The sequence below is a fragment of the Somniosus microcephalus genome, unplaced genomic scaffold (genome assembly GCF_052327205.1).
Source record: "Somniosus microcephalus isolate GS21.2 unplaced genomic scaffold, FLI_Smic_1.0 unresolved_chr9, whole genome shotgun sequence".
NCBI lineage: Eukaryota > Metazoa > Chordata > Chondrichthyes > Squaliformes > Somniosidae > Somniosus > Somniosus microcephalus.
Window position 1 is genome coordinate 36194781 of NW_028225187.1, and position 288358 is coordinate 36483138.

General features: G+C 46.4%; 4 protein-coding genes across 4 annotated transcripts; all 4 read right to left on the reverse strand.

The window, feature by feature from the left end:
* Nucleotides 1-65610: 65610 nt before the first annotated feature.
* LOC147085067 (immunoglobulin superfamily member 1-like) lies at nt 65611-182721 on the reverse strand. Its single transcript, XM_085979418.1, has 8 exons — nt 182415-182721; nt 179470-179766; nt 95064-95360; nt 92754-93059; nt 81707-81734; nt 81486-81535; nt 66780-66817; nt 65611-65872 (listed from the first exon to the last, which is right to left on the reverse strand). Exons 1-8 carry the CDS (start codon nt 182719-182721, stop codon nt 65732-65734), a joined length of 1464 nt encoding a protein of 487 aa, XP_085835544.1. The 3' UTR covers nt 65611-65731.
* Nucleotides 182722-186772: 4051 nt separating this feature from the next.
* LOC147085068 (histone H2A type 2-C-like) lies at nt 186773-187162 on the reverse strand. The gene has a single exon (XM_085979749.1). It carries the CDS (start codon nt 187160-187162, stop codon nt 186773-186775), a length of 390 nt encoding a protein of 129 aa, XP_085835875.1.
* A 1052-nt stretch (nt 187163-188214) lies between these two features.
* LOC147085069 (histone H2B-like) lies at nt 188215-188589 on the reverse strand. The gene has a single exon (XM_085979750.1). It carries the CDS (start codon nt 188587-188589, stop codon nt 188215-188217), a length of 375 nt encoding a protein of 124 aa, XP_085835876.1.
* Nucleotides 188590-201330: 12741 nt separating this feature from the next.
* LOC147085070 (histone H2A type 2-C-like) lies at nt 201331-202130 on the reverse strand. The gene is made up of 2 exons (XM_085979748.1): nt 201829-202130; nt 201331-201475 (listed from the first exon to the last, which is right to left on the reverse strand). Exons 1-2 carry the CDS (start codon nt 202128-202130, stop codon nt 201331-201333), a joined length of 447 nt encoding a protein of 148 aa, XP_085835874.1.
* Between the last annotated feature and the right edge of the window lie 86228 nt (nt 202131-288358).

The window sequence follows — 288358 nt, forward strand, 5'->3', positions numbered from 1 at the left end:
GATTTTTCCCAGGTGCTGCTCGACCTCGTCGAGGTGTGTCAAAAATTCACCCCGTCTGCTGGGTCGGAGGCCGGTGGCGTCGCAGAGGAGGGCCCTCGGTCTGTGTCTCCGGCGCCGGGCGACTTGGAGGAGGTCCGGTTTTTGTATTCTCCGTTCTCTCCGGCCTCTCCGGTCGTTCCGGCGCCTGGGGCAGAGGGGGTCTCCGAACCGCCGCCGCCTGCTGGCCCGGCCCCCCTAGAGGAGCCCGGGGGGGAATCCTCCGCTACCGATCCTGGGGGTGGGATCCGGGCGGAGGCGGGGCCGGCTGTCGCGGCCGGGCCGCCCGATGCGCATTGCGTGGTGGACGGTTCGGCCGCCGGTGGCGACCCCCCGGAGGAGGACGGGGACTCGGTGGTGGGGGCGGAGGTGGACTTAGAGTCCGTCGCCGACGAGGCGATGGATGACCTCGCGCCCCTCGCCGGGACCCCCCTCGTTCTCATTCCCATCAGGGAGCTCCGGGAATTTGTGGCCACGAGCCAGGGTCGCCGCAGGACCCAGCAGGCCCTCGACAGATGGTCGGGGCTGGCGCTGCTCATCGGGTCGGCCCGCGTCGCCTACAAGACCATGGGTGCGGACGCGGGCGTGAGCCCGTCCGAGCTGTGTCGGTTCCGGGCATTCCTCACCGGGCTGCTAAGGGAGTGGCGGTCGGCTAGCGGCCGCCCTCCCTTCCCCCGTTAGGTTTAAGTAGGGGTTGGTTGTGCTTCTGAAATGAAGATAACCATAGCCAGCCTCAACGTCAACGGCAGCAGGGAGGCTAGCCGCAGATTTAATAACTTTTCGGTCCTTCGGGACGGGAAGTATGCGGTGTGCTTCCTGCAAGAAACCCACACCGTTCCGGGAGACGAGGCCACGTGGCTCCTGGAGTGGCAAGGAGGGGTCAACATGAGTCACCTCTCCAATGTGTCCAGTGGGGTGGCTATCTTGTTGGCCCCGCATTTTCAGCCGGAGATCTTGGGGGTCAAGGAGCTCGTGCCGGGCCGCTTGCTCCAGGTCACTGTTCGCCTGGGGGGCGTGCCGTTCCATCTAGTGAACGTGTACGCCCCCGGGGCCGGTGCGCAGCAAGCGCGCTTCTTTGAAGAAGTGTCCACTCTTTTGGGCTCCATCGACGCGGGCGAGTGCGTCGTCCTCGGGGGGGATTTTAATTGTACCCTTGAGGCCAGGGACCGCACGGGTACCCAGCCGAGCCCGGCGTCGGTGGGGAAGTTGAGGGACCTGGTCGGGTCCCTCGACTTGGTGGACGTCTGGCGTAATCTCCATCCCGACTCCAGCGCCTTCACCTTTGTGAGGTCTGGGGGAGGAGCGTCCAGGATCGACCGCCTCTAAATTTCCCGGGCGTACGTCTCCTGCGTTCCGACGGCTTCCGTGCGGCCGGTGCCGTGCACGGACCACCACCTGGTGTGGGCGGAGCTCGTGCCGCCGCGCGCCGGGGGGCGGTCCGCGTACTGGCACTTTAACAACCTGCTGCTGGAGGACGCGCGGTTCCGGGATTCGTTCGGTCGGTTCTGGGCCGGCTGGAGAAGGAAGCAGGGGGGCTTCCCCTCCTTGAGGCTATGGTGGGATGTGGGCAAGGCTCACATCCGTCTCTTCTGTCAGGAGTACGCGAAGGGGTCGACCAAGAGGCGGGAGGCCAGGGTCGGGCAGTTGGAGAAGGAGGTGCTCGAGCTGGAGTCCCGTCTCGGTCAAGTCGCCGAGGACCCGGCCCTGCGGCTGGCGTACGAAGAGAAGAGGGGCGCGCTGAAGGACCTGCAGCTCGTCGGGTCCCGAGGCGCGTACGTGAGGTCGCGGATCCGGTTCCTGCGGGACCTGGACCGCGGCTCCCCCTTCTTCTACTCGCTGGAAAAAAGACGGGGGGTCCGTAAGCAGCTTTTGGAGCTGCTGGCCGACGACGGATCTCCGGTCTCGGATCCGGAGGGAATCCGCGCCTATTACGGGGCTCTGTTCTCTCCGGATCCGTCCAGCGAGGACGCGCGTGGAGTTTTGTGGGAGGACCTGCCGAAGGTCGGCCTGGAGGGCGCCGAAAAATTGGACGCTCCTCTGAGTTTGGAGGAGCTGTCCTGCGCCCTCCGCCAGCTCTCTAGGGGGAAGTCCCCGGGGCTGGACGGGCTGACCGTGGAGTTCCACAGGGCGTTCTGGGGCGTCCTGGGGGGCGACTACGTGCGGGTCCTGGGGGAATGTTTGGCGACCGGGGAGATGCCCCTCTCGTGGCGCAGGGCGGTGATCGTCCTGCTGCCTAAGAGGGGTGATCTCCGCCTCCTTAAGAACTGGCGCCCGGTCTCCCTCCTCAGCACGGATTATAAAATCTTTGCCAGGGCCATGTCTGTTCGCCTTGGCACCGTGCTGGCCCGCATGATCCATCCCGACCAGTCCTACACGGTCCCGGGCCGGACCATTCACGATAATATCCATCTGGTCCGGGACCTGGTCCATCATTCCCAGAGGGCTGGTCTGTCGGTCGCCTTCCTTTCCCTGGATCAGGAGAAGGCGTTCGACAGGGTGGATCACGAGTATCTTTTCGGGACTCTGCGCGCTTTCGGGTTCGGGACGCATTTCGTCGCACGGATCCGACTTCTGTACGCTGCCGCGGAGTGTCTGATTAAAGTTAACGGGTCCTTGACGGCGCCCCTTCGCTTCGGGAGGGGGGTGCGTCAGGGATGCCCCATGTCCGGCCAGTTATACGCCATTTGCATGGAGCCTTTCCTGCGCCTCTTGCGGAAGAGGTTGGCGGGATTGGCTCTGCAAGGGCCGGGCGTGGAGGTGGTCCTCTCGGCTTACGCCGATGACGTGCTCCTCGTGGTCACGGATCCCGTTGACTTGCGGAGGATGCGGGAATGCCAGCAGATTTACTCGGACGCATCCTCCGCCAGGATCAACTGGGGGAAATGTTCCGGACTCCTGGTGGGTCAGTGGCAGGTGGACTCTCTGCCGGAGGAGTTCAGGCCCTTCGCCTGGAGTACTACGCACCTCCTCTACTTGGGAGTCTACCTCAGCCCGGCCGAGGACGCCTGGCCGGCGAACTGGCACGAGCTGGAGGCCAAAGTCACCGCTCGCTTAGGACGCTGGACAGGATTGCTCCGAGTGATGTCCTACAGGGGTCGGGCGTTGGTCATAAACCAACTGGTGGCCGCCATGTTGTGGTACCGGTTGGTTACTCTGACCCCCCCCCCTGCGTTTGTCGCCAGGATACAGAAGAAGCTCGTCGACTTCTTCTGGAACAACAGGATGCACTGGGTCGCTGCCGCGGTTCTGAGTCTCCCGCTTAGGGAGGGCGGTCAGGCGTTGGTGTGCCTCCGCACCCAGATTGCGACTTTCCGTCTTCGGACGCTGCAGAGATACCTGTACGTCGAGAATCCTCCAAGATGGTGTGCGCTGGCGACGTATTTTTTCCGCCAGCTGCACGGCCTCAATTACGACACGCAGCTCCTGTTTTTGGAGGGGAGCGGCAGGCGTGAGAGCCTGCGGGAGTTGCCTGTCTTTTACCAGGAACTACTATGGGTTTGGAATCACGTCGCCTCCAGGCGGAGCTCTCCCCCGTCAGGAGCGGCGGCTGTCCTCCGGGAGCCGCTGTTCAGGAATCCGCACCTCCACGTCCGCGAGTTCGGGTGGCTGGCGGAACGCAGGGCTGTGCCTGCCGGGGTGACTAGAGTCGGGGACCTACTCGATGGCGGAGGAGCGGGCTGGATGGCGCCAGAGGAGCTGGCGAGGCGCATGTCGTGGGACGACGTCCGGCTCGCGGTCAATGCCATCGGGGCGGTGAAAGCGATGCTGCCCCCCGGCGCCACGAGGTGCGTCGAGGCGGCTCGGGCACGTGGGGAGATCCCGTCCGAGCTTACTCCCGTTCGGATGGAATTCCTTATCGGCGCCTTTCCCCGAGACTCCCCTCGGAGATCGGCGCCTCACAACTTGAGCCGTCTCGAGGAAATACCCTCCGTGCTTTTTCATTCTGCGCGGAGGGGTTTCCTGTACGGGCTGCTCTTGCACACCTTCCACTTTGCCATCTTCGCCTGCCGTCCGGACACGCCGTGGCGTGCCGTTTTACCTCCGGACGGAGGCGGAGGTCCCCGATGGGGGGCTCTCTATGCGGGAGTCCTCCCTTGTTCTATCGGGGATTTGGCCTGGAGGGTGTTGCACAGAGCAGTTCCGTGCAATAGATTTTTAAATAGGTTTACGGACTCCCAGACCGCCTGTTTGTTTTGCGGTCTGGAGGAGTCCGTCTTTCACGTCTACACGGGGTGTGAGAGGTTGCAGCCCCTCTTCCATTTTTTGAGGGGGCTGCTCCTCAAATTTTGGTTGCACTTCAGTCCCACGCTCCTGATCTACGGTCACCCCGTGCGGAGGGGGGCGGGCGGGTCGGAGGACCTCCTCGTGGGCCTGCTCCTGGGCCTGGCCAAGAAAGCCATCAATTGGTCCTGGCAGCGGGCGAGCGAGGGGGTCGTCCGACCGGATTGCCTCCCCCTCTTCCGTGGCCATGTTCGCGCCCGGGTGGCCCTAGAGATGGAGCACGCGGTGTCCGCCGGCACGCTCGAGCTCTTTCGTGACCGGTGGGCGCCGCGGGGACTGGAGTGCATTGTTAATCGGGACAACCAAATTTTAATTTGATTGGTGGAGGGTTATTTAAAAGGGTAATTGGGTTGTTGTCACCTTATTTGTGAAATTGTTTCTTTTTTATTTGGGTCCAATGAAAAGAGAGAGAACGAGAAACAATTAACAAAAGAACAGTGAAGGTGCCATCTAGAGGTTACAAAAAGGAACTGACTGGCACCCTCACAGGACCCCCTCCCCAAGGAACGGCTCCTGATGTGTGGCAGCTGTGAGTGGAGAAGGCTGTGCTGCTGTGCTGCTGTGGGGAGATACCTACCCACAACCATCAACTACAGAGGTGCCTGGAGAGGAAGGAGTGGTGGACAGAGGAGGAGGCCAGCATTAGAACGGGAGAGGCCTCTTTTCCAGCACTGCCTCCCAATTCGGCCTCCAGCCCAGGAGAGGGAGAGAGGGAGAGAGGATACAAACAGCTCCACTTGGAAGGAGGGGAGGAGCTGCAACTCCAACATCTGCAGGTGGGTGTCCCTGTGTATTCCCCCTAAAGACTTTTGCATTCTAGGCGGGGGGAGGAAAAGAAGACGGTTCGAAAGCCTGGCCTGGGTTGGCTGGAGCCTGCCCAGGTGAAGCTGCTTCCCTCATCAAAAAGACCTGGTGTGGGCTGAACCTGGGCTGTCTCCAGTCTGCCCAGGCGAAGACATCTTCTCCCCCTGCCCGAAGACCACCAGAAAAGACTTTGCTTTGACCATCGGGGGAGTACACCCTGCCGACACCCACCCACCGCCTATCATCGTCGAGTGGGGACCCTGCCTTTGCGGCCCCCCCCCTCCTTCCCACCCCCCTCTCTCTCTCTCTTTGTCCTCTCTCTGCCTCTCCGATAGGCACCTCCCTTATTAATTTCCCAATTGAGCAGAGGGAAGAAAGGGCCCCCTCCCAATTCATACCATCAAGGGGAGAGGTGGCCCAGTACATTTACGCTCCCTCTGCTCAGGAAAGACCTTGGCACACCGAGGCCATTTTTAACACCTTCGGGCCTGTGACTTTTGGGGTGTGTGTAGCTCTTTTTTAAAATCCACCCCACGATGGCATCTACATCTGCGGCGGCGACGGGGCCGGCGAGAACTTATGCGGCGGTGGCGGCCAAAGCTGCGGCCGCTCCCGCTTCCGCTGCTGCCCCGTCGCCGTTCCGATTGCTGACGGAAAAACTTGGGGTGAAGAGCTACACCCACCCCAACATGACTATTGAGGCGTGCGTAAAGGCTATGGCCGGGGTTGTCGGCCCTCCGGCCATAGTCGCCGCCTCAAAAATGTATGGGAAGGCTGTCTTTTTCCTGGAGTCCGAGCGGGCGGTGGCCCTGGCCATCGCTCAGGGGCTCACCGTGGGCGGGACTTTCCTGCCGGTGGACCCGCTGGAGGCCACCGCGCAGAGGGTGGTTTTGTCGAACGTCCCGCCCTATATCACCTGTGAGCTCCTCCTCCCCCACCTACGCCAACTCGGGGAGGTGAGGTCGGGGATTTCCCCGATCCCGCTCGGACTCCGGGAGAGCAGCCTTCGCCATGTCTTCTCCTTCCGGCGCCAGGCCTTTATCCAGCTGGCGCGGGAGGGGGAGACGGACGGGGCTTTCACGGTCCTCCACGGGGGGACCTCGTACCGCGTCTTCAGGACGACGGACGGCGTGCGGTGCCACGCCTGTAGGGAGGTGGGGCACGTGCGCAAAAACTGCCCCGCCTCCAAGGCCGCCAAGTCATCTGCCGTGGCCAAGGCTGGCGCCGCCGCCGCTCCTCTCTCCGGGTCTAGCCGCGCCCCCGCTCGATCCAACGCTACCGGGGCGCGGTCGTCGTCGGAGGTCGATGCCATCCTGGCCTCCGGCGGGGGGGAGGAGGGAGGTCCCGTCCGAAAGAAGGCGCGGGACAAGACGCGAAACCGTGGGGTGGGTCCCCCCGCGGAGGGCGTCCCCCACAACATGGAGCCCCTGACGCCGGAGAGCGTCGCCGCGCTAATCGCGGAATGCGGAGGGGGGGGGGCCCTCGTGGCCGAGCCTGTGGCCGCAACCGCCGAGGCGGTAATGCCAGAACCCGCGGCCGGGCTCGGGCCCGGGGGACCCAAAGAACTCGCTCCTCCTGAAGGAGCAGGGGAGGCCCCTGAAGAAATGGAGGCCTCCCTTTACCCCTCCGCGCTAAAAAGAAGGCGCGACCCCCTGGATGAGGAGGAGGACCGGGAGGAGGAAGGTCCCTCCGGTCAGGGGGAGTCGTCGCCCGCCGCGGGCGCTGCGCCCCACCCCACCGCTAACACCATTACAGGCGAACGGCAGGGGTCGCCTGTCCCTGAGGAGGCTGAGGCAGAAGCGTCTGCCCAGCTCGTGCCTCCCGGGGATGGGGACGAGACCCTGCCCGTGGGGGGGGTCGCGGAGCAACCCGCGGCGGGTATTCATCCAGTACTGGTGGCATTGCCCCTCGACGGGTCGGGCGGCCAGGGGACCGGGTCGGGCGGGTCGTCTGAGGACGAGCCCGCCCAGAGCGACCCGGATTTTTCCCAGGTGCTGCTCGACCTCGTCGAGGTGTGTCAAAAATTCACCCCGTCTGCTGGGTCGGAGGCCGGTGGCGTCGCAGAGGAGGGCCCTCGGTCTGTGTCTCCGGCGCCGGGCGACTTGGAGGAGGTCCGGTTTTTGTATTCTCCGTTCTCTCCGGCCTCTCCGGTCGTTCCGGCGCCTGGGGCAGAGGGGGTCTCCGAACCGCCGCCGCCTGCTGGCCCGGCCCCCCTAGAGGAGCCCGGGGGGGAATCCTCCGCTACCGATCCTGGGGGTGGGATCCGGGCGGAGGCGGGGCCGGCTGTCGCGGCCGGGCCGCCCGATGCGCATTGCGTGGTGGACGGTTCGGCCGCCGGTGGCGACCCCCCGGAGGAGGACGGGGACTCGGTGGTGGGGGCGGAGGTGGACTTAGAGTCCGTCGCCGACGAGGCGATGGATGACCTCGCGCCCCTCGCCGGGACCCCCCTCGTTCTCATTCCCATCAGGGAGCTCCGGGAATTTGTGGCCACGAGCCAGGGTCGCCGCAGGACCCAGCAGGCCCTCGAAAGATGGTCGGGGCTGGCGCTGCTCATCGGGTCGGCCCGCGTCGCCTACAAGACCATGGGTGCGGACGCGGGCGTGAGCCCGTCCGAGCTGTGTCGGTTCCGGGCATTCCTCACCGGGCTGCTAAGGGAGTGGCGGTCGGCTAGCGGCCGCCCTCCCTTCCCCCGTTAGGTTTAAGTAGGGGTTGGTTGTGCTTCTGAAATGAAGATAACCATAGCCAGCCTCAACGTCAACGGCAGCAGGGAGGCTAGCCGCAGATTTAATAACTTTTCGGTCCTTCGGGACGGGAAGTATGCGGTGTGCTTCCTGCAAGAAACCCACACCGTTCCGGGAGACGAGGCCACGTGGCTCCTGGAGTGGCAAGGAGGGGTCAACATGAGTCACCTCTCCAATGTTTCCAGTGGGGTGGCTATCTTGTTGGCCCCGCATTTTCAGCCGGAGATCTTGGGGGTCAAGGAGCTCGTGCCGGGCCGCTTGCTCCAGGTCACTGTTCGCCTGGGGGGCGTGCCGTTCCATCTAGTGAACGTGTACGCCCCCGGGGCCGGTGCGCAGCAAGCGCGCTTCTTTGAAGAAGTGTCCACTCTTTTGGGCTCCATCGACGCGGGCGAGTGCGTCGTCCTCGGGGGGGATTTTAATTGTACCCTCGAGGCCAGGGACCGCACGGGTACCCAGCCGAGCCCGGCGTCGGTGGGGAAGTTGAGGGACCTGGTCGGGTCCCTCGACTTGGTGGACGTCTGGCGTAATCTCCATCCCGACTCCAGCGCCTTCACCTTTGTGAGGTCTGGGGGAGGAGCGTCCAGGATCGACCGCCTCTACATTTCCCGGGCGTACGTCTCCTGCGTTCCGACGGCTTCCGTGCGGCCGGTGCCGTGCACGGACCACCACCTGGTGTGGGCGGAGCTCGTGCCGCCACGCGCCGGGGGGCGGTCCGCGTACTGGCACTTTAACAACCTGCTGCTGGAGGACGCGCGGTTCCGGGATTCGTTCGGTCGGTTCTGGGCCGGCTGGAGAAGGAAGCAGGGGGGCTTCCCCTCCTTGAGGCTATGGTGGGATGTGGGCAAGGCTCACATCCGTCTCTTCTGTCAGGAGTACGCGAAGGGGTCGACCAAGAGGCGGGAGGCCAGGGTCGGGCAGTTGGAGAAGGAGGTGCTCGAGCTGGAGTCCCGTCTCAGTCAAGTCGCCGAGGACCCGGCCCTGCGGCTGGCGTACGAAGAGAAGAGGGGCGCGCTGAAGGACCTGCAGCTCGTCGGGTCCCGAGGCGCGTACGTGAGGTCGCGGATCCGGTTCCTGCGGGACCTGGACCGCGGCTCCCCCTTCTTCTACTCGCTGGAAAAAAGACGGGGGGTCCGTAAGCAGCTTTTGGAGCTGCTGGCCGACGACGGATCTCCGGTCTCGGATCCGGAGGGAATCCGTGCGGAGACCCGCGCCTATTACGGGGCTCTGTTCTCTCCGGATCCGTCCAGCGAGGACGCGCGTGGAGTTTTGTGGGAGGACCTGCCGAAGGTCGGCCTGGAGGGCGGCGAAAAATTGGACGCTCCTCTGAGTTTGGAGGAGCTGTCCGGCGCCCTCCGCCAGCTCTCTAGGGGGAAGTCCCCGGGGCTGGACGGGCTGACCGTGGAGTTCCACAGGGCGTTCTGGGGCGTCCTGGGGGGCGACTACGTGCGGGTCCTGGGGGAATGTTTGGCGACCGGGGAGATGCCCCTCTCGTGGCGCAGGGCGGTGATCGTCCTGCTGCCTAAGAGGGGTGATCTCCGCCTCCTTAAGAACTGGCGCCCGGTCTCCCTCCTCAGCACGGATTATAAAATCTTTGCCAGGGCCATGTCTGTTCGCCTTGGCACCGTGCTGGCCCGCATGATCCATCCCGACCAGTCCTACACGGTCCCGGGCCGGACCATTCACGATAATATCCATCTGGTCCGGGACCTGGTCCACCATTCCCAGAGGGCTGGTCTGTCGGTCGCCTTCCTTTCCCTGGATCAGGAGAAGGCGTTCGACAGGGTGGATCACGAGTATCTTTTCGGGACTCTGCGCGCTTTCGGGTTCGGGACGCATTTCGTCGCCCGGATCCGACTTCTGTACGCTGCCGCGGAGTGTCTGATTAAAGTTAACGGGTCCTTGACGGCGCCCCTTCGCTTCGGGAGGGGGGTGCGTCAGGGATGCCCCATGTCCGGCCAGTTATACGCCATTTGCGTGGAGCCTTTCCTGCGCCTCTTGCGGAAGAGGTTGGCGGGATTGGCTCTGCAAGGGCCGGGCGTGGAGGTGGTCCTCTCGGCTTACGCCGATGACGTGCTCCTCGTGGTCACGGATCCCGTTGACTTGCGGAGGATGCGGGAATGCCAGCAGATTTACTCGGACGCATCCTCCGCCAGGATCAACTGGGGGAAATGTTCCGGACTCCTGGTGGGTCAGTGGCAGGTGGACTCTCTGCCGGAGGAGTTCAGGCCCTTCGCCTGGAGTACTACGCACCTCCTCTACTTGGGAGTCTACCTCAGCCCGGCCGAGGACGCCTGGCCGGCGAACTGGCACGAGCTGGAGGCCAAAGTCACCGCTCGCTTAGGACGCTGGACAGGATTGCTCCGAGTGATGTCCTACAGGGGTCGGGCGTTGGTCATAAACCAACTGGTGGCCGCCATGTTGTGGTACCGGTTGGTTACTCTGACCCCCCCCCCTGCGTTTGTCGCCAGGATACAGAAGAAGCTCGTCGACTTCTTCTGGAACAACAGGATGCACTGGGTCGCTGCCGCAGTTCTGAGTCTCCCGCTTAGGGAGGGCGGTCAGGCGTTGGTGTGCCTCCGCACCCAGATTGCAACTTTCCGTCTTCGGACGCTGCAGAGATACCTGTACGTCGAGAATCCTCCAAGATGGTGTGCGCTGGCGACGTATTTTTTCCGCCAGCTGCACGGCCTCAATTACGACACGCAGCTCCTGTTTTTGGAGGGGAGCGGCAGGCGTGAGAGCCTGCGGGAGCTGCCTGTCTTTTACCAGGAACTACTATGGGTTTGGAATCACGTCGCCTCCAGGCGGAGCTCTCCCCCGTCAGGAGCGGCGGCTGTCCTCCGGGAGCCGCTGTTCAGGAATCCGCACCTCCACGTCCGCGAGTTCGGGTGGCTGGCGGAACGCAGGGCTGTGCCTGCCGGGGTGACTAGAGTCGGGGACCTACTCGATGGCGGAGGAGCGGGCTGGATGGCGCCAGAGGAGCTGGCGAGGCGCATGTCGTGGGACGACGTCCGGCTCGCGGTCAATGCCATCGGGGCGGTGAAAGCGATGCTGCCCCCCGGCGCCACGAGGTGCGTCGAGGCGGCTCGGGCACGTGGGGAGATCCCGTCCGAGCTTACTCCCGTTCAGATGGAATTCCTTATCGGCGCCTTTCCCCGAGACTCCCCTCGGAGATCGGCGCCTCACAACTTGAGCCGTCTCGAGGAAATACCCTCCGTGCTTTTTCATTCTGCGCGGAGGGGTTTCCTGTACGGGCTGCTCTTGCACACCTTCCACTTTGCCATCTTCGCCTGCCGTCCGGACACGCCGTGGCGTGCCGTTTTACCTCCGGACGGAGGCGGAGGTCCCCGATGGGGGGCTCTCTATGCGGGAGTCCTCCCTTGTTCTATCGGGGATTTGGCCTGGAGGGTGTTGCACAGAGCAGTTCCGTGCAATAGATTTTTAAATAGGTTTACGGACTCCCAGACCGCCTGTTTGTTTTGCGGTCTGGAGGAGTCCGTCTTTCACGTCTACACGGGGTGTGAGAGGTTGCAGCCCCTCTTCCATTTTTTGAGGGGGCTGCTCCTCAAATTTTGGTTGCACTTCAGTCCCACGCTCCTGATCTACGGTCACCCCGTGCGGAGGGGGGCGGGCGGGTCGGAGGACCTCCTCGTGGGCCTGCTCCTGGGCCTGGCCAAGAAAGCCATCAATTGGTCCTGGCAGCGGGCGAGCGAGGGGGTCGTCCGACCGGATTGCCTCCCCCTCTTCCGTGGCCATGTTCGCGCCCGGGTGGCCCTAGAGATGGAGCACGCGGTGTCCGCCGGCACGCTCGAGCTCTTTCGTGACCGGTGGGCGCCGCGGGGACTGGAGTGCATTGTTAATCGGGACAACCAAATTTTAATTTGATTGGTGGAGGGTTATTTAAAAGGGTAATTGGGTTGTTGTCACCTTATTTGTGAAATTGTTTCTTTTTTATTTGGGTCCAATGAAAAGAGAGAGAACGAGAAACAATTAACAAAAGAACAGTGAAGGTGCCATCTAGAGGTTACAAAAAGGAACTGACTGGCACCCTCACAGGACCCCCTCCCCAAGGAACGGCTCCTGACGTGTGGCAGCTGTGTGCGAAGAAGGCTGTGCTGCTGAGCTGCTGTGGGGAGAGAGTGTGTGGTTGCCTTGGCCTTGGCCTGGGAGTGGAGAGGAAGGAGTGACCCCAGGCCACCACTACCAGCAACCAACATCAACTACAGAGGTGCCTGGAGAGGGAGGAGTAGAGGACAGAGGAGGAGGCCAGTTTTACAACTACAGGAGGCCTTCCATCACTGCCTCCCAACTTGGCCTCCAGCCCAGGAGAGGGAGAGAGGGGAGAGAATACCACTCAGCTACAACTCGGAAGGAGGGGAGGAGCTGCTGCAACTTTCAAACATCTGCAGGTGGGTGTCTTTGTGCACTCCCCTAAAGACTTTGCATTGTAGGCGGGGGGAGGAAGGAAGACGGGCCGGAAGCCTGGCCTGGGTTGGCTGGAGCCTGCCCAGGTGAAGTTTGTTTTCCTCTACACCGAGAAGACCTGGTGTGGGCTGAGCCTGGGCTTTTTCCAGCCTGCCCAGGTGAAGACGTCTTCTCCCCCTGCCCGAAGAGCTGCTTAAAGACTTTGTATTTCCATCGGGGGAGTGCACCCAGCCGACGCCCACCCACCGACCAACACCTTAAGTGGGGACCCTGCCTTTGCGGCCCCCCCCCTTCTTCCCATCCCCCTCTTTCTCTCTCCTTGTCCTCTCTCTGCCTCTCCAAAAGGCACCTCTTTTTTATTTTTTTCTAATTACCCATTGAGCAGAGGGAAGGAAGCGCCCCCCTCCCAATTAATACCATCAAGGGGAGAGGCGGGCCAGTTAATTTACACTCCCTCTGCTCTGGGAAAACATAATAACCGAGGCCATTAACACCTTCAGGCCTGTGACTTTTGGGGTGTGTGTGGCTCTTTTTTAAGATCCACCCCACTATGGCATCTACATCCGCGGCGGCGACGGGGCCGGCGAGAACTTATGCGGCGGCGGCGGCCAAAGCCTCGGCCGCTCCCGCTGCTGCTGCTGCCCCGTCGCCGTTCCGCTTGATGACCATCAAGCTCGGGGTGAAGAGCTACACCCACCCCGACATGACTATTGAGGCGTGCGTGAAGGCTATGGCCGGGGTTGTCGGCCCTCCGGCCATAGTGGCCGCCTCAAAAATGTACGGGAAGGCTGTCTTCTTCCTGGAGTCCGAGCGGGCGGTGGCCCTGGCCATCGCCCAGGGGCTCACCGTGGGCAGGACTTTCCTGCCGGTGGACCCGCTGGAGGCCACCGCGCAGAGGGTCGTCTTGTCAAACGTCCCGCCCTATATCACCGGTGAGCTCCTTCTCCCCCACCTACGTCAACTCGGGGAGGTGAGGTCGGGGATTTCCCCGATCCCGCTCGGGCTCCGGGAAGGCAGCCTTCGCCATGTCTTCTCCTTCCGGCGCCAGGCCTTCGTCCAGCTGGCGCGGGAGGGGGAGACGGACGGGGCTTTCACGGTCCTCCACGGGGGGACCTCGTACCGCGTCTTCTGGACGACGGACGGTGTGCGGTGCCACGCCTGTAGGGAGGTGGGGCACGTGCGCAAAAACTGCCCCGCCTCCAAGGCCGCCAAGTCATCTGCCGTGGCCAAGGCTGGCGCCGCCGCCGCTCCTCTCTCCGGGTCTAGCCGCGCCCCCGCTCGATCCAACGCTACCGGGGCGCGGTCGTCGTCGGAGGTCGATGCCATCCTGGCCTCCGGCGGGGGGGAGGAGGGAGGTCCCGTCCGAAAGAAGGCGCGGGACAAGACGCGAAACCGTGGGGTGGGTCCCCCCGCGGAGGGCGTCCCCCACAACATGGAGCCCCTGACGCCGGAGAGCGTCGCCGCGCTAATCGCGGAGTGCGGAGGGGGGGGGGCCCTCGTGGCCGAGCCTGTGGCCGCAACCGCCGAGGCGGTAATGCCAGAACCCGCGGCCGGGCTCGGGCCCGGGGGACCCAAAGAACTCGCTCCTCCTGAAGGAGCAGGGGAGGCCCCTGAAGAAATGGAGGCCTCCCTTTACCCCTCCGCGCTAAAAAGAAGGCGCGACCCCCTGGATGAGGAGGAGGACCGGGAGGAGGAAGGTCCCTCCGGTCAGGGGGAGTCGTCGCCCGCCGCGGGCGCTGCGCCCCACCCCACCGCTAACACCATTACGGGCGAACGGCAGGGGTCGCCTGTCCCTGAGGAGGCTGAGGCAGAAGCGTCTGCCCAGCTCGTGCCTCCCGGGGATGGGGACGAGACCCTGCCCGTGGGGGGGGTCGCGGAGCAACCCGCGGCGGGTATTCATCCAGTACTGGTGGCATTGCCCCTCGACGGGTCGGGCGGCCAGGGGACCGGGTCGGGCGGGTCGTCTGAGGACGAGCCCGCCCAGAGCGACCCGGATTTTTCCCAGGTGCTGCTCGACCTCGTCGAGGTGTGTCAAAAATTCACCCCGTCTGCTGGGTCGGAGGCCGGTGGCGTCGCAGAGGAGGCCCCTCGGTCTGTGTCTCCGGCGCCGGGCGTCTTGGAGGAGGTCCGGTTTTTGTATTCTCCGTTCTCTCCGGCCTCTCCGGTCGTTCCGGCGCCTGGGGCAGAGGGGGTCTCCGAACCGCCGCCGCCTGCTGGCCCGGCCCCCCTAGAGGAGCCCGGGGGGGAATCCTCCGCTACCGATCCTGGGGGTGGGATCCGGGCGGAGGCGGGGCCGGCTGTCGCGGCCGGGCCGCCCGATGCGCATTGCGTGGTGGACGGTTCGGCCGCCGGTGGCGACCCCCCGGAGGAGGACGGGGACTCGGTGGTGGGGGCGGAGGTGGACTTAGAGTCCGTCGCCGACGAGGCGATGGATGACCTCGCGCCCCTCGCCGGGACCCCCCTCGTTCTCATTCCCATCAGGGAGCTCCGGGAATTTGTGGCCACGAGCCAGGGTCGCCGCAGGACCCAGCAGGCCCTCGACAGATGGTCGGGGCTGGCGCTGCTCATCGGGTCGGCCCGCGTCGCCTACAAGACCATGGGTGCGGACGCGGGCGTGAGCCCGTCCGAGCTGTGTCGGTTCCGGGCATTCCTCACCGGGCTGCTAAGGGAGTGGCGGTCGGCTAGCGGCCGCCCTCCCTTCCCCCGTTAGGTTTAAGTAGGGGTTGGTTGTGCTTCTGAAATGAAGATAACCATAGCCAGCCTCAACGTCAACGGCAGCAGGGAGGCTAGCCGCAGATTTAATAACTTTTCGGTCCTTCGGGACGGGAAGTATGCGGTGTGCTTCCTGCAAGAAACCCACACCGTTCCGGGAGACGAGGCCACGTGGCTCCTGGAGTGGCAAGGAGGGGTCAACATGAGTCACCTCTCCAATGTGTCCAGTGGGGTGGCTATCTTGTTGGCCCCGCATTTTCAGCCGGAGATCTTGGGGGTCAAGGAGCTCGTGCCGGGCCGCTTGCTCCAGGTCACTGTTCGCCTGGGGGGCGTGCCGTTCCATCTAGTGAACGTGTACGCCCCCGGGGCCGGTGCGCAGCAAGCGCGCTTCTTTGAAGAAGTGTCCACTCTTTTGGGCTCCATCGACGCGGGCGAGTGCGTCGTCCTCGGGGGGGATTTTAATTGTACCCTCGAGGCCAGGGACCGCACGGGTACCCAGCCGAGCCCGGCGTCGGTGGGGAAGTTGAGGGACCTGGTCGGGTCCCTCGACTTGGTGGACGTCTGGCGTAATCTCCATCCCGACTCCAGCGCCTTCACCTTTGTGAGGTCTGGGGGAGGAGCGTCCAGGATCGACCGCCTCTACATTTCCCGGGCGTACGTCTCCTGCGTTCCGACGGCTTCCGTGCGGCCGGTGCCGTGCACGGACCACCACCTGGTGTGGGCGGAGCTCGTGCCGCCGCGCGCCGGGGGGCGGTCCGCGTACTGGCACTTTAACAACCTGCTGCTGGAGGACGCGCGGTTCCGGGATTCGTTCGGTCGGTTCTGGGCCGGCTGGAGAAGGAAGCAGGGGGGCTTCCCCTCCTTGAGGCTATGGTGGGATGTGGGCAAGGCTCACATCCGTCTCTTCTGTCAGGAGTACGCGAAGGGGTCGACCAAGAGGCGGGAGGCCAGGGTCGGGCAGTTGGAGAAGGAGGTGCTCGACCTGGAGTCCCGTCTCGGTCAAGTCGCCGAGGACCCGGCCCTGCGGCTGGCGTACGAAGAGAAGAGGGGCGCGCTGAAGGACCTGCAGCTCGTCGGGTCCCGAGGCGCGTACGTGAGGTCGCGGATCCGGTTCCTGCGGGACCTGGACCGCGGCTCCCCCTTCTTCTACTCGCTGGAAAAAAGACGGGGGGTCCGTAAGCAGCTTTTGGAGCTGCTGGCCGACGACGGATCTCCGGTCTCGGATCCGGAGGGAATCCGCGCGGAGACCCGCGCCTATTACGGGGCTCTGTTCTCTCCGGATCCGTCCAGCGAGGACGCGCGTGGAGTTTTGTGGGAGGACCTGCCGAAGGTCGGCCTGGAGGGCGCCGAAAAATTGGACGCTCCTCTGAGTTTGGAGGAGCTGTCCGGCGCCCTCCGCCAGCTCTCTAGGGGGAAGTCCCCGGGGCTGGACGGGCTGACCGTGGAGTTCCACAGGGCGTTCTGGGGCGTCCTGGGGGGCGACTACGTGCGGGTCCTGGGGGAATGTTTGGCGACCGGGGAGATGCCCCTCTCGTGGCGCAGGGCGGTGATCGTCCTGCTGCCTAAGAGGGGTGATCTCCGCCTCCTTAAGAACTGGCGCCCGGTCTCCCTCCTCAGCACGGATTATAAAATCTTTGCCAGGGCCATGTCTGTTCGCCTTGGCACCGTGCTGGCCCGCATGATCCATCCCGACCAGTCCTACACGGTCCCGGGCCGGACCATTCACGATAATATCCATCTGGTCCGGGACCTGGTCCACCATTCCCAGAGGGCTGGTCTGTCGGTCGCCTTCCTTTCCCTGGATCAGGAGAAGGCGTTCGACAGGGTGGATCACGAGTATCTTTTCGGGACTCTGCGCGCTTTCGGTTACGGGACGCATTTCGTCGCCCGGATCCGACTTCTGTACGCTGCCGCGGAGTGTCTGATTAAAGTTAACGGGTCCTTGACGGCGCCCCTTCGCTTCGGGAGGGGGGTGCGTCAGGGATGCCCCATGTCCGGCCAGTTATACGCCATTTGCGTGGAGCCTTTCCTGCGCCTCTTGCGGAAGAGGTTGGCGGGATTGGCTCTGCAAGGGCCGGGCGTGGAGGTGGTCCTCTCGGCTTACGCCGATGACGTGCTCCTCGTGGTCACGGATCCCGTTGACTTGCGGAGGATGCGGGAATGCCAGCAGATTTACTCGGACGCATCCTCCGCCAGGATCAACTGGCGGAAATGTTCCGGACTCCTGGTGGGTCAGTGGCAGGTGGACTCTCTGCCGGAGGAGTTCAGGCCCTTCGCCTGGAGTACTATGCACCTCCTCTACTTGGGAGTCTACCTCAGCCCGGCCGAGGACGCCTGGCCGGCGAACTGGCACGAGCTGGAGGCCAAAGTCACCGCTCGCTTAGGACGCTGGACAGGATTGCTCCGAGTGATGTCCTACAGGGGTCGGGCGTTGGTCATAAACCAACTGGTGGCCGCCATGTTGTGGTACCTGTTGGTTACTCTGACCCCCCCCCCTGCGTTTGTCGCCAGGATACAGAAGAAGCTCGTCGACTTCTTCTGGAACAACAGGATGCACTGGGTCGCTGCCGCGGTTCTGAGTCTCCCGCTTAGGGAGGGCGGTCAGGCGTTGATGTGCCTCCGCACCCAGATTGCGACTTTCCGTCTTCGGACGCTGCAGAGATACCTGTACGTCGAGAATCCTCCAAGATGGTGTGCGCTGGCGACGTATTTTTTCCGCCAGCTGCACGGCCTCAATTACGACACGCAGCTCCTGTTTTTGGAGGGGAGCGGCAGGCGTGAGAGCCTGCGGGAGCTGCCTGTCTTTTACCAGGAACTACTATGGGTTTGGAATCACGTCGCCTCCAGGCGGAGCTCTCCCCCGTCAGGAGCGGCGGCTGTCCTCCGGGAGCCGCTGTTCAGGAATCCGCACCTCCACGTCCGCGAGTTCGGGTGGCTGGCGGAATGCAGGGCTGTGCCTGCCGGGGTGACTAGAGTCGGGGACCTACTCGATGGCGGAGGAGCGGGCTGGATGGCGCCAGAGGAGCTGGCGAGGCGCATGTCGTGGGACGACGACCGGCTCGCGGTCAATGCCATCGGGGCGGTGAAAGCGATGCTGCCCCCCGGCGCCACGAGGTGCGTCGAGGCGGCTCGGGCACGTGGGGAGATCCCGTCCGAGCTTACTCCCGTTCGGATGGAATTCCTTATCGGCGCCTTTCCCCGAGACTCCCCTCGGAGATCGGCGCCTCACAACTTGAGCCGTCTCGAGGAAATACCCTCCGTGCTTTTTCATTCTGCGCGGAGGGGTTTCCTGTACGGGCTGCTCTTGCACACCTTCCACTTTGCCATCTTCGCCTGCCGTCCGGACACGCCGTGGCGTGCCGTTTTACCTCCGGACGGAGGCGGAGGTCCCCGATGGGGGGCTCTCTATGCGGGAGTCCTCCCTTGTTCTATCGGGGATTTGGCCTGGAGGGTGTTGCACAGAGCAGTTCCGTGCAATAGATTTTTAAATAGGTTTACGGACTCCCAGACCGCCTGTTTGTTTTGCGGTCTGGAGGAGTCCGTCTTTCACGTCTACACGGGGTGTGAGAGGTTGCAGCCCCTCTTCCATTTTTTGAGGGGGCTGCTCCTCAAATTTTGGTTGCACTTCAGTCCCACGCTCCTGATCTACGGTCACCCCGTGCGGAGGGGGGCGGGCGGGTCGGAGGACCTCCTCGTGGGTCTGCTCCTGGGCCTGGCCAAGAAAGCCATCAATTGGTCCTGGCAGCGGGCGAGCGAGGGGGTCGTCCGACCGGATTGCCTCCCCCTCTTCCGTGGCCATGTTCGCGCCCGGGTGGCCCTAGAGATGGAGCACGCGGTGTCCGCCGGCACGCTCGAGCTCTTTCGTGACCGGTGGGCGCCGCGGGGACTGGAGTGCATTGTTAATCGGGACAACCAAATTTTAATTTGATTGGTGGAGGGTTATTTAAAAGGGTAATTGGGTTGTTGTCACCTTATTTGTGAAATTGTTTCTTTTTTATTTGGGTCCAATGAAAAGAGAGAGAACGAGAAACAATTAACAAAAGAACAGTGAAGGTGCCATCTAGAGGTTACAAAAAGGAACTGACTGGCACCCTCACAGGACCCCCTCCCCAAGGAACGGCTCCTGATGTGTGGCAGCTGTGAGTGGAGAAGGCTGTGCTGCTGTGCTGCTGTGGGGAGAGAGACCTACCCACAACCATCAACTACAGAGGTGCCTGGAGAGGAAGGAGTGGAGGACAGAGGAGGAGGCCAGCATTAGAACGGGAGAGTCCTCTTTTCCAGCACTGCCTCCCAATTCGGCCTCCAGCCCAGGAGAGGGAGAGAGGGAGAGAGGATACAAACAGCTCCACTTGGAAGGAGGGGAGGAGCTGCAACTCCAACATCTGCAGGTGGGTGTCCCTGTGTATTCCCCCTAAAGACTTTTGCATTCTAGGCGGGGGGAGGAAAAGAAGACGGTTCGAAAGCCTGGCCTGGGTTGGCTGGAGCCTGCCCAGGTGAAGCTGCTTCCCTCATCAAAAAGACCTGGTGTGGGCTGAACCTGGGCTGTCTCCAGTCTGCCCAGGCGAAGACATCTTCTCCCCCTGCCCGAAGACCACCAGAAAAGACTTTGCTTTGACCATCGGGGGAGTACACCCTGCCGACACCCACCCACCGCCTATCATCGTCGAGTGGGGACCCTGCCTTTGCGGCCCCCCCCTCCTTCCCACCCCCCTCTCTCTCTCTCTTTGTCCTCTCTCTGCCTCTCCGATAGGCACCTCCCTTAATAATTTCCCAATTGAGCAGAGGGAAGAAAGGGCCCCCTCCCAATTCATACCATCAAGGGGAGAGGTGGCCCAGTACATTTACGCTCCCTCTGCTCAGGAAAGACCTTGGCACACCGAGGCCATTTTTAACACCTTCGGGCCTGTGACTTTTGGGGTGTGTGTAGCTCTTTTTTAAAATCCACCCCACGATGGCATCTACATCTGCGGCGGCGACGGGGCCGGCGAGAACTTATGCGGCGGTGGTGGCCAAAGCTGCGGCCGCTCCCGCTTCCGCTGCTGCCCCGTCGCCGTTCCGATTGCTGACGGAAAAACTTGGGGTGAAGAGCTACACCCACCCCAACATGACTATTGAGGCGTGCGTAAAGGCTATGGCCGGGGTTGTCGGCCCTCCGGCCATAGTCGCCGCCTCAAAAATGTATGGGAAGGCTGTCTTTTTCCTGGAGTCCGAGCGGGCGGTGGCCCTGGCCATCGCTCAGGGGCTCACCGTGGGCGGGACTTTCCTGCCGGTGGACCCGCTGGAGGCCACCGCGCAGAGGGTGGTTTTGTCGAACGTCCCGCCCTATATCACCTGTGAGCTCCTCCTCCCCCACCTACGCCAACTCGGGGAGGTGAGGTCGGGGATTTCCCCGATCCCGCTCGGACTCCGGGAGAGCAGCCTTCGCCATGTCTTCTCCTTCCGGCGCCAGGCCTTTATCCAGCTGGCGCGGGAGGGGGAGACGGACGGGGCTTTCACGGTCCTCCACGGGGGGACCTCGTACCGCGTCTTCTGGACGACGGACGGCGTGCGGTGCCACGCCTGTAGGGAGGTGGGGCACGTGCGCAAAAACTGCCCCGCCTCCAAGGCCGCCAAGTCATCTGCCGTGGCCAAGGCTGGCGCCGCTGCCGCTCCTCTCTCCGGGTCTAGCCGCGCCCCCGCTCGATCCAACGCTACCGGGGCGCGGTCGTCGTCGGAGGTCGATGCCATTCTGGCCTCCGGCGGGGGGGAGGAGGGAGGTCCCGTCCGAAAGAAGGCGCGGGACAAGACGCGAAACCGTGGGGTGGGTCCCCCCGCGGAGGGCGTCCCCCACAACATGGAGCCCCTGACGCCGGAGAGCGTCGCCGCGCTAATCGCGGAGTGCGGAGGGGGGGGGCCCTCGTGGCCGAGCCTGTGGCCGCAACCGCCGAGGCGGTAATGCCAGAACCCGCGGCCGGGCTCGGGCCCGGGGGACCCAAAGAACTCGCTCCTCCTGAAGGAGCAGGGGAGGCCCCTGAAGAAATGGAGGCCTCCCTTTACCCCTCCGCGCTAAAAAGAAGGCGCGACCCCCTGGATGAGGAGGAGGACCGGGAGGAGGAAGGTCCCTCCGGTCAGGGGGAGTCGTCGCCCGCCGCGGGCGCTGCGCCCCACCCCACCGCTAACACCATTACGGGCGAACGGCAGGGGTCGCCTGTCCCTGAGGAGGCTGAGGCAGAAGCGTCTGCCCAGCTCGTGCCTCCCGGGGATGGGGACGAGACCCTGCCCGTGGGGGGGGTCGCGGAGCAACCCGCGGCGGGTATTCATCCAGTACTGGTGGCATTGCCCCTCGACGGGTCGGGCGGCCAGGGGACCGGGTCGGGCGGGTCGTCTGAGGACGAGCCCGCCCAGAGCGACCCGGATTTTTCCCAGGTGCTGCTCGACCTCGTCGAGGTGTGTCAAAAATTCACCCCGTCTGCTGGGTCGGAGGCCGGTGGCGTCGCAGAGGAGGGCCCTCGGTCTGTGTCTCCGGCGCCGGGCGACTTGGAGGAGGTCCGGTTTTTGTATTCTCCGTTCTCTCCGGCCTCTCCGGTCGTTCCGGCGCCTGGGGCAGAGGGGGTCTCCGAACCGCCGCCGCCTGCTGGCCCGGCCCCCCTAGAGGAGCCCGGGGGGGAATCCTCCGCTACCGATCCTGGGGGTGGGATCCGGGCGGAGGCGGGGCCGGCTGTCGCGGCCGGGCCGCCCGATGCGCATTGCGTGGTGGACGGTTCGGCCGCCGGTGGCGACCCCCCGGAGGAGGACGGGGACTCGGTGGTGGGGGCGGAGGTGGACTTAGAGTCCGTCGCCGACGAGGCGATGGATGACCTCGCGCCCCTCGCCGGGACCCCCCTCGTTCTCATTCCCATCAGGGAGCTCCGGGAATTTGTGGCCACGAGCCAGGGTCGCCGCAGGACCCAGCAGGCCCTCGACAGATGGTCGGGGCTGGCGCTGCTCATCGGGTCGGCCCGCGTCGCCTACAAGACCATGGGTGCGGACGCGGGCGTGAGCCCGTCCGAGCTGTGTCGGTTCCGGGCATTCCTCACCGGGCTGCTAAGGGAGTGGCGGTCGGCTAGCGGCCGCCCTCCCTTCCCCCGTTAGGTTTAAGTAGGGGTTGGTTGTGCTTCTGAAATGAAGATAACCATAGCCAGCCTCAACGTCAACGGCAGCAGGGAGGCTAGCCGCAGATTTAATAACTTTTCGGTCCTTCGGGACGGGAAGTATGCGGTGTGCTTCCTGCAAGAAACCCACACCGTTCCGGGAGACGAGGCCACGTGGCTCCTGGAGTGGCAAGGAGGGGTCAACATGAGTCACCTCTCCAATGTTTCCAGTGGGGTGGCTATCTTGTTGGCCCCGCATTTTCAGCCGGAGATCTTGGGGGTCAAGGAGCTCGTGCCGGGCCGCTTGCTCCAGGTCACTGTTCGCCTGGGGGGCGTGCCGTTCCATCTAGTGAACGTGTACGCCCCCGGGGCCGGTGCGCAGCAAGCGCGCTTCTTTGAAGAAGTGTCCACTCTTTTGGGCTCCATCGACGCGGGCGAGTGCGTCGTCCTCGGGGGGGATTTTAATTGTACCCTCGAGGCCAGGGACCGCACGGGTACCCAGCCGAGCCCGGCGTCGGTGGGGAAGTTGAGGGACCTGGTCGGGTCCCTCGACTTGGTGGACGTCTGGCGTAATCTCCATCCCGACTCCAGCGCCTTCACCTTTGTGAGGTCTGGGGGAGGAGCGTCCAGGATCGACCGCCTCTACATTTCCCGGGCGTACGTCTCCTGCGTTCCGACGGCTTCCGTGCGGCCGGTGCCGTGCACGGACCACCACCTGGTGTGGGCGGAGCTCGTGCCGCCGCGCGCCGGGGGGCGGTCCGCGTACTGGCACTTTAACAACCTGCTGCTGGAGGACGCGCGGTTCCGGGATTCGTTCGGTCGGTTCTGGGCCGGCTGGAGAAGGAAGCAGGGGGCTTCCCCTCCTTGAGGCTATGGTGGGATGTGGGCAAGGCTCACATCCGTCTCTTCCGTCAGGAGTACGCGAAGGGGTCGACCAAGAGGCGGGAGGCCAGGGTCGGGCAGTTGGAGAAGGAGGTGCTCGACCTGGAGTCCCGTCTCGGTCAAGTCGCCGAGGACCCGGCCCTGCGGCTGGCGTACGAAGAGAAGAGGGGCGCGCTGAAGGACCTGCAGCTCGTCGGGTCCCGAGGCGCGTACGTGAGGTCGCGGATCCGGTTCCTGCGGGACCTGGACCGCGGCTCCCCCTTCTTCTACTCGCTGGAAAAAAGACGGGGGGTCCGTAAGCAGCTTTTGGAGCTGCTGGCCGACGACGGATCTCCGGTCTCGGATCCGGAGGGAATCCGCGCGGAGACCCGCGCCTATTACGGGGCTCTGTTCTCTCCGGATCCGTCCAGCGAGGACGCGCGTGGAGTTTTGTGGGAGGACCTGCCGAAGGTCGGCCTGGAGGGCGCCGAAAAATTGGACGCTCCTCTGAGTTTGGAGGAGCTGTCCGGCGCCCTCCGCCAGCTCTCTAGGGGGAAGTCCCCGGGGCTGGACGGGCTGACCGTGGAGTTCCACAGGGCGTTCTGGGGCGTCCTGGGGGGCGACTACGTGCGGGTCCTGGGGGAATGTTTGGCGACCGGGGAGATGCCCCTCTCGTGGCGCAGGGCGGTGATCGTCCTGCTGCCTAAGAGGGGTGATCTCCGCCTCCTTAAGAACTGGCGCCCGGTCTCCCTCCTCAGCACGGATTATAAAATCTTTGCCAGGGCCATGTCTGTTCGCCTTGGCACCGTGCTGGCCCGCATGATCCATCCCGACCAGTCCTACACGGTCCCGGGCCGGACCATTCACGATAATATCCATCTGGTCCGGGACCTGGTCCACCATTCCCAGAGGGCTGGTCTGTCGGTCGCCTTCCTTTCCCTGGATCAGGAGAAGGCGTTCGACAGGGTGGATCACGAGTATCTTTTCGGGACTCTGCGCGCGTTCGGGTTCGGGACGCATTTCGTCGCCCGGATCCGACTTCTGTACGCTGCCGCGGAGTGTCTGATTAAAGTTAACGGGTCCTTGACGGCGCCCCTTCGCTTCGGGAGGGGGGTGCGTCAGGGATGCCCCATGTCCGGCCAGTTATACGCCATTTGCGTGGAGCCTTTCCTGCGCCTCTTGCGGAAGAGGTTGGCGGGATTGGCTCTGCAAGGGCCGGGCGTGGAGGTGGTCCTCTCGGCTTACGCCGATGACGTGCTCCTCGTGGTCACGGATCCCGTTGACTTGCGGAGGATGCGGGAATGCCAGCAGATTTACTCGGACGCATCCTCCGCCAGGATCAACTGGGGGAAATGTTCCGGACTCCTGGTGGGTCAGTGGCAGGTGGACTCTCTGCCGGAGGAGTTCAGGCCCTTCGCCTGGAGTACTACGCACCTCCTCTACTTGGGAGTCTACCTCAGCCCGGCCGAGGACGCCTGGCCGGCGAACTGGCACGAGCTGGAGGCCAAAGTCACCGCTCGCTTAGGACGCTGGACAGGATTGCTCCGAGTGATGTCCTACAGGGGTCGGGCGTTGGTCATAAACCAACTGGTGGCCGCCATGTTGTGGTACCGGTTGGTTACTCTGACCCCCCCCCCTGCGTTTGTCGCCAGGATACAGAAGAAGCTCGTCGACTTCTTCTGGAACAACAGGATGCACTGGGTCGCTGCCGCGGTTCTGAGTCTCCCGCTTAGGGAGGGCGGTCAGGCGTTGGTGTGCCTCCGCACCCAGATTGTGACTTTCCGTCTTCGGACGCTGCAGAGATACCTGTACGTCGAGAATCCTCCAAGATGGTGTGCGCTGGCGACGTATTTTTTCCGCCAGCTGCACGGCCTCAATTACGACACGCAGCTCCTGTTTTTGGAGGGGAGCGGCAGGCGTGAGAGCCTGCGGGAGCTGCCTGTCTTTTACCAGGAACTACTATGGGTTTGGAATCACGTCGCCTCCAGGCGGAGCTCTCCCCCGTCAGGAGCGGCGGCTGTCCTCCGGGAGCCGCTGTTCAGGAATCCGCACCTCCACGTCCGCGAGTTCGGGTGGCTGGCGGAACGGAGGGCTGTGCCTGCCGGGGTGACTAGAGTCGGGGACCTACTCGATGGCGGAGGAGCGGGCTGGATGGCGCCAGAGGAGCTGGCGAGGCGCATGTCGTGGGACGACGTCCGGCTCGCGGTCAATGCCATCGGGGCGGTGAAAGCGATGCTGCCCCCCGGCGCCACGAGGTGCGTCGAGGCGGCTCGGGCACGTGGGGAGATCCCGTCCGAGCTTACTCCCGTTCGGATGGAATTCCTTATCGGCGCCTTTCCCCGAGACTCCCCTCGGAGATCGGCGCCTCACAACTTGAGCCGTCTCGAGGAAATACCCTCCGTGCTTTTTCATTCTGCGCGGAGGGGTTTCCTGTACGGGCTGCTCTTGCACACCTTCCACTTTGCCATCTTCGCCTGCCGTCCGCACACGCCGTGGCGTGCCGTTTTACCTCCGGACGGAGGCGGAGGTCCCCAATGGGGGGCTCTCTATGCGGGAGTCCTCCCTTGTTCTATCGGGGATTTGGCCTGGAGGGTGTTGCACAGAGCAGTTCCGTGCAATAGATTTTTAAATAGGTTTACGGACTCCCAGACCGCCTGTTTGTTTTGCGGTCTGGAGGAGTCCTTCTTTCACGTCTACACGGGGTGTGAGAGGTTGCAGCCCCTCTTCCATTTTTTGAGGGGGCTGCTCCTCAAATTTTGGTTGCACTTCAGTCCCACGCTCCTGATCTACGGTCACCCCGTGCGGAGGGGGGCGGGCGGGTCGGAGGACCTCCTCGTGGGCCTGCTCCTGGGCCTGGCCAAGAAAGCCATCAATTGGTCCTGGCAGCGGGCGAGCGAGGGGGTCGTCCGACCGGATTGCCTCCCCCTCTTCCGTGGCCATGTTCGCGCCCGGGTGGCCCTAGAGATGGAGCACGCGGTGTCCGCCGGCACACTCGAGCTCTTTCGTGACCGGTGGGCGCCGCGGGGACTGGAGTGCATTGTTAATCGGGACAACCAAATTTTAATTTGATTGGTGGAGGGTTATTTAAAAGGGTAATTGGGTTGTTGTCACCTTATTTGTGAAATTGTTTCTTTTTTTTGGGTCCAATGAAAAGAGAGAGAACGAGAAACAATTAACAAAAGAACAGTGAAGGTGCCATCTAGAGTTTACAAAAAGGAACTGACTGGCACCCTCACAGGACCCCCTCCCCAAGGAACGGCTCCTGATGTGTGGCAGCTGTGAGTGGAGAAGGCTGTGCTGCTGTGCTGCTGTGGGGAGAGAGACCTACCCACAACCATCAACTACAGAGGTGCCTGGAGAGGAAGGAGTGGAGGACAGAGGAGGAGGCCAGCATTAGAACGGGAGAGGCCTCTTTTCCAGCACTGCCTCCCAATTCGGCCTCCAGCCCAGGAGAGGGAGAGAGGGAGAGAGGATACAAACAGCTCCACTTGGAAGGAGGGGAGGAGCTGCAACTCCAACATCTGCAGGTGGGTGTCCCTGTGTATTCCCCCTAAAGACTTTTGCATTCTAGGCGGGGGGAGGAAAAGAAGACGGTTCGAAAGCCTGGCCTGGGTTGGCTGGAGCCTGCCCAGGTGAAGCTGCTTCCCTCATCAAAAAGACCTGGTGTGGGCTGAACCTGGGCTGTCTCCAGTCTGCCCAGGCGAAGACATCTTCTCCCCCTGCCCGAAGACCACCAGAAAAGACTTTGCTTTGACCATCGGGGGAGTACACCCTGCCGACACCCACCCACCGCCTATCATCGTCGAGTGGGGACCCTGCCTTTGCGGCCCCCCCCCTCCTTCCCACCCCCCTCTCTCTCTCTCTTTGTCCTCTCTCTGCCTCTCCGATAGGCTTCTCCCTTATTAATTTCCCAATTGAGCAGAGGGAAGAAAGGGCCCCCTCCCAATTCATACCATCAAGGGGAGAGGTGGCCCAGTACATTTACGCTCCCTCTGCTCAGGAAAGACCTTGGCACACCGAGGCCATTTTTAACACCTTCGGGCCTGTGACTTTTGGGGTGTGTGTAGCTCTTTTTTAAAATCCACCCCACGATGGCATCTACATCTGCGGCGGCGACGGGGCCGGCGAGAACTTATGCGGCGGTGGTGGCCAAAGCTGCGGCCGCTCCCGCTTCCGCTGCTGCCCCGTCGCCGTTCCGATTGCTGACGGAAAAACTTGGGGTGAAGAGCTACACCCACCCCAACATGACTATTGAGGCGTGCGTAAAGGCTATGGCCGGGGTTGTCGGCCCTCCGGCCATAGTCGCCGCCTCAAAAATGTATGGGAAGGCTGTCTTTTTCCTGGAGTCCGAGCGGGCGGTGGCCCTGGCCATCGCTCAGGGGCTCACCGTGGGCAGGACTTTCCTGCCGGTGGACCCGCTGGAGGCCACCGCGCAGAGGGTGGTTTTGTCGAACGTCCCGCCCTATATCACCTGTGAGCTCCTCCTCCCCCACCTACGCCAACTCGGGGAGGTGAGGTCGGGGATTTCCCCGATCCCGCTCGGACTCCGGGAGAGCAGCCTTCGCCATGTCTTCTCCTTCCGGCGCCAGGCCTTTATCCAGCTGGCGCGGGAGGGGGAGACGGACGGGGCTTTCACGGTCCTCCACGGGGGGACCTCGTACCGCGTCTTCTGGACGACGGACGGCGTGCGGTGCCACGCCTGTAGGGAGGTGGGGCACGTGCGCAAAAACTGCCCCGCCTCCAAGGCCGCCAAGTCATCTGCCGTGGCCAAGGCTGGCGCCGCCGCCGCTCCTCTCTCCGGGTCTAGCCGCGCCCCCGCTCGATCCAACGCTACCGGGGCGCGGTCGTCGTCGGAGGTCGATGCCATCCTGGCCTCCGGCGGGGGGGAGGAGGGAGGTCCCGTCCGAAAGAAGGCGCGGGACAAGACGCGAAACCGTGGGGTGGGTCCCCCCGCGGAGGGCGTCCCCCACAACATGGAGCCCCTGACGCCGGAGAGCGTCGCCGCGCTAATCGCGGAATGCGGAGGGGGGGGGGGCCCTCGTGGCCGAGCCTGTGGCCGCAACCGCCGAGGCGGTAATGCCAGAACCCGCGGCCGGGCTCGGGCCCGGGGGACCCAAAGAACTCGCTCCTCCTGAAGGAGCAGGGGAGGCCCCTGAAGAAATTGAGGCCTCCCTTTACCCCTCCGCGCTAAAAAGAAGGCGCGACCCCCTGGATGAGGAGGAGGACCGGGAGGAGGAAGGTCCCTCCGGTCAGGGGGAGTCGTCGCCCGCCGCGGGCGCTGCGCCCCACCCCACCGCTAACACCATTACGGGCGAACGGCAGGGGTCGCCTGTCCCTGAGGAGGCTGAGGCAGAAGCGTCTGCCCAGCTCGTGCCTCCCAGGGATGGGGACGAGACCCTGCCCGTGGGGGGGGTCGCGGAGCAACCCGCGGCGGGTATTCATCCAGTACTGGTGGCATTGCCCCTCGACGGGTCGGGCGGCCAGGGGACCGGGTCGGGCGGGTCGTCTGAGGACGAGCCCGCCCAGAGCGACCCGGATTTTTCCCAGGTGCTGCTCGACCTCGTCGAGGTGTGTCAAAAATTCACCCCGTCTGCTGGGTCGGAGGCCGGTGGCGTCGCAGAGGAGGGCCCTCGGTCTGTGTCTCCGGCGCCGGGCGACTTGGAGGAGGTCCGGTTTTTGTATTCTCCGTTCTCTCCGGCCTCTCCGGTCGTTCCGGCGCCTGGGGCAGAGGGGGTCTCCGAACCGCCGCCGCCTGCTGGCCCGGCCCCCCTAGAGGAGCCCGGGGGGGAATCCTCCGCTACCGATCCTGGGGGTGGGATCCGGGCGGAGGCGGGGCCGGCTGTCGCGGCCGGGCCGCCCGATGCGCATTGCGTGGTGGACGGTTCGGCCGCCGGTGGCGACCCCCCGGAGGAGGACGGGGACTCGGTGGTGGGGGCGGAGGTGGACTTAGAGTCCGTCGCCGACGAGGCGATGGATGACCTCGCGCCCCTCGCCGGGACCCCCCTCGTTCTCATTCCCATCAGGGAGCTCCGGGAATTTGTGGCCACGAGCCAGGGTCGCCGCAGGACCCAGCAGGCCCTCGACAGATGGTCGGGGCTGGCGCTGCTCATCGGGGCGGCCCGCGTCACCTACAAGACCATGGGTGCGGACGCGGGCGTGAGCCCGTCCGAGCTGTGTCGGTTCCGGGCATTCCTCACCGGTCTGCTAAGGGAGTGGCGGTCGGCTAGCGGCCGCCCTCCCTTCCCCCGTTAGGTTTAAGTAGGGGTTGGTTGTGCTTCTGAAATGAAGATAACCATAGCCAGCCTCAACGTCAACGGCAGCAGGGAGGCTAGCCGCAGATTTAATAACTTTTCGGTCCTTCGGGACGGGAAGTATGTGGTGTGCTTCCTGCAAGAAACCCACACCGTTCCGGGAGACGAGGCCACGTGGCTCCTGGAGTGGCAAGGAGGGGTCAACATGAGTCACCTCTCCAATGTTTCCAGTGGGGTGGCTATCTTGTTGGCCCCGCATTTTCAGCCGGAGATCTTGGGGGTCAAGGAGCTCGTGCCGGGCCGCTTGCTCCAGGTCACTGTTCGCCTGGGGGGCGTGCCGTTCCATCTAGTGAACGTGTACGCCCCCGGGGCCGGTGCGCAGCAAGCGCGCTTCTTTGAAGAAGTGTCCACTCTTTTGGGCTCCATCGACGCGGGCGAGTGCGTCGTCCTCAGGGGGGATTTTAATTGTACCCTCGAGGCCAGGGACCGCACGGGTACCCAGCCGAGCCCGGCGTCGGTGGGGAAGTTGAGGGACCTGGTCGGGTCCCTCGACTTGGTGGACGTCTGGCGTAATCTCCATCCCGACTCCAGCGCCTTCACCTTTGTGAGGTCTGGGGGAGGAGCGTCCAGGATCGACCGCCTCTACATTTCCCGGGCGTACGTCTCCTGCGTTCCGACGGCTTCCGTGCGGCCGGTGCCGTGCACGGACCACCACCTGGTGTGGGCGGAGCTCGTGCCGCCGCGCGCCGGGGGGCGGTCCGCGTACTGGCACTTTAACAACCTGCTGCTGGAGGACGCGCGGTTCCGGGATTCGTTCGGTCGGTTCTGGGCCGGCTGGAGAAGGAAGCAGGGGGGCTTCCCCTCCTTGAGGCTATGGTGGGATGTGGGCAAGGCTCACATCCGTCTCTTCTGTCAGGAGTACGCGAAGGGGTCGACCAAGAGGCGGGAGGCCAGGGTCGGGCAGTTGGAGAAGGAGGTGCTCGACCTGGAGTCCCGTCTCGGTCAAGTCGCCGAGGACCCGGCCCTGCGGCTGGCGTACGAAGAGAAGAGGGGCGCGTTGAAGGACCTGCAGCTCGTCGGGTCCCGAGGCGCGTACGTGAGGTCGCGGATCCGGTTCCTGCGGGACCTGGACCGCGGCTCCCCCTTCTTCTACTCGCTGGAAAAAAGACGGGGGGTCCGTAAGCAGCTTTTGGAGCTGCTGGCCGACGACGGATCTCCGGTCTCGGATCCGGAGGGAATCCGCGCGGAGACCCGCGCCTATTACGGGGCTCTGTTCTCTCCGGATCCGTCCAGCGAGGACGCGCGTGGAGTTTTGTGGGAGGACCTGCCGAAGGTCGGCCTGGAGGGCGCCGAAAAATTGGACGCTCCTCTGAGTTTGGAGGAGCTGTCCGGCGCCCTCCGCCAGCTCTCTAGGGGGAAGTCCCCGGGGCTGGACGGGCTGACCGTGGAGTTCCACAGGGCGTTCTGGGGCGTCCGGGGGGGTGACTACGTGCGGGTCCTGGGGGAATGTTTGGCGACCGGGGAGATGCCCCTCTCGTGGCGCAGGGCGGTGATCGTCCTGCTGCCTAAGAGGGGTGATCTCCGCCTCCTTAAGAACTGGCGCCCGGTCTCCCTCCTCAGCACGGATTATAAAATCTTTGCCAGGGCCATGTCTGTTCGCCTTGGCACCGTGCTGGCCCGCATGATCCATCCCGACCAGTCCTACACGGTCCCGGGCCGGACCATTCACGATAATATCCATCTGGTCCGGGACCTGGTCCACCATTCCCAGAGGGCTGGTCTGTCGGTCGCCTTCCTTTCCCTGGATCAGGAGAAGGCGTTCGACAGGGTGGATCACGAGTATCTTTTCGGGACTCTGCGCGCTTTCGGGTTCGGGACGCATTTCGTCGCCCGGATCCGACTTCTGTACGCTGCCGCGGAGTGTCTGATTAAAGTTAACGGGTCCTTGACGGCGCCCCTTCGCTTCGGGAGGGGGGTGCGTCAGGGATGCCCCATGTCCGGCCAGTTATACGCCATTTGCGTGGAGCCTTTCCTGCGCCTCTTGCGGAAGAGGTTGGCGGGATTGGCTCTGCAAGGGCCGGGCGTGGAGGTGGTCCTCTCGGCTTACGCCGATGACGTGCTCCTCGTGGTCACGGATCCCGTTGACTTGCGGAGGATGCGGGAATGCCAGCAGATTTACTCGGACGCATCCTCCGCCAGGATCAACTGGGGGAAATGTTCCGGACTCCTGGTGGGTCAGTGGCAGGTGGACTCTCTGCCGGAGGAGTTCAGGCCTTTCGCCTGGAGTACTACGCACCTCCTCTACTTGGGAGTCTACCTCAGCCCGGCCGAGGACGCCTGGCCGGCGAACTGGCACGAGCTGGAGGCCAAAGTCACCGCTCGCTTAGGACGCTGGACAGGATTGCTCCGAGTGATGTCCTACAGGGGTCGGGCGTTGGTCATAAACCAACTGGTGGCCGCCATGTTGTGGTACCGGTTGGTTACTCTGACCCCCCCCCCTGCGTTTGTCGCCAGGATACAGAAGAAGCTCGTCGACTTCTTCTGGAACAACAGGATGCACTGGGTCGCTGCCGCGGTTCTGAGTCTCCCGCTTAGGGAGGGCGGTCAGGCGTTGGTGTGCCTCCGCACCCAGATTGCGACTTTCCATCTTCGGACGCTGCAGAGATACCTGTACGTCGAGAATCCTCCAAGATGGTGTGCGCTGGCGACGTATTTTTTCCGCCAGCTGCACGGCCTCAATTACGACACGCAGCTTCTGTTTTTGGAGGGGAGCGGCAGGCGTGAGAGCCTGCGGGAGCTGCCTGTCTTTTACCAGGAACTACTATGGGTTTGGAATCACGTCGCCTCCAGGCGGAGCTCTCCCCCGTCAGGAGCGGCGGCTGTCCTCCGGGAGCCGCTGTTCAGGAATCCGCACCTCCACGTCCGCGAGTTCGGGTGGCTGGCGGAACGCAGGGCTGTGCCTGCCGGGGTGACTAGAGTCGGGGACCTACTCGATGGCGGAGGAGCGGGCTGGATGGCGCCAGAGGAGCTGGCGAGGCGCATGTCGTGGGACGACGTCCGGCTCGCGGTCAATGCCATCAGGGCGGTGAAAGCGATGCTGCCCCCCGGCGCCACGAGGTGCGTCGAGGCGGCTCGGGCACGTGGGGAGATCCCGTCCGAGCTTACTCCCGTTCGGATGGAATTCCTTATCGGCGCCTTTCCCCGAGACTCCCCTCGGAGATCGGCGCCTCACAACTTGAGCCGTCTCGAGGATATACCCTCCGTGCTTTTTCATTCTGCGCGGAGGGGTTTCCTGTACGGGCTGCTCTTACACACCTTCCACTTTGCCATCTTCGCCTGCCGTCCGGACACGCCGTGGCGTGCCGTTTTACCTCCGGACGGAGGCGGAGGTCCCCGATGGGGGGCTCTCTATGCGGGAGTCCTCCCTTGTTCTATCGGGGATTTGGCCTGGAGGGTGTTGCACAGAGCAGTTCCGTGCAATAGATTTTTAAATAGGTTTACGGACTCCCAGACCGCCTGTTTGTTTTGCGGTCTGGAGGAGTCCGTCTTTCACGTCTACACGGGGTGTGAGAGGTTGCAGCCCCTCTTCCATTTTTTGAGGGGGCTGCTCCTCAAATTTTGGTTGCACTTCAGTCCCACGCTCCTGATCTACGGTCACCCCGTGCGGAGGGGGGCGGGCGGGTCGGAGGACCTCCTCGTGGGCCTGCTCCTGGGCCTGGCCAAGAAAGCCATCAATTGGTCCTGGCAGCGGGCGAGCGAGGGGGTCGTCCGACCGGATTGCCTCCCCCTCTTCCGTGGCCATGTTCGCGCCCGGGTGGCCCTAGAGATGGAGCACGCGGTGTCCGCCGGCACGCTCGAGCTCTTTCGTGACCGGTGGGCGCCGCGGGGACTGGAGTGCATTGTTAATCGGGACAACCAAATTTTAATTTGATTGGTGGAGGGTTATTTAAAAGGGTAATTGGGTTGTTGTCACCTTATTTGTGAAATTGTTTCTTTTTTATTTGGGTCCAATGAACAGAGAGAGAACGAGAAACAATTAACAAAAGAACAGTGAAGGTGCCATCTAGAGGTTACAAAAAGGAACTGACTGGCACCCTCACACTCCCTGCTTCTCCACAGCTCAATGGCGCCTCCCGCGCTCTTCCTTCTTGTCCGTGGCTCAATGGCGTCTCCCCTTTCTTCACCCCGCGGACCCTGTTCAGCCTGTGATCCCTGGCTGTGCTCTGTGCGTTCTTCTTTTGATATTTTTCGACGCCGCTCATTCTAGAACCCGGCTATTTCTTACCCTCTCTCTCTCCGGTTTGTTTAATTTTCCTCGACGCCGCTCTGTGTTCAACCCCCGGCTGTGCCCTGCGCTCTTCACCCTCTGTCTTACCCCGTCGACGCTGCTCGGCTCTCTCTCCACCGTTGGTCGGCTCCAGCCTCCTCTGCTGGGGAAGGGTCTGTGCTGGACCTGTCATCGGTCTCTTACTGCTCATTTTGGCTGGGGAACCAAGCCCGGCTCTCCACAGCGTCCCCTGCTAATTTGGATCTCTGCCTGACTGCTGGACGGTTACTCATGGTCGACGCCTGTGTTCCTGGCCTCGACTATTTTTTTTTTCTTTCTTTTATGTTGCAGGTTGATTCGAATCGACACTCGTCGCCACTGTTGGATCCATAGTTCAATGGATAAATAATCAAACGGATGCTGTACATTAACATATAACAGGTCTATGCTGGAGGAGGGTGACCTCTAGACTGGGGTACAGAGGCATGCGCAAAGCTTATATACCAGTGTGGTCACTGCCGGAACTACCGTATACAGGAGCTGTAAAAGTAGTTCTGTCTTAAAGGCACATACACTACACTCTCCATAGTTTCTGCCTGACCTGCTGAGTATTTCAAACATTTTCTCTTTTTAATTTGATAAATGGACCAGAAATTCGGGTCCCAACACGTGAGTACGCACGGGGTATTCATGCGTAGACCTAACGAAAGTGCCGGTTTTATGCATGCACTCTGCATGCACGGGAAACCGGCACTTCTGTTCCCTTGGAAGAAGGGGTTCAGAAGTCGAACGCATGCGCCGGAGAGGCAGCGCGTGTGCATCGAACTTACAGGTTTCTCCGGGAGGGTAAGTCTCCAGCAGTTACACTTTTAAAAAGCAGGTGCAAGGCCTGCTTTTAACAAGGTAAGTGGTGAATTATATTAAAATTTAAAAAAAATTTCCACTGGTTTATTATTTTTAAATACTTTAAAGAAAGGTAAGTTTATTTTTAGCCCGTTAGAAAATGTAATTATTTATAACTAAAAATTAAATTATTGTTTAAAATAGTTATTTCATGTAATTTATAGTTTATTTTAAGAATATAATTTTTAAAACATTTATTTGAGGTTTTAGTGATGTTTTGGGGCTTAAAGTATTTATAGGTTTGACAGCTCTTCCTGTCAAACTTATGAATGAAGCATTCCCTGCTACCATTCGCTCTGCATGTCCCATGTGATCCCAGGGGACGCAACAAACTAATTGCGCCCCTGGGATAAGCAAGCACTGTGCGCCGGCAGTTGGAGGAGGACCAGGATCGCAATCCGACGTGGGCGCACAGCACAATGGCCGGCATGCCAGGTAAGTGCAGGTAACCGCGGGAAGCCCCTGACCCGAATTTCTGGGCCATTATGTTTGTGCTCATTGTGAATTAATTAGTGCTACCCCTGTGTGTATAAATTTACAACAGTCACATTGATAAACTACATTTGTTTTCCTGAATCTGTGGAGCATCGCCTCACGCATAAGTAGCTGAGTTTTCAAAAAAGCTGCGAAAGCAGTTACCTGAGCATGATTAATAATGTGCCTTAAAACCCATGTTACTCAGGTGTTATTCCCAAGCCAACGCTGTACTTGGACCCTCCACCGGGTATGGTTATATGTGGAGAAAGCGTTACATTCATTTGCAGCACCCGGATTCCAGGTTTCAGATATTTATTCTTCAAAGAACAAATTATATTGGATTTCCGTGACAACCCCAAGGATACTTACAACACGACATTTGTCATCCAGAAGGCAAGTCTAACCGATACTGCGAACTATCATTGCAAGTATGTAAAACGCCTCAATGGGGTTATGATAGTTTCAGCACAAAGCGATCCGGTGCAGCAAATCATAGTAGGTAAGAAACCATCGTCATATACCTTTAACCGTGAAATATTTGATGCAAATCTTTATTGAAACCTGAGCTTCAAAAAATATTTGATGATGCCACATCAATTTCAACAAATAAATTATCTCCGCTTATAACGGTTGTGCAATGAAACTTGCATCTCGAGCATTGAGGCAACAATAAGTTATTTCGAACTGATCAGCATAGTGCAACCATGATGCATTGGAACGTGCAATAATTTACCTGGAAGTTGGGTTGGTGCGTTGATCACTCTGTGGAGATTATTTTACTGGGTGCAATGGCGTAAAATGGCCAATTTCGAATGATTCAGTAGAACGGGAAATCAAGCATGTCTTGGCTCAAAGTTAAAATTCGCTGCTTTAACCGCTGTTCTTGGTAGATGTTTGGTCCAAATGGCTTGCTAGGCCATTTCAGAGGGCATTTAAGAGTCAAGCACATTACTGTGGGCCTGGAGTCACATATAGGCCAGACCGTGTAAGGACGGCAGATTTCTTTCCCGAAACGACATTTGTGAACCAGATGGGTTTCTGTGACATACCGTTAGTTTCATGTAGTTAGATAGAAATATAGAAACATAGAAGATAGGAGCAGGAGTAGGCCATTCGGCCCCTCGAGCCTGCTCCGCCATTTAATGACATCATGGCTGATCATCCAAACTCAGTACCCGGTCCCTGCCTTCTCCCCGTATCCCTTGATCCTTTTAGCCTTAAGAAATATATCTAACTCCTTCTTGAATATATTTAAAGAATTGGCCTCAACCGCCATCTGTGGTAGAGAATTCCACAGGTTCACCAGTCTCTGGGTAAAGAAATTCCTCCTCATCTCAGTCCTAAATGGCATGCACCTTATCTTTAGACTGTGGCCCTTGGTTCTGGACTCCCCCTCCATCAGGACCATCCTTCCTGCATCTAGTATGTCTAGTCCTGTTAGAACTTTATAAGTTTCAATGAGATCCCCTCTCATTCTTCTAAACTCCAGTGAGTATAAGTCCAATCGACCCAATCTCTCCTTATACAGGTAGACTATCCTTTATCCGAAAACCTCGGGACCAGCCGAGTTTCGGATAAAGGAGAATTTCGGACTTCGGAAGGTGGGTCGGCGGGGGTCCGCGGGGGGGGGTCGGCGGGGGGTCGTGCGCACGACCTACGCTGACGCTCAGCGTAGGTCAGGCGGGGTCGGCGGGAGTCGGGGCCGGCGGGGTAAGCGGGGGGGTCGGCGGTTGTCGGGGCCGGCGGGGTACGCGGGGTGGTCGGCGGTTGTCGGGGCTGGCGGGGTCGGCGGTTGATGGGGCCGGCGGGGTCCGCGGGGGGGTCGGCGGGGGGTCGTGCGCACAACTTACCCTTTATCTGAACTTCCGAAACCGGAACCCTCTAAAAACCAAAGGTTTTTTCGTTCAGCGTAAGTCGTACGCACGACTTACGCTGAACGAATAAGCCTTCGGTTTTTAGAGGGTTTCGGTTTTCGGAAGCCCGGATAAAGGGTAGTCTACCTGTACATCATTCCTGCCATCCCAGGTATCAGTCTGGTGAATCTTCGCTGCACACCCTCCATGGCAAGAACATCCTTCCTCAGATAATGGGGAACAAAACTGCACACAATACTCAAGGTGTGGTCTCACCAAAGGCCTGTTCAACTCAGCAAGACTTCCTAGCTCCTGTACTCGAATCCTCTCGCTATGAAGGCCAATATACCATTTGCCTTCTTAACCGCCTGCTGCACCTGCATGCTTACCTTCAGCGACTGGTGCACAAGGACACCCAGGTCTCGTTGGACTTCCCCTTCTCCCAATCTATTGCTGTTCAGATAATAATGTGCCTTCCTGTTTTTGCCACCGAAGTGGATAACCTCGCATTAACCATATTATACTGCATTTGCCATGCATCTGCCCAGTCACCCAACCTGTCCAAATCATACTGGAGTTTCTCAGCATCATCCTCACAGCACACACGCCCACCCAGCTTTGTGTCGTCTGCAAACTTGGAGATATTACACCTAGTTCCCTCGTCCAGGTCATTAATATATATTGTGAATAACTGGGGTCCTGGCAACAAATCCCTGCGGTACCCCACTAGCCACTGCCTCCCACTCAGTAAAAGACCCGTTCATTCCAACTCTTTGCTTCCTGTCTGCCAACCAATTCTCTATCCAAGTCAGCACCTTGCCCCCAATCCCATGTGCCTTAACTTTACCAATACTGAAACTGGCTTTTTAAATCAAGCTCTATTTAATGAACTGAATTAAAAGTTCCCCGCTACCCTGGTGGGATTGGGAACTCAGGCCTCCATCTTACTAGTCCATTAACCATAAACACTATGCTACTGCTGCCAATATAAGAAGGCTAGCTAGGAGGATCTTCTCCTGCTTATCTCCGATGAATGCCATTTACTTGGTTTTTCTATCATTGACCCGAGATCAATTTAACCTGAATTTGTATTTGTTTTTAGAGGGAGATCACATATATGTAGGTGAATTAAAGTTTTCCATGATTACTGTACTAAATAGAGCTATTTGTCATACTCTGTCATAAACACCATCTATCCCTGGGGATTAATTTGATTTGAGCTCTTTGCAGCTAGCCGAGATCTTCCAGATCATTCATTTGGAAGTCATTCATGTTGAACACTCTCTTTCCCGAGGGCTTGCTGCTCATCTTTACTCTTCCTGTGCATTGCAGACCAACTCCCGAAGCCTACAATCTTCATGGGCCCCACGGCTGGTGTAGTTACAGTGGGAGAGAATGTAATGATCACCTGCAGTGGTCTCACGCGTTACTCTGGTGACAGATATTATTTATAAAGAGACGATGGGGCGAATCACATTCGCCAAAGGAATGTCTCAGCATCGGAGCATGCAGAAACCTTCATCATCACAACCATGAGCACAAATGACACTGGAAAGTGCACATGCAGTTATCAAACAATGATAGACAAGAAAGCACAAATGTCCCCAAGCAGTGATCCGGTGCAGATAACTGTGGAAGGTGAGTAGCATTAAAAGATTTTGTAAAGGTGGTTACTAATAAAGACCCATTTAAACATTGCAACTTACATTTTGGCAATATATTTTCAAATTGACTATTTTCTGTCTATCCTGGTGGTGGCCTATGTTAATCACTAACAAAAGAAATAAAACAACAATCAGGATGAAATTCTTTGCAATTTCATTTAAACTTATACAATTCTGTCAGGACTGGACAGACTAGATGCAGGAAGGATGTTCCCGATGGTCGGGGAGTCCAGAAACAGGGGTCACAGTCTAAGGAAAAGGGGTAAGCTATTTACATAAGAACATAAGAAATAGGAGCAGGAGTAGGCCAATCGGCCCCTTGAGCCTGCTCCACCATTCAATAAGATCATGGCTGATCTGATCCTAACCACCAATCCACTATCACAGAACCATCTCCTGAATTTAACAGAATTAGACACACGAAATAGGCGCAGGATCAGGCTACACGGCCCCTGGGCCTGCTCCGCTACCCACAGGGCCATGACCGATTCGAAACTAGACTCATGTCTAAATTCCTGCCCGCTCCCCGTAACCCTTAATTCCCTTTACTTCTAGGAAACTGTCTATTTCTGTTTTAAATTTATGTAATGATGTAGCTTCTACAGCTTTTTGGGGCAGCATATTCCATGTACCTACCGCCCTCTGAGTGAAGTAGTTCCTCCTCATCTCAGTTTTGAAAGAGCAGCCCCTTATTCTAAGACTATGCCCCCTCGTTCTAGTTTCACCCATCATCGGGAACATCCTCCCCGCATCCACCCGATCCAACCCCATCACAATGTTACATGTTTCAATATGATCGCCTCTTATTCTTCTGAACTCCAATGAGTAGAGTCCTAATCTACTCAACCTCTCTTCAGATGTCCATCCCCCCATCCCCGGGATTAACCGAGTGAACCTTCTTTGCACTGATTCGAGAGCAAGTATGTCCTTTTTTAAGTATGGGCACCAAAACTGTACGCAGTATTCCAGGTGCGGTCTCACCAATACCTTGTACAACTGAAGCAATACCTCCCTATTTTTATATTCTATCCCCCTAGCAATGAAAGCCAACATTCCATTGGCCTTCTTAATTACTTGCTGCACCAGCATACAAACCTTTTGAGTATCGTGCACCAGAACCCCCAGATCCCTTTGTACTTCAGTACTTTCCAGTTTCTAGCCATTAAGATAATAACTTGCTCTATGATATTTCCTGCCAAAGTGCATAACCTCACACTTTCCAGTATTGTATTCCATCTGCCAAATCTCTGCCCACTTACTTAGCCTGCCTATGTCCCCTTGCAGGTTTTTTATGTCCTCCTCACTCACTACTTTCCCTCCAATCTTAGTATCATCTGCAAACTTTGATATGTTACACATGTTCCCCTCCTCCAAATCGTTAATATAGATTGTAAAGAGTTGGGGACCCAGCACTGACCCCTGTGGAACACCACTAGTTACTGATTGCCAGTCTGAGAATGAACCATTTATCCCAACTCTCTGCCTTCTGTTAGATAGCGAATCCTCTATCCATGCCAGAATATTACCACCAATCCCGTGATTTTTTATCTTAAGCAATAGTCTTTTGTGTGGCACCTTGTCAAATGCCTTTTGGAAGTCTAAATACACTACATCCACTGGTTTCCCTTTATCCACCCTATATGTTACTTCCTCAAAGAACTCCAGCAAATTTGTCAAACAGGACTTCCCCTTCATAAAACCATACTGACTTTGTCCTATTAAATTATGATTATCCAAATGTCCTGTTACTGTCTCCTTAATAATGGACTCAAAAATTTTACCTACCACATATGTTAAGCTAACCAGTCTATAGTTTCCAGCCTTCTGTCTACTGCACTTTTTAAATAAGGGTGTTACATTAGCAGTTTTCCAGTCTGCCGGGACAGAAATGAGGAGGAATTTCTTCACCCAGAGAGTGGTGAACCTGTGGAATTCTCTACCACAGAAGGCAGTAGAGGCCAATTCATTAAATATATTCCAGAAGGAGTTGGATATATTTCTTAAGGTTAAAGGGATCATGGGTATGGGGAGAAGGCAGGGACCAGGTATGAATTTGGATGATCAGCCATGATCGCATTGAATGGGGGAGCAGGCTCGAGGGGCCGAATGGCCTACTCCTGCTCCTATCTTCTATGTTTCTATGTTGCTATGCTTATATAAAGCGATATGCACGACCCCGGGAAGTCCAAAACCGGCCTACTGCCATTTAACTAATTTATAGTTGTATTCAATGTTGTAATGTAAAGTCGCACGGATGCCAATTTGCACACAGTACGACCCCACAGGAGTAGGCTATTCAGCCCCTTGACCTGCTCCGCCATTCAATGAGATCGCGGTTGATCTGCGAACTTACTCCATATACCTGCCTTTGGATCATATCGTTTAATACCTTTGGTTAACAGAAAGCTATCAATCTCAGATTTAAAATTAACAATTGACCGAGCATCGATTGCCATTTGTGGAAGTGAGTTCCAAACTTCTACCACCGTTTCTGTGCAGAAGTGTTTCCTAATTTCAATCCTGAAAGGCCTGGCTCCATTTTTTAGACTATGCCCCCAATCCGAGAATATCCAATCAGTGGAAATAGTTTTTCTGTATCTACCCTATCTGTTCCCCTTGATATCTTGAAAACTTTGCTTGAATCACCTCTTAACCTTCTAAATTCTAGGGAATACAACCCTAATTTGTGTAATCTCTACTCATGACTTAACCCTTGAAGTCTGGACATCACTCTAGCAAACCTACGCTGCACTCCCTCCAAGGCCAGTATATCCTTCCTGAGGATTGGAGCCCAGAACTGCTCACAGTGCTCCTGGTATGTTCTAACCTGGGCTTTGTATAGCTGCGGTACAATTTCTAGCCCCTTGCATTCTAGGACTCTAGATATAAAGGCCAGCATTCCATTAGACTTTTTGTTTGTTTTCTGTACCTGTTCATGACATTTTAATGATCTATGTACCTGGAACCTCAGGTCTCTTTGGACTTCCACTGTTTTTAGCTTTCAACCAATTAGAGAGTACCCTGTTCTATCCTTTTAATGTCCACGGTGGATGAGCTCACATTTGCTACATTGAAATCCATTTAGAAACATAGAAACATAGACGATAGGAGCAGGAGTAGGCCATTCGGCCCTTCTAACCTGCTCCGCCATTCAATGCGATCATGGCTGATCATCCAATTTCAGTACCCGGTCCCTGCTTTCTCCCCATACCCCTGGATCCCTTTCGCCTTAAGAAATATATCCAGCTCCTTCTTGAATATATTTAATGAATTTGCCTCTACTGCCCTCTGTGGTAGAGAATTCCACAGGTTCACCACTCTCTGGGTGAAGAAATGCCTCCTCATCTCTGTCCTAAATGATCTACCCCTTATCCTAAGACTGTGACCCCTGGTTCTGGACTCCGCCGCCATTGGGAACATCCTTCCTGCATCTCGTCTGTCCAGTCCTGTCAGAATTGTATAAGTTTCAATGAGATCCCCTCTCATTCTTCTAAATTCCAGCGACTACAAGCCCAATCGACCCAATCTCTCCTCATACGTCATTCCTGCCATCCCAGGTATCAGTCTGGTGAATCTTCGCTGCACTCCCTCCATGGCAAGAACATCCTTCCTCAGATAAGGCGACAAAAACTGCACACAATACACAAGATGTCGTCTCACAAGGCCCTGTAGAACTGCAGCAAGACATCCTTGTTCCTGTACTCAAACCCTCTCACTATGAAGGCCAATATACCATTTGCCTTCTTAACCGCCTGCTGCACCTGCATGCTTACCTTCAGCGACTGGTGCACAAGGACACCCAGGTCTCGTTGCACTTCCCCTTCTCCCAATCTATGCCATTCAGATACTAAACTGCCTTCCTGTTTTTGACACCAAAGTGGATAACCTTACATTTATCCACGTTATATTGCATCTGCCATGCTTCTGCCCAATCACCCAACCTCTCCAAATCATCCTGGAGTTTCTCAGCATCCTCCTCACAGCACACACGCCCACCCAGCTTTGTGTCTTCTGCAAACTTGGAGATATTACATCCAGCTCCCTCGTCTAGATCATTAATATATATTGGGAATAGCTGGGGTCCAAGGACCGATTCCTGCGGTACCCAACTAGTCACTGCCTGCCACTCGGAAAAAGACCTGTTTATTCCAACTCTTTGCTTTCTTTCTGCCAACCAGTTCTCTATCCAAATCAATACCTTGCCCCCTACTGCCTGTCTCCTGCTGCTCAGCCAACTTGCTAACCAGGTCAATAGCACATGGAAGCAATTAGGTAATGACCAAATAATCTGTTTTGCTGGTGTTTGTTGAGGAATTAATTTTGATCAGGCCTCATGGGAAAGCTCTGCTACTAATTTTTGAATAATTGGATCGGATCTATCACATCCACCTGAGAGGACAGGTGTGGCCTCGGTTTAATATCTCAACTGAAGGAGAGCACCTCTGAAAGTGTAGCCCTCCCTCAGTACTGCACTGGAGTGTCACCCTAAATTATGGGCTTATGTCCTGAATGGGACTTGAAAGCATATCTAGAGTGCTACAATTGAATCAAGTCTGAAATGTTTATAGAACTTTTGGGCTAGAATTTGCGATCGGAGGCATACCTCTGGAGCATGCCTCCGACACACGAACAAATTATAAAATTAACTGCTGCCAGCCAGGCTGCACAGAGTTACAGTCTCATGACTCGAGGCAGAGGGCAGCGTAATGGCTCACGGATACCAGGGCCACAGGCGGTGTGGAAACTTGCCTGGGATCACAAGGGCCTGGTCCTCGGCTGAAAAGGAGAATTCCGTTCCAATCGTTTCCGAAGTGAATCCCCTCATAAAATGCACTGGAATCACGAAATGTAAAAAGTATACAATTGACAGAATTGGAATTTTAATCATAATAACCTTCATTTCATCAAACTGAAAAAAGATTGTTATTAATTTCATACTTCATTAAAACTGTATTCTTGGCCAACGTTTTGCATAAACTCATTTAATACAGTGATTCTGCTTAATTTTGGATATGTAGATGTTTAATTTAAGCCTTAGATATCCCCTTGTGCTGAAGCAAACATGCCCTGCGCCTGCTTGCATCAATCGTCAGACTTCGGTGTGCAGTTGATGGCCAGTCATTGAGGAACTCTCTGCTAGTGATTGCTTCTCGGAGTCGCCCGCAGATGGCCTGTTCACGTGTATCTTGACAGGTCTCAGGTTACGGATTACGTGCAAGTGCATGTGGAAATACAGAACTTGCGGGGTATTTCCAAGCGATTACAATGGCGTACGCTGAGACTACAGACACCGCAATTTCAGGGCCAAGATTGTGCTCCTTTAGTTTTCAAATTGCTGCCCTTTTATTGGCTTTTACTTTTCGTTAATCGATTGCTCTTTTTCATCTTATCATAGAGCCTCACTCTGTCATTGGAATTGTCCATTTGTGCCTCAGTGTTGTGGTTCATATTTTACTGGTTATTTTCATTGCCGAACATTTTTATTCCAATGTAAGCAAAGTTAAAGGTAGGTACTGGTTTTCAACACACTTCTTACATTCTTCACTAAAACTTCAGGATATTACTCTGCATTAAAATGTTATAGATCATAGAACTAATAGATGCAATATTTTCTGAAGAAGGAACTGCAAAAGGTAATTTTCAAGTATTCCACCCAATACATGTCCTAAAGAATGGTTTCTGGGGTCCGTCAGAGTTAACATATAACTGTAGGGAAAGAAAGAAAGAATGAGAGAAAGAAAGAAAGAGAGAAAGAGAAAGAAAGAATGAGAGAAAGCAAGAAAGAATAGAAAGAGAGTATGAAAGAGAGAATGAAAGAGAGAATGAAAGAGAGAATGAAAGAACGAAAGAAAGAAAGAAAGAAGGAAGGAAAGAAAGAATGAAAGAGAAGCAAAGAAGGAAAGAAAGAATGAAATAAATAAAGAAATAAAGAAAGAAAGAAATAAAGAAATAAAGAAGGAAAGAAAGAATGAAAGAGAGAAAGAAGGAAAGAGAGAAAGAATGAAAGAAAGAATGAAGGCGAAACAATGAAGGAAAGAAAAAGGAAAGAGAGAAAGAAAGAAGGAAAGAAGGGAAGAAAAAAGGAAAGCAAGAGTGAAACAATGTAAGAAAGAAGGAAAGAAAGAAATAATGTTTTTATTCATTCATGCGATGTGGGCGTCGCTGGCAGGGCCAGCATTTATTGCCCATCCCTAATTGCCCTTGAGAAGGTGGTGGTGAGCCGCCTTCTTGAACCGCTGCAGTCCGTGTGGTGATGGTACTCCCACAGTGTTGTTAGGGAGTGAGTTCCAGGATTTGGACCCAGCGACGATGAAAGAACAGCGATATATTTCCAAGTCAGGATGGCGTGTGACTTGTAGGGGAACGTGGAGTTGATTGTGTTCCCCTTTACCTGCTGCGCTTGTCCTTCTCGGCGGTAGAGGTCGCGGGTTTGGGAGGTGCTGCCGAAGAGGCTTTGGCGAGTTGCTGCAGTGCGTCTTGTGGATGGTGCACACTGCAGCCTCGGTACGCTGGTGGTGGAGGGAGTGAGTGTTTAAGGTGGTGGATGGGGTGCCAATCAAGAGGGCTGCTTTGTCCTGGATGCTGTGGAGCTTCTTGATTTTTGTTGGAGCTGCACTCATCCAGGAAAGTGGAGAGTAAATCAATATATTAAGTGTGAGGTGGGAATTTCACAAAGACAAGTTCACGGCCAATGTGGATTGGAGGCGGCTAACATTTAGAATAAAGGTAGAAATTGCAGCCACTTTCTGAAATGCAAACAGGATAACAATGTTTTTGTATTCTACTTCTGATAGGTAACTCAACCAAGCCGATACCATCCAATTCTTTCCATTGTACCATTTGAGCAATGAGTCTCATTTTCAAGTGGCCACGTTCCACCTTAAGTTAACCTGAGGTCATCCAAAACTCAGCTGTCCATTTCCAAACTCACGCCAAGTCCAGTTCACCCATCTCCCCTCTGCTCGCTGACCTGCATTGGCTCCCAGTTGAGCAACGCCTCGATTTCAAAATTCTCACCCTTATTTTCAAATCCCTCCGTGGACTCGCCCCTCCATATCTCTGTAATCTCCCTCATCCCCACAACCCACCGAGATAGCTACGCTCCTCTAATTCTACCCTCTTGAGCATCCCTGATTATAATCGCCCAAATTTGGTGGCTGAGCCTCTTGTTGACTCGGACTTAAGCTCTGTAATTCCCTCCCTAAACGTCTCCGCTTCGCTGCCTCTCTTTCCTCCTTAAGATGTTCCTTAAAACCTACCTCATTGCACAAGCTTTTAGTCACCTGCCCTAATTTATCATTAAGCGGCTCAGTGTCAATTTGCTTGTCTTAAAATATGTCTGTGCAGTGCCTTGGGACGTTTTGTTGCGTTAAAGGCGGTATACATAGATACATAGATACATAGAAGATAGGAGCAGGAGTAGGCCATTCGGCCCTTCGTGCCTGCTCCGCCATTTAATGAGATCATGGCTGATCCTTTAATTCAGTATCCCGTCCCCGCCTTCTCTCCGTAACCCTTAACCCCTTTTGCCCGTAGAAATATATCTAATTCCCTCTTAAATATATTTAATGAGCTGGCGTACACTGCCCTCTGTGGCAATGAGTTCCACAGGTTCACCACTCTCTGAGTGAAGAAATTCCCCCTCATCTCTGTCCTAAATGGTTTAGCCCTTATCCTTAAATTATGTCCTCTAGTTCTGTTCTCACCCGCCAAGGGAAACATTCCTTCTGCATCCAGTCTGTCTAGACCTGTCAGAATTTTATACACTTCTATGAGGTCCCCTCTCAATCTTCTAAACTCCAGTGTGTACATCCCTAAACTACATAGTCTCTCCTCATAGGTCATTCCCGCCATTCCTGGTATCAGCCTGGTGAATCGCCGCTGCACCCCCTCCATGGCAAGAACATCCTTCCTCAGATGAGGCGACCAAAACTGTACACAGTACTCGAGGTGTGGTCTCACCAGTGCCCTGTACAGCTGCAGCAAGGTATCCCTGTTCCTGTATTCTAACCCTTTTGCTATGAAGGCCAGCATACCGTTTGCCTTCTTGACCGCCTGTTGCACCTGCATGCTCGCCTTCAGTGACTGGTGTACAAGAACACCCAGGTCTCTCTGTACTTCCCCCTCTCCCAATCTATTGCCATTTAAATAATAATTTGCCCTCCCGTTCCTGCACCCAAGGTGGATAACTTCGCACTTGTCCACATTATAGTGCATCTGCCATTTATCCGCCCAATCGCCCAGTCTGTCCAAATCGCTCTGGAGCTTCCTGGTCTCTTCCTCTGAGCCCACCCCACCTCCTAGTTTAGTGTCGTCTGCAAATTTGGAAATGCTGCATCCGACTCCCTGATCCAGGTCATTAATGTAAATTGTGAACAGCTGGGGGCCCAGGACAGATCCCTGTGGTACCCCACTTGTTACTGCCTGCCATTCAGAAAATGAGCCGTTTATTCCAACTCTCTGTTTTCTATCTGACAGCCAGTTCCCTATCCACGCCAAAACTTTCCCCTTTATCCCATGAGCCTCAATTTTCCATGCTAATCTTTTATGTGGGACCTTATCGAAGGCCTTTTGGAAGTCCAGGTACACCACATCTACTGGCTCTCCCCCATCTATTCTACCAGTTACTCCCTCAAAAAATTCCAATAGATTAGTCAAGCACGATTTACCCTTTGTAAATCCATGTTGACTCTGTCCTATCCTGTCCCCATTTGCTAAGTGCTCCGCTATTTCATCCTTAATGATGGACTCCAGCATTTTGCCCACAACTGATGTAAGGCTTACAGGTCTGTAATTACCTGCTTTTTCCCTACCCCCCTTTTTGAATAGTGGGGTAACGTTAGCTACCCTCCAATCCATCGGCACTGTTCCCGAGTCTAATGAATTCTGAAAAATCATCCTTAGTGCATCCGCTATCTCTAGGGCCACCTCCTTCAGTACCCTAGGATGCATGTTATCAGGCCCTGGGGATTTGTCCACCTTCAATCCCTTTAGCTTCCTTAACACCATATCCTTAGAGATATTGATTTGCGTCAGTTCCTCCTTTGCCAATGTCCCTATTTTTCCCGATATCCCAGGGAGGTTTTTTGTGTCTTCCTTCGTAAAGACTGACCCAAAGTATGCATTTAGTTGATCTGCCATTTCCTTATTTCCCATTATATATTCCCCCGTATCTGACTGCAATGGACCAACTTTGGTTTTCACCAGTCTTTTCCTTTTGATATATTTATAAAAGCTTTTGGAGTTAGTTTTTATATTTTCCGCCAGCTTGTTTTCGTAAGCTATTTTGCCCCTCTTGATCATGCCCTTTGCCCTCCTTTGCTCTATCTTAAACTGTTCCCAATCTTCCGCTCTGGCGCTTTTTTTGGCTATTTTATACGCCCTATCTTTGGATTTTATGCTGTCTCTAATTTCCCCTGTTATCCACGGTTGAGTCACCTTTTTAGATTTCCTTTTATGCCAGATTGGTATAAACAATTTTTGCAATTTTGTCATTCTATCTTTAAATGTTTGCCATTGTTTATCTACCTCCAGTCCTCTCAGGAACGTTGTCCAATCAGACCTACTCAGTTCCCGTCTCATGGCATCATAATTCCCCTTGTTTAAATTCAGGACCTTAGTCTCTGAGTCGATTTCTTCGCTCTCCATTTCGAGTGAGAAATCGATCATGTTATGATCGCTCTGACCCAAGGGTCCCCGTACAACAAGATTACTGATTAGTCCCTTCTCATTGCACAGTACCCAGTCCAATATAGCCTGTTCCCGAGTTGGTTCCTCGACATATTGATCCAGATAACCATCCCTTAAACACTCAAGGAATTCCTCCTCCTCATTATTTTTACTGATTAGGCTAGTCCAATCTATATGTAAGTTAAAGTCACCTATGATGACAGCTGTGCTCTTATTGCACGCTTCTCTAATTTCCCTCGTGATGCCCTCCCTAACCTCTATTTTACTATTTGGAGGCCTATATACCACTCCTATTAATGTTTTTCGCCCCTCGCTATTTCTTAGCTCCACCCATATAGATTCTGTATTAACTGAGTTAATATCCTTCCTTTCAATTGCATTTATCCCCTCTTTTACTAGCAATGCTACCCCTCCTCCCTTTCTTTTTTGTCGATCCTTCCTAAATACTGAATACCCCTGTATGTTAAGCTCCCAGTATATAAAACAAACTGTTGTTGTTGTAACTGGTAACATGGTTTTTGCTGTTTCATTGCATTTATTAAAGTGCCCGTTCATTTCAAGATAGAGTTTAACGCACACATGTGCATCAAGATCCCCAGTAATGTTCTTGATGTTCATATGTAGCAGTTATATACAAGCGATTGACATTATCCATTGCAGATACACAGGAGAGTTGCATTGATGGCTGCCTTGCACAGTCTTGGCGCGGACTATAGCACTTGTGGGCGAGCAGGTCTTGTGTGAGTTATACAAACACGTTGCTGGGCTCTGAACAATGTTCAAATATGTTATTGCACCTGCCTTAGTATCGTTGCCAAGGCCAGGGGGAGGAATTGATCTTCACTAGGGGGGCTCATAGTGAAGCCAAAATCAGCAGATCCCTCAAACTATGTAAGGGCAACATTTAATGGCAATCCCTAATTTCCCTTGAGAAGGTGGTGGTGAGCCGCCTTATTGAATCGCTGCAGTCGTTGTGGTGAATGTACTCCCACAGTGCTGTTAGGGAGGGAGTTCCAGGATTTTGACCCAGCAATGATGACAGGATGGTGATATATTTCCAAGACAGGATGGTGTGGAACTTGGAAGGGTACTTGAATGGGGTGGTGTTCACATGCGCTTGCTGCCCTTGTCATTCTAGGTGGAAGAGGTCGGGGGTTTGGGCGGTGCTGCCAAAGAAGCCTTGGTGAGTTGCTGCAGTGCATCTTGTAGATGGTACACACTGCAGCCACAGTGAGCCGATGGTGGAAGGAGTGAATGATTAAGCTGGTGGATGGGGTGCTAATCAAGCGGGCTGCTTTGTCCTGCATGGTTTCGAGTGTCTTGAGTGTTGTTGGAGCTGCACTCATCCAGGCAAGTGGAGAGTATTCCATCACATTCCTTACTTGTGTCTTGCAGATGGTGGAAAGGTTTTGGGGAGTCAGGAGGTGAGACACCCATCACACAGTACCCTACCTCTGACCTGCTATTGTTGCCACAGTATTTAATTGTCTGATCCAGTTAAATTTATGGAACATTGAGACCCCCAGAATAATGGGGCATTGGGCGATGTTAAAGCCAATGAATATCAAGGGCCAGTGGTTAGACACCCGTTTTTTAAAGTTAGACATTGCCTGGCACTTGTGTGGTGTGTATATTACATGCCACTTATTAGCCCAAGCCTGAACGGCATCCAGCTCTTGGTGCATGCGGACATGGCCTTCTTCATTATCTGAGGAGTTGTGAATGGCACTGAACACTGTGCAGTCCTCAGTGATCATCCCCCCTTGGACCCTCTCGTCATCCCACCCTGTGCCTGTGAATGCCTCATAAAGTGCTTTCCCTCTCATGATAAGCTGTTTATGGATTGCTTCATGCTGCTCTTTAGACAACCCAGCAAGAATCTTCCCCCGTTAGAGAGAAAAATTGTGCCCATTTTACAAGCCGCCTGATTTTCTTTTTCAATAGATATAAACATCGTGTAATGTGTAATGCGTGCTATATTGTCTGCTTTCCTCTAGGGCCACAGTGTCATTTCAACCCCATTCTGCTAGCTTTTCGGGCTGTCTCCCCAATCCAAACCACTGGAGGCGCCACCCAAAACCTTCCCCATGCCTGGCAAAGGATACCTAAATAGTTCTGATGTGAATATTTGTTTGGATGGAATTGTACTGCTGCAGATACGTTGATTTATTCATCAATAAATATTTAATGGGAAATCTTGTGTTATCATTTATTCCATTTTATAACTTGTTATCTATAGTTTCCATTGTAACTACATTCTTTTGCATTTTTTGCATTGGTGAAAGAAAGAAAGACTTGCATTTATATAGCACCTTTCACGACCACCGGATGTCTCAAAATGCTTTACAGCCAATGAAGTACTTTTTGAAGTGTAGTTACTGTTGAAATGTGACAACCGCTTTTGACAATTTCCTCTCAGCAAGCTCCCACAAACAGCAATTTGATGACGACCAGATAAACTGTTTTATTTTTATGTTGATTGAGGGATAGATATTGGCCAGGACACCGGGGCTAACTCCTAATCTTCGAAATAGCGGCCATGGGGTCTTTTACCACCAGCTGAGAGAGAAGACGGGGCCTCGGTTTAACGTCTTGTCTGAAAAATGGCAACTCCGAAAGTGCAGCACTCACTCAGCACTGCACTGGATTGTCAGCTTTGATTTATGGGCTCAAATCCCTGGAGTGGGACCTGAACCCACAACCTTCTGACTCAGAGGCGACGGCTAACAATTTATCAGCTCTCAGCTGGTGTGACGTTTGTAAATAAAAGCCTGAATGCTACTTAACGGAAGCTCAGTGTAGTGGAGAAAATGAGGTAATGGGGAAGTAGGAAGAATGGTATAATGCAAATAGACAAGACCACCTTCAATTTCTCCATCGGGAACCAAGCTATATGTGAGTGCCAGACTCTATCATGTGTCTCACTCTTGAGAGCTCCAAGCAGTAATGGCCCAGAAATTCGGGTCGGGGGCTTCCCGCGGGTGCAAGCCCCCGACCTGCACTTACCTAGCGCGCCGGCCGTTGAGCTATGGGCCCCCGTGGGATTCCGATCCTGGGCCTCCTCCAACTGCCGGCGCGCAGTGCTTGCGTATCCCAGGGGCGCAGTTAGTTCGAAGCGTCCCCTGAGATCACGTGGGCCATGGGGAACCAATCGGAGCAGGGAATGCCCATTCATAAGTTTGACAGGAAGAGCTGTCAAAACTTATAAATACTACGGGCCCCAAAACATCACTAAATCTTCAAATAATTTTTTTTTTAAATCACATTTTTTAAATAAACGATAAATTACATGAAATAACTATTTTAAACAATAATATAAATTTTTGAAAAAAATAATTTTATTTTCTAAAGGGGCTTAAAATAAACTAAACTTGCTTTAAAGTATTTAAAAATAATAAACCTTTGGAAAAAATGTTTAAATTTTAATTAATTCACCACTTTCCTTGTTAAAAGCAGGCCTTGTGCCTGCTTTTTATGTGTAACTTCTGGAGACTTACCCTCCTGGGAAAACCTGCAAAAAAACGTAAGTTTGATGCGCTCGCATTGCCTCTCCTGCGCGCGCGTTTGACCTCTGAACCTCTTCATTCAGGGGAATGGATGTGTCGGTTTCCCGCGCATTCGCAGTGCATGCAGGAAACCGGCACTTCCATTGGGCTTACGGGTGAGTACCCTGTGCATACTCAACCGTGGAGACCCGTATTTCTGGGACAATTATATAATGAGATACTTTAACAACAGTTCTATATATGGATAATCCCAATCTTATAATGAAACTATACAATTCTCATGCTGCATTCAGATAATTTCATAGTAACGTAGGAATAGGAGTAGGCCACTGATCCCCACACGCCTGTTTCGCCATTTTGTTAGATCATAGCTGATCTGTACCTGGACACCATCTATCCGCCTTGGTTCTGTATCCCATAATATGATTACTTATTAAAAATCAATCAAAGCTAGTTTTCAAATTTCAATACAGAAAGCCTCAGCTATCTCGTGGAGAGAGCTCCTGATTTTCATTTTAGTGTGAAGAAGTGCATCATGACATCACCCCTAAACGACCTAGCACTAATTTAAGGATATGGCCCCTTTGTGCTGGACTGCCCCCACCAGAGGAAATAGTTTCACCCTATCTCCCCTATCATCATCTAAAACACCTCAATTAGATCACCCATTAACCTTGAATACTTAAGGGTATACAAGCCTAACAATTGCAACCTGTCCGCATAATTTAAACCTTTCAGTACCGGTGTCGTTCTGGGGAATCTGCACTGCTCGCCCTCCAAGCCCAATATTTAATTCCTGATGAAAGGTCATCGACGTGAAACGTTAACTCTGTTGCTCTCTGCACAGATGTTGACCTGCTGAGTATCTCCAGCATTTTCTGTCGTTATTTCAGATTTCCAGCATCTGCAGTATTTTCTGTTGGATTTAATTCCTGTTGCCCAGCGCCCAGACACTGATAAAAGTGCGGGGCAGGGTAACCAAAAAGAGTTGGTGGATCATGTTTTCTCCGTGAGTGAAAGAAATGCACATGTGATGAGAATAGCAGGATGCTAGTAGTGATGGAAGTCAGAATTAGGTGGTAGAATGCTTCTATTTCAGTGGCAGTGAGGCGATGGTACTTGGCAAGTGCCAAGATAATGTTCATAACAGAGAATGGGGAAACACAATTTTCATTGTGCACAGCACTACGTAGAAGTGAGGTTTTCTGGACGGAGTTAAATTCTACAAAGAGTTTCCTCTTGGGTGCTTCATATCAACTCCTGTAGGTTCGGTGCAAGATCGATTGAACCCTGTTTATGCTGTAATCATTATGAGTAATGCACCAGAATTATAGCTATTGACACGTGTATGCTTATGCAGCGGTAATCCTTAACCTTTGAGACTCCTGAAGATGTCCCATATTGATAAAAAAAATATTTTTAAAAATCAAGGAATATTCTTTAGCTGCATGTTACTTTCTTTGTGCTCATAAATCGACTTGGCGTCACACCACTTAACTATCAAAGCAACGTGAAGTTACTGTATTCCTTGCCTGCAGAGCAGCATCTGAACAGTTTAATAAGCAACACTTTGGACATATGCTCGCGTTCAATTTGCCAAAGTTCTTGGTTGCTTACAAGTTGCAACAACGTGTTCTGGACGATTGACACATGGGTGACACTCCTAATCCAAAAGGGCAGTTTGTGGCGCTGTCAATTTGCAGGTAACAGTTGGATAGTAAAGTACGAAATTGGATCTCAACATATTCAGTAAGCCTACTCATTGTTTTCCAGGCCCTACACCAATCAATTCCTAGGGGACGTTTTCTCTGTATCTTATTGGGACATACTCATTAAGATGAGGTAGGAACATGCATTGCATTGCATTCAACGAGTTGGTTCGTGTCAGTAATTTTATTGAGAATGATCGAAGGAAGGAAGGAGGAATGAAGGGAGGGAGACATAATGGAGCAAGTTAGAGAGGGAGGGAGGCAGGCAGAAAGGATCGGAGCAAAGGAGTAAGGAATGTGTGATGTAATTCTGGCATCAAGGTTGAATAATAGAAATTGCATGTTTGGGTTGCCAGCTTGAAGGCATAGGGAGATTAGATTTTGGTTTGTGCCTCTCCGTAGCTCAAAGCCCCTAGCGTTCACGTGCGGTGCTGTTAACGCCTCCCGTGAAATTCAGCGGGAGGGTAATGGCGGCGGCAGCCGGTACCGCACTGCGCCGCTGCACCGCCAGCGATGATGTCAATGCCGTGCGCAGCGCCCCAAATGGGCGCTGCCCAATTTGGTTATAACTTTGAGATTTATGCTGACTGAGGAGTTCCCCTGCTGATACCCAGGTTGACCATTAAAATCAATGGATATAGAAACATAGAAATATAGAAGATAGTAGCAGGAGTAGGCCATTCAGCCCTTGTGCCTGTTCCACCATTCAATGAGATCATGGCTGATCAGCGAAACTCAGTACCCTGTCCCTGCCTTCTCCCCATATCCGTTGATCCCTTTAGCCTTAAGAAATATATCGAACTCTTTCTTGAATATATTTATTGAACTGGCCTCCACTGCCTTCTGTGGTAGAGAATTCCACAGGTTCACCACTCTCTGAGTGAAGAAATTCGTCCTCATCTCAATCCTAAATGGCCTACCCCTTATCCTTAGACTGTGACCCCTGGTTCTGGACTCCCCAGCTATTGGGAACATCCTTCCTGCATCTAGTCTGTCTAGTCATGTTTGAATTTTATAAGTTTCAATGAGATCCCCTCTCATTCTTCTAAAGTCCAGCGAGTATAAGCCCAATCGACCCAATCTCTCCTCATACATCATTCCTGCTATCCCAGGTAACAGTCTGGTGAATCTTCGCTGCACTCCCTCCATGGCAAGAACATCCTTCCTCAGATAAGGCGACCAAAACTGCACACAATACTCAAGGTGTGGTCTCACCAAGGCCCTGTACAACTGCAGCAATACATCCTTGTTCCTGTACTTGAACCATCTCGCTACGAAGGCCAACATATGCATCAGATGCTTAATGCATTCGTCCAAATAATCTTCCCTTAGATATTTAAGCGGAAACAGATAACCAACTTTAAATGATCGAGATAAGGTCTCCAGTAAAATAACGGAAATTGGGCCTTCAGACCAATGTTATGTGTGAGGTTGAAACTGATTGAAGGATAACTTCACGGGTCAATGTGGGTTGATGGAGGTTAAATGTAGACTGAGGATAGAGCAGAATAGTTTGAGAGGAGATTGGATAGAGGTGTTCAAAATAATGATGTGGGACTAGACATAGCAGCTAAAGACAAAGAGGTAAAAATTCAGCTGCTTGTGCCTCCCGTTAGCGCCTTAAGAGGGCGCCAATTGGGGCACAAAGCAACTAGTGCCAGGGCGCGGCAATGTTTGTGCCACTCGCAAAATTAACTAGACATTCTGCGGCGGCGCTAAACACTACCGCCATGATCTCCAGCGCTGGCAGATTGTGACGTCAGTCGAGTGCGCAACGCCCAGTTAGCGCCCCGGACTGGATATCGAGTAGCACCCCCTGCCTTACTGCCTGCCGTTAGCAACGACTGGTTGAGGGGAGCGTTTTGCTGCCAGAAAGCAACTAGGGGAGCGCTATTTAAATGCAGTCGCTTCCTGCTTTTTTTGGTCGGTGACATTTTTGCACCACACATTCTGAGAGAGAGAGAGAGACTTCAGGAGAGATTCAACATGGTGTGAAGGAGTTTTGAGTATTGAGCAGCACTTTGCAGGTTTATTTTGATCTGCCCTTCCTTGCTTCGCCAGCGCTCTGATGTAGCGCCTCACTCCTCGGCCTTTGCACCTTAAGACAGGTGTGAAGCACCTGATTTAGCGCCCCAATCACCTCCAGGGGCGATAAAAGCCAAGTTTCCTGTCAGAAGCGATAATTATCTCCAGGCGCTGAACTTTGCGCATGGCCGACAACGGCACCACAAATGCGGTGATACCGATTTTTTCCCCCAAACCGTTCCCGTAGGCGGAAGAGTCGAGAACCAGAGGACAAAGATTTAATTGATTGGCAGAACAGCCAAAGGCGACATGTTAAGATGTGGAATGCACTGATTGAAAGGGTGGTGGAGGCAAATTGAACCGTGGCTTTCAAAAGAGAATTTGATAATTACCTGAAGGAAAAAAAATAGAAGGCTAAGGGTAAAGGGCAGGAGAGTGGGACTAGCAGAAGTGCTCTTGCAGGGAGCCGACACCGGCTCGATGGGCCAAAATACCTCCTTCTGTGTGGTGACCATTCTATTCTAAATTGCAGCCACCTTTGATGAAGGATAAAGGTTCTGTTGTTTGCATCTTCTGACAGTTAATTAAATAAAGCACATAATATCTGATTTTTCCATTGTTCCAAAAATATGGTCAGTGAGTCTTCATGTCAAATGTTTGAATCTCAGTGATGTTCTAATATTGGCCTTGTTCCACATAAAAGAATTGCGGCACTTTGAACGTCCTCCCAAATATTAAACACTAGAATCAGCAACTCGATGGGTTACACTTCCCACAGGGACACGGTTGAACAGTGAATCTTGCAGAGTAATGCAATTTGGTGAGATGAGAGACTGAGGGATCTTCCCTGTGCCTTTAACATCGAAGCAGGCATGGCGAAGATAAATCGGAAAGCACTGATTAATGTTGAACATTCCTTTTTTTGTTCGTTCACGGGTTGTGGGTATCGCTGACAGGGCCAGCATATATTGGCCATCCCAAACTGAGAAGGTGGTGGCGAGCCGCCTTCTTGAAAAGCTGCAGTCTACGATACTTCTTTGAAGCGGTTTGGTACAAATGAGTGGCTTGCGAGGCCATACTCAGAGAAGCACGTGAGATTCAACCATGATTTTGTTTGTCTGGAGTCACATATTGGCCAGACCAGGAAAGGACGGCAGATTTCCTTTACTAAAGGACATTAGTGAACCAGATGCTTTTTTTTACAACAATCCGGTAGTTTCATAGAAACATAGAAGATAGCAGCAGGCATAAGCCATTCGGCCCCTCGAGCCTGCTCCGCCATTCAATGCGATCATGGCTGATCATCCAAATTCAGTACCCTGTCCCTGCCTTCTCCCCATATCCTTTGATCACTATTGCCTTAAGAAACAGATCCAAATCCTTCTTGAATATGTTTAATGAATTGGCCTCTACTGCCTTCTGTGGTAGAGAATTGCACAGGTTCACCACTCTGGGTGAAGAAATTCTTTCTCATTTCTGTCCTAAATGGCTTACCCCTTATCCTTAGACTGTGACCCCTGGTTCTGGACTCCCCGACCATCAGGAACATCCTTCCTGCATCTAGTCTGTCCAGCCCTGTTAGAATTTCATAAGTTTCAATGCGATCCCCTCTCATTCTTCTAAACTCCAGCGAGTATAAGCCCAATCGACCCAATCTCTCCTCATACGTCATTCCTGCCATCCCAGGTATCAGCCTGGTGAATCTTCGCTGCACTCCTTCCATGGCAAGAACATCCTTCCTCAGATAAGGCGACCAAAACTGCGCACAATACTCAAGATGTCGTCTCACCAAGGCCCTGTACAACTGCAGCAAGACATCCTTGTTCCTGTACTCGAACCCTCTCGCTACAAAGGCCAACATACCATTTGCCTTCTTAACCGCCTGCTGAACCTGCATGCTTACCTTCAGCGACTGGTGCACAAGGACACCCAGATCTCTTTGCACTTCCCCTTCTCCCAATCTATTGCCATTCAGATAATAATCTGCCTTTCATGGTCATCATTACTGATGCTAGTTCTTTATTCAGATTTATTGAATTAACATTCCCCAGCTGCCGTGGTGGGATTTGAACTCTCAGTCTACTAGTCCAAGCCCCTGGATAACTAGTCCAGCGACATAACCACTATGCTTCCATACCCTAAATGTGACAGATCAAATCATCAGTGTATTGAATGCTGCAAATTCAAATGTCTGTCTGAGCAATATCCCCCTGTTTCTAGCCTGCCTTTGCTTTTCAAACGAATGTGAGGATCCAGATGAAACCCACTTTAATAACACCATATTATGAGGCGTTTTTTTTTAAAATGGCATGGGTGCAAATGATGAAATTATTATTGTGTTTGCTATGGTTTCCTAATTTACTTGCGAAACTACTTGCTCACGATTATGAAACATCTTTGTTCCTTTATCCTTATGCTGCAGATGTTTACCCTCAGTTGGTTCATATGAAGAACTAACAATGTTTTTCTCATTTGTGATTATGATGGTTAGGGTCATGGAGTTGTTTAGTTTATATTCTTGATTAGTAACACATTTGTTGCTAAGAAACAAACAAAGAAAGATTGCATTGCTATAACGCTTTTCACGAACACCGGACGTCCAAAAGCGCTTCATCACCAATGTAGGAAAAGCGTCAGCCAATGTGCGCACAAGAAGCTCCCACAAACAGAAATGTGACAATGACCTGATAATCTGAATTATTTTTTAGTGATGTTGATTGAGGGATAAATATTGGCCCCAGTACACCGGGGATAAAACCCCTGCTCTTCTTCGAAATAGTGCCTTGGGATCGTTTACATCCACGCGACAGAGCAGATGGGGCATCGGTTTAATGTCTCATCCGAAAGACGGCACCCTCGACAGGGCAGCAGGGGTGTGAGCAGATGAGTTTATGGGCAAAAATAAGCATCGAGTGTCCCCCAGTAATATTTTTGATGTTCACATGAGGTAGTGGGACAGCAGGGATATGAGTTCATCATTGGAGATGGTAAGCGGGAACACATTGATGGCAGCCTTGCGCAATCCTGGCTCTACCACAACAGCTGTGGACGAGCAGGGCTTGGGTGAGTTATGCAGAGAGTACTAAGTTCTAAACAGTGCTCCGAGCCGGTTATTGTTTCTGCTTAATAAGGGTGCAAAGTCTAGGGGGTAGAATTAGTCTTTGCTGGTAAAGTAATTAAACATATCCAGTAAGAGTTTTGGGCATAGAAATTAACTGTAGCCCCGTTTGGGGTGCCAGCCTTACCAGGGCGCTAAAAGTAATGCCCCGGAAACCGTCGCGGCCGCCCACAGGAAATTCAGTTGGCGCACCCCAGAGGGAAGTGTGACGCTACTGGAGGCACCCCGCATCCCTCTTGGGGCGCTGTAGCTGAATATTGCTGCGGCACGTCACGCTGCAGTACTGCAGGCCTTCCTCCCCTTCTTAAAAGGGAGGGGCTTTGTGCAGCGCGATCTGAGGCCCAGCTGGGCCCCCGAAGATCGCGATGCTGGCAAAGAGCCCGGCACCGAGGAGAAGTGCTGGGCTCTTGGAACGCATTCGGCACTCTGCGGGGGCGGGGGGGCTCAGGAGGCCGGGGACGGCAGCACGGAGAGGTGCTGGCAGGCAGCCAGCAACAAAAATGGCCAGCCCGCACCTCTCCTTCAATTAGCGCCTCTACCGCCGCAGGGAGGCCCCCCTGAACCGGTCGCACATAGCGTCCGGCGTTAAAGCAGGTGGCGCATCTAAATATCGCGATCGGGGTTTCAGCTGGGCGCTGCGCACACCGATGACGTCATCGGTAGTGGTGCCACGCTAACGGCTAGTGCCGCCATTAGCGTCCCGCTGAATTTAGCGGGAGGCACGGCCAGTGGCTTATGACCCACATCGCGCCCTCTTAAGGCGCTAACGGGTGGCACAGCCCACGGAATTTCTAGGCCTTGCTATTTTCCGCAGACACGGCAGCAATGCATTTTCAGGGTTTTTTTTTCCGCTCCATCCCTTATATGCTCATTAGGATTTTGACCTACAGCCATGCGTCATAACTTTATTAATTGGAGAGTAAAGAGCAACTTGAGTTCAGAATGATTTAAAATAACCAAAATTATACTAGTTTTGGTCAAATAAAGACGAGCACTTGCATAGCGCCTTTCATGACTTCAGGATGTACTAATGCACTTTACAGCAAATGAAGTACTTTTGCAGTGTAGCCACTGTTATAATGTAGGAAACGCAGCAGCCAATTTGCGCACAGGAAGCTCCCACAAAGAGAATTTTTTTCCACTCATTTATCATTTAAAAACTTTTAAAACAGTTACGTTTCTTTTACAGGCCCATAAAAAACTAATTACTTTTCGCTAAATATTAAATTTTTGTACAAAATATTTAATTTATTGTCATTTCAACTCATTTTAAAAATGTGATTTAAAAAAGAAATATTGAATGTTTTACTCTGTTTTGGGGGTGATCGCCATTCATTTATTTGACAGATCTATCTGTCAAGTGTATGAAGGGAGAGTCCCTTCTCCTATTGACTCCCCACGGCCCACGTGATCCCAGGGATCCGCATGCGCCTCTGAGCTACATGGACCCTGCACATTTCGAGTTTGGAGAGGCCCAGGAATGGAAGTGTACGCACCTTGGGAGCCCTCAGGTAAGTCTGTAGATTTTTTCCAAATCGGAGGCCTCCGCACGCAGGAAGCCTCCGATCGGAAAATACGGCCCAATTCTCTCTTTGACTGGATGTCCATTTTAAGTTACAAATATCAATCAAACCCACCATATACCTGTGGGCTCTTGCAGTCGGATGCTTTACTTTACATTTTTACTGTTTGCTTCAGTTGAATTTGGTTTTGTTTGCGCATTTTTTGGCCGTTAACATATTTAAGCATTTCAAATGAGATGAGTCTTTGCCATCTCTGCTGAACCAGGCAGACCATCTGAAGTACGGTATTGAGTCCTTGTTTTCATTACAGATGACACAAAGCTGGGTGGGCGTGTGTACTGTGAGGAGGATGCCGAGAAACTACAGGATGTATTGGACATTTTGGATGATTGGGCAGAAGCATGGCAGATGCAATATAACGTGGATAAATGTGAGGTTACCAATTTTGGTGGCAAAAACAGGAAAACAGATTATTATCTGAATGGCAATAGATTGGGAGAAGTGGAAGTGCAACGAGACCTGGGTGTCCTTGTGCACCAGTCGCTGAAGGTAAGCATGCAGGTGCAGCAGGCGGTTAAGAAGTCAAATGGTATGTTGGCCTTCATAGTGAGAGGGTTTGAGTACAGGAACAAAGATGTCTTGCTGCAGTTGTACAGGGCCTTGGTGAGACCACATCTTGAGTATTGTGTGCAGTTTTGGTCGCATTATCTGAGGAAGGATGTTCTTGCCATGGAAGGTGCTCAGCGAAGATTCACCAGGCTGATACCTGGGATGGCAGGAATGACGGATGAGGAGAGATTGGGTGGATTGGGCTTGTACTCGCTGGAGTTTAGAAGAATGAGAGGGGATCTCATTGAAACTTTTAAAATTCTGACAGGACTGGACAGACTAGATGCAGGAAGGATGTTCCCGATGGTCGTGGAGTCCAGAACCAGGGGTCACAGTCTAAGTATAAGGGGTAGGACATTTAGGACAGAAATGAGGAGGAATTTCTTCACCCAGAGAGTGGTGAACCTGTGGAATTCTGTACCACAAAAGACAGTAGAGGCCAATACATTAAATATATTCAAGAAGGAGTTGGATATATTTCTTAAGGCTAAAGGGTTCAAGGGGTATGGGGAGAAAGCAGGGACCGGGTACTGAATTTGGATGTTCAGCCATGATCGCATTGAATGGCGGAGGAGGCTCGAGGGGCTGAATGGCCTACTCCTGCTCCTATCTTCTATGTTTCTACGTTTCTATTAATACAAGTATTGAGTTATTCATTAGATGTTTTTAATTTGAAGGTGCAAAGGTACAATGGTGGACGTGCACAGCGTGTCCACCTATCGTGGTGCCAGGAAGAGGTGGCATTTCCTTCATCTATCTTTTTAAATTTTAGCCCGACCTTCTGCAACCTTTGAAGATCTGAGTGTAGAAATGCTTTCATTAGTTGTTGCATATACGCCTACTGATGTATGAATGGTCTTTTAGATGTATTCCCTGAGCTGTATATATTTTAGAGGGCTTCACATGGGAAAAAAACATCTTCACCGCACTTTTGTGTTGCAGTTTCCTTTCCTTCGCGCTTGGTCCTGCAACTACGCCCTTCGTTAAAAACATTCATTTCATCCTCTTTCGTTCTCTCTAATTATCCTTCATCCCTCTGCGCCCCTCCTCTGCCCCTTGCTCTCCCCTTTCTCCAACTCCTTGCTTATTCCTCTCCCCTTGCACTCACCCCCTACCACATCCACGACTCCTGGATTCCCATCTTCACCCTCCCTCTATCCTTATCCTCTCACATTGCTGCCCCCCTTACTTATCTAGCTACCATCCTCCTCTCCCACCAACAATCTGTACTCCGCTTCCACCTTCATTCGCTGTCCCTTTCTCCTCTCCCTTTTCCCTCTTCATTTTGCACCATCCTACGCTCCTCCAGTTAATGCCTCTCCTCTTCACATCTAAGCTATTTGCTTCAACCACCTCCTGTTGTAGCGAGACATACATTCTATCCATTTTTGAGTAAAGGAATGTCTCCTTGTTTCGCTATTGGATGTATTACTCCACACTCTTGGCCTGAACACTTCCCTTTGCAACTGGACCCTGGACTTCCTAACTAACAGTCCCCAGTCTGACAAATTAGGTAACAACACCTCCCCCCCCGACCCTGAACACGAGGGCCCACAAGGATGTGTGCTGAGCCCCCTCCTCTACTCTCTCTTCACCCACGACTGTGTGGCTGTTCATGGTTCCAACACCATCATCAAGTTTGCAGATGATACCACGGTGGTAGGCCAGATCACCAACAAGGATGAGTCAGCCTACAGGGAGGAGGTCCAGCATCTCGTGAAGTGGTGCGCCGATAACAACCTGGCCCTTAACATCAAGAAAACCAAGGAAATCATTGTGGACTTCAGGAAGTCTAAAGGCGGAAGTCACACCCCCATCCACATCCATGGGGCTGTGGTGGAAAGGGTGGACAGCTTTAAGTTCCTCTGTGTCGACATCACGGAAGACCTCTCCTGGTCCCTCAGTACCTCCTCTTTGGTAAAGAAGGCCCAGCAGTGCCTATATTTCCTAAGGAGGCTGAAGGGATGTAACCTGTCATAACTGATCCTCTCTAACTTTTACCGCTGCACAATAGAGAGCATCCTGACGAACTGTATCACAGTGTGGTATGGCAGCTGTAGCTCCTATGATTGGAAAGCCCTGCAGCGGGTAGTCAAAACTGCCCAACGCATTACCGGCACCCGGCTGCCGACCAAAGAGAACATCTATCAGAAACGCTGTTTAGGGAGGTCAGTGACCATCATCAAAGACCCTACACACCCCAGCCACATTTTGTTCACCCCGCTGCCATCTGGGAGATGCTACAGGTGCATTCGCACCCGAACGACCAGATTTAGGAACAGCTTCTTTCCCAGGGCTGTCATCCTACTGAACTCTACAAATAAACTCTAAAGCCTGCACATCTGCCAATGCACTTTATTATGTTTATGTTTATGTATTACAAGCCAAATGAATGTCGAATGTTAAATGTCTTAATCTAAATGTACATTCTCGGGAGCCGCAAGACTACATTTCGTTGTACTGCACTTATGCACTAACAATGACAATAAAGTTGATTATTATTATTATTGTTATTATTATAATCTATTTTGTTTTTGATCTCCCGCAAGTGGAAACCTAATTTCACATTTACCCTAGACAAATGATTCATAATTATATTGACCTCGATCAGATCACCTTTAAAACTTCTCTGTTCTAAGGAAAAGAGTCTAAAGCTGTTCAATCTTTCCCAAATGCTGTAATCTCATTTATGTTACCATCTTGTAAATATTTTGTTCATTTTTTCCACTGATTCTGTGGCCTTTTCATAATGTGGAGGTCTGATCTGTGCAGCGTGAACAAGGTCCTATAAAGGTTCAACATAACTTCACTAATTTGGAACACTATTCCCCTGAAATAAATCCAAGTGCTCTGTTAGCAGTTTTAATTTTTTTGCTGATCTTTGATGCTGCATTTAATTATATGTTCACCTTTACCACTAGTTCATTGTACTCTTCGCCACATTCAAGTTCTTATATTACACGGAATAGGTGACATTTCTATCAATGCATCACATCACATTTATTTATTTTAAAGTGAATTTGACACTTATCTTCCAAGTCTACAATTTTTCTATACTGTATTATGTTAATACAATACTGACGTCATCTTATTGTATTTGCATATTTAATTAAATCTGACTTTGCAAAACAAAAAGAAACTTTCAAGACGACAAAAAGTTTACTCGCTACATTATTCATCTTACAGATTTGATAAACTCTTTCCTTCACTTATTGAAAACTATATGCAGCCAGTGAGGTATTTAAGAGGAAGATATTTTGAACACCCGTAGATAGTTAACACACCATTTGACAAATCTCTCATCTCCGAAAATGAGCCACTGCATTATTCCAAAAAAGTGCAGCAAGCAATTCAGTTTATCCGAAGTACATTGTGCCCTTCTCAGAGCAATAATACATTTTGTTAAATCTTTCCCTGTCTGTCTCTCTCTCTCTCTTATCTTAATTAATCCTTGAATGACTACATTGTTGAAAATGTATTATCATTGATATCCAGAATTGATTAACAGCCACGTTCTCTGAGCAACAGACTAATTTTGTTGTCTGTAATTGATTAAAGGGGATATGACTGATTCGATAAGTTAAAACTGTATATAGCTTCTTGTCCCAGGAAATAGCCTTCTGATGGCCGAATCCTTAAAACGTTCTCGGTCCCGAGGACACTTCTACAAATGTATATCCTTCCTACATCTAATAAATAGGCATTTTCAAGCGTAAATATTGTTTATTGTTCCAGCTTCATGCAAATCGAAATAAAAACATTGCTTTCAAGCTTTTTTAATCAACTGCTTCGCATCATAAATGTCACATATGATAAGAGATGCCCACAGCATTAGAACAAAAGGAATAGGAGCAGGAGTAGGACATTTGGCCCTTCGAGCCTGCTCCGCCATTCAATAAAAGCATGGCTGATCTTCTACCTTACCTCCACTCTCCTGCACTACCCCCATATCACTTGATTACCTTAATATTCAAAAATATATCGATCTCTGTCTTGAAAATACTCAAAGGCTGAACCTCCACAGCCGTCTGGGTTAGCGAATTCCAAAGATTCACCACTTCCTGAGTGAAGAAATGTCTCCTCATCTCAGTCCTGAATGGCCGACCCCTTATTCTGAGACTGTGACCCCTGGTTGTAGAATCGCCAGCCAGGGGAAACCTCCTCCCTGCATCAATCATGTCAAGTCCTGTAAGAAATGTGTATGCTTCAATGAGATCACCTTTCATTTTTTCTAAACTCTAGATAATATAGGACGAATCTACTCAATCTCTCCTCATAGAGCAATCCCCCCATCCCTGGAAACAGCCTGGTGAAACTCCGTTGCACCCCCTCTAAGGGAAGTATATCCTTCCTCCTGGAAGGAGACCAACACTGTACACAATGCTCCAGGTGTGGTCTCACCGGGGCCCTATATAATTGCAGTAAGACGTCTTTACTCTTATACTCGAATCCTCTTGTAATAAAGGCCCTCATACAATTTGCTTTCCTAATTGCTTGCTGTACCTGCATGTTGACTTGCAGTGATTATTGTACAAGGACACCGACATTTCCCAATCTCCCACCATTTAAAAAATACTCTGCTTTTCTATTTCTCCAACCAAAAGGAATAACTTGACAAATTTCCAAGTTATATTCCATTTGCCATATTCCTGCCCACTCATTCGCCTGTGTAAATCCCCTTGGCGCCTCCGTACATCATCCTCACAACATACATTCCATTTTATGATTGAAGCAATTAGTATACAACATGTTGCTACATGTAACAGCTTGCATGTGAAAAGCATGCAATCTTATATACCTACTAAAAAAAAACATGCTGAGCTAAAAAATAATGAGGCTATATAGTTGTAGATTTCTGTGTTTACCACTAGGGCATTAAGCATCTTCTGGGTGAAGCAGAAAATTGAAAATCCGGCGGGATGAATCGCCTGTAATAGAAACCAACTCATTTTCTATTTTGATATTAATGGAAAGGAACTCTGGCCAGTTCTGTCGGAGTTGTGGATAATATTCTGCCGGAATTTGGAGCCTGCCGTTCGCCCCAGTAATGCTTAATCTCCAAGCGTTAATTACGAAAATCGCGACCCTACTCCCACCATCCGTCCCGAGAAAGCAGTTGTCTCCACGGGTCTTGGTGAGTAACATATATCAAAGCTGCTGAGAACTTTTATTTCTTTTTCAATTCGGCATACACAATGCTGTCCGCAGCAGTGGCCAAGGCAGCTTCTTTCTGATTCAGAGCTTCCATATTCAAAGTAGCATAGGTGAGTTTCTGGTGGTCGCTCTCTGGTACATCAGCAGACGCTCCCTGCGATGAATAACATGAAGAAATGGCAGAAGTAGATAATATACGGATAATGTGTTTCTTTCCTCCTCTCCAACTCTCGTCGCCTCTCTATATCAATCTTTTTCTCTCTGTCTCACTTCCTCTGCCTCGCTCTCTCTCTCTCTCTCTCAGCTATCTTACTCTCCATCTGGCTCTCTGCCTTTCACTGTCTATCATTCTCTGTGTCGCTGTGTCTCACTCCAGCTTTCTCTCTCTCTTTCTCTCACTCTCTGCTTCTGTGTCTGTCTCTCTCGGAATCTGTCTGTCTGTCTCCTTTGTTTCTCACACCTCTGCCTCTCGTACGTTCGTTTGTCTGTTCATTCTGTCTGTCTGTTCTGTCTGCCTGTCTGTTCATTTTGTCTGGTCAGTCTGTCTGTCTGTCTGTTCGTTCTGTCTGTCTGTTTGTCTGTCTGTCTTTTTGTCTGTCTGTCTGTTTGTCTGTCGTTCTGTCTGTCTGTCGTTCTGTCTGTCTGTCTTTCTGCCTGTCTGTCGTTCTCTGTCTGTCTGTCGTTCTCTGTCTGTCGTTCTCTATCGTTCTGTCTGTCTGTCATTCATTCTGCCTGTCGTTCTGCCTGTCGTTCTGACTGTTGTTCTGCCTGTCGTTCTGCCTGTATATATTTCTATCTATCTATCTATCTTCTATCTGTCTGTCTGTCTGTCTATCTATCTATAAATGTATCGATCTCTATCTCTGTGTCCATCTGTTCTTCTCTCTGTTTTGTCTTTCTCTCTCCTTCTCTCTCACTCACTCTCAATCTCGTTCTTTCACTCTCTCACTCTCCCTCGCTCACTATTCTGTAAGTTTCCGACTCTCTCTACAGGAGCCAGCTCATCGGTGTTTGCAAAGCAAGAGGAGTAATGATTGGTATTTGGGAAAAATTGCACTTACGTTTTTGTCAGGATCTAAAGGAAGATTTGTAGTCTCATCTGAAAAGAAGGACATTTATTTCGTGAAGTCTCTGCCTGTTTTTCCAGCGAGTTTCAATGGGCTAGAATGTCAACTTGCTGCTCGGGCAGAAAACTGCCGTTGCCATGCGTAATAGTAAATGCCTAGTTACTAAATTCCATTAAAATCAGTTGATGGGCAGTTCACGCCCACGCTGAAAATCTTCCCCGATATTAAAAAATATCCTCAGTAATCACTCATTACCACAAATTTAGCGCAAAATTAAAATCATGTTTAGATATTTGTCTTTACCTAATGGATAATAACAATCACAAGGCCACATTTCAGAAAGCGAAATATCGCAACAAGTATAACATGGCACTTCATTTCAAAGGAAGGGAAATCTGGCGGGTTACGTTACAAGCAGGGATCAGTGTTGCGGCCTCAGCTATTTACAATCTATATTAATGGGCGAGATGAATGGACCGAGAGAAAACAGGGAGGGGGGGAAGTACCTGGACTCTATGTTTCAGGAGGTAGTCACAACTATGAAATTAATTAATTCAGATGTAGTCCGAGGTCAGGGACAGGATGGTGTGACTATGAGTGAGGCAGGTACGGGGATCCAGGAGGCAGTGTTAAAGGAGCGGCAGCCCTTGCTCTTGTCAAACAGGTTCGAGGTTCTTACTCCCTGTGAGGGATGGAACGGGGACTGCAGGGAGGATGAGCAACCTGGCCACAGCACCGTGGAACAGGGGGCCATTCAAGTGAGGGGAGTAAAAAGAAATGTTGTAGTGGTAGGGGATAGTATCATTAGGGGGATAGATAGGGTTCTCTGCAGTCGAGGGCGGGAGTCCTGAAGGCTGTGTTGCCTGCCTGGTGCCAGGGTTAAGGACATCTCTTCTGGGCTGGAAAGACACTTGGAGTGGGAGGCGGAGGATCCAGTTGTCGTGGTCCATGTTGGAACAAACGACGTAGATAGGGCAAGGAAGAAGGTTCTGTTAAAGGAGTATGAGCAGCTAGGGGTCAAATTAAAAAACAGAACCTCAATGGTAATAATCTCTGGATTATTAACTGGGCCACGAGCGAATTTGGCTAGGATAAATAAAATTAGAGAGTTAAATGCGTGGCGCAAAGTCTGGTGTGGGAAAAATGGTTTTTGCTTCTTGGGACACTGGCACGAGTACTGGAACAGGAGGGAGCTGTTTCGTTGGGACGGGCTTCAATTGGCCAGTGCTGGGACTAGAATCCTGGCGAATCATATAACTAGGGCTGTAGAGAGGGCTTTAAGCTAATAAGTGGGGGGGAGCTTTCTAGAGAGCAAATAATAAAAATGACAACGGAGAAGGTTATAGACTTAGGTAGCAGTGGGGGAATTAAAAACCAGAGCGTGTCAGGAAGGGACAGAAGATATGGAGTAAAAGGTAATGTAGTAAAAGGGGAAAAAGCAGGAACTAAGTGTCACAAAACGTATTTGTAAGTTCTTTATCTGAATGCACGTTGCATTCGTAACAAAATGGACAAGTTAATGGCACAAATAACTACATATGGGTATGATCTTGTGGTCATTACTGAAACATGGCAGCAGGGTGACCATGACTGGGAATTACACATACCAGGTTATTTAACAATCAGGAAGGACAGGCAAAAAGGAAGAGGAGGTGGGGTGGCTATGTTAATAAAGGAAGGAATCACTGTAATACAGAGAAATGATATTGGGCCAAAGGATCAGGATAGTGAAACAGTTTGGGTGGAGATAAGGAATAATAAGGGGAAAAAAACACTAGTGGGCCTAGTCGATAGGCCTCCAAACAGTTGCAACACTGTTGGACGGAGTATTAATCAGGAAATAGTTGAGGTTTGTAATAAGGGAACAGCTGTAATTTTGGGGGATCTTAACTATCATATTAACTGGATAAATCAAATTGGGCAGGGCTGCATTGAGGATGAGTTCATTTGGTGTATTAGGGATGGGTTTCTTGAGCAGTATGTAACTGAACCGACCAGGGGGCAACAACCTTAGATTTGGTCCTGTGTAATGAGACAGGATTAATTAAAAATGTCCTAGAAAAGGATCCTCCATATTCAATTAGAGGGTGAGAAGGTTGGATCTCAAACAAGCGTGCTGAGCTTGAATAAAGGAGACTATGCAGGTATGAGAGCGGAATTGATTAGAGTGGACTGGGAAAATAGATTAAAGGGTAAGACGGTACATGATCAGTGGTGTACATTTAAGGAGATACTTTAAAACTTCCAAAAAAAAAATATTCCACTGAGGAAAAAAGGGTGTAAAAGAAAATATAGCCATCCGTGGCTAAGTAAAGTAATTAAGGATAGTATCCGACGAAAAACAAGGGCATATAAGGTAGCTAAATCTACTGGGTGGATAGAGGATTGGGAAGTCTTTAAAAGACAGCAGAAAATAACTAAAAGATTTATTAAGAAAGGGAAGATAGATTATGAAAGTAAATTAGCAAAAAATATAAAAACAGATAGCAAAAGTTTCTACAGTTATATAAAAAGAAAAAGGGTGGCTAAAGTAAATGTTGGTCCCTGAGAGGATGAGACCGGGAAATTAATGGTGGGAAACATGGAGATGGCAAAAACACTGAATGAATATTTTGTATCAGTCTTTACAGTAGAAGACACTAAGAATACCCCAACACTGTACAAACAGGGGGATCTAGCGGGGGAAGAGCGAAATACGATTAAAATCACTAAGGAAGTGGTACTCGGTAAAATAATGGGACTCAAGGCGGATAAATCCCCTGGACCTGATGGCTTACATCATAGGGTCTTGAGGGAAGTGACGGTAGGGATTGTGGATGCATTGGCAATAATTTTCCAAAGCTCTCTGGACTCAGCAAAGGTCCTGGCAGATTGGAAAACTGCTAATGTAACACCCTTATTTAAAAAGGGAAGTAGGCAGAAGGCTGCAAACTATACAATTCACAATTCACAATTCAAATCGCTTTATTGGCATGATAAGTTACATCTTATGTTGCCAAAGCATCAAAATACATTTATGGTTGAGCACATAAACGCAGTTCTATTCATACAGTGTATAAACAGGTATATCCCTGAGTGTATAAATATACATTCGCATTGTTTATATATATTCTTTTCTTAGTTTACTGGTTGTCCCTCTGTTCATGGCAAGCTGTAACATAGTGTGCCACCAGTGTTACACAGCTTCTCTCCTCTCCCAGCAGGAATGGGAGTTTTTGGTTGTCATTCAGATTTCTGAAATCAGGGCATATTTGTGAGAATTTTTGGTAGAAATTCTCCGTGATGCCCTGATATTTTCCGCAGGCTGTGAGGAAGTGCATCTCTGTCTCCACTACTCCCTGACTGCAGTGAGAGCATATCCTGTCTTCTCTTGGCAGCCTGGTCTGCCTGTGTCTGCCTTTTTCGATCGCTAGGCTATGTTCGCTAAGTCTGTACCTTGTCAAGGTTCTTCTCAGATTGTTATCCTTTACCATGGTCAGGTAATCAGCTATGTTGTATTGTCTGTTTAGGGCCAAGTAGCAATTGAGTTTGCTTTGGGTTTTTGTTGTTTCTTCCCAATATGTCAGATATTTTTCCTTTTGCTTAGCGACGATTGTGTTGGGTCGAATTCTTTGTGTTACCCTGTCACTGTCCTGGGGCTGGTTATTGTTAGTATTGTTAGTAGTTACTTCACTGAGTCCCAGGACTAGTTGACTGAGGGTATTCTTCTTTATGGTCAGCTTTTGGCATTTCAGGGCGTCGTAGTGATAGCATTGGGGATTGCTCATTTGTAGGTGATTCCAAAATTTGGTGGCTCTTTTTTGGATAGTGATTATTAATGGATATTGGCCTAGTTCCGCCCTGCATGCATTGTTTACTGTTTTCCTTTGAGTCCGGAGGATACTTTTACAGAATTCTGCATGTAGGATCTCAATTGGGTGTTTGTCCCATTTTGCAAATTCTTTTTGAGTTAGCGGTCCCCACACCTCACTGCCATAGAGTGCAATTGGTTCAATTACTGATTTGAAAATTTTGAGCCAAATGCTAATTGGGATTTCTATTTGGATTGATTTTTTGATGGCATAGAAAGCCCTTCTTGCTTTCTCTTTCAGTTCATTCACAGCCAGTTTGAGGTTTCCCGTAGAACTGATTTTTAAGCCCAAGTATGTGTAGTTAGTGGTTTGTTCAATTTTGGTTGTTCCTACTGTGAAATTTATTTTGGGTCCCTGATGTTTGGAGCTTTGCTGGAACACAAGGAGTTTGGTTTTTTGGGGATTTATTGTCAGGGCCCAAGTCTGGCAGTACGACTCTAGCAGGTCCAGGTTCTGCTGTAGCCCCTCTTTAGTTGGTGACAGCAGAACCAGGTCGTCTGCATAGAGGAGGAATTTAACCTTGGATTAATATAGGGTGAGGCCGGGTGCTGTAGATTGTTCAAGTAGTTTTGCCAATCCATTTATATAAATATTAAAGAGTATCGGTGAGATTGGCGAGCACTGCGTCACCCCCCGCCTCTGTGGGAAGTATTTTGTTTGTTTGTCTCCAATTTAAACTGCACATTTGTTGTTTGTATACATTGATTTAATTACATCATATGTTTTCCCTCCTACCCCGCTTTCGATAAGTTTCAGGAATAAACCGTCATGCCAGATGGAGTCGAAAACCTTCTGGAAATCTACAAAGCATGCGTAGATTTTGCTTTTGTTATGGTGAACGTGTTTGTCAATTAGGGTCTGTAGGGTGAAGATATGATCGGATGTTCTATAGTTTGGCAGGAATCCAATTTGGCATTTACTCAAGACATTGTGCTCCTCAAGGAAGTTTATAAGTCTTTTATTTATGATGCTACAGAATACCTTCCCCAGGTTACTGTTTACACAGATGCCTCGATAGTTGTTTGGGTCTATTTTGTCCCCACTTTTGTATATGGGCGTTATGAGTCCTTTGTTCCAGATATCAGGGAAATAACCGACACTCAGAGCCAAGTTGAAGAGTTTTAGGATAGCCAGTTTCATTTTGTTGTCTGTGTATTTAATCATCTCGTTTAGTATGCCGTCTGTCCCGCAGGCTTTTCCTGGTCGCAGGTCCTTGAGTTTTTCAAGAAGTTATTTTTCTGTTATTATGGCGTCTAGCGGGTTTTGGTTATCTTTTATGGCCATTTCTAGCTTTTCCAGTTTTTTGCATATTTGGTGTTGCTCTGGTCTTAGTGTGTTTTTCTGGTATAATTTTTCAAAGTGGTTTACCCATGTGTCCCCATTTTGAATGGCCAAATCGTCGTGCTGTTTTTTGTGTAGTGTTTTCAAGTTTTCCCAGAAACAATTGGAATCAATGGATTCCTCCATGGAGCTGAGTGTATTCTTAATATATTGCTCTTTTTTGGTTCTGAGTGTGTTTCTGTATTGTGTTAGTGTCTGACAATAAGTAAGGCGTAGTTCCTCGTTTTCTGGATGTCTGTGTTTTTGGTTTGATATTTTTCTAAGTTTTTTCCTCATGTTATGGCAATCTCGGTCAAACCATTTTTCATAGTTTTTTGTTTTGGGTTTGTTCATGCGAGCTTTCAAGTTTGCATTTGTTGCCAAATTATCAAAAATATTGTTTAGTTTACTAACTGCCCGGTTTACGCCTTCTTTATTGTGAGTGTATATGTTATCCAGAAAGGTGTCTAAGAGAGCTTGAGTTGATGCATTGCTAATTGTTTTCTGGTATTTTTCCGTGTCGTTTTTGGCCCATCTGTACGATTTTTTGATGTTGTACAGTTTACTGGGTTGTGTTTCTATGTTGTTTGTTTCTGTCTTTTTGAGGAACATAGTAATTTGACTGTGATCTGACAGTGTTGTTTGTGGTTTGACTGTGAATGCTCTGAAAGAGGATGGGTCTAAGTCTGTAATCATATAGTCTACTGTGCTGCAGCCAAGAGGTGAGCAATAGGTCGATCTTCCTAGGAGGTCTCCTATGAACCTACCATTGACAATGTACAGGCCCAGGTTTCGACAGAGCTGTAGTAGCTGTTTTCCGTTGGTATTTGACTGCTTGTCGCAGTTATGCCTGTATGGAAGGGAAGGGATGTCAAAGTGGTTATTCCCGAAAACATAATTGCTTCCCTGATTATTGGTGAAGTCTGGTTCTTCGCCCGTTCTTGAATTGAGGTCCCCACAGATCAACACGTTCCCCTGGGCCTGGTATTGGATAACTTCCCCCTCCATGTTGGAGACGGTGTCCTCTTTAAAGTACAGGGAATCGATTGGAGGGATATAAAGTGCGCAAATGTAAACATCTTGGGTGTTTGAGATAATCTCCCTCTCAAGTTTGAGCCACATATGGTTTTCGCCCTTTTTTATAAATTTGATGTAATTCTTAAGTTCTGTTTTAAACCAGATCAGTATGCATCCGGAGTCTCTGCCTTGGGTTACACTTGGTAATTTATTGGAGGGGACCACCAGCTCAGTGTACCCTTGGGGACAGCCAGTGTGTCCTTTTCCTTTATACCAAGTTTCCTGTAAAATGATAATATCTAGGTCTTTAGTTTCATCTATGAACTCTGGGGTCCTACTCTTCACTTCTCGCACTGAAGAGCGTAGACCTTGGATATTCCAGGTCGAAATATATAAGGATTTCATGTTAAGTTTGCTCTTTTACTATGATAGGTTAAAGAGTGGTACGTGTTTGTCGTGTCTAAGTGTGGGGAAAAAAAAGATCACTTCAGTTGTCCATAAAAGTAAATACAATTTGGTTACAGTTCTTTCTATTAATTAGTCCTTGATCCATAAGGCGGAAGTAGATGCTGCTGCACATCTGCTTATTGTCTCTTAATGGATTGTTTCTGTCTGAGGTATTGCGTACGTCCTGTGCATCTCTCCCTCTGTCTGGCTGGGAGCGGTCCTATTCCCCTGTGGGACAGGAGTGGTGCAGGTCTGATATTATTGTTTTGCATGGGGATCCTCTCTGGTCTCGGTTGGTGTGTTGGTGGTCCTTGTAGTGTTCCTGATATGTACCCCGCTGATCTCTGGTGGTCGGGGGGGGTCCTCTTGGAGTCTGGGTATGGACCCGATTAAAAGCGACGTCCTTCAGGGCTTTAGCAAAGATCGATATTCTTTGCCTTTGGATGTGGACGTGGTCGTAAAGACATTCCTCATCGAGGGTGGGGTGTTGGGCCAGGTGTACGTTGTGGTTTGATTCGCAGTCTCTTGCTATGCTGGTATTTATCTCATGAATTGTGTTGTTGTTGAAGTCTGTTCTCGGCAATATTGTGGCAGTGATTCTAGTGTTTGGAAATGTATTGCTTGCCTTCCTAATCATTGCTCTGAGCGATGTTGCTACTTCTTTCTGTTGGGTCTTTAGGTCATTTGTGCCCGTGTGTATTATTATGTGTTGGGGGGAGCCTCATCTGGCTTTGGTCAGCCATCCCATGGCTCTGTTTGTTGTTGGGCACCAGATCTTTTCTACTTTACTTCTAGGGAATAGCTTTTTCTCCCATAGAAATTTCCCATTTGAGTCTATGAGTATTACGACGTCAGCCTTGTTTGTGTTTACTGTCTGGTGGCTTTCGCTTGGACTCATAGTGTGTGTGCTGGGCTGGGGTGTCTGGTGTGTGCGTACCTCTTGTGAGCGGCTCGCTTGTGGTTCCACGGTGGTGGGGGAAGATTGCGAATCAGTATGCTGGTCGGTCTGTGTGGCACCCCTTGTATTGTGTGTCTGTTGCTTTTGTTCCGTGTGGGAGTGCAGCCGTTCCGTCCGGCTCTGTCTTGTCTTATCTCTAGCCTCTGGTTGCTGGTCTAATGGTGTTATCTCTCCTCTATGGCTCTCTTCTTTTTCTTGCAGCTCTTTCACCTGATTCCTAAGTAGATTCACCTGGTTCTCAAGTAGCTTCAGCTCTCTCTTGTGTCTCTCCCTCTCCTGATTTTGATCGTCATTCATTTTGAGGAACTCCTCTCTAAGTTTAACCATCTCTATCTCTAATTGATTAAATTTATCTTTTGGTTGTATCTGGCTGTGTGATCCCGGGGTATGTGTCTGGTCGGCCCTAGAAGGCTCACTCACTTCCTGGCTAGGCTGGTCGGCCCTGGAGGGCTCACTCACTTCCTGGCTATGCTGCTCTTCTCTTGGTGAGCTGGGAATGGTAGGGGGACTATGTGTGGCTTCCTCCCTGGTAGTTATGCTGGGGTTTGTCAGTTGTATCGTGTGGCTGTGGTTCCCCGGGGTTAGTGTCTGGTTTGAACTGTGTGGCTCGTTCACCTCCTGACCAGGCAGATTTTCTCCTGGTAAGTTGTCAATGTTGGGGGGAGTGCGGGCCACTCTGGGGCTGTTCCTTCCCCCCTTAGTTAATCTTTTCAGTGTCCTGAAGGCCGTTGCAAATTTGTCGAGGTTGCCTTGCACTAATATTGTTCCGGTATTGTACGCGTTGACCGTCGTGGTTGAACTGTCTCCTGGTGTGTTAATTTTCATTATGGACCCATTTGCGGTATTTTCTAGCTTAACATTGGTATAGTGTGATTTTATTGCTGTGATCCAAGCCGCTGGCTGATCTGAGTAGAAAATGAGGTTACTTTTTGTCCCATTGTTGTAACAGTCAGCAAAAAGTGTTTCTGGTTTTTCTCTCATCTGCTCATGCTTGATCGCTTTTATAGCTTTTTTTGCGGTGTTGGGGGGAATCTGGAAGCGGGGCTGTTGTGGATCTTCTGATTCGCTCATTTTTGGTAAAGTATTGTTGATCTTAGAATAAGCTTTTCTGTGGCCCCGGGTTTGGTGTTTCCCTCTCCCTGTTCGCGAACTTTCCCGGTCCCCCTCTCCGACCCCGTGGTCCCTGGGCCTCGGCTTCTGGGTTCACCCTTCTCAGGTCTGGGTCTGTGAGCCGCTGTTTCCCGGTGCCTTCGGGCTGTTCCCCTCCCCCTCAGAGGTCTCTGTGCCCCTGTCTCGGCCTGGCTCCTCGGACATTTCCCTGGCTTCAGTCTCCCTCCCTGGTCCCTGTACTCACAGTCTTGGTTTGCTTCTGGAAGCCTTCTGGTTGCTCCCCTTCTCCTCAGAGGTCTCTGGGCCTGGCTCCTCGGGCCTTTCCCGGGCTTTCTATCCCAGCCGCCGCTCGGGCTGTGCCTCGTTCGCCGTTCGGGTGCTGGAATGCGGCCGTCGCTCAGGTGCTGGACTGCGGCCGTCGCTCGGGTGCTGGATTGCGGTCGTCGCTCGGCCGTGTCTCGTTTGCCGCTCGGGCTCCCCGAGTCACCTCGTTCCGGCTGCCGCTGCGTCTCCGTGCGGCCTCCCCGATTCGCCTCGTTTCCCGAAGCGGCCTCCCCGAGTCTCCTCGCTCCGGCTGCCGCTGCATCTTCGTGCGGCCTTCGCCGAGTCACCGCGCCTCGGTTCCCGATGCGGCCGAGTCACCTCGCTTCTGCTGCTGCTGTGGCCCCGTGCGGCCGCTGTTCTTTGGTTTGTATGTTTTTTTTTCCCTTATTTCTTTTTTTTCTTTGGCTTTTTTTTTCTAATTTCCTCTGTTTTTTTTTTTCCTTTAGTGGTCTCTTTGGTGGTCTTTTCCTTCCTTACTTAATCTAGACTAAACTAAACTTAAACTTAACTAAACAAAACTGAACTAACTTAATCAGAACTAAATTTAACTTTAAAACCTTTTTAAACTTGAAATGAACCTTTTTTTCCCCACTTTAAAAACTAAAAACACTAAAAATTCAGCAGCCCATCTTCAGCGTGTGTATTCACTCTGTCTGGCTGTACACTTCCCCCCTAACATCTGTGGTTGGTAAAATTTTAGAGTCCATTATTAAGGAGACAGTAATGGGATATTTGGATAAAAATAATTTAATAGGACAAAGTCAGCATGCTTTTATGAAGGGGAAGTCATGTTTGACAAATTTGCTGGAGTTCTTTGGGGAAGGAATATACAGGGTGGATGAAGGGGAACCAGTGGACGTAGTGTTTTTAGACTTCCAAAAGGCATTTGACAAGGTGCCACACAAAAGATTATTGCTCAAGATAAAAAATCACGGGATTGGAGGTAATATTCTGGCATGGGTGGAGGATTGGCTATCTAACAGAAAGCAGAGATTTGGGATAAATGGTTCATTCTCATACTGGCAATCAGTAACTTGTGGTGTTCCGCAGGGGTCAGTGCTGGGTCCCCAACTCTTTACAATCTATATTAACGATTTGGACGAGGGGACCGAGTGTAACATATCAAAGTTTGCAGATGATACAAAGATGGGAGGGAAAGTAGTGAGTGAGGAGGACATAAAAAACGTGCAAAGGGACATAGACAGGCTAAGTAAGTGGGCAGAGATTTGGCAGTTGGAATACAATACTGGAAAGTGTTAGGTTATGCGCTTTGGAAGGTAAAATCATAGAGCAAGTTATTATCTTAATGGCAAGAAACTGGAAAGTACTGTAGTACAAAGGGTTCAGGGGGTTCTGGTGCACGAAACTCAAAAGGTTAGTATGCAGGTGCAGCAAGTGATCAAGAAGGCAAATGGAATGTTGGCTTTTATTGCGAGGGGGATAGAATATAAAAACAGGGAGGAATTGCTGCAGTTTTACAAGGTATTGGTGAGACCGCACCTGGAATACTGCATACAGTTTTGGTGTCCATACTTAAGAAAATACATACCTGCTCGCGAATCAGTACAAAGAAGGTTCACTCGGTTAATCCCGGTGATGAGGGGGTGGTCATATGAGGAGAGGTTGAGTAGATTGGGACTCTACTCATTGGAGTTCAGAAGAATGAGAGGCGATCTTATTGAAACATATAAGATTGTGAAGGGGCTTGATCGGGTGGATGCAGTGAGGATGTTCCCAATGATGGGTGAAACTAAAACGAGGGGGCATAATCTTAGAATAAGGGGCTGCTCATTCAAATCTGAGATGAGGAGAAACTTCTTCACTCAGAGGGTAGTAGGTCTGTGGAATTTGCTGCCCCAGAAAGCTGTGGAAGCTACATCATTAAATAAATTTAAAACAGAAATAGACAGTTTCCGAGAAGTAAAGGGAATTTGGGGTTACAGGGAGCGGGCAGCAAATTGGACATGAGTCTACGTTCAGAACGGTCATGGCCCTGTGGGTAGCGGAGCGGGCCCAGGGGCCGTGTAGCCTGGTCCTGCTCCTACTTCTTGTGTTCTAATTCTGTGTTGATTTCAGGAGATGGTTCTATTCACAGGGATTAGTGGAGACATCGAACATGCTGCCAGCTCGGTGTCCTTCAAGAGTAAATTGGGCCTGTTCCTGGCTGGGGTGGAGATCACCTTTTACAGAAGGTAAGTACTGTAGGAAATACAGGGATAGAATGATCTCCTGGACGAGTTTCGATCGCCTAGATGGGTCGGAGAGGAATTTCCCAGATTTTCTCCCAAATTGGCCATTGGGTTTTTTAACTGGTTTTTCGCCTCCCCGGGAGATCACATGGGTTTGGGTGGGATGGAGAGTGAAAGTAGATTTGAGGTTAGGATCAGATCAGCCATGACCTTATTGAATGGTGGAGCAGGCTCGAGGGGCCGATTGGCCTACTCCTGCTCCTATTTCTTATGTTCTTATGTTTTTCAATGAATCCAAAATTGATCACGATACAATGCAAAGTGGGACAGTAAGCTGTGAGGAGAACTAAAAGAGTATGCAGAGGGATACAGATAGATTAATTCAGTGGGCATTAAGATGGCAGACGAACTATAATGTAGGGAAATGTGAGGTTATTTACTTTGGTAGGAAGAATAGAAAAACAGAATATTTTATAAACGATGAGAAACTTTCAAATGTTGGTGTTCAGAATGATTTGGATGTCCACGTGCAAGGAACACAGAGAACTAGAATAAAGGTACAGCAAGCAATATGTAATGGAAATGGAATATTGGCCTTTATTGCAAGGGGGGTTGGAGTATAAGAGCAAGGAAGTCTTGCTACAGTTGTACAGGGCCTTGGTGAGACCACACCTGGAGTACTGTGCACAGTTTTGGTCTCCTTATCTAAGGAAGGAGATACCTGCCTTAGAGGCGGTGCAGCGAAGGTTCACTAGATTGATTCCTGGGATGAGAGGACTGTCCTATGATGAGAGATTGTGTAGAATGGGCCGATACTCTATGGAGTTTAGAAGAATGAGAGGTGATCTCATTGAAACATACAAGATTCTGTAGGGGATTGACAGGGTAGATGCTGAGAGGTTGTTTCCCCTGGCTGGAGTGTCTAGAACTAACGGGTATAGACTCAGAATAAGGGGTCGGCCATTTAAGGCCGAAATGCGGAGGAATTTCTTCACTCAGAGGGTTTTGAATCTATGAATTCTCTACCCCAGATGGCTGCAGATGCTCAGTCATAGAGCATCTTCAAGGCTGAGATAGATAGATGTTTGGAATCTAGGGGAATCAAGGGATATGGAGATCTGGCGGGAAAGTGGAGTTGAGGTCGATGTTCAGCCATGGACTTATTGCATGGGGGGAGCAGGCTCGAGGGGCCGAATGGCCCACTCCTGCTCCTATTTCTTATGCTCTTATGTTCTGATACCTGGGATGGCTGGAATGACGTATGAGGAGAGATTGGGTCGATTGGGCTTATACTCGCTGGAGTTTAGAAGAATGAGAGGGGATCTCATTGAAACTTTTAAAATTCGAACAGGACTAGACAGACTAGATGCAGGAAGGATGTTCCCGATGGCGGGGGAGTCCAGAACCAGGGGTCACAGTCTAAGGATAAGGGTTAAGCCATTTAGGACTGAGATGAGGAGGAATTTCTTCACCAAGCGAATGGTGAACCTGTGGAATTCTCTACCACAGAAGGCAGTTGAGGCCAATTCATTAAATATATTCAAGAAGGAGTTAGATATATTTCTTAAGGCTAAGGGATCAAGGGATATGGGGAGAAAGCAGGGACAGGGTACTGAGTTTGGATGATCAGCCATGATCTCATTGAATGGCGGAGCAGGCTCGAGGGGCCGTATGGCCTACTCCTGCTCTTATTTATTATGTTCTTATGAAAGATTTTTGGACTCTAATGGAAACAAGGGAGATGGAGATAAGGTGGCAAAGTGAAGTTGAGGTCGATGATCAGCCATGATCTCATGGACAGGCGGAGCAGGCTCGGGGGCCGAATGGCCTAATCCCGCTCCTATTTATTATATTATTGTGTTCTTATGTAGGCATGCATCCCTTCCATGGAGCTATTTCCTTTTCCATCCCGCTCAGAAGATGCCGGGTAGCCAGGCTCCAAAGCACTAAATTTGACTCCATGACATTATTAATTGTTTCACATATTTGGGGGACAAATTTGTACATGGGCGGGACGTAAAAAATGCATTATCGCTCCTGTCATCTGTAATCCGCTCAAGTCGAAATTCAGTTCCATTAACTTGATTAGATTGGAATATCGGACGTGTCGTACAACTGCTGATATTCAACGGCATTACCATCGCTGAATCCCCCACTATCAACATCCTGGGGGTCACCATTAACCAAAAACTTAACTGGACCAGCCACATAAATACTCTGGCAACAAGAGCAGGTCAGAGGCTAGATATTCTGCGGCGTGTGTCTGAACTCCTGACTCCCCAAAGCCTTTCCACCATCGACAAGGCACAACTAAGGATTGTAATGGAATACTCTCCACTTGCCTGGATGAGTGCAGCTCCAACAACACTCAAGAAGCTCGACACCATCCAGGACAAAGCAGCCTTCTTGATTGGCACCCCATCCACCATTTAAACATTCACTCCCTCCATCACTGGCATATCTTGGCTGCAGTGTATACCAACTATAAGATGCACTGCAGCAACTCGCCAAGGCTTCTTTGGCAGCACTTTTCAAACCCGCGTCCTCTTCCACCTAGAAGGACAAGGGCAGCAGGTGCATGGGAACACCACCACCTCCAAGTTCCCCTCCAAGTCACACACCATCCTGACTTAGAAGTATATCACTGATCATTCATCTTCGCTGGGTCAAATTCCTGGAACTCCCTCCCTAACAGCTCTGTGGGAGGACCTTCACCACACGGACTGCAGCGGTTCAAGAAGGTGGCTCAGCATCACCATCTCAAGGGCAACTAAGGATGGGCAATAAATGCTGGCATTGCCAGCGATGCCCTGATCCCATAAACGAATAAAAAAAAAATGCGAATCCGCCTGTTTGTTTCCAGGCCCTTGTCAAATTTCACCCGCATTGTATCTAATTCAATCGTATGCAGGGTATTATTTTGCGTTTTTTATTCCATATTAGTTACACCAGTGCATTAATAACTAAAAGCCAATCCAGGTACGAGTATTACAAATTAAGCTATTAAGATATCTGTCGCTGTTAGCGTCACCTAGAATCATATTGACCTGGATCTTACGGTCGGTGGCGTAACTACTCCGAACACAATGCGCACTTAGCTCAATGTACCAAGCACTTCCTTGGAGCTTTTCTCGGACATTAGAAACATTGCCTGGACAAAATCCGAAAATGCTTCCATTTCCGGCCACATACAGCTTTTAGAAATCTTTGGAATTGTCAGGCGGTATGTGTCAGGCCCTGTGCCCGTTTGCATAAGCTATTAAAATTGTAATGTTGCTGAGCAATTAGCCCCTACTCTTTGGCCAGTACTTAGAATATCCCCATCGGTGCAAATCATCTGTCAAGTCGGAATGGAACAGATAGCAATTTCGGGATGTTGTGCACGTGCATTCGCATGTGGAAATTCCAAACGTGCTGTACATTTCCATGGCATATTCTGGCCCATTATTTTTAACCTTATTCATTAAAGCAACACTGCACTTACACGTGTTATCAGCGTCGTCGTGACTCGTGACTCCACCTGCAGAGGCCGCCCTTTTGTAACATACACAGAAATGTTATATTATCCTAAACATAGCCCCAAATTAATGTTTATTCTCTGCACCAGTACCTAAGTTGCAATGAACTTGAGTGATTAAAGTATAATGTCATAATTTGCAGAAAACTATGAGTATCAAAATAAAATGTGTCTCATGGTATTCTCACCTCTCAATATTTTGCCTTCTTAATTGTCCTGCAAGGTTAACAACGGGAACATATAAATCACTATGTTAAATTTCGCAATAAAGTGACCCAAACTATCAAAATTTCCACTGTTGAATATTAATACAAGTGAAGTAGATTCAATTGTTTAATATGCACCCTTCCCAGAAGAAATCAAGGAATGGAGACGTGCATACGCACAAAAGGTGCAAGAAAATATGGAATGAGAAAGAAAAAAACAGTTTCCTCTACTTGGTTACCTCACCAACAACGCGAACTGCTTGCTGTTATAGGTCTAGAAATTCGTCTCTTCCTACCCCAAAATATTGACAACAAAGTCGGAAGCTATTACCACCTTAAATAATATTGGGCCTAAATTTGCGGTCGGATGTGTACCTCCGGAGTACGCCTCCGACCCGAAAAATAAATCCAAAAGTACCTGCTGGCTCTCAGGAAGGATATACTTGCCTTGGAGGTGGTGGATCGAAGGTTCACTAGATTGATTCCTGGGATGAGAGGGCTGCCTATGGTGAGAGATTGTGTAGAATGGGCCGATACTCTCTGGAGTTTAGAAGTATGAGAGGTGATCTCATTGAAACATTCAAGATTCTGTGGGGGATTGACAGGGTAGATTCTGAGAGGTTGTTTCCCCTGGCTGGGGAGTCTAGAGCTAGGGGTCATAGCCTCAGGATAACGGGTTGGCCATTTAAGACTGAGATGAGGAGGAATTTCTTCACTCAGAGGGCGGTGAATCTTTGGAATTCTCTGCCCCAGAGGGCTGTGAATGCTGAGTTGGTAAGTATATTCAAGGCCGAGATCGATAGATATTTGGACTCTGGTGGAATCAAGGGATATGGAGATTGGGCGGGAAAGTATAGTAGAGGTCGATGATCAGCCATGATCTTATTGAATGGCGGAGAAGGCTCTCGGGGCCATATGGCTTACTCCTGCTCTTACTTATTATGTTCTTATGTCACGGGCGTCGGAGTCATTGCGTCCTCAGGCTGCATAAAGGCCCACGGATCCCAGGTAGGCAAGTGGTTAGGAAGCGTCCCTCGATTCCCATGAGTCAGATCAGCACCCAATAATAGGCTGATGAACAAGATCAGAGAATGCGGAGTCAGGGGACAAGTGGCTGAATGGATTGCTGGCTGTCTTCAGGACAGGAAGCAGTGAGTAGGAGTAACGTGTAGCTACTCAGAATGGCAGGTGTGTCTAGAACGAGGGGTCACAGTCTCAGGGTATGTGATAGGACATTTAGGACTGAACTGAGTAGAAATGTCTTCACTCAGAGGGTGGTGAACCTGTGGAATTCTCTACCACAGAAGGCTGTGGAGGACAAGTCACTGAATCTATTTAAGAAGGAGATAGATCGATTTCTAGACACAAAAGGCATCAAGGGGTATGGGGAGAGAATGGGAATATGGTATTGAGATACATGATTAGCTATCATCATATTGAATGGCGGAGCAGGCTCGAAAGTCTGAATGGCCTACTCCATGTTTCTATGTTTCTATAGTGGCTGTGGGATCTTTTCCGTCCACCTGAGAGGGCAGACGGGGCCTCGGCTTAATGTCTCATCTGAAAGACGGCACCTCCGACAGTGCAGCACTCCCTCAGTACTACACTGAGGACTGTCAGCCTAGATTTTTGTGCTCAAGTATCTGGAGTGGGACTTGAACCCACAACCTACGGACTCAGGCGAACTGAACCACAGATGACACGATCAAGGGTAAAGGGTAGCTATTCACAGTGGCAGAAGGTGGGTAGTGGTGTTCCAGAAGGATCAGTGCTGGGACCACTGCTGTTCACAATTTACATTAACGATTTAGACTTTGGAATCAAAAACACTATTTCTAAGTTTGTGGATGACACCAAATTGGGGGGGATAGTCAATACTGAGGAGGACTGCAACAAATTACAGGGGGACGTCAGTAAATTTGGAGAATGGGCATATAATTGGCACATGAAGTTCAACACGGAAAAATATGATGTACTACATTTTGGGAGGGATTGTGGGGAGGTCACTGGTCACTTGGAGGATGCGAGGCTCGGTCGTGTAGAGGATTAAAGGGTCTCGCAGTACAAATTCACAAATCTCGAAAAGTTGCAACACAGGTTAACAAGCGTATAAAAAAGCAAACCAAGCATTGGGTTTATTTCTAGAGGGATAGACTTGAAAAGTAGGGAAGTTATGCTAAACCTGTATCGAACCTTGGTTAGACCACACTTGGAGTACTGCGTACAGTTCTGGTTGCCATATTATAAAAAGGATATAGAGGCACTGGAGAGGGTGCAGAGAAGATTTACAAGGATGATACCAGAAAGGCGAGGGTTTACATATCAGGAAAGGATGAACAGGCTGGGTCTCGTTTCTCTTGAAAAAAAAGGCTGAGGGGTGACCTAATAGATGTCTTTAAAATTATGAAACATTTCGATAGAGTGGATATAGAGAAAATGAATCCACTTGTGGGGAAGAACATAACTGGAAGCCATCAATATAAGATAGTCACCAAGAAATCAAACAGGGGAGTCAGGAGAAACTTCTTTACCAAAAGAGTGGCGAGAATGACGAACTCGCTACCACAGGGAGTGGTTGAAGCGAATAGTATAGATATATTTCAGGGAGGCTGGACAAGCATATGAGGGAGAAGGGAATAGAGGGTTACGCTGATAGAGTTAGATGAGGAAAGATGGGAGGAGTCTCGAATGGAGCATAAACACTCGCATGGGCTGCCTGGGCTGAATGGCCTGTTACTTTGCCGTATATCCTTTGTAATCCTACGTAAACACATTAGAAGGGAGAATCCACATAAGCAAATGAAAAATCCCCAAACAAATAATAATTTACAAAATTCTAATAAAAATAAATATTCTCATGTTCAAAATTAATTAAAAGCTCCATATTAAGCATTTAAAATAAAAATTGAATTGTCTGAAAAATAATTTTAATTCAGGACAAAATTTAGATGAGTTAATTTTAAAGGTTTTTGTATATTTTTATCATTTAGAAAATGTAATTTAACATCTATTTTAACCCTTACGCTGGTAAAAGCAGGGCCAGTGCCTGCTTTTACCAGGCGTCAGTGTTTTCCTGGGCACTCACTGAAGTAGATGAGTCATCTCAGGAGTAGTGACCAACAAATGACACGATTTCAGGTCCAAATAGAAAGAGAAAAGGTCTATGCAAAGATGAGTGAGCGGATTGAGGCAATGTGAAAAGACAGAGCTTGACAGACAGGACTGTAGATCAGCAATGGGATTTTGTTTTAAATTGCAAGGGCATGTAATAAATATCTACCATTTGAAAAAAGAGAGCAATTCTGGACCCCGTATGCACACAGCTTCTTTTTAATCCCGAGATAGTCAAATCCAAATCTGCTCCAGCAATAGAGTTTTTTTATGGCACATGCGATGATCACCGCGACAGGTCGCCAATTCCGGTTTATCGGGCATGCGCAGCGTTACGCCAAAAACTGGAACTTGCGGGGCCATTCTGAGGGCTTCCAATGGTGTGTACGCTGTGCATACGCCGTCATCGGCCCCGCAATATCCGGGCCAATATATTCTGGAGATCCGACTAGACAGAGAAGCCTTTCCAAAGCAAGCAGACAGAACTCTTCAACATTTGCCTTACCGTCACCTTTCACAATCTTAATGCTGGACTGAGGACTGCAGGCTGTTTGAAAGGCCTGACCAGCTTTTCAACGATCTTAGTTCATGTGAAAATTCGTACTTTTTTCCCCCATGATCACTTACTTCTCTTCGCGATCAAGAACCAGGTCAGCGGCACAACCAGTAAAACGATGAGCCCAGCAGCACATCCCAGGCCAATGTTCAGCAATAAACTGTTATCTGCACCTATACAGTGATAGAAAGATGGAAGATTGCTAAGATTTCATCAGCACACAAGAAATGTCAGCGTTTACGTCCAGCAGAATGTCCAGTGCATAAAAGGGCACTAGATGATATTCTCTGCTTGACTGACTGCTTTGCGTCAGTGACACATTCTACCTCACGCCCGAAATTAAATTCATTTGATGTGAGTATGATTATATGGGGGTGAAATTGAACATGGGTGGAAAATTCAAAGAAAACATCAGTATGGCACTGTTCGCTTATTTTACGCCCCGTTTGAGATCCAGTTACATTGCGCTCGACATTACACTCGGGCGGTGGCGCAGGATCGGTGATATCAGATCGGCCGTCCATTATATGATGCTCATGATATTCAATTCCATTGCAGACCGATACCGCCCATATGGCGCCCATTCTGCGCCAATGCCCGAGTCAAATTTCTAAGCTCTATATCCTCACATATCTCTGTATAGAGGGACTTTTCCTGCTGTCTCCCCTCTAATATTGTATTTACTACACTTTCTTATAGACCCCTAACTATTGACACTAGTTTGCTTCTATCATGATTTTAAATTATCATAGAAGCCAACTTCCGTGCTTTCATAATTTAAAAAACATAGGCCCAGAAATTCGGTTCCCCACGGGTGAGTACGCACGGGGTACTCACCCGTAGGCCCAATGGAAGTGCCGATTTCGTTCATGCACTGCGCATGCACGAGAAACCGGAACTTCTGTTCCCTTAAAGGAAGGGGTTCACAGATGGAACGCGTGCGCCGGAGAGGCAGCGCGTGCGCATCGAACTTACATTTTTTTCCCAGGTTTCTCCGGGAAGGTAAGTCTCCAGGAGTTACACTTTTAAAAAGCAGGCAGAAGGCTTGCTTTTAACAAGGTAAGTGGTGAATTAATTAAAATAAAATAAAAATTTTCCACAGGTTTTTTAGTTTTAAATACTTTAAAGAAAGGTAAGTTTATTTTTATCCCCGTTAGAAAATGTAACTAAATTTTCAAAAATTTAAATCATTGTTTAAAATAGTTATTTTATGTAATTCATAGTTATTTTTAAAATTTCATGAAAAAAAAAATTATTTGAAATTTTAGTGATATTTTGGGGCTTAAACTATTTATAGGTTTGACAGCTCTTCCTGTTAAACTTATGAATGAAGCATTCCCTGCTAACATTGGATCTCCATGGCCCACATGATCCCAGGGGATGCATTGAACTAACTGCGCCCCTGGGATACGCAAGCACTGTGTGTCGGCAGTTGGAGGAGGCCCAGGATCAGAATCCCACGCGGGCCCACAGCTCAATGGCCGGCGCGCTAGGTAAGTGCAGGTCGGGGGCTTGCACCCGCGGGAAGCCCCCGACCTGAATTTCTGGGCCATTGTAATTGTCATTTTTATAATGGCCCGTATTTTCCAATCGCAGCGTCCCTTGGATCTCGTGGGCCTTGGGGAACCAATCGCAGGAGGGAAGACATGTCAAATATATGAATGGAGATCAATGAAATAACATAGCAAAACTTCAAATAATATTTTTGATATGCCTATCAATTAGTCCAATAAAAGGCGACGAGTTAAGAACGTAACTGAAGGTTTTTATTGGCTAAATAACAGAGCCCACCCTCGTGGGTGATCCGATCCAACAGGGAGGAATACTAGCCAGTCAGCTACCTTTATACCTGGGCAGGTAATGGGCGGAGTCGGAGGTGGTCAGCCCAGGTATAACAGTGCGACAAGAGGCGACCTCGTGTAGTGATGTGACAGTGAGAACAGTGAGAACAATATACAGTGATAACTATAACAGTGGTTTACCACATTCACCCCTTGTTTAGATTAGAGTCCGGCGGGGTGAAGTGTATTACCAACTCTGGTATGTCAGTCTGTCCGGATGCTTCGTTAGCTTCTCCGATCGTCGCAGCGGCGGTGTTACATTATCCGGTGTTAAAGCTGGTGTCTGCGTAGTCGGCAAAGGCTCGTGGGGTTCCGGCATGCCGTCTACCTCGGCTGGACTCGGGGGGTTGGGAGGGGGGGTGAGGGTGCGAGGTCTCGTAAGGAGACAGTGTCCTCCCGTCCGTCTGGGTAAGCCACATAGGCGTACTGGGGGTTGGCGTGCAGGAGGTTCACCTTCTCGACCAGGGGGTCCGTTTTATGGGCCCTCACGTGCTTTCGCAGCAAGACGGGACCCGGAGAGGTCAGCCAGGTTGGTAGGGTGGTTCCCGTAGTCGACTTCCTGGGGAAGACAAACATTCGGGCATGGGGGGTGGTGTTAATGGCAGTGCAAAGTAGTGACCGGATGGAGTGCAGCGCAATCGGGAGGACCTCTTGCCAGCGGGAGGTTGGGAGGCCCTTAGACTTTAAGGCTAAGAGGGTGGCCTTCCATACCGTCGCGTTCTCTCTTTCCACCTGGCCGTTCCCTCGGGGGTTGTAGCTGGTGGTCCTGCTTGCTGCAATACCCCTCTCCAATAGGAACTGACGGAGTTCCTCGCTCATGAAGGAGGCGCCCCAGTCACTATGTATATAGTTCGGGAACCCGAACAAGGCGAAGAGTTTGTTCAGGCATTTAATGACCGTGTTACTGGTCATGTCTGGGCAGGGGAAGGCAAAGGGGAAACGGGAGTACTCATCAACGATGTTGAGGAAGTACACATTACGGTCGGATGACGGTAGGGGCCCCTTGAAGTCGATGCTCAGACGCTCGAAGGGGCGGGTGGCCTTGATCAGGCTTGCTCTGTCCGGCTTATAGAAGTGCGGTTTGCACTCAGCACAGATCTGGCAGTTCCTGGTCATGGTCCTGACCTCCTCGATGGAGTATGGCAGGTTGCGGGCCTTAATGAAATGGTAGAGTCTGGTGACTCCGGGGTGGCAGAGGTCATTGTGGAGGGTCTGAAGTCTATCACTTTGCGCGCTGGCGCATGTAATGCGTGAAAGAGCATCAGGGGGGTCGTTCAGTTTACCGGGCCGGTACAAGATCTCATAATCATAGGTGGAAAGCTCGATTCTCCACCTCAAGATTTTGTCGTTCTTGATCTTGCCCCTCAGCTTGTTATTCAACATGAAGGCAACCGAGCGTTGGTCGGTGAGGAGGGTAAATCGTTTGCCTGCCAAGTAGTGCCTCCAGCGCCGTACTGCCTCCACAATTGCCTGGGCTTCCTTCTCGACCGACGAGTGTCGGGTCTCGGGGCCCTGTAGGGTCCTTGAGAAGAAGGCTACCGGCCTACCCTCCTGGTTAAGGGTAGCGGCTAGGGCGAAGTCGGATGCATCGCTCTCCACTTGGAAGGGGATTGACTCATCCACTGCGTGCATTGTGGCCTTGGCTATGTCTCCCTTAATGAGGGAGAAGGCCGCGCACGCCTCTTCCGTGAGGGGGAAGGATGTGGTTTTCAGGAGGGGTCTGGCTTTGTCCGCATAATTGGGTACCCATTGGGCATAGTAGGCGAAAAGCCCCAGGGTTCTCCTAAGTGCTTTTGGGCAGTGGGGGAGGGGTAGCTCCATGAGGGGGCGCATTCTTTCGGGGTCGGGGCCGATGACTCCGTTCTCTACTACACAGCCAAGGATGGCAAGGCGCGCTGTGTTAAACACGCATTTCTCCTTATTGTAGGTGAGGTTCAGCCATTGGGCCGTACGGAGGAATTTCTCCAGATTCACGTCATGGTCCTGCCGGTTGCGGCCGCAGATGGTGACGTTATCGAGATAGGGGAAAGTGGCCTGTAGTCCGTTCTGGTCAACCATCCGGTCCATCTCCCGTTGGAAAACCGAGACCCCGTTGGTGACACCAAAGGGGACCCTAAGGAATTGGTAGAGGCGGCCATTCGCCTCGAAGGCGGTGTACTGGCTGTCCTCCGGGCTGATGGGGAGTTGGTGGTAGGCCGACTTGAGGTCGATGGTCGAGAATACGCGGTATTGTGCAATCTCATTGACCATGTCCGATATGCGGGGGAGGGGGTATGCGTCCAGCTGGGTGTATCTGTTTATGGTCTGGCTGTAGTCGATAACCAGGCGATTTTTGTCGCCGGTCTTGACTACCACCACCTGGGCACGCCAGGGGCTGCTGCTCCCCTCAATAATGCCCTCTTTCAGGAGTCGCTGCACCTCAGAGCTAATGAAGGCTCTGTCCCCAGCGCTGTACCGCCTGCTCTTAGTAGCGACAGGTTTGCAGTCGGGGGTGAGATTAGCGAACAGGGAAGGTGGCGGTACCTTGAGGGTGGATAGGCTGCAGGTGTTACACGGTGGGCGGTTTAACTTTCGCTGGTTGTCGACTGTGAGTGGGGGGAGGGGTCCACCGTATGCTAGGGTTACACTTTGGAGGTGGGATTGGAAGTCCAGCCCTAGTATGACGGCAGCGCACAGCTGGGGGATTACGAGGAGTTTAAAATTTTTATACTCTGTCCCTTTAACCGACAATGTCACGACACAGTAGCCGCTGATGTCTGTGGCATGCGACCTCGATGCCATCGAGATGCGGCTGCGCGTTGGCAGGACGGGGAGGGAGTAGTGGCTCACCGTGTCTGGGTGGATGAAGCTCTCCGTGCTTCCGCTGTCGAACAGGCAGGTCGTGGCGTGGCCGTTGACTTTGATGTCCATCATTGAGCTGGCCAGGTGGTGCGGGCGGGCTTGATCCAGGGTCACGGAAGCTAGGGTGTAGATGAGCGCGTCGTTGTCATGACAAGATGGCGGCGAAGATGGCGGCCCCCGTAGTTCACATGAGGCTCTGTTTAAATCGTTTGCCCCGCACAAAGATGGCCGCCCCTGCTGTTCCCATGAGGCTCTGCAGGCTTCGGCTGCCCCGCACAAAGATGGCCACCCCTGGTTTTCCCATGAGGCTCTGCAGGCTTCGGCTGCCCCGCACAAAGATGGCCGCCCCTGGTTTTCCCATGAGGCTCTGCAGGCTTCGGCTGCCCCGCACAAAGATGGCCGCCCCTGGTTTTCCCATGAGGCTCTGCAGGCTTCTGAGGATTTGCTTCTGCAGGCCTTGGAGAAGTGGCCTTTCTTGAGGCAGGTTTTGCAGGTCGAGTTTTTGGCTGGGCAGCGCGACCTCGGATGCTTCTCCTGGCCGCAAAAGAAGCAGCCAGCGGCCCGATCGGGGTTGCCTGATGTAGGGGCCGGTACCGGGGCTAGCGGGCCCGGTCGGATCCGTGATGCAGACGCTGAGGTAGGTCCCGGGGGCAGCGCTGTGAAGGGTGGTGGGGTGGGGGTCGGGCCCGAGTCCCAGGGTCGCGAATAGTACCTGGCAAACGCTTCCTGGTCTTGCTGGGTGGCCTCTAGGGTGAGGGCGAGGGCTTCGGCCTTGTCCAGGTCTATGTCCTTAGCTTCAAGCAGTCTTTGCCGTGTGTAGTCGGAACGTAGGCCTCTCACCAAGGCGTCGCGGACATTGTCTTCCATGTTCGCAGTAGCCGTCACCGCTTTAAAGTCACAGTTCCTGCCGAGTTGTCTCAGCGCTCGTGAAAATTCAGCTATCGATTCTCCTGGCTGTTGCTGGCGAGATCTTAAGAGATGCCTAGTGTACATGTAGTTTACCGGGCTCCGGTACTGCTGTTTCAGTAGGTTGATAGCGTCGTCGTACGTAGTCATGTCCTGGATGAGTGTATATACTCTCGGGCTCGCTTGGGCTTTCAGGACTCTTAGTTTGGATCTCTGAGGGACGACGGCTTCCTCCAGGTACGATTCGAAGCAGTCCAGCCAGTGTTTGAAGTCATTGGCTGAGTTTGGTGCCTGTGGGTTTAGATCCAGGTATGGTGGTTTCAAGGCTTGCAGCCAAGCCGGCTGGTGTGGCCCGTTGTCTGGAGGCTGCTGTTGCTGTGCTGCTGGGTGAGCTCCTTGCTGTTGCTGTTCATTATCAGACATCTTTAAAATTTAGTCAATAAAATTGATATGCCTATCAATTAGTCCAATAAAAGGCGACGAGTTAAGAACGTAACTGAAGGTTTTTATTGGCTAAATAACAGAGCCCACCCTCGTGGGTGATCCGATCCAACAGGGAGGAATACTAGCCAGTCAGCTACCTTTATACCTGGGCAGGTAATGGGCGGAGTCGGAGGTGGTCAGCCCAGGTATAACAGTGCGACAAGAGGCGACCTCGTGTAGTGATGTGACAGTGAGAACAGTGAGAACAATATACAGTGATAACTATAACAGTGGTTTACCACAATTTTTTTTTAAAAACACATTTTTAAAATGATTTGAAATTAAAATAAATTAAGTATTTTAAACAAAAAAATAATTTTTTGAAAGAACTAATTCAAGTTTTTTACAGGGCTACATATAAACTTACCTTTTTAAAAAAGTATTTTAAAATGATAAATCAGTGAAATGTTTTTTTCTTTTTTGAACTCTTATCCTGGTAAAAGCAGGTCTTACTCCTGCGGGTACACAGCGCATACCCACCCGTAGGAATCAGAATATCTGGGCCAATAAAACTAGCCTGTAGATTTGAAGGATTTTTTCGTATCTCTATCTCATCATACCAGGCAGCATCACAGTGAATTTGCGTTGCGCCATATTTAACGTGTAAATATCATTCAAGTTGTGATCTCTTGACTTGGATGGATCACAGATAGTCCGAGTTGGCCTTCCACGCCCATCAGACCATGCAGAAAATGGAGGAGTGCCCAAGTTAAAAATCAGAAGATATCGATGGGCGAGATATTCGACTGCTGATTAAGACGGGCGGCATATCCGATACCGCTGCTTTCGTACCTCTGCCCTGGGAATTTTCTCAGCCGCAGACTGGTTCATGTATTATTAATCTTTTGCACAGTTCTCTTGGTGGAGACAGACACAAGAACTGTGGTGCACCCTATCAGGCAGCACTGAATGTATGCAGAGACCATTCCCTGGTATGTTTGCTGCTGATGCACGGCGCTCAAAGCGAATGGAAATCAAATTCAGGAGCTTTCTGGCGTTTCAACGCTTATGAAGAAACAGCGTTAAATAACGCTTCCAGCTCTTAATTCGTGACCATTATTTCTGGATAACAGGCGGAGGGGTTCAGCCTCTGCAGGCTATGCAGAACTAATGGGAACTTTAAGCCAGCAGATAACAGAACGATCCCCAGTTTACAGCTGCAGCGAAATATGTATGTCTCAGTTCGATTTTAAAGGGAATTGGTCATCTATATTTACAATATATGAGCGAACGAGACAGACATTGAGATACAAGAACACACAACCTCATTTTGAAATGTGTTGGTCCCTACCTGTCTCCATAATCGGGACATCTTTTCTGAATGGCGAATTTATCGAACGTCCTGCAACATCTGTTTGATATCGACAACTGTAATTTCCCACAAAGCCTTTGCTTCGGGTATTTATGTTGAAGGTCACATTCCGCTCATCGCCAGTCACAGTGCGAGCCTGTACATGGTTTATTTTCTGATCTTTGTACAATAGAAATGTACCCCCTCTTGAGCGAATGTCGCCTTTGCAGGAAATGCCAACAATTTCCCCATTTGAAACTGCACCGGAATGTGGGTCCATGTAGAAAGTCGGCTCCGGGAGTTCATCTGTATCAAAAATACCGCATGAAATTGTGTGTCAAAAGTCTACTCAATAACATATCAGGACACTTTTGTGAAAATGGAACAAAATCTGTCGCCTTCATTCCAATGCATACTTCGCTTTTTATTATTATTTCAAGGAAAGGACAGATGGGACACAGGGTGAACCAGAATGTGCTGATTTTTTCTATTATGCAAGTTATTTAATTCAGTCTTTATTTTTCTGCTTTCAATAATCACCTTTGGTTAGCCGCTTCCTGAACATCTCCATTCAATCTACAAAACCCGACCTTCTTTTGGCTCAACGCTTTAAATGACCTCCCATTCCCAGGCCGACGTTCCATTTATCTGATTCTGTTGGAACTCGGATTAATCGGCTTCTGAAAGGTTTTCATGTATAGTTCATTCAGTACACAGCAAATAAATGCTGTTGGCATCATTGGAGAGAGAATGAGAGAGAGAGCGAGAGAGTGATTTCACTTAGCAACAGCCAGTGTTCAAGATTGATGTTTATTGTATTGCCTTAATATAAACATCCCATCAACTAACCTTTTCGGGTCCCCACGGGTAAGTATGCGCTGGATACTCATGCGTAGGCCCAACGGAAGTGCCGGTTTCGTGCATGCACCGGAAACTGGAACTTCCATTCCCTTGAAGGAAGGAGTTCGGAGGTCAAACGCATGCGCCAGAGAGGCAGCGTGTATGCATGGAAATTCTGTTTTTTTCCAGGTTGCTCAGGAGTGTAAGTCTCCAGCAGCTATGCTTATAACAAGCAGACATAAGGCCTGGTTTTAACAAAGAAAGTGGTGAATTATGTAAAATTAAAACATTTTTTCCACAGGTTTATTATTTTTAAATACTTTAAAGAAAGGTAAGTTTAATTTTAGCCCCGTTAAAAATTGTAATTAATTTTTTTTTAATTAAAATTATTGTTTAAAATAGTTAATTTATGTAATTTATAGTTATTTAAAAATGTGATTTTAAAAAATGTATTTGAAGTTTTAGTTAGGTTTTGGGGCTGATCTCTTTTCATAGATTTGACAGGTCTTCCTGTCAAATTGATGAATAGAGATTCCCTGCTACGATTGGCTCTCCATGGCCCACGTGATCCCAGGATACGCTTTGAACTAACTGCACCCCTGGGATATGCAAGGACTGCACGCCGGCAGCTGGAGGAGGCCCAGGATCGGGATCCCACGCGGGCCCACAGCACAATGGCAGGCATGCTAGGTGAGTGCAGGTCGGGGGCTTGCACCCGCGGGAAGCCTCTGACCCGAATTTCTGGCCCAATTGCAAACTAAGCAATGGGATGTTAATCTACGAGAAGTGTAAACTTGTGTGCATACAAGGCGTCTGAATTACAGTGCAAAGACCAGTAACTACTGAATATTGATGTATGAGAAATGTCAACATGTGTGGGTATGAATCTGCTGATGGAATGTGCATTGACTGGACAATACAGAATGTTGATGTACGAGCAACAAGATCTGAAAAGCACTGCCTGAAAGGGTGGTGGAGGCAGACCCAATCATGGCTTTCAAAATGGAATTGGATAAGTACCTGAAGGGAAAAAAATGGCAGGGCTATGGAGAAATTGCGGGAGGAGCGGGAATAGCTGAAATGCTCTTGAAGAGAGCTGGCATGGGCTCGACAAGCCGAATGACCTCCTTCTGTGCTGTAACCAATCTAAGGTTCTATTGTGAAATAATATAACCTTGTAGAACAGTTATATAAAATTAATGTTAATAGTGTATGTACTAAACCTGTTAATAGAAAAAAAAATCGTGTGTGAATCTTAAGTTGAGTTATTGTCACCGGATAACCCTTTGCTGTGCTGGTAACCATTAAGAAATCCGCTCACACCATGTAAAGAGGTTGGGTTTGAAAACTAACATCCAAGGTCCAATATAACTGCAGCGCAAGTGTCCTTCTGTTCCACTGGATCGTTTGATTGCTGAGTAAGCACAAATTGTTCTAATCCCATTGGGAAAATAGGTTTTGTTAACATACCTCGAATAATTATCTGAATAGTGTTGCTCGGTCTTGAAGATCTCCATTGTTCATTCTCTGAGTGTAGACATACACATGAGTAACGATTTTGATAGCCATGATCTGCGATGAATTCACAAGCGGTATAACATTGTCCTTCAGGAGCTTCCAGTTCCGTGAATAAACCTTGCCTTCGGTAATAACGGTTCATTGTGAGGGGACACTGACAGCGACAAGTCATAGTTACTGTCTCTCCATCTAAAATGACTTCATATGGTGGATTCACAGTGAAGATTGGCTTCGATAAATCATCTGAGGAAAGCACAGTCAAAAGAGTTTAAGCACCGAAAAGCTTCAATCAATTAACATCAATATCACTGCAATAACCTAAGTTCAACCTGCCCTTTACCAATGTATGCCCCCGCACTGAAATGGTAAATGTGTCAGGAGATAGCGAGCTCTCCGCTTTGTAGATCATTGGAAATAATGTGCAATTTTTAAATTGCTGTAACAGTGACATGATGTTTCAAACAACACAACAGGAAAGTGCAACAGCAGTCATATTAGAAACGGGTAAATTAGGTGGATTAGCGCCTCCCGTTAGCGCCCACAGGGGCATACCAGATTGTTTTAACTGCACCCCGCTCCCTGGTGGTCTAGCAGGGCCCCGATATGTGCGGCGCTAGATTCCACCCTATTAATCAGGGGAGGAACCCTGCAATGAGGCAGCGGTATGCTCCAACGCACGTGATGCTGTTGCACATAGCCACCCGATCATCCGTTATGGCAGCCCAAGAAGGAGGTGGGGCTCTTCCAGTCGCTCTCCACATTCTGCTTGGGACACTACTAATGAATTTCCGGCGGAGTGGCGCTAACATTTACGGGGCGCAAAAATTAGCGCCGGCGACTTTGGCATCCCGAAAGGGTCGCCAACCAATTGATCCACCCAAATACTGAATATCAGGCGCTGTGTATTACGGGCGGCTGATCCGATGCTGCCCGTTTTGCGCCCCGCCCGAGATGAATGTTGAGCCCTATCTAATAATAGTGATGGACAGTGTTAATAAATACAATTTTACAAAACGCGTACAAGCCGTGATCGCCATTCAAATAAGTGCAATTTTTTTTTTTGAATATCAGAATTTAAGAAACAATTGCGGGATGTTGCACAACACTTCCTGCATTAGATCAGTGCGCCCTGGAGTTAAACGAAATTCCAACTATGAAGTATTAATTTCGGCTAACTGATGACTATATTAATGAATTGACTATTCATTTTAATGTCGCATACATACATTTTATTTTCTGTCCGAACAACGCCTGGAAATGAACTGAAAGAAAAAAAATGAATCAATGAAAAGTTTTTGCCTATCAATAACCGGTTGACTTGTCGCATTAACCAACTGCTCCCAGAGCTCGCATGTTATCACTTCCGAAATTGCCATCAGATTTTCTTTCCCAGAATTAGGTGTACCTTTGTAATTCAGTACAGGTATGGCACAAAATTCAAATTGAATCAAAATTATCAGACAACAACAAGCATAATTATACTACTACATAATTAAGCAGATCGTATACACCGAGAAAAACATTTTGAAATGCCACTTTGTGTTTCGTAGTTGATATAAATGTTAATACATTTTGTTCTAGACTGTTGCAAAAAGAGATAGTTGCAAAGAAAGAAAGAGAAAGTAAGAAATAGAGAATGAGCACAAGAAAAAAACAAACAAAGGAAGAGAGAAAAATAAATTAAAAAGCAATAAATAACGAAAGAGATAGAAACAAAGAAAGAATGAATGAAAGAATGAAAGAATGAAAGAAAGAATGAAAGTCAGGTAGATAAAGAGATTGATGCATACATCGAGATAGTCATATAGACAGAAAGAAAGAACCAAAGAAAGAAAGAGCAAATAAGAAAGAAAGAAGGAAATAAAGGAGAAAAAAGAAAGAAAAAAGGAGATGGTAAGAAGGAAGGAAGGAAAGAAAAAAGAAAAAAGAAAGAAGAAGGAAAGAATGAAAAAAGATAGAAAGAAAAAAGAAAGAAAGAAACAAGGAAAGAGGGAATGATCGACAGAAGAAAAAGAGGGAAAGAAGGAAAGAAAAACTAAGAAGAAGAAAGAAAGAAAGAAAGAAAAACATTGTCAGGTAGATAAAGAGATTGATGGATACATCGAGGTAATCAAGTGAACAGAAAGAAAGAAAGAAAGATAGTCAGGGGGATAAAGAGATTGACGGATACATCGAGATAATCACGTAAACAGAAAGAATGAAATAGAGAATGAGCAAAGGAAAAAGATAGAAAGAAAGAAACAGAGAAAGAGCGAAAGAACAACAGAAAGAAAGACGGAAAGAAGGAAAGAAAGAAAAAGAAAGAATCAGAAGGAAGGAAAGAAGGAGGGAGTTAAAGATCATAAGAAACATAAGAACATAAGTACCAGGAGCAGGAATCGGCCAATCGGCCCTTCGAGCCGGCTCCGCCATTCAATAAGTTCATGGCTGATCCAATCTTGCCCTCAACTCCACTTTCCCGCTCTCTCCCCATACCCCTTGGCTCCCCTGTAGTTCAAATGTCTGTCAATCTCCGCCTTGAATATATTCAATGACTCCGCCTCCACAGCTCTCTGGGGTAGAGAATTCTAAAGATTCACGACCCTCTGAGAGAAGAAATTCCTCCTCATTTCCGTCTAAAATGGGCGACCCCTTATTCTGAAACTATGCCCCCTAGTTCTAGATACCCCCATTAGGGGAAACATCCTCTCAGCATCCAACATGGCAATCCCACTCAGAATCTTATATGTTTCAATAAGATCACCTCTCATTCTTCTAAACTCCAATGGGTATAGGCCCAACCTCCTCAAACATTTGTCAAGAGAGAATGAAATAAAGAAAGAAAGAAAGAAAGAGAGAGAGAGAGAGAGAGAGAGTTAAAGTTTTAGGTGTATAAATGTAATGAGAAGTAGCAGATATTAGAGATGAAGAGCATTTATAATAAATATCCGCCCCCCTTGGGAGTCTAACTACCTTCCGTCTGCCACATTGCCGATCCAGGACAAGCCTCTGCACTTTGAACAGGGCAAGCCTCCGAACCACATGAGTCCCTGGGATACATGGTCCTCCTCGCATTTTGTAGTGGAGAGAACCAGGATCGCAATCCTCGGCACCTACAGAGCCAACAGGTTAATGCGTAGATTTTTCCTGATCGGAGACATCCGCACGCACAAAGCCACCGATCGGAAATACAGGGCCAATGTGTCTTTGACGTATGTCTATAGCAGCCTCACATACCTTCTGCTTTCTTCCTTTAATAAGCTTTTAGATTGTACGATAAGATTGTCCAGATCATGAGAAACATCTGTGCGATTTATATTATAAGCTACTAGAGCACATCATCCAGTTTGTATCCTGTGAATTGCTACTTCATGTATTTAAAATGTCAAAGAAATGTCGAATATGATCAAATATGCACTTTAGAGAAAAAACAGCTGTGTGCTGAACCCTGTGTCGGCAGTTCCTCATTTCAAGCAATAAAGATCTTCGAGTAGTTAATGTTACCAGACAGTACACCCATGGCCACTGATCACAAGAGCAACTGCGAGAGTAAGCATGTTCTAATTAGATTCGTGCACACTGTTCGGATCTTCCAAAATACCGAGATATTGTGTTTTGTTAATTGCCTTTGTTATTGATTTGGAGATAATGGATATGACAGGAACGTTGCTGTAGTAACCGAGATTGCAACACAGACTGAAGTCACTTATTAGGGCACTGGGTTAACATTAGTCAAGTTGTCATAAAAAGGAATGGATAACTTCTCTTATTCTTTATGTTGGATTGTAGTAGGGATTTGGGAGGGTAGACTATCCAAAAGTGGAGAGAGGGAAGGAGGCAGAACAACAGGAGGGCACGGTCATGGAGGGATAGCAAGAAAAGTAAAAGGGGAGAGAAAGTGGAAAAAGAAATGAACGGCTCGGGTCCAGACTGCCAGTCAAATAGCTCACGGGAATAGACACAGGGGAACAACCTGTGGAATAGTGCAAAAGGTGATAGATGCACACATCGATATAGACACAGAGCAATAAATAAACAGAGAGAAAGGGAGAGAGAAAGAGAGAGTGAAAGAGAGAGAGAAAGAGAGAAAGAAAGAGAAAGAAAGATTGAAAGTTTGAAAGAAAGAAAGATTGAAAGAAAGATTGAAAGAAAGATTGAAAGAAAGAAAGAAAGATTGAAGGAAAGATTGAAAGAAAGTTTGAAAGATTGAAAGAAAGATTGAAAGAAAGATTGAAAGAAAGAAAGAAAGATTGAAAGAAAGATTGAAAGAAAGATTGAAAGAAAGACAGAAATATTGAAAGAAAGATTGAAAGAAAGATTGAAAGAAAGAAAGATTGAAAGAAAGAAAGATTGAAAGAAAGATTGAAAAAAAGAAAGATTGAAAGAAAGAAAGATTGAAAGAAAGATTGAAAGAAAGATTGAAAGAAAGATAGATTGAAAGAAAGATTGAAAGAAAGATTGAAAGAAAAATAGATTGAAAGAAAGATTGAAAGAAAGATTGAAAGAAAGAAAGATTGAAAGAAAGAAAGATTGAAAGAAAGATTGAAAGAAAGTTTGAAAGAAAGAAAGATTGAAAGAAAGAAAGATTGAAAGAAAGATTGAAAGAAAGATTGAAAGATTGAAAGAAAGAAAGAAAGATTGAAAGAATGAGAAGGAAAGAGTGGTAGAAAGAAATGAAGAAAGAAAAAAGAAAGAGGAGAAAGAACGAAAGAAAGATAGAAAGAAAGTAAGAAAGAATGACAGAAGAGAGAGAAAGAAAAAAGGAATGGTAGAAAGAAAGTAAATAAGAAAGAAAGAGGGAGAAAGAAAGAAAGAGGGAAGTAAAGAAAGAGGCACAGAAGGAAAGAGAGAGTGAAAGAAATAAAGAAAGAAGGAAAGAAAGAAAAAGAGAGTGTAAGAAAGAAAAAACAACGAGATAGTGAGGCAGATAGATAAAACAAAACACTGTGATCCTGGAATCCTGAAATACAAACAGGAAATTCAGGAAACACTCAGCAGGTCAGGCAGTATCTGTGGAGAGTGAAACAGAGTTAACGATTCAGGTCGATAATTGAAATGAGAACTAGAAGATATTAGAGATGAGGTGCTTTTAAAATAAGAGCAGGGACTGGGAACAACTCCCAGAAACCTCTTTCGCACACTTCCACCATCAGCCCTTCCCTCCCAGAAACAATTTCCGACCACCAACCGCACCCGTGGGAGTCTACCTACTATCTTCCGCCTCATTCCCGAACCAGGTTAAGCTTCTCCACCTTGTTAGATTTTCCACGATTCCTTTACCTGTTGCTGTTCTACTGTAACCATTAAAAATCCTTCGCACCCAATATGTGTTTGTAGACTTGCAACATTAGCACTCCCATTTGCCTTACACCATCATCCATTTTGTCACTGAATCACTCATGTCCTCCAATCTATCACAGACTGCCTCCTTTTATTAATTTCCCGTCGACTTTATCCTGGCACTTTATATTCTTAAAAGCTGCTCATCACTAACAACTTCCAGTTCTGATGAAAGTTCTTTGAACTGAAACAATAACTCTACTCTCTCTCCACAGTTGATGCCTGACCTTCTGAGTGTGTCCAGCACTTACTGTTTGAAGTAAGTTAGATAGACAATGTGTCTTTGAATTAGTGATACAGCAGCCACACATTCCCTGCCCTTACTTCCTTTAATCCGCTTTTAAAACTGTACGAGAACAGTGTCCAGATCTTGAGAAACGTCTGTGTGATTTATTGTTAAGCTACCAGAGCACATCATCCAGTTTGTAACCTGTGAATTGCTCGCACATCTTTTAACAATTACAAATACAGGTCGAGTTTGACCGACTATGCTCATTAGAAAAAAAAACAGCAGCGAGCAATGCCCTGTGTAGACTGTTCCTCAATTCAAACAGTTTGCGTAACTCTCTATTTCAACTTTTCATTGAAATAAAAATCTTCGAGGTGTTAAAATTAACAGACACTAGAATCATACTCACCGATCCCAAGAAGAACTGAGAGAGTATACATGTTCTAATTAGATTCGTGCACAATTTTCGGATCCTCCAAAGGACCGAGATAGTTTTCTTTCTTAATATCCTTATTCATTGGTTTGGACATAACGGATATGATGTGGCTGTTGCTGTAGTAACCGAGATTGCAACACAGATATCACGTTAATCAAGTTGGTACTAAAGGAACGAATAATCTTCTTCTTCTTCTTCATAGGCAGTCCCTCGGAACCGAGGATGACTTTCTTCCACAATAAAACTGAGCTCGCAGGTGACTGATGAGTCCAATGCAGGACCTACAGTCTCTGTCACAGGTGGGGCAGACAGTGGTTGAAGGCACGGGTGGGTAGGGTGCTTGGGTGGACGTGCGCTCCTTGATCTTGCTCCCGGCGAAGGGACTCGAGGTGTTCGGTGCCGTCCCGGATGCTTCTCCTCCACTTTGTGCGGTCTTGGGCCAGGGATTCCCAGGTGTCAGTAGGGATGTTGCTCTGTTTCAAGTAGGCTTTGAAGGTGTCCTTGAAGCGTTTCCTCTGCCCACCTGGGGCTCTCTTGCCGTGCCGGAGCTCCGATTAGAGCACTTATTTTGAAAGTCTCGTATCGGGCATGCGGACAATGTGACCCATCCATCGGAGCTGATCCAGCATGGTCAAAGCTTCGATGCTGGGGCTGTTGGCCTGAGCGAGAATACTGACGTTGGTGCGCCTATCCTGCCAAAGGATTTGCAGGATCTTGTGGAGGAACAGTTGGTGGTACCTCTCCAGTGTTTTGAGGTGCCTGATGTACATTGTCCATGTCTCTGAGGCGTGCAGCAGGGCGGGTATCAATGCTGCTCTGTAGACCATGAGCTTAGTGTCAGGTTTGAGGTCCTGGTCTTCAAACACTCTCTTCCTGACCTGTCAGCTCATATAATTACTACACACTCATTCTGAACATGAATTTGACATGTTACACCAGTGTGTGTGTGTGTGTTTAATATATTGATTTACCAGGAGAGATTACACAAATTAGGATTGTATGCCCTAAAATTTAGAAGGTGAGGGTGTGATCTGTTCGATGTTTTCAAGATAGCAAGGGGAACAGATAGGATAGATAGAGATAAACGATTTCCGCTGGTTAGGGATTCCTTGACTAGGTGGCATAGTCTTAAAATTAGAGCCAGACCTATCAGGAGTGAAAATATGAAATTCCAAAATTTTACACACAAATGCTGGTCGAAGATTGAAACTATCTCTCGCAAACGGCAATTGTTGCTAGATCAATTGTTAATTTTAAATCGGAGATTGATAGCTTTCCGTTAACCAAAGGAATTAAGGGATATGGGCCAAAGGCGGGTTTGTGGAAATAAATCGCAGATAAACCATGATCTCAATGAATGGCAGAACAGACTTGAGGGTCTGAATGGCCTCCTTTTCCTATATACCTATATATAAGCCTGTAGCTCATATTAAACAATGTATTGAAACAATCACCTACAATGACAGTGCGTTTTAGGCAATCACATATAACTTACCGGCGCCTCTCTGAAGACCTTTCAATATTAAACATCTTGTTTCAATGATAAAGGACTGAAAACCATAATTTAAAAAATCAGAGACTTTTCTAGGATCGCAGAGAGAAGCTCAGAAGGATTAATTTCTATTCCAGATTATGTTAATTGTATGTTGACGTTATCTTAATATATTTGCATATATATGTACATATTATTACATTTAATTGCTAAACACACAACAATGCTGTTTATTTCTCTGTACAACAATAAGATTACTCACTACATTATTCAAAGTGCAGATTTGTTTAAATATTAGCTTCACCTACTGTAGCCTATCTGCAGCCATTTCAATATTTAGGAGGAAGAAATGTTTAATACACATGGATAGTGAACAAATCACTTTACACATATTTCATCTCTGATAATGATACCCTGTATTATTCCAAAGACATGCAGCAAACAATTTGTTTAATCAAAAGTGTTCTGTGTACTTTCCAGAGACATTTTACAAATGATTGTATATATATAATAAAACAGCACAGAATGTGGACATCGCGCCGGTGCAGTCTCTTTGAAAGAACTATTTATTTGACCCACTCCCCCGTTGTTTCACCAAAGCCCTGTAAATGTTTCATTTTCAACTATAAAATCACTTACCTTAAATTAACTCTGAAATCTGTTTCTATTTTCCTTTCAAGCCATGAATTCCAGGTAATAATTAATATGGTACTAAAAAAATATCCGCAACTCCCCTCTTTGTTTGCCAATTACCATACATGTGTATCCTCTGGTCAATGATCTCTAGCCAGTGGGAACCGTTTGTCCTGATTCAACCTATCAAAACCCTTTATAATTATGATCACTTTAGGTTCTTCTCAGATACATGATGCAGATTGTGGTATCTCTCTCTCTCTCTCTCTCTTTCTCTCTCTCTCTCTATCACTCTCTCTCACTATATATATATTGAAGTGGATTTTTAGAAATCACACTTAGCAGAAGCATAGCTTCATGTGTAAGAATAAGTAGTCAATGCATTTCTGCCTGGCAACAACAGCCAGAAATAAAGAGGCTTTGCATATGGCTCAGAAGTGAAGCATTGGCACCCTTCAGGAATTAAGGGGTTAACAATGCAGCTTGCACACGAGACAACAGCGGAGACAGTTCAGACATGTTAACCGCAAGGACTTGATGCTTTTGCAAGATTAGATAAAACAGGTACAGAAGCACCAACCACAAATAATGGAACCTAGCGTTAAGTAAAATCACACGGGGCACAGTGAGATAGAAATGTAGACATGCAACTTTACTAGAGGTCGCAAAGATACAATAATAGGTGAGGTCATAAAGATCATGTGACAATAAATACAGGGGAAAGATTATGTGATGCGAGATAGGGAATCAGCCAATTAGCAAATGTGCACGTGGGCTTTAAGCCAATTAATGGATTATGCACCAGCCTGCCACGGTTATTGTACACTTAAATACCAGAGACCAAAGACAATCGGGGAGTCAGCCAGCAACAATTGGCAGGAACTCTAAGCTGTACTCCCTGATCAGCCCTTAGATACCTGCGCGGACTGTCCATATTGTACTGTTAAATAATTTTGTATTTTAAATAAATTGCTTGGCTATTTTACTATTTACAGACTAGTGTGCGGATTTAATTAATTTTATTTCCTCACTACATATATAGTAGCTGGGGGGGGGCCCGGCGTTGCCAAGGCTTTTTTATAAAATGGCAGTTTACAGGGCCGCGCTGTTTACGGCCGGCCGCTGCCACTCCCCCGCTCTGTGTCTCGGGCCGATCGGTTATGAGGCCCGGCCCGAGTGACCCCAACTCACCTCCTGCTCCGGAGAGAGAGAGAGAGAGAGGCATTTATACAAGCTTACATATATACAGGACAAACATAAAATTAAACCGAAAATGAATACATTGCTGAAAATGTAATGATTGATATCCCGAAAACATATAAACGCACCTTGTCTGAGCCACAGTATTCCTTCGCTAATTGATTAGAAGGGAGCTGTATTATTAATGTATCGCTTCAGCGGCACTGATCTATCTGCAAAGAAGACAGAAGGAAAATTGAAAAAAAAGAAAGAATTGCATTTATATAGCGCCTTTCACGACCATCGCACATCTCAAAGCGCTTTACAGCCAATGAAGTACATTTGAAGGGAAATCACTGTTGTATTGTGGGAAATGCGGCAACCATTTTGCACACAGCAAGGTCCCACAAGCAGCACTGTGATAATGACCAGATAATCTGTTTTTGTTAGGTTGCTTGAGGGATAAATATTGGCCAGGACACTGCGGATAACTCCCCTGCACTTCTTTGAAATAGTGGCCATGGGATCTTTTTAACATTCACCTGAGAGAGAAGACATGGCCTCGGTTTAATATCTCATCTGAAAGACGGCACCTCCAACAGTGCAGCTCTCCCTCAGCTTTGCTTTGGAGCATTAAGCAAGGCTTTACGTGCTCAAGACCCTAGATTGAGACTCTGAACTCACAACCTTCTGCCTCAGAGGCGAGTGTGCTAGCAACTGAAGCACAGCTGACAGAGATGTGAATACAGAAGTTATACTTCCCTAGATACACTGCTCTGCACAAAGCAGTTGTATTCAAGGCATATTCCTCAACTGATGGTGTTGCTATGAAATTGCAAGCAGCAGCTTTCAGCAGAGGTGTCAGTTTCACAGGAAAAATGTTAAATTGAGCAATGATTGAACGAAACTTGCTCTAACTGCCGGCATCTGGCGTATCAGCCCAGTGAAGTTTTTGACAAATTATTCTGCATCTAATAGTGCATGGGCCAGGAAACCTCAGTTAATTATCTCATTCCATGCTTTAATCTATGGCCCTTACCCAAGATATGCATGTTGATCAGTTATTCTCCATTGTGTTTTATCTCATAATCATTTGTCTTCAAACATTCAATTGCTCATCAACGGATATTTTGACACTTGCTTTTTTTTATATTGCTTCATGCCTGAAGTTCCTCTTCCTTTTCCAAGGCAGGACATTGATTAACGTCGAAATGTTGGAAGCATTCCCAACGTGTGAGACCAGACGGCCAATGTCGGGAAGTTCCTGGGTTGGTTTAGGGCTCACTAGTCACTAGGTAGTCACTAGGACACCAGTGAAACTCTTCTGCTCTTAATTGAATAATGCTGTTCAAGCTGAGAGAACAGATGGTGCTTCGGTTTAACGTCTCATGATAAAGGCGGTAACTCCGACACTGCTGCGCTCCCTCAGGACTGCACTGATGTGTGAGTCTAAATTACGTGATCAAATTTCTCACGTTAGAATTTAACCCATGCGCTTCTGATTAAGATGAAACAGTGTTACCACTTAGACAAGGCTGACACCTGGGATAGGTGGGCGAGCTGGACAAGATATTCCGCTGCCTGCAACTATTACTAGGTTACAATATTACTAAAAGCAAAGGAAAGGTGGCATCCCTGGGCACAACTCTACTAAATGAATTAGGAATATGGGATTATAAAAGAGCCAATATGTCATTAGGCAGGCCGTTAAATGAATCTGAAAGCAGATAGTCAACAACAATGTCACTGTACTGGAAATAAAAAAGTCAACTTGGATGAGATAAAAGGTAACCGCTGGATAAAATTGGGAAGAGAGTTTGGCAGATAAGCTGGCGAACAAACACAATGGGAATGTATCAATTGGCAATATTTGGGAGAATCAAGAGATACATTCCAGTATATGAAAAGAACGTGATGCAAACGTTTTTTCCGATTAATAGATTAAATCAATTATGTTAAAACTTTAGAACAAATACAGTGAAGTTATAGTGATGGTAAAAATTATAAACAACGTGTTTGGCCTTAGGTGGAGTATTGTGTGCAACTGTGGCACTACACTTCAGTAAGTGTGTCAAGGCCATGATGAGGTACAAGAAGTTATTTAATAGAATGGAACCTGGGTTGAGGGACTTCAGTTATGTGCAGAGACTGGAGAAGCTGGGGTTCTCCTTAGAACAGAAAAGGTTAAGGGGAGATTGACCAGAATGGTACCAGGGATGAGGGACTTCAGTGATGTGGATAGACTGGAGAAGCTGGGATTGTTCTCCTTAGAGCAGAGAAGGTTAAGGGGAGATTGACTAGAATGGTACCAGGGATGAGGGACTTCAGTGATGTGGATAGACTGGAGAAGCTGGGATTGTTCTCCTTAGAGCAGAGAAGGTTAAGGGGAGATTGACCAGAATGGTACCAGAGATGAGGGACTTCAGTGATGTGGAGAGACTGGAGAAGCTGGGGTTGTTCTCCATAGAGCAGAGAAGGTTAAGGGGAGATTTGCTAGAGCTATTGCAAATTATGAGTTGTTTTGATAGAGTAAGCAAGGAGGAAGTGGTTTTACTGCTAGGAGGGCGGGTAACCAAAGATCACAGATTGAAGACAACTGGCAGAAAAAAACAGCGAGAGATAAGGAGAATATATTTCAAACATAGGATTTTTGAAGGCCCAAACTATCCCATCAAAACGCTTTGGATCTTGAATCAGATAGAGATGACAAGATTGATAAATTCAATTTTGTTTCTTAATTGTATTAAACATATGGAACAAAGGTGGGTAAATGGATTTGAGGTTCAGACCATCCAAGATCTCATTGAATATCAAATCTGTCTCATGGGGCTGAATGGCCTCCTCATGTTCCAAGTGTGCTAATGTTTCAAGATTTCATTTCTATTCTAAGGTTGGAACGGCTACAGACCACAGACATAACCAATGGAATAAATTGGTTAGTTGATAGATAAATGTGATCTTCCCTGGTCCTATATATTCCCTATGTTATTTTAGAAATAGTTATGTTGCAACCAGATATTTTTTTGATTAGTGGCAATTTGTTGTATTAATGAATTCATATAAATAAATAAATAAATTGAGGTCTTGACAATGTTTTTGCAATATGTATTAAATATACATATGCATATATGTATAGAATTTTAGAACGAAACAGTACAGTATGTGATCATTTGACCCATTGCGCCTATGCACTCTCCAAGAAAGACCTATTCAATTTATCCCTTTCCCCAGTTGTTTACCCATAGCTCTGTAAATGTTTTATTTTTAAGCATAGATCCAATTGCCTCAATATAACTATTAAATCTGATTACATTACCTTTCAGACAATTAATTCCTGATAATAAGAACATAAGAACATAAGAAATAGCAGCAGGAGTAGGTCATATGGCCCCACGAGACTGCTCCCACTTTCAATAAGATCATGGCTGATCATTGACCTCAACTCTACCTTCCTGCCCGATCTCCACATCACTTGATTGCCCTGGAGTTGAAAAATCAATCTATCTCAGCCGTGAATATATTCAAAGAATCATCATTCACAGTCCTCTGGGGCAGTGAAGTTCCAAGATTCGCAACCATCTGAATGAAGAAAGGCCTCCTCATCTCGGTCTTAAATGGCCTACCCCTTATCCTGAGATCATGCCCCCTTGTTGAAGACAATCCAGCCAGGGGAAACAACATCCCAACATCTACCCTAACAATTCTCTTCAAAATCTTGTATGTTTCAATGAGGTCACCTCTCATTCTTCTAAAATCAAGAGAGTATAGGCCCATTCTACACAACCTCTCATCACAGGACAGCCCTCTCATCCCAGGAATCAATCTAGTAAACCTTCTTTGCAACGCCTCCAAGGCATGTATCTCCTTCCTTAGATAAAGAGTACAAAACTGTGCACAGTGCTCCAGGTGTGGTCTCACCAAGGCCCTGTACAATTGTAGCAAGACTTCCTTACATTTATACTCCAAACCCATTGCAATAAAGGCCAACATGCCATTTGCTTCCTAATTGCTTGCCGTACCTGCATGCTAGCTGTCAGTGTGTCTTGCACGACGACGCCCAAATCTGTCTGAACACCAACATTTAAAAGTTTCCCACCATCGAAAAAAGATTATGTTTCTCTATTCTTCCTACCAAAGTGAATAACGTCAGGTTGTGGCAGAGCCACCAAGGGACTCTTATATGGATGTACATAATTGCCTTTAACAGAGTGAATCGGTATCTGTATTCGTTTGCTGCATGTAAGCAGCGCGGTCGCTAAAGGATTAAGACCAAACGAGATGACGTCACCACGTGGGTCACGTGATGTTCCCAACGGCGGGAAACGTGATGACGTCATGACGTCGGACTGAGGAGCCTCCCCTCTCAGTCCTCTTGGAGCCAGCCTTAAGCAAACACCTGTTGATTAGTTCTCCTGCAGTTTTGAAAGTTACTTCCTCCAGTTTGCATTAAACATCGTTTGGTTATCTGATTGACTCGCTCTCAGTATTTTCGTCAGGAATTTACCAATTCCTACAATGTTACACTTATTTATACTCCAGCTGCCACCGTACTGCCCACTCACTAAGTCGATCTATATCCCTTGGGAGACTCTTTGAGTTCTCCTCACAGCTTAATGTCTCACCTATCTTTGTGTCATCCGGAACTCGGATACATTACACTCGGTCCCTTTATCTAGGTCATTGATACTGATTGTAAAAAGCTCAGGCCCCAACACTGATCCTCCATCCATGCTACAGTATTACCCCCAACCCCATGAGCCCCTATCCGTAAACTCGAGGAACAGCACCTCATCTTTCGATTCGGCACTTTACAGCTTTCCGGACTCAATATCAAGTTCAACAATTTCAGATCATAACCTCGGCCCCTATTCCATTTTTTCTTATATTTGTATCCACACCTTTGTTTTTGACCTTTCCCCCCCACCTTTTTTTTCTCTCTCCCACATGGCAGCTGTCTCCCATTCTGCCAGCGCATTTCACATCTAATCTAGAGCCGTCTTTTGTCTCTCCACTAGTCCTATCACGATCTCGTCTTGTTTTGAATACCTCTTAATGTCTCTTCACTACTCTTTTGTTCTCTCCCAGCCTGACCTCTTTATCTATTTCATTTCCTGTGCCTTTCCAGTCTCGACAAAGGGTTTTCACCGGAAACGTTGACTCTATTATCTCTCCACGGATGTTGCCTGGCCTGCTGAGTTTTTCCAGCATTTTCAGCTGTTATTCCATGAGCCCCTATCGTGTGTAATAACCTTTTACGTGATGCCTTATCGGATGCCTTTTGGAAATCAAAATATACTACATCCACAGATTGCCCTCAAAAGAATCTAACAAATTTGGCAAATACGATTTCCCTTTCATAAAACAATGTTAACTCTGCGTAAACATGTTAAAATGTTCCAAGTGCCCTCATACAACTTCCGTAACAATGAATTCCAGTATATCCCCGATGACTGATGTCAGGCTAACTGGCCTGTCATTCCCTGTATTCTCTCTTCCTCCTTGCTGGAATAGCCGTGTTACATTTGTGACCTTCCAATTCGCTGGGACCTCTACAGAATCTAGGGAATTTTGGAAGATCAAAACCAATGCATCCACTGTCTCTTCAGCCACCACTTTTAGAATTCTAGCTTGTAGGCCGTCAGGTCCAGGGGATTTGTTGGCTTTTACTCCCATTAGTTTCTCTAGTACTTTTTCTCTACTTATATTAGTAAGTTTAAGTCCTGACCCTAATTGGACTCTTGCTTCCCCAGAAATTTTGGTCTGCTTTTTGCGTCTTTTACAGTGAAGACAGATACAAAATAAGTGGTTATTAAAAAAAATCCTCATCTCCCCTCTGATGCTTTTGCTAATTATCATAATTGTGCATCCCCTGGTCACCGACCTCTAGCCAATGGAAACCTTGTTCCTTATTCACTGTATCCAAACCGTTCATAATTAACAACACTTTATTTTCTTCACAGAGACATGGTGCAGATTGTGGTATCTCTCTCTGTCACTCTCTCTGTCACTCTCTCTCTCTCTCTCCCTCTCTGTATCTCTCTCTCACCCTCTCTCTCTATCTGTCTCTCTCTCTACCTCTCTCTCCCTGTACTTCACTTTCTCTTTCTCCATCCGTGTCTCGATCTCTCTGTCTCTCTCTCCCCCTGCCCTTCTCCCTTTATCTCTCTCTCTGTCTCTCTCTCTCTGTCTGTCTCTCTCTGTCTCTCTTTTTATGTCTCTCTCTGTCTGTCTGTCTCTCATTGTCTCTATCTGTCTCTGTCTCTCTCTCTCTGTCTCTAATGTACATTTAGCGAGAGAGACATTTATATAAGCTTACATATATGCAGGACACGGATAAAATTAATAATGAATACATTGGGCCAGTAATTCCAGTCCCAACGTGTGAGTACGGACGGTGTACTCACGCGTGGGCCCGTTGGAACTGCTGGATTCCAGCATGCATAGCGCATGCGCGGGAAACCAGCATTTCCTCTCCATCAAACTAAGGGGTTAAGAGGTCCAACGTTTTGACTGGTTTGCGCGTGTGCAAGGGCCTGAACCTTTTGGAAATGAAAAAAGGAGGCATACGCAGTGGATTCTTGAATGTAAGTGGTTTAATATTAAAAATTATTACATTTTTTCCATAGCTTCATTGTTTTTAAGGACTTTACAGTAAGGTAAGTTTATTTTTAGACCCGAATTCGTAAAAAAAAAAAAAATGTCAAAAATGTTATTAATTGTTTTAAATAGCTTTTTAAATTTATTTATAGTTTATTTAATTATTGGGATGTTTTTCTAAATTTTAATTAAAATTAAACTAGTCTTTTGGGTGCCCGTACTTTTCATGAGTTTGACAGTCTTTACTATCAAACTCATGAATGAGTTTCCCCTCCCCTGATTGGCTGCACAGTGCTCACCTGATCCCAGCCGGCACATCGCACTAACTATGCCACTGGATCAGGTAAGCACATCGCGCCGACATCTGAACCGGGCCAATGACAGGAAATGCAAGCAGGCTCGGGCTTCAGATGTCGGAGCGCCGGGTGAGTGCACATCGGGGGCATGCACGCGCGGCAAGCCCCCGATCCTAATTTCTGGCCCATTGTTGAAAATGTATTGATTGATATCCAGAATACATTTACAGGCACGTCCTATGAGCTAAGATTTCTGGCGCTTTTGATTAGAGAGGAGCTGTATCACAATTTACAGTATCTGTGACACTGATCACAAAGAGCACAATGTGAAAAATGATGGTTCAATAATCTCAGCTGCTAACTTTTTTGCGATGGGAGTACAGAAATAGACTTTCCCAACTATACTATTCTGCACAGAGAAATTTGGATTATAGGGAACTGATGGTGTTGCTGTGAAAATGCCAGCAGTAGCTTTCAGCAGAGATATCAGTTTTCACAGAAAACACCTTAAAATTTGCAATGACTGAATCACGCTTGCTCTAACTGCAGGCAGCTGGTGATTCAGCCCAGGGAAGACTTTGACTAATTATTCTGTTTCTATAACTGCCGGTGCCAGGATTGCTCAGTTAATTATCTTATTTCACGTTTTATTCTCAGACCTGTACCCGAGATATACATATTGATAATTTATTCTACAATGCCTTTCATCTTATAGTCATTTGTCCTCAAATTTGCAACAACTTCCCAAACGGGTGGATTTTCCAAATGCTATGTTGGGTTGGCTGAGTGAGGAATAATGACCAGGACAGCAGTGCCACTGCCCTGCTCTTCATTGAATCATGGTGTGGGATAACTTACATCCACCTGAGGGAGGACGAAGGGGCCTCAGTTTAACATCACATACTAAAGAGGGCATCTCCGACAGTGCAGCGCTCCCTCTGGCGATTTTACCATCTGCCCTAAATGTGCACCCTCTGGTTGTTGATCTCTGGACAGTGAAACGGTTATACATATTTGCATTTTCAAAATAATTTCTAATTATGAACAACTCTATTAAAACCCCTTGCCCTTCTCTGCTGCATAGAGAACATCACCCTGCTTCTCTACTATGTCCACATCATCGAAGTTCCTCATCTGGTTCCATTCTGTTAAATTTTCTCTGCATCCTTTCCAAGGCCTTTACATACTTTGTAAAATCTGATGGCCAGAACTGGACACAATGTTCCATCTGAGCCCCAAAAATGATGTGTAATGATTTAGCATCACCTCATAATTATTCATCACTACTTTATGGGTCTATTTATAAATCCCATGATACGGTATACTTTTTATCAGCCTTTACAATTGGCCTGCCAACTTCAAAGATGTGTGTACGTGAACCTCCAGGTATATCTGCTCCTGCACCCACTTTAAAATGACACCAAGCTATTTACATTGCCTCACCTCATTCTTCCTTCCAACAGGCATCACTTCCCTGCATTACATTTCAGCAGCCAGGTCTCTGCACATTTGAAATGATGCCCTTTAACCCCAAGTCCAGGTCGTTAATATATAGGAACAAGAGCAGAGGTCTCAATAAGCGACCCATGGGGAACCCCCTACATACTTCTCTCCAGTCTGAAAAACAAGCCTTCAGCACCACTCACTTCTTTCTGACCCTGAGTTGATTTTATATCCACGCTGCCACTGACTCTTAATTAATATAATTGAGAAAACATAAGAACATAAGAACATAAGAAATAGGAGCAGGAGTAAGCCAATCGGCCCCTCGAGCCTGCTCCGCCATTCAATAAGATCATGGCTGATCTGATCCTAACCGCCAATCCACTATCACAGAACCATCTCCTGAATCTCACAGAATTAGACACACGAAATAGGAGCATGATCAGGCTACACGGCCCCTGGGCCCGCTCCGCTACCCACAGGGCCATGACCGATCCGAACCTAGACTCATGTCCAAATTCCTGCCCGCTCCCCGTAACCCTAAATTCCCTTTACTGCTAGGAAACTGTCTATTTGTGTTTTAAATTTATGTAATGATGTAGCTTCTACAGCTTTTTGGGGCAGCATATTCCATGGACCTACCTCCCTCTGAGTGAAGTAGTTCCTCCTCATCTCAGTTTTGAAAGAGCAGCCCCTTATTCCAAGACTATGCCCACTAGTTCTACTTTCACCCATCATCGGGAACATCTTTGCCGCATCCACCCGATCCAACCCCTTCACAATCTTATGTGTTTCAAAAAGATCGCCTCTCATTCTTCTGAACTCCAATGAGTAGAGTCCCAATCTACTCAACCTCTCCTCATATGTCCATCCCCTCATCCCCGGGATTAACCGATTGAACCTTCTTTGTACTGACTCGAGAGTAAGGAAGTCCTTTCTTAAGTATGGACACCAAAACTGTACGCAGTATTCCAGGTGCGGTCTCACCAATACCTTGTACAACTGAAGCAATACCTCCCTATTTTTATATTCTATCCCCCTAGCAATGAAAGCCAACATTCCATTGGCCTTCTTAATCACTTGCTGCACCTGCATACTAACCTTTTGAGTTTCGTGCACCAGGACCCCCAGATCCCTTTGTACTTCAGAACTTTCCAGTTTCTTGCCATTAAGATAAGAACTTGCTCTACGATTTTTCCTGCCAAAGTGCATAACCTCACACTTTCCAGTATTGTATTCCATCTGCCAAATCTCTGCTCACTTACTTAGCCTGTCTATGTCCCCTTGCAGGTTTTTTATGTCCTCCTCACTCATTGCTTTCCCTCCCATCTTAGTATCATCTGCAAGTTTTGATATGTTACACTCGGTCCCCTCCTGCAAATCGTTAATATAGATTGTAAAGAGTTAAGAGCACTGACCCCTGCGGAACACCACTAGTTACTGATTGCCAGTGAGAATTAACCATTTATCCCAACTCTCTGCCTTCTGTTAGATAGCCAATCTTCTATCCATGCCAGAATATTACCCCCAATCCTGTGATTTTTTATCTTAAGCAATAATATTTTGTGTGGCACCTTGTCAAATGCCTTTTGGAAGTCTAAATACACTACGACCACTGGTTCCCCTTTATCCACCCTATATGTTACTTCCTCAAAGAACAGCAGCAAATTTGTTAAACATGACTTTCCCTTCATAAAACCATGCTGACTTTGTCCTATTAAATTATGATTAACCAAATGTCCTGTTACTGTCTCCTTAATAATGGACTCCAGAATTTTACCTACCACAGATGTTAGGGTAACCGGTCTATAGTTTCCAGCCTTCTGTCTACTGCCCTTTTTAAATAAGGGTGTTACATTAGCAGTTTTCCAGTCTGCCGGGACCTTTGCCGAGTCCAGGGAGTTTTGGAAAATTATTACCAATGCATCCACAATCCCTACCGCCACTTCCCTCAAGACCCTAGGATGTAAGCCATCAGGTCCAGGTGATTTATCTGCCTTGAGTCCGATTATTTTACCGAGTACCACTTCCTTCGTGATTTTGATCGTGTTTAGCTCCTCCCCCCCTTTAGCCCCCTGTTTGTCCAGTGTTGGGATATTCTTAGTGTCTTCTACTGTAAAGACTGATATAAAATATTCATTCAGTGTTTTTGCCATCTCCATATTTCCCACCATTAATTTCCCGGTCTCATCCTGTAAGGGACCAACATTTACTTTAGCCACCCTTTTTCTTTTATATAACTATAAAAACTCTTACTATCTGTTTTTATATTTTTTGCTAGTTTACTTTCATAATCTACCTTCCCTTCCTTAATCAATCTTTTTCTTATTTTTTGCTGTCTTTTAAAGTTTTCCCAATCCTCTATCCTCCCACTAGATTTGGCTACCTTATATGCCCTTGTTTTTAGTCGAATACTATCCTTAATTTCTTTACTTAGCCGCGGATGGCTGTCTTTTCTTTTACACCCTTTTCTTCTCAGTGGAATCAAATTTTTTGGAAGTTGTAAAATAGCTCCTTAAATGTACACCACTGATCATGTATCGTCTTACCCTTTAATCTATTTTCCCAATCCACTCTACTCAATTCCGCTCTCATACCTTCATAGTCTCCTTTATTCAAGCTTAGCACGCTTGTTTGAGATCCAACCTTCTCACCCTCTAATTGAATATGGAATTCAACCATGTTATGGTCACTCATTCCAAGGGGATCCTTTACTAGGACATTTTTAATTAATCCTGTCTCGATACACAGGACCAGATCTAAGGTTGCTTGCCCCCTGGTCAGTTCAGTTACATACTGCTCAAGAAACCCATCCCTAATACACTGAATTAACTCATCCGCAAGGGAGCCCTGCCCAATTTGATTTGTCCAATTAATATGATAGTTAAAATCCCCCGTAATTATAGATTCTCCCTTATTACAAGCCTCAACTATTTCCTGATTGATACTCCATCCAACAGAGTTGCAACTGTTCGGAGGCCTATAGACTACGCCCACTCGTGTTTTTTTCCCCTTATTATTCCTTACCTCCACCCAAACTGTTTCATTATCCTGATCTTTTGACCCAATATCATTTCTCTGTATTATAGTAAATCCTTCCTTTATTAACAAAGCCACCCACCTCCCCTTCCTTCCTGCCTGTCCTTCCTGATCGTTAAATAACCTGGTATGTTTAATTCCCAGGCATTGTCACCCTGCAGCCATGTTTCTGTAATGGCCACAAGATCATACTCATATGTAGTATTTTTGTGCCATTAACTCGTCTATATTGTTACGAATGCTACGTGCATTCAGATAGAGAACTTTCAAAGATTTTTGTGACACTTAGTTCCTGCTTTTGCCCTTTTTATTACTTTACATTATACTCCATACCTTCTGCCACTTCCTGACACGCTCTGGTTTTTAATTTCCCCTCTTCTACCTAAGTCTATGACCTTCTCTGTTGTCATTTTTATTATTTGCTCTTTAGGAACCTCCCCCCCACTAGTTAGTTTAAAGCCCTCTCTACAGCCCTAGTTATATGATCCGCCAGGACTCTCGTCCCAGCTCTGGCCAAGTGAAGCCCGTCCCAAAGGAACAGCTACCTTCTGCACCAGTACTGGTGCCAGTGTCCAAGGAATCAAAACCCATTTCTCCCAAACCAGTCTTTGAGCCACGCATTTAACTCTCTAATTTTAGTTGTCCTAGCCAAATTCGCTCGTGGCTCAGGTAATAATCCACCTTGTGGTTCTGCTTTTTAATTTGGCCCCTAGCTGCTCAAACTCCCTCAGCAGAACCTCCTTCCTTGTGCTATCTGTGTCATTGGCACCAACATGGACCACGACAACTGTATCTTCCAATTCCCACTCCAAGTTTCTCTCCAGTCCAGAGGAGATGTCCTTAACCCTGGCACCGGGCAGGCAACACAGCCTTCGGGACTCTTGCTATCGGCTGCAAAGAACTCTATCTATCCCCCTAACGATACTATCCCCTACCACTACAACATTTCTTTTAACTCCCCCCACTTGAATTGCCCCCCCGCTCCACGGTGCTGTCGCCAGGTTGCTCATCCTCCCCGCAGTCCCTGTTCCCATCCTCACAGGGAGTAAGAGCCTCGAACCTGTTGGACAAGTGCAAGGGCTGTGGTTCCTCCAACACTACCTCCTGGATCCCCGTACCTGCCAAAATTCTAGTCACACCATCCTGACCCTGGCCACGGACTACATCTGAATTAATTAATCTAATTGGCGTGAATACCTCGTGATACACAGAGTTCAGGTAACTCTCCCCCTCCATGATGTGTCTCAGTGTTTGAAGCTCGGACTCCAGCTCTTCAACACGGAGCCGGAATTCCTCGAGCAGCCAACACTTACTGCAAATGTGATCACCGTGAGCATCAATGGTGTCCACCAGCTCCCACATATTGCAGCAGCAACACATCACCTGATCTCCCATTCTATGTAATTAATTAAATTTATTAATATTAATCTTAAATACCCTCTGCCCCGATTCTAGCTGGTGAATATCACACCTTAGAAACTATAAACCAAAGAGATTTAAGCTTAAAAAGGGAGAAATACTTACCAACCAATCACTTACCCGCTTTCTGGTGACGTCACACTTGGATTGCTTTTTACCTCTCTCCTTCCCTCCGAGTTCCAAGACTGGAGATTGTTAAACCTACCTGGGTCTCTGGGGCCTTTATACAGCCGCTCAGTCCGCGATTCCCGCCGATTCTTGCACTGAGGCCTTACCTGGTCTCTGGAGCCTTTATACAGCCTTTCAGCCCGCGATTCCCGCCGATTCTCGAACTGAGGCCTTACCTAGTCTCTGGAGCCTTTATACAGCCGCTCAGCCCGCGATTCCCATCGATTCTCACACTGAGGCCTTACCTGGTCTCTGGAGCCTTTATACAGCCGCTCAGCCCGCGATTCCCGCCGATTCTCGCACTGAGGTCTTACCTGGGTCTCGGGAGCCTTTATCCAGCCGCTCAGCCCGCGATTCCCGCTGATTCTCGCACTGAGGCCTTACCTGGTCTCTGGAGCCTTTAGACAGCCGCTCAGCCCGCGATTCCCATCGATTCTCGCACTGAGGCCTGACCTGGTCTCTGGAGCCTTTAGACAGCCGCTCGGCTCGCGATTCCCGCCGATTCTCGCACTGAGGCCTTACCTGGTCTCTGGAGACTTTATACAGCCGCTCAGCCCGCGATTCCCGCCGATTCTCGCACTGAGGCCTTACCTGTGTCTCTGGAGCCTTTATACAGCCGCTCAGCCCGCGATTCCCGCCGATTCTCGCGGGGGACATGTTGGTGTTCAGAGGGACCTGGGTGTCCTTGTTCACTAATGATTGAAAGTTAACATGCAGCTACATCAAGCAATTTGGGAAGCAAATGGTATGTTGGCATTTATTAAAAGAGGATTTGAGTATAAGTGTGATGACATCTTAAAGCAATTTCATCGGTCCTTGTTTAGACCACATCTAATATGTACAGTTTTGCTCTGCTTACCTATGTAGGAATATACTTGTCATAAAGGAGATGCAACAAAGGTTCACCAGACTGATTCGTGAGATGTGGTGATTGTCCAGTGAGGAGAGATTGAGGCCTATATTCCCTAGATTTTAGAAGAATGAGATGTGATCTAATTGAAACATACACATTTTTAATGGGATTGACATGGTAGATGCAAGGAGTATGTTTCCCCTGGTTGGAGAATCTAGAATTGGGGTTACAGTCTCAGAATAAGTGGGGCACCGTTTAGGACTGAGTTGAAAAATGTCTTCTCTCAGAGTGTAGTGAATCTTTGCAGTTCTGCACCCCTGAGGGTTCTGGAGGCTCAGTCGTTGAGTAGCTTCAAGGTGTGGAGATGCCGGTGTTGGACTGAGGTGGACAAATGTAGGAAGTCACCACAACACCAGGTTATAGTCCAACAGTTTTATTTGAAATCACAAGCTTTCGGAGCGCTGCTCCTTCGTCAGGTGAAGTGGAGAGATGCCTATAGACACAGATTATATAGTCAGAGAGTAATGCCAGATGATTACAGGTAATCTTTCTAACTGCCATGTATCACACCTCAGCAGAGAGATAATCACAGCAATCAAAGGTGTGAATGGTGTCCAAACAGGTCAGTCAGGAAAACATTACATCAATGATGATTGCTGTGATTATCTCTCTGCCGAGGTGTGATAAATGGCAGTTAGAAAGATTACCTGTAATCATCTGGCATTATTCTCTGACTATATAATCTGTGTCTATAGGCATCTCTCCACTTCACCTGATGAAGGAGCAGCGCTCCGAAAGCTTGTGATTTCAAATAAAACAGTTGGACTCTAACCGAGTATTTTCAAGAAACAGATCGATCGATTTTTAGATATTAAGGGAATCAATCGATATGGGGATAGTGCAGGAAAGTTGAGTTTAGGTTGAAAATCAGCTATTGAATGGCGGAGCAGGTTCGAGGGTCCGAATGGCCTACTCCTGCTCCTATTTCTTATGTTGTTATGTATTCATTTTAATTTACGTTGTGCCTCTCTTTACAAAGCCCAGCTGCCGTATGATTTTATTTATCAGCCGTATCTACTTGTCCTGTCATCGTCACAATTGTCAATGTGAACTGCCAATTCTCTTTGCTACTGCACTTCCTTTAAAACAGAACCATTGAATGTGTATTGCGTCTCATAGTTCTTCGCAAATGCTTCACGTCACATTTCTCTGCATTATATTTCAGCTGGCATGTGCCTGCCCATTTGAAACTATGCCCTTTATAAACGAGTCCAGGTCATTAATGTATCTTAAAAAGAGCAGCGTTCTCAATAACCGACGTCTGAGGAACACCACGAAGTTCTCCCCGCAAGGCTGAAAAACAAGCGGGCAGCACCACTGTGCTTATTGTCCATTAGCCAATGTTGTGTGCACGCTGCTACTGCCCTACTAATAATGTAATTGATGGAACGACAATAATCAGCCACGACTATAGAAATTACAGTCACTAAATATTAATTGAAAGTCGAGGAATAACAGGAGGGAGCCGGATGAAGTGTCAGGGCCAGCAGCAAGCACAAGCACTGTACATTGCCACGTGTAAAGTTTTAAGTGAATAAACGTTTTAATCAGATGAAAACCCAGGGGCTGTGGGGAAGGAGCAGGATATTAGGATGTGTTCCGGCTAGCTGCAACAAACAGCCAGCAGAGACAGAATGAATTCAATGGCCCTGTTATGTGTTGCAAACTTCCACTGTAGTCCTGCTGATAAAGCCATACGCTTGAATGTCAGCTTTTACAATCACCTGTAATGCCTGTTTAACTACACTGCGTACTGTACAGAAGATAACTAAACAATTCTAAACCAGTGTTGACAGCATTGGAAGAAATCAAATAAAGTACAGTTCCCGTTACCGAGATGTAACAGTAACTTACTGTCTGAACAGGTTAATACTTACCACTCACAGGTATCATGAAATGTGGAATCTGATCAGAGGAGAAATCTTTCACTATTTCTGAAGCGGCCAGTTTCTGTTGAGGTCCACTCAGAACTGAAAAATTCTGCAGCCACTGCGTTCACACAGCAAGAGCCTGCTCCTTCCTTCCTGCTTTCATGTCATTGCATTAAGAGTAGGGTTAGTGCAGCAACAGGAAGTGGGAGCTTTACAATAACTTTGAAATTTTCCTTCGCATTGCAGCCATAAGATATCTGGAAGAGTTTTTTGTTATGCATCATTAAAATATGTGGGTATTCAAAGCATGCAATTTACTCTTACTGGTATTACAGATGGATTTGTTTCACTGTCTCTACGTTCCATATATCAATCACAGGGTTGCAGTAAAGGGAGAAAAGGGCAACACCATTAAAGACAATTCTCAGCAAACTACACCTACAATTCAGGAAACCTGACAAAAACGAATGCTTTGCTACTGACAGGATTTTGTTACGATACATTTTACCCTCATTAAATGGTTTTGTTGGCACTTCCTTCTGCAGCTGTTGTGCTACCTACGCAACGGATTATGACCTCGGCATTGCTCTACTTCCAGACCGTTACTTTTTCCGGTCCTGTCCGTCTACGTTCCTCTCCTCACTCCAATTCATTGCAACACGGCGGGTGATCATATTTTTTCTCTTAGCGAATAACTCTTCTATTCTCTTTCCCTTGAAACACAACGTCATGGCAACGCGATTGTACCTGAGCAAAAATCCAGTGGCGCAAACTGCTTGTAAACTTGTAATTATTGAGCACAGATAATGAAGAATAATTGGATTATGTTGCGAATCAGCTCAGAAGGCTGTAGTAGATCTTTTCGATTGCCAAATTGTGTTTACAGTGGGAAGTAACTATTCGGCCAATGGTGCCTGTGGCAGTTCTTTGCAAGAGCTATCCAACTGTTCTCACTCACCTGCTCTTTCACCATACCCCTGCCAAAGTTTCCTTTCCAAGGATGTATCCAATTCCTTCTTGAAAATTTATATTAAATCGGTTTCCAGAACCTCCTCATTGTTTCCGTCTGTTCCAAATTTCGTGTCAGCTGCAAACGTTGAAATGATGCCTTTATTACCAAATCCAATCAAAGTCTATGTAAAAAAGAGCAGTGGCATTAATATCTATTCCTGGGGACAGAACAACATTCTGCCATATTGTCTAAAAAAATGAAAACTAATATTTACAATGCCGGTTGATTTGACAATGGAAGGGTTAAATATTCAAACACAATGTGCACATAAGAATGTCGAGATCTCAGTATTATAATATATCTCCTGCCTAACTGGCCTGCCACCACTTCCCGATTTGCAACATCCAATCTGATAACGGTTCTGTTCTACTTCCTGCCGTTGGAGAAGTTATCTGGCGAGTGAGATAACAGGCATGTAGTCAATCGTTCCACAGAGGACATTTTCTGGGCATTGCAACTGAACAGGTTTGAAGATACAATCGCAGACATACATCTGTTTGTCTCAAGTGAAAACAAAATTATTCAAACATTTAAAATTTTACACTCCCGAATTATTAATGTAATGCATTTCCTAAGATGAAGATTGAACCCATCTGCTTTTTTCTGAGGCACTGCAATTCATACCTTCAACAATTCATACCTTATCCATTGCAGTTTGAACATTGAATGTAGGAACATAAGAACAGGAATAGGCCTTTCAGCCCCTCGAGCCTGTTCCACCATTCAATGAGATCATGTCTGATCTGCAACCTAAGTACAGATACGCACCCTTGCCCCATATCCCGCAATACCTTTAGTTAGCAAAACGCTACCAAGCTCAGATTTAAGATTTATAATTGACCTAGCTCCAATTGCCATTTATGGAAGAGAGTTCAAAAGTTCTCCCATCCGTTGTGTGTAGAAGTGTTTCCTAATTTCACACCTGAAATGTCTGGCTCTCATTTTTAGACTATGCCCCCTAGTCCTAGAATCCACAACAAGCGGAAATAGTTTATCTCTATCTACCCTATCTGTTTCACTTTATATCCTGAAAATTTGGATCAGATCACCCCTTAACCTTTTAAATTCTATGGAATACAAGCCAATTTGTTTCAGCTCCACATTGAACGTAACCCTTGAAGTCCGGGTATCATTCTGGTAAACATACGCTGCACTCCCTCCAAGGTCAACATATCCTTCCTAAGATGTTCTGCCCAGAACTGCTCACAGTACACCAGGTTTGGTCTAGCCAATGTTTTGGATAGTGGTAGCATAACTTATAAACCCTTATATATTGTCCTCCAGATATAAAGACCAACTTTCCTTTAGCCTTTTTGATTATTGACTCAACCTCATCATGACATTGTAATGATGGATTTGCTGTCACTTTAACATCCGACCTGCAGACGAGGTGTGAACACTTGGTGTGTTGATTATGGTATGGAAACAGCAGCCTAGAAATTACGTGTAGTGTTGGTATTTCCGAGCCAGTTTCAGCAGCAAAAATACTCAGCAAAGCTGTGCGTTGTTATACAAATTACAATTGTTTCACTAAAGTCTTTCACTGAAGAGAATCTGCCTCCAATCCAGTATTGCCAACCACAATCAATGCCGTGGGCAGTCTGGCCTCCAAGATGCAACGAGCAGGCTGTCCTGTGTTGAGAGGTTGTGCAGAATGAGCCTGTACTCTCTGGAGTTTAGAAGAATAAGAGGTGATCTCATGGAAATATACAAGATTCTGAAGGGATTGCCAGGGTAGATGCTGAGAGGTTGTTTTCCCCCTGGCTGGAGTGTCTAGGACTTGGAGGCATAGACTCAGGATAAGGGGTCGGCCATTTAAGACCGAGCTGAGGATGAATGTCTTCACTCAGAGGGTTGTGAATCCTTGGAGTTTTCTGCCCCAGAGTTCTGTGAATGCTGAGTCTTTGAGTATATACAAGGCTGACGCAAATGGAGTCAAGGGATATGGAGCTCGGGTGGGAAAGTGAAGATAAGGTCGATGATCAGCCATGATCTTTTTGAATAGAGGATCAGTCTCCAGGGTCCTTATGGCCAAAGCCTGCTCCTATTTCTGATGACCTTCCGTTCTTCTGTCCCATAGACAGCGTCCCATAGTTGTTTACAACGAGTCATAGATATGACTTAGCATCCCAGCATCAAGCCTGTAAAGTTCGAGTGTCATCCTCAGGATAGGCCAAACATGCTATATCCGGACAAAAATGCACGATCATTGGGTAATCAACATTGAATCCAGACTCAATAAATCTCATGGATTGAGGAATTGAGTCAAACAAGCTGAAGGAGTCTTCCTGACAATGAACATCTTTTCCTCGACAAGTGATGAATTAGTGCTCTTCCATGTTGACCAACAATTACTGGAAGCACCTACTGAGTTAAAGGCGCAGAATGTGAGGTGATGATTGTGACTAGTCTGATGGAGCGGCATCCAGCACTACTTTGTCAGGCCCCATAGTTCTTTAGGTGTCCAGGGCACTCAGCAGGTTCTTGAGGTTAGGTGAAGAGAATTGAATTGGCTTTATGCTGGCATCTGTTGAGGACCTCAGGAGCTGTACAAGAAACTGCATGTGCACAACACTTCTGGCTGTGCATGCTTGCGAACTCATCACATTTGCGTTTTGCATTCACACATCATTATGTCGGATGGGGATGTTCTAACCGACTCCTCCTCCAGTTAGTTGCACAATTTTGCACCCACATTCACGACTGGATGTGGTAGGATGGCGGACCTCTGACCTGATTTGTTGGTTCTGGAATGGCGCTGTCATGCTACTTCCGACTTTTATCTTGCATTTAGGCTTGTGTTCCACCTTCACCCGAGAGGCACTTCATTTTCTGGTTCACCTGGTGATGATCATCGCATGCACTTTGACACGCATTAAACTTAATTTGTTCATCTGACATCTTTGTGTCAGAGGAGTGAGGGTTATGCTGGTTTGTGGGCTACATATTTGTGATGGAATACAACTCTACTGCTGCTGATGTTGCACAACGACTCTTGAATGCACAATTTAGAGCTCATAGATCTGCCCTTAATCTATTCCACTTTTAATGGCGATAATGCTATACTTCCCCACAGAGGGTGTCCTCAATATAAAGATAGGACCTGGTCTTTACCAGTACTGTGAGTTGATCATCCTGCCAATCCAATCATGTCAAGTGGATCTTTTCCTCTCATTCGTTCTGAGATGTGTGCATCGCTGCCAAGGCTACCATTTATTGACCATCCCTATTTGCCCTTGAGAAGGTGGTGAAATGATGTAGTCCTTGCAGTGAAGGTGCTCCCACAGTGCTGTTAGTAAAGGAGTTCCAAGATTTTATCCCAGCGACGATAAAGGAACGGCGATATATTTCTAATTCAGGATGATGTGTGACTTGGAGGGGAACTTGCAGGTCACGTTGTTCCCATGCGCCTGCAGCCCTTGTCGTTGTAGGTGGTAGAGGTCACAGGTTTAGGTGGTGCTGGCAAAGAAGCCTTGGCGAGTTGCTGCCGTGCATCTTGTAGATGGTACACACTGCAGCCACGGTGCACCGGTAGTGGAGGGACTGTAAGTTGAAGGTTGTGGATGGGCTGCCAATCAAGAGGGCTGCGTTCACATGGATTTTGTAGAGCTTCTTGAGTGTTGTTGGAGCTGCACTCTTCCAGGCAAATGTTCCATCACACTCCTGACTTTTGCCTTGCACATGGTGGAAAATCTTTAAGGAGTCAGGAGGTGAGACACTCGATGCTGAATACCTCGCCTCTTACTAGCTCTTGTTGCCACGGTGTTTAAGTTGCTGGTCCAGTTAAGTTTATGGTCAATGCTGACCCCCAGTATATTGATGTTGGGGGTTTCGGCGACAGCAATGCTATTGACTGTAAAGGGGTGGTGATTAGAATCTTGCTTGTTGGAGATCTTTATTGCCTGGAGCTTGAGTGCCATGAATGTTACCTGCCACTTATCAGCTCGAGCCTGATTGTCATCCAGGTCTTGTTGCATGGGGCATGGAATGCTTTATTTCCTGAGGAGTTCCGGAAGGAACTATACACTGTGCAATCATCAGCAAACATCCACACTTGTTAGCTTATGATGACGAAAGGCCATTGATGAAGCAGCTGGAGATGGTTGGGCTTAGATTTCCCTGAAGAACTCATGCAGCAATATCCTGGGGCTGCGCTGATTGACATCCACAGCAACAATCATCTTCCTCTTTGCTTGGTTTGATTCAAGCCAGTGGAATGTTCCCCCCCATCCGATTCCCATTGACTTCAGCTTTACTTACGGCGCTTTATTTCCATACTCGGTCAAAGGCGGCCTTGATGTCAAGGGCAGTCAATCTCGCCTCACCTCTGGAAGCCAGATCCTTTGTCCATGTTTGGCCCAATGCTGTAATGAGGGCTGGAGTCACGTAGTCCTGACGGAACCCACACTTGTCATCAGTGAGCAGCTTATTGGTGAGTAAGTGTTGCTTAATACAACTGTCGATGAGACCTTCCATCTCTTCGAACCAGGGTTTGTCCCCTGACTTATCAGTAATGCTTGAGTGAGGGATATGCCAGGCCATGAGGTTACAGATTGTGGAGGAACACAATTCTGCTGCTGCTGATTGCCAACTACGCCTCATGGATGCCCAGATTTGAGCTGATAATTCTGCGACCGGTTTACTGAATAGCTTATTTGCTCGTGTTGGTTCTCTCTCCAGCTGCAGCAAGTCCGGTCTGGCAGCTGTGCCCTTCAGGTCCCGGCCAGTTCGCTCAATGTTGTTATTTCCGAGCCTGTTGTAGAGCTAGACATTGCTGTTGGGGCAGGACAGAACCACGGACGTTAGCTGAAAGTTATTATTCTATGAATATGCGTACGTCAGGCTTTTACTTGACTAGGTTCGCACAAACTGGCCAGCAGTCCACAGATACCAGTGAGGAGGACATTGCAGGGTCTAGTGTGCGAGATAAGCCGTTGTTGTGATTTTATTCGATGTCTAGATCATAGCGTAATTATCAATTCGATGTTATTGCTTTATTCCTTTCTAGTTGTATTGATACAACTGAGTGGTTGTTTGACCAATTCAGAGGGCAGTTAGAAATCAAAAACATCGATGTGTGGCTGAAGTTATCTATAGCCCAGACCGGGTAAGGACTGTAGATTTCTTATGAGGAAAGGTTTAGCAGGTTAGAAGAACGAGAGGTGATCTTATTGAAATCTATAATATTCTGAGGGGGCTCGACAGGGTAGAGGCAGGGAGGATGTTTCCCCTCGTGGGGGAATCTAGAACTAGGGGGCATTGTTTCAGTATAAAGGGTCGCCCATTTAAAACGGAGATGAGGAGGAATGTCTGCTATCAGAGGGTCGTGAATCTTTGGAGTTCTGTACCACAAAGAGCTGTGGAGGCGGAGTCATTGAATATATTCAAGGCGGAGATAGACAGATTTTGAAACACATTGGAATCAAGGGTTATGGGGAGCGGGCAGCAAAGTGGAGTTCAGGCCACGGTCAGATCAGCCATGATCTTATTGAATGGTGGAGCAGGCTCGAGGGGCCGAATGGCATACTCCTGCTCCTATTTATTATGTTCTTGTATTCGTATGTTTCCTTCACTAAAGCACAATAAGGTATGCTTGGATTATTGCGAATAGTTTAACTGTGTGTCAGCATCAGAGAACACACTTTCAGGTTTGTGCCAAGCTAAGGATTTATCTCAGAGAGCAATATACACGAATTGAGTTAACTCGAACAGAAAGTAATACATCTCCGGAAAGATTGAGCAGACTGGGGATCCTTTCTGTAGAAAAAGGAACGCTGAGGGTTGAAGAGATTTTTAAGAATATGAGAGAAATTGAATGGATTCCACTTGTGGGGAAACCAAAATTGGGGCCATAAATATTAGAGAATAACTGGTAAGTCAAACAGGAAATTTAGGAGCAATGTATTCAGCCAGAGTGTGGTTACAATGTGGAGCTTGCTAACACATGAAGTGTTGATGCTAATAGCATAGATGCAGTTAATAGGGAAGATAGATAAATCACGAGGGATTAGGTTTTGCTATAGGGTTAAATGAAAAGTGGTGGGAGGAGACTCACGTGATGCCTAAACATCGGCATGGACCAACTGGGCCGAAGGGCCTCTTTCTGTGCTTTTAATTCCATCTAATTCAATGTAAAAAGAGCATTAAGGAAAGAAACCATGGTCGGAGATGTTCGGATTTGAACTGTGTGTTTTCCCATCTGAAACTGTAACTTTTGGCATTGGGAGATGAACTCTTTGCATGATTTCATTCACTCTTACCATTAATCAGAGAAGGCAACCGTGTTTTCAACTAAATCAATCGTGATACAAAACCAAAATACTGTGGATGCTAGAAATCTGAAATAAAAACAGAAAATGCTGGAAATACTCAGCCGGTCAGGCAGCATCTGTGGAGAGAGAAACAGAGTTAACGTTTCAGGTCGATGACCCTTCGTCAGAACTGGCATAAGGTTGGAGATGGAAGTGTAGGGCCAGGGGGAGGGTGCAGGGGGGAGGGGAGGAAATAACAAAAGGGAAGGTCTGTGATTGGATGGAAGGCAGGAGAGATTAAGATACAAAAGGGATGATGTGCAAGGCAAAAGTAGATGGCAATGGGTCAAGTTAAGAAACAAAAGATGGCTCTAGATGAAGGGTAAATGGCAATGGCAGAATGAAGGACAGCTGCCATGTGAGAGAGAGAAAAACATAAATGAAATAAAGATAGGGGCAGAGTCTATTATCTGAAATTGTTGAAAACTATGTTGAGTCCAAAAGGCTGTAAAGTGCCTAATCGAAAGATTGAGGTGCTGTTCCTCAAGCTTATGTTGAGCTTCATTGGAACAGTGCAAAAGGCGGTAAACCATGAGGTGTGAGTCGGAGTGGAGTGGAGACTTAAAGTGACAGGCGACTGAAAGCTCGCGGTCCCCCTTATGGACTGAATGGAGGTGTTCCATCAAAGCAGTCACCCAATCTGTGTTTGATCTCCCCAAGGTAGAGGAGACTGCATCGTGAGCAGCGAATACAGTATACTAAATTGCAAGAATTGCAAGTAAATCGCTGTATCACCTGCAAGGGGTGTTTGGGGCCCTGGGCAGTGGGAAGGGACTGGTATAAGGGCATGTGTTGCATCTCCTGCGCAAGGGAATTCATTTAAGGAAGCTACAACAACAACTTGTGCATATATATATATATATATATTGCGCCTTTAACTTAGAAAAACGTCCCAAGGTGCTTCACAGGAGTGCGATAAAACAAACAAAAATTGACAGCAAGCCACATAAGAAGAAATTAGGGCAGATGATTAATAGTTTGGTCAAAGTGGTAGGTTTTAAGGAGCGTCTTAAATGAGGAAATAGAGGTAGAGAGGCGGAGCGGTTTAGGGAGGGATCTCCAGAGATTATGGCCTAGGCAATAGAAGGCACAGCCACCATGGTTGAACGATTATAATCAGGGATGCTCAAGAGGGCAAAGTTAGAGGAACACATATATCTCGCGGAGCTGTGTGGCAGTAGGAGATTACAGAGATAGGGAGGGTCGAGGGCCATTGGAGGGTTTTGAAGAAAAGGATGACAATTTTGAAATCGAGGTGTTGCTTGACCGGTAGCCAATGAAGGACAGCGAGCACAGGGGTGATGGGTGAATGGGAATTTGCTGCGTGTTAGGACACGGGGCAGCCGAAGTTTCTACATTTATCTTATTGTAATACAGCAAGTTCAATGTGTTCTGTACCAGAAAGGCATCCGTCAATCAGTGGAAACACTGTTGGAAGGCAGCAGGCTCTTTGATTTTGAATGCTTCTACATCTTCAGAACTGACATGCAATTTTTAATGACTGTTACAGAGGTATCAGTAGCATGCAGAAAATGAACAATCCATGACAGCATGCAGAAAGACGTGAACAACATATAGGCTTCGGGGATAAGTGGCAGGTAACATTTGTGACACTCAAGTGACAGGCAATGACTACCTACAATAAGCGAGAGTCTAACCATCTTCCCATGACACTCAACGGTATTACATGTTGGGGGGTTACCATTGACCAGAAACTTAACAGGACCAGCCACAAAAACATTGTGGCTGCAAGAGCGTGTCAGCAGCTGGGTAGTCTGCGGCAAGTGTCTCACCACCTCACTCCCCAACACCCTTACACCATCTACAAGGGAAAAGTCAGGATTGTGATTGAATACTCTCCCCTTGACTGGATGAGTGCAGCTCCAACAACACTCAAGAAGCTCGACACTGTTAAGGGAAAAGCAGCCCGCTTGATGCGCACCCCATCCACCACCTTAAACACCACACCCTCCACCACCAGTGCACAGTGGCAGCAGAGAGTACAATCTAAAAGATGCACTGCAGCAACTCGCCAAGGCTTCTTCGGCAGCAGTTCCCAAATCCATGACCTCAAACTCCTAGAAGGACAAGGGCAGCAGGCACATGGGAACACCATCACCTCCAAGTTCCACTGCAGGTCACACATCCTGACTTGTAAATAAATCGGGCCGGTTATTCATTGTCGCTGGATCAAAATCCTGGAACTCCCTCCCTAACAGCACTGTGGGAGTACCTTCACCACACGGACTGCAGCGGTTCAAGAAGGCGGCTCACCACCACCTTCTCACGGGCAACTAGGGATGGGCAATAAATGCTGGCATTATCAGCGACGGCCAAATCCAAATAATGAATACAACACGTGAAACAAAAGCTGTTTGTACAGCAAAAGGCAGTGTTATTAAAAACAAATTTAAAATACGGGAAATGTGGTGATGACGCCTCGAGAAAAAAGAAATATTATTTGGTTATGTTAGAAATTTAAGAAACTGTTCTCTAATGTTCCATCGTGGGAACGGTAGCATAGTGTTAATGTTACTGGACTAGTAATCCAGAGGCCTGGGCTAATAAGTGGGGAACAAGAGTTCAAATGCAACTGGGGAATTGGAATTCAAATAATTAAATAGATCCAAAATAAAGAGTTAGTACCAGTAATGGTGACTATGTAACTGCCGGATTGTCATAAAATCCCATCTGTTTCATTAATGTCATTTAGGGAAGGAAATCTGCCGTCCTTTCCTGGTCTGGTCTATATGACACTCAAGGGCAATTAGCGATGGGCAATACATTCTGAACTTGCCATCAGCACCAAAATCCCGTGAATGAATAAATAACAATTTATGTGATAACTTAACGCGCCCTAGAGCTCTACACCTATTACGATTATCAATCAATCATGAATCAGTCACGTAATAGTGCACTCATGTTTATATTAATAAATTGGGCATTAATTTTAATGTCACATGCTCACTTTCTATCGCCTCTCCGACCAGCGGATGGAGAAGAACTAAATGGAAAAGCATAATGGAGCAATTGAAAAACCTTGCACATGAGCAGCTTAGTGATCTCCAGGCAAATACAACAATTGTCGAAGCTTGGATGTTGTCACTTCCTAACTTGTTATAGAATCGTAGAAACCGAATCATAGAATCATAGAATTTTAGAATGGTACAGCACCGACGGAGGCCATTCGGCCCACCGTGCCTGTGGCGGCTCTTTGAAAGAGCTATCCAATTCATCCCACTTCCTGCTCTTTCCCCATTGCCCTGCACGTTTTTTCATTTTACATGTGTACATCCAATTTTCTTTCAAGACTTAACATTCAATCTGCTAGCACGACCATTTCAAGTAGGACAGCCCAGAACAGAACATCTTGCTGCATAAAAAAAATTCTTAACTCGCACTGTGGATCCTCTGCTATTTACCTTATGTGCCCGTGGTGTAGTTTCTGCTTATCATCGATGTATAGGGTGATTGTCAACGCGGCATCATATGGCCATGACTGAATTCTTGCCATCAGCACGGGAGGGATCGGAGGCAGTGTAACAGCGGGAGTCACTTTTGAACATCGCATTTTTTAAGCAGCTTAGTGTCATCAAACATCTCTAAACATGACTCTATTAATGTAATTAAAACTACATCTGACCGTCAACCAGAACACTGTGACATTGGAACAGTTATTCATTTCTTTCTGGCGCAAAAACACAAAAGCAAAAGAGCCACAACCACGGCTATCAAAAGAAATTAAGGAGTATCAGATCGAAAGAGAAGTCATATAAAGTTGCCAGGAAAAGTAGCAAGCCTGAGGATTGGGAGCAATTTAGAGTTCAGCTAAAAAGGGAAAAGAGATTGATTAAGAGGAGAAAAAAAGAGAATGAGAGAAAACTTGCAAGGAACATAAAATCGGATTGTAAAAACTTCTACAAGTATGTAAAAAGTAAAAGATTAGAGAAGACAAATGGAGGTCCCTGACAGTCATAAACGGGAGTATTTATAACGGGGAACAAGGAAATGGTGCGGTGATTAAACAAATACTGTGGTTCTGTCTTCATGGAAGAGGAAACAGTTAACTTTCCAGAAATGCTATCGAACCAAGGGTCTAGTGAGAAGGAGGAATTAAAGGAAATCATTAATAGTAAAAAAATAGTGCTGGAGAAATTAATGGGAATGAAAGCTGACAAATCCCCTGCGTGACTGTATTATTCCTGTTTAACTTTCCTCTACCTCTCTCAGTTTCTGTCTCCATTTGTACAACAGTTTCTCGCAGTTTTCTCTTGCTCACAAACTCCTATCTTTCTCTTAATTTCTGCTGAATGTGTGCTGCTTTTTAAATTTATATACCTGTGCCTTTACTGTTTATGGTTTTCCTCCGTGTAACTTTCCTCATTATATTTATCTCTTTCTATTTTCCTCCATCTCATCTTTTGCCGGTTTCTCTTTCTGCCTTCTCAGTGTATTTGCCCATTAATTTCTCCCTCTCTCCCTCTTTCTCTCTATTCTTTTTTCTCTCCTGTTTCTCTATCCATTTCAACATCTACATCTCTTACTCTTTGCTTCTTTACCTATTTTGATTGGTCTCTTGTTGTGTTTACTTTCTTTAACGTGTTACCTCTGCCCCTCTACGCTCTGCAATCAGTTTCACTTTCGGTTGCTCTACGTTTCATTTCTGTCTCTTTCTTCCCTTCTGAGTTCTGACCTATATTTTGTCTCTGTTTTAGGGTTCTCACTATCTGTCATTTCCACTTTCCACCTGCCACTATATGTATGTTCATCTCTCTATGTAACTCTATATTCTTTTCTTTACCTTTCTCTATCTATTGATAACCTATCTCTTTATCTATCTCTGTTATTCTGTGTCTCCATTTATGTGCAGTGCAGAGCTCTGACCAGGCCCAGAGCGGCGACTGTGATTGGCGGGTTTGCCCATGTTGCTGTCGGTGCAGGGCGGGCCTTTACTGGAACTCCAGCTGAGCACTTTACTGCCGCCTTTTTGAGAAACAATTAATGTGTCGTCATCGGAGCGAGTCCCGCCTCAATAGGTCAGATCATCAACAAAAAATAATAACAGGATCAGATTTAAGATCATTTCAGGGCTCTGGGCTATTAATAAAAATGTAGTTTCGGCCCAGTGGGGACTGAGGGAATGAAGCATGGAATGGGAATCAGTTTTCAGCTTGAAACCTTTCCGCTCTTTCTATGATTTAACTAATTTAACTATTAGATTGAGAGGGTATTTCACCGCGTTCTTCAGCTCCTCTCTGAATGTAGTCTGGGTCACAGCATAAATACACGTTTTGGTGCAGGAACTGAGAAGCTGCAGCATTCCTGCTGTGGCTCCTGGGATATAAAGAGGGTCATTGACGGAGGAAGCATAAATCTTTGCAATTCGCTGATAGAGAACAAATATAAAATCAGGGTCACCCATAACAGTATAAAACTGCCAAATATACTGAAGAGTAAAATGATGGATTTCCTTCGGTTCTCCATCTCTGGATCCTTGTGATTACCTTCATTGCTGCTGACACTTTCATAGATCCTTCTCTGCTTCAGTGTGATGGACTCACTGACTGTCACTGGACTTCATTGTAACATGAAATATTTTGAGGATATGCTGTATCAGTTTGCACTGTATCTGTTGGAATCAGAAGCCCTTCTATTGATCTGGAGATTATAAGGAGCAGCGGTGATGTTGGCGTTTTGTTAACTGAAAAATCGTCCCATCTAATGCTGCAATTTATAATTACAGGAGAAAGGACTTCAATTACTTATAGTTCTGTCTGGTAGAGATATTCGATTCTGTTGATTCCATGTATTACAGATGAAGGGAAGAGTGCAGATGAACAGGAGGAGACGTGGATCATCTGCAGAGATATTTAATTTTTCATAGATCTCGCCAATGGACAAACTGACACTGAGAATAGGATCAATGAGCACGGAGCATGTGAGCAGAATTTCGGCGTTGTAGGATAGGATTGAATCGGATGTGAAAAAGCTTTGGCAAAGAGAATACAGACAGTGCAGAATGATAGAGGAGCAATAGAGAAACAGGGAGGGAGAAGGCAAGCGAGAAGGATATGTTTAGTGAAAGTGAGAGAGAGGGAGCTACTGAAACCTCGAGTAAAATTACAAGTAGATGTGACTTCAAGGTGTTATTAGGATGTGGTCAGATTTGGTGAGATGTTATTGTTGGACCCGCTTCCTGTGTTTGTGCGTCAGATCCTCTGTCTGTTTTCGTGAATGTTATTTTTCCTTACTTTATGACTTATAAGTACACATTCTTAAAAATTAATTAACATATAGGATGCATGAATTAGTAATCGTAATCAATTATTGGAATAGTGGATTTTTAAAACTGTGCAACAGCTGAATTCAATAAAAAATGAGGCAGTTATAACGGATATATTTGAATTTGAATTTGATGTAACTGAATTGCTGAGTTAATTATTTGACCACATTTTAAACCCAACAAGCTGACACCAGTAAACACAGAAATGAATGTTTGAATTTATTATTTGAGTGGTGTTACTGTGATCTATACATTAACTTCCTCTCACTCTCTGCTGTAGTCTCTCCCTGTGAATCCCAGCCTCTCCTCCCCCTGCATTGAATCCTCTGTTTCCTCACCCGTTTCTTCAGTTTGTCCGCATTCCCAAACCCTCTGCTCTTGACACCCCTCCAGCTCCCCCGTGTCCTTTTCCTGGTTTCCCTCCCAATCTCACTCAATTCAATTCAATTCAATTCGCTTTATTGGCATGACAAGGTACATCTTATGTTGCCAAAGCATCGAAAAACATTTATGGTTGAACGCAAACACAGATCTATCCATACAGTGTATAAACAGATATATCACTGAGTGTATAAATATACATTCATATAATTTGTATACACTCTTTCCTTAGAGTTACTGGTTGTCCCTCTGTTTATGGCAAGCTTTAAGATAGTGTGCCGCTAAGGTTACACAATTTATCTCTTCCCCTAGTAGGTATGGGAGTTTTTGGTCGTCATTCAAATTTCTGAATTTCGGGCATATTTTTGTGAATTTTGGGTAGAAATTCTCCCTTATGCCCTGATATTTTCTACAAGCTGTGAGGAAGTGCATCTCTGTCTCCACCACTCCCTGACTGCAGTGAGAGCATATCCTGTCCTCTCCTGGTAGCTGGGTCTACCTGTGTCTACCTATTTCGATGGCCAGGCTATGTTCACTAAGTCTGCACATTGTCAAGGTTTTTCTCAGTTTGCTATCCTTTATCATGGTCAGGTAATCAGCCATGTTGTATTGTCTGTTTAGGGCTAAGTAGCAATTGAGTTTGTTTTGGGTTTTTGTTGTTTCTGCCCAATATGACAGATATTTTTCCTTTTGCTTAGTGACGATTGTGTTGGGTCGAATTCTTTCTGTTACGCTGTCACTGTCCTGGGGCTGGTTATTGTTAGTAGTGTTAGTAGTTACTTCACTGAGTCCCAGGACTAGTTGACAGAGGGTATTCTTCTTTATGGTCCTCTCTTGGCATTTCAGTGCTTCGTAATGATAGCAGTGGGGGATGCTCATTTTTAGGTGTTTTAAAATTTGGTGGCTCTTTTTTGGATGGTGATTATTAATGGATATTGGCCTAGTTCTGCCGTGCATGCATTGTTTACGGTTTTCCTTTGAGTCCGGAGGATACTTTTACAGAATTCTGCATGTAGGATCTCAATTGGGTGCTTGTCCCATTTTGCAAATTCTTTTTGTGTTAGCGGTCCCCAAACCTCACTGCCATAGAGTGCAATTGGTTCAATTATTGATTTAAAAATTTTGAGCAAAATGCTAATTTGGATTTCTATTTGGATTGATTTGTTAATGGCATAGAAAGCCCTTCTCGCTTTCTCTTTCAGTTCATTCACAGCCAGATGAAAATTTCCCGTAGAACTGATTTTTAAGCCCAAGTATGTATAGTTAGTGGTTTGTTCAATTTTAGTTGTTCCGAGTGTGAAATTTATTTTGCGTCCCTGATGTCTGGATCTTTGCTGGAACACAAGGACTTTGGTTCTTTGGGGTTTTATTGTCAGGGTCCATGTCTGAAAGAACGACTCCAGCAGATCCAGGTCCTGCTGTAGACCCTCCTTAGTTGGTGACAGCAGAACCAGGTCATCTGCATAGAGGAGGAATTTAACCTTGGATTCATATAGGGTGAGGCCGGGTGCTGTAGATTTTTCAAGTAGTTTTGCCAATTCATTTATGTAAGTATTAAAGTGTGTTGGTGAGATGGGCGAGCCCTGCGTCACACCATGCCCCTGAGGGAAGTATTTTGTTTGTTTGTCTCCAATTTAAACTGCACATTTATTGTTGGTATACATTGATTTAATTACATCATATGTTTTTCCCCCTACACCACTTTCGATAAGTTTCAGGAATAGACCATCGTGCCAGATGGAATCGAAAGCCTTCTGGAAATCTATAAAGCAGGCAAAAAATTTGCGTTTGTTTTGATGAACATGTTTGTCAATTAGGGTCTGTAGGGTGAAGATATGATCTGATGTTCTATTGTTTGGTAGGTGTACAATTTGGCTTTTACTCAAGACATTGTGCTCCTCAAGGAAGTTTACAAGTCTTTTGTTTTTGATACTACAGAATACCTTCCCCAGGTTAATGTTTACACAGATGCCTCGATAGTTATTTGGGTCAACTTTGTCCCCACTTTTGTATATGGGCGTTATGAGTCCTTTGTTCCAGATATCAGGGAAGTAACAGACACTCAGAACCAAGTTGAAGAGTTTTAGGATAGCCAGTTTCATTTTATCGTCTGTGTGTTTAATCATCTCGCTTAGTATGACTCGGCCTCCAGCTACCTTTTCCAACAGATCTAAAGCCTCAAACTCCCTGCCGTGGCTCTCGGCCTTTCCCGTTTAGTGCCAGACACTGTCGGATCCGTTAACCCGGAGCAAACACAGCAGCAGCACCTCCCCCTGTCCCGAAATCATCCCGGCCTTAAATTTCTTTCACTCTATCTGTAGCTTAAATCCGGATTTAACACTTTGGATACCCGCTCCCTGATACCTCTCCTCCTTTGACTACCGGCACTGTGCCCTCAATAACAACAGAAAATGCTGAAAATCTCAGCAGGCCTGGCAACATCCGTGGAGAGAAATTAAAGTGACGTTTCGGGCCTATCCCTTTTGCAAACTGGAACGGAAATAAAATAGATCGAAGGCAGGGCTGCCATAGAACAAAAGAAGTAAAAGAAGTAAAAGAGATATTAAGAGGTGTTCAAAACCAGACGAGATGGTAATAGGACAGTGGAGACAAAAGACAGCAAGATTAGGTGTGAAGTGTACTGGCAGGTTGGGACACAGCTGCTGTGTGGGAGAGAGGGGAAAAAAAGGAAAGGGGGCGGGTGGAGATCCAAAACAAAGCGGTGGAAAAAAATATGTTAAAATGTAATAGGGGCCGAGGTTATGATCTGAAATTGTTGAACTCGATATTGAGTCCAGAAGGCTACAAAGTGCCTAATCGGAAGATGAGGTGCTGTTCCTCGAGTTTACGTTGAGCTTCCATGGAACAATGCAAGAGGCCAAGGACGGTGAGGTCTGAGTGGGAATGGAGCGGTGAATTAAAATAATAGGTGACCGGAAGCTCGGGGTCACCCTTACAGACTGATCGGAGGTGTTCCGCAAAGCGTTCACCCAATCTGCGTTTGGTTTCCCCAATGTAGAGGAGACCACTGTGCTGTGACCTCACTCGGCCCATCCAGTGGATCCGCTGCTCACTTTATTCACTTTCTTTATCAAAGTTCCTTTTAATTAATGATAATTGTATTTAAATACATTTCTCTGCCCTGAAGCGTTGCCCAGGTCCATGAATCAGTTTCCACCGTTTGATGCAGCATCAAATCTGGCAATATCAGCCCAGTTCTTGTCAAACTGCTGATTTGGCTCCAGCTCTGATCAGTAATTTCTCTGCTTCCTTTTCTCTCTCTTACATTTAACTTGGTGGTGGTTGTGATCCTGTCGCGAGGTAAGTGCGGTCCCTCCAAATGCTGGAATATGGGTTCTAAATGAATTTTTTGCATCTATTTTCACTGTGGAGAAGGACGATGTAGACATAGAAATAGGGCGGTGGGACTGTGATATGCTCGAACATATTAACATCGAGAGGGAGGAGGTATTGGCGGTTTTAGCTGGCCTAAAAATGGATAAATCCCCAGGCCCGGATGAAATGTATCCCAGGCTGCTGTGTGAGGCAAAGGAGGAGATTGCGGGGGCTCTAACACATATATTCAGGACCTCTCTGGCAACAGGGGATGTGCCAGAGGACTGGAGAACCGCTAATGTAGTACCATTATTCAAGAAGGGTAGTAGGGAAAAACCGCGGAACTACAGGCCAGTGAGCCTAACATCAATGGTAGGAAAATTATTGGAAAAAATCCTGAGGGACAAAATTTGTCTCCACTTGGAGAGGCAAGGATTAATCAGGGATAGTCAACATGGCTTTGTCAAGGGAAGATCATGTCTGACTAATTTGATTGAATTTTTTGAGGGGGTGACTAGGTGTGTGGATGAGGGTAACGCAGTGGATGTGGTATACATGGATTTCAGTAAGGCCTTCGATAAAGTCCCGCACAGGAGACTGGTCAACAAGGTAAGAGCCCATATAATCCAGGGTGCCTTGGCACATTGGATACAAAACTGGCTTAGTTGCAGAAGGCAGAGGGTGATGGTCGAAGGTTGTTTTTGTGACTGGAAGCCTGTGTCCAGTGGGGTACCACAGGGATCGGTGCTGGGTCCCTTGCTGTTTGTGGTCTACATTAATGACTTGGATATGAATGTAAAGGGTATGATCAGTAAGTTCGCGGATGATACAAAAATTGGTAGGGTGGTAAATAGCGAGGAGGGTAGCCTCAGTCTGCAGGATGATATAGATGGGTTGGTCAGATGGGCGGAACAGTGGCAAATGGAATTTAACCCGGAAAAGTGCGAGGTGATGCACTTTGGGGGGACTAACAAGGCAAAGGAATACACAATGAATGGAAAGACCCTAGGCAAGACGGAGGGTCAGAGGGATCTGGGTGTGCAAGTACACAGATCCCTGAAGGCGGCGGAACAGGTGGATAAGGTGGTAAAAAAGGCATATGGGATACTTGCCTTCATTAGCCGAGGCATTGAATATAAGAGCAAGGAGGTTATGATGGAGCTGTATAAAACACTGGTTAGGCCACAGCTGGAATACTGTGTGCAGTTCTGGTCGCCACACTACAGGAAGGATGTGATCGCGTTAGAGAGGGTGCAGAGGAGGTTCACCAGGATGTTACCAGGGCTGGAGCGCTTCAGCTATGAAGAGAGACTGGGCAGATTGGGTTTGTTTTCCTTGGAGCAGAGGAGGCTGAGGGGGGACATGATTGAGGTGTACAAAATTATGAGGGGCATAGATAGGATGGATGCTGAGGAGCTTTTTCCCTTAGTAGAGGGGTCAATAACTAGGGGGCATAGATTTAAGGTAAAGGGCGGGAGGTTTAGAGGGGATTTGAGAAAGAACTTTTTCACCCAGAGGGTGGTTGGAGTCTGGAACTCACTGCCTGAAAGGGTTGTGGAGGCAGAAACCCTCACAACATTTAAGAAGCATTTGGATGTGCACTTGAAATGCCACAGCATACAACGCTACGGGCCAAATGCTGGAATATGGGATTAGATTAGGCAGGGCTTGATGGCCGGTGCGGACACGATGGGCCGAAGGGCCTCTATCCGTGCTGTATTACTCTATGACTCTATGACTCTAAATGTATCACTGGTGGGAAGGGCAATGGCCGATCTTCTGGCCGTCATCAATGATCCCATATTGAGGTGCATGTATCTGAATTATTTCCCAAATCATTCCTGAGAATTACTCCCGTGTTAAGTCTCGTTACCTTCCTGGTTTATCCAACCACGGCGGTTTCTGACTGGCTCACAGTCGCTTTCACCATTGATCGATTTGTGACCATTTGTTGTGAGAAGCTGAAAACAAAATATTGCACCGAGAAAACGGCCACTGTGGTTACCGGTACAGTGAGTGTGCTGCGCTATTTAGATCCTGTCCCCTGGTACTTTATTTATGAACCTAAGAATATACTTGATTATGTTCCCTGGGATTGTGTCAATCAACCGAGCTTCTTTCCATCCCACGCATGGGTCGCATTTGAGTTGTTGCACCTATTTTAACCCCTTGTGTCCCGTTCTTTCTGATTTTGTTGCTCAAACCTCTGACGGTCAGAGGTATTTTAGCGGCCAGTAGAGTCCGCAGGGGACTCCGGCGTCGCAGCGATGGAGAGAATCACAAGGACCCAGAGATGGAGAACCGAAGGAAATCCATCATTTTGGTTTTCAGATTTATAGGTTTATGGACGCCCATGTTGTTTATTTTCTATCTCTCCATATCCAAGCCCTCTCTTCTTCCTCATCTACCTCCTTCCCATTGAAACTTCCATCACCAGATATGGGATCCCCTTGTACATGTCCATTGAAGCCACCAGTTTTAACATCTCCTCTCTCGACCCCCCTTTCCTGTGTTATCCGACTACTTTTCCAACATCCTGCTTTGAATGAGCCATAACTTTCTCTAAACAAACATTGGCAAGGCAAAAGCCATCACCTTTAGTCAAATTTTACAAACTTTACAAACATTGTTCCCTAACCACCAGTACCAATCCCCACATTGGCCGTGAGCTGCCAATGACCCTCAGCATCTCTCTGATCCTAGCTTCTGCGTTATAACCATCAGTCACGCTATAACAAAGTCCACTGACTTCCGCCTCAGTAGCATCACCGCCTCCACTCTTGCCACATCGGCCCGATCTACTCAAACTCTAATCATAGGACAATCCTCCCATCTCTTGGATCAATCTAGTAAACTGTTGTTGCACTGTCTCTGAGGCAGGTATAACCATCCTCAATTAAGGAGACCATAATTGTGCGCTGTACTCCAGGTGTGGTCTCCCCAAAGCCCTGTACAATGGTAGTAAGGCTTCCTTACTCTTGCACTCCATCACATTGCAATAAAGACCAACAAGCTATTTGCCTTCCTAATTGTTTGCTGTACCTGCATGCTGACCTTCTAAGGTTCCTGTTCGATAACACCTATATCTCTCTGAACTTCAACATTCAATATTTTGGCACCAGTTAAAACGTATTCCCTTTTTCTATTCTTCCTACCAAAGTGAATAACCTCACATTTCCTCACATTATACTGCCCAATTGCATAACCTGTCTATATCACTTTGCAGGATCTCTGTATCTTCCACACAACTTACTTTCCCACTTAGCTTTCTATCGTCATGAAAATTGAGTACATTACACTCGGCCCCTTCATGTATATCATTCATTTAGATTGTAAATAATTGAGGCCCAAACAATAATCCTTGCGGCACCCCAATAATTATAGCCTGTCAACCGGAAAAATGACCCGGTTAACCCTGCTCTCTGTTTTCTGCCCGTTAATCAACCCTCTAACCATGCCAGTAATTTACCCCGACCTAATAAGTCTTTATCTTCCATAACATTCTTTAAAGTGGCTCCTTATCGAATGACTTTTGGATATCCAAATATAGTACATCCACTGCTTCCACTTCATCTACCCTGCTCGCTGCATCCTCAATATACTACAATAAATCTGCTAAACACAATTTCCCTTTCAAAAAACCATGTTGAGCCTGTCTAATCATATTATGATTTTCTAAGTGCCCTGTTATCACATCCTAAATAATGTTAAGAGAAAAAGGTAAAAAAAAAAGTGGTAGTTTTGATCAAATGCATATGATTGGATAAGATCTGATTAAGCCTGTAAACCGATATCGGAATTGAGTCCCTCAATTAAAACAGCAACGTTGAGTTATAGGGAATGTTAAGTGTAATTTGAACCACTATTACAAATACAATATAAGTAATGATTCTGATATACCTGGTATTAGGCGTTTATGAACGTCTCCTTCATAGCTCTTATTGTTTGCATTTTCAGCACAGGCCTCTTGCCTCATCGAGCGAGCACAAGCATCTTAGTTTGCAGGTGGGTTTTTAGAGCACAACCCATGGGGAGTGAGATTAATTCTACCTTGTCTTTGCTTTTAGGCTAGTTCTCATGATAGAAGAAAGTTGCTCGAGTGAAAGTGATCAAAAATAATACGTGATACATCTCTGGATTCATAGCGCATTCATTCATTGGGTGAAAACGTGTATTGGTAACAGAATATCTGTCACAAGAGCCTTCAACTGCGTCTTGCTGGTTAAAGATATTAGGTAAAGTAAGACTTGCTGGTGAAGGAAGTGTCTCAGATCTTGTGGAAGGTCGTAAGGCAGTACATTTCAGATATTGTTTGTTGCATTGAGAGGAAAGTGGCTGCAATTGACAATCTTCCTTTTTACACAACACTCTTACGGGCCATGCTTGTCTCCAGTTTCTTTGGCTGGCCTGATATGGGCTGAACATGCCCAGGTGATTATTAATGTTGCACACGATGATTTATTGGATGGATTTAGTGTCCGCTGGAAGAATGATGCAGCATCGTGTATCATTAGAACAATTGTTCCCATCAGAAGAGAATATGAATTACCTGGGCATGTTCAGTCTTCGTTTATTTTAATTTTCACAGTTAATAACAGGAAAAGTTTTAACATAAGAATCACATCTGTGACGGTACATAACACAGTTTATTAAGGAGAATATATCACAGCAAGCATCGATTTGCAACTTTGCTTAAAATGTTGTACCAATATCGATTGATCCATTAAACATGTTTTGAGCTGTATTGCAATCGCCGATAAATATTGTGTGGGAAACACTTCAGCTATTTCACTTATTTAAATACTTTTGCAATTGAATGCAGTGGATATTTTACCCCATTCTTTAACTCCTCTCTGAATTTATCCTGGGTCAGCACATAAATAAATGTGTTTGTGCAGCAATTGAGAACCTGAAGCATGAATCCCACCGATTCAATGTCCTTAACATCATCATAATCAAAGACGGTAATACGGACAAACAGAAAATAAACAACCATGGTCGTCCAGAACAAAATAAAACTGCCCGATATACTGAAGAGCAAAACGATGGATTTCCTTCGGTTATCCATCTCTGGATCCTTGTGATTCTCTGCATTGCCGAGGCCCCGGAGTCCCCTGCGGACTCGACTGGACACTAAAATGTGTCTCGCGGTGAGAACATTGAGCAACAAAATCAGAACGAATGGGACACAAGGGATTGAAGTAAGATTAAAGACGTCAAACGCTGCCCACGCGGGTGAAGTAAGAAAGGTGGGTTTCCAGGCACAACCCCGGGGTACGTTCTCCATTTTATATTCAGGGTCAAATATAAAGTACCAGGGAATGTTTATTAAACATCCCAGCGCACTCACCACCCCGATAACGACAGCCGCCGTTTTCTCGGTGCAATATTTTGTTTTCAGCTTCGAACAACAAATGGCCACAAATCGATCGAAGGTGAAAACCACTGTGAACCAGACCGAGGCCGCTGTGGCTGCACAAACCAGGACTATATTCAGACAGCACACGGGGGTAATGGTCAAGAATGAAACGGGGAAATAAATTTCAACAATGCAGCTTAATATTACATCCGTACAAACAACCAGGAGATCGGCCGTTGCCATGGCCACCAGGTAGCGAGTGATACATTTGGAGAGACCGCACTTTCCTCGGGACAGGATCACAATCGCCACCAAGTTAACTGCAAGAGATACAAAGATTAGTGAGATTTGTTTCCACTCAGAGTCGCAGTAAAACCCTCATTATTCAAATTGTTTTGAGTGAACTTTCAAGTTATTATTGCACTGATTAATAGGAAATCATTCACGCACTGGTGGCTGCCATCTGCCATCTAATCTGAACTCGCATCGTTATCCAATTTCTCTCATAGCTCCCCTCATGCCCTCTACGAGCTCAACTTGTCTATGAGACCCACCTACTGCTCACTCGATCCTATTCAAACCAAACTGCTGACCACCCAACTTCACTTCCTGGCCCCCATGTTAGCTGATATTGTTAACAGTTCTCTCTCCCCACATACTGTCCCCTCCCCTTCAAATCCGCCGTCATCAGCACCTGCTCAAAAAACAACCTTGAAGCCTCTGTCCTTGCCAACTACCGCCCAATCTCCAACCTTCCATTCCTTACCCCGTCCTTGATTGTGCTGTCTCCTCCCAAGTCGGTGCCCATCTTTCACAGAATTCCATGTTTGAACCCCTGAAATCTGGTGTCACCCGCTGCCCCAGTACATAAACGGCCCTTAACAAAGTCACAAGTGGCATCCTATGTGACTGTGACTGTGGTAAGCTATCCCTCCTCTTCCTTCACGACCTGTCTGCATCCTTTGTCCAGACAATCCTCCTCCAATGCTTTTCCAGCGTCTGCCAGCTGCAGGGGACTGCACTCACTCGGTTCTAATCTTATCGATATAATCGGAGCCTGCAGCAGATTATCTTCCCACTCCCGCACCGTTACCTCTGGACTCCTCCTATTTATCATCTTCATGCTGCCCATCAGTGACATCATCTGAAAGCACAACGTCTGAATCAAAGGCATGCCGAAGACACCCAGCTCCATCTCACCACCAGCTCACCCAACACGTCCCTTGTCCATAATTTTCAAACTATTTGTCATGAACTATAATTTCCTCCAACTAAATATTGGGAAGACCGAAGCCATTGTATTCGGTCCCCGCTATAACCTTCATTCCCTAGCCACCGGCTCCATCCCGCCCTTGCAACTTTCTGAGGCTGGACCAGCCTTGCCCAAACTTGGTGTTTTATTGACCCCGATATGAGCTTCCGAACAAATATCTGCTCCATCACAAAGACTGCCTGCTTCCACCTCTGTAACATCACCGACTCAGCCCCTGCCTCATCTCAACTGCTGCTGACCCCCTCATCTATGCCGCTGTGGCCTCTAGGATTGATTACCCCAACTCTTTTCTTTCCGGCCTACCATCTTCCAACCTTCATAAACTTGAGTTGTCCAAATCTCTGCTGCCCATATCCCAACTTGCACCAAGTCCCGTTCACCCAGCACCTACTGAGCTCACTGATCTTCATTGGCTCCCGGTCTGCCAAAGCCTAAATTTTAATATTCTCATTCTTGTTTTCAAATCTCATCTGGCCATTTAATGCCATCCCCAAACTTAGCATTACTGTTTGCGGGTCTGTATACAACTCCCACTAACCTTTTCTGTCCCTTGGTATTTCTCAGCTCTACCTATACAGATTCCACATCATCAGAGCTAATATCCTTCCTTACAATTGTGTTAATCTCCTCTTTAACCAGCAATGCTGCCCCACCTCCTTTTCCTTTTTGCCTGCCTTTACTGAATATTGAATACCACTGGATGATGATTTCTCAGCCTTGGTCACCCTGGAACCATGTTTCTGTAATCCCTATCCGTTTACATCTATTTGCGCAGCATATTCCTCCACCTTGTTTCGAATGCTCCTCGCATTAAGACACAAAGCCTTCAGACTTGTTTTTTATCACTCTTAGTCCTTTTAAAATTATTATTTACTGTGGCCATGTTTGGTATAAACCCTTGATTTCTCTGACTGCCACTTTTGCTTTTCTCCTTCCTGTCTTTTGCCTTTGGTGCGTTCCTTGTTTCCCTTTCCTCTATGTCCCTGCACCGGTTCCCATCTCCCTGCCCTTTTACTTTAAACCCTCCCCAACAGCACTAGCAAATACTCCCCCAAGGACGTCGGTCCCGATCCTCCCGGTCCTGCCCAGGTGAAAACTGTCCAGTTTGTACTGGTCCCACCTCCCCAGAACCCGTTCCAAAGTCCCAGGAATTTGAATCTCTCCCCATTGCACCAGTCCTTTAGCCACGGATTTATCTGAAATATCCTTCTATTTTTACTCTGACTAGCACGTGGCACGGTTAGCAATCTTGAGATTACTACCTTTGAGGTCCTATTTATTAATTTACCTCCTAATTCCCTGTATTCAACTTTTAGGACCTCATGCCAGGTTTTAACCTATATCGTTGGGACCTATATGCACAACAACAACTGGCTGCTCTACACCCCCTACCCAGAATGCCCTGCAGCCGCTCCGAGACATCCTTGACCCTTGCACCAGGGAGGCAACATACCATCCTGGAGTCTGGTTTGCGGCCGCAGAAATGCCTATCTATTCCCCTTGCAATAGAATCTTGAGATAAGGAGGAATTTCTTCATTCAGAGGGTTGTGAACCTTTGGAAATCTCTGTAGCAGTGGACTGTGAATGCTGAGACTTTGACTATATTCAAGGCTGTGATAGGTAGATTTTTGGACTCTAGGGAATCAAGGGATATGGATATCGGGCATGAAAGTACAGCTGAGGTCGATGATCTGCCATGATTTTGTTGATGGGCGGGACAGGCTCGAGGGCCCATGTGGCCTACACCTGATCTTATTTCTTATGTTCTTCTGTCCTTAAATTAATATAAACAATTAGGAAGTCAAAACAAAATACGAAATTAAATTAGCAACCACTATAAAAATAAATAGTTAAGTATTTTATAAGTACAGGAATAGGAACATAGGGATATAGCCACTAAGGAATGAACAAGATAAACTCTAAAATAAAGGCAGTGAAATGAGAAATATTGAACAGTTATTTTACAGCAGTTTTTACCAGCGTCACAAACATGGTGCACGTGAAGTTAGCCAAAGAATTCAAAAAGATAACCACGGCTTCTAAGATAGACAGGAGCGAGATTTTTAATGAACTAGACATGAATTAACTGGAGGATATAACCCGGGGCCTGGAAAGACAGTTACCACTCATACTCAAAGCTAAGGAAGAGATAGCAGAGGCACTATATATCGATATATATATTTTTAAAAATTTATTATATGTAAAAAAAATTCTGTCGTCCAGTTTGCTTAAAGTCGGTTAGAGGTAAGGTATTGAATACTTTGCTCAAACATAAAATAGAGAAAACTCTAAAATCCGAAAACATCATTGTCATAAATCGCAACATCTACAAGAAGTAACTCAGGAAGTACTACTGAACGGCCAGCTGAGGGCGTCGCCCGAGGAGTATAAATATTAGGGCATGGGCCCAGCGTGGCCAGAGACAGTCTGGAAACAGGAAGCTAGTGGCTACTAACTAGACCTCCATGTTTTGTTACAATCGATTAAAGCGCGTAGTGAATCTTTATTACGTCAATAATAAAGACTTGTCGGCATGGATTTCAAAAGGGAAGGACATCTTTGACCAACATGATAGCATTATTTGACAAACTAGCAGAGAGAGTAGGTAAGGGTAAGTTAGTGAATGTAGTACACATAGACGTTCAAAGAGCTTCCACCGCCATAGTAGATTCGTGGCTAAGATCCGAGCATGTAGACTCAGTGGACAAGTAGGCGCGTGGATAGCAAACTGGCTGCTAAATAGAAAACAGAGGGTAAAGATTAAAGGTAGTTGCTCAGATTGGCGGAAGGTGGGAAGTATTGTTCCACAGTGGCCACTTTTGGTTACACTTTAAAGTGGAGGTTTGGACTTGGGAATCAGAAGTATAACATCAAAATTTACGGATTACACCAAATTATGGGGTAAAGTTAACACTGAGGAAGTCTGCGACAAAAATCAAGAAGATATTAACAGAATGGAATCAAGGAGAGTAAATGATAAATGATTTTCAATAAATATATATGTGAGGTGGTGAATTTTGTTAGGTTGAATAAGGAGGCCGCATGAGCCTTGGAAAATAAGAGTCCAAATGGGGGAGAGAAGAAAACGGATTTAGGGGGACAAATTCACAAATTATTAAAAGTAGCAAAGGAGGTTAAGGAAGCCATAAAACGTGCAGTCAAAGCAACGGAGTTTCTTTCTAGAGGAATGGGTTGCAATAACAGAGGAGGTATGTTAAACTTATATAGAAGATTGGAGAGGCCACACTTAGAGTGCAGAGCACAGTTATGATCTGCTTAGCACAAAAAGTATGTAGAAGCACTGGAGAAAGTGCAAAATGGGTTAGAATTTGAAACTCGTTTGCATTCAATAAGATCATTGCTGATCTGATTTGGCCTCAACTCCACTTTCCTGCCCGCTCCTCATTACCCTTGATTCCTCTATATTTCAAAAATCAGTCTATCTCCATCTTGAATATGTTCAATGACCCAGCCTCCACAGCTGTCTTAGGTAGAGAATGCAATAGCTTCCCGACCCGCTGAGAGAAGAAATTCCACCTCATCTCCATTTTAAATGGGCGACCCCTTATTCTGAAACTATGCCCCCAAGATCTGGATTCCACCCACTGGGAAATATCCTCCCTACATCTAATTAGTAAAGCCCCCTCAGAATCTTATATGTGAAAATAAGATCACCTTTAATTCTTCTAAACTCCAATGGGTATTGGCACAACCTGCTCAACCTTTCTTCATAATACAACCCCCAGGGGGAATGAGTCTGACTGGATTGCTCTACAGAGAGCCAGCATGGAGTCGATGGGCCAATGGCCTCCTATGTGCCGTTATGACGCTATGACTCTATGACATATAGAGGCTGAGGCGCTTAGCATAGATGCATGTAAGGGGCAGCTAGTTATGTAGAGGAGGCAAACATTAATAGAAGGACACGTTGGTGGAGTGAGATGAGGAAAGGTGGGAGATGACTCTCGTGGAACAGAAACTCTGGCATAGATCTGTTGGGCATAATGGCTGGTTTCTATGATGTAGAATTGTACATCATTCTATTCTATGTAATGGGAACCAAGCGGGGTGAAGGTACAATGGAACCTGGGCACGGGGAAGGTGCAGTGGGGTTTGGGCAGGTGGAAGGTGCAGTGGGATTTGTGCAGGGGGAAGGTGTAGTGGTGATTGGGCAGGGGGAAGGTGCAGTGGAGTTTGGGCAGAGGGAAGGTGCAGTGGGGTTTGTGCAGGGGGAAGGTGCAGTGGTGTTTGGGCAGAGGGAAGGTGCAGTGGGGTTTGTGCAGGGGGAAGGTGCAGTGGTGTTTGGGCAGGGGGAAGGTGCAGTGGAGTTTGGGCAGGGGGAAGTTGCAGTGAGGTTTGTGCAGGGGGAAGGTGCAGTGGTGTTTGGGCAGGGGGAAGGTGCAGTGGAGTTTGGGCAGAGGGAAGGTGCAGTGGTGTTTGAGCAGGGTCAAGGTGCAGTGGAGTTTGGGCAGGGTGAATGTGCAGTTGGTTTTGGCCAGGGGGAAGGTGCAGTGGGAATTGGGCAGCGAGCAGTTGCAGTTGGGTTTGAGCAGCGGGAATGTGCAGTGGGGTTTGGGCAGGGTGAAAATGCATTGGGTTTTGGGCAGGGTGAATGTGCAGTGGGGTTTGGGCAGGGGCAAGGTGCAGTGGTGTTTGGGCAGGGGGAAGGTGCATATGTGTTTGGGCAGGGGGAAGGTGCAGTGGGATTTGGGCAGAGGGAAGGTGCAGTGGTGTTTGAGCAGGTGAAGGTGCAGTGGAGATTGGGCAGGGTGAAGGTGCAGTGGGTTTTGGGCAGGGGGACAGTGCAGTGGGACTTGGGCATGGAGCAGTTGCAGTTGGGTTTGAGCAGCGGGAAGGTGCAGTGGGGTTTGGGCAGGGTGAAAATGCATTGGGTTTTGGGCAGGGTGAATGTGCAGTGGGGTTTGGGCAGGGGCAAGGTGCAGTGGTGTTTGGGCAGGGGGAAGGTGCATATGTGTTTGGGCAGGGGGAAGGTGCAGTGGGGTTTGGGCAGAGGGAAGGTGCAGTGGTGTTTGAGCAGGTGAAGGTGCAGTGGAGTTTGGGCAGGGTGAAGGTGCAGTGGGTTTTGGGCAGGGGGACAGTGCAGTGGGATTTGGGCATGGAGCAGTTGCAGTTGGGTTTGAGCAGCGGGAAGATGCAGTGGGGTTTGGACAGGGTGAAATATCAATGGGGGCTCGGTCTGGTGACGGTTCCATGGGTACTGCGCCTCACGAAGGAGAAATGGGGATTGGAGGGGTTAAAGTTGCAATGGGGACTTGGCAGGATGAAGGTCCAATTCGAACACCTGTTTCCTCCATTCCAAAATCGAGCTTGCTGTATGATAAAGAAGTGTAAAAGAAGTAATGAGTTGTTGAAAGCGCTGAATCATTGTGAAAAAGTTAGAGGTGGACCCAATCCGTGATAGGAAGCCGCCAGACTTCATGAACAGTGCCCTCTGCAGGGGAGCCAGGAGCAGATATTGGGCAGAAAGCGCAAGCAACGGATACGAGGATAGGCGTATTTTCATACATAGATGCGGAGAAAGCTTATACATTCACATGTGGGCAGGAACTGTCGATGGTTTGGGTGTAGGCTCCCCGCTGCTGTCTGTCTGATATCAATTATGTTGCTGCTGTTGACCACAGAGACTTTACTTAGCAATGTTACAAACTGTGGATAAAACACTCGATAATTCAAAGCAGAATTCCCTCCCTCCCCCAAGACCCCAGCACTAGGCCGAATGAAGACATGAGTTTAATTTAACACAGATGAATTTGAAATAGGAAATTCACTATTATGATAACGAACAACAGATACATGGACAGAACTTTCATTGGATCTGCAATTTCGAGAAATTCATTCACATGGATTATATATATATTTAACCCATAAATTATACAATAATTATCCAAACACAAAAAACTGAAACAATCGAAGAATTGTCCTCTAAAACATCGACACTATTATCTACGAATTAAATATTAAAATATTCAAAGAATCATCTAAACAATTATCAACAGAATTATCAAAATAATTATTTATTGAATTATTCAACGAATATCAACAGAATTCCGAACTCAGTTCTGCACTCAATTATCTAGTTAAAGAACTACTGAAATATCCAAAGAATTATCTGCTCAATTATCAATCAAATGAAATACTGAAATATCCAAATAATTATCCTCTCAATTATCAATCATAGAAAGATAGAAACATAGAAGATAGGAGCAGGAGTAGGCCATTCGGCCTTTCGAACCTGCTCCGCCATTCAATGTGATCATGGGTGATCATCCAAATTCATTACCCTGTCCCTGCCTTTTCCCCATAGCCCCTGATCCCTTTAGCCTCAAGAAATATATCCAACTCTTTCTTGAATATATTTAATGAACTAGCCTCCACCGCCCTCTATGGCAGAGAATTCAACAGGTTCACCACTCTCTGGGTGAAGAAATTCCTCCTCATTTCAGTCCTATATGGCTTACCCCTTATACTTAGACTATGACCCCTGGTTCTGGACTCCCCGGCCATCAGAAACATCCTTCCTGCATCTAGTCTGTCCAGACCTGGCATAATTTTATAGGTTTCGATGAGATCCCCTCTCAATCTTCTAAACTCCAGTGAGTATAAGCCAAATCAACACCATCTCTCCCATACGTCATTCCTGCCATCCCAGGTATCAGCCTGGTGAATCTTTGCTGCACTCCCTCCATGGCAAGAACATCCTTCCTCATGTAAGGTGAACAAAACTGCACACAATACTCAAAGTGCGGTCTCACCAAGGCCCTGTACACCTGTAGCAAGTCATCCTTGTTCCTGTACTCGAACCCTCTTGCTACGAAGTCCAACATACCATTTGCCTTCTTAACCGCCTACTGCACCTGCATGCTTACCTTCAGCGACTGGTGCACAAGGAAACCCAGGTCTCTTTGCACTTCCCCTTCTCCCAATCTATTGCCATTCAAAATTAAACACTGAAATATCCAAAGAATTATCCTCTCAATTATCTGTTGAATTATCCGCTCAATTATCAATCAAATTAAATACTGACATATCCAAAGAATTATTCTCTCAATTATCAATCAAATTAAACACTGAAATATACAAAGAATTATCCTGTCAATTATCCATCGAATTAAACTTGAAATATACAATGAATTATTCTCTCAATTATCCATCGAATTAAACTTTGAAATCTACAAATAATTATCCTCTCAATTATCCATCGAACTAAACAATGACATTTCCAAAAAATATCCACACAATTATCTATATAATGGAACACTGAAATATCCAAAGAATTATCCTTACAATATCTATAAAAGTAGACGTTGAAATATCCAAAGAATTACCAACACAATTTTCCATCGAATTAAACACCGAATATCCAAATAATTTTCCACGCAATTATCTATATAATTAAACACAATTATCTACAGAACTAAACACTGAAATATACAAGGAATTATATGCTCAATTATGCACCTAATTAAACACTGAAGTATCCAAAGGATTATCTATGCAATTAACTATATGATTAAACACTGAAATATCCAAAGAATTATCCTCTCAATTTTCCATCGAATTAAACAATGAAATATCCTAAGAATAATCCACGCAATTATTCATCGAATTTAATGCTGAAATCTACAAAGAATTATCCTCTCAATTCTGTATAGAATTAAACACTGAAATATCTGAAGAATTATCCTCTCAATTATCTATAGAATTAAACACTGAAATATCTGAAGAATTATCCTTTCAATTATCAATACAATTAAACACTGAAATAGCTGAAGAATTATCCTCCCAATTATCTATACAATTAAACACTGAAATATCTGAAGAATTATCCTCTCAATTATCTATAGAATTATACACTGAATTATCTGAAGAATTATCCTCTCAATTCTGTATAGAATTAAACACTGAAATATCTGAAGAATTATCCTCTCAATTATCTATAGAATTAAACACTGAAATATCTGAACATAAGAACATAAGAAATAGAAGCAGGAGTAGGCCAATCGGCCCCTCAAGCCTGCTCCGCCATTCAATAAGTTCATGGCTGATCTGATCCTAACCGCCAATCTACTATCACATAACCATCTCCTGAATCTAACAGAATTATACACACGAAATAGGAGTAGGATCAGGCTACACGGCCCCTGGGCCTGCTCCGCTACCCACAGGGCCATGTCCAATCCGAACCTAGACTCATGTCCAAATTCCTGCTCGCTCCCCGTAACCCTTAATTCCCTTTACTTCTAGGAAACTCTCTATTTCTGTTTTAAATTTATGTAATGATGTAGCTTCTACAGCTTGAGATTTCCGCTCAAGCTGCATTTTTTTGGTTATTTTTTTCGCTTGTATCTTATTTTGACGAGCTCAGACCAGAATCCCCATTGCTGAAATGAGTAGGAATTCAACCCTTATTTTAGATTTATTCAAATGCTGGAAAGGTTCATCAGCATCAAAAGTTTGACAGTATTGAATTCGAACCCATTCATGGAAGGCACAATGGATCAGTCGGCCATCGCCTTACTTTCTCGGCCATTTCCTCTCCATCCAGAGCAGCCTCCACCATTGCAATTCCAGCTTTTTGCATCCAAACAGAAATGCTCTGCAAAAAGTCATCTCCACCGCTTGTCCTGTCTGTGCACTCAGATCTCCAATGTTGAAAATGTACATAGGTACATAAATGTACATACATCAGTCCTAAATGGCTTACCACTTATCCTTAGACTATGACCCCTGGTTCTGGACTCCCCGGCCATCAGAAACATCCTTCCTGCATCTAGTCTGTCCAGGCCTGACGGAATATTATAGGTTTCGATGAGATCCCCTCTCAATCTTCTAAACTCCAGTGAGTATAAGATCAATCGACACAATCTCTCCTCATACGTCATTCCTGCCATCCCAGGTATCAACCTGGTGAATCTTCGCTGCACTCCTTCCATGGCAAGAACGTCCTTCCTCAGGTAAGGCAACCAAAACTGCACACAATACTCAAGGTGTGGTCTCACCAAGGCCCTGTACAACTGTAGCAAGACATCCTTGTTCTTGTACTCGAACCCTCTTGCTACGAATGCCAACATACCATTTGCCTTCTTAACCACCTGCTGCACCTGCATGCTTACCTTCAGCGACTGGTGTCCAAGAACACCCAGGTCTCTTTGCAATTACCCTTCTCCCAATCTATTACCATTCAAATAATAATCTGCCTTCCTGTTTTTGCCACCAAAGTGGATAACCTCACATTTATCCACATTATAGTGCATTTGCCATGTTTCTGCCCAATCACCCAACCTGTCCAAATCGTGCTGGAGTTTCACGACATCCTCCTCACAGCATACCCTCCCCCCCAGCTTTGTGTCATCTGCAAATTTGGAGATATTATATCCAATTCCCTCGTCCAGATCATTAATACATATTTTGAACAGCTGGGTTCCTAGGTCCGATCCTTGCGGTACCCCACTAGTCACTGCCTGCCACTCGGAAAATGACCCATTTTTTCCAACTCTTTGCTTTCTGTCCGACAACCAGTTCTCTATCCACGTCAATACCTTGCCCCCAATCCCATGTCCCTTAATTTTGCACGCTTATCTCTTATGCGGGACCTTTTCGAAAGCCTTCTGAAATTCCAAATACACCACAACCACTGGTTCTCCCTTATCGATTTTAACAGTTACATCCTCAAAAAATTCCAGTGGATTAGTCAAGCATGATTTACCTTTTGTAAATCCATGTTGACTTTGTCCGATCGAGTCACTGATTTCCAAGTGCTCTGCTATTACATCTTTTATAATGGGCTCTAGCATTTTCCCCACTACCGATGTCATAATTCCCCGCCTTTTCTCTACCACCTTTTTTGAATAGTGGGGTAACATTAGCTACCCGCCAATCCATGGGTACCGTTCCAGAGTCTATCGAGTTCTAGAAGATGACCAGCAATGCATCTACTATATCTATGGCCACTTCCTTAAATACCCTGGGATGTAGATTATCAGGCCCTGGGGATTTATCGGCCTTCAGTCCCATCAATTTTCCTAACACCATTTCCCTACAAATACTGATTTCTTTCAGTTCCACCCTTTCATCAGACCCTATGTTCCCCGGCACCTCTGGGAGGTTATGTCTCTCCTCCTTTGTGAAGACTGAACCTAAATATATATTTGGTTGGACTGCCATTTCTTTGTTCCCCATTATAAATTCCCCCGATTCTGACTGTAAGGGACCTACGCTTGACTTCACCAAACTTATTCTCTTCACATATCTATAAAAGCTTTTACAGTCAGTTTTTATGTTCTCTGCAAGCTTACTCTCATATTCTATTTTCCCTTTCTTAATTAATCCCTTTGTCCTCCTTTGTTGAATCCTAATCTGCTCCCAATCCTCAGGATTATCGCTTTTTCTGGCCAATTTATATGCCCTCTCCTTGGACATTATGCCATCCCTAATTTCCCTTGTTAGCCACGGTTGGTTCACCTTATTTGTTTTATTTTTATGCCAAACTGGGAAGAACAAATTGTGTAGCTCATCCATTCGGTCTTTGAATGTTTGCCATTGCCTATCCACCGTAAACCCTTTGAGTGCCATTCCCCAATCAATCCAACCAAACTCGCTCCTCACACCATCATAGTATCCTTTATTTAAATTGAGGACCCTAGTCTCTGAGTCAAATACTTCATTCTCCATCTTAATGAAGAATTCGATCATATTATGATCGCTCCGACCCAAGGAGCCTCTTACAACAAGATTGCTAATTAATCCTTTCTCGTTACATAATACCCAGTCTAAGATGGCCTGATCTCTGGTTGGTTCCTCGACATATTGGTCGAGGAAACCATCCCGTAAACACTCCAGGAATTCCTCCTCCACAGTATTGTTACTCATTTGGTTGGCCCAATCTATATGTAGATTATGTCACCCATGATGACTGCTGTGCCCTTATTGCACGCTTCTTTAATTTCTCTTTTAATGCCATCCCCAACCTCCGCCTTACTGTTTGGAGGTCTATAAACCACACCCACTAACGTTTTTTTCCCCTTAGTATTTCTCAATTCTACCCATACAGATTCCACCACCTCAGAGCTAATATCCTTCATTACAATTGTGTTAATCCCTTCTTTAACCAGTAATGCTACCCCACCTCCCTTTCCGTTTTGCCTATCTTTCCTGAATATCGAATACCCCTGGATGTTGAGTTCCCAGTCCTGGCCTTGTATAGATAATTGAGAATTATCCTCTCAATTCTGTATAGAATTAAACACTGAAATATCGGAAGAATTATCCTCTCAATTATCTATAGAATTAAACACTGAAGTATCTGAAGAATTATCCTCTCAATTAACTATAGAATTAAACACTGAAATATCTGAAGAATTATCCTCTCAATTCTGTATAGAATTAAACACTGAAATATCTGAAGAATTATCCTCTCAATTATCTATAGAATTAAACACTGAAATATCTGAAGAATTATCCTCTCAATTCTGTATAGAATTAAACACTGAAATATCTGAAGAATTATCCTCTCAATTATCTATAGAATTAAGCACTGAAATATCTGAAGAATTATCCTCTCAAATATCTATAGAATTAAACACTGAAGTATCTGAAGAATTATCCTCTCAATTATCTATAGAATTAAACATTGAAATATCCAAAGAATTATCCTCACAATATCTATAGAATTAGACACTGAAATATACAAATAATTATCTACTCAATTGTCCATCGAATTAAACACTGCAATATCCAAAGAATTATCCTTACAATATCTATAACAGTAGACATTGAAATATCCAAAGAATTACCAACACAATTTTCCATCGAATTAAACACTGAATATCCAAATAATTATCCACTCAATTATCTATATAATGAAACACAATTATCTACAGATATAAACACTGAAATGTACAAGGAATTATACTCTCAATTATGCACCAAATTAAACACTGAAGTATCCAAAGAATTATCTATGCAATTAACTATATAATTAAACACTGAAATATCTGAAGAATTATCCTCTCAATTTTCCATCGAATTAAACAGTGAAATATCCAAAGAATAATCCACGCAGTTATTCATCTAATTTAATGCTGAAATCTACAAAGAATTATCCTCTCAATTCTGTATAGAGTTAAACACTGAAATATCTGAAGAATTAACCTCTCAATTATCTATAGAATTATACACTGAAATATCTGAGGAATTATCCTCTCAATCATCTATCGAATTAAACACTGAAATATCTGAAGAATTATCCTCACAATATCTATAGAATTAGACACTGAAATATACAATTAATTATCTACTCAATTATCCATCGAATTAAACACTGAAAATCCAAAGAATTATCCTCACAATGTATCTATAGTATTAAACACTGAAATATCAAAAGAATTAACCACACTATTATCTATGCAATTAAACATCGAATTAAACACTGAAATATTCATAGAATTATCCTCTTAATTATTCATTGAATTAAACTTCGCAATTTCCAAAGAGGTATCAACATAATTATCTAAAGAATTAAACACTAAACTATACAAATAATTATTATCTCAATTATCTATAGAATTAAACATTGAAATACCCAAAGAATTATCCAGAAACTTATCTATAGAATGAAACACTGAATGTTTCAAAGAATTATCCTCAAAATATCTATATAATAAAACACTGAAATATCCAAAGAATTACCAACACAAGTTTCCATCGAATTGAACAATGAATATCCAAATAATTATCCACTCAATTATCTATATAATTAAACACAATTCTCTACAGAAATAAACACTGAAATGTACAATGAATTATACTCTCAAATCTGCATCGAATTAAACAGTGAAATATCCAAAAAATAAGCATCACAATATATATATAATTAAACACTTAAATATACAAAGAATAATCCAAACAATTATACATCGAATTTAACACTGAAATCTACAAAGAATTATCCGCTCAATTATCCATCGAATTAAACACTGAAATATCCAAAGTATTATCCTCACAGTATCTATATAATTAAACACTGAAATGTCCAAAGAATTATCCATATAATTATCTAAAGAATTAAACACTGAACAATGCAAAGAATTATTATCTCAGCTATCTATAGAATTGAACACTGAAATATCCAAAGAATTATCCTCTCAATTATCTATAGAATTAAACACGGAAATATCCAAAGAATTATGCACACAATTATCAATCGAATTAAACACTGAAATATACAAAGAATTATCCTCTCAAATAGCCATCGACTTAAACGTTGAAATATCCAAAGAATAATCCACACAATTATACATCGAATTAAACACTAGAATCTACAAAGAATTCACCTCTCAGTTATGTATAGAATTAAAAACTAAAATAGCCAAAGAATTATCCTCACAATTATCTATCGAATCAAATACTGACATACTCAAATTATTTTGTTCTGCATTTTCCACTGATCTATCGAAATATAACTTCTTTCTGGACTCCTATTCACTGACAGGATATTATTAAAATATTATCTTCAGCAGACACACGTTTCGGTTCCCCTGCACTTCTTGCTGCAATGACCCCACTATGATGTAACCATTGAATGATTGGTATTTCTACAAACCTCTGACATTCAGCACCTCCTGAATGACATTTTAGTTTTGTTATAGTTTTAAGTACCAGAGAGAGAATAGAACACACAACTTCCAGAAATAAATGCCGGAGCGCTGGCAACAAAGCCAGGCCAACAAATATACATATTGAAACGAAGCTTACTGGGAGAACCTGTAACTTCAGGGAGAGCCATTCCAACAAGCATTGAGCTTAATGTTAAAAGATTGAGTTGTGCTCAATAATATGATGCACCACTTTCTAACTGGAGAGACATAGGAGCACACCCAGAGCCGATTCTCATCTGTAATTAATGCGGTAACTTATGTTTCCTAATGATACACAGGAACGTGACAATACATAACATCAAACAGCTCCACTTTCAAATGCATTTTCTTTATAGTTAGAAAAATGATTTACAACAGAACGCAACAACAGGAATGTAGGACAACATTGGACTGAGCTGAATCATGAGATAAAGAAGTGGTCAATGTGCAGACATGATTGAATCTTGCTTCCAAACATAAGTAAATAAGACATCGAAATTCCATTAACATTTACAACTTTGTCGTTTGGCCAACATTGCTGATGTGCTCACTGTGCACAGTTCATAATAAATATCGCTGTAATAGAAAGTAAGTGATTAGTAGGACGTTCGTTCCTTGCAATACTGTAACACCCAGGAAACTCATTCAATTACATTGTTAATTATGTCAATGTGAATTTTGGAGAATGCTTCAAACAAGACATTAATCAGCTCTATGTAATTATTGCCATTTTACACACTTCATGTCCGGTGACACCATTTCGCATTTGATAGAGTCCTTTGATCCGGATCCCAGATTGCAAGACAATCAGTTCAGAAAATGCACGGTGACGTCACTAGAAACGAGAGCGTGAAAGAAGACACCACATTAATTAAACAGGAACATTGAGGTTAAACTGACATTGCAGCTTACATAACTGCAGGAGAGGAACTCAAAAAGCTGCTGCTTTGTCAGACACGCAGCACCAGAAGCCATGTACTTAACAGAGTTGATACGATTCGTATATTTTAATAACCTCTTACCAGGAACACCAACAGCTGCGAGAATAGGGAAGTAAATGGCTCTTATCTGTTGAAGTATCAGGGCTTCCATTTACTGTGAGAAGCGACTATTGCTGTTGTGATGGATACACCAGCCCCGGTGAAAACTGTGAAGTGACACATTGAAAGCAGCCCTCATTTATACAGCAGGGAAATCTCCAGCGTACAGTTCTGTCCCCGGGCCACTGATATTAGTTACAGTCATTTGAACAAACAGTTTGCGTCAGCCGCTTTACTCCCAGGTTAATACTGTTATGGGAATAAACGTTTCAATGTGACACGTCACACTTTGGAACTGGATAACAAAGACTTTGAAAGTTAGAAAACAGTGGTTAAATGTTACAGGAGTTAGGGCACGGCAGGGCGGTGGAGAACTGTGTGGGCTTTGCTGGGATTGGTGTTGGGAAAAGTTTTGTTGCTAATTTCCCTCTTTAAGAAAGTCTAGGAAACTCAATGTCAATTGATCAAGTTTTAGATATTGTCAAATCAGAGAGGGTGCTCTAGGTGGAGAACACAGCTCAGAAACAACACGACATTTTAGGGAAAATATTCAAGTGAGTACAATAATGGTCGGTGTAATTTAATGCGGGCCAGTGTAAATTACTACACACAGTTAGAGGAATTAGAATTCTATGCATTAAATGAAAAGTGTTCTTGGAGCTAAGGATAAGGTATAAAGAGCCCTGGGAATTTAAGTAGATTGGATTGTGAACAATCCAACAAAGGCAATACAGTAATCAAAAATATCAATAAAATATCCATCTACAAACCCAATCAACAGAGTACAAGTCAGGGAAATCACCGTGCAACTGTGTGCGGCTCGGCTCCATCCAATGTTTAAGAAATCTGTTCAGCTTTATTCACCGAAATACAAGGGAGACATTCAGTGCGGGGCGCCGAGCAGGGAACGGCCAGGAGTCTGATCCCCAAAGCCAAAGCTCTGGTTTATGAGGAAAGAGTGGAGGAAATTGGACATTTCAATCTCGAAAACAATCGACTGGGCTGATTTATTCTTTATTTGTTCATGGGATAAGGGCGTCGCTGGAAAGGCAAGCATTTATTTCCCATCCCTAGCCAGCATTCAAGGCTGGATGTGGCAGGACTGCAGAGCTTTGATCTGATCCGTTGTTTGTGGGATCGGTTAGCTCTCTCAATAACACGATGCTTCCGCTGTTCCTCATGCATGGAGTCCAGAGTTGTAGCTTCACTAGATTGGCAGCTCATTATATCTAGGCCTGGTGAAGTTCATGGCATGCTCTTCCACGCTCCTCATTGAACAAGAGGTAGTCCGCTGGCTTGATAGTACTAGTAGAGTGAGGGATATGCCGGGCCAACCCACTTGGTTACAAGTTGTACAGATTAAAATTCTGCTGCTGCTGATGGCCCATAGCATCTAATGGATGTCCAGTTGTAATGGCTCGATCTGTTCTGAATCTACACCATTCAGCATGGTGGTAGTGCCACACAACACGGATAAGTGTGCCCTCAATGTGAAAACTGGATTTAGTCTCCACAAGGACTGTGTGGCGGTCATTCCTCCACAGTACTGTCATGGGCAGATGCATCTGCACCTGGTGGATTGGCGTGGATGAGGTCAAGTTGTTTTCTTTTCCCCTCGTGTTCATTGTATCAGCACATGCGGCAAGCCTTTCCTGACTTCTATATCCTTTATGACTCTGATAGCTTGGTCAGTACTGGTGCAGGCGAATCACACTTGGTGATGGACATTGAAGTCCCCCACCCAGAGTACATTTTGTACCGTTGCAACCTCAGTCCTTCTTCCAAGTTGTGATAAACATGAAGGAATACAGATTCATCAGCTGAGGGAGGGCGATAGGTGACAATCAGCAGGAGGTTTCCGTGCCCATCTTTGACCTGTAGCCATGTGACTTCATGGGGTCTGGTGTCAATCTTGATGACCTACAGGTTCATTCCCTCCCGACTGTGCATCAACCACTGGTGTGTTGGTCCTGCCGGTAAGACAGTACATATCCAGTGATGGTGATGGAGGATTCTGGGACGTTTGCTGAATGCTATGATGCTGTGAGTAAGACTATGTCAGGCTATTGCTTGACTAGTCTGTGGGACAAGTCTCCCAATTTTGGGCAGATTCCCCAGGTTTTAGTGAGCAGCAATTTTCAGGGTCGACTGGAATGGGTGTGACTTTATCGTGTCCGTATCCAATGCCGAGTTCGATGCAGAGTTGTCCATTCAATTTTATTCTTCTTAAAGTCTGTCGTGGCGGTTTGGAACAACTGTGTGGCTTTCTAAGCCAATTCTGAGGGGAGTTAAGATTTGACCACATTCCACGTGCGATATGGGCTTGTGAGGTTGGGGGTAATATAATAGCATGGATATAGCATTGACTAACGGACAGAAACAGATAGGGATAAATGGGGCATTTTCAGTTTGGCAGGCTGTAACTAGTTGGGTGTTGCAAGGATCATTGCTGGAGCCTCAGACATTTACAATCTATATTAATGAATTAGAAGAAGGGACAGCCGTTTAAGTCTGAAAGAGGATGAATTTCTTCACTCAGAAGGTTGTGAATCTTTGTAATTCTCTACCCCAAAAGACTGTGAATGCTCAGTCGTTGAACATATTCAAGGCTGAGATAGATTGATTTTTGGACTTTCGGGGAATAAAGGTCTATGGAGATCAGGTGGGAAAGTAGAGTTGAGTTCCATGATTAGCCATGATCTTATTGAATGGTGCAGCAGGCTCGAAGGGCTGTATGGCCTACATCCTGCTCCCAATTCGTATATTACCTCAAACAACACCTAGCACTTCAATCTAAGGACAGTGGCCTGTATGGCCGCAGCACGGTTTTCTTTAAGAAAGCAGTCCTTTATAATAACGGCACCTACACTGTATGTACACGTACCTGTAAAAAGCTGCTGGCACTGCACTGCAAGGACATAGACCTTTACAACAACCAGCACTGTAATGTAAGGACACAGACTTGCTCAAACCCCGGCACTGCACTGTAAGGACATAGACCTTTACAACAACCAGCACTGTAATGTAAGGACACAGACTTGCTCAAACCCCAGCACTGCACTGTAAGGACACTGTCAGAGCGGCTGTCTTTCGGAGGAGATGTTAAACCAAGGACCCGTCTGCTCTCAGGTGGATGTAAAATCTGCCAGGACAATATTGCAAAGAAGAGCAGGGGACTTATTCCCTGGGCCCAGGCCAATATTTATCCCACAATTAAGACGACTAAAAACATATTATCTGGTCATTATCACATTGCTGTTTGTAGGAGCTTATTTACAAAAATTGGCTGCTGCGTTTCTGACATTACAATCAGTGATTTCAAAAGGCTGGATTTCGTAGTGGCAGGAAAAAAATAATTTTCTCTTTACTCAATTGGTCCCACGAATTGATCACAGATATTTATTTAATTAGTTTCAATATTATCAGAGAGACAAACATTTCAATATACTAATGATGGAGTAACAACTGAAAATGCTGGAAACACTCAATCCACATCCGTGGAGCGAGAAACAGAATGAACTTTTCATTTCTGTGACACTTTGCCAGAACTGAATAAAGTTAGAGATGTAGCAGTTTTTAAGCAGGTGCAGAGGCAGAGAAAGCAGGAGGATAGGAAAGAACAAAAGGAAAGGTCTGTGATAGGGTGCAAGCCAGGAGTGGTTGAATGCTGCAAATTGGGATGGCAGAATCATCAGAAATAGGGGCAGGGGTTATTGTCTGAAATTGTTGAACTTAATGTTGAGTCCGGAAGGCATTACAGTGCCTGATCAAAAGACCAGGTGCGGTTCCTCGAGCTTGCATTGAGTTTCTTTAAAACAGTGTAAGATGGTCAGAATGGGAGTGGAGTGGAGAATTAAAGTGTAAAGCGACCGGAGCGCCGGTTTACCCTTGAGGACTGCACGGAGATGTTCCTCAAAGTGGTCACCCAATCTGCGTTTGGTCTACCCATGTAGAGGAGCCTGCATCGTGTGCAGCGAGTACAGTATACTAAATTGCAAGAAGTACAAGTAAATTGCCGTTTCACCTGGAAGGGGTGTTTGGGGCCCTGGACAGTGGGAATTAATGAGGTAAAAGGGCAGGTGTTGCATCTCCTGCTTGCATGAGAAGGTCCCGTGCAGAGGGGAGGGAATTTTGTGGGTGGTTGAGGAATGGACAAGGTTGTTTCGGAGGGAGCAGTCCCTATGGAATGCTGAAAGCAGAGGGGAGGGGAAGATGCCTTTGGTGGTGGGATCATGCTGGAGGTGGCGGAAATGGCAGGGGATGATCCATTGACTGTGGAGTTGTGGGGTGAAAGGTGAGGTCATCAGGAACCCTATTATGGATTTGGGCAGGAGGGGAAGTGGTGAGATCAGAAGTGCGGGAGATAGAACGGACACGGTCCAGGGCCGTGTCAACCACACTAGAGGGGAATCCTTATCTGAGATAAAAGGAAGACATATCAGAAGCACTTGTATAGAAGGTGGCATCGTCAGAGCAGATGCGGCAGAGAAACTGGGAGAATGGAATAGAGTCCTTACAGGAAGCGGTGTGGGAGGAAGTTTCATCCAGGTAGCTGTGGGAGTCAGTGGGCTTATAGTGGTTGTTTGTCGATTAATTTTCCCCAGAAATGGAGATAGAGAAGTCGAGGAAAGGATTTGAAGAGTTGGAAAAGGACCATGTGAAGGTGAGGGAAGGGTGCAAATTGAAAGCTAAGTGAATAAAATTTTCAAGTCCAGGGCAAGAACAGGAAACGGCACCAATGCAATCACCAATGTACCAGAATAATAGGTGAGGGAGGGGACCTGAGTAGGATTGGAACAAAGAATGTTCCACAATCCCACGGAAAGGCAGGCATAGCTAGGACCCATCGGGTTCCCATATGAACAGCTTTAATTTGGAGGAAGTGAGTCGAGTCAAAGGACAAGTTGTTCAATGTGGGAACAAGTTCAGCCAGGTGGATTAGGATGGTGATGGATGGGGACTGGTTGGACCTCTGTTCAATGAAGAAACAGAGCGCCCTAAGGCAGTCCAGGTGTGGGATGGAGTAGTAGAGGGATTGTACATAAAGTCTGATTCAAAGTGGTGCTTCAAATGTCACTTGGCCAAATTGAGGCAAATCGACACCACGGACAGAATTCAAATTGGCTTTTCTCTTGTGTCCTGCTTTTTTTCCCATTTAGGCAGCAGTTTGCGATTCACAGAAAGTGGAAGAGAATACATCTGCGGCTGCATTGCATTTCCTGCTGCGTCTCCACCCAGTTAAACATTGTTTTTCTGTGGAGAAAAAAATCAGCACAATGTGCAATGAAAGAATAGATAAATTCTTCAGGGCTTGACAGGTCACATGTTGAGAGGCCGTTTCCTTTGGCTGTGGAGTCCAGAACTAGTGGTCAAAGATTCAGAATAAGCAGCCAGCCATGTCGGACTGAGAAGAAGAGAAATTTCTTCAAAGTAATGGTTGTGAATCTTTGGAATTCTCTACCGCAGAGGCCTGTGGATGTTCAGTGCTTGAGTACATTCCTAACCAAGAAGGATTTGGACATTACCTAAAGGAAGGGATATGGGGCTAGGTCGGGAAGTTTCAGTTGAGGTAAAGGACCGGCCATGATCTTATTGAATTGTGGAGCAGGCTCGAGGGCCGCATGACCAAATCCTGCTCCTATTTCTTATGCTCTCGTGTACCAATCTTGGATAAAAGAGAACCAGTGGATGTAGTATATTTAGATTTCCAAAAGGCATTCGATAAAGTACCACATAAATGGTTAGTGCACAAGATTAGGGCTCACAAGGTTGGAGGTTATATAGTAGCATGGATAGAGGATTGGTTGACGGGCAGAAAACAGAGAGTAGTGCTAAACGGATTTTTTCAGGATGGCAGGCTGTAACTAGTGGGGTTCTGCAAGGATCAGTGTTGGTGCCTCAGTTATTTACAATCTATATTAATGACCTAGATGAAGGGAATCAGTGTCATGCATCCAAGTTTGCTGATGATACAATGCTAGGTGGGATAAAGCTGTGAGGGGAACACAAAGAGTCTGCAAAGGAATATAGATAGACTAAGTGAGTGGGCAGTAAGGTGGCAGATGGAGAATAATGTAAGGAATTGTGAGGTTATTCACTTTGGTAGGAAGAATAGAAAAACAGATTTGTTTTAAACGTTGAGAATCTTTCAATTGTTGCTATTCAGAGAGAATTGCGTGTCATCGTGCAAGAAGCACAGAAAGCTAGCATGCAGGTACAGCAAGCAGTAAAGAATTCAAATGGTATGTTGGCCTTCATTGCAAGGGGGTTGGAGTATAAGAGTATGGAAGTCTTGCTACAATTGTACAGGGCCTTGTTGAGACCACAACCAGAGTACTGTGCACAGATTTGATTTCCTTATCTAAGGAAGGATATACTTGTCTTGGAGGCGGTGCAAAGAAGGATCACTAGATTGATTCCTGAGATGAGAGGGCTGTCCTATGATGAGAGATTGTGTAGCATGCGCCAATACTCTCTGGAGTTTAGAAGAATGAGAGGTGATCTCATTGAAATATACAAGATTCTGAAGTGGATTGACAGGGTAGATGCTGCGAGCGTGTTTCCCCTGGCTGGAGTGTCTAGAACTAGGGGGCATCATCTCAGAATAAGGGGTTGGCAATTTAAGACTGAGGTGAGTCAGAATTTCGTCACTCAGAGGGTTGTGAATCTTTGGGATTCTCTGCCCCAGAGGGCTGTGCATGCTGAATCATTGAGTATATTCAAGACTGAGATAGATAGATTTTTGGACTCTAGGGGAATCAAGGGGTATGCAGATCGGGCGGGAAAGTGGAGTTGAGGTCGATGCTCAGCCATGATCTTATTGAATGGCAGAGCAGGCTCGCGGGGCCATATGCCCTAATCCTGCTCTTATTTCTTATGTCCTAAGAGTGTGCTGGCAGAAAGGGAATGGATGGCCGCCAGACAGAAGCGAAGGACCAGGCAGGTAGTGCAGGAGTCCCCTGACTGCATCTCGATCAATATTCAGTTCTGGGTACTGGTTTGGGCGATGGTTCCTCTGGGATTGCAGCCAGAGCCAAGTTCGTGCCACAATGGGTGGCTCCACTGCCCAGGTTGGGAGGAGGAAGAGCGTAAGAGCAATAGTTGTAGGGTATTTGATAGTTAGGAGAATAGACAGGCCTTTCTGCAGCTGCAGACGTGACTCCAGGATGATATGTTGCCTCCCTGCTGCCAGGGTCAAGGATGTCACTGAGCGGCTGCAGTGCATTCTGAGGGGGAAGGTGAAAATCCAGAGATCGTGGTCCCCATCGGTACCAACGACATAGGTAGAAAGAGAAATGAGGTCCTGCAGGCAGATTTCAGGGAGCTAGGAGAAAGATTAAAAAGCAGGACCTCAAAGGTAGCAATCTCCGGATTACCCCTGGTGCCACGTGCTAATGACTGCAGAAGCAGGAGGATAGAATATATGAATGCATGACTGGAGTGATGGCGCATGCAGTTGGGATCTAGAATCCTGAGGCACTGGGACCATTTCTGGGGGAGGTGGGACCTGTACAAGCCAGACTGGTTGGTTAAGAAGGCACATGGGATACGTGCATTTTTTAGCTGAAGCATAGAATAAAAGAGCAGGGAGGTTATGCTTGAATAGAATAAAACACCAGTTCGGCCACAGCTAGAATACTGCATGCAGTTCTGGTCACCACATTAGAGGAAGGATGTGGTTGCACTAGAGAGGGTGCAGAGGAGATTTACGAGGATGTTGCTTGGGCTGGGGAATTTTAGCTATGAGGAAAAATTCGATAGGCTGGGCTTGTGTTCTTTGGAACAGAGGATGCTGAGGGGAGACATAATTGATGTGTCGTACTTTATGAGGGTCCAAGATAGAGTGGATAGGAAGGACCAAGTTCCCTTAGCAGTAGTGTCAATAACCAGGGGGCATTGATTTAAAGTACTTGTTTGGAAGTTTAGAGGGGATTCGAGGAGAGTTTGTTTTCACCCAGCGGATGGTGGGGGTCTGGAAATCAGTGCCTAAAGGGTAGTGGAGGCAGAGACCCTCATCACATTTAAAAAGTACTTGGATATACACTTGATGTGCCGTAACCTACAAGGTTACAGACCAAGTGCTGGAAAGTGGGATTAGGCTGGAATAGCTCTTTGTTGGCCGGCATGGAAAAGATCGGCCGAAAGGCCTCCTTCTGTGCTGTAATTTTCTATGATTCTGTGATAATTCTATGTAGCTTTGAATGTGCCTCGGCGCAGGAACTGAAAGGCAGCAGGAAAATTAAGTAAAACTGTATCACTTTGGATGACATCATCGACAGGATTCAAAGTTATGCGGGTAAATCGCAATGGGTTGCTATTGACCATTGACTTAACCACTCGGTCATGACTAGTATGCCGTTCGCTCTGCCTCATGCAGCTTCTCAGTTGCTGCAAAGCTGGTGCCTGCAGGCTGAACACGGTGTCAGCCTTTTGTCCCATTATTTTATCTTGTAGATTTTCTCTAGTGACAGTGATTGTTTTAAGTCCCTCCCTTTTGCCACTTGATTTTCCACTAACATTGGGAGACTTTTACATCTCTCTTGAAGCCAAATACAAAATATTTGTTGAAAGTCTTTGCAATTTCCTTCTTTCCCATTATTAATTCCCCAGACTCATCCACTGTGGACCAACGTTTCCTTTCGCTACTCTCTTCTTTGTTATACACTTGTAGAAGCTCTTACTGCCTGTTTTTTATATTTCTTGCTCTTTTACTCTCATAATTTATTTTCATCCTCTTTATTTGTTTACAGTCATCCTTTGCAAGTTTCTAAATATTTCCCAATCTTCTGGCCTACCAATAATATCTGCAAAATGTCATGCCTTTTCGTTCAATTTGATACCATCTTTAACTTCCTTAGTTAGCCGTGGATTGTTCATCTTTCTCGTCGAGTCTTTCTTTCTCACTGGAATATATCTTTGTCGAGAGTTATGAAATTTCTCCTTAAAGTTCTGCCACTGCTTATCTACCGTTTTACATTTCAATCTATTTTCCCAGTCCACTTTAGCCAAATCTGTCTTCATACCATTATAATTGCCTTTATTTAAGTTTAAGACACTCGTTTCATATCCAAGGTTCTCACCCTCAAACTGAATGTGAAATTCTATCATGTTATGATCACTCTTCCCTACAGGATCCTTTACTATGAGATAATTAATTAATTATGTCTCATTACAAACTACCATATATAAAATAGCATGTTCACTGCTTGGTTCCACAACGTATTGTTCTTTAGAAACTGTCCTGAATAAACTCTATAAACTAGTCCTCAAGGCTACCTTTGGCAATTTGATTTGTCTAATCTATATGAAGATTAAAATCGCCCACGATTATTGCAGTTCCTTTCTTACAAGCCCCCATTAATTCCTGACTGATAATCTGTCCTAGAGTGTAACAAATGTTAGGGTGCCTATAGATTATTCCCAGCAGTTACTTATTTCCATTATTATTTCTTAACTCCAGCCAAACTGATTCTACATCTTGATTTCCCGTGCCAAGATCATTTCTCACTATGTACTGATCACATCCTTTACTAACAGAACAACCCCAACCTTTTCCTTTCTGGCTATCCTTATGAAATGACAAATATCACAGTATATTCAATTCCCAGCCCTGCTCACCTTACAAGCACGTCTCTGCAATGGCTAGTAGATCATAGAAACAAATAAGATAGGAGCAGGAGTAGGATAAGGGGTAAGCCATTTAGGACAGAGCTGAGGAGGAATGTCTTCACCCAGAGAGTGGTGAAGCTGTGGAATTGTCTACCACAGAAGGCAGTTGAGGCCAATTCATTAAATATATTCAAGAAGGAGTTAGATATATTTGTTAAGGTTAAAGGGATCAAGTGATATGAGGAGAAGGCAGGGACAGGGTACTGAGTTTGGATGATCCGCCATGACCTCATTGAATGGCGGAGCCACCTCGAGGGGCCGTATGGCCTATTTTAGCTCCTAATTGTATGTTCGTATGTTTGTGATTGCCTACAAATACTGATTTCTTTCAGTTCCTCCCTCTCATTAGACCCTATGTTCCCTGAAATCTCTGGGAGATTATATGTGTCCTCCTTTGTGAAGACAGAACCAAAGTATGTATTTTATTGGTCTGCCATCTCTTTGTTCCCCATTATAAATTCCACTGATACTGAATGCAAGGGACCTGCGCTTGAGTTCAACAATCGTTTTCTCTTCACATATCTATTGAAGATTTTACAGTCAGTTTTTATGTTCGCTTCAAGCTTACTCTCATACTTTATTTTCCCCCTCTTAATAAATCCCTTTGTTCTCCTTTGTTGAATCCTAAACAGCTCCCAATCCTCAGGTGCACTGCTTTTTCTGGCCACTTTTTGTGTCCTCTCCTTGCATCTTATGATATCGCTAATTTCCCTTGTTAGCCACGGTTGAGTCAACATTTTTGTTCGATTTTATATGCCAAGCAGAGATGAACGAATTCTTTAGTTCATCCAAGCGATCTTTAAATGTTTGCCATTGCCTATCCACCATCAACCCTTTGAGTAACATTCCACAATCAATCCTACCGAGCTCGCACCTCATACCATCGTAGTTTCCTTTATTTAAGTTCAGGACCCTAGCCTGTGCGTCTAATACTTCATTCTCTATGTTAATGAAGAATTCTATCACATTATGATCGCTCCGCCCCAAGCGGTCTCGAACAACAAGATTGCTAATTAATCCTTTCTCATTACATAATACCCAGTCTAAGATGGCCTGATCTCCAGTTGGTTCCTCGACAAAATGGTCCAGGACACCATCCTGTATACACTCCAGGAATTCCTCCTACACATTATTGTTACTATTTTGGTTAGCCCAATCTATATGTAGATTAAAGTCACCCATGATATCTGCTGTGCCCTTATTGCCCGCATCTTTATTTTCCCGTTCAATGCCATCCCCAACCTCCACATGACTGTTTGGGGGTCTGTATACAGCTCCCACTAACGTTTTCTGTCCCATGGTTTTTCTCAGCTCTACCCATAGAGACTCTACATCATCAGAGCTAATATCCTTCCTTACAATTATGTTAATCTCCTCTTTACCCAGCAATGCTACCCCACCTGCTTTTCATTTTTGCCTGTCTTTCCTGAATATTGAATACCCCTGGATGTTGAGTTCCCAGCCCTGGTCACTCTGGAGCCATGTTTCCGTAATCCAAATCATATCATATCCGTTTACATCTATTTACACATCTAATTAGTCCATCTTATTATGAATGCTCCTCGCATTAAGACACAAAGCCTGCAGGCTTGTTCTTTAACACTCTCAGACCTAACTTATTATTTCTATTTCTGCCGTTAATTCATCTATCTTGTTCTGAATGTTGCGTGCATTCAGATAATGAGCCTTTAGTGTTGTCTTTTTGCTATTTTCCCTACTCTGACCCTGTTTGCTGGTGCACTCTTATGTTTGTACGCTTTGTCCCTTCCTCGCACACTCTGATTCTCATTACCCCTAAGCTACCTTGCATTTTGTCCTTCTCCTTTCTATTTAACTTTCTAAGTTTCCCCTCACCTGAACCAGCCCCCCCCCACCCCGCCCCGCTATTTAGTTTAAAGCCCTATCTACATCCCAGGTTATTCAATTCACCAGGACACTGGTCCCAGCATGGTTCAAGTGAAGCCCGTTACAATGGAAGAAGCCCCTCTTTCCCCAGTACTGGTGCTTGTTCCCCATGAATCGAAACTCATTTCTACCACACCAATCCTTGAGCCAGGCGTTCAAATCTCTGATCTGATTGACCCTATGCCAATTTGTTCGTGGATGAGGTAGTAATGCAGAGATAATTACCATCGTGGTTTTGCTTTTTAATTAGGATCCAGCTCCTGAAACTCACTTAGCAGAACCTCTTTCTTAGACCTACCTATGCCATTGGTATCTACGTGGGCCATGGCAACTGGATCATTCCTCTCTCACTTCAAGTTCCTCTCCTGCCCCAACGAGATGTCCTTAAAATTGGCAATGGGCAGGCAACACAGCCTTCTATAGTCACGCTCTCGGCTGCAGAGAACAGTGTCTATTCGCCTAACTTTACTGTTCCCTTCCACTACTTCATTCGTTTTTACTCCCCCAACATGAATATCCCCCTGTACAACCATGCTGTGTTCAGTTTACTCAACCTTGCTGCAGTCCCTGCTCTCGTCCACACAGGCAGCAAGAACGTCGTACCGGTTCGACAAGTGCAAGGGCTGAGACTTCTCCAATGCTATTCACAATATATATTAAAGGTCTAGACAAGGGAACTAGATATAATATCTCCAAATTTGCAGATGACACAAAACTGGTTGGGCGTGTGTGCTGGTAGGAGGATGCCGAGAAACTCCAGGATGATTAGACAGATTGGGTGATTTGGCAAAAGCATGGCAGATGCAATATAACGTGGATAAATGCGAGGTTATTCACTTTGGTATCAAAAACAGGAAGGCAGATTATTATCTGAATGGCAATAGATTGGGAGAGGGGGAAGTGAAACGAGACCTGGGTGTCCTTGTGCGCCAATTGCTCAAGGTAAGCATGCAGGTGCAGCAGTTGGTTAAGAAGGCAAGTGGCATGATGGCCTTTGTAGCGAGAGGGTTTGAGTAAAGGAACAAGGATGCCTTGCTGCAGTTGTACAGGGCCTTGGTGAGACCACATCTTGAGTATTGTGTTCAGTTTTCATCGCCTTATCTGAGGAAGGATGTTCTTGCCATGGAAGAAATTCAGCGAAGATTCACCAGGCTGATACGTGTGATGGCAGGAATGATGTAAGAGGACAGATTGGATTGATTGGGCTTGTACTCGCTGGAGTTTAGAAGAATGAGAGGGGATCTCATTGAAGCTTATAAAATTCTGACAGGATGCAGGAAGGATGTTCCCGATGGTCGGGGAGTCCAGAACCAGGGGTCACAGTCTAAGGATAAGGGGTAGGCCATTTAGGACAGAAATGAGGAGGAATTTCTTCACCCAGAGAGTGGTGAACTTGTGGAATTCTCTACCACAGAAGGCAGTAGAGGCCAATTCATTAAATATATTCAAGAAGGAGTTGTATATATTTCTTAAGGCTAAAGGGATCAAGGGTATGGGGAGAAAGCAGGGACAGGGTACTGAATTTGGAAGATCAGCCATGATCGCATTTAATGGCAGAGCAGGCTCGAGGGGCCAAATGGCCTACTCCTGCTGCTATCTTCTATGTTTCTATGTTTCTATGTTTACCTTCTGCATCCCTATACTTGCCTCAATCGTAGTCAGACCCTCCTGTTGTTGACCACGTACCAAATCTGAAAAATTAAAATGAAGGTTGTGACTGCCTCCTGGAACAAAGCTTCCAAGTAACCTTCTCCCTCCCTGAGGTATTGCAGTGTCAGAAGTTCGGACTCCAGCTCATCAATTCACAGCTGAATTTGTTCGAGCTGCAGATACTTACTGCAGACGTGATTGCTGTGGACCTCACTGGGGTCCACCAGCTTCCACTTGCTACAGCCGCAGCACCTCACCTGCCCTGCCAACTCTATTGTATTTTCCTTAAATAATGAAATTGACAATTTTTGAAATACTCATTTGACTATATATATTTTCTAATGCAAGCAATAAACTTGGATGAGATAATGAGGTTACCTGGTAATTCCTGTCAGCAGGGGCTGTCTCAGGGGTTTGGAATTTCTGCTATAATAACAAAAGGCTTTTGCTAATGCCCGGAGGTAAGTGGCACCGAGTCCAGTTCTATGGATTACTGCTTCTACAGAGTAGTACAGTCGGAAATTCATTAACTCATCCAAGGCTATTACTTGGATTAGAAAATATTAATAGTCAATTGAGTATATTAAAATTAGTTATATGCATTAGGTCTTTACTGTAACTTAGCCCACAGTCATAATTAAACCTTTTTGTTTATTTTTGTTATGCATCAAGCAGAACCTTTTACTCCCCCCCCCCACCCCCCCGGCACCTCACCAAATTCCCTCACTCAGCAAATTTCCGAGTTTATTACTCTGTAGAAGCAATAATCCATAGACCTGGACTCGGTGCTACTTACCTCCGTGCATTATTACACTAGCAGAAATTCAAACCCTCTGATTCAGCCCCTGCTGACAAGAATTACCGGGTAACCAGTTCTAGCTAGATACCGCATTAACTGTGCAACTGGCACTAGCAGGCAGTTTGTTTACCGCTGTGAAATAAAGTACAAGTTAAGGTTGAAGTTAAGTTAAACGCCAAATGTTAAATGCTAAATGTAATGACATTTTAGAAAGAGATCAACACTTAACAACCCCTTCACTCACCAAATTCCCGAGTATAGTACTCTGCAGATGTAGTACTCCGTAGAACTGCAATAAGTGCAACAAAAATAAAGCCTAACTCTACTTAAAGCTGCACAATGTGCTCCTACACAACCATTACTACAGGTGTGGACCTCAGATTGTCCAGGTTCTGTGCAGTCACCGCTGGCCTGGTGGCAGGTGCGATTGTGCTTTTTCGCATATGTGTTGCCTGCAGCCCGCCCCCATCTCCATTCTCCAAACCCGTGATTGAGAGAGATGTGAAATATATACATTCTGCATATAAAGCAATTCATGTGCGTGTGTGTGTGTGTGTCTTTATGTATTCTTACAATCTATATTAATGATGGGACCGATTGCAATATATCCAAGTTTGCTGATGATACAAAGCTAGGTGGGGAAGTAAGCTGTGAGGAGAACACAAAGAGCCTCCAAAGGGATATAGAGAGTTTAAGTGAGTGGGCACAAATGTAGTAGATGGACTATAATGTGGAGAAGTGTGAGTTTATCCACTTTGGAAGCAAGAATAGAAGAGCAGATTAATTTGAATGATGATAAATTTTTAAATGTCGGTGTTCAGAGAGATTTAGTTGCCCTCGGTCAGGAAACACAGAAAGTTAGCATGCAGGCACAGCGAGCAATGCAGAAGGCAAATGGCTTGTTGTCCTTTATTGCAAGTGGGTTGGTGAATACCAGTATGGAAGTCTTACTACAATTGTACAGAGCTTTGGGGAGACCACACCTGGAGTACTGAGCACAGTTTTGGTCTCCTTATCTAAGATAGTGCATACATGCCTTAGAGGGAGTGCAGAGAAGGTTCACTAGACTGATTCCTTGGATGAGGGCTTTTTCTTATGCGAGTTTGAGTAGATTGTGCCTTTACTCTATGGAGTTAGCAAAATGAGAGGTGATCTCATTGAAACATATAAGATTCTGAGAGGGATTAACACGGTAGATGCTGACAGGTTATTTCCCCTGGCTGGAGAGTCGAAAAATAGGAGGAACAGTCTCAGGATAAGGGGTATAACACTGAGATGAGAAGGAATTTCTTCACTGAGAGGATTGTGAATCTTCGGGATTCACTACCCCAAAGGGTAGATGCTGAGTCATTGAATATATTCAAGGCTGAGATCGAGAGATGTTTGGAAGCTAGGAGAATCAAGGGATATGGAAAACTGGCGGGAAAGTGGAGTTGAGGTCGATGATCAGTCATGATCTTATTGAATGTCTGAGCAGGCTCGAATGGCTGTGTGGCCGATTTCTGCTACTAGTTGTATATTTGTGATTGTGTGGGATTGTGTGTGCTTACGTTTATTTGTGTGTGTGTGTGTTTTTTTGAGTGAATGCGTTGTATATGTGTATGTTTATATATGTGTGTGTGGCCGTGTTTTGTCCACAGGTCTCGGTCTATGGGTATGCATTTGTGTCTGTGCATGAAGTTATGTGTAGGTGTATCTCTGTGTGTGTGTGCGTGTGTGCATGACGTTATGTGTATCTGTGTGCGTGTATATCTGTGTTTGTGTATCTGTGTGTGTGTGTGTCTGTGCATGACATTATTTGTATCTGTGTTTGTGTATCTGTGTGTGTCTGTGCATGACGTTATGCGTTTCTGTATCTGTGTGTGTGTGTGTGTATCTGTGTTTGTGTATCTGTGTGTGTGTGTCTGTGCATGACGTTATGTGTATCTGTGTGTGTGTGTCTCTGTGTTTGTGTATCTGTGTGTGTGTTTGTCTGTGCATGACGTTATTTGCATCTGTGTGTGTATCTGTGTTTGTGTATCTGTGTGTGTGTCTGTGCATGATGTTATGCGTATCTGTATCTGTGTGTTTGTGTGCATCTGTGTTTGTGTATCTGTGTGTGTGTGTGTGTGTGTGTCTGTGCATGACGTTATGTGTGTGTGTGTGTGTGTGTGTGTGTGTGTGTGTGTGTGTGTGTGGTATCTTAAATCATGATGCTTTTGCATTGGCTGACAATCTTCAGCATTCTGAGTCATGACAAAATTTGTACCAGTAATGGCATTTCAAAAATAAAGATTTATTAATCCAATACGTTAATCTCATATATTGATCACATCTATTAACCATATTTAAGAAAAACAGAATGAAATCAGTTAAGTGAACTTACAGAAGGAACACAAATTGAATGCAACTGGACAACCTGCCAATTATTGCAAAAGTAATTCTGTTAATTCCGATAGGAAGCCAATAAAAATAACCATTAATATATTGTAATGAATTAAGCGCATTATATAAAATATGTTAAAACATCATTTGAATACAACTTCACGTTACGTGTTTTGTCTTCTGTTTGATATTGTTGATACAAGAGACTTCCATTCATATAAAAACAGTGAGGTTGCTAATGATAGTCTGAAAACACATTGTACAAAATAACGTCCCTGTTGCTATAAAGACAAATAAACGATGGCTATTCCAAAAGCGAAATCGGAAACTTGCAGTTATCATTGATATACGTTTTTCTCATGGCCGAATTCACTATGAAAAACCTACACCAGGTTAGATGTGAGAGGAGAGCGGAATCCTTTATTATTATGGGGAGTGCTTCCGATTTAGAATGATAACCGTCTAAATAAGAAAACAGTATAAAGTATCACATCGTATGTTGCATCGTGGTTTCTTTACGTTCTCAAAACGTGGCCTCTGCGTTGAAGGTAGGATTCATTTCATTTAAGTTGGCGGCAGCTGTTAACAAACTGGCATGTCCTGCGAATTTCAGAACAAAAATTGTTGTATTCCATGAGACAGGTTAGACCATGATGCTCAATTTACCGATCTCTTTCATTGATTCATTTCAATGTAAGTTCTGTTAACCAATCATTACACAAGCCGGGTACACAGAAGTCTCATTGGAGTCGAGGTTCAGCTTGGACGGTCGGCCTCCTGCTACACACGCTGCTCAATATTCAATTCCATTAGTGTCAATGGAATTAAATATCAGTAGCGGGGCGTGGAATGAGCAACCATTCCAGTAACTCCCTCTTCCGCTACCACCCGGGACAGATTTCTACCCGGATAAACTTAGAATTCCACTTTTTATAAATTTAGGATTGATCTTTATCTCTCTCCCTTTCTCTTTCTTTCCTCCCTCTTTGTGATGCCGCATATGATTTCTTTGTGTTCTTTATCTGAGGAAGGATATTCTTGCCATGGAAGGAGTTCAGCGAAGTTTCACCAGGCTGATACCTGGGATGGCAGGAATGACGTATGAGGAGAGATTAGATCGATTGGGCTTGTACTCTCTGGAGTTTAGAAGAATGAGAGGGAATCTCATCGAAACTTATAAAATTCTAACAGGACGAGACAGACTAGAAGCTGGAAGGATGTTCCCGATGGTTGGGGAGTCCAGAACCAGGGGTCACAGTCTAAGGATAAGGGGTAGGCCATTTAGGACAGAAATTAGGAGGAATTTATTCACCCAGAAAGTGGTGAACCTGTGGAATCCTCTACCACAGAAGGCAGTAGAGGCCAATTCATTAAATATATCCAAGAAGGAGTTGGATATATTTCTTAAGGCTAAAGCGGTCAAGGGGTATGGGGAGAAAGCAGGGACAGGGTACTGAATTTGGATGGTCAGCCATGATTGCATTGAATGGCGGAGCAGGCTCGAGGGGCCGAATGGCCTACTCCTGCTCCTATCTTCTATGTTTCTATGTTTGGGGCTTACTAGCAAGTTGACTGGAGTCGGCCAGGAGTTTATTATTCCCCATTGTAGAAATACATATAATCATGATTTAACTCAATGTGTGTATCAAACACATGTGGTTGTGTCATCAAAGCAATGAAACACTTGGCCTGTTTAAGTTGAAGATAGTTCAATGATGATAAATTCTTTATTTTACCTTTTCTTTTCTGGTTCCTAATGGCGGTCGCTACAGCGACTGCTCCAACACCACCACCGCAATCAAACAAATATTGCGAACCATCATTTCAATCGTTGATTTGGCTGTGAAATAACAAGCAGCTGCATTAGACAGATAGGTTCGTGACTGAATTTTACCACTAACTCATTTTACATTTAGTTACTTTTCGCAATGCTTGAGATCTAACAGGTCTTCGAAAATTGGTTTCGCATTAAACGGCACTTTAAATAAACTCAACCGCAGCAAATTTGAAGCCTTCGTGTTTAATGGGGATTGGCAGAATGGACTCACTATTGGCTGAGAGGGAGGAGGCGGAGAGCAGTGGTGAATGGCTGTTTTTCAGAATGCAGGGATGTATAAATCGGTGTCCCCTGGAGTTGATATTAGGACCATTGCTCTTTCTGATATATATTAATGAACTGCACGGTGTATCGGCGGAATAATTGCCAAGTTCACAAATGACACAAAGCATAGAAATATAGTGAGCAGTGAGGAGCATAGTAGCAGACTTTAGGAGGAAAGAGAAAGAATGATGAATTGGGCAAAGCAATGGTAGATATATTTGATGCAGAGATTTGTGAAGTGATGCATTTTAGCAGGGAAAAAAATGAGGAGCTGCAGAATAGACTCAATGGAAAACATTTACACAGGGTGCGGGAACAGAGAGAACTGTCCATTCACATATACACATTTTTGATGGTCGCAGGACAAGTTGAGAAGGCTGCGAAAAATGTATCCGGGACACGTTGGTTTCAAAATAGAGGCAAAAACAAGGAAGTTATGGTAAGGCTTTATATATCACTCCTTATGCCTCAGCTAGAGTATTGTGTACTATTATGTTCACCACAATCTAGAAAGAATGTCACGGCCTTGGAGCAGGTACAGAAGAGATACACCAGAATTAGGGAATTCAGTCATGTGGAGAGACTAGAAAAGCTGAGATTGCTCTCCTTGGAGGAAAGATTAAGAAGAGATCTGTTCAAAATTATGAGTGTTTTTTATAGAGTACATAGGGAGCAATTGTTTCCACTAGCAGGAGCGTTGTTAAGCAAAAGCTGCAGATTTTAATTTATTTGTCAAAAAAAACAGAGGAAGGGTGAGGAGGTTTTTTTTTAACTCAGCGATTTATGATCTGGAATGCAATGCCTGAAAAAGTGGCATAAGCATCTTCGACAGTAACTTGCAGGGCTAAGGGGAAGGAGTAGGGGAGTTGGACTATCTGGAGAGCTCTTTCAGAGCGCTAGCACAGGCACCATGGGCCGAATAGCCTCCTTCTGGGCTGCATGACTCAACGAATATTAGCTGTGCTGAATTTTCTTCGATGTGAATATTTTTTGTCAGAAACAACCTGATGGTATTTATATTCCGTAATAGTTTTAGAAGGGCGTACAATGGTTCTTATTAATACACAAACCGCATTAAACTATTTTTGGCATTTACCAGCGCTCAGTTTTTGTGAATTCTTCATGGTCTATCAATATTTCCTCCTCGCAAGACGAAGGGTGAAATCAGAATTCGGGAGATTTACCAAAAGGGGGGAGCGGATCGGCTGACCGTTATACACGCAACTCATTTTACTTTCTATTTGGGATTTATTGGAACTCCTGGCACAGGTGAACAACGGGCGACATTGAATTAGCCGTTGAATGTGCAACTCTCCCGATTTTAAATTCCATCACCTTCAGTGGAAAGGGAAATCCGGTGTGATTTATAATGGGGTTCTATTTCAATACTGCACATTCTGCGCCATCAGCAAACTGTAAGGTTCACCTATTAAATTCAATGTGAACTAAATTCGGGCCGGGTGTATAACAGGTGACGTATCCGCACCTGCCCTCTTTTCACCCTTGCCATTGAATCCCCTGTCTCCCAGTTGAGGCCTTGCTCAAATTGTTTACTGTCCAAGGAGCGCCCTCGTGTACTTCGTGAAATGTGACTATTATTCTTGTTCCGGTTGTTAAAAGGCCAGTGGCCAATGCTCAGTGCCTCATTGCTTGAACCCACTGAGACACTGGGTGAAGCTGCACCCATTTGTGTTGTTCATTGTTTGATAACAATATCTTCCTGGACCTTACTCTTACCTTTTCTATATCGATGGTGGAATCACATTTGGGAAGTAAGAGCGAATATTAGACGTGCTGGGACAAATTTTCAACATAATTGTTTAGGAGGTAATTTGGTGTCGCATATTGTCTGTACTTGATAGAACCCAGCAATTTACATTCAATTTCGAGCGGTTTTATAACTGGAAGCCGATGTGATTCCGCAGGTGTTCCAACCCCGCACATGTGGAACTTCACCACCTCGAATCTAGGTCAAGGGCTACATTCGATTAAACTACATTTTACCCACAGATCTCTTGGGTCTAATGCACCTTTCTTTCTTTCCATGTGTTATTTGTCTGTTTGTCGGGATGAACTGATTCATTTATATAGTGTGGCTCCAGAAATCTCACAATGTATTTACTGCCACGAGCCCTGTAGTCAATCATTACCTTTACCCACATGTCACTGTATAAATCGCTCTCACCCTTTTCAGTCACCTGCACAAGTTGACTGATAGCTGATGTTAACACTGTTCCATTGACCATTGCTTTATAGCGATAGGAGTAGGCTCCTTCATCATCCTGAGTCACATTGGTGAAGGTGATGGTGACAGAATGATCCTCTGCTGACACAGTCCGGGAGGCAGAGAAATTGGCATCGCCAGCTCTCTGCAAGAAGAATATGATGCTGCGATAGACAGTCCATCTGGTGCAGGTAATAGAGACGTTTCCACCGATTTCAACATTTCCTGAATGTGTAGATATAACTGGTTTAAAAATCTCTGAAAAGAAAACGTATTGAGGGAAGTTGACTAAATTTCATATGCTGGAGGCATTGCCATCAATTCAGTGTAGAGTTGCACGAAGTACAATTGAGCAAGTTGCTGATGATATGATTGAGTCGTTAGAAGTCAATATTTTTTGGATGAGAAATTGGACTCGGATGGTGGTGAAAACCGGACGGTGTCGGATCGGCCGCCCGCTCTATGTAGCGAATGATATTCAGTTCACTTGACAGCATATTACTCAGTGGCTGAATTGAATATTAGGCGCAGCATATCCCAGGCCACTAATGTGCTACCGTCAGTTTTACAACCACACTCCCTACCCCCTGCCCCGCCATGACCAATTCCACCACAGTCATTCTTCGCACTTCGTCTTCACGTTTGTCATTAATGTGCTAAATGTTAGATCCATTTCAGTTTCAGCGTGTTTTGGATCCTCGAAGGTAGCAGATTCATTCCTGGACAATGGGCTTGTTGTTTATTTTGCTGGCTAAGTGTATTAATTGTCGTTAAGCATTGGCAGCTGGTTATAGAACCGTCTCCAGTTACATTTCCATTGGTTTCTGTCATGGCCACACCGGGGTTCTGCCCAAGCGGTAGGTAGAATATCTATCCCAATAAGACTAATGTTTAACAAGATGGTTGTCACTATTCTTACTGCTGCGTCTTGCAGAACAGGAACACACTCTGAAATAGCACATTTAAAGTACTGGGGCTTCCACAGGGGAAGCTCTACAGATATAGAGAGACAGCCACATAATACCAGCTATGAGTAGTGTTACATGGCATGTGCCAACATTGTTGAAGGTGAGCAGAGATGTGGCAATGCAAAAGATTTAGGAGGATAATTCACCAGAGCAGGAGTCAGTTAGTCTAATGCTTTACGAATCACAACAATTGTCACGAATAGAAGTGAAAGACACTGGATATCAGCGACCAGTAACTCCACAGAGATTCTACCACCAGGTGATTCACCGGCGGTTTCAGTCCCATTCATGTTAATTGGACTGAATATCGGGCAGAGCAAATAACACGTGGCTAATAAGATTCTGCCCGTTTGTTGCTTCTGCCAAAGATGAAATTCAGCTGTGTAACAGCCGCATCTCTTTCCAGTTCAGAAAGAGTATGTTTTGCCAAAGGATGCGGGATATATTATTTGTTGCACGAGTGAGGAAATCATGTCTCCTTCTAGGTGTAGGAATTGAGATTTTGTTAAGTAAAGCAAAAGGAGGAAGAGTTACCTTCTACGGTTATTAACACAGGGTTACTGAGGTGTGATAATAATTGCCTTCCGAACACTCTCATCTCGTACTTGCAGCTGTAAAATCCTGTGCGTATATCGGAAAGGTTGCTGATAACGATCGAGGCAAAATGATGAGGGGAACCAATATCTAGGGAGCTAAGTTACAAATTGTCCCGATAGAAAGTGAAGTTGTTGACATTGATCTGGTCGGAATCGGATCAGGTAATGGGAGCTGAATCTCCATTCATATACTCACCCGGCTCGTGGTATAAAGAAATACTGGCGATCATCTTTTGTCCTGGAACAGGAGATTAAAAATAATAGATTTGAAAGAATTTATATTCGTATCACAACATAAATCACAGCTTACTCATTATACATAAAGTCAATGGAGGGAAAAGCAGGCTTGCAAGTATTACAGGCGGCCAATGGACATCACCCAATTTACACCATCGCAGAAATGTAAAACTAGCTCTGTTATCATGGGCCACAATTACAGAGATATGCGCCAGAACTCTCAACTTCCCTAGGGGCATAAAACAGCGATTTCCAATCATCCTTCCGTCATACCCACCGCCCGCCCCACATTATTTTATTTTCCATTGAAGAAATTGCAAAGCAAAAGCGAGCGGGATATATAACGGGCAGCATTCCAATATTGCCCATGTTATCCAGCTGAAGTTGAGGCAGCCACACACAGGCAGCCAACATCAATAGAGACGCCAACGGCAACATTCAGATGCTTTGCTATTTATTTCGTCTAGCAATTCTTATATCACATTACTGTTTTTTAGCCTGCTGCCTTAGCTCGGGTTAATTCATTATCAATTTCTTTCCTGAAGATGTTGCTGTACTAAATCATATCGGGTGTAACACAAAACGTGAGCAATGCAATCGGCCTCCCATTATACGCACCGGGGTGTGGAACAGGCAGACGAAGCGATGCCGCCCACTGTACCATTGCTGCCCAGGAGGAAGTTCTACCCCATAAAGACACAGCAGGAAAACAATTCTAGAGGTCGCTACAATTTAACGTGGTAACTCAGTAAAAGCATATTTTTGCGGTGAAATTTGTGTTTTGCGGAAGCAACAAAATGGTGGGAATTAATCGGTCGCCCCTTTTGCACACTGCCCAGTTTCCATTTCCACAGAGGGTTGAGCACACACAATAAGATTTTTACCAGTTATCAGAGCCAAGTTTTACAGGTAGATATTCAGTTCCATTGCAGTCAATCAATGTCAACATCAGGCGGGACCAAAAACGTGCAGCAGATTGGATAGCGCCCATTTGTGCACCAGCCCAAGAGCAATATCTACTTTTCTTCAACTGAAGGTGTTGCTGATCTCTGGAAGCCGTTATACAAAATTGGAATGGCATAAAATATCAGAAAGTATAACTCACTTTGGACAGTCACAGCATCACTGGGAATAGAGTTAATCCAGCGTCCGGGCACTTGTTTCTCATAAAGGCATTTGGAGCATCCGTCACTATTGTTATTTACATTTATTATTGAGTTAGTAAACGATTGTTGTTCCTTGTATATTTCATTGGCTGTATTGCCAGCCGGCCACCTGAGTAACCACTGAAGCTGACCGAAAGTGTAACCATTGGCAGCATCGCAGATAATGATGAGTTCTTCTCTGACCAGATATACCGGATAACTGGGCCTTGTTGGAGGAGGTGGGGTGTCTGAAACGACAGAATTCATTGCTGATGTTACACTCAGGCTCTGAATGATGAATGGGCAAATTAACATTGCATTAACACATATGATCTGGTGCGCGTTCAGTGTCACAATGTTGCTGCTGTGTTAGAACAAATGTAAATTTCATTACATAAAGGACAGAAAATAACAGGTTTCTGTCAAAGTTTGTTATATAATAAACGGACCAACTCAATTATAATAATATACACCAGAGAATATCACACACTTATTTTACAAACTATCGTTGTATTCCTTGGTATTTAGATGATTAAGATGTGACTTTATTGAACTTTCAAGATATTATGGGTAACATAGGGTCCTAAATTTAAATAAAGGAAACTACGAAGATCTGAGGCTGGAGTTGGGTAGGATTGATTGGGGAATGTCACTCAAAGGGTTGACGGTGGATAGGCAATGGCAAACATTCAAAGACCGCATGGATGAACTACAGAATTTATTCCTCACAGTTTGGCATGCAAATAAAACAAAAAAGGTGACTCAACCGTGGCTAACAAGGGAAATTAGTGATAGCATAAGATCCAAGGAGAGGACATATAAATTGGCCAGAAAAAGCAGTAAACCTGAGGATTGGGAGCAGTTTATGATTCAACAAAGGAGGACAAAGGGATTAATTAAGAAAGGGAAAATAGAATATGAGAGTAAGCTTGCGGTTACATAAAAACTGACTGTAAAAGCTTTTATAGATATGTGAAGTGAAAAAGATTGGTGAAGTCCAGCGTGGGTCCCTTGCAGTCAAAATCACGGGAATTTATAATGGGGAACAAAGAAATGGCAGACCAATTAAATACATATTTTGTTTCGGTCTTTACAAAGGAGGACACAAATAACCTCCCAGAGATGTCGGGGAACATACAGTCTGATGAAAGGGAGGAACTGAAAGAAATCGGTATTTGTAGGGAAATGTTGTTAGGGAAATTGATGGGATTGAAGGCCAATAAATTCCCAGTGCCTGATAATCTACCTCCTTAGGGTACTTAAGGAAGTGGCCCTAGAAATAGTTGATGCTTTGCTGATCATCTTCCAGCATTCGATGGAATCTGGAACAGTACCCATGGATTGGAGGGTAGCTAATTTTACCCCACTATTCAAAAAAGGTGGTAGAGAGAAAACAGGGAATTACAGACCGGTAAGCTTGACATCGGTAGTGGTGAAAATGCTAGAGTCCATTATAAAAGATGTAATAGCAGAGCACTTGGAAAACAGCGACAGGATCGGACAAAGTCAACATGGATATACAAAAGGTAAATCGTGCTTGACTAATCTACTGGAATTTTTTGAGGATGTAACTGGTAAAATAGATAAGGGAGAACCAGTGGATGTGGTGTATTTGAACTTTCAAAAGGCTTTCGACAAGGTCCCGCATAAGAGATTAGCGTGTAAAGTTAAGGCACATGGGATTGGGGGCAAGGTATTGATTGGATAGAGAACTGGTTGGCAGACAGAAAGCACAGAGTTGGAATAAACGGCTCTTTTTCCGAGTGGCAGGCAGTGACTAGTGGGGTAATGCAGGGATTGTTCCTTGGGCACAAGAAATTCACAATATATTTTAATGATCTAGACAAGGGAAGTAGATGTAATATCTCCAAATTTGCAGATGACACAAAGCTGGGTGGGCGTGTGTGCTGTGAGGAGGATGCCTAGACTCTCCAGGATGATTTGGACAGGTTGGGTGATTGGTCAAAAGCATGGCAGATGCAATATAACGTGGATAAATGCGAGGTTATCCACTTTGGTGGCAAAAATAGGAAGGCAGATTATTATCTGAATGGCAATAGATTGGGAGAATGGGAAGTGCAACGAGACCTGGGTGTCCTTGTGCACCAGTCGCTGAAGGTAAGCATGCAGGTGCAGCAGGCAGTTAAGCAGGCAAATGGCATGTTGGCCTTCGTAGCGAGAGGGTTTGTGTACAGGAACAAGGATGTCTTGCTGCAGTTGTACAGGGCCTTAGTGAGACCACATCTTGAGTATTGTGTGCAGTTTTGGTTGCCTTATCTGAGGAAGAATGTTCTTGCCATGGAGTGGGTGCAGCGAAGATTCACCAGACTGATACCTGGGATAGCAGGAATGAAGTATGAGGAGAGCTTGGGTCGATTGGAGTTTAGAAGAATGAGAGAGGATTTCATTGAAACTTATAAAATTCTAACAGGACTAGACAGACTAGATGCAATAAGAATGTTCCCGATGGTGGTGGTGTCCAGAACCAGGGGTCACAGTCTAAGGGGTAAGCCACTTAGGACAGAGATGAGGAGGAATTTCTTCACCCAGAGAGTGGTGAACCTCAGGAATTCTCTACCACATAAGGCAGTGGAGGCCAATTCATTAAAAATATTCAAGAAGGAGTTGGATATATTTCTTAAGGCTAAAGGGATCAAGGGATATGGAGAGAAGGCAGGGACAGGGTACTGAGTTTGAATGATCAGCCATGATCTCATTGAATGGCGGAGCAGGTTCGAGGGGCCGAATGGCCTACTGCTGCTCCTATCTTTTATGCATCTATGAAAACGCTTATTTCCTTCACTAAAATTTGCGGGCTTTTTGAAATGGGCGATCAATCCCAGCTCAGCCAATCGGGGACTGAGTTTCTAGCATTTCATTGATTGGTCAGAGTTGGGTTTAAACTGCCTGGCCTTCGGTCTGCAGCCAATCAGTGCTCGGGGCGGTCCGTCACTGAGTATAACAAGGCGGACACACTGCAGATTCCGCATTGACAGTCCCTTTGTTCCAGATTTTGCTGAGATCAGTTGAGAAAATGGCCAGGACCAATGAGACAGCACGCAAATCGACCGGACGGAAAGCTTCTCACAAATAGCTGGTGATCAAAGCGGCCCGGAAGAGCGCTCCAGCCACGGGCGGAGTGAAGAACTCCCATCGCTACAGACCTGGCACTGTGGCTCTGAGGGAGATCCGCCACTACCAGAAATCCACTGAGCTGCTGATCCGCAAACTGCCCTTCCAGCGCTTGTTGGGGGAGATCGCTCAGGACTTCAAGACCGACCTGTGCTTCCAGAGCTCGGCCGTCATGGCCCTGCAGGAGGCCAGCGAGGCTTACCTGGTGGGACTCTTTGAGGACACCAATCTGTGCGCCATCCACGCTAAGCAAGTCACCATCATGATCAGAGGCATCCAGCTGGCCCGCCGCATCCACAGGGAGCGCACCTGAACTCCCCCTGCCCGGCTCCAGACTTTAGCACCAAATGCAACAACGGCTCTTTTATGAGCCATCAAATCAGCAAAGGAAAGTGCTGCAATCTGTGCAAAGCAAATTGGTCTGCACACATCGTGCAGGTCTTGTAGTGTTACCTTAACTGGGGACTTACAAATTGGGGGCAGTGAATATCTGACGGAGCGTTTATGATCTCGGTTGAAATGTGAGTGAGCTGCCCAGTAGACTGAATGAACTCGCACAGTGTGAGTCGGAAACTTTAATTGGCAGTTCTGATTGTGAATTGATACAACTCCACATACCGGGATAGATCCGCGTGAAAGAGAGAACGAGGTGTCTGAATATTGAATCTCACCTTTAAAACCAGCTCTTAATGCGGGACAGGTGGGAACTTTAGTTACTATTTGAAATATTTTAAATTAACCAAAGCTGCAATTCTGGTTCGATCCTGTCTGCTAATTAAAAGGGGAAATGTTTGTATGGTTCCGGATGTACATATTTCTCCATTTGGAATTATTGTCCCAATAAGGAACAGTAAGCCCAACAACCGCTCACTCACTTTATACTCGGTTCTTAACATCCGTTCATATTCGGCTCTCCCAACAACGTGTTTATTGATTGTCAGTCTCACGTTAGTGTCCGTGTGTTTTGTTTTACTCTGAAGCCAGTCCTTCTCTATATTGATTCACTGACCAGAATATTCTCTCACAGCATGCCCGCTGCACTGTTTGTAGATCTAGATTTCTACATGTTCCACAGTCAGTGTCCTGTTTATAACCGAAAATGGCTAAATAGTAAGCAACCCTTTCCCAGATACAGTGGGTGGCTCTGAAAAGAGCCTTTGGGTTATTAGATTGAATCCTGTCCACTTTACTTGCTCTTGGAGCTGGCAGTGCTGGTTTTCTTGGGTAGCAGCACCGCCTGGATATTAGGCAGCACCCCACCCTGAGCGATGGTTGCCTTTCCCAGCAGCTTGTTGAGCTCCTCATCGTTGCAGATGGCCAGCTGCAGGTGTCTGGGGATGATGCGGGTTTTCTTGTTGTCGCAGGCCACATTGCCGGCCAGCTCCAGGATTTCAGTGGTCAGATACTCGAGCACAGCAGCCATGTAGACCGGGGCTCCGGCACCCACACGCTCAGCGTAGTTGCCCTTTCGCAGGAGCCTGTGATAACGGCCCACAGAGAACTGCAATCCAGCCCGGGAGGAGCGAGATTTGGCCCTGGCCCGAGCTTTACCGCCGGTTTTTCCTCTTCCAGACATTTCCACATTACACTCGTTCAGAGAAAGAATGAAAATCTCCTCCCACATCTGCCCTTCTTATAGCTTCTGGAGGAATGCAGATAGCGTACTTGTGATTGGTCGCTCTATGGTCAACTGCATTGGTGTTTTCTGGTGACCAATCACAGTCTGTTTTTTCCCGCCAATGAAAAGTGTGTGGAAATAACTGCCTCAACAGTCAAACCACCAACCATTTTTTAATTTCAAAAAGGCCGCCAATATTTTCCTAAACCAGCGAATTAAGTTAATAAATTGACGATCAGCCAAAGATTTCCGGATATTTTATTATTCCTTTTGTCTTATTCCAACTCTCCCTTGCAAATTCTAGGCTGTTACAATTAGGATTAATGTTGGGTTCAAGTTCAAACTGTATCGGGCGGGCATCAATTTGCATTGATTCTGTAACGGGACACATTCCAGCTCAATCTTTGTGAGGTTTCACAGATTATCGATCGATCATTTGCACAGGCGCTGCTGCGGGAGTGAAACCAGAACTGGGAGTCCTGCTGTGAGAAGAGAAGAGGGTCAGAGGGTTCAAACTGCCCCCTTTCTGGTCTCTGTACGAACCCCCATTCTGCGTTGTAACACTGCAGGTATTCCCGGGTTAACAAACGGATTGACTCCCAACTGGCTTTACAAAAAGATTGAAAAGGCCTTGACAGAGAACGAGGTGACTAAAATCCGAATCTCATCCCTAGAACAAGCTTTTAATTCATCCTGTCTGACAGCAAAGGGAAAGAGCGAGCAGGGACCGTGTTTATAACTTACTGGGCAGGAAATTCAACAGCGACTCTCAGGTCGAAACGGATAATGGAACTGCTTATCTGAGAATTCTCAACTAAAGCTACAGCTGGAAATTCAAAAATTGTTCTCAAAAACATTTGATCAGCAAATAATTAGAGTAAGCTGAGGAAAAACACAGCCAATTGCGTCGAAAGGAACACGCGTTTGTGTAGCTCTTTCGGAGAGGTTGTGGGAGGCTCTTAAAAGAGCCGTTGTGTTTTGGGTTTGTTCTTTCAGGGCAGCATGGAGTTTTACTTGGAGCTGCTGTATTTGGTCACTGCCTTTGTCCCTTCCAACACGGCGTGCTTGGCCAGCTCCCCGGGCAGCAACAGGCACACGGCGGTCTGGATCTCCCAGGAGCTGATGGTGTGCCCCTTGTTGGAATGGGCCAGGTGGGAAGCCTCACCCGCGATGCGCTCGAAAATATCGTTCACAAATGAGTTCATGACGCCCATGGCCTTGGAGAAGATGCTGGTGTTGGGGTGCACCTGTTTCATCACTTTGTAGATGTAGATGTAGTAACTCTCCTTCCTCGACTTTCTGCGTTTCTTGCCGCTTTTTGATGCCGCTTTCTTCACCATTTTCTTGGTGCCCTTCTTGGCGACGGATTTCTTATCGTCAACCATCGTCTCGTTCAGGATCAGGAAACAATTTAAGAGAACAATGCTCCGAGCTCGTATTATATAGGCTGTCCCACACTCCGCCCACAGAGCTATGCTAATGAGGGATGGGTGAAGGCAAGGATTGCGATTGGTTTATTGGCAACGTTGTCAATTTCCTTTGTTCTCTATCTCTCCGATTGGCTTCCATACGCATCCAATCAGATTCTGCGTTCACCACAATCTCATAACTGGAATGCCGTCACGCATTAAAACCACTTCCATATTTATACTGTCCTCTAATCCCATTTCTATTCTGCTCCATCAAACCTCTTCAACAACGGCCGGCATTACGTTGAAGGTTATCTGTGGTTTTTTCCTATGCATATATACTTGTGTGTGTAAAGAATCTTAACAGCCAACGCGCGGTAGTGATTGTTGATCTAGATTTCTAAATGTTCGACAGACAGCGACCGGGATATAAACGAATGATCTCAGATCAGGACATTTCCAGGGCATCTACTGTAAAGTTTTAATATAAAACTAACTCTAGGACAGTTGCTGTTAGATCCGTGTATCTTAATGTTGTGTCCTTCAATAATCAGACAACGACTGCAGGGAACGATTCAACAGGTGTTTACTGAATGAGGGTTAGTCTAGAACTAACTATACAGATCACTACTCAGGGTTTATATACAGGTGTGGTCACTGCCGGTACTACAGTATAGAGGAGCTGTAAAAAGTAATTCTCTCCCTTAAAGGTACATACATTACCATTCCTCCGCTTTTAGATTAACAGTACCATAACACTCATTTAACAATTAAATATCAAACTAATTACAATTAACACTTTTAACATGCAACATTAGCTGAAAATAGTCTATTTTTAAATCCAGTCTTTGGGGAGGCTTCCTGATCCTTTCTGGATAGCGCCTTTCCCGAGTGTCTTGCTCTTGGGGCGGAGGCGATTCTGGCCCCCTGTCATCGGTTGGTTCATCAGCTTCTGATGCGACTGTTTCTGGGGTAGATGCAACCTGTACGTTGGGTTCATCACCAGGTACGTATGGGCGAGGCATGGGGTTGACTTGTTCCTGTGACTCTAGGATCTGGTCAGCATGGCATCTCACGATGCTCTCACCAACGTCCACTGTGTACATTAGTGGGCCCTTCCGTGTGCATATCGTTCCAGGCTGCCATTTTTCTGTTCGGTAGTCGCGGGCCAAGACTGGTTGCCCTACATTGAAGCTCCTTGTTGGCTTCTCATGGATGTGCTGGAATTGCTTACTCTCAACATCTCTTCTTACGTTTGGTCTGAGCAATTCCAGGAGAGATCTTAACCTTCGGTTAAAGTACATCATGGCTGGGGCCTGGCTGGTGACTGCATGTGTCGCATTCCGTTAGGCGAACAGGAAATTGTCCACCTTGTGCTGCAGTGGAATGTTGTCATTGTACATAGCCTTTATTGCCTTCTTAAAGGTTTGTACGAACCTCTCAGCCAATCCATTTGTGGCTGGATGATACGGGGCGGATGTGTAATGCCTTACCCCATTCTTTTTCAAGAACCTCCGGAACTCTTCGGACACAAACTGTGGTCCATTGTCGGAGCAAATCTGTTCTGGCAAGCCATTTCTGGCAAAAATGGTCCGTAGGACTGCAATAGTTTTCTCCGTGGTGGTGGAGGACATTTTGATGACCTCAGGCCATTTCGAGTACGCATCCACGGCTATTAAAAACATTGAGTCCATGAATGGACCAGCAAAATCAATATGCACTCTTTGCCATGGAGTTGAGGGCCACTCCCATGGGTGTAGAGGGGCATGTGGTGGTGCATTTTGGACCTTCTGGCATCCTGAGCAGCTCTTTATCAGGTCCTCGATTTGCTGATCGATCCCCGGCCACCACACATAAGCCCTAGCAAGGCTTTTTATTTTCACCCCTCCCAGATGACCTTCGTGAAGCTCATTGAGCACTCTCTCCCTTAACTTGGGTGGAATTACCACGAGTGATCCACACATCAAGGTCCCCTGGCATACTGACAGCTGTTCTCTTCTGGTTGAGAATGCTGGCAACAGTGAGTCGCCATGTGCTGACCATCCCTTCACCGTCAAATCATATACCTGAGACAGTGTCGGGTCATTTCGGGTTTCCTTCTCTATACCAGCGTTAGTTACTGGCAAGCATTCAATTATAGTCGAATGAAATATTTCGACAGGCTCCACTGCTGGTGCTTCCTCCGCAGTAGGCAGTGGCAGGCATGATAGCCCATCAGCATTTCCATGCTGTTTCGTGCCCTTATACTCGATTTCATATTGGTGCGCCCCTAGAAAAAGTGACCATCTTTGTAGCCATTGTGCAGTCATCACCGGAACGCCCTTCTTTGGATTAAAGATGGAGACAAGTGGTTGGTGGTCAGTCAGCAAGGTGAACTTCTGCCCGCGCAGATAGTGATTGAACTTTTTCACTCCCCACACTAGGCTGAGGGCCTCCGTGTCAATCTGGGTGTAGTTATGCTCGGCTGAGGTTAGTGGTCGTGACGGAAAGGCTATTGGCCTCTGAGCCATCCAAGAATTTCTGCGACAGCACCGCTCCAATGCCGTAGGGTGACGCATCACATGCCAACCGAATTGGTAATGCCGGGTTGTAATGGGCCAATACCTCTTTCGATGTGATTAGTGTTTTGCTCTTCTGGAAAGCTCATCTACATTCGTCACTCCAATTCCATGGCACACCAGTTTGCAGTAAGGTGTTCAGTGGGTGTAGTATTGTAGATAAATTGGGCTAGATCTTATGGCAGTAGTTTACCAGCCCGAGGAACGAACTCAGTTGTGACACATTTTCCGGTGCTGGAGCCTTGACTACTGCCTCAATATTCACTGGGGACTTATGTAACCCCTCTTTATCGATAACGTGGCCACAATACGAGATCTGTTTTATAAATACTCGCATTTGGGGCGGTTAGCTCGGAGCCGATATTCCTGCAATGTAGTGAGCACCTGCTCCAGGTTGGCAAGGTGATCACTGGCATTTTCGCCCGTGACCAGGATATCGTCCAAATAACACTGAGTCCCTGTGATCCCTTGCAGGACTTGTTCCATTGCCCTCTGCCAAATAGCCAGAGCTGATGCTACCCCGAATACCAGCCGGTTGTATTGGTAGTGACCTTTATGGGTGTTGATTGTGAGGTATTTTTTGGTGCTTCTTCTACCTCCATTTGCAGATATGCCTGGGCCAGATCAATCTTAGTGAAGCTTTTCCCTCCAGATAGCGAGGCGAAAATATCTTCAATCCGCGGAAGTGGACATTGCACGGTGTGAAGGATCGGTTTCACTGTTACCTTAAAGTCCCCACAGATGCGAACCTTCCTTGGTTCCCCAGGCATGCTGCTCAACGACTTTTTCATCACAGCAACGATGGGTGTAGCCCACTCGCTCCAGTCTACCTTGGACAGTACACCTGAACGTTCCAGACTCTCCAGCTCTGCTTCGGCAGCTGGGCTTAAAAAATTTTGGGCTTGCGTTTTCTTAAATTTTAATCACCGCTGTCATGCCTTTTAGTGTTCCGAGTCCTTGCTGGAACACTTCTTTCACATCAGTTAGGATCTTTGACAGTCACCCAGGTGTGACGTCATCATCCTTTTTGTCAGCCACAGTCAGTGCCTGTATGGAATGCCAAACTAGCTGTATCTTCCGGATCCATTTACGTCCTAGTAGTGGTTGTCCTCCATCTGGCAATACATATAGGTCCATTTTTGGTGTTTCCTTGCTGTTATATATAACGTTCACCCTTATTTTTCCTTTGGGGTAGACCTTTTGCACCATGTACGTCTTCAAGACAATCTTTGTATCTCTCAAGGGTATATGGGTATATGTGAGAATAGCCGCTTGTAGTCCCTTCGGTTTATGACTGTTAGGGCTGATCCTGTGTCCAATTCCATTTTCACTTGGACTCCTGCTGTCTTGAGAGTGTGACTCAGATAGTTTGGTGATCCTCCATTTTGATCACATTATCTGGTTTCAGGCAACCCAGCTCCTTGCTTCCGGAGTCTGTATCATTCTTCTGTACGTCTGAACTACTCTCCGTCACTTTATGTACCTTCTTGTATTTCTCCTGTGGAGATTTCTTGCTGCTGGTTTGCTTTCCCGACCTGCAGACTCTTGCTATGTGTCCTACTTTTCCACACAATCTGCACACTTTGTCCTTGAAACAGCAATCATTATGGTCGTGTGTTGTTCTGCCGCAGCGATAGCACTTCACTGTTCCGTATGACATTTCATATGTGCCATATTCTTGCGGTCTCCGTTGTATCTCTGCAGCGCCCTGTGCTGCTGCTTCGTGTGATACTGCAATGCTGAAAGCATTGTCCAGCGTAAGATCCTTTTCTGATAGAAGCCATTTCTGGGTTCCTTCACTTTGAAGCCCACACACAAACTTGTCCCTTAAAGTACCTGCTAGTCCCGTTCCAAACTGGCAGCGTTTCGATAGCTTGCGCAGTTCTGTTAAATGCTCAGCATTACTTTCATCTTTATGCTGGTTCCTTTTGAGAAACTTAAATATTTCTGCTATCAGCAGCGGTGTGGAGTTTAAGTGGTCCTGTAGGATTGACACTGTTTTCAAAATCCTTTTCTACTGGCTTCTCTGGGGTTACTAGGTTTCATAGTAAGCCGTACGTTTTTGCACCCATTGAAATCAACAATACCAGCGCTTTCTTGTCATCTGGCACTTCATTCACCTTGCAGTATATTTCTTTGCGTTCGACATATGTCGTCCAATCTTCGAGTTCATTGTCGAACGCTGTGATACTGGCACTCTTCGGCATTTTTGGGTGTGGGTAGACTGGCTTAAAATGGCATCACCCGCGCTTTCCCTTCTTCCCCGCTGCAGCTTAAAATGGCGTCTCCCACACTGCTGCCAAAACCACTCTCGGCAGTCCTCGTGGCAAATGGCGACGCCCTGTGGGTTTTGTGCACTGCTCCTGCGCTGCTGCCAACGCCGCTCTCTGCGGTCCTCATGGCAATGGCAGTGCCTCGCATTTTCCTGTGTGCCTCTCTCCCTAATTGACGCTGCTCGGCCCTTGAACACCGGCTGCGCTCTGCACATTTTCCTGCACGCCTCTCTCCCCCATTGATGCTGCTCGGCCCTTGAACACCGGCTGTGCTCTGCTCTCTCTCGCCTCTCTCCCCCATTGAGGCCGCTCGGTCCTGAACACCGGCTGCGCCCTGTGCGCTCTGCCCTCTGTGGAAGTACAGATTCTCACTTAGACACAAAATGGCTTCCTGGGCATAGAATAAATACTCAAATGGCCGACAGAATGATTCACTAATCAGTTTCAAGGGGATGAGACAATTTAGGAATGCTACATACGTACTCCTTATCTGTGACAAGCTTAACAAGGAGCCTCATTTACCAAACAAATAGCCAAGGACAGGATAAGGTAAACATCGGCCCAGAGGCTCAGTTGGTACAGTGGGAGAACAGAAGGATCCCATAATAAAGGATTAGTTAATCTTATCTCAAGGTATTTCTGTTCGTTATTCTAATGAAGCCTGGAATACGTTGTTTCAGTAATTTGCAAGGTCTGTGCCTTTGTAATCAGGTATGATTCAATACTATGTCATGTGGCATAGAAAGCCTGTTTTGTTTCTGTACTGTATAAATATGTTACAAATTCTGTATTACTTCGAAGAGGTCTGATGTAGCCTTTGACTACACAGCCCTTCCCTTGCAAGCAAATAAAGCCTGTCTTTAATGATACTTTGTGTTTAAAGAGTCTTACTCGGGAATCGAGACTTCGACAGTATTACTTGGAGGTTCCACCGAGATCGCTTGCTGCCTTTCGGTAAGTCACGGACAAGGACATTGTGAATCTCTAATGACAGGTCCTGAATGGCCACAGTGATGTTTTATCACATAAAAGGATTTCTCATTAGATATTGAATTGGTGTGGTCTGTTTCTTCTGACGTGAGTACTGCGATCAAGTTAAGACTCGTGTTTCAGATTTGAGTTGAATCCTGCAACTTTTGCTTCTTTTATTGTTGACCACTGAAAGGAGGAGAATACTGACTACTCAAGTCTTTGAAAAAAAAAGTATCGGGCAAAGAAGGCAAGTGGAAAGTCGACAGGGCTGAGTCCCAGACAGATAATGTACCAAGTTAAAACTGCAGTATCAAGGGTGGGTCCCTTGAGCCGGGGTTAAAGTCCCACGGCAGAAAGTATCGTTTGAGGATTGTCACTGTGTTTTAATGACCTGTATTACCAGGCTCAGGACTATTCTCCGTTGAGATACCTTCTGTGAGGGTTCAAGCCCCTCCAAGCATAAGGATTTTATATGAATATAGAGGTTAAGAATTATCGCAACCATTGTTTTCCGTTTTGTTTGTTGATTATTGACAATATTAAGGCAGAAGACTCTCACATAAAGTATAAGTTAAATGTTAAGGACTCAGCTTGTAGTGGCATGCAATGCAAACTGAGAATTGACTATTTGTTTAGTTTAGAGTATAAGATAAATGTCTGAATATTTGGTCTGTTTGCCTGTTTGGGCGGCTGCATTACTTGTCATTTCTTTGACTGTTGTTATTACTTGTTATTTTTCATCACTTAGGGTCCTTTGGACAGTCAGTAATAGTCGTAAGGGGGTAAAGGGGCAAAACCTGCGATCTAGAAGAGAGCCTAGTTTAAAAAAAAAACAAACTAAGATGGGAGCTGCACAGAGCAAGATCCCAGAAAAAGGAACTCCCGCTTCTTATGTCTTTACCTACTATGGTCAGATATCCATAAATGATTTACCTAAGTGGGCTAGATGGACCAAGAAAGACAGACACCCTTTCCCCGTGGATGGTACATTTAATCTAGATAGAATCACGTGTCTAGAAAACTGCCTAGCAGGCAGAGACCCAAGGAGAAGGGGTGCAAAGTCCGTAAATTGGTCTGCCTTCTCAGATTGGAAAAGGGAAGCAGAAAAACGTAAGGAATGCAGCATATTAGCTAGTAAAATTGAGAACAAAAATAAGAAAATAGATCTAATGAATAAATTGATTAAACAAGAAAAGGTTATGCTAATGCCTTTAAGACAAAACCCGAAGCCTACCGCTCCTCCCTGTGAATATCCTCCCATGCCCATGACTCATTCCAGTGATGACGAGGATCAGGGATGGTTCAGAAGACCAGCCCCGCCTCCTGAATACGAAGTGCAACAACAAGGCGCAGCGGGTGGTGAATCACCCGACCGCAGTGCTGTAAGTCAGGAAAATATAATCAACACTAGATAAGATAATTGAGACAACTCAGAAAAGGGATGAAGATGTTGAGGATTATACAGAAAGAATGGAAACAGTTGTGGGACAGCATTCGGGTATGACAAAAGAAAATGACCAAATCCCTTTAATTAACGCCCTTGTAAACGGCCTCAGAACAGAACTTAAGGAACCGTTGACTTTAGTTTGCCTTGACTGGAGACATAAAACCATTCCTGAATTGACACAAATCTTGAAAGGAATACAGGTAAGGAATAAAGATCAAAAGAGTAAAATTTCTTTGTTAATGGAGCAGGCAGCTTCTCCAGCCCCGACCGCCCAGACTACTATTTACTACCAGGGTCAAAACAAGGGATGAGGTAGAGGGTATAACAGAGGCAGATTCAGAGGCAGGGGTAGAGGAGGTGGTGGCAGGGGCCAGTGGAACGGAGGAGGAAATACAAGCTCATGTTTTAATTGTGGTCTGATCGGCCACTGGAAAGCCAATTGCCCTTACCCAAAACCGCATAATCAAGGTTGGGAAGGTGCACCCGACAATATGAATACCCAAGCCCAGGTTCACAATCGTCCGCAGGCAAATTTCACAACAGGGAACCCCTGGGAAACTCAAAATACGGAAGGACAATCCAGAATGCCAGTGCAAAATTATTCAGCATGACGCAGAGACGCAGCCTCCGACGTTACCCACCTCCTGCAGTTACCCTTAGTATCACTAAATTTTAGCGATGAGCCATATTTATCCATAGAAATGCAGGGCATTAGAGTCCCTTTTCTCGTTGACACAGGAGCCACAACCTCACTATTAACAAAGCAATACGCTGGAGGAACTCCGTGTACTGGAAAGAATGTCACATGTGTAGGACTTTCCGGCGTCTCACAGACTATGACGTCGTCACAACCATTAGAAATACAAGCAGACAATTTCTCTGGCCAGCATGCCTTTCTTCTATCAGATGAAGCCCCCATGAACCTTTTAGGGAGAGATTTGCTGTGCAAAATGCAGGCAACAATAATTTGTTCAGAAAAAGGACTGCAGGTGCACATCCCTACCGATAGATGTACTATGTGCCCTTTACAAGAATGCTCCCCTCCCGTCATCGACCAGTGGACAAACAAAAACCAAGAATTAAGCCACACATTAATGATGATTGTAGGAGCATTGCAATGTGCCTCAAGAACAGTCTCAGAGTACCAGAAGGATTTGAAATTAGACAGTTGGCACATGAATCTGCATTGCACTGCCTTTTATGAAGGCATGGGAAAAGACACGACTATAAAAGACAGTTACTCAATTGGATCCCGTTGCATGCGGCCTGCCTGGATGCCTGCCAATTCTAGCTGCTGCCTATTATGCTGTACAACAAGCTCAAGGTATCACGCTCAATCATTTTATTTGTGCCACATTCAGTTGAGGTGCTATTGACAAAATGTGCCACTCAACATCTGACGTCAGCCCGCAGCAGTAAATATGAGGTTGAGTTATTATCCAACTCTAATCTCCTAATTCAAAGATGTTCGGCCTTGAATCCAGCCACGCTGCTACCCACAGAAGAAGACGGAACTCCACATTACTGCGAAATGATCACCCAATTGGTGACTAAGCCCCGAACAGATTTATCAGAAACTCCTATCTCCAATAGTGACTTAGCGTACTATGTAGATGGGTCAGCCCTTAGGGATGACAAGGGATCACCTAGGGCTGGATATGCCATATCAGATGATCACTCGATTGTGGAGGCACTCTCACTACCTCAATCCTTTTCAGCGCAACAAGCAGAACTCTTCGCTCTTACCAGAGCTTGTATATTGGCTACTGATCAAACTGTTAACATTTATACCGTTTCCAGGTATGCTTTTGGAGTTGCTCACGATTACGGACAGATCTGGATATTAAGGGGGTTTCTAACTTCCTCAGGATCAACTATTAAGAATGCTGAGCAAATCAATAATCTTTTAAAGGCTCTAGTGTGCCCCACTAAGATTTCAGTCATTAAATGTCAGCTCATACAGGCAGTCAGGATCAGATCTCCTTGGGTAACGAGCGATCAGATAGAGCTGCTAAATCAGCCGCTCTGTCAGATACAGGGCCACAGGTCTCAGCCTTTGTATTTCATCAACAAAAATCAGATAATGACCCACCTTCTATTAATGATGTTTTAGCCTTTCAGTCACAGGCTAACCCGGACAAAGTGTTAAGTTGGGCAAGGGATTTTTGCTTTAAAATGCCTGAAGGAGTATGGGTTCACCATGACGGCCGCATGTTGGCTCCAAAGTCTTTACTTCCATGGATTGCCTGATGCGTTCATGTTTTCACGCATGCGGACAAAGGGGGGATGGCAGACTATATTAATCAAACATGGTATGCACCAGGTATTTCGGCAATTGCAAAACAAATTAGTGAAAGGTGCACCATTTGCCAGGAAATGAATCCAGGCAAGACAGAGAAAGTACAGGCTTCCTCCCACCCAAATCCATCAGGCCCTTTCGTACATTTACAAATGGATTTTATTGAATTACCTCCATGTTTAGGATTTAAGTATGTGTTAGTAATTATAGATATGTTTTCAAGATGGGTCGAAGCTTTCCCATGTAAAAAGAATGATGCTGTAACAGTAGCAAAGTGCTTGTTAAAAGAAATCATACCAAGGTTTGGAATACCTATGCAGCTTTCAAGCGACAGAGGATCGCACTTCACTGGAGCGATTATAAAAGAACTATGTAAAGCTTTGCAGATTAACCAGCATTTTCACTGCAGTTATCATCCACAATCCGCAGGACTGGTGGAAAGACATAACGGAGTACTGAAGAATAACATTTCTAAACTTTGCAGTGAAACTGGACTTAAATGGGTCGAACTATTACCCTTAGCATTGATGATAATGCGAGCAGCAACTAACAGGACAAATGGACTGTCTCCACATGAGATTGTTATGGGACGATCCCTAAGGCTGCCATTTTCAGCACCATTTACGGTGAAACAAATGGACATTCATAAAATGGACGAGGCTATGCTAAACTATTGAATCGCATTAACTAAATGTATTTCCAGCTTTCACCAACAGGTAAAGGAAGCTCAAACGAGTCCAGCAGAGGGAAAGTGCCACGACTTGAAACCTGGAGATGACGTCTACAAGAAGGTTTTTAAAAGGAAGAACGGTCTGCAACCACGCTTCGAAGGACCATATCAAGTGCTCCTGACTACAAGTCAAGGAAAGATCTTCCTGGATTCACGCATCCCACTGCAAGAAGGCACCGAATAGAGACAATAGAATTTTGAAAGACTCTAACAATGAAGACGTTACTTATGTTTTGTATACTAGTCGGACTACTGAGTCTAATATGCCAAGGAGATGGGGAAAGATCCCGAAAGAAACGAGAATTAAACGTGCATACTTTTTTGTACATGCCTTACGAATATGCTAGATGCAGTAAGTCAGTATGAAAACCCAAAGAACCAAGGCTGGGCTGACTGGATATTGGGAGGATGGCTGGGATCAGCAGGACAAATATTATTGCATGAACTGGTAGTAGTAATAGCCCTGATTGTATGCATTGCTCTGTTTGTCACAACAATTAAGTGTTGTTGCAATAGGTTAGGCAAGGCAGTCTTGCCTGCAATGAATATGATGATACAGAGAGAAGTAAAGTCAGTAGAGGAAAAGAATGGTCCCCTAGATGAGGAACTGAGACGATTGAATAAAATACAATTATAAGGATTAGAAGACTTAGACAAAATATATACATATATATTCCACATGCCCTCCTCTTTCTGTAAAACATATTTTTCCACTCAAATGGGAACTGCAGGCTAGGAAAAAGAGAGAGGACTCCTTTCAACAACAAGCCAGTGATGTCGACCTTGTATATCACTTGGTCCGCACTTTGGGGGCTTACATAGAAGCACTTGTGCTTAGGAGAACCCCACAGGTTAGGTATAAACTGTGTGGGCCATGAATTAGTCCTCCTCTATAAGCTGCTGTTCCATATCCTTTTAGAAGGTGTGTAGTGGCACCCGAACTGCAGGCTAATATAAGCTGCAGGAAAATTAGAACACTGCAGGCTAACATAAGCTGCAGAACTATACAAAGACATAAACCTGAAATCAAATCAAACATAATTAAACCCCAACAAGAACACACGCCCAAACACTAAGAATAAACAAAGAAGAAAGACGATCTTAGATAAGGTCAACCATCAATACAGGTATATCCCAAGGATGGTTCAAAACGGCAAAGAAGTCGGTATCCTTGGCTAAAATCTAAATTTGGTATGAGGACCAATAGGAAGAGGTTAATTTCAGTTATGTTGTCCTAGTAAGGACAAAAGGGAAGAATGTGGAAGTACAGTTTCTCACTTAGACACAAAATGGCTTTCTGGGCATAGAATAAAAACTCAAATGGCCGACAGAATGATTCACTGATCAGTTTCAAGGGGATGAGACAATTTAGGAATGCTACATACGTACTCCTTATCTGTGACAAGCTTAACAATGAGCCTCATTTACCAAACAAATAGCCAAGGACAGGATAAGGTAAACATTGGCCCACAGGCTCAGTTGGTACAGTGGGAGAACAGAAGGATCCCATAATAAAGGATTAGTTAATCTTATCTCAAGGTGTTTCTGTTTGTTATTCTAACAAAGCCTGGAATACCTTGTTTCAGTAATTTGCAAGGTCTGTGCCTTTGTAATCATGTATGATTCAATACTATGTCATGTGGCATAGAAAGCCTGTTTTGTTTCTGTACTGTATAAATATGTTACAAATTCTGTATTACTTCGAAGAGGTCTGATGTAGCCTTTGCCTACACAACCCTTCCCTTGCAAGCAAATAAAGCCTGTCTTTAACGATACTTTGTGTTTAAAGAGTCTTACTCGGGAGTCGAGACTTCGACACCTCTCTCCCCCGTCGATGCTGCTCGGCCTTTTTCTGTGCCGCTCGGTCGGGCTCTAGCCCGTCGCTGTCCGGGAAGGGTCTGCGCAGTACCTGATGCCAGCCCGTTTCGCTGGACCACCGTGACTGGAAAGCCAAGCCTGGCTCTCGACAGCCTCCCCTGCGATGCTCAAATCTCCGCTGGATGACTGGGCAGTTGCCCATGGTCGACACCCGTGCTTCTGGACTCGACCTTCTTCCACTGTTCAGCAGGAGCGAATCCCTGGGAGGTGATGCAGAGTTGCAGGTAGTTTCGAACTTGCTCGTCGCCACTGTTAGATCCGTGTATCTTAATGTTGTGTCCTTCATTAATCAGACAACGACTGCAGGGAACGATTCAACAGGTATTTACTGAATGAGGGTTACTCTAGAACTAACTGTACAGATCATTACTCAGGGTATATATACAGGAGTGGTCACTGCCGGTACTACAGTATACAGGAGCTGTAAAAAGTAGTTCTCTCCCTTAAAGGTTCATACATTACAATTGCGATCAATTGATCGACAGTAACCAGCCCTTTCCTAGATACAGTTGCTGGCTCTGAAAAGAGCCTTTGGGTTATTAGATTAAATCTTGTCCGCTTTACTTGCTCTTGGAGCTGGCAGTGCTGGTTTTCTTGGGCAGCAGCACCACCTGGATATTAGGCAGCACCCCGCCCTGAGCGATGGGCACCTTTCCCAGCAGTTTGTTGAGCTCTTCGTCGTTGCAGATGGCCAGCTGCAAGTGTCTGGGGATCACAGAAATCACAGAAACCGCACAGTGCAGATAGAGGCCATTTCGGCCCATCGAGCCTGCACCGACACATATTCCACCCGATCCCCGTAACCCCTACACCAACACATATCCCACCCTATCCTTGTAACCCCACGTGTTTAATCCCCCTAACACGAAGGGTCAATTTATCAGAGCCAATCAACCTAAACTGCACATCTTTGGACTGTGGGAGGAAACCGGAGCACCCGGAGAAGACCCACGCAAACACGGGGAGAATGTGCAAACTCCACACAGACAGTCACCCGAGGCCGGATTCGAACCCGGGTCTCTGGCGCTGTGAGGCAACAGTGCTAACCACTATGCCACCGTGCAGCCCACGGGATGATGCGGGTTTTCTTGTTGTCGCAGGCCACGTTGCCGGCCAGCTCCAGGATTTCAGTGGTCAGATACTCGAGCACAGCAGCCATGTAGACCGGGGCTCCAGCACCCACATGCTCACCGTAGTTGCCCTTTCGCAGGAGCCTGTGAACACGGCCCACAGGGAACTGCAATCCGGCCCGGGATGAGCGAGACTTGGCCCTGGCCCGAGCATTACCGCTGGTTTTTCCTCTTCCAGTTATTTCCACAATACACTCATTCAGAGAAAGAATGAAAATCTCCTCCCACATCTGCCCTTCTTATAGCTTCTGGAGGAATGCAGATAGCGTTCTTGTGATTGGTCGCTCTATGGTCAACTTCATTGGTGTTTTCTGCTGACCAATCACAGTCTGTTTTTTCCCTCCAATGAGAAGTGTGTGGAAATAACTGCCTCAGCAGTGAAACTGCCAACCATTACTTAATTTCAAAAAGGCCGCCAATATTTTCCTAAACCACCGAATTAAGTTAATAAATTCTCCATTAGCCAAAGATTTCAGGACATTTTTATTCTGCCTTCTGTCTTATTCCATCTCTCCCTTGCAAATTCCAGGCTATTATTATCAGGATTAATTCCGCGTTCAATTTGAAACTGCAACGGGCGGGATTCAATTTCCATTGACTTTGAAACAGGACAATTTCCAGCTCAATCTTTGTAAAAGTGAGGTTTCACAGATTATCGCTCGATCATTTGCACAGGCGGGAGGGAAAGCAGAACTGGGAGTCTTTCTGTGAAAAGGGATGATGGATATAGCGATCAAACTGACCCCGTTCTGTTCTCTAAAATAACTCCCATTCTGGGTTGTTACACTGCACGAAGTCTCAATTAATAAACGGATGATTCACAAATGGCATTAAAAAAATTGGAAAGGTCTTGACAGAGAACGAGGTGACTCAAATCAGAGTTTCATCCCTTAACATAGAAACATAGAAGATAGGAGCAGGAGCAGGCCATTCGGCCCCTCGAGCCTGCTCCGCCATTCAATGAGATAATGGCTGATCATCCAAATTCAGTACCCTGCCCCTGCGTTCTCCCCATATCCCTTGATCCCTTTAGACTTAAGAAATATATTCAACTCCTTCGTGAATATCTTTAATGAACTGGCCTCCACCGCCCTCTGTGGCAGAGAATTCCACAGGATCACCACCCTCTGGGTGAAGAAATTCCTCCTCATCTCAGTCCTAAATGGCTTACCCCTTATCCTTAGACTATGATCCCTAGTTCTGGACTCCCCGGCCATCGGGAACATCCTTCCTGCATCTAGTCTGTCCAGGCCTGAAAGAATTTTATAGGTTTCGATGAGATCCCCTCTCAATCATCTAAACTCCAGTGAGTATAAGCCCAATCGATGCAATCTTTCCTCATACGTCATTCCTGCCATCTCAGGTATCAGCCTGGTGAATCTTCGCTGCACTCCCTCCATGGCAAGAACATCCTTCCTCAGATAAGGCGACCAAAACTGCGCACAATACTCAAGATGTGGTCTCACCAAGGCCCTGTACAACTGCAGCAAGACATCCTTGTTCTTGTACTCGAACCCTCTTGCTACGAAGGCCAACATACCATTTGCCTTCTTAACCACCTGCTGCACCTGCATGCTTACCTTCAGCGACTGGTGCACAAGAAGCTTTTAATTCATCGGCAGGCGCTGTAAATGAACGGGACTGAGAGCAAAGGGAAAGAGCGACCACGACCGTGTTTGTAGTTCTTATCAGCCGAGCACGGAGGAAACGGCATCCGCTGGGGGAGCGGCGCTCGCATGGGCCCTTCCCATGGGTTTAAAAAGTGTGGGGGAGGCCGAGGCGAGGGTTGTATTTTAGCGCATGAACAGACTTCTTTTTATCACACTTAAACCAGCCAAAATGTGATTTGTGCAACAATCACTTTTATCATTCATTAAATGGGCCACATGGAGATGATGTTAATTCTCATCCGAATTACTGATAAACCAAGTGTGTGACCCGCAAACTGGAGTGGGAGTTCCTGAAGAGATTTACACATTCCCTCAGTTGAGATTTTATTTTCATCCACAGGGTGGTGGGATTCTGGAACTATTTTGCCTGAATGGGTGGTAGAGGTAGAAACCCTCATCGCATTTAATAAAAGTACTTGGATATGACCATAAGTGCGCGGTATCGGGCAGCGCGTGCGACTTGGATTTCCTCTATTTTTAGAGAGTTGCGTGTGTGTAAATTCTCCGGTATTTACGCATTGAAAAACCACACGTAAGTACTTAGTTTTACAGATAAGTGGTCTATTAATGCAATTGAGAATTTTTTTTTCCACAGGTTTGCTATTTTTTAAGAATTTACAGTAAGGTAAGTTTAGTTTTAGCCCCGATTTTTTATATAATTTTTTTTTCCAAATTTTAAAATGATTGTTTAAAGTAGTTTTTCAGAGTTCTTTGTGGTTCATTTAAGTAGTGCAATGTTTTTTTAAATTTTCTTTCAGGTTTAAGTAGTGTTTTGGAGCCAGGAGTTTTCATGAGTTTGACAGCTCTTACTGTCAATCTCATGAATGAACTTTTGCAACCTCCCATTGGTTGCCCTGTGCTCACGTGATCCCAGCCGGTTCATCGCACTAAGTACGCCGCTGGGTCACGCACGCACAGCGCGGCAGGACCTCAAGCGGTCCAGTGAGAGGAAATGCAATGCGGGCCAGGATTAAAATGTCAGCGCGCCGGGTAAGTGCACATCGGCAGCTTGCACGCACAGCAAGCTCCCGATCCTAATTTCAGGGCCATAGATTTAAATCAACACACACATAAATCCCAGACCAGAAATTGACAGGTACTGAAGTGCCGCTACCGACAAGGCTATGGCTGGCAGAGACGAAGGGCCGAATAGCCTCCTTCTGTGCCGTAAATGTCTACCGTTCTATGAGTAAATGCCATTCTGCCCATCATCCGTATAGTGATTTAAATCACCTCCGCACCTAAATTTGATGTTGGGATAAAATATACATCTTCACCGATCACAATCTATCTCCACTCCCAGGTCACTGCACTCTCAGTGAGGTGGTGAGTGGCTCTTAAAAGAGCTATTGTGTTGTGTTTGGTTGAAAGGGTCGAGATGTTCAGCCGCCGAATCCATATAGAGAGTGCGGCCCTGCCATTTCAGAGCGTACACCACATCCATGGCAGTGACCGTCTTGCGCTTGGCGTGCTCAATGTAGGTGACCGCATCCCTGATCACATTCTCCAGGAAAACCTTCAGCACCCCGCGGGTCTCCTCGTAGATCAGACCCGAGATCCGCTTGACACCGCCACGGCGAGCCAGGCGGCGGATGGCTGGTTTGGTGATGCCCTGGATGTTGTGATGGAGCACTTTACGGTGGCGCTTGGCTCCGCCTTTGCCCAGTCCTTTGCCTCCTTTACCTCGTCCAGTCATGATGATTCTTCACTTAAATCGTCACTGAACGAGATTCCCTCGCCTTAGAACTTTATTTATGGAGCCTGAGCGGACCTGGTTGAGAAAGGCAGACTGTACGTGAGGCGGATAAGGGGAGTTGAAAGAGAGAGAGTGGGAAGGGAGAAGACAGATTCAGAGTGAGAGTAACAAAGGGCTCTGAGTTACCAGAAACCTATCCACGTTGACGTTACAATCCTCTGTAATATCTTCACAAAAGCTATATACACATTCAGAGAAATCCTGATAATCAAGGATTCCTAGAAAAGCAATAAACGCAATATATAATTAAAATTGAACAAATGGGGCATGCTGCACCTCAAATCGATTACAGAATCGTTACAGCACAGTAGGAGGCATTTCGGCCCATCGAGCCCGTGACAGCCCTCTGCAAGAACACTTCAGCTCGTCCCACACCCCCGCCTTTTCTCCGTAGCCCTGCATTTTTCCCCCTACAGGTACTTATAGAATTCTCTGTTGAACGCTATGATTGAGTCCATCTCCACCGCCCTCTCAGTCCGTTCATTCCAGACCATGACCACTCGCTTCCCAGAAAAGCAACAGGCGGACAATATAATTAAAATTCTTTAAAAGAGGCACTCTGCACTTCAAATCTATTATAGATTCATTACAGCACATTGGCGGCCATTCGGCTTGTCTGAAATCAGAGTCTCATCCCAGAAACAAGCATCGAATTCTTCGGCAGGTGCTTCAAAGTGTGTCATAGAGTCTGAGTGCAAAGGGAAATAGAGACCACGGATCGTGTTTGTAGTTTACTGGACAGGAAATACAACAGAGACACTAAGGTCGATCCGGTCAGTGAAACTGCTTATCTGAGAATTCAAACCTAAATCTACAGCTGGATCTTCAAACATTCTCAAACACACTTGTTAAGGAAATAATTACAGTAAATTGAGTCTAAAGGGAAATGCGTTTGTGTAGCTCTTTCGGAGAGATGGTAGGTGGCTCTTAAGAGCCACTGTGTTTTGGGTTTGTTATTTCAGGACAGCGTGGAGCTTTACTTGGAGCTGGTGTATTTGGTCACCGCCTTTGAAAAACAAAAAAGGTGACTCAACCGTGGCTAACAAGGGAAATTAGGGATAGCATAAGATCCAAGGAGAGGACATATAAATTGGCTAGAAAAAGGAATAATCCTGAGGATTGGGAGCAGTTTAGGAGTCAACAAAGGAGGACAAAGGGATTAATTAGGAAAGGGAAAATAGAATATGAGAGTAAACTAGCTGGGAACATAAAAACTGACTGTAAAAGCTTTTATAGATATGTGAAGAGAAAAAGATTGGTGAAGTCAAGCGTAGGTCCCTTACAGTCAGAATCAGGGGAATTTATAATGGGAAACAAGGAAATGGCAGGCCAACTAAACACATACTTTGGTTCTGTCTTCACAAAGGAGGACACAAATAACCTCCCAGAGATGCCAGGGAACATAGGGTCTGATGAAAGGGAGGAACTGAAAGAAATCAGTATTTGTAGGGAAATGGTGTTAGGAAAATTGATGGGACTGAAGGCCGATAAATCCCCAGGGCCTGATGGTCTACACCCCAGGGTACTTAAGGCAGTGGCCCTAGAGATAGTAGATGCATTGCTGGTCATCTTCCAGAACTCGATAGACTCTGGAACGGTACCCATGGATTGGAGAGTAGCTAATTTTACCCCACTATTCAAAAAAGATGGTAGAGAAAAAGTGGGGAATTATAGACTGGTAAGCCTGACATTGGTAGTGGGGAAAATGATAAGAGTCTATTATAAAAGATGTAATAGCAGAGCACTTGGAAAGCAGTGACCGGATCGGACAAAGTCAACATGGATTTACAAAAGGTAAATCATGCTTGACTAATCTACTGGAATTTTTTGAGGATGTAACTGGTAAAATAGATAAGGGAGAACCAGTGGATGTGGTGTATTTGGACTTTCAGAAGGCTTTCGATAAGGTCCCACATAAGAGATTAGCGTGCAAAATTAAGGCACATGGGATTGGGTGCAAGGTATTGACTTGGATAGAGAACTGGTTGGCGGCCAGAAAGCAAAGAGTTGGGATAAACGGGTCATTATACGAGTGGCAGGCAGTGACTAGTGGGGTACCACAAGGATCGGTCCTTGGACCCCAGCTGTTCACAATATATATTGATGATCTGGACGAGGGAATTGATTGGATGTAATATCTCCAAATTTGCAGACGAGACAAAGCTGGGTAGGAGGGTAAGCTATGAGGAGGATGTCGTGAAACTCCAGTACGATTTGGACAGGTTGGCTGATTCGGCAGAAACATGGCAAATGCACTATAATGTGGATAAATGTGAGGTTATCCACTTTAGTAGCAAAAACAGGAAGGCAGATTATTATCTGAATGGCAATAGATTGAGAGAAGGGGAAGTGCAAAGAGACCTGGGTGTTATTGTGCACCAGTCGCTGAAAGTAAGCATGCAGGTGCAGCAGGTGGTTAAGAAGGCAAATGGTATGCTGGCCTTCGTAGCAAGAGGGTTCGAGTACAGGAACAAGGATGTCTTGCTACAGTTGTACAGGACCTTGGTGAGACCACACCTTGAGTATTGTGTGCAGTTTTGGTCAACTTACCTGAGGAAGGACGTTCTTGCCATGGAGGGAGTGCAGCGAAGATTCACCAGGCTGATACCTGGGATGGCAGGAATGACGTATGAGGAGAGATTGTGTCGATTGGGCTTATACTCACTGGAGTTTAGAAGATTGAGAGGGGATCTCATCAAAACCTATAAAATTCTGTCAGGTCTGGACAGACTAGATGCAGGAAGGATGTTTCTGATGGCCGGGGAGTCCTGAACCAGGGTTCATAGTCTAAGCATAAGGGGTAAGCCATTTAGGACTGAAATGAGGAGGAATTTCTTCACCCAGAGAGTGGTGAACCTGTGGAATTCTCTGCCACAGAGGGCGGTGGAGGCCAGTTCATTAAATATATTCAAGAAAGAGTTGGATATATTTCTTGAAGCTAAAGGTATCAAGGGATATGGGGAGAAGGCAGGGACAGGGTACTGAAATTGGATGATCAGCCATGATCTCATTGAATGGCGGAGCTGGCTCGAAGGTCCGAATGGCCCACTCCTGCTCCTATCTTCTATCTTTCTTCTGACATGGCGTGCTTAGCCTGCTTCCCGGGCAGCATCAGGCGCACGGCGGTCTGGATCTCCCGGGAGCTGATGGTGTGCCGCTTGTTGTAATGGGCCAGGCGGGAAGCCTCACCCATGATGCGCCGAAAACATCGTTGACAAACGAGTTCATGATGCTCATGGCCTTGGAGGAGATGCCGGTGTCGGGGTGAACCTGCTTCATCACTTTGTAGATGTAGAAACTCTCCTTCCTCGGCTTTCTGCGCTTCTTGCCGCCCTTCGCTGCCGGTTTAGTAACGCTTTTCTTGGCGCCCTTCTTGGCAACTGGTTTCTTTTCCTCAACCATTCTCAAACTCGATTTCAGAAACAAAATCACCCAAATCCGCTCCGGGCCTGTCTTAAATATGCTGCCCCCACAGCCCTATGCTAATGAGGGATGGGTGAAGGCAATGATTGTGATTGGCTGCTGAAGAGTGATGTCAATTTCCATTGTTCTGCATCTCACTGATTGGCTTCTTTGTGTATCCAATCAGATTGAGTTTTTGTCACCAGCACGCCCCCTGCAGTCAGAATGGTCATTGCAAGAGCATCTGTCCATTCACCATTTCCCAGATCATTATCCAGTGTCCCAAACACTTCTTCCATACGAAACAGCAATTTAGATGTACTTCCTTCAACCAGTGCACTATATTCACATCTTGCGGTATGGTCTTCGCCATTTTAGTCCAGTATCTGCCAGTCTCTAGTACTGTGAGTGTGTGTATTGGAATTGTTCTGTATTATTCAGTCTCTGGTGATTTATGTAAGTGTGGGAATCATTCTGAATCTCAGTCTCTGTTACAGTATGTGAATGTGGGATCCATTCGCTTCCTGTCCGTCACTGATACCATGTGTCAGGGTGGGATTCCATCTGTTACTGTCAGACTCGGGTACTGTGTGTCAGTGTTGAGATTCATTCGGAGTCTGTCATTCTCTGGTAGTGTACGTGTGTGTGACATTAATTCTGTGTCAGTCTCTCACTGGGATGTGCGAGTCTGAGATTCATTCTGCATCTGTCATTCACGGGGATGGTGTGCAAGGCTAAGTCTAAGATGTCAGTCACTGGTACTGAGTGTGAGTGTGAGATTCATTCTGTATCTGTCAGTCACTGGTACTGAGAGTGAGTGTGCGATTCATGCTGTATCTGTCAGTCACTGGTACTGTGTGTGAGTGTGAGATTCATTCTGTATCTTTCAGTCTCTGGTACTGGGTGTGAGTGTGAGATTAATTCTGTATTTGTGCACCAGTCGCTGAAGGTAAGCATGCAGGTGCAGCAGGCGGTTAAGAAGGCAAATGGTATGTTGGCCGTCGCAGCAAGAGGGTTCGAGTACAGGAACAAGGATGTCTTGCTACAGCTGCACAGGGCCTTGGTGAGACCGCACCTTGAGTATTGTGTGCAGTTTTGGTCGACTTACCTGAGGAAGGACGTTCTTGCCATGGAAGGAGTACAGCGAAGATTCACCAGGCTGATACCTGGGATGGCAGGAATGACGTATGAGGAGAGATTGTGTCGATTGGGCTTATACTCACTGGAGTTTAGAAGATTGAGAGGGGATCTCATCGAAACCTATAAAGTTCTGTCAGGCCTGGACAGACTAGATGCAGGAAGGATGTTTATGATGGCTGGGGAATCCAGAACCAGGGGTCATAGTCTAAGGATAAGGGGTAAGCCATTTAGGACTGAAATGAGGAGGAATTTCTTCACCCAGAGAGTGGTGAACCTGTGGAATTCTCTGCCACAGAGGGCGGTGGAGGCTAGTTCATTAAATGTATCCAAGAAAGAGTTGGATATATTTCTTGAGGCTAAAGGGATCAAGGGATATGTGGAAAAGGCAGGGACAGGGTACTGAATTTGGATGATCAGCCATGATCACATTGAATGGCAGAGCAGGCTCAAAGGGCCGAATGGCCTACTCCTGCTCCTATCTTCTATGTTTCTATCTTTCTATGATTGATAATTGAGAGGATAATTATTTGGATATTTCAGTATTTCATTTGATTGATAATTGAGCAGATAATTCATTGGATATTTCAATAGTTCTTTAACTAGATAATTGAGTGCACAACTGAGTTCGGAATTCTGTTGAAATTCGTTGAATAATTCAATAAATAATTATTTTGATAATTCTGTTGATAATTGTTCAGATAATTCTTTGGATATTTTAATATTTAACTCGTAGATAATAATGTCGATGTTTTAGAGGACAATTCTTCGATTGTTTCAGTTTTTTGAGTTTTGATAATTATTGTATAATTTATGGGTTAAATATATATATAATCCAGTTGAATGAATTTCTCGAAATTGCAGATCCAGTGAAAGTTCTGTCCATGTATCTGTTGTTCGTTATCATAATATTGACTTTCATATTTCAAATTAATCTGTGTTAAATTAAACTCATGTCTTCATTCGGCCTGGTGCTGGGGTCTTGGGGGAGGGAGGGAATTCTGCTTTGAATTTTCGAGTGTTTTATCCACAGTTTGTAACATTGCTAAGTAAAGTCTCTGTGGTCAACAGCAGCAACATAATTGATATCAGACAGACAGCCGTGGGGAGCCTAAACCCAAACCATCTTCAGTTCCTGCCCACATGTGAAACTAGAAGCTTATTCCGCATCTATGTATGAAAATACGCCTATCCTCGTATCCGGTGCTTGCGCTTTCTGACCAATATCTGCTGCTGTCTTCCCTCCAGAGGGCGCTGTTCATCAGCTCTGGCGGCTTCCTATCACGGATTGGGTCCACCTCTAACTATATCACAATGATTCAGCACATTCAACAACTCATTACTTCTTTTTCACTTCTTTATCATACACTAAGCTCGATTTTGAAACGGAAGAAACAGGTGTTCGAATTGGACCTTCATCCTGCAAAGTCCCCATTGCAACTTTAACCCCTCCAATCCCCATTTCTCCTTCGTGAGGCGCAGTACCCAAGGAACCGTCACCAGGCCAAGCCCCCATTGATATTTCACCCTGCCCAAACCCCACTGCACCTTCCCGCTGCTCAAACCCAACTGCAACTGCTCCCTGCCCAAAACCCACTGCATCTTCAACCTGCCCAAATTCCACTGCACCTTCACCCTGCCCAAACTCCACTGCACATTCCCCCTGCCCAAACCCCACTGCACATTCCCCCTGCACAAACCCCACTGCACATTCCCCCTGCCCAAACCCCACTGCACATTCCCCTTGCTCATACACATATGCACCTTCCCCTTGCTCAAACCCCATTGCACCTTCTCCCTGCCCAAAACCCACTGCACCTTCACCCTGCCCAAACCCCACTGCACCTTCACTCTGCCCAAACCCCACTGCACCATCCCCCTGCCCAAACCCCACTGCACCTTCCCACTGCCCAAACAACACTGCACCTTCCCCCTGCCCAAACCCAACTGCACCTTCCCACTGCCCAAACCCCACTGCACCTTCACCCTGCCCAAACCCCACGACACCTTCTCCCTGCTCAAATCCTATGCACCTTCACCCTGCTCAAACCCCACTGCACCTTCTCCCTGCTCAAACCCCGTTGCACCTTCCCCCTGCCCAAACTGCACTGCAACCTCCCCATGCCCAAACCCCAATGCACCTTCACCCTGCTCAAACCCCACTGCACCTTCCCCTGCTCAATCACCACTGAACCTTCCCCCTGCTCAAACCCCACTGCACCTTCCCCCTGCTCAAACCCCACTGCACCTTCCCCCTGCCCAAACTGCACTGCAACCTCCCCATGCCCAAACCCCAATGCACCTTCACCCTGCTCAAACCCCACTGCACTTTGCCCCTGCTCAATCACCACTGAACCTTCCCCCTGCTCAAACCCCACTGCACCTTCCCCCTGCTCAAACCCCACTGCACCTTCCCCCTGCCCAACGCCCAATGCACCTTCACCCTGCCCAAACCCCAATGCACTTTCACCCTGCACAAACCCCACTGCACCTTCTCCCTGCTCAAACCCCACTGCACCTTCCCCCTGCCCAAACCCCACTGCACATTGCCCCTGCCCAAACCCCACTGCACATTCCCTCTGCACAAACCCCACTGCACCTTCCCCCTGCCCAAACCCCACTGCACCTTCCCCGTGCCCAGGTTCCATTGTACCTTCACCCCGCTTGGTATCCATTACATAGAATAGAATGACGTACAATTCTACATCATAGAAACCAGCCATTATGCCCAAAAGATCTATGCCAGAGTTTCTGTTCCACGAGAGTCATCTCCCACCTTTCCTCATCTCACTCCACCAACATATCCTTCTATTCATGTTTGCCTCCTCTACTTAACTAGCTGCCCCTTACATGCATCTATGCTAAGCGCCTCAGCCTCTATATGTCATAGAGTCATAGCCTCATAGCGGCGCAAAAGGAGGCCATTGGCCCCTTCAACTCCATGCTGGCCCTCTGTAGAGCAATCCAGTCAGACTCATTCCCCCTGGGGGTTGTTTTATGAAGAAAGGTTGAGCAGGTTGTGCCAATACTCATTGGAGTTTAGAAGAATTAAAGGTGTTCTTATTTTCACATATAAGATTCTGAGGGGGCTTTACTAGTTAGATGTACGGAGGATATTTCCCCGTGGGTGTAATCCAGATCTTGGGGGCATAGTTTCAGAATAAGGGGTCGCCCATTTAAAATGGAGATGAGGTGGAATTTCTTCTCTCAGCGGGTCGGGAAGCTATTGCATTCTCTACCTAAGACAGCTGTGGAGGCTGGGTCATTGAACATATTCAAGATGGAGATAGACTGATTTTTGAAATATAGAGGAGTCAAGGGTAATGAGGACCGGGCAGGAAAGTGGAGTTGAGGCCAAATCAGATCAGCAATGATCTTATTGAATGCAAACGAGTTTCAAAATCTAACCCATTTTGCACTTTCTCCAGTGCTTCAGCATACTTGTACTAAGCAGATCATAACTGTGCACTGCACTCTAAGTGTGGTCTCGCCAATGTTCTATATAGGTTTAACATACCTCCTCTGTTATTGCAACCCATTCCTCTGGAAAGAAACTCCGTTGCTTTGACTGCACGTTTTATGGCTTCCTTAACCTGCTTAGCTACTTTTAATAATTTGTGAATTTGTCCCTCTAAATCCGTTTTCTTCTCTCCCCCATTTGGACTCTTATTTTCCGAGGCTCATGTGGCCTCCTTATACCACCTAACAAAATTCACCACCTCACATATATATTTAATTGAAAATCATTTATCATTTACTCTCCTTGATTCCATTCTGTTAATATCTTCTTGATTTTTGTCACAGACTTCCTCAGTGTTAACTTTACCTCATAATTTGGTGTAATCCGTAAATTTTGATGTTATACTTCTGATTCCCAAGTCCAAACCTCCACTATAAAGTGTAACCAAAAGTGGCCCCTGTGGAACAATACTTCCCCCCTTCCGCCAATCTGAGCAACTACCTTTAATCGTTACCCTCTGTTTTCTATTTAGCAGCCAGTTTGCTATCCATGCGGCTACTTGTCCACTGAGTCTACATGTTCGGATCTTAGCCACAAACCTACTATGGCGGTGGAAGCTCTTTGAATGTCTATGTATACTACATTCACTAACTTACCCTTACCTACTCTCTCTGCTAGTTTGTCAAATAATGCTATCATGTTGGACAAAGATGTCATTCACTTTTGAAATCCATGCCGACAAGTCTTTATTATTGACGTAATAAAATTCACTACGCACTTTAATCGACATGTAACAAAACATGGAGGTCTAGTTATTAGCCACTAGCTTCCTGTTTCCAGACTGTCTCTGGCCACGCTGGGCCCATGCCCTAGTATTTATACTCCTCGGGCGATGCCCTTAGCTGGCCGTTCAGTAGTACTTCCTGAGTTACTTCTTGTAGATGTTGCGATTTATGACAATGATGTTTTCGGATTTTAGAGTTTTTTATATTTTATGTTTGAGCAAAGATTTCAATACCTTACCTCTAACCGACTTTATGCAAACTGGACGACAGAATTTGTTTTACATATAATAAATTAAAAAATATATATATATAGGTATATAGTGCCTCTGCTATCTCTTCCTTAGCTTTGAGTATGAGTGGTAACTGTCGTTCCAGGCCCCAGGTTATATCCTCCAGTTAATTCATGTCTAGTTCATTAAAAATCTCGCTCCTGTCTATCTTAGAAGCCGTGGTTATCTTTTTGAATTCTTTGGCTAACTTCACGTGCGCCATGTTTGTGACGCTGGTAAAAACTGCGGTAAAATAACTGTTCAATACTTCTCATTTCACTGCCTTTATTTTAGAGTTTATCTTGTTCATTCCTTAGTGGCTATATCCTTATGTTCCTGTTCCTGTGCTTATAAAATACATAACCATTTATTTTTATATTGGTTGCTAATTTAATTTCGTATTTTGTTTTGAGTTCCTAATTGTTTATATTAATTTAAGGACAGAAGAACATAAGAAATAAGATCAGGTGTAGGCCACACGGGCCCTCGAGCCTGTCCCGCCCATCAACAAAATCATGGCTGATCATCGACCTCAGCTCTACTTTCATGCCCGATATCCATATCCCTTGATTCCCTAGAGTCCAAAAATCTATCTATCACAGCCTTGAATATAGTCAAAGTCTCAGCATTCACAGTCCACTGCGACAGAGATTTCCAAAGGTTCACAACCCTCTGAGTGAAGAAATTCCTCCTTATCTCAAGATTCTATTGCAAGGGGAATGGATAGGCATTTCTGCGGCCGCAAACCAGACTCCACGATGGTATGTTGCCTCCCTGGTGCAAGGGTCAAGGATGTCTCGGAGCGGCTGCAGGGCATTCTGGGTAGGGGGTGTTGAGCAGCCAGTTGTTGTTGTGCAGTCACAACCACATCGGTTAAAACCTGGCATGAGGTCCTAAAAGTTGAATACAGGGAGTTAGGAGGTAAATTAATAAATAGGACCTCAAAGGTAGTAATCTCAAGATTGCTAACAGTGCCACGTGCTAGTCAGAGTAAAAATAGAAGGATATTTCAGATAAATCCGTGGCTAAAGGACTGGTGCAATGGGGAGAGATTCAAATTCCTGGGACTTTGGAACGGGTTCTGGGGAGGTGGGACCAGTACAAACTGAACAGTTTGCACCTGGGCAGGACCGGGACCGATGTCCTCGGGGGAGTATTTGCTAGTGCTGTTGGGGAGGGTTTAAAGTAAAAGGGCAGGGGGTTGGGAACCAGTGCAGGGAGACAGAGGAAAGGGAAACAAGGAAGGCACCAAAGGCAAAAGACAGGAAGGAGAAAAGCAAAAGTGGCAGTCAGAGAAATCAAGGGTTTATATCAAACATGGCCACAGTAAATAATAATTTTAAAAGGACTAAGAGTGCTAAAAAACAAGCCTGAAGGCTTCGTGTCTTAATGCGAGGAGCATTCGTAACAAGGTGGATGAATTAGCTGCGCAAATAGATGTAAACGGATATGATATGATTGGGATTACAGAAACATGGTTCCAGGATGACCAAGGCTGGGAAATCATCATCCAGTGGTATTCAATATTCAGAAAAGACAGGCAAAAAGAAAAAGGAGGTGGGGCAGCATTGCTGGTTAAAGAGGAGATTAACACAATTGTAAGGAAGGATATTAGCTCTGATGATGTGGAATTTGTATAGGTAGAGCTGAGAAATACCAAGGGACAGAAAAGGTTAGTGGGAGTTGTATACAGACCCGCAAACAGTAATGCTAAGTTTGGGGATGGCATTAAATGGCCAGATGAGATTTGAAAACAAGAATGAGAATATTAAAATTTAGGCTTTGGCAGACCGGGAGCCAATGAAGATCAGTGAGCTCAGTAGGTGCTGGGTGAACGGGACTTGGTGCAAGTTGGGATATGGGCAGCAGAGATTCGGTAAACTCAAGTTTATGAAGGTTGGAAGATGGTAGGCCGGACAGAAAAGAGTTGGGGTAATCAATCCTAGAGGCCACAGCGGCATAGATGAGGGGGTCAGCAGCAGTTGAGATGAGGCAGGGGCTGAGTCGGTGATGTTACAGAAGTGGAAGCAGGCAGCCATTGTGATGGAGCAGATATTTGGTCGGAAGCTCATATCGGGGTCAATAAAACCTAAATTTGGGCAAGGCTGGTGCAGCCTCAGAAAGTTGCAAGAGAGGGATGGAGCTGGTGGCTAGGGAATGAAGGTTATAGCGGGGACCGAATACAATGGCTTCGGTCTTCCCAATATTTCGTTGGAGAAAATTATAGTTCATGACAAATAATGTGAAAATTATGGACAAGGGACGTGTTGGGTGAGCTGGTGGTGAGATGGAGCTGGGTGTCTTCGGCATGCCTTTGATTCAGACGTTGTGTTTTCGGATGATGTCGCTGATGGGCAGCATGAAGATGATAAAAAGGAGGAGTCCAGGGGTAACGGTGCAGGAGTGGGCAGATAATCTGCTGCAGGCTCCGATTATATCGATAAGATTAGAACCCAGTGAGTGCAGTCCCCTGCAGCTTTCAGACGCTGGAGAAGCATTGGAGGATGATTGTCTGGACAAAGGATGCAGACAGGTCGTGAAGGAAGAGGAGGGATAGCTTACCACAGTCACAGTCACATAGGATGCCACTTGTGACATTGTTAAGGTCCGTTTATGCACTCGGGCAGCGGGTGAGACCAGATTTGAGGGGTTCAAACATGGAATTCTGTGAAAGATGGGCACCGACTTGGGAGGAGACAGCACGATCAAGGACGGGGTAAGGAATGGGAGGTTGGAGATTGGGCGGTAGTTGGCAAGGACAGAGGCTTCACGGTTGTTTTTTGAGCAGGTGCTGATGACGGCGGAATTGAAGGGGAGGGGACAGTATGTGGTGAGAGAGAACTGTTAACAATATCAGCTAACATGGGGGCCAGGAAGTGAAGTTGGGTGGTCAGCAGTTTGGTTGGAATAGGATCGAGCGAGCAGTAGGTGGGTCTCATAGACAAGTTGAGCTCGTAGCGGGCATAAGGGGAGTTATGAGAGAAATTGGATAACGATGCGAGTTCAGATTAGATGGCAGATGGCAACCACCAGTGCGTGAATGATTTCCTATTAATCAGTGCAATAATAACTTGAAAGTTCACTCAAAACAACTTTAATAATTATGGTTTTACTGCGACTCTGAGTGGAAACAAATCTCACTAATCTTTGTATCTCTTGCAGTTAACTTGGTGGCGATTGTGATCCTGTCCCGAGGAAAGTGCGGTCTCTCCAAATGTATCACTCGCTACCTGGTGGCCATGGCAACGGCCGATCTCCTGGTTGTTTGTACGGATGCAATATTAAGCTGCATTGTTGAAATTTATTTCCCAGTTTCATTCTTGACCATTACCCCCGTGTGCTGTCTCAATATAGTCCTGATTAGTGCAGCCACAGCGGCCTCGGTCTGGTTCACAGTGGTTTTCACCTTCGATCGATTTGTGGCCATTTGTTGTCCGAAGCTGAAAACAAAATATTGCACCGAGAAAACAGCGGCTGTTGTTATCGGGGTGGTGAGTGCGCTGGGCTGTTTAATAAACATTCCCTGGTACTTTGTATTTGACCCTGAATATATAATGGAGAACGTTCCCCGGGGTTGTGTCTGGAAACCGACCTTTCTTACTTCACCCGCGTGGGCAGCGTTTGACGTCTTTAATCTTACTTTAATTCCTTGTGTCCCATTCGTTCTGATTTTGTTGCTCAATGTTCTCACCGCTAGACACATTTTAGTGTCCAGTCGAGTCCGCAGGGGACTCCGGGGCCTCAGCAATGGAGAGAATCACAAGGATCCAGAGATGGAGAACCGCAGGAAATCCATCGTTTTGCTCTTCAGTATATCGGGCAGTTTTATGTTGTTATGGATGACCATTGTTGTTTATTCTCTATCTCTCCGCATTACCATCATTGAGTATGATGCTGTTAATGACATTGAATCGGTGGGATTCATGCTTCAGGTTCTCAATTGCTGCACAAACACATTTATTTATGTGCTGACCCAGGATAAATTCAGAGAGGAGTTAAAGAATGGGGTAAAATATCCATTGCATTCAATTGCAAAATTATTTAAATAAGTGAAATAGCTGAAGTGTTTCCCACACAATATTTATCGGTGATAGCAATACAGCTCAAAACATGTTTAATGGATCAATCAATATTGGTACAACATTTTAAGCAAAGTTGCAAATCGATGCTTGCTGTAATATATTCCCCTTAATACACTGTGTTATGTATCATCACAAACGTGATTCTTATGTTAAAAGTTTTCCTGTTATTAACTGTTAAAATTAAAATAAACGAAGACTGAACATGCCCAGGTGATTCAGTTTCTCTTCTGATGGGAACAATTGTTCTAATGATACACAATGCTGCATCATTCTTCCAGCAGACACGAAATCCATCCAATCAATCATCGTGTGCAACATTAGTAATCACCTATTTTTATTCATTGATGGGATGTGGGCGTCGCTGGCTAGACCTGCATTTAGTGCCCATCCCTAATTGCCCTTGAAAAGATGGTGGTGAGCCGCCTTCTTGAACCGCTGCAGTCCATATGGTGTAAGTACACCCACAATGCTGTTAGGAAGGGAGTTCCAGGATTTTGGCCCAGCGACAGTGAAGGAACGGCGATACAGGTCCAAGTCAGGATGGTGCGTGGCTTGGAGGGGAACTTGTTGGTGGTGATGTTCCCATGCGTCTGCTGCCCTTGTCCTTCTAAGTGGTAGAGGTCGCGGGTTTGGAAGGTACTGTTGAAGGAGCTTTGGCGAGTTGCTGCAGTGCATCTTGAAGATGGTACACACTGCAGCCACAGTGCGCTGGTTGTGGAGGGAGTGAATGTTGCAGGTGCTGGATGGAGTGCCAATCAAGCAGGTTGCTTTATCCTGAATGGTGTCGAGTTTCTTGAGTGCTGTTGGAGCTGCACTCATCCAGGCAAGTGGAGAGTATTCCATCACACTCCTGACTTGTGCCTTGTAGATGGTGGAAAGGCTTTGGGGAGTCAGGAGGTGAGACACTCGCAGCAGAATTCCCAGCCTGTGGCCTGCTCTTGTCAGACCTCATCAGGCCAGCCCCAGAAACTGGACACAAGCATGGCCCGTAAGAGTGTCGTGTAAAAAGCAAGATTGTCAATTGCAGCCACTTTCCTCTCAACGCAACAAACAAAATCTGAAATGTACTGCCTTATGGCCTTCCACAATATCTGGGACACTTCCTTCACCAGCAACTCTTATTTTACCTAATATCTTTAACCAGTAAGACGCAGTTGAAGGCTCTTGTGACAGATATTCTGTTCCCAATACACGTTTTCACCCAATGAATGAATGCGCTATGAATCCAGAGATGTATCACGTATTATTTTTGATCAGTTTCACTCGAGCAAATTTCTTCTATCATGAGAACTAGCCTAAAAGCAAAGAGAAGGTAGAATTATCCTCACTCCCCATGGGTTGTGCTCTAAAAACCCACCTGCAAACTAAGATGCTTGTGCTCGCTCGATGAGGCAAGAGGCCTGTGCTGAAAATACAAACAATAAGAGCTATGAAGGAGACGTTCATAAACGTCTAAGACCAGGTATCTCAGAATCATTGCTTATATTGTACATGTAATACTATTTCAAATTACACTTAACAATACTTATAACTCAACGTTGCTGTTTTAATTGAGGGACTCAAACGCATCACAATTCCGAATTTGGTTTACAGGCTTAATCAGATCTAATCCAATCATATGCATTTGATCAAAACTACCACTTTTTTTTACCTTTTTCTCTTACCATTATTTAGGATGTGATAACAGTGCACTTAGAAAATCATAATATGATTAGGCAGGCTCAACATGGATTTCTGAAAGGGAAATTGTGTTTAGCAAATTTATTGTAATATATTGAGGATGCAACGAGCAGGGTAGATGAAGGGGAAGCAGTGGATGTACTATATTTGGATTTCCAGAAGTCATTCGCTAAGGAGCCACTTTAAAGTTTGTTATGGAAGATAAAGACTTATTAGGTCGGGGTAAATTACTGGCATGGTTAGAGGATTGATTAACAGGCAGAAAACAGAGAGCAGGTTTAACCGGGTCATTTTGCAGTTGACAGGCTATAATTATTGGGGTGCCGCAAGGATTATTGTTTGGGTCTCAATTATTTACAATCTAAATTAATGATTTACATGAAGGGGCCGAGTGTAATGTACTCAATTTTGACGACGAATCAAAGCTAGGTGGGAAAGTAAGTTGTGTGGAAGATACAAAGATCCTGCAAAGTGATATAGACAGGTTACACGATTGGGCAGTATAATGTGGGGAAATGTGAGGTTATTCACTTTGGTTGGAAGAATAGAAAAAAAGAATACATTTTAACTGGTGCCAAAATATTGAATGTTGAATTTCAGAGAGATATAGGTGTTATCGAACAGGAACCTTAGAAGGTCAGCATGCAGGTACAGCAAACAATTAGGAAGGCAAATGGCTTGTTGGTCTTTCTTGCAATGGGATGGAGTGCAAGAGTAAGGAAGCCTTACTACAATTGTACAGGGCTTTGGGGAGACGACACCTGGAGTACTGAGCACAGTTATGGTCTCCTTAATTGAGAAAGGTTATACCTGCCTTAGAGGCGGTGCAACAACAGTTTACTAGATTGATTGATGCGATGGGAGGATTGTACTATGAGGAGAGTTTGAGTAGATCGGGCCTATACTCTATGTGGCAAGAGTGGAGGCGGTGATGCTACTGAGGCGGAAGTCGGTGAAATTTGTTATTGAGTGACTGATGGTTATAACGCAAAACCTAGGATCAGAGAGGTGATGAAGGTCATTGGCAGCTCATGGCCAATGTGGGGATTGGTATTGGTGGTTAGGGTACAAAGTTTGTAAAGTTTGTAAAATTTGACTAAAGATGATGTCTTTTGCCTTGCCAATGTTTGTTCAGAGAAAGTTATGGCTCATTCCAAGCAGGATGTTGGAAAAGTAGTCGGATAACACAGGAAAGGGGGGTCGAGAGAGGGGATGTTAAAACTGGTGGCGTCAATGTACATGTAGAAGAGGATCCCATATCTGGGGATGGAAGTTTCAATGGGAAGGAGTTGGATGAGGAAGAAGAGAGGGCTTGGATATGGAGAGATAGAAAATAAACAACATGGGCGTCCATAAACATATAAAACTGCCGGATATACTGAGGACCAAAACGATGGATTTCCTTCGGTTCTCCGTCTCTGGGTCCTTGTGATTCTCTCCATTGCTGCGGCCCCGGAGTCCCCTGCAGACTCTACTGGCCACTAAAATACGTCTGACCGTCAGAGCATTGAGTAACAAAATCGTCAAGAACGGGACACAAGGGGTTAAAATAGGTGCAACAACTCAAATGCGACCCATGCGGGGGAAGGAAAGAAGCTCGGTTGATTGACAACCTCCCTCCCCCAGGGCACATGATCAAGTATATACTTAAGTTCATAAATGAAGTACCAGGGGACAGACTCTAAACAGCCCAGCACACTCACAGTTCCGATAACCACAGTGGTCGTTTTCTCGGTGCAATATTTTGTTTTCAGCTTCTCACAACAAATGGTCACAAATCGATCAATGTTGAAAGCGACTGTGAGCCAGACAGAAACCGCCGTGGTTGGATAAACCAGGAAGGTAATGAGACTTTACACGGGAGTAATTCTCAGGAATGAATTTGGGATATAAATCAGATACATGCGCCTCAATATGGGATAAGTGGTGAAGTCCAGGAGATCGGCCGTTGCCATTCCCACCAGTGATACATTTGGAGGGACCACGCTTTCCTCGGTACAGGATCACAATCGCCACCAAGTTAAATGTAAGAGAGAGAAAAGGAAGCAGAGAAATTACTGATCAGAGCTGGAACCAAAGCCGCAGTTTGACAAGAAATGGGCTGATATTGCCAGATTTGATGCTGCATCGAACGATGGAAACTGATTCATGGACCTGGGCAGCGTTTCAGGGCAGAGAAATGTATTTAAACACAATTATCGTTAATTAAAAGGGACATTGATAAGGAAAGTGAATAAAGTGAGCACCGTATCCACTGGATGGGCCGAGTGAGGTCACAGCACACTGGTCTCCTCTACATTGGGGAAACCAAATGCAGGTTGGGTGACCGCTTTGCGGAACACCTCCGATCAGTCTGTAAGGGTGACCCCGAGCTTTCGGTCGCCTATCATTTTAATTCACCGCTCCATTCCCACTCAGACCTCACCATCCTTGGCCTCTTGCATTGTACCATGGAAGCTCAACGTAAACTCAAGGAACAGCTCCTCATCTTCCGATTAGGCACTTTGGAGCCTTCCAGACTCAATATCGAGTTCAACAATTTCAGATCATAACCTCGGCCCCTATTACATTTTAACATATTTTTTCCACCCCTTTGTTTTGGATCTCCCCCCGCCCCCTTTCCTTTTTTTTTCTCTCTCCCACACGGCAGCTGTCTCCCAACCTGCCAGTACACTTCACACCTAATCTTGCCGTCTTTTGTCTCCACTGTCCTATTACCAGCTCGTCTGGTTTTGAACACCTCTTAATGTCTCTTTTACTTCTTTTACTTCTTTTGTTCTATGGCAGCTCTGCTTTCGATCTATTTTATTTCCTTTCCAGTTTGAAAAAGGGATAGGCCCGAAACGTCACTCTTATTTCTCTCCACGGATGTTGCCTGGCCTGCTGAGTTTTTCCAGCATTTTCTGTTGTTATTGAGGGCACAGTGCCGGTGGGCAAAGGAGGAGAGGTATCACGGAGCGGGTATCCAAAGGGTTAAATCCGGATTTAAGCTACAGGTAGAGTGAAAGAAATTTAAGGCCGGGATGATTTTGGGACAGGGGGAGGTGCTGCTGTGTTTGCTCTGGGTTAACGGAGCCGACAGGGACTGGCACTAAACGGGAAAGGCCGAGAGGCGCGGCAGGGAGTTTGAGGCTTTGGATCTGTTGGAAAAGGTAGCTGGAGGTCGAGTCATACTAAGCGAGATGATTAAACACACAGACGATAAAATGAAACTGGCTATCCTAAAACTCTTCGACTTGGTTCTGAGTGTCGGTTACTTCCCTGATATCTGGAACAAAGAACTCATAACGCCCATATACAGAAGTGGGGACAAAGTTGACCCAAATAACTATCGAGGCATCTGTGTAAACAGAAACCTGGGGAAGGAATTCTGTCGTATCATAAACAAAAGACTTATAAACTTCCTTGAGGAGCACAATGTCTTGAGTAAAAGCCAAATTGGATTCCTACCAAACTATAGAACATCAGATCATATCTTCACCCGAAAGACCCTAATTGACAAACATGTTCATCAAAACAAAAGCAAAATTTTTGCCTGCTTTATAGATTTACAGAAGGCTTTCGATTCCATCTGGCACAGTGGTCTATTCCTGAAATTTATCGAAAGTGGTGTAGGGGGAAAAACATATGATGTAATTAAATCAATGTATACAAACAATAAATGTGCTGTTAAAATTGGAGACAAACAAACAAAATACTTCCCACAGGGGCATGGTGTGATGCAGGGCTCGCCCATCTCACCAACACTCTTTAATATTTACATAAATGAATTGGCAAAACTACTTGAACAATCTACAGCACCCGGCCTCACCCTATATGAATCCAAGGTTATATTCCTCCTCTATGCAGATGAATTGGTTCCGCTGTCACCAACTAAGGAGGGTCTACAGCAGAACCTGGATCTGCTGGAGTCGTTCTGTCAGACATGGGCCCTGACAATAAACCCCCAAAAACCAAAGTCCTTGTGTTCCAGCAAAGATCCAGACATCAGGGACCCAAAATAAATTTCACACTAGGAACAACTAAAATTGAACAAACCACTAACTATACATACTTGGGCTTAAAAATCAGTTCTATGGGAAATTTTCATCTGGCTGTGAATGAACTGAAAGAGAAAGCGAGAAGGGCTTTCTATGCCATTAACAAATCAATCCAAATAGAAATCCCAATTAGCATTTGGCTCAAAATGTTTAAATCAGTAATTGAACCAATTGCACTCTATGGCAGTGAGGTGTGGGGACCGCTAACACAACAAGAATTTGCAAAATGGGACAAACACCCAATTGAGATCCTACATGCGGAATTCTGTAAAAGTATCCTCCGGACTCAAAGGAAAACCGTAAACAATGCATGCAGGGCAGAACGAGGCCAATATCCATTAATAATCACCATCCAAAAAAGAGCCACCAAATTTTGGAAACACCTAAAAATGATCATCCCCCACTGCTATCATTACGAAGCCCTGAAATGACAAGAGAGGACCATAAAGAAGAATACGCTCAGTCAACTAGTCCTGGGGCTCAGTGAAGTAACTACTAACACTTCTAACAATAACCAGCCCCAGGATAGTGACAGCGTAACAGCAAGAATTCGACCCAACACAATCGTCACTAAGCAAAAGGAAAAATATCTGTCATATTGGGCAGAAACAACAAAAACCCAAAACAAACTCAATTGCTACTTGGCCCTAAACAGACAATACAACATGGCTGATTACCTGACCATGGTAAAGGATAGCAAACTGAGAAAAACCTTGACAATGTACAGACTTAGTGAACATAGCCTGGCCATCGAAAAAGGTAGACACAGGAAGACCCAGCTACCAGGAGAGGACAGGATATGCTCTCACTGCAGTCAGGGAGTAGTGGAGACAGAGAGGCACTTCCTCACAGCTTGTAGAAAATATCAGGGCATAAGGGAGAATTTCTACCCAAAATTCACAAAAATAGGGCCGGAATTCAGAAATTTGAATGACGACCAAAAACTCCCATACCTACTAGGGGAAGAGAGAAATTGTGTAACCTTAGCGGCACACTATGTTACAGCTTGCCATAAACAGAGGGACAACCAGTAAATCTAAGAAAAGAGTATATACAAATTATATGAATGTATATTTATACATTGTATATTTATAAACATCTGTTTATACACTGTATGGATAGATCTGTGTTTATGTGTTCAACCATGAATGTTTTTCGATGCTTTGGCAACATAAGATGTACCTTGTCATGCCAATAAAGCGATTTGAATTGAATTGAATTGAGTGAGATTGGGAGGGAAACAAGGAAAATGACACGGGGGAGCTGGAGGGGTGTCAAGAGCAGAGGGTTTGGGAATGTGGACAAACTGAAGAAACCGGTGAGGAGACAAAGGCTTCAATGCAGGGGTAGGAGAGTCTGGGATTCACAGGGAGAGACTGCAGCAGAGAGTGAGAGGAAGTTAATGTACAGATCACAGTAACACCACTCAAATAATAAATTCAAACATTCATTTCTGTGTGTACTGGTGTCAGCTTGTTGTGTTTAAAATGTGATCAAATAATTAACTCAGCAATTCAGTTACATCAAATTCAAATTCAAATATATCCGTTAAAGCTACCTAATTTTTTATTGAATTCTGCTGGTGCACAGTTTTAAACATCCACTATTCCAATAATTGATTACGATTACTAAATCATGCATCCTATATGTTAAGTAATTTTTAAAAATGTGTACTTATAAGTCATAAAGTAAGGAAAACAAATATTCACCAAAACAGACAGAGGATCTGACGCACAAACACAGGGAGCGGGTCCAACAATAACATCTCACCAAATCTGACCACATCCTAATAACACCCTGAAGTCACATCTACTTGTAATTTTACTCGAGGTTTCAGTAGCTCGCTCTCTCTCACTTTCACTAAACATATCCTTCTCGCTTGCCTTCTCCATCTCTGTTTCTCTTTTGCTCCTCTATCATTCCGCACTGTCTGTATTCTCTTTGCCAAAGCTTTTTCACATCCGATTCAATCCTATCCTACAACGCCGAAATTCTGCTCACATGTTCCCTGCTCATTGATCCTATTCTCAGTGTCAGTTTGTCGATTGGCGAGATCTCTGAAAAATTAAATATCTCTGCAGATGATCCACGTCTCCTCCTGTTCATCTGCACTCTTCCCCTCATCTGTAATACATGGAATCAACAGAATCGAATATCTCTAACAGACAGAACTATAAGTAATTGAAGTCCTTTCTCCTGTAATTTTAAATTGCAGCGTTAGATGGGGCGATTGTTCAGTTAACAAAACGCAAACATCACCGCTGCTCCTTATAATCTCCAGATCAATAGAAGGGCTTCTGATTCCAACAGATACAGTGCAAACTGATACAGCATATCCTCAAAATATTTCATGTTACAATGAAGTCCAGTGACAGTCAGTGAGTCCATCACACTGAAGCAGAGAAGGATCTATGAAAGTGTCAGCAGCAATGAAGGTAATCACAAGGATCCAGAGATGGAGAACCGAAGGAAATCCATCATTTTATTCTTCAGCATATCTGGCAGTTTTATACTGTTATGGGTGACCCTGATTTTATATTTATTCCCTATCAGCGAATTGCAAAGATTTATGCTTCCTCCGTCAATGGCCCTCTTTATATCACAGGAGCTACAGCAGGAATGCTGCAGCTTCTCAGTTCCTGCACCAACACGTGTATTTATGCTGTGACCCAGGCTACATTCAGAGAGGAGCTGAAGAACGCGGTGAAATACCCACTCAATCTAACAGTTAAATTAGTTAAATCAGTGAAGGAGCGGAAGGGTTTCAAGCAGCAGAATTGATTCCCATTCCATGCTTCATTCCCTCAGTCCCCACTGGGCCGAATCTACATTTTTATTAACAGCCCAGAACCCTGAAATGATCTTAAATCTGATCCTGTTATTATTTTTTATTGATGATCTGAACTATTGAGGCGGGACTCGCTCCGATGACGACACATTAATTGTTTCTCAAAAAGACGGCACTAAAGTGCTCAGCTGGAGTTCCAGTAAAGGCCCGCCCTGCACCGACAGCTACATGGGCAAACCCGCCAATCACAGTCGCTGCTGTGGGCCTGGTCAGAGCTCTGCACATAAATGGGGACACAGAATGACAGAGATAGATAAAGAGATAGGTTATCAATAGGTAGAGAAAGGCAAAGAAAAGAATATAGAGTTACATAGAGAGATAAACATACATATAGTGGCAGGTGGAAAGTGGAAATGACAGATAGTGAGAGCCCTAAAACAGAGAAAAAACCAGGTCAGAACTCAGAAGGGAAGAAAGGGACAGAAAAGAAACGTAGAGCAACCGAAAGTGAAACTGATTGCAGAGCGTAGAGAGCAGAGGTAACACGTTAAATAAAGTAAACACAACAAGAGACCAATCAAAATAGGTAAAGAAGCAAAGAGTAAGAGATGTAGATGTTGAAATGGATAGAGAAACAGGAGAGAAAAAAGAATAGAGAGAAAGAGGGAGAGAGGGAGAAATTAATGGGCAAATACACTGAGAAGGCAGAAAGAGAAACCGGCAAAAGATGAGATGGAGGAAAGTAGAAAGAGATAAATATAATGAGGAAAGTTACACGGAGGAAAACCATAAACAGTAAAGGCACATGTATATAAATTAAAAAAGCAGCACACATTCAGCAGAAATTAAGAGAAAGATAGGAGTTTGTGAGCAAGAGAAAACTGCGAGAAATTGTTGTACAAATGGAGACAGAAACTGAGAGAGGTCGAGGAAAGTTAAACAGGAATAATACAGTCACACAGGTGATTTATCAGCTTTCATTCCCATTAATTTCTCCAGCACTATTTTTTTACTATTAATGATTTCCTTTAATTCCTCCTTCTCATTAGACCCTTGGTTCGATAGCATTTCTGGAAAGTTAACTGTTTCCTCTTCCATGAAGACAGAAACACAATATTTGTTTAATCACCATACCATTTCCTTGTTCCCCGTTATAAATACCCCCGTTTATGACTGTCAGGGACCTCCATTTGTCTTCACTAATCTTTTACTTTTTACATACTTGTAGAAGTTTTTACAATCCGATTTTATGTTCCTTGAAAGTTTTCTCTCATATTCTATTTTTCCCCTCTTAATCAATCTCTTTTCCCTTTTTAGCTGAACTCTAAACTGCTCCCAATCCTCAGGCTTGCTACTTTTCCTGGCAACTTTATATGACTTCTCTTTCGATCCAATACTCTCCTTCATTTCTTTTGTTAGCCGTGGTTGTGGCTCTTTTGCTTTTGTGTTTTTGCGCCAGAGAGGAATGAATAACTGTTCCAATGTCACAGTGTTCCGATTGACGGTCAGATGTAGTTTTAATTACATTAATAGAGTCATGTTTAGAGATGTTTGATGACACTAAGCAGCTTAAAAAATGCGATGTTCAAAAGTGTCTCCCGCTGTTACACTGCCTCTGATCCCTCCCGTGCTGATGGCAAGAATTCAGTCATGGCCATGTGATGCCGCGTTGACAATCACCCTATACATCGATGATAAGCAGAAACTGCACCACGGGCACATAAGGTAAATAGCAGAGGATCCACAGTGCGAGTTAAGAATTTTTTTATGCAGCAAGATGTTATGTTCTGGGCTGTCCTACTTGAAATGGTCGTGCTATCAGATTGAATGGTAAGTCTAGAAAGAAAATTGGATGTACACATGTAAAATGAATAAAAGTGCAGGGCAATGGGGAAAGAGCAGGAAGTGGGATGAATTGGATAGCTCTTTCAAAGAGCCGCCACAGGCACGGTGGGCCGAATGGCTCTGTCGGTGCTGTAACATTCTAATATTCTATGAATCTATGATTCGGTTTCTACGATTCTATAACAAGTTAGGAAGTGACAACATCCAAGCTTCGACAATTGTTGTATTTGCCTGGAGATCACTAAGCTGCTCATGTGCAAAGTTTTTCAATTGCTCCATTGTGCTTTTCCGTTTAGTTCTTCTCCATCTGATTGTCGGAGAGGTGATATAATGTGAGCATGTGACATTAAAATTAATGCCCAATTTATTAATATAAACCTGAGTGCACTATTACGTGACTGATTCATGATTGATTGATAATCATAATAGGTGTAGAGCTCTAGGGTGCGTTAAGTTATCACATAGAGAAATTCGGTTGGTAGCGCCATCAATTAGCGCCTAAAGAGGCTGAGAAGTGGGGCGCTAGCCAATTTCCGGGCAGACGCAAGTTGCATAGTGCCTCGCCCCATATTGAGCAAGCATTTAACGCCGGCGCTAAATCTTAGCGCCCGCTGATGGGCACAGGCTGATTATGAAGTAATTTGAGTGTGCAACGCATTTTGGGCGTCCCGGGCCTGAAATTCAGTGGCGCCCCCCTCCGTAGCACCTGCCGCTAATAGTGACAGCTTACCTGGAACCTTACCAAGTCGCTCTCGGACTGGAGGAGCATAATTTAAAGGGGACTGGTGTGGTTTAAAAGAGGTAGCTATTTTTGGAGCACAACTTCCTCGAGAGCTACAGAGAGTTGCTGAGCTGCACACTGAGAGCCATTTGACCACTGACCCAGTGCAGGCAGACGATCTTTAGCCTTCTGACCATCACCTTGCTGTTGGTGAGCCTTAACAACGGGGAACCTTCCTGTGGGCACTTATTATGGGGGCTGCATTGGTGGGGAACGTCCTGCTGCTGCATCATCTGCAAAGGGCACTGAGACGCAGGGAGAGAGCGGCAGGCATGGCCAGACGGAGGAGGGCCAACAGACGTCGTCACACAGGACCTTATGCTGGCAGGGTTTTGCGTCAGCACTTTTCCTACATGAGCATGTCGGAGGAGCAGTGTGTCCGAAGGCTGCGATTTACAAAGGAGATGGTGACTGAGCTGTGCCAGCTGCTTCGGACAGATCTGCAGCCTCAGATAAGGTGCAGGACATCTCTGTCGGTGGCTGTGAAGATGACTGTTGCCCTGAACTTCTATGCGACCGGCTCTTTTCAGGCTGCATCTGGGAACATAGCCAGCATCTCGCAGTTTGCGGTTCATTGCTGCATCCGTCAAGTGACTGATGCCCTGTATAAAAGGAGGCAGCAGTACATCTCCTTCCCAATGACCCCAGACAAGCAGCGGGAGTGCGCAGAGGGCTTCACACAATAGCGCACTTCCCCATGGTGCAGGGTGCCATTGACTGCACGCACGTGGCTTTGCAGACGCCTATTTTAAATCTGGAGGAGTTCTGCAACTGCAAGGGGTTCCATTCCATGAATGTCCAGCTGGTCTGTGACCACGGACAGCAGATCCTCGCAGTGACTGCGCATTTCCCAGGCAGCAGACATGACACCTTCATCCTGCGCCAGACTTCTGTAGCAGACATTTTCGAGGCCCCGGTTCACCCAGAAGGCTGGCTTCTCGGGGACAAGGGCTATCCTCTGTGCCTGTGGCTGATGACCCCGCTCCGGATGCCCATTACACCTGCTGAAGAACACTACAATGCGAGCCATCAGGCGACGAGGAAGATTGTGTAGCACACAATCGGTGTGCTGAAGCAGCGGTTCCGCTGTCTGGACCATTCAGGAGGAGCACTGCAGTACTCGCCTGGTCGAGTCTCGCACTTCGTGGTTGTTTGCTGCATGCTCCATAACCTCGCAATCCAACGTGCCCAGCCAATGCCTGCAGACATTGATGCACCCGCAGAGGAGGAGGGGGAGGAGGAGGAGGTGGAGGAGGAGCCCCAAGATGGGAGGGAGGGACTTTCTGGAAGGGCCGTGAGTCAGAGGCTCATCAGAAGTCACTTCTAGGCCCCTCTGACGGAATGCTTGTTGCCATTGCAAGAACAGAAATGGAACCAACCTCATACCACCAAGCCTGTGAAGGGCAAGTTGCATGTAAATAGCAGACATGGTCATTGTAAATGAATAAAGGGTTTTATTACAAAAAATCTGCTTCCTTCCGACATGGTAAAACAAGACGGACAGAAATGTAAACTTAAGCACAGACACGTTAGGCTCTCCCTCCCGTGAGTCTGGTCAAATGATAAATAACAATACAGACAGCTCCCTTGGGCTTGAATCGACCTCAACAGAGGCTTCAGGTCCTCCCTTCAGTTCTGGCCCCTGATGGGGATCTTGCTCTTTTGCGAGTCTGTCCCTGTCCCTCGCTGCAGCTCCTCCTTAAGGGGACCCCCGTGGCTGCAGCAAGGCTGGGAGAGGCCTGCTGACTATCCCTGAGCACAGGTGCCCCTGAGGTGCGGCTTGGACGACCTCTGGGCCTAGAGGGCCCAGCTGCTGACTGCTCCACCTGTGCATGGGTGGAAGCAGTCTGTCCTGCAGGTGGTGGCAGCTGCAGTGGAGAAGTGCCAGTGGTGGCAGCAGGAATGCTGTCATCTTGAGAAAGGATAGCACCTACCTGCTCCAACAACACACTGGCACTCCCACGGGGCAGCACTTCAGCATCCGGAGCCATCTGATGGAGCACAGATTGCTGGCCTGCTGTGGTGCTGTGAGGTCCCCGGGTAATCATGCCAGAGCCATCGAGGGTGGCAGCAGTCACTGGTCACGTGGCCTCAATATGTGGCTGCAGGAGACCAGCGAGTGACTGCGTGGCAGCACTGAGCACTTGCGTAGCAGGTGCCAGTGCTTCGGTGAAGCCCTGGACAGTCCTTTCCATTACTTCGGCGAAGCCCTGGACAGACCTTTCCAATGCTGACCCAAGTCCTGCGCACTCCGGGCCTGTGCTGCGCCGATGTCTTGGACACTCCTCGCCAGTGTCTCGATGGTTTCAGGTAACCTTGCCACCGCAGCCATGATCTCAGTGTGCATCCGGCCAGGCTGGGCGCTAATCTCAGTGAGAGCACGCACCTCCTCTGTGCTCTCTGCAACAGCACTGGTGGCCTGACTCGCCCTCTGGGGAGATGGCCCCCGAGCTTCCCTTCCCCCCCTGCGTTGCTGCAGCCCGCTGGTGCCTGGCAATGAGTCCTCCTCCGAGCTGGCCCCCCCGCTCCCCTCTAGGGAAGGTGTGCCCCCAGTCACCCATTGTGCTGGCTCACCTGAGGCTGGTTCCGATGGGCCGGCTTTCTCCTGATCATTGCCTCTGGAGTCACTCATGGTGGCAGCTTGAGGGCCCACCTCCTCACCGGATGAGTCAGCATCTGAAAGCAGGGAGGTACAGGAGTGGCTTTAGCGTGAGGACAGGGTGGCAGCGAGGGAGGCATGAGTGCTGCAATGAACAGTAGTGGATCGACAGACAAGAATCATGCTGCTGGGGGTACAGGTGGTAGGAGAGATTTCAAAAAGGGGAGAGCCTTACCATCGTAGGCCACTATGGGGCCGGCATCTCCAGATGCGACAGGGTCAGTCAGCCGGTGTCCCATGATCCTCTGGACCCTTTACTCCAGATCACTGAGGAAGTGGCGGTCAGGAAGGCCTCCAGCAGTGCGCAACTGTTCGCGCCTGTTGCTGGCCAGCTTCGCCTGCAGGAGAAAGGAAGGGAAGTGTTGAAACATATGCACTAAGCAGACATCACCTGCCCCCCATGGTTGAATAGCCCATGCATCCTACACTAAGCAGATATAACCTGCTCCCCATGGTTGAATAGCCCATGCATCCTGCACTAAGCAGACATTACCTGCCCCCCATAGTTGAATAGCCCATGCATCCTGCACTAAGCAGACATCACCTGCCCCCCATGGTTGAATAGCCCATGCATCCTACACTAAGCAGATATCACCTGCCCCCATGGTCGAATAGCCAATGCATCCTGCACTAAGCAGACATCATCTGCCCCCCATGGTTGAATAGCCCATGCATCGTGCACTAAGCAGACATCACCTGCCCCTCATGGTTGAATAGCCCATGCATCCTGCACTAAGCAGACATCACCTGCCCCCCATGGTTGAATAGCCCATGCATCCGGCACTGAGCGGCATGTGCGTGTGTGTTTCCTAAAAGGGCCATGGGTGCTGGCTGACAGATGGCCTTTGGGGGTGCGGTCGCCCTCTAGCCATGAAGTCAGGTGCAGGTGGAGGGATGAAGATGATCGTGGAAAAGGCACTCACCCTGACGACCCGAGTGAGGTCGTTGAACTTCTTCCTGCACTGAACGGCTGTCCTGGGGACCACGCTTCTGGATGCCACTCTGGTGGCCACATCCCTCCAGGCTCGTCGGAACTCTGCAGGTGGCGCCCTCCTCCCATCCTCAGGGTACAGAGTGTCTTGGCGGCGCTCAACAGCGTCCCCCAAAGTTTCAAGGGCCAGGTCTGTGAAGCGCTCTGCCCTCTGCCTCTGCCTCACCCGCTGCATGTCTTCAGAAGTTGATGCGCCTCTGGCAAGTCCACGCTGAATTTAAGTCATGCCAGGAAGTGCTGTGTCTGGTGATCCTAATTGACCTGCCCCTTTAAGAGCTGTCTGGCGCCAGTGTATCTCGGGGTCAGTGATTATTGACAGCACCTGCGCTGCACCTGGCCAACGCGAAATTGGGTTGCGCCTCCGGGTTAGCGCCTTAGGAGTCCCGTGCAGCACCTGATTTAATGCCGCAATCACCATCAGGGGCGCGACTACCCAATATCGCGCTAGGTGGCGCTAAATTGCGCCTGGCGCTAAACTTAGCGCTTCGCCAGTACTAGCGCCCCAAACGGGGCATTAATATTGATCAATATTTTCAATGGGAGACTCGATCGGCACTTGTGGGAAATAAACTTGCTGGGTGGGGGAAAAATTCGGTATCGCCCCATTTGGGGCACCATTATTGGCAGTGTGCAAAGTTTAGCGTCTGGCACTAATTATCGCCTCCGGCAGCAAACTTGGCTGGAGGTGATTGGAGCGCTAAATCAGGTGCTTCACACCTGTCTTAAGGCACAAAGGCCGAGAGCGAGGCGCTACTTCAGAGCGCTGGCGAAGCAAGGAAGGGCCAATCAAAATAAACCTGCAAAGTGCTGCTCAGTACTCAAAGCTCCTTCACACAGCGTTGAATCTCTCCAGAAGTCTCTCGCTCTCTCTCTCTCAGAATGCGTGGTGCAAAAATGTCACCGACAAATAAAGGAAGGAAGCGGTCGCCTTTAAATAGCGCTCCCCCAGTCCCTTTCTGACAGCATATCGCTCCCCTCAACCTGTCGTTGCTAGCGGCAGGCAGTAAGGCAGGGGGCGCCACTCAATGTCCGATCTGGGGTGCTAACGGGGCCTTGCGCACTCGACTGACGTCACGACCTGCCGGCGCAGGAGATCGTGGCGGTAGTGTTTCGCACCGGCTCAAAATGTCTAGTTAATTTCACGAGCGGCACAACCATCTCGGCGCCCGGACTCTAGTTGCTTTGCGCCCCAATTGGCGCCCTCTTAAGGTGCTAATGGGAGGCGCAAACAACTGAATTTTTCACCCGATGAGTAGGGATTTCTTCACTCAGAGGGTTTTGATTTTTTGGAATTATCTGCCCCAGATGGTTGTGCATGCTGAGTCTTTGAGTATATTCAAGGCTGAGCGAGAGAGTTTTTAAGACTCTAGTGGAATCAAGGGATAGAGAGATCATCGGGAAAGTTGAGCTGATGTCGATGATCACCCATGATCTTATTGAATGGCGGAGCAGGCTCGAAGGGCCGTATGGCCTACTCATGCTCTTATTTCATATGTTCTTATCTTATATTTATGCAGGCCTACGCCTGCAGGGCTACAGCACCCTAACTCTCTGTAGCATTACTTAGGGTTGCATTACATAGGACATACGGCACATACACAGGACATTCGGCCCAAACAGTCGATGCCTGCATTTACGCTCCACTCGAGCCTCCTCCTTACTTTCTTCATCTAACTCTATCAGCGTAACTCTCTATTCCCTTTTCCCTCATATGCTTATCTAACCGCCCCTTAAATGTATCTAAACTATTCATCATAACAACTCACCCTGGTAGCGAATTCCACATTCTCACCACTCTCTGGGTAAAGTTCAGATAATCGGCTTTTAGTGATGTTGGTTGAGGGAAAAATATTGGCTACTTCACTGGGCAGAAGTCCTCTGATCTTCCTCAAACTGGTGCCATGAGATCATTTACGTCCATCTGAGAGGGCAGACGGGGCCTCGGTTTAACGTCTCATCCGAAAGTGGGCACCTCCGACACTGCAGCACTCCCTAAGTACTGGAAGTCGTCCACTGAGAGAGCATTATTCTATAAATCTACAAGGCTATCACTCAGATACTTTCAGACATTAGTCGATGTAATACCATTTCTTATTCAGAGCACTTGCCCACATCAATACTTTGCCTGGATGAACCATCGAGTGTAATGCTGATCGGAAGACTAGTTTCCTTCACTTTAAGCTGTCAGTGACCCGGTTGGAAAATTTATCTCCATGAATCCAGCTCCAGGTTTAAAGATAAGGATGTCCGTTCCAACTTTCTTTGGGATGCTAAATCAATGATAAATGGAAACAGCTTCACATGTCAATGCATGGTCACTAACAATTCTTAATTTACAGCCTTCTGGACTCAACATAGAGTTCAACAATTTCAGGCCATATTCTCTGCCCCTATTCTTTTTTTCCTTTTATTTCTTTATATATTTCTCTCTCACATGGCAACTGTCTTTCATTCTGCCAGTGCCACTTACACTTCAACTAGAGCCACTTCGGTGGCAAAAAAAGGAAGGCAGATTATTATCTGAACGGCAATATATTGGAAGAAGGGGAACTGCAACGAGACCTGGGTGTCCTTGTGCACCAGTCATTGACGGTAAGCATGCAGGTGCAGCAGGCGGTTAAGAAGGCAAATGGTATGTTGGCCTTCGTAGCGAGAGGGTTTGAGTACGGGCACAAGGATGTCTTGCTGCAATTGTACAAGGCCTTGGTGAGACCACACCTTGAGTATTGTGTGCAGTTCTGTTCGCCTTATCTGAGGAAGGATGTTCTTGCCATGGAGGGAGTGCAGCGAAGATTCACCAGACTGAAACCTACGATGGCAGGAATGACTTATGAGGAGAGATTGGGTCGATTAGGCTTATATTCGTTGAGTTTAGAAAAATGAGAGGGGAACTAATTGAAACTTATAAAATTCTAACCGGAGTAGACAGACTAGATGCACGAAGGATGTTCCTGATGGCGGGGGAGTCCAGAACCAGGGGTCACAGTCTAAGGATAAGGGGTAAACCATTTAGGAGAGAGATGAGGAGGAATTTCTTCACCCAGAGAACGGTGAAGCTGTGGAATTCTCTACCACAGAAGGCATTTGAGGCCAACTTATTAAATATATTGCAGAAGGAGTTAGATATTTTATTTAAGACTAAAGGGATCAAGGGATATGGGGAGAAAGCAGGGACAGGGCACTGAATTTGGAAGAGACGCCATGATCTCATTAAATGGCGGAACAATCTCGAGTGGCCGAATGGCCTACTCCTGCTCCTATCTTCCATGTTGCTATGTTTCTCTGTTCCTTAACTTGTCCTATTACCATCTCCTTTTGCCTTGCACCATCTCTTAATGTCTCTTAATCTCTCCTGCCTTCCATCCTATCACAGACCTTCCCTTTTGTTCTTTACTCCCCTTCCCACTTTCCCTGCCCCTGCACTTGCTAAAAACCTGTTCCATCTTCAGCTTTTCCCATTTCTGACGAAGGGTCATCGATCTGAAACGTGAACTGTGTTTCTCTCTCTGTTGGATCCGTGGTTCAATGGATAAATAATCACACGGATGCTGTACATTACCAAATAACAGGTCTTTACTGGAGGAGGGTAATCCCTAGACTGGGGGAACAGAGGCATGCGCAAAGCTTATATACCGGTGTGGTCACTGCCGGTCCTACAGTATACAGGAGCTGTAAAAGTAGTTCTGACTTAAAGGCACATACACTACAATTCCTCCCCTTTTAGATTAATAATACCCCCTAATATTCAAATAACAATTAACATTTTTACATGTACATTAAACAACAAACGTCCATTTATAGATTCAATCTTTGGGGCGGCTTCCTGACCCTTTCGGGATAGCGCCTTTCCAGAGGTTCTTGCTCTTGGTGCAGAGGCGATTCTGACCCCTTTTCATCGGGTAGTTCATCGGGTTCCACTGCTACTGGGTCTGAAGTAGATACTACCGGTATGTCGGATTCATCCCCAGGAACACGAGACATGGGGTTGACACGTTCCTGTGATGCTAAGATCTGATCGACGTGGCATCTCACAAAGTTCTCCCCGAAATCCACTGTGTACATCAATGGCCCCTGCCTTGTACATATCGTTCCGGGTTGCCACTTCTCTGTTCGATAGTCACGGGCCAAGACTGGTTGCCCTACATTGAAGCTCCTTGTCGGCTTCTCATTGATGTGCTGGAATTGTTTGTCCTCAACATTTCTTCGCACATTTGGTCTGAGCAAGTCCAGATGAGATCTCAACCTTCGGCTAAAGAATATCATGGCCGTGGTCTGGTTGGTAACTGCATGTGTCGCGTTTCGGTAGGCTAATAAGAAATTGTTCATCTTATATTGTAATGGAATTTCATCGTCGCACATGGCCTTTATCGCCTTCTTAAAGGTTTGGACGAACCTCTCAGCCAATCCATTTGTGGCTGGATGATATGGGGCGGATGTGTAATGCCTTACCCCATTCCTTTTCATGAATTTTTGGAACTCGTCGGACACAAACTTTGGTCCATTATCAGAGCAAATCTGCTCTGGTAAACCGTTTCTGGCAAATATGGTCCGTCGGACTGCAATCGTTTACTCTGTAGTGGTTGAAGACATTTTTATCACCTCAGGCCACTTTGAATGAGCATCCACTGCTATTAAGAACATTGAGTCCATGAATGGACCAGCGAAATCAATATGCACCCATTGCCATGGAGAGGAGGGCCACTCCCAGGGGTGTAGAGGGGCATGTGGTGGTGCATTTTGGACCTTCTGGCATCCTAAGCAGCTCTTGGTTAGGTCTTCGATTTGTTGATCGATTTCCAGCCACCACACATAAGCCCTAGCAAGGCTTTTAATTTTCACTCCCCCCAGATGACCTTCATGCAGCTCATTTAGCACTCTCTCCCTTAACTTGGGTGGAATCACCACTCTGGATCCAAACATCAATGTCCCCTGGCATACTGACAGCTGTTCTCTTCTGGATGAGAATGATGGCAACAGTGAGTCGCCATGTGTTGGCCATCCCCTCACCATCAATTCATATACCCATGACAGCATCGGATCATTGCGGGTCTCGTTCTCTATATCCGCGTTTGTTACTGGCAATCGTTCAATTATCGATGAATAAAATATTTCGATAGGGTCCACTGCTGGTGCTTCCTCCACAGTAGGCAGTGGCAGGCGCGATAGCCCATCAGCGTTCCCAAGCTGTTTCGTGCCTTTATATTCTATTTCATATTGATTCGCCCCTAGAAACAGGGACCATCTTTGTAACCGCTGTGCAGTCATTACTGGAACGCCCTTCTTAGGATTAAAGATGGAGACAAGTGGTTGGTCGTCAGTCAGCAAGGTGAACTTCTGCCCATGCAGATAGTGGTTGAATTTTTTTACTCCCCATACTAGGCTGAGGGCCTCCCTGTCAATCTGGGCATAGTTGCGCTCGGCTGAGGTTAGTGACCGAGACCCAAAGGCTACTGGCCTCTCCAACCCGTCTGGGCATTTGTGCGACAGCACCGCTCCAATACCGTAGGGTGATGCATCACATGCCAAACAAATTGGTAGTGCTGGGTTGAAATGGGCCAACACCTCTTTTGATGTGATCAATTCTTTACACTTCTGGAAAGCTCGTCTACGTTCGTCACCCCACTTCCATGGTACCCCTGTTTGCAGTAGGGTGTTCAGCGGGTGTAATACCGTAGACAAATTTGGTAAGAACTTGTGGTAATAGTTTACCAGCCCGAGGAACGACCTCAGTTGTGACACATTTTCCGGTGCTGGAGCCTTGACTACTGCCTCAATCTTGTCAGGGGACTTAAGTAACCCCTCTTCATCGATGACGTGGCCACAATACGAGATCTGTTTCTGGAAAAACTCGCACTTGTGGCGATTAGCTTGTAGCCCATACTCCTTTAATCTGGTGAGCACCTTCTCCAAGTTGGCGAGGTGATCACCGTCATTTTTGCCCGTGACCAAGATGTCGTCCAAATGTCACTGGGTCCCTGGCATCCCTTGCAGGACCTGATCCATCGCCCTTTGCCAGATAGCCAGAACCGAGGCTACTCCAAACACCAGCCGGTTATATTGATAGAGACCTTTATGAGTGTTGATCGTAAGGTAATGTTTCAAAGCTTCTTCTACCTCCATTTGCAAGTATGCCTGCGCTAGATCAATTTAGGTGAAGCGTTTACCTCCAGAGAGCGAGGCAAAAATATCCTCAATTCGTGGAAGTGGATATTGCACCGTGTGAAGGACTGGGTTCACTGTCACCTTAAAATCCCCACAGATGCGGACCTTCATTGGTTCCCCAGGCGTATTACTCAACGACCTCTTCATTACAGGAACGATGGGTGGAGCCCACTCGCTCCAGTCCACTTTGGACAGTACTCCTGAACGTTCCAACCCTTCCAGCTCTGCTTCAACAGCTGGTCTGATCGCATAAGGCACTGGTCTATCCTTCAGAAACTATGGGCTTGCATTTTCCTCTATTTTAATCGTTGCTGTTATTCCTTTTAGTGTTCCTAGTCCCTCCTGGAACACTTCTTTGCGTCAGTTAGCATTTTTGACAGTCGTCCAGGTGTGACGTCATCATCCTTTTTGGCCTCAACCTTCAGTGCCTGTATGGAATTCCATCTAATTGTATCTTCCAGATCCATTCACGTCCTAGCAGTGGTGGTCCTCCATTTGGCAATACATATATATCCATTTTAGGTATTTCCTGGCTTTTTTATGTCATTTTCACCCTTATTTTTCCTTTGGGGCAGACTTCTTGCCCCGTATACGTCTTCAAGACAATCTCTGTAGCTTTCAAGGGTATGTGTGAAAATAGCCACTTGTAGTCTCTTTGATTTATGACTGTTAGAGCTGATCCTGTGTCCAATTCCATTTTCACTTGGACTCCATCTATCTTGAGTGTAACCCAGATAGTCTGGTGATCCTCCATTTCGGTTACCTTATGTAGTTTCAGACAACCGTGCTCCTTGTTTCCAGAGTCTGTGTCACTTTTCTGTTCGTCTGCACCACTGTCCATCACCTGGTGTACCTTTTTGTACTTCTCCTGTGGAGATTTCTTACTGTTTTTTTCTTCCAAGACCTGCAGACTCTTGCTATATGTCCTGCTTTCCCACACTGTCTGCACAGTTGGTCCTTGAACCAACAATCTTTCTGGTCATCTGTTGTTCTGCCGCAGCGATAGCACTTTCCTTCTCCATAGGACATTTCATTGGTGCGATATTCTTGCGGTCTCCGTTGTATCTCTGCAGCGCCCCTTCTGGCTGCTTCGTGTGATACTGCCATACCGAAAGCTTTGTCCAGCTTAATGTCCTTTTCTGATAGAAGCCATTTCTGGGTTCCTTCACTTTGTAGCCCACACACAAACTTGTCCCTTAACGTGTCTGCTAGTCCTGCTCCAAACTGGCAGTATTTCGATAGCTTGCGCAGTTCCGTTAGGTACTCAGCATTGCTTTCATCTTTGTGTTGGTTCCTTTTATGGAACTTAAATCGTTCTGCTATCAGCAGCGGTGTGGGGTGTAAGTGGTCCTGTAGGATTTCTACGATGCTTTCAAAATTCTTGTTTACCGGCTTCTCTGGGGTTATTAGATTTCGCAGTAACCAAAAGTTTTTGCACCAATGGAATTTAACAGAACCAGTGCTTTATTAGCATCTGGCACTTCATTCACCCTGCAGTATACCTCAATAGGTTCCACATATGTCGCTCAATCTTCGACTTCATTGTCGAACGTAGAGATACTGCCACTCTTCGGCATCCTTGGGTGTGCATTAAGTATCACCAATGGCGCCTCCCGCATTTCCCCTTCTTCTCCGCTGCCACAAAATGGCGTCTCCCGCGCTTTCCTTCCTTCCAGCGCATGCCCTTCTTCTCCGCTGCGGCTTCTCAAAATGGCGTCTCCCACGCTCTTCCTTCTTCTCCGCGGCTCAATGGCGTCTCCCGCTCTCTCCCTGCTTCTCTGCGGCTCAATGGCGTCTCCCGCACTCTCCCTGCTTCTCCGCAGCTCAATGGCACCTCCCGCGCTCTTCCTTCTTGTCCGTGGCTCAATGGCGTCTCCCCTTTCTTTGCCCCGTGGACCCTGTTCGGCCTGTGATCCCTGGTTGTGCTCTGCGCATTCTTCTTTTGATATTTTTCGACGCCGCTCATTCTAGAACCTGGCTATTTCTTACCCCCTCTCTCTCTCCGGTTTGTTTTATTTTCCTCGACGCCGCTCGGTGTTCAACACCCGGCTGCACCCTGCACTCTTCACCCTCTGTCTTACCCCGTTGACGCTGCTCGTCTCTCTCTCCGCCGTCGGTCGGCTCCAGCCTCCGCTGCTGGGGAAGGGTCTGTGCTGGACCTGTCATCGGTCTCTTACTGCTCGTTTTGGCTGGGGAACCATGTCCGGCTCTCCACAGCCTCCCCTGCGAAGTTGGATCTCTGCCTGACTGCTGGGCGGTTGCTCATGGTTGACGCCCGTGTTCCTGGCCTCGACTATTTTTTATTTCTTTCTTTTATGTTGCAGTTAGATTTGAATCGACACTCGTCACCACTTTTGGATCCGTAGTTCAATGGATAAATAATCACAAGAATGCTGTACATTAACAAATAACAGGTCTATACTGGAGGAGGGTAATCTCGAGAGTGGGGGTTCAGAGGCATGCGCAAAGCTTATATACTGGTGTGGTCACTGCCGGTACTGCAGTATACAGGAGCTGTAAAAGTAGTTCTGTCTTAAAGGTACATATACTACACTCTCCACAGTTTCTGCCTGACCTGCTGAGTAATTCCAGCATTTTCTGTTTTTAATTTGATAAATGGCCCAGAAATTCGGGTCCCAACACGTGAGTATGCACGGGGTATTCATGCATTGGCCTAACAAAAGTGCCGGTTTTATGCATGCACTGTGCATGCGCAGGAAACCGGCACTTCTGTTCCCTTGGCAGAAAGGGTTCAGAAATTGAACGCATGCACCGGTGTGGCAGCGCGTGTGCATCGAACTTACAGGTTTCTCCGGGAGGGTAAGTCTCCAGCAGTTACACTTTTAAAAAGCAGGTGCAAGGCCTGCTTTTAAGAAGGTAAGTGGTGAATTAATTAAAATTAAAAAAAAATTTCCACAGGTTTATTATTTTTAAATACTTTAAAGAAAGGTAAGTTTATTTTTAGCCCCGTTAGAAAATGTAATTATTACTAAAAATTAAATTATTGTTTAAAATAGTTATTTCATGTAATTTATAGTTTATTTTAAGAATATGATTTTTAAAACATTTATTTGAGGTTTTAGTGATGTTTTGGGGCTTAAAGTATTTATAGGTTTGACAGCTCTTCCTGTCAAACTTATGAATGAAGCATTCCCTGCTACCATTGGCTCTGCATGGTCCACGTGATCCCAGGGGACGCAACAAACTAATTGCGCCCCTGGGATACGCAAGCACTGCGCGCCGGCAGTTGGAGGAGGCCCAGGATCGGAATCCGACGCGGGCGCACAGCACATTGTGAAATAATTAGTGCTACCGCTGTGTGTATAAATTTACAACAGTCACATTGATAAAGTACATTTGTTTTCCTGAATCTGTGGAGCATCGCCTCACGCATAGGTAGCTGAATTTTCCAAAAGCTGCAAAATCAGTTTCCTGAGCATGAATTAATAATGTGCCTTTAAATCCATGTTACTCAGACGTTGTTCCCAAGCCGACGCTCAACTTGGACCCTCCACCGGGTATGGTTATATGTGGAGAAAGCGTTACATTCATTTGCAAGACTCGGATTCCAGGATTCAGACATTTATTCTTCAAAGAGCAAGTTATATAGGATCAACGTTACAACCCCAAGGATACTTACAACACGGCATTTGTCACCTACAAGGCAAGGATAACTGATACTGCGAACTATCATTGCAAGTATGTAAAACGCCTCAATGGGGTTATGATAGTTTCAGCACTAAGCAAACCGGTGCAGCTAGTCGTAGCAGGTAAGAAACCATCGTCATATACTTTTAACAGTGAAATATTTGATGCAAATCTTTATTGAAACCTGAGCTTTAAAAAATATTTGATGATAGCACATCAATTTCAATGAATAAATTATCTCCGCTTATAACGGTTGTGACATGAAACGTGCATCTCGAGCATTGAGGCAACAATAAGTTATTTCGAACTGATGAGCAGAGTGCAACCCTGATGCATCGGAACCTACAATAATTTACCTGGAAGTTGGGTTGGTGCGTTGATCACTCTGTGGAGATTATTGTACTGGGTGCAATGGCGTAAAATGGCCAATTTCGACTGATTCAGTAGAACGGGGAATCAAGCATGTCTTGGCTCAAAGTTATAATTCGCTGCTTTAACCGCTGTTCTTGCTAGATGTTTGGTCCAAATGGCTTGCTAGGCCATTTCAGAGGGCATTTAAGAGTCAAGCACATTACTGTGGGCCTGGAGTCACATATAGGCCATGTGATAATAATAATAACTTCCGGGAAGTTATGTCATCACTTCCTGTGAACTGTGAACTATGAACTAGGAACTGTGTACATACCTCACTTCCTGTCATATGTCACTTCCTGTTGGACTGGTATAAATACTGGTCTGTTCAGTATTGTAAGAGGCTTCTACCAGAGGCATGGTAAAGACCTCTCTTGTATATAGTGTGTTTATAAGTTACTTAAAGCTTACTTTAAAGTTACTTGATGGTAGGACTCCTTTTTCTTACATCAATTTAAGTAACTTAGTATTTACACTCACAAATACTAGACCTTCGGAAAAACTCGGAGTTAAGGATCCAGGGAACCACCCATCATGGAGAGATCCTTAGACCTATTCGTCTGGACTTGGACCCGAATACAGAAGCAGCTGGCAGGGTATGGAAGCATTGGTACCGTACTTTTGAGAATTTTCTGGATGAATGTAAAGCGGATGCTCCTGCTAGTTTGAGGATACTTATCAATTATGTGACCCCAAAAGTGTTCGAATATGCTGATGAATGGGATAATTACGATGAGGTGATTCGGGCACTTAAGAAACTGTATGCCAAGACCCCAAATGAGGTCTATGCTAGACATCTACTGGCAAAACCCCACAAGGGCCAGGGGAATCAATTAACGAATTCCTGCAAGAACTTCGCAGGCTCAGCATAGATTGTAACTTTCAGGCAGCCTCAGCTGAGCTGTACCGCGAAGAAATGATTTGTGATGCTTTCATCTGCGGGATTGCCTCTCCATTTATACGCCAGCGTCTACTAGAAAGTAAAACACTTGAGCTACAAAAAGCTTTTGACCTAGCTTGTTCTCTGGATTTGGCAAAGAGAAATGCAGACCTCTATCAGCTGCCCAGATCTCGATCTGCTGCTGTAGCTGCAACCAGACAATTCAAGCGGTCTCAGGTGAACCCTATCATGGGGGAATCTAATTCTGATAATTCTGATGAAGAAGAGGAGGATGACCCCACTTTCGCAGCCTCTTGGCAATCTAGGAAGGAATGCTTCTTTTGTGGAGATGCTTTTCACCCTAGGAAAACCTGCCCTGCTCGCAATGCAATCTGCAGTTATTGCAAAAAAAAAAGGACACTTTGCTAAAGTTTGCCTATCAAGGGCCTCTACGAGGGCCAATCCAGCTAAGGCCTACCGAACTGCCCCAATTAGGGCCTATCAAGATGCTCCAGCTAGGACTTATCAAGCTTCCTCTCGAGCTCTCTCCCGAAGAAGCACACCGAGAGTTTTAGCCACTCTCTGTGCAATGACACCAATTACAGCTGCTTGCCCACAGAACCTGTCTCATGCAGCCACAAAAATTTCAATTAAAGGGCATACCTTAGATGCCTTAATTGACTCAGGAAGTACTGATAATTTCATTAAGGAACAGATTGTTGCGAAATTGAAACTACATGTCTTCCCATCGGACCAGGCAATTGCGATGGCTCAGTCAACACTTAATACCAGAATCTCCGGCTTTTGTTTTGTTGATATGACACTTCATGGTCGTATGTATCCCTCCACCCGACTTTCGGTGCTCAAGGACTTATGTAGTGATCTCCTTTTAGGGCTGGACTTCCAAAAACAGCATAAGAAACTCACCATTGAGTTTGGTGGATCCAAACCCGGACTTACTATTTCTAATATACCGTCTAAATGATCGTTTTGTGGATTTTCAGCAGCTTCACTTGATGAATCCTCATTATTTGCCAGTATTCCGCCTCGATGCAAACCAATAATAATGAAATCGCGGCGCTTTAATCAGGAAGTCCAATCTTTTATTGCGGCTGAAATCTCTCGACTTCTAGCAGAGGATATCATCGAACCATGTTCGTTGCCCTGGCGGGCTCAAGTCGTCATTGTCAAGGACCCTCTAAAACCTCACAAACAGCGACTATGCATCGATTATTCACAAACCATCAATCAATATACCGACTTGGACGCCCACCCATTGCCACACATTGATGATATGGTTAATAAACTGGCCGAATACAAAGTGTACTCAACTTACGATTTAAAAAGTGCCTATCATCAGGTGCCCTTGAAGGTCTCAGATAAGCAGTACACGGCCTTTGAGGCTAATGGACGGCTGTACCAATTTCGTCAACTCCCATTCGGGGTTACTAATGGAGTGGCTGTCTTCCAACGGGCAATGGATGGCCTGGTTAAGCAGGAAAACCTAAGGGACACTTTTCCCTATCTTGATAACATTACCATTGCAGGTCACGATCAACAGGAACACGACGCCAACCTCCAAAAATTTCGGGATGCCCTCCATCGCCGTAATTTGACCCTGAATGAATCCAAATCTGTTGAGTCGCAACCGACCATCAACATCATTGGCTACTGCGTAGGCAATAGTATCATTAAGCCAGACCCAGAAAGACTTCGCCCGCTCCAAGAGCTCCCGTCACCTAAGAATCCGGCTTCTTTACATTGGGCTCTCGATCTGTTTGCATACTATGCTAAATGGATTCCTAATTTTTCGGACAAAATCCAACCCTTGCTGCATGCTAGATCATTTCCACTGGGAACAGCGGCTGTTGCAGCCTTTAACCTTCTCAAAAAACAGTTGGAGAAAGCGGCTCTTCACTCCATCGATGAGAATCTCCCTTTCGTGGTTGAATGTGATGCCTCGGAGGTGGCGATCTCGGCTGCTCTGAATCAGGAAGGTCGTCCTGTAGCATTTATGTCCAGGACCTTACAAGGTCCCGAGCTACATTATCCTCCGGTTGAGAAAGAAGCCACAGCCATCATAGAGGCAGTACGGAAGTGGAACCATTTTCTAGCTCGCCAGCACTTTACATTGATCACGGACCAACGATCAGTCGCCTTCATGCTCGATAATCGAAAACGAATCAAAATTAAGAATAATAAAACACAACTTTGGAGGATGGAACTGGCCTCTTTTGGTTATACCATTCTCTATCGGCCTGGCAAGGAGAATGTGGCCCCAGACATCCTCACACGGGCATTCTGCTCCACTATGTCATCCTCTACTCTCATGGATGTCCACAATGGATTGTGTCATCCTGGCGTTACGCGCATGCTACATTTCGTACGATCACGGAATCTCCCTTTTTCCACTGGAGATGTAAAGAAAATATGCTCAGAATGCCGGCTTTGTGCGGAATTAAAACCTCAGTTCTTCCGCCCCTCAGATGGTATACTCATACATGCAACCCAACCGATGCAACGACTTAGCATCGATTTTAAGGGCCCAGTGCCCTCTTCAACTCGGAACACATATTTGCTCACCATGATCGACGAATATTCACGTTTTCCGTTTGCCTTCCCCTGCTCCAATATGCTGGTGTCCACAGTAATCTGCTGCCTTGAGCAGGTATTTTCTCTCTGTGGCATGCCGGCTTATATTCACTCAGATCGGGGTCCATCCTTTATGTCAAGGGAACTCAAGGACTACCTCTCAGAACGGGGAATTGCTACAAGCAAAACAACACCATACCATCCCATCGGAAATGGGCAGGTAGAGAGGTATAACGGTATCATCTGGAATTCCATACGTCTCGCTTTAAGACCTCGGGGCCTACCAGACCAGCAATGGGAAACAGTGCTTCCGGATGCATTGCACACTATACTGTCCCTGCATTCTACAGCCACAAATACTACACCTCATGAGCAGATCTTTGGATTCCAGCGTCGCTCATCTCATGGGACATCACTCCCATCATGGCTAACTACTCCTGGACCTGTATTACTCCGAAGATACGCTCGGACGTCTAAAAATGACCCTTTCGTAGACGAGGTCGAACTAACCGATGCCAACCCCACCTATGCAAACATACGATATTCCGATGGCCGAGGGTCTACCGTATCATTACGGGATCTGGCTCACTGCCCACCAGGACCTAGTGGGACATCGGGTGATGGCATTTCACCAGGAAACTCTTGGGACCTATCGGGTACCCCTCTCCAGGATCCTGATCGGACACCAACTAGCTTGGTGCCGGTAGAACCCCGTACTCAAGGTTGCGACCCTCCCAGTACCGAGCATGAAAGTACTGATCTACCACAGACCAGCTCTGCACCTCCCTCTGAACAGAGGCAGTCCGACTTTGAACCTATTGGGGCTCGTACTCGAAGCCATGATCTCCCCGACCCTTCACAGGGCAATCCAGGCCACACAGACTCTGACCAACCACCAGCGACCCTCTACGACGGGAATCCAAACGGGTGCGACTCTTCCTTGTTCGGCGGCTGCAGACCAAAAGGTAGACCGCAGCCTCCTAATCCTGCAGGAGGGAAGAATGTGATAATAATAATAAATTCCGGGAAGTTATGTCATCACTTCCTGTGAACTGTGAACTATGAACTATGAACTGTGCACATACCTCACTTCCTGTCATTTGTCACTTCCTGTTGGACTGGTATAAATACTGGTCTGTTCAGTATTGTAAGAGGCTTCTACCAGAGGCATGGTAAAGACCTCTCTTGTATATAGTGTGTTTATAAGTTACTTAAAGCTTACTTTAAAGTTACTTGATGGTAAGACTCCTTTTTCTTACATCAGGCCAGACCGTGTAAGGACGGCAGATTTCTTTCCCTAAACGACATTTGTGAGCAAGATGGGTTTCTGTGACAAACCGTTAGTTTCATGTAGTTAGATAGAAATATAGAAACATAGAAGATAGGAGCAGGAGTAGGCCATTCGGCCACTCGAGCCTGCTCCGCCATTTAATGACATCATAGCTGATCATCCAAACTCAGTACCCTGTCCCTGCCTTCTCCCCATATCCCTTGATCCCTTTAGCCTTAAGAAATATATCTAACTCCTTCTTGAATATATTTAAAGAATTGGCCTCAACCGCCATCTGTGGTTGAGAATTCCACAGGTTCACCAGTCTCTGGGTAAAGAAATTCCTCCTCATCTCATTCCTAAATGGCTTGCCCCTTATCTTTAGACTGTGGCCCTTGGTTCTGGACACCCCCTCCATCAAGACCATCCTTCCTGCATCTAGTATGTCTAGTCCTGTTAGAATTTTATAAGTTTCAATGAGATCCCCTCTCATTCTTCTGAACTCCTGTGAGTATAAGCCCAATCGACCCAATCTCTCCTTATACTTCATTCCTGCATCCCAGGTATCAGTCTGGTGTATCTTCGCTGCACTCCGTCCATGGCATGAACATCCTTCCTCAGATAAGGGGACCAAAACTGCACACAATACTCAAGGTGTGGTCTCACCAAAGCCCTGTACAACTCAGCAAGACATCCTTGCTCCTGTACTCGAATTCTCTCGATATGAAGGCCAACATACCATTTGCCTTCTTAACTGCCTGCTGCACCTGCATGCTTACCTTCAGTGACTGGTGCACAAGGACACCCAGGTCTCGTTGCACTTCCCCTTCTCCCAATCTATTGCCGTTCAGATAATAATGTGCCTTCCTGTTTTTGCCACCGAAGTGGATAACCTCGCATTTATCCACATTATACTGCATTTGCCATGCATCTGCCCAGTCACCCAACCTGTCCAAATCATACTGGAGTTTCTCAGCATCATCCTCACAGCACACACGCCCACCCAGCTTTGTGTTGTCTGCAAACTTCGAGATATTACATCTAGTTCCCTCGTCCAGATCATTAAGATATATTGTGAATAACTGGGGTCCTGGCAACAAATCCCTGCGGTACCCCACTAGTCACTACCTCCCACTCAGTAAAAGATCCGTTCATTCCAACTCTTTGCTTCCTGTCTGCCAACCAATTCTCTATCCAAGTCAGTACCTTGCCCCCAATCCCATGTGCCTTAACTTTACCATTACTGAAACTGGCTTTTTAACTCAAGATCTATTTAATGAACTGAATTAAAAGTTCCCCGCTACCCTGGTGGGATTGGGAACTCAGGCCTCCGTCTTACTAGTCCATTAACCATAAACACTATGCTACTGCTGCCAATATAAGAAGGCTAGCTAGGAGGACCTTCTCCTGCTTATCTCCGATGACTGCCGTTTACTTGGTTTTTCTATCATTGACCCGAGATCAATTTAACCTGAATTTGTATTTGTTTTTAGAGGGAGATCACATATATGTAGGTGAATTAATGTTTTCCATGATTACTGTACTAAATAGAGCTATTTGTCATACTCTGTCATAAACACCATCTATCCCTGGGGATTAATTTGTTTTGAGCTCTTTGTAGCTAGCCGAGATCTTCTAGATCATTCATTTGGAAGTCATTCATGTTGAACACTCTCTTTCCTGAGGGCTTGCTGCTCATCTTTACTCTTCATGTGCATTGCAGACCAACTCCCGAAGCCTACAATCTCCATGGGCCCCACGGCTGGTGTAGTTACAGTGGGAGAGAATGTAATGATCACCTGCAGTGGTCTCACGCGTTACTCTGGTGACAGATATTATTTGTAAAGAGACGATGGGGCGAATCACATTCGCCAAAGGAATGTCTCTGCATCGGAGCATGCAGAAACCTTCATCATCACAACCATGAGCACAAATGACACTGGAAAGTGCACATGCAGTTATCAAACAATGATAGACAAGAAAGCACAAATGTCCCCAAGCTGTGATCCGGTGCAGATAACTGTGGAAGGTGAGTAGCATTAAAAGATTTTGTAAAGGTGGTTACTAATAAAGACCCATTTAAACATTGCAACTTACATTTTGGCAATATATTTTCAAAGTGACTAATTTCTGTCTATCCTGGTGGTGGCCTATGTTAATCACTGACAAAAGAAATAAAACAACAATCAGGATGAAATTCTTTGCAATTTCATTGAAACTTATACAATTCTGTCAGGACTGGACAGACTAGATGCAGGAAGGATGTTCCCGATGGTCGGGGAGTCCAGAAACAGGGGTCACAGTCTAAGGATAAGGGGTAAGCTATTTACATAAGAACATAAGAAATAGGAGCTGGAGTAAGCCAATCGGCCCCTTGAGCCTGCTCCGCCATTCAATAAGATCATGGCTGATCTGATCCTAACCATCAATCCACTATCACAGAACCATCTCCTGAATCTAACAGAATTAGACACACGAAATAGGCGCAGGATCAGGCTACACGGCCCCTGGGCCTGCTCCGCTACCCACAGGGCCATGACCGATTCGAAACTAGACTCATGTCCAAATTCCTGCCCGCTCCCCGTAACCCTTAATTCCCTTTACTTCTAGGAAACTGTCTATTTCTGTTTTAAATTTATGTAATGATGTAGCTTCTACAGCTTTTTGGGGCAGCATATTCCATGGACCTACCACCCTCTGAGTGAAGTAGTTCCTCCTCATCTCAGTTTTGAAAGAGCAACCCCTTATTTTAAGATTATGCCCCCTAGTTCTATTTTCACCCATCATCGGGAACATCCTCCCCGCATCCACCCAATCCAACCCCTTCACAATGTTACATGTTTCAATATGATCGCCTCTTATTCTTCTGAACTCCAATGAGTAGAGTCCTAATCTACTCAACCTCGCTTCAGATGTCCATCCCCTCATCTCCGGGATTAACCGAGTGAACCTTCTTTGCACTGATTCGAGAGCAAGTATGTCCTTTTTTAAGTATGGACACCAAAACTGTACGCAGTATTCCAGGTGCGGTCTCACCAATACCTTGTACAACTGAAGCAATACCTCCCTATTTTTATATTCTATCCCCCTAACAATGAAAGCCAACATTCCATTGGCCTTCTTAATTACTTGCTGCACCAGCATACAAACCTTTTGAGTATCGTGCACCAGGACCCCCAGATCCCTTTGTACTTCAGTACTTTCCAGTTTCTAGCCATTAAGATAATAACTTGCTCTATGATTTTTCCTGCCAAAGTGCATAACGTCACACTTTCCAGTATTGTATTCCATCTGCCAAATCTCTGCCCACTTACTTAGCCTGCCTATGTCCCCTTGCAGGTTTTTTATGTCCTCCTCACTCACTACTTTCCCTCCAATCATAGTATCATCTGCAAACTTTGATATGTTACACATGTTCCCCTCCTCCAAATCGTTAATATAGATTGTAAAGAGTTGGGGACCCAGCACTGACCCCTGTGGAACACCACTAGTTACTGATTGCCAGTCTGAGAATGAACCATTTATCCCAACTCTCTGCCTTCTGTTAGATAGCGAATCCTCTATCCATGCCAGAATATTACCACCAATCCCGTGATTTTTTATCTTAAGCAATAATCTTTTGTGTGGCACCTTGTCAAATGCCTTTTGGAAGTCTAAATACACTACGTCCACTGGTTTCCCTTTATACACCCTATATGGTACTTCCTCAAAGAACTCCAGCAAATTTGTCAAACAGGACTTCCCCTTCATAAAACCATGCTGACTTTGTCCTATTAAATTATGATTATCCAAATGTCCTGTTACTGTCTTCTTAATAATGGACTCAAAAATGTTACCTACCACATATGTTAGGCTAACCGGTCTATAGTTTCCAGCCTTCTGTCTACTGCACTTTTTAAATAAGGGTGTTACATTAGCAATTTTCCAGTCTGCCGGGACAGAAATGAGGAGGAATTTCTTCACCCAGAGAGTGGTGAACCTGTGGAATTCTCTACCACAGAAGGCAGTAGAGGCCAATTCATTAAATATATTCCAGAAGGAGTTGGATATATTTCTTAAGGTTAACGGGATCAAGGGGTATGGGGAGGAGGCAGGGACCAGGTATGAATTTGGATGATCAGCCATGATCGCATTGAATGGGGGAGCAGGCTCGAGGGGCCGAATGGCCTACTCCTGCTCCTATCTTCTATGTTTCTATGTTGCTATGCTTATATAAAGCGATATGCACGACCTCAGGAAGTCCAAAGCCGGCCTACTGCCATTTAACTAATTTGTAGTTGTATTCAATGTTGTAATGTAAAGTCGCACGGATGCCAATTTGCACACAGTACGACCCTACAGGAGTAGGCTATTCAGCCCCTTGACCTGCTCCGCCATTCAATGAGATCAAGGTTGATCTGCGAACTTACTCCATATACCTGCCTTTGGATCATATCGTTTAATACCTTTGGTTAACAGAAAGCTATCAATCTCAGATTTAAAATTAACAATTGACCGAGCATCGATTGCCATTTGTGGGAGTGAGTTCCAAACTTCTACCACCGTTTCTGTGTAGAAGTGTTTCCTAGTTTCAATCCTGAAAGGCCTGGCTCTATTTTTTAGACTATGCCCCCAATCCGAGAATATCCAATCAGTGGAAATAGTTTTTCTGTATCTACCCTATCTGTTCCCCTTGATATCTTGAAAACTTTGCTCGAATCACCTCTTAACCTTCTAAATTCTAGGGAATACAACCCTAATTTGTGTAATCTCTACTCATGGCTTAACCCTTGAAGTCTGGGCGTCATTCTAGCAAACCTACGCTGCACTCCCTCCAAGGCCAGTATATCCTTCCTAAGGATTGGAGCCCAGAACTGCTCACAGTGCTCCTGGTATGTTCTAACCTGGGCTTTGTATAGCTGCGGTACAATTTCTAGCCCCTTGCATTCTAGGACTCCAGATATAAAGGCCAGCATTCCAATAGACTTTTTGTTTGTTTTCTGTACCTGTTCATGACATTTTAATGATCTATGTACCTGGAACCTCAGGTCTCTTTGGACTTCCACTGTTTTTAGCTTTCAACCAATTAGAGAGTACCCTGTTCTATCCTTTTAATGTCCATGGTGGATGAGCTCACAATTGCTACATTGAAATCCATTTAGAAACATAGAAACATAGAAGATAGGAGCAGGAGTAGGCCATTCGGCCCTTCTAACCTGCTCCGCCATTCAATGCGATCATGGCTGATCATCCAATTTCAGTACCCGGTCCCTGCTTTCTCCCCATACCCCTGGATCCCTTTCGCCTTAAGAAATATATCCAGCTCCTTCTTGAATATATTTAATGAATTTACCTCTACTGCCCTCTGTGGTAGAGAATTCCACAGGTTCACCACTCTCTGGGTGAAGAAATGCCTCCTCATCTCTGTCCAAAATGATCTACCCCTTATCCTAAGACTGTGACCCCTGGTTCTGGACTCCCCCGCCATTGGGAACATCCTTCCTGCATCTCGTCTGTCCAGTCCTGTCAGAATTGTATAAGTTTCAATGAGATCCCCTCTCATTCTTCTAAATTCCAGCGACTACAAGCCCAATCGACCCAATCTCTCCTCATACGTCATTCCTCCCATCCCAGGTATCAGTCTGGTGAATCTTCGCTGCACTCCCTCCATGGCAAGAACATCCTTCCTCAGATAAGGCGAGAAAAACTGCACACAATACTCAAGATGTCGTCTCACAAGGCCCTGTAGAACTGCAGCAAGACATCCTTGTTCCTGTACTCAAACCCTCTCACTATGAAGGCCAATATACCATTTGCCTTCTTAACCGCCTGCTGCACCTGCATGCTTACCTTCAGCGACTGGTGCACAAGGACACCCAGGTCTCGTTGCACTTCCCCTTCTCCCAATCTATGCCATTCAGATACTAAACTGCCTTCCTGTTTTTGACACCAAAGTGGATAACCTTACATTTATCCACGTTATATTGCATCTGCCATGCTTCTGCCCAATCACCCAACCTCTCCAAATCATCCTGGAGTTTCTCAGCATCCTCCTCACAGCACACGCGCCCACCCAGCTTTGTGTCTTCTGCAAACTTGGAGATATTACATCTAGCTCCCTTATCCAGATCATTAATATATATTGGGAATAGCTGGGGTCCAAGGACCGATTCCTGCGGCACCCAACTAGTCACTGCCTGCCACTCGGAAAAAGACCTGTTTATTCCAACTCTTTGCTTTCTTTCTGCCAACCAGTTCTCTATCCAAATCAATATCTTACCCCCTACTGCCTGTCTCCTGCTGCTCAGCCAACTTCCTAACCAGGTCAATAGCACATGGAAGCAATTAGGTAATGACCAAATAATCTGTTTTGCTGATGTTTGTTGAGGAATTAATTTTGATCAGGCCTCATGGGAAAGCTCTGCTACTAATTTTTGAATAATTGGATCGGATCTATCACATCCACCTGAGAGGACAGGTGTGGCCTCGGTTTAATATCTCAACTGAAGGAGAGCACCTCTGAAAGTGTCGCCCTCCCTCAGTACTGCACTGGAGTGTCACCCTAAATTATGGGCTTATGTCCTGATTGGGACTTGAAAGCATATCTAGAGTGCTACAATTGAATCAAGTCTGAAATGTTTATCGAACTTTTGGGCGAGAAATTGCGATCGGAGGCATACCTCTGGAGCATGCCTCCGACACACGAACAAATTATAAAATTAACTGCTGCCAGCCAGGCTGCACAGAGTTACAGTCTCATGACTCGAGGCAGAGGGCAGCGTAATGGCTCACGGACACCAGGGCCACAGGCGGTGTGGAAATGTGCCTGGGATCACAAGGGCCTGGTCCTCGGCTGACAAAGGAGAATTCCATTCCAATCGTTTCCGAAGTGAATCCCCTCATAAAATGCACTGGAATCACGAAATGTAAAAAGTATACAATTGACAGAATTGGAATTTTAATCATAATAACCTTCATTTCATCAAACTGAAAAAAGATTGTTATTAATTTCATACTTCATTAAAACTGTATTCTTGGCCAACGTTTTGCATAAACTCATTTAATACAGTGATTCTGCTTAATTTTGGATATGTAGATGTTTAATTTAAGCCTTAGATATCCCCTTGTGCTGAAGCAAACATGCCCTGCGCCTGCTTGCATCAATCGTCAGACTTCGGTGGGCAGTTGATGGCCAGTCGTTGAGGAACTCTCTGCTAGCGATTGCTTCTCGGAGTCGCCCGCAGATGGCCTGTTCACGTGTACCTTGACAGGCCTCAGGTTACGGATTACATGCAAGTGCATGTGGAAATACAGAACTTGCGGGGTATTTCCAAGCAATTACAATGGCGTACGCTGAGACTACAGACACCGCAATTTCAGGGCCAAGATTGTGCTCCTTATTTTTCAAATTGCTGCCCTTTTATTGGCTTTTACTTTTCGTTAATCGATTGCTCTTTTTCATCTTATCATAGAGCCTCACTCTGTCATTGGAATTGTCCATTTGTGCCTCAGTGTTGTGGTTCATATTTTACTGGTTATTTTCATTGCCGAACATTTTTATTCCAATGTAAGCAAAGTTAAAGGTAGGTACTGGTTTTCATCACACTTCTTACATTCTTCACTAAAACTTCAGGATATTACTCTGCATTAAAATGTTATAGATCATAGAACTAATAGATGCAATATTTTCTGAAGAAGGAACTGCAAAAGGTAATTTTCAAGTATTCCACCCAATACATGTCCTAAAGAATGGTTTCTGGGGTCCGTCAGAGTTAACATATAACTGTAGGGAAAGAAAGAAAGAATGGGAGAAAGAAAGAAAGAGAGAAAGAGAAAGAAAGAATGAGAGAAAGCAAGAAAGAATAGAAAGAGAGTATGAAAGAGAGAATGAAAGAGAGAATGAAAGAGAGAATGAAAGAACGAAAGAAAGAAAGAAAGAAGGAAGGAAAGAAAGAATGAAAGAGAAGCAAAGAAAGAAAGAAAGAATGAAAGAAATAAAGAAATAAAGAAAGAAATAAAGAAATAAAGAAGGAAAGAAAGAATGAAAGAGAGAAAGAAGGAAAGAGAGAAAGAATGAAAGAAATAATGAAGGAGAAACAATGAAGGAAAGAAAAAGGAAAGAGAGAAAGAAAGAAGGAAAGAAGGGAAGAAAAAAGGAAAGCAAGAGTGAAACAATGTAAGAAAGAAGGAAAGAAAGAAATAATGTTTTTATTCATTCATGCGATGTGGGCGTCGCTGGCAGGGCCAGCATTTATTGCCCATCCCTAATTGCCCTTGAGAAGGTGGTGGTGAACCGCCTTCTTGAACCGCTGCAGTCCGTGTGGTGATGGTACTCCCACAGTGTTGTTAGGGAGTGAGTTCCAGGATTTGGACCCAGCGACGATGAAAGAACAGCGATATATTTCCAAGTCAGGATGGCGTGTGACTTGTAGGGGAACGTGGAGTTGATTGTGTTCCCCTTTACCTGCTGCGCTTGTCCTTCTCGGCGGTAGAGGTCGCGGGTTTGGGAGGTGCTGCCGAAGAGGCTTTGGCGAGTTGCTGCAGTGCGTCTTGTGGATGGTGCACACTGCAGCCTCGGTACGCCGGTGGTGGAGGGAGTGAGTGTTTAAGGTGGTGGATGGGGTGCCAATCAAGAGGGCTGCTTTGTCCTGGATGCTGTCGAGCTTCTTGATTTTTGTTGGAGCTGCACTCATCCAGGAAAGTGGAGAGTAAATCAATATATTAAGTGTGAGGTGGGAATTTCACAAAGACAAGTCCACGGCCAATGTGGATTGGAGACGGCTAACATTTAGAATAAAGGTAGAAATTGCAGCCACTTTCTGAAATGCAAACAGGATAACAATGTTTTTGTATTCTTCTTCTGATAGGTAACTCAACCAAGCCGATACCATCCAATTCTTTCCATTGTACCATTTGAGCAATGAGTCTCATTTTCAAGTGATGGAATCTCGGTGATGTTCAAATATGTTCTACCTAATTTCTTCCTGGGAAATAAACAGCTATTATTCCTCAAAGCTGCCTTTGCTTTGCAAACTAAGGTCAAGGACCAGATGAAATGCACTTTAATGATAGCAGGTGCGATTTTTAAAAAAAGGTTTGCGTTTAAATGATGAAATTCATATCGTGTGCGTACATTTTTGTTTAATTTACTTGCCAGAATATCTACTCATGATCGCTCAATGTCTTTTTTCCTGTATCCTTCTGAAGCAGATGTTTTATCTTTACTTGGTTGATATGAAGAATCTTGTTTTTGCTCATCTGTGAATGCACTGCTCAGGGTTAGGTCGTGGCTCTGTTTATATTATTAATTTCCACCTCTGTATCATCGCCCGTCTCGGCCCTTGCCTCAGCTCATCCGCTGCTGAAACCTTCATCCATGCCTTTGTTACCTCTAGACTTGACTATTGCAACACACTCCTGGCTGGCCTTCCACATTCCACCTTAAGTTAACCTGAGGTCATCCAAAACTCAGCTGTCCGTTTCCAAACTCGCGCCAAGTCCAGTTCACCCATCTCCCCTCTGCTCGCTGACCTGCATTGGCTCCCAGTTAAGCAACGCCTCGATTTCAAAATTCTCACCCTTATTTTCAAATCCCTCCGTGGACTCGCCCCTCCATATCTCTGTAATCTCCCTCATCCCCACAACCCACCAAGATAGCTACGCTCCTCTAATTCTACCCTCTTGAGCATCCCTGATTATAATCGCCCAAATTTGGTGGCTGAGCCTCTTGTTGACTAGGACTTAAGCTCTGTAATTCCCTCCCTAAACGTCTCCGCTTCGCTGCCTCTCTTTCCTCCTTAAGATGTTCCTTAAAACCTACCTCATTGCACAAGCTTTTAGTCACCTGCCCTAATTTATCATTAAGCGGCTCAGTGTCAATTTGCTTGTCTTAAAATATGTCTGTGCAGTGCCTTGGGACGTTTTGTTGCGTTAAAGGCGGTATATAGAACAAACTGTTGTTGTTGTAACTGGTAACATGGTTTTTGCTGTTTCATTGCATTTATTAAAGTGCCCGTTCATTTCAAGATAGAGTTTAACGCACACATGTGCATCAAGATCCCCAGTAGTGTTCTTGATGTACATATGTAGCAGTTATATACAAGCGATTGACATTATCCATTGCAGATACACAGGAGAGTTGCATTGATGGCTGCCTTGCACAGTCTTGGCGCGGACTATAGCACTTGTGGGCGAGCAGGTCTTGTGTGAGTTATACAAACACGTTGCTGGACTCTGAACAATGTTCAAATATGTTATTGCACCTGCCTTAGTATCGTTGCCAAGTCCAGGGGGTGGAATTGATCTTCACTAGGGGGGCTCATAGTGAAGCCAAAATCAGCAGATCCCTCAAACTATGTAAGGGCAACATTTAATGGCAATCCCTAATTTCCCTTGAGAAGGTGGTGGTGAGCCGCCTTATTGAACCGCTGCAGTCGTTGTGGTGAATGTACTCCCACAGTGCTGTTAGGGAGGGAGTTCCAGGATTTTGACCCAGCAATGATGACGGGATGGCGATATATTTCCAAGACAGGATGGTGTGGAACTTGTAAGGGTACTTGAATGGGGTGGTGTTCACATGCGCTTGCTGCCCTTGTCATTCTAGGTGGAAGAGGTCGGGGGTTTGGGAGGTGCTGCCAAAGAAGCCTTGGTGAGTTGCTGCAGTGCATCTTGTAGATGGTACACACTGCAGCCACAGTGCGCTGATGGTGGAGGGAGTGAATGATTAAGCTGGTGGATGGGGTGCTAATCAAGTGGGCTGCTTTTTCCTGCATGGTTTCGAGTGTCTTGAGTGTTGTTGGAGCTGCACTCATCCAGGCAAGTGGAGAGTATTCCATCACATTCCTTACTTGTGTCTTGCAGATGGTGGAAAGGTTTTGGGGAGTCAGGAGGTGAGACACTCATCACAGAGTACCCGACCTCTGACCTGCTATTGTTGCCACAGTATTTAATTGTCTGATCCAGTTAAATTTATGGAATATTGAGACCCCCAGAATAATGGGGCATTGGGCAATGGTAAAGCCAATGAATATCAAGGGCCGGTGGTTAGACACCCGTTTTATAAAGTTAGACATTGCCTGGCACTTGTGTGGTGTGTATATTACATGCCACTTATTAGCCCAAGCCTGAACGTCGTCCAGCTCTTGGTGCATGCAGACATGGACTTCTTCATTATCTGAGGAGTTGTGAATGGCACTGAACACTGTGCAGTCCTCAGCGATCATCCCCCCTTGGACCCTCTCGTCATCCCACCCTGTGCCTGTGAATGCCTCATAAAGTGCTTTCCCTCTCATGATTAGCTGTTTATGGATTGCTTCATGCTGCTCTTTAGACAACCCAACAAGAATCTTCCCCCGTTAGAGAGAAAAATTGTGCCCATTTAACAAGCCGCCTGAGTTTCTTTTTCAATAGATATAAACATCGTGTAATGTGTAATGCGTGCTATATCATCTGCTTTCCTCTAGGGCCACAGTGTCATTTCAACCCCATTCTGCAAGCTTTTCGGGCTGTCTCCCCACTCCAAACCACTGGAGGCGCCACCCAAAACCTTCCCCATGCCTGGCAAAGGATACCTAAATAGTTCTGATGTGAATATTTGTTTGGATGGAATTGCACTGCTGCAGATACGTTGATTTATTCATCAATAAATATTTAATGGCAAATCTTGTGTTATCATTTATTCCAGTTTATAACTTGATATCTATAGTTTCCATTGTAACTACATTCTTTTGCATTTTTTGCATTGGAGAAAGAAAGAAAGATTTGCATTTATATCGCGCCTTTCACGATCACTGGATGTCTCAAAATGCTTTACAGCCAATGAAGTACTTTTGAAGTCATAGAGTCATAGAGTCATAGAGTAATACAGCACGGATAGAGGCCCTTCGGCCCATCGTGTCTGCGCCGGCCATCAAGCCCTGTCTAATCTAATCCCATATTCCAGCATTTGGCCCGTAGCCTTGTATGCTATGGCATTTCAAGTACACATCCAAATGCTTCTTAAATGTTGTGAGGGTTTCTGCCTCCACAACCCTTTCAGGCAGTGAGTTCCAGAATCCAACCACCCTCTGGGTGAAAAAGTTCTTTCTCAAATCCCCTCTAAACCTCCCGCCCTTTACCTTGAATCTATGCCCCCTAGTTATTGACCCCTCTACTAAGGGAAAAAGCTCCTCAGCATCCATCCTATCTATGCCCCTCATAATTCTGTACACCTCAATCATGTCCCCCCTCAGCCTCCTCTGCTCCAAGGAAAACAAATCCAATCTGCCCAGTCTCTCTTCATAGCTGAAGCGCTCCAGCCCTGGTAACATCCTGGTGAACCTCCTCTGCACCCTCTCTAACGCGATCACATCCTTCCTGTAGTGTGGCGACCAGAACTGCACACAGTATTCCAGCTGTGGTCTAACCAATGTTTTATACAGCTCCATCATAACTTCCTTGCTCTTATATTCAATGCCTCGGCTAATGAAGGCAAGTATCCCATATGCCTTTTTTACCACCTTATCCACCTGTTCCGCCGCCTTCAGGGATCTGTGTACTTGCACACCCAGATCCCTCTGACCCTCCATCTTGCCTAGGGTCTTTCCATTCATTGTGTATTCCTTTGCCTTGTTAGTCCCCCCAAAGTGCATCACCTCGCACTTTTCCGGGTTAAATTCCATTTGCCACTGCTCCGCCCATCTGACCAAACCATCGATATCGTCCTGCAGACTGAGGCTACCCTCCTCGCTATTGACCACCCTACCAATTTTTGTATCATCCGCGAACTTACTGATCATACCCTTTACATTCATATCCAAGTCATTAAAGTAGACCACAAACAGCAAGGGACCCAGCACCGATCCCTGTGGTACCCCACTGGCCACAGACTTCCAGTCACAAAAACAACCTTCGACCATCACCCTCTGCCTTCTGCCACTAAGCCAGTTTTGTATCCAATGTGCCAAGGCACCCTGGATTCCATGGGCTCTTACCTTCTTGACCAGTCTCCTGTGCGGGATTTTATCGAAGGCCTTACTGAAATCCATGTATACCACATCCACTGCGTTACCCTCATCCACACACCTAGTCACCCCCTCAAAAAATTCAATCAAATTAGTCAGACATGATCTTCCCTTGACAAAGCCATCTTGACTATTCCTGATTAATCCTTGCCTCTCCAAGTGGAGACAAATTTTGTCCCTCAGGATTTATTCCAATAATTTTCCTACCACTGATGTTAGGCTCACTGGCCTGTAGTTCCCCGGTTTTTCCCTACTACCCTTCTTGAATAATGGTACTACATTAGCGGTTCTCCAGTCCTCTGGCACATCCCCTGTGGCCAGAGAGGTCCTGAATATATGTGTTAGAGCCCCCGCAATCTCCTCATTTGCCTCACACAGCAGCCTGGGATACATTTCATCCGGGCCTGGGGATTTATCCATTTTTAGGCCAGCTAAAACCGCCACTACCTCCTCCCTCTCGATGTTAATATGTTTGAGCATATCACAGTCCCCCTGCCCTATTTATATGTCTACATCGTCCTTCTCCATAGTGAAAACAGATGCAAAAAATTCATTTAGAACCCCTCCTACATCTTCCGGCTCCACACACAGATTGCCACTTTTGTCCCTAATGGGCCGTATTTTTTCCCTAGTTATCCTCTTACCCTTAATATACTTATAAAACATCTTCGGATTTTCCTTTATTTTCCTCGCCAGTGTTATTTCATGGCCCCTCCTTGATCTCCTAATTTCTTTTTTAAGTATCCCCTGCACTTTTTGTACTCCTCTCGGGCTCCCTCCGTCTTTAGCCTTTTGTATCTACCAAAAGCCCTCCTTTTTTTCCTAACCCATTCTCGTATATCCCCTGACATCCAAGGTTCCCTGTGGTTTTTGGAACCACCCTTGACCTTTACGGGAACATGTTGCCATTGTATGATCTCAATCTCCCTTCTGAAAGCCTCCCATTGCTCCGATGCGGATTTTCCGACAAGTAGCTGATCCCAGTCCATTTTGGCCAGATCCTGCCTTATCCTATTAAAATCGGCCTTCCCCCAATTTAGAACCTTTATTACCGGCCCAACCCTGTCCTTTTCCATGACCACCTTAAATCTTACCATATTATGGTCACTATCAACAAAGTGCTCACCTACTAGCACTTTTTCCACTTGGCCAGCCACATTCCCTAGAATTAGGTCCAGTACCGCCCCCTCTCTTGTAGGACTTTCTACATGCAGGCTCAAAAAGCACTCCTGGATGCACTTTAAGCATTCTACACCCTCTGAGCCTTTCACACTCTGACTATCCCAGTTAATATTGGGGAAGTTGAAATCCCCCATTATTATTACCCTATTATTTGCACATTTCTCTGAGATTTGCCTACATATATGTTCCTCTATCTCCCCCTGACTGTTTGGAGGCCTATAGTACACTCCCAGCAAAGTGCTTGCCCCCTTTTTGTTTTTAAGCTCCACCCAAATGGCCTCATTAGAGGACCCTGCGAATATATCATCCCTCCTTACTGCAGGAATTGACTCCTTAATTAATATTGCGACACCCCCTCCTCTTATACCTCCCCCTCTGTGTAGTTACTGTTGAAATGTGACAACCGCTTTCCACAATTTCCTCTCAGCAAGCTCCCACAAACAGCAATTTGATGACGACCAGATAAACTGTTTTATTGTTATGTTGATTGAGGGATAGATATTGGCCAGGACACCGGGGCTAACTCCTAATCTTCGAAATAGTGGCCATGGGGTCTTTTACCTCCAGCTGAGAGAGAAGACGGGGCCTCGGTTTAACGTCTTGTCTGAAAAATGGCAACTCCGAAAGTGCAGCACTCACTCAGCACTGCACTGGATTGTCAGCTTTGATTTATGGGCTCAAATCCCTGGTGTGGGACCTGAACCCACAACCTTCTGACTCAGAGGCGACGGCTAACACTTTATCAGCTCGCAGCTGGTGTGAAGTTTTTAAATAATAGCCTGAATGCTACTTAACGGAAGCTCAGTGCAGTGGAGAAAATGAGGGAATGTGGAAGTAGGAAGAATGGTATAATGCAAATAGACAAGACCACCTTCAATTTCTCCATCGGGAACCAAGCTATATGTGAGTGCCAGACTCTATCATGTGTCTCACTCTTGAGAGCTCCAGCAGTAATGGCCCAGAAATTCGGGTCGGGGGCTTCCCGCGGGTGCAAGCCCCCGACCTGCACTTACCTAGCGCGCCGGCCGCTGAGCTGAGGGCCCCCGTGGGATTCCGATCCTGGGCCTCCTCCAACTGCCGGCGCGCAGTGCTTGCGTATCCCAGGGGCGCAGTTAGTTCGAAGCGTCCCCTGAGATCACGTGGGCCATGGGGAACCAATCAGAGCAGGGAATGCCCATTCATAAGTTTGACAGGAAGAGCTGTCAAAACTTATAAATACTACGGGCCCCAAAACATCACTAAATCTTCAAATAATTTTTTTTTAAATCACATTTTTTAAATAAACGATAAATTACATGAAATAACTATTTTAAACAATAATATACATTTTTGAAAAACATAATTTTATTTTCTAACGGGGCTTAAAATAAACTTACCTTGCTTTAAAGTATTTAAAAATAATAAACCTGTGGAAAAAATGTTTTAATTTTAATTAATTCACCACTTTCCTTTTTAAAAGCAGGCCTTGTGCCTGCTTTTTATGTGTAACTTCTGGAGACTTACCCTCCTGGGAAAACCTGCCAAAAAACGTAAGTTCGATGCGCACGCATTGCCTCTCCGGCGTGCACGTTTGACCTCTGAACCTCTTCATTCAGGGGAACGGATGTGCCGGTTTCCCGCGCATTCGCAGTGCATGCAGGAAACCGGCACTTCAATTGGGCTTAAGGGTGAGTACCCCGTGCATACTCAACCGTGGAGACCCGAATTTCTGGGACAATTATATAATGAGATACTTTAACAACAGTTCTATATATGGATATTTCCAATCTTATAATGAAACTATACAACTCTCATGCTGCATTCAGATAATTTCATAGTAACGTAGGAATAGGAGTAAGCCACTGATCCCCACACACCTGTTTCACCATTTTATTAGATCATAGCTGATCTGTACCTGGACACCATCTATCCGCCTTGGTTCTGTATCCCATAATATGATTACTTATTAAAAATCAATCAAAGCTAGTTTTCAAATTTCAATACAAAAAGCCTCAGCTATCTCGTGGAGAGAGCTCCTGATTTCCATTTTAGTGTGAAGAAGTGCGTCATGACATCACCCCTAAACGACCTAGCTCTAATTTAAGGATATGGCCCCTTTGTGCTGGACTGCCCCCACCAGAGGAAATAGTTTCACTCTATCTCCCCTATCATCATCTAAAACACCTCAATTAGATCACCCATTAGCCTTGAATACTTAAGGGTACACAAGCCTAACAATTGCAACCTGTCCGCATAATTTAAACCTTTCAGTACCAGTGTCGTTCTGGGGAATCTGCACTGCTCGCCCTCCAAGCCCAATATTTAATTCCTGATGAAAGGTCATCGACCTGAAAGGTTAACTCTATTTCTCTCTTCATAGATGCTGACCTGCTACGTATCTCCAGCATTTCCTGTTTTTATTTCAGCTTTCCAGCATTCAGCTCTCCTCCCCCCTGCCATCTGGGAGACACTACAGATGCATTCGCACCAGAACGACCAGACTTAGGAACAGCTTCTTTCCCAGGGCTGTCATCCTACTGAACTCCGCAAATAAACTCTAAAGCCTGCACATCTGCCAATGCACTTTATTATGTTTATGTTTATGTATTACAAGCCAAATGAATGTTGAATGTTTAAATGTCTTAATTTAAATATACACTATTGGGAGCCGCAAGCCTACGTTTCATTGTACTGCACTTGTGCACTAAAAATGACAATAAAGTTGATTATTATTATTATTATTATTATTATCTGCAGTATTTTCTGTTTGATTTAATTCCTGATGCCCGGCACCCAGACACTGATAAAAGTGCTGTGAATGTAAGCAAAAAGAGTTGGTGGATCATGTTTTCTCCGTGAGTGAAATAAATGTGCATATCATCTGAATAGCAGGATGTTAGCATTGGTGGAAATCTGAATTACGCGGTAGAATGCTTCAATTTCAGTGGCAGTGAGGCGATGGTACTTGGCAAGTGCCAAGATAATGTTCATAACAGAGAATGGGGAAACGCAATTTGCAATGAGCACAGAATAACGTAGAAGTGAGGTCTTCTGGATGGAGTTAAATTCTACAAGGTGTTTCCTCTTGGGTGCTTCATATCAACTCCCGTAGGTTCGGTGAAATATCGACTTGAACCCTGTTTATGCTGTAATCATTATGAGTAATGCACCAGAATTATAGCAATTGATAGGTGTATGCCTAAGCAGCGATAATCCTTAACATTTGAGACTCCTGAAGATGTCCCATATAGATAAAAAAATAGTTTTAAAAATCATGTAATATTCTTTAGCTGCATGTTGCTTTCTTTGTGCTCATAAATCTACTTGGTAGCACACCAACTAACTATCAAAGCAACGCAAAGTTACTGTATTCCTTGCCTGCAGAGCAGCATCCGAACAGCTTAATAAGCCACACTTTGGACATATGCTCGCGTTCAGTTTACCAAAGTTCTTGTTTGCTAACAAGCTGTATGAACGTATTCTGGATGATTCACACATAGGTGAGACTCCTAAACCAAAAGGGCAGTTTGTGGCAACGTCAATTTGCAGGTAACAGTTGGTTAGTAAAATACGACATTGGATCTCAACACATTCAGTAAGCCGACTCGTTGTTTTCCAGGCCCTGCGCCAATCAATTCCTAGGGGACGTTTTCTCTGTATCTTACTGGGACATACTCATTAAGATGAGGTAGGAACGTGCATTGCATTGCATTCGACGAGTTGGTTCGTGTCAGTAATTTTATTGAGAATGATCGAAGGAAGGAAGGATGGAGGAATGAAGGGAGGGAGACATAATGGAGCAAGTTAGAGAGGGAGTGAGGCAGGCAGAAAGAAACGGAGCAAAGGAGTAAAGACTTTGTGATGTAATTCTGGCATCCAGGTTGAATAATATGAATTGCATGTTTGGGTTGCTAGCTTGAAGGCTTAGAGGGTAAATGGTTTGGTTTGTGCCTCTCCATAGCTCAAAACCCCTAGTGCTCATGCGCGGTGCCGCTAACGCCTCCCGTGAAATTCAGCAGGATGTAAATGGCGGTGGCAGCCAGTACCAGCCCGCGCCGTTGCACCACCGGTGATGACGTCATCGCCGCGCACAGTGCCCAAATGGGTGCCACCCAATTTGGTTATAACTTTGAGATTTATGCTGACTGAGGTGTTGCCTGACTGATCACCAGGTTGACCATTAAAATCAATGGATATTAACGCATCAGATGCTTAATGCGTTCGTCCAAATAATCTTCTCTCAGATATTTAAACGGAAACGGATAATCAACTTTAAATGTTCAAGATTTCCATTGGGGGAAAAATTCATTTGGTTGTGGCTCCCGTTAGCGCCTTAAGAGGGCGCTAATGGGACGCATCTAGCGCCCGGGCGCGGCACTGCCCACGCCTCCCGCAAAATTCAGCGGGCGCTTCCTGGTGGCGCTAACCAGTACCGCCCTGCCGCGCTGTGCTGCTGGCGATGACATCAATGTGTGCGCAGCACCCCGCTTACGCCCCCGCCATGAACTTCGGGTGCGCCCCCTGACTTACCGCTTGAAGCTAAGTCCGATGGGGTCAGGGGACGTACCTGCGGCCGGGGAGGCGCAATTTAAAGGTGAGGTGCGGGGCGGCCATTTTTGTTGCTGGCTGCCTGCCAGCACCTTCCTGCGCTCCCAACCCAGACCTCCTGAAACGCCCCCCCCATGAAATGCGCTCCAAGAACCCGGCACTTCTCTTGAGTGCCGGGCTCTTTTGCCTGCACTCCCGATCCCCGGGGACCCAGCTGATCCCCGGGGGCCCAGCTGGGCCCCGGGTCACGCTGCACAATGCCCCTCCCATTAAAGAAGGGGAGGAAGGCCTGCAAAACTGCGGCGCGACGTGCCACAGCGTGTGGCGCTGCGGCACATAACGCGGCAATATTGACACACAGTGCCCCAAGAGGGATGCGGGGTGCTTCCAGAAGCGCCCTACTTCCATCTTGGGGCGCAACCACTCAATTTCCGGTGCGGGGATGCTAATTTTTCCAGGGCGGTACTTTTAGCACCCCGGCGAAGTTAGCGGCCCAATTGAGCCGCTACTCAATTTTTAGCCCTTTAAACTGTTCCCGTTGGCAGAAGTGTCGAGAACCAGAGGACACAGATTTAAGTGATTGGCAGAACAGCCAAAGGCGACATGTTAGGATGTGGAATGCACTGATTGAAAGGGTGGTGGAGGCAAATTGAACCATGGCTTTCAAAAGGGAATTTGATAATTACTTGAAGGAAAAAAAATACAAGGCTATGGGGAAAGGGCAGGAGAGTGGGACGAGCAGAAGTGCTCTTGCAGGGAGCCGACACGGGCTCGAGGGGCCAAAAGACCTCCTTCTGTGTGGTGACCATTCTATTCTAAATTGCAGCCATCTTTGATGAAGGATAAAAAGGAGAAAGGTTCTGTTGTTTGCTTCTTCTGACAGCTAATTCAATAAAGCCCATAATATCTGATTTTTCCATTGTCCCCGAAATATGGTCAGTGAGCCTTCATGTCAAGTGTTTGAACCTCAGTGATGTGCCAATATTGGCCTTGTTCCACATAAAAGAATTGTGACACTTTGAACATCCTCACAATTATTAAACACTAGAATCAGCGACTCGATGGGTTATGCTTCCCACAGGATCATGGTTGAACAGTGAATCTTGCAGAGTAATGCAATTTGGTGAGATGAGAGACTGAGCGATCCTCCCTGTGCCTTTAACATCGAAGCAGGCATGGCGAAGATAAATCGGAAAGCACTGATTAAAGTTGAACATTCCTTTTTTTGTTCATTCATGGGTTGTGGGTGTCGCTGACAGGGCCAGCATTTACTGGCCATCCTGGACTGAGAAGGTGGTGGCGAGCCGCCTTCTTGAAAAGCTGCAGTCCAGGATACTTCTTTGATGCGGTTTGGTACAAATGAGTGGCTTGCTAGGCCATACTCAGAGAAGCACGTGAGATTCAACCATGATTTTGTTGGTCTGGAGTCACATATAGGCCAGACCAGGAAAGGACGGCAGATTTCCTTTACTAAAGGACATTAGTGAAACAGATGCTTTTTTTTACAACTATCCGATAGTTTCATAGAAACATAGAAGATAGGAGCAGGCGTTGGCCATTCTGCCCCTCCAGCCTGCTCCGCAATTCAATGCGATCATGGCTGATCATCCAAATTCAGTACCCTGTCCCTGCCTTCGCCCCATATCCCTTCATCACTTTAGCCTTAAGAAACATATCCAACCCCTTCTTGAATATGTTTAATGAATTGACCTCTACTGCCTTCTGTGGTAGAGAATTCCACAGGTTCACCACTCTGGGTGAAGAAATTCTTTCTCGTTTCTGTCCTAAATGGCTTGCCCCTTATCCTTAGACTGTGACCCCTGCTTCTGAACTCCCCGTCCATCAGGAACATCCTTCCTGCATCTAGTCTGTCCAGTCCTGTCAGAATTTTATAAGTTTCAATGCGATCCCCTCTCATTCTTCTAAACTCCAGCGAGTATAAGCCCAATCGACCCAATCTCTCCTCATACATCATTCCTGCCATCCCAGGTATCAGACTGATGAATCTTCGCTGAACTCCTTCCATGGCAAGAACATCCTTCCTCAGATAAGGCGACCAAAGCTGCGCACAATACTCAAGGTGTGGTCTCACCAAGGCCCTGTACAACTGCAGCAAGACATCCTTGTTCCTGTACTCGAACCCTCTCACTACGAAGGCCAACTTACCATTTGCCTTCTTAACCGCCTGCTGCACCTGCATGCTTACCTTCTGCGACTGGTGCACAAGGTCACCCAGGTCTCGTTGCACTTCCCCTTCTCCCAATCTGTTGCCATTCAGATAAAAAGCTGCCTTTCATGGTCATCATTACTGCTACTAGTTCTTTATTCAGATTTATTGAATTAACATTCCCCAGCTGCCATGGTGGGATTTGAACTCTCAGTCTACTGGCCCTGGATAACTAGTCCAGTAACATAACCACTATGCTTCCATACCCTAAATGTGACAGTTGAAATCATCAGTGTACTGAACGCTGCAAATTCAAATGTCTGTCTGGGCAATATCCATCTGTTTCTCGCCTGCCTTTGCTTTGCAAACTAATGTGAGGATCCAGATGAAACCCACTTTAATAACAGCATATTATGTGGAGTTTTTTTTTAAAAGGCAAGGGTGCAAATGATGAAAATATTATTGTGTTTGCTATGGTTTCCTAATTTACTTGCGAAACTACTTGCTGACGATTACGAAACTTCTTTGTTCGTTTATCGTTATGTTGCAGATGTTTACCCTCAGTTGGTTCACATGGAGAACTAGCAATGTTTTTCTCATTTGTGAATATGATGTTTAGGGTCTTGGAGTGGTTCAGTTTATATTCTTGATAGGTAACACATTTGTTGTTATGAAACAAAGAAAAACTTGCATTCCTATAACGCCTTTCACGATCATGTCCAAAAGTGCTTCATCATCAATGTAGGAAACGCGTCAGCCAATTTGCGCACAGGAAACTCCCACAAACAGAAATGTGACAATGACCTGATAATCTGAAATTTTTTTAGTGATGTTGATTGAGGGATAAATATTGGCCCCAGTACACCGGGGATAACACCCCTGCTCTTCTTCGAAATAGTGCCTTGGGATCATTTAAATCCGCGCGACAGAGCAGACGGGGCATCGGTTTAATGTCTCATCCGAAAGACGGCACCCTCGACATGGCAGCAGGGGAGTGAGCAGATGAGTTTATGTGCACAAATAAGCATATCGTGTCCCCCAATAATATTTTTGATGTTCACATGAGGTAGTGGGACAGCAGGGATATGTGTTCATCATTGTAGATGGTGAGCGGAAACACATTGATGGCAGCCTTGCGCAATCCTGGCTCTCACCACAACAACTGTGGATGAGCAGGTCTTGGGTGAGTTATGCAGAGAGTACTAAGTTCTAAACAGTGCTCCGAGACAGTTATTGTTCCGGCTTAATAAGGGTGCAAAGTCTAGGGGGTAGAAATAATCTTTGCTGGTCGTGTAATTAAACATATCCAGTAAAAGTTTTGGGCATAGAAATTGACTATCGCCCCATTTGGGGTGCCAGCCTCGCCAGGGCGCTAAAAGTAGCGCCCCAGAAGCCTCGCGGCCGCCTGCCGGAAATTCAGTTGTTGCGCCCCAGAGGGAAGCGCGACGCTGCTGGAGGCGCCCCGCATCCCTCTTGGGGCGCTGCAGCTGAATATCGCTGTGGCACGTCGCACTGCAGTACTGCAGGCCTTCCTCCCCTTCTTGAAAGGGAGGGGCTTTGTGCAGCGCGATCTGAGGCCCAGCTGGACCCCCGAGGATCGCGAGTGCCGGCAAAAGAGCCCGGCACTGAGGAGAAGTGCTGGGCTCTTGGAACGCAGTCAGCAATCCGCAGGGGCTGGGGGGCTCAGGAGGCCGGGGACAGCAGCGCGGAGAGGTGCTGGCAGGCGGCCAGCAACAAAAATGGCAGCCCTCCGCACCTCTCTTTCAATTAGCGCCTCTACCGCCGCAGGTAGGCCCCCCTGAACTGTTCGCACATAGCGTCCGGCGTTAAAGCAGGTGGCGCATCTAAATATCGGGATCGGGGCGTCAGCTGGGCGCTGTGCACACCGATGACGTCATCAGTAGTGGCGCCACGCTAACGGCTAGTGCCACCATTAGCGTCCCGCTGAATTTAGCGGGAGGCACGGCCAGTGGCTTACGACCCACATCGCGCCCTCTTAAGGCGCTAATGGGTGGCGCAGCCCACGGACTTTCTAGGCCTTGCTATTTTCCGCAGACACGGCAGCAATGCATTTTCAGGGTTTTGTTTTCCGCTCCATCCCTTATATGCTCGTTAGGATTTTGACCTACAGCCATGCATCATAACTTTATTAATTGGAGAGTAAAGAGCAACTTGAGTTCAGAATGATTTAAAATAACCAAAAATATACTAGTTTTGGTCAAATAAAGACTTGCACTTGCATAGCGCCTTTCATGACTTCTGGACGTGCTAAAGCGCTTTACAGCAAATGAAGTACTTTTGCAGTGTATCCACTGTTATAATGTAGGAAACGCGGCAGCCAATTTGCGCACAGCAAGCTCCCACAAAGAGAATTTTTTTCCACTCATTTATCATTTAAAAACTTTTAAAACAGTTAAGTTTATTTTACAGGCCCATAAAAAACTAATTATTTTTCGCAAAAGATAAAATTTTTGTTTAAAATATTTAATTTATTGTCATTTCAACTCATTTTAAAAATGTGATTTAAAAAAGAATGTATTTAATGTTTTACTGTGTTTTGGGGGTGATCGCCATTCATTTATTTAAAGATCTATCTGTCAAGTGTATGAAGGGAGAGTCCCTTCTCCTATTGGCTCCCCATGGCCCAAGTTATCCCAGGGACGTTTGCGAACCGCATGCGCCTCTGAGCTACGTGGACCCTGCACATTTCGAGTTTGGAGAGGCCCAGGAATGGAAGTGTACGCACCTTGGGAGCCCTCAGGTAAGTCTGTAGATTTTTTCCAAATCGGAGGCCTCCGCATGCAGGAAGCTTCCAATCGGAAAATACAGCCCAATTCTCTCTTTGACTGGATTTCCATTTTAATTACAAATATCAATCAAACCCACCATATACCTGTGGGCTCTTGCAGTCGGATGCTTTACTTTACATTTTTACTGTTTGCTTCAGTTAAATTTGGTATTGCTCGCGCATTTTTTGGCCGTTAACATATTTAAGCCTTTCAAATGAGATGAGTTTTGCCATCTCTGCTGAACCAGGCAGACCATCTGAAGTGTGTTACTGAGTCCTTGTTTGCATTACAGATGACACAAAGCTGGGTGGGCGTGTGTGCTGTGAGGAGGATGCCGAGAAATTACAGGATGATTTGGACAGGTTGGGTGATTGGGCAGAAGCATGGCAGATGCAATATAACGTGGATAAATGTGAGGTTATCCACTTTGGTGGCAAAAACAGGAAAACAGATTATTATCTGAATGGCAATAGATTGGGAGAAGTGGAAGTGCAACGAGACCTGGGTGTCCTTGTGCACCCATCGCTGAAGGTAAGCATGCAGGTGCAGCAGGCGGTTAAGAAGGCAAATGGTATGTTAGCCTTCGTAGTGAGAGGGTTTGAGTACAGGAACAAGGATGTCTTGCTGCAGTTGTACAGGGCCTTGGTGAGACCACATCTAGAGTGTTTTGTGCAGTTTTGGTCGCCTTATCTGAGGAAGGATGTTCTTGCCATGGGAGGAGTTCAGTGAAGATTCACCAGGCTGATACCTGGGATGGCAGGAATGACGTATGAGGAGAGATTGGGTCGATTGGGCTTGTACTCGCTGGAGTTTAGATGAATGAGTAGGGATCTCATTGAAACTTTTAAAATTTTGACAGGACTGGACAGACTAGATGCAGGAAGGATGTTCCCGATGGTCGGGGAGTCCCGAACCAGGGGGGCCAGTCTAAGGATAAGGGGTAGACCATTTAGGTCAGAAATGAGGAGGAATTTCTTCACCCAGAGAGTGGTGAACCTGTGGAATTCTCTACCACAAAAGACAGTAGAGGCCAATACATTAAATATATTCAAGAAGGAGTTGGATATATTTCTTAAGGCTAAAGGGATCAAGGGGTATGGGGAGAAAGCAGGGACCGGGTACTGAATTTGGATGATCAGCCATGATCGCATTGAATGGCGGAGGAGGCTTGGGGGCCGAATGGCCTACTCCTGCTCCTATCTTCTATGTTTCTACATTTCTATTAATACAAGTACTGAGTTATTCATTATAGGTTTATAATTTGAAGGTGCAAATGTACAATGGTGGATGTGCACAGCGTGTCCACCTATCGTGGTATCAGAAAGAGGTGGCATTTCCTTCATCTATCTTTTTAAACATTAGCCCGAGCTTCTGCAACCTTTGAAGATGTGAGTGTAGCAATGCTTTCATTAGTTGTTGCATATAAGCCTACTGATGTATGAATGTTCTTTTAGATGTATTCCCTGAGCTGTATATTTTTTACAGGGCTTCACATGGGAAAAAAACATCTTCCCCGCACTTTTGTGTTGCAGTTTCCTTTCCTTCGCGCTTGGTCCTGCAACCTCGCCCTTCGCTAAAAACATTCATTTCATCCTCTTTCGTTCTCTCTAATTATCCTTCATCCCTCTGCACCCCTCCTCTGCCCCTTGTTCTCCCCTCTCTCCAACTCCTTGCTTATTCCTCTCCCCTTGCACTCACCCCCCTACCACACCCACGACTCCTAGAAACCCATCTTCACCCTCCCTCTATCCTTATCCTCTCACATTGCTCCCCTCCCTTACTTATCTAGCTACCATCCTCCTCTCCCACCAGCAATCAGTGCTCCGCCTCCACCTTCATTCGCTGTCCCTTTCTCCTCTCCCTTTTCCCTCTTCATTTCACACCATCCTACGCTCCTCCAGTTCATGCCACTTCCTTCAATGCCTCTCCTCTTCACAACTAAGTTATTTGCTTCAACCGCCTCCTGTTGTAGCGAGACATACATTCTATCCATTTTTGAGTAAAGGAATGTCCCCTTGTTTCGCTATTGGATGTATTACTCCACATTCTTGGCCTGAACACTTCCCTTTGCAACTGGACCCTGGACATCCTAGCTAACAGACCCCAGTCTGTCAAATTAGGTAACCACACCTCCCCCACCGACCCTGAACACGGGGGCCCCACAAGGATGTGTGCTGAGCCCCTCCTCTACTCCCTCTTCACCCACGACTGTGTGGCTGTTCATGGTTCCAACACCATCATCAAGTTTGCGGATGATACCACGGTGGTAGGCCAGATCACCAACAAGGATGAGTCAGCCTACAGGGAGGAGATCCAGCATCTCTTGAAGTGGTGCGCCGATAACGACCTGGCCCTTAACATCAAGAAAACCAAGGAAATCATTGTGGACTTCAGGAAGTCAAAAGGTGGAAGTCACACCACCGTCCACATCCATGGGGCTGTGGTGGAAAGGGTGGACAGCTTTAAGTTCTTCGGAGTCCACATCATGGAAGACCTCTCCTGGTCCCTCCGTACCTCCTCTTTGGTAAAGAAGGCCCAGCAGCGCCTATATTTCCTAAGGAGGCTGAAGGGATGTAACCTGTCACCCCTCATCCTCTCTAACTTTTACCGCTGCACAATAGAGAGGATCCTGACGAACTGTATCACAGTGTGGTATTGCAGCTGTAGCTCCTAAGATCGGAAAGCCCTGCAGCGGGTAGTCAAAACTGCCCAACGCACTACCGGCACCCGGCTGCCGACCATAGAGAACATCTATCAGAAACGCTGTTTACGGAGGTCACTGACCATCATCAAAGACCCTACCCACCCCAGCCACAGTTTGTTCACCCCGCTGCCATCTGGGAGATGCTACAGATGCATTCGCACCCGAACGACCAGATTTAGGAACAGCTTCTTTCCCAGGGCTGTCATCCTACTGAACTCTACAAATAAACTCTAAAGCCTGCTCATCTGCCAATGCACTTTATTATGTTTATGTTTATGTATTACAAGCCAAATGAATGTCGAATGTTAAATGTCTTAATCTAAATGTACACTCTCGGGAGCCGCTAGACTACATTTCGTTGTACTGCACTTGTGCACTAACAATGACAATAAAGTTGATTATTATTATTATTGTTATTATTATAATCTATTTTGTTTTTGATCTCCCGCAAGTGGAAACCTAATTTCACATTTACCCTGGACAAATGATTCATAATTATAATGACCTCGATCAGATCACCTTTAAAACTTCTCTGTTCCAAAGAAAAGAGTCTAAAGCTGTTCAATCTTTCCCGAATGCTGTAATCTCATTTATGTTACCATCTTGTAAATATTTTGATCATTTTTTCCACTAATTCTGTGGCCTTATCATAATGTGGAGGTCTGATCTGTGCGGCGTGAACAAGGTCCTATAAAGGTTCAACATAACTTCACTAATTTGGAACACTATTCCCCTGAAATAAATCCCAGTGCTCTTTTAGCAGTTTTAATTATTTTGCTGATCTGTGATGCTGCATTTAATTATATGTTCACCTTTACCACTAGTTCATTGTACTCTTCGCCACATTCAAGTTCTTATATTACACGGAATAGGTGACATTTCTATCAATGCATCACATCACATTTATTTATATTAAAGTGAATTTGACACTTATCTTCCAAGTCTACAATTTTTCTAGACTGTATTATGTTAATACAATACTGACGTCATCTTATTGTATTTGCATATTTAATTAAATCTGACATTGCAAAAACAAAAAGAAACTTTCAAGACAACAAAAAGTTTACTCGCTACATTATTCATGTTACAGATTTGATAAACTGTTTCCTTCACTTATTGAAAACTATATGCAGCCAGTGAGGTATTTAAGAGGAAGATATTTTGAACACCCGTAGATAGTTAACACACCATTTCACAAATCTCTCATCTCCGAAAATGAGCCACTGCATTATTCCAAAAAATGCAGCAAGTAATTCAGTTAATCCGAAGTACATTGTGCCCTCTCAGAGCAATAATGCATTTTGCTAAATCTCTCCCTGTCTCTCTCTCTCTCTCTCATATCTTAATTAATCCTTGAATGACTACATTGTTGAAAATGTATTTTCATTGATATCCAGTATTGATTAACAGGCACGTTCTCTGAGCAACAGATTAATTTTGTTGTCTGTAATTGATTAGAGGGGATATGACTGATTCGATCATTTAAAACGGTATATAGCTTATTTTCCCAGGAAATAGACTACTGATGGCCGAATCCTTAAAATGTTCTCGGTCCCGAGGGCACTTCTACAAATGTATATCCTTCCTAAGGGCAGCACGGTGGCATAGTGGTTAGCACTGTTGCCTCACAGCGCCAGGGACCCAGGTTCAAATCCGGCCTCGGGTGACTGACTGTGCGGAGTTTGCACATTCTCCCCGTGTTTGCATGGGTTTTCTCCGGGTGCTCCGGTTTCCTCCCACAGTCCAATGATGTGCAGGTTTGGTTGATTGGCCATGATAAAAATTGACCCTTAGTGTTAGGCGGGATTAAATACGTGGGGTTACGGGGATAGGGCTTGGGTGGGTTGCCTGTCGGTGTAGGGACCGGGTGCTAGGGTTTGGATGAACAGCCATGATCTCGTTGAATGGCGGAGCAGGCTCGAAGGGCCGAATGGCCTACTCCTGCTCCTATGTTTCTATGTTACATCTAATAAATAGGCATTTTCAAGCGTAAATATTGTTTATTGTTCCAGCTTCATGCAAATCGAAATTAAAACATTGCTTTCAAGCTTTTTTAATCAACTGCTTCGCATCGTAAATGTCACATATGATAAGAGATGCCCACAGCATTAGAACAAAAGGAATAGGAGCAGGTGTAGGACATTTGGCCCTTCGAGCCTGCTCTGTCATTCAATAAAAGCATGGCTGATCTTTTACCTTACCTCCACTTCCCTGCACTATCCCCATATCACTTGATTACCTTAATATTCAACAATCTATCGATCTCTGTCTTGAATATACTCAAAGACTGAACCTCCACAGCCGTCAGGTTTAGCGAGTTCCAAAGATTCACCACTCCCTGAGTGAAGAAATGTCTCCTCATCTCAGTCCTGAATGGCCGACCCCTTATTCTGAGACTGTGACCCCTGGTTGTAGACTCGCCAGCCAGGGGAAACCTCCTCCCTGCATCAACCATGTCAAGTCCTGTAAGAAATGTGTATGCTTCAATGAGTTCACCTTTCATTTTTTCTAAACTCTAGATAATATAGGACGAATCTACTCAATCTCTCCTCATAGGACAATCCTCCCATCCCTGGAAACAGCCTGGTGAAACTCCGTTGCACCCCCTCTAAGGGAAGTATATCCGTCCTCCTGGAAGGAGACCAGCACTGTACACAATGCTCCAGGTGTGTTCTCACCGGGGCCCTATATAATTGCAGTAAGACGTCTTTACTTTTATACTCAAATCCTCTTGTAATAAAGGCCCTCATACAATTAGCTTTCCTAATTGCTTGCTGTACCTGCATGTTGACTTGCAGTAATTATTGTACAAGGACACCCACATTTCCCAATCTCGCGCCATTTAAAAAATACTCTGCTTTTCTATTTTTCCTACCAAAAGGAATAACTTCACAAATTTCCACGTTATATTGCATTTGCCATATTCCTGCCAACTCATTCGCCTGTGTATATCCCCTTGGTGCCTCCATACATCATCCTCACATAATCCATTCCATGTTATGATTGAAGCAATTAGTATAAAACATGTTGCTACATGTAACAGCTTGCATGTGAAAAGCATGCAATCCTTTATACCTACTAAAAAAAAACATGCTGAGCTAAAAAATAATGAGGCAATATTGTTGTAGATTTTTGTGTTTACCACTAGGGCATTAAGCATGTTCTGGGCAAAGCAGAAAATTGAAAATCCAGCGGGGTGAATCGCCTGTAATAGAAACCACCTCATTTTCTATTTTGATATTAATGGAAAGGAACTCTGGCCAGTTCTGTCGGAGTTGTGCATAATATTCTGCCGGAATTTCGAGCCTGCCGTTCGCCCCGGTCATGCTTAATCTCCAAGCATTAATTACGAAAATCGCGACCCTACTCCCACCATCCATCCCGAGAAAGCAGTTGTCTCCACAGGTCTTGGTGAGTAACATATATCAATGCTGCTGAGAACTTTTATTTATTTTTCACTTCGGCATACACAATGCTTTCTGCAGCAGTGGCCAAGGCAGCTTCTTTCTGGTTCAGAGCTTCCATATTCAAAGTAGCATAGGTGAGTTCCTGGTGGTCGCTCTCTGGTACATCAACAGACGCTCCCTGTGAAGAATAACATGAAAAAATGGCAGAAGTAGATAATGTACAGATAATGTGTTTCTTTCCTCCTCTCCAACTCTCGTCGCCTCTCCATATCAATCTTTTTCTCTCTGTCTCACTTCCTCTGCCTCGCTCTCTCTCTCTCTCTCTCTCAGCTATCTTACTCTCCATCTGGCTCTCTGCCTTTGACTGTCTATCATTCTCTGTGTCGCTGTGTCTCACTGCAGTTTCTCTCTCTCTTTCTCTCACTCTCTGTTTCTGTGTCTCTCTCTCTTGGAGTCTGTCTGTCTGTCCCTTTTGTTTCTCACACCTCTGACTCTCGTTCGTTCGTCTGTCTGTTCATTCTGTCTGTCTGTTCATATTGTCTTGTCAGTCTGTCTGTCTGTCTGTTCGTTCTGTCTGTCTGTCTGTCTGTTTATCTGTCTGTCTGTCTGTGTGTCTGTCTTTCTGTCTGTCTGTGTTTCTGTCTGTCTATCATTCTGTCTGTCTGTCGTTCTGTCTGTCTGTCGTTCTGTCTGTCTGTCGTTCTCTGTCTCTCGTTCTCTTTCTGTCGTTCTCTGTCGTTCTGTCTGTCATTCATTCTGCCTGTCGTTCTGCCTGTCGTTCTGCCTCTCTGTCTACCTATATATATTTCTATCTATATATCTATCTGTCTGTCTGTCTGTCTATCTATCTATAAATGTATCGATCTCTATCTCTGTGTCCATCTGTTCTTCTCTCGGTCTTGTCTTTCTCTCTCCTTCTCTCTCACTCACTCTCTATCTCGTTCTTTCACTCTCGCACTCTCCCTCGCTCACTATTCTGTAAGTTTCTGACTCTCTCTACAGGAGCCAGCTTATCGGTGTTTGCAAAGCAAGAGGCGTAATGATTGGTATTTGAGAAAAATTGAACTTACGTTTTTGTCAGGATCTAAAGGAAGATTCGCAGTCTCATCTGAAAAGAAGGACATTTATTTTGTGACGTCTCTGCCTGTTTTTCCAGTGAGTTTCAAAGGGCTAGAATGCCAACTGGCTGCTCGGGCAGACAACTGCCGTTGCCATGCTTTATAGCAAATGCCTAGTTACTAAATTCCTTTAAAATCAGTTGATGGGCAGTTCATCCCCGCACTGAAAATCTTCCCCGATATTAAAAAATGTCCTCACTAATCACTCATTACCACAAATTTAGCGCAAAATTAAAATCATGTTTAGATATTTGTCTTTACCTAATGGGTAATAACAATCGCAAGGCCACATTTCAGAAAGCAAAATATCACAACAAGTATAACATGGCACTTCATTTCAAAGGAAGGGAAATCTGGCGGGTTAGGTTACAAGCAGGGATCAGTGTTGGGGCCTCAGCTATTTACAATCTATATTAATGGGCGAGATGAAGGGACCAAGAGAAAACAGGGAGGGGGAGAAGTATGTTTCTGGAGGTACTCACAACTATGAAATTAATTAATTCAGATGAAGTCCGTGGTCAGGGACAGGATGGTGTGACTATAAGTGAGGCAGGTACGGGGATCCAGGAGGTAGTGTTGAAGGAGCCGCAGCCCTTGCTCTTGTCAAACAGGTTCGAGGTACTTATTCCCTGTGAGGGATGAAACGGGGACTGCAGGGAGGATGAGCAACCTGGCCACAGCACCGTGGAACAGGGGGCCATTCAAGTGAGGGGAGTAAAAAGAAATGTTGTAGTGGTAGGGGATAGTATCATTAGGGGGATAGATAGGGTTCTCTGCAGTCGAGGGCGGGAGTCCCGAAGGCTGTGTTGCCTGCCCGGTGCCAGGGTTAAGGACATCTCTTCTGGGCTGGAAAGAAACTTGGAGTGGGAGGGGGAGGATCCAGTTGTCGTGGTCCATGTTGGTACAAACGACGTAGATAGGCAAGGAAGAAGGTTCTGTTAAAGGAGTATGAGCAGCTAGGGGTCAAATTAAAAAACAGGACCTCAAGGGTAATAATCTCTGTATTATTAACTGAGCCACGAGCGAATTTGGCTAGGATAAATAAAATTAGAGAGTTAAATGTGTGGCTCAACGACTGGTGTGGGAAAAATGGGTTTTGCTTCTTGGGACACTGGCACCAGTACTGGGACAGGAGGGAGCTGTTCCATTGGGACGGACTTCACTTGGCCAGTGCTGGGACTAGAATCCTGGCGAAACATATAACTAGAGCTGTAGAGAGGGCTTTAAACTAATTAGTGGGGGGAAGATTTCTAGAGAGCAAATAATAAAAATGACAACGGAGAAGGCTATAGACTTAGGTAGCAGTGGGGGAATTAAAAACCAGAGCGTGTCAGAAAGGGACAGAAGGTATGGAGTAAAAGATACAGTAGTAAAAGGGGAAAAAGCAGGAACTAAGTGTCACAAAACGTATTTGAAATTTCTTTATCTGAATGCACGTAGCATTTGTAACAAAATGGACGAGTTAATGGCACAAATAACTACATATGGGTATGATCTGGTGGCCATTACAGAAACATGGCTGCAGGGTGACCATGACTGGGAATTAAACATACCAGGCTATTTAACAATCAGAAAGGACAGGCAAAAAGGAAGGGGAGGTGGGGTGGCTATGTTAATTAAGGATGGAATCACTGTAATACAGAGAAATGATATTGGGTCAAAGGATCAGGATAGTGCAACAGTTTGGGTGGAGATAAGGAATAATAAGGGGAAAAAACACTAGTGGGCTTGTCTATAGGCCTCCGAACAGTTGCAACTCTGTTGGACAGAGTATCAATCAGGAAATAGTTGAGGCTTATAATAAGGGAACAGATATAATTATGGGGGATTTTAACTATCATATTAACTGGACAAATCAAATTGGGCAGGACAGCCTTGAGGATGAGTTCATTGGGTGTATTAGGGATGGGTTTCTTGAGCAGTGTGTAACTGAACCGACCAGGGCGCAAGCAACCTTAGATTTGGTCCTGTGTAATGAGACAGGATTAATTAAAAATGTCCTAGTAAAGGATCCTCCATATTAAATTAGAGGGTGAGAAGGTTGGATCTCAAACAAGCATGCTGAGCTTGAATAAAGGAGACTATGCAGGTATGAGAGCGGAATTGATTAGAGTGGACTGCGAAAATAGATTAAAGGGTAAGACGGTACTTGATCAGTGGTGTACATTTAAGGAGTTATTTTAAAACTTCCAAAAAATATATATTCCACTGAGGAAAAAAGGGCGTAAAAGAAAAGATAGCCATCCCTGGCAAAGTAAGGTAATTAAGGATAGTATCCGACTAAAAATAAGGGCATATAAGTTAGCCAAATCTAGTGGGAGGATAGAAGATTGGGAAGTCTTTAAAAGACAACAAAAAATAACTAAAAGATTGATTAAGAAACGAAAGATAGATTATGAATGTAAATTAGCAAAAAATATAAAAACAGACAGCAAAAGTTTCTATAGTTATATAAAAAGTAAAAGGGTGGCTAAAGTAAATGTTGGACCCTGAGAGGATGAGACTGGGAAATTAATGGTGGGAAACATGGAGATGGCAAAAACACTGAACAAATATTTTGTATCAGTCTTTAAGGTCGAGGACACTAAGAATATCCCAACACTGGACAAACAGGGGGCTCTAGTGGGGGAGGAGCTAAATATGATTAAAATCACTAAGGAAGTGGTGCTCGGTAAAATAATGGGACTCAAGGCGGATAAATCCCCTGGACCTGATGGCTTACATTCTAGGGTCTTGAGGGAAGTGGCGGTAGGGATTGTGGATGCATTGGTAATAATTTTCCAAAACTCCCTGGACTCAGCAAAGGTCCTGGCAGATTGGAAAACTGCTAATGTAACACCCTTATTTAAAAAGGGTAGTAGGCAGAAGGCTGGAAACTATAGACCTGTTAGCCTAACATCTATGGTTGGTAAAATTTTAGAGTCCATTATTAAGGAGACAGTAATGAGATATTTGGATGAACATAATTTAATCGGACAAAGTCTGCATGTTTTTATGAAGGGGAAGTCATGTCTGACAAATTTGCTTGAGTTCTTTGAGGAAGTAACATACAGGGTGGATAAAGGGGAACCAGTGGACGTATTGTATTTAGACTTCCAAAAGGCATTTGACAAGGTGCCATACAAAAGATTATTGCTCAAGATTAAAAATCACGGGATTGGGGGTAATATTCTGGCATGGGTGGGGAATTGGCTATTTAACAGAAAGCAGAGAGTTGGGATAAATGATTCATTCTCAGACTGGCAATCAGTAACTAGTGGTGTTCTGCAGGGGTCCGTGCTGGGTCCCCAACACTTTACAATCTATATTAATGATTTGGAGGAGGGGGCCGAGTGTAACATATTAAAGTTTGCAGATGATACAAAGATGGGAGGGAAAGTAGTGAGTGAGGAGGAAATAAAAAACCTGCAAGGGGACATAGACAGGCTAAGTAAGTGGGCAGAGATTTGGCAGTTGGAATACAATACTGGAAAGTGTGAGGTTATGCACTTTGGCAGGACAAGTCATAGAGCAAGTTATTATCTTAATGGCAAGAAACTGGAAAGTTCTGTAGTACAAAGGGATCTGGGAGTCCTGGTGCACGAAACTCAAAAAGTTAGTATGCAGGTGCAGCAACTGATCAAGAAGGCCAATGGAATGTTGGCTTTTATTGCTAGGGGGATAGAATATAAAAACAGGGAGGTATTGCTGCAGTTGTACAAGGTATTGGTGAGACCGCACCTGGAATACTGCATACAGTTTTGGTGTCCTTACTTAAGCAAAGACACACTTGCTCTCGAGTCAGTACAAAGAAGGCTCACTCGGTTAATCCCGGGGATGAGGGGGTGGACATATGAGGAGATGTTGAATAGATTTGGACTCTACTCATTGGAGTTCAGAAGAATGAGAGGAGATCTAATTGAAACATATAAGATTGTGAAGGGGCTTGATCGGGTGCATGCGGTGAGGAGGTTCCCAATGATGGGTGAAACTAGAACTAGGGGGCATAATCTTAGAATAAGGGGCTGCTCTTTCAAAACCATGATGAGGAGACACTTCTTCACTCAGAGGGTAGTAGGTCTATGGAATTTGCTGCCCGAGAAAGCTGTGGAAGCTACATCATTAAATAAATTTAAAACAGAAATAGACAGTTTCCTAGAAGTAAAGTGAATTAGGGGTTACGGGGAGCGGGCAGGAAATTGGACATGAGTCTAGGTTCGGAACGGTCATGGCCCTGTGGGTAGCGAAGCGGGCCCAGGGGCCGTGTAGCCTGGTCCTGCTCCTACTTCTTGTGTTCTAATTCTGTGTTAGATTTCTGGAGATGGTTCTATTCACAGGGATTAGTGGAGACATCGAACAGGCTGCCAGCTAGGTGTCCTTCAAGAGTAAATTGGGCCTGTTCCTGGCTGGGGTGGAGATCAACTTTTACAGAAGGTAAGTACTGTAGGAAATACAGGGACAGATTGATCTCCTGGACGAGTTTTGATCGCCTAGATGGGTCGGAGAGGAATTTCCCAGATTTTTTTCCCCAAATTGGCCATTGGGTTTTTTATCTGGTTCTTCGCCTCTCCCGGGAGCTCACATGGGTTCGGGTGCGATTGCGAGTGATAGTAGATTTGAGGTTAGGATCAGATCAGCCATGATCTTATTCAATGATGGAGCAGGCTCGAGGGGCCGATTGGCCTACTCCTGCTCCTATTTCTTATGTTCTTATGTTCTTAAATGTATCCAAAATTGATCACAATACAATGCAAGGTGGGACAGTAAACTGTGAGGAGAACTAAAAGGGTCTGCAGAGGGATACAGATAGATTAAGTCAGTGGGCATTAAGGTGGTAGACCAACTATAATGTAGGGAAATGTGAGGTTATTTACATTGGTAGAAAGAATAGAAAAACAGAATATTTTATTAACGATGAGAAACTTTCAAATGTTGGTGTTCAGAAAGATTTGGGTGTCCACCTGCAAGGAACACAGAGAACTAGCATAAAGGTACAGCAAGCAATATGTAATGGAAAAGGCATGTCGGCCTTTATTGCAAGGTGGGTTGGAGTATTAGAATAAGGACGCCTTGCTACAACTGTACAGAGCCTTGGTGAGACCACACCTGGAGTACTGTGCACAGTTTTGGTCTCCTTATCTGAGGAAGGATATACTTGCCTTGGAGGCGGTGCAACAAAGGTTCATTAGATTGATTACTGGGATGAGAGGGCTGTCCTATGATGAAGGATTGTTTAGAATGGGCCTATATTTCTGGAGTTTAGAAGAATGAGAGGTGATCTCATTGAAACATACAAGATTCTGAAGGGGATTGACAGGGTAGCTGCTGAGAGGATGTTTTGCCTGGCTGGAGTGTCTGGAACTAGGGGGCATAGTGTCAGGCTAAGGGGTCGGCCATTTAAGACAAAATACGGAGGAAATCTTCACTCTGAAGGTTTTGAATCTATGAATTCTCTACCCCAGAGGGCTGTGGATGCTCAGTCGTAGAGTATAATCAAGGCTGAAATAGATACATTTTTGGAATCTAGGACAATCAAGGGATATGGAGATCTGGCGGGAAAGTGGAGTTGAGGTCGATGATCAGCCATGATCTCATGGACAGGCGGAGAAGGCACGAGGGGCCGAATTGCCTAAACCCGCTCCTGTTTATTATGTTATTGTGTTCTTATGTAGGCATGCGTCCCTTCCATGGAGCTAGTACCTTTTCCACCCCGTTCAGATGGTGCCGGGTAGCCAGGCTCCAAAGAGCTAAATTTGACTCCACGACATTATTAATTGTTTCACATATTTGGGGGACAAATTTGTACATGGGTGTGATGCAATAAAGGCATTATCGCTCCTGTCATCTGTAATCCGCTCAAGTCGTCATTCAGTTCCATTAACTTGAATAGATTGGAATATCAGACGTGTCGTACAACTGTTCACATTCAAAGGCATTACCATCGCTGAATCCCCCACTATCAACATCCTGGGGGTCACCATTAACCGAAAACTTAACTGGACCAGCCACATAAATACTGTGGCAACAAGAGCAGGTCAGAGGCTAGATATTCTGCGGCGAGTGTCTCAACTCCTGGCTCCCCAAAGCCTTTCCACCATCGACAAGGCACAAGTCAGGAGTGTGATGGAATTCTCTCCACTTGCCTGGATGAGTGCAGCTCCAACAACACTCAAGGAGCTCGACACCATCCAAGACAAAGCAGCCCCTTTGATTGGCACCCCATCCACCACCTTAAACATTCACTCCCTCCACCACCGGTGTACCATGGCTGCAGTGTGCACCGTCTCCAAGATGCACTGCAGCAACTCGCCAAGGCTTCTTCGGCAGCACCTCCCAAACATGCGACCTCTTCCACCTCGAAGGACAAGGGCAGCAGGCGCACGGGAACACCACCACTTCCAAATTCCCCTCCAAGTCACACACCATCCTGACTTAGAAGTATATCGCCGATCATTCAACGTCACTGGGTCAAAATCCTGGAACTCCCTCCCTAACAGCTCTGTGGGAGCACCTTCACCACACGGACTGCAGCGGTTCAAGAATGCGGCTCAGCCCCACCTTCTCAAGGGCAACTCGGGATGGGCAATAAATGCTGGCATTGCCAGCGATGCCCTGATCCCATAAACTAATTTTAAAAAATGTGAATCCGCCTGTTTGTTTCCAGGCCCGTGTCAAATTTCACCTGCATTGTATCTAATTCAATCGTATGCAGGGTATTATTTTGCATTTTTCATTCCATATTAGTTACACCAGTGCATTAATAACTAAAAGCCGATCCAGCTACAAATATTACAAATTAAGCCATTAAGATATCTGTCGCTGTTAGCGTCGCATAGAATCATATTGGCCTGGATCTTACGGTCGGCAGCGTAACTACTCCGAACGCAATGCGCACTTAGCTCAATGTACCAAGCACTTCCTCCGCGCTTTACATGGACATTAGAAAAATTGCCTGAGCAAAATCTGAAAATGCTTCCCTTTCCGGCCGCATATAGCTTTTAGAAATTCTTGGAATTGACAGGCGGTATGTGTCATGCCCTGCGCCTGTTTGCATAAGCTGTTAAAATTGTAATGTTGCTGAGCAATTAGCCCTAATTTTTGGCCAGCAATTAGAATATCCCCATCGGTGCAAATCATCTGTCAAGTCGGAACGGAACAGAGAGCAATTTCGGGATGTTGTGCACGTGCATTCGCATGTGGAAATTCCAAACGTGCTGCACATTTCCATGGCAAATTCTGGCCCATTATATTTAACCTTATTCATTAAAGCAACACCGCACTTACACGTGTTATCAGCATCTTCGTGACTCGTAACTCCATCTGCAGAGGCTGCCCTTCTGTAACATACACAAACATGTTATATTATCCTAAATATAGCCCCAAATTAATGTTTAGTCTCTGCACCATTACCTAAGATGCAATGAACTTGAGTGATTAAAGTATAATTGCATAATTTGCATAAAACTATGAGTATCAAAATAAAGTGTGTCTCATGGTATTCTCACCTCTCAATATTTTGCCTTCTTAATTGTCCTGCAAGGTAACAATGGGAACATATAAATCACTATGTTAAATTTCGCAATAAAGTGACCCAAACTATCAACATTTCCACTGTTCAATATTAATACAAGTGAAGTAGATTAAATTGTTTAATATGCACCCTTCCCAGAAGAAATCAAGGAATGGAGACGTGCATACGCACAAAAGGTGCAAGAAAATATGGAATGAGAAAGTAAAAAACAGTTTCCTCTACTTGGTTACCTCAGCAACAACGCGAACTGCTTGCTGTTTTCGGTCTAGAAATTCGTCTCTTCCTACCCCAAAATATTGACAGCAAAGTCGGAAGCTATTACCACCTTAAATAGTATTGGGCCTAAATTTGCGGTTGGAAGTGTACCTCCGGAGTACGCCTCCGACCCGAAAAATAAATCCAAAAGTACCTGCCGGCTCTCAGGAAGGATATACTTGCCTTGGAGGTGGTGGATCGAAGGTTCACTAGATTGATTCCTGGGATGAGAGGGCTGTCCTATGGTGAGAGATTGTGTAGAATGGGCCTGTACTCTCTGGAGTTTAGAAGAATGAGAGGTGATCTCATTGAAACATTCAAGATACTGAGGGGGATTGACAGGGTGGATTCTGAGAGGTTGTTTCCCCTGGCTGGGGAGTCTAGAGCTAGGGGTCATAGTCTCAGGATAACGGGTTGGCCATTTAAGACTGAGATGAGGAGGAATTTCTTCACTCAGAGGGCGGTGAATCTTTGGAATTCTCTGCCCCAGAGGGCTGTGAATGCTGAGTCTTTGAGTATATTCAAGGCTGAGATCGATAGATTTTTGGACTCTCGTGGAAACAAGGGATATGGAGATTGGGCGGGAAAGTGGAGTAGAAGTCGATGATCAGCCATGATCTTATTGAATGGCGGAGAAGGCTCTAGGGGCCGTCTGGCTTATTCATGCTCTTACTTATTATGTTCTTCTGTCACGGGCATCAGAGCCGTTGCGTCCTCGGGCCGCATAAAGGCCCACGGATCCCAGGTAGGCAGGTGGTTAGGAAGCGTTCCTCGATTCCCATGAGCCAGATCAGCACCCCATAATAGACTGATGAACAAGTTCAGGGAATGCGGGGTCAGGGGATAAGTAGCAGAATGGATTGCTTGCTCTCTTCAGGACAGAAAGCAGTGAGTAGGAGTAACGTGTAGCTACTCAGAATGGCAGGTGTGTCTAGAACGAGGGGTCACAGTCTCAGGGTATGTGGTAGGACATTTAAGACTGAGATGAGGAGAAATTTCTTCACTCAGAGGGTGGTGAACCTGTGGAATTCTCTACCACAGAAGGCTGTGGAGGACAAGTCACTGAATCTATTTAAGAAGGAGATAGATCGATTTCTAGACACAAAAGGCATCAAGGGGTATGGGGAGAGAATGGGAATATGGTATTGAGATAGAGGATTAGCTATGATCATATTGAATGGCGGAGCAGGCCCGAAAGTCTGAATGGCCTACTCCATGTTACTATGTTTCTATAGTGGCTGTGGGATCTTTTCCATCCACCTGAGTGGGCAGACGGGGCCTCGGTTTAAGGTCTCATCTGAAAGACGGCACCTCCGACAGTGCAGCACTCCCTCAGTACTACAGTGAGGACTGTCAGCCTAGATTTTTGTGCTCAATTATCTGGAGTGGGTCTTGAACCCACAACCTACGGACTCAGGCGAACTGGACCACAGATGACACTATCAAGGGTAAAGAGTAGCTATTCACAGTGGCAGAAGGTGGGTAGTGGTGTTCCACAAGGATCAGTGCTG

Coding starts and splice junctions, on each gene's coding strand:
- LOC147085068 (XM_085979749.1), bottom strand. CDS start 187,162: ATGTCTGGAAGAGGAAAAACCGGCGGTAAAGCTCGGGCCAGGGCCAAA.
- LOC147085070 (XM_085979748.1), bottom strand. CDS start 202,130: ATGTGGGAGGAGATTTTCATTCTTTCTCTGAATGAGTGTATTGTGGAA. Junction 201,476..201,828: donor ATCATCCCGTGGGCTGCACG/GTGGCATAGTGG, acceptor TGTGATCCCCAG/ACACTTGCAGCTGGCCATCT.
- LOC147085069 (XM_085979750.1), bottom strand. CDS start 188,589: ATGGTTGACGATAAGAAATCCGTCGCCAAGAAGGGCACCAAGAAAATG.
- LOC147085067 (XM_085979418.1), bottom strand. CDS start 182,721: ATGAATTCTGTCGTTTCAGACACCCCACCTCCTCCAACAAGGCCCAGT. Junction 179,767..182,414: donor TGATGCTGTGACTGTCCAAA/GTGAGTTATACT, acceptor TTTTCTTTTCAG/AGATTTTTAAACCAGTTATA. Junction 81,536..81,706: donor AGAAGGCAAAATATTGAGAG/GTGAGAATACCA, acceptor ATGTTACAAAAG/GGCGGCCTCTGCAGGTGGAG.